The sequence below is a fragment of the Stegodyphus dumicola genome, chromosome 8 (assembly GCF_044657685.1).
Source record: "Stegodyphus dumicola isolate Sdum_Otavi_A_Nest chromosome 8, ASM4465768v1".
In the NCBI taxonomy this organism is placed as follows: domain Eukaryota; kingdom Metazoa; phylum Arthropoda; class Arachnida; order Araneae; family Eresidae; genus Stegodyphus; species Stegodyphus dumicola.
The window spans coordinates 168,346,159-168,589,951 of NC_140775.1; the positions used below are offsets into that span (position 1 = coordinate 168,346,159).

General features: G+C 36.3%; 5 protein-coding genes and 1 pseudogene across 5 annotated transcripts; all 6 read right to left on the reverse strand.

Moving 5' to 3' along the window:
* Window positions 1-15,074: 15,074 nt before the first annotated feature.
* On the reverse strand, window positions 15,075-17,136 carry LOC146996026 (proton-coupled folate transporter-like; annotated as a pseudogene).
* Window positions 17,137-80,112: 62,976 nt separating this feature from the next.
* On the reverse strand, window positions 80,113-93,648 carry LOC146996027 (uncharacterized; the record flags this gene model as incomplete). Its single annotated transcript, XM_085823050.1, has 6 exons — window positions 80,113-81,039; window positions 83,087-83,539; window positions 85,602-86,060; window positions 88,123-88,581; window positions 90,644-91,102; window positions 93,165-93,648. Coding segments are annotated over 6 exons (3,162 nt in total), but the record flags the coding sequence as incomplete, so codon positions are not given.
* A 1,979-nt stretch (window positions 93,649-95,627) lies between these two features.
* Window positions 95,628-241,910, reverse strand: LOC118205238 (uncharacterized; the record flags this gene model as incomplete). The annotated part of the gene is made up of 8 exons (XM_085823051.1): window positions 95,628-96,145; window positions 136,529-136,807; window positions 233,876-234,347; window positions 236,241-236,356; window positions 236,401-236,889; window positions 238,926-239,075; window positions 239,148-239,369; window positions 241,433-241,910. Coding segments are annotated over 8 exons (2,709 nt in total), but the record flags the coding sequence as incomplete, so codon positions are not given.
* On the reverse strand, window positions 98,151-130,982 carry LOC146996028 (uncharacterized). Its single transcript, XM_085822887.1, has 11 exons — window positions 130,853-130,982; window positions 125,853-126,305; window positions 125,694-125,715; window positions 123,682-123,796; window positions 123,341-123,621; window positions 121,170-121,284; window positions 120,823-121,109; window positions 118,659-118,773; window positions 118,312-118,598; window positions 115,800-116,261; window positions 98,151-98,665 (listed from the first exon to the last, which is right to left on the reverse strand). Exons 2-11 carry the CDS (start codon window positions 126,300-126,302, stop codon window positions 98,151-98,153), a joined length of 2,649 nt encoding a protein of 882 aa, XP_085679013.1. The 5' UTR covers window positions 126,303-126,305; window positions 130,853-130,982.
* LOC146996029 (uncharacterized) lies at window positions 113,231-114,230 on the reverse strand. Its single transcript, XM_085822888.1, has 2 exons — window positions 114,221-114,230; window positions 113,231-113,748 (listed from the first exon to the last, which is right to left on the reverse strand). Exons 1-2 carry the CDS (start codon window positions 114,228-114,230, stop codon window positions 113,246-113,248), a joined length of 513 nt encoding a protein of 170 aa, XP_085679014.1. The 3' UTR covers window positions 113,231-113,245.
* Window positions 230,871-231,828, reverse strand: LOC146996030 (uncharacterized; the record flags this gene model as incomplete). Its single annotated transcript, XM_085822720.1, has 1 exon — window positions 230,871-231,828. A coding segment is annotated over one exon (879 nt), but the record flags the coding sequence as incomplete, so codon positions are not given.
* Window positions 241,911-243,793: the final 1,883 nt, after the last annotated feature.

Below are 243,793 nucleotides of genomic sequence, written 5' to 3' on the forward strand. Positions count from 1 at the left end.
CAGAAATACTGGAGATGCACAACACTTGTATAACAACTCTGATTTAACCTTTTCACGTGGGCACGAAAAATAGTTGTGTTCTTTCACCGGGGGCTCTACGCTCAGCGGTTATAGAAAGGGTGGAAAATTTTTCAAATCGAGTCTTAATAACGAGGTGATTAGTGCTCTTTTGTTGGCAGGCAGAGAAACGGTCAGTATTCCTTTTCGGTCTAGCTCCAAAGCTCTAGGCTTTAGAAAGAGGGAAGTATTCTAATCGCTTTCACACTGCAGGTAGCTGTATGCAGTTTTCCCACAAAACGCAATTTATTGTTTTATTTTCAGACGAAATGTTTTATGCTACAACTAGACAATTTTGTTCATTTTTGGTTAAAATAACATTTTAAACTTGCACATAGGTTTTATACTGAAAAATAAGCGAAGTAATCAGAGCTATCTATATTCATTTGTCACAGTATAGAGAATTTAGTGATATAAAATATTCAAACGTATCCTTCAAGCAACATTTTTCAGGCTTTTCCCCTCTTCTGTAATTCTAATTGTAACATGTTATCTGCATATTGATTCCTGTATACCAATATATCTTTACCTCGATTACCTGTACCCCAGTTTATCTGTATAATTGTTCTTCCTATGTAAATAACTTGTTACTTTAATGTAATTTATTATGTCAACTGCGTAATGTAATGACCTGAAATGTAATCTTTTCTCTTAATAAATGCCAGAAAAGGTTAGCGCAGTAAGACAATATCTTTTTTGTCTATGACGATGTCGTGGTGCCCTCCTGCACTTTTTCCTGTCCTGCAATGGTCGTCAAGGTACGCACTAGGAAGGTTCTCCAGACAAACTGTAACGAAGTGTGTCACCTCCTTTATGTCAAATGCACTAATCTTAAACTAAAAATAGCAGATCATAAATCTAAAATCCTCTTGACCCCTAAGAAAGGCAGATCGCTTGCAGGACGCCCTGCGATCAAACTAAATGGGCAGAGAATTAAAATTGTGAAGACCTTGAAATATCTGGGTGTGACATTTGATACTAAAATGACGTGGATCCCCTACATTCAAGATCTCAAGCTAAGAACAAGTGCTATACTTAAGCAAATGCGCCAGTTTTATGGTTATAAGTGGGGGCTGAATCCACACATACAAAAAGTGTTATGTACGACAGTAGTGGAAAAGATTATATATTATTTTATATACACAGCAACAGTTTTGTGCCACCCATTGCAGGGCAGGAAGATTAAACATCTTTTTACCATACAATGGCCTTTCGCATTGGGCATTACAAAGGCCTTCCGTACAACCTCATCGGATGCTCTTAATGTATTAGCTCGTCTACTCCCACTACACATAGGAGTTGAAGAAGAGGCGACCAGTAGATTATACTGGAACTCTAAAAGCCAACTGTGTATGACGAGGAATACTTCCATCCGGAAGAATATGAAGTCATTGATCGACCACTGCATGTCTACCCAGCAAACAAAGGCTCTGGTGTCAAAGTCACCATCAACCCCTCTACGACTAATTCCCACATACTCTTTAACATCTTCACCGATGGCTCCAAAATCGATGAAAAAGCACGATGTCATACATAGTCATGTGACATGATACAATTCAAGCAAGATGGAAGGCACAACTGCGGCAGCATAACAGTGTTTTTCAAGGAGAAGTGCTAGCAATTGTCCAAACAGTTAACTGTTTACTCTCTTCTAACATCCATAAGGCCCCCATCAAAACCGACAGATTGTCGTCGTTGCATGCCATCATGAACCTCAATCATGCCAATAAAATAATACAGGGAATTCAAGTAAATCTGCGCCAATGCAACCTGCACATCAAGCTTGAATGGATCAAAGCACATGCGAAGCATCTCGGAAGCGAAATAGAGGACCAACTTGCCAAAGAAGCGGCGTTAGGCCCGAAAGATTTGCAGTTCAATACCCCATGGCCGGTCACCTTTCTAAAGAAGTCACTACAACAAAGCTATTGGCAAGTGGCAACAAGAATGGAAGAACAGTACCACTGGAAGACGTGTCCACTGCCACATCAGCTATGTGGACACAGAACGGAACATTGCCAATTCACAGCTGGTTATGTACATTTCGGGACATGGACCTTTTCCGGTATACTTCTACCGATTTGGCATCTGTCCCTCAGATGAATGTACGTGTGGACATACAGGCTTCCCGGAACACTACCTAACTTCTTGTCCACTCACAGAGGGACAACATATTCCTATACCAACGACAAACAGTCATTTTTTAAATTCCTTATTAAGCAGCGCCACCTAATCCAAAAAATTGGACGTATGATGGACAAGCTGGCAGACCTAAACACAGACTTATGCCAAATACAGCAGTCCGCGCAGCCTAAGCACACTTGCATATACTCAATTCCATATGAACTGCATAATGTTACAAATACTGTGAAATGTGTAATGAATGGACGCCTAAACTCTGTGTCTGATTTTACACCCAATATGGAAACCATATAGTCACATGTAATATTAAAATGCAATAGTACTTGTAAGTTTGTTCCAAATGTAATATGTAAATTGCAAAATGTGTGTATGTGTGTTTAAGACAAATTGTACTACACTACAGTTCAAATGTATTGATGTAACTCCAACATAGTAAGCGAAGCTATAATGCAACCAGTGTTCCAGTCATTGATTTATATGTAACGTGTGCTTAATGTAATTATAGTGTCTAAACCATTGATTGTACTCAGTATATGTATTTATATTTATGATATTTGTGTATGTTTTTATATTTTAGCATGGTTTCTTCATATAACTGGCCAATGGTTTATTGTACCGATTTTATGTAATATATGCTTACTGTACCCATGATATCATGGGTCTGTATTTTATATTGTAGCATGCTTCCACATATGATTATCCTATGCAATTTTGTGTAACTGTCTTACATGCCTTACCCCTGCATGTATATAACTATGTTCCATAGAATATTCTAACACGCGCCTGTGAGGCGCAGTAAGTGAAGTTTTAATGCAACCAGAGTTTCAGTCTTTGATATATCTATAATGTCTGTTTAATGTAGACAAAGTAACTCAGTCATTGATTTTCATGTAATGTATGTGCAATGTATATACACTGGTTATCATAAATTAAGGAAAAAACACGAAAATCATGATTACTGAAAAAGTTACATGTAGAATTTTATGAAACTTACCCACAATATACAACACATAGTAAGGTATTCAATAACATAAAAATAAATTACCAGACATTTATGGCAGTATAGAAATTAGCATATGTATAAAATGAGCAAATCGAAGGTGTCAGTTTGCTATAGGAAACGTGCCTTCAATATAGAATATGGTTGCCTCTAGGAGCAATACAGAGACGCGTGATGCTTTCAATTATGCTGTCTATCAGTTCCATAGGAAGCAAGAGCCATTGCTTTTGCAAAGAAGTTGCAAGCGTCGCAACGGTCTGAGGGGGCAGACTGAGAGCAGCTAGACATCTCTTAAGCATCCCGAACGTGCTCGATCGGATTCAAGTCCAGGGATCGAGCTAGCCACTCCATAATTGCTTCCTGTTGAAGATAATCATCTACGATGCGAGCCCTGTGTGGTTTTGCGTTGTCGTCCTAAAACAGGAAAGCATCACCTATTGCCCCGGCACATGGGCGAACATAAGCATTAAGGATATCATCTCTATAAATCGGAGCATTCACGGTTTCCTTTGGAAGGACATGGAGGTCTGTGCGTCCACCCAAAGAGATGCCACCCCAAACACAGACGCTGCCTCTTCCGTATGCAACTTTTTAACGGATGTTTGACGGAAGATAACGGTTCCCAGGTTCTCTCCATATCAAATAACGCCTACTATCGCTTTCTAGACGAAACCTGGACTCATCAGTAAAGTGAACAGCCCTCCACTGATCAGGCGTCCAGTGGACATGTTGTCGTGTCTACTGCAAATGGTCCCTCCTATAGCGTGACGTGAGCGGCACGCAAACGACTAGTCGTCTCGCATACAAACCACCTTCGTGAAGCCTTCTACGCACAATTGACGTTGACACGAACCTTTCGGTGGCTTCAGCAAGGGAGAATCTAAGAAGAGTCGGAGTAGCTGTTCTATTCCTGCGGACACATAATGTCAAATATTGGTCATCGGCGCTCGTCGTAGCAGTTCACCATCCTTGGCTGAACTTCCTAAATGCCAAATCTGTGGTTTGGAATTGCCTCCAAAGTCTTTGTACCACAGAAGAACTCTCATTTAGCCATCTGGTCACTTCTGTTTGACTTTATCCTGCCGCTAGTCTCCCAACGTAGTTCTGCAGGCATTGTTACGAGGTCATTGTTAAGAATTGGCTATCTCAGATTTCTGATGTCACTATCACAGTCAAATATGTGGACTTGCTCTTAAACGTGGACTTTTATTCTCCTCGCAGATGGCGTATTCCGATTGCAGCGCCACTAATTTGCATATTGCAGTTTTACTCAGATACTCTTACTTGGCAACATATTGAAATTTTACACGTTTTGGCTTATGTTTGAGGGAGTTAGTGCTATTTTTGTGATTTTTCCTTAATTTATGATAACCAGTGTATAGATATTTGTGTTTGTATTTTATATTTTATATTTAAGCATGTCTCTACATATGACTGTATTATGCATTAATATGTAACTGTTTTCCATGCTTTACCCCTGCATGTATATGGCTATGTACCATGGAATATTTTAGCATGCGCATGAGTAGCGCAATAAGTGAAGTTATTGCACCCAGCATCTGAGTCTCTGATATACGTCTGTTTAATGTAAACATAGTATCTCAGTCACTAATTTTTTTGTAACATATGTTTAATGTATGTATAATGTTGTGTCCATAATCGTTATGTAACTCTGTACAAGTTTCACCCCTGCATGTAAATAACTATGTACATAGATTATTTTAACACGCCTCTGTGTGGCGCAGTAAGTGAAGATTTAATGCAACCAGTGCCTTCAGTTTTTGATATTTAGGCTACGCGTGATTAATGTAGGTATAGTATTTTAGACATTAATTTTCCCGTAACGTATGTGTAATGTATCTAAGATATTTTCATGTAACGTATGTGTAATGTATCTATGATATCTGTGTTTGTATCTTATAATTCAGCATGTCTCCACATATGATTGTCTTATGCATTATTATCTAACTGTTTTCTATGCCTTACTTACCCCTGCACATATATAACCTTGTACCATAGAATACTTTAATATGTGGCTGTGTAGCGCAATAAGTGAAGCTTAATGCACAGCGTCTGAGTCTGCGATATCTATGTAATGTCTTTCCAATGTAAACATAGTATCCAAGTCACTAATGTTTACGTAACAAAAGTTTAATGTATTTATGATATTGTGTTAATAATTGTTAAGTAACTTTTTCCATGTTTTATCCCTGCATGTAAATAACTATGTACCATAGAATATTTTAAAGCGCCCCTGTGTGGAGTAATAAGTGAAATTTAATTCAACTAGTGCCTCAGTCCTTGATATTTAGGTAATGTTTGATTAATGTAGGTATAGTAGTATGTTAGTTATTGATTTTCATGTAACGTATGTGTAATATATCTATGATATCTGTGCTGGTATTTTAAATTTCAGCATGTCTCCACATATAATCGTTTTATGCATTATCATCTTACTGTTTCCATATCCTAGCCCTGCATGTATATAACCTTGTACCATATAATATTTTATCATACGCCAGTGTTGCGCAATAAGTGAAATCTAACGCACCTAGCGTCCGCGTCCTTGATATTTATGTAACTGAATTAAGACCTAACTTATGACTGTAATGGGCTCAAACGTGAGTAACGCAAAGATTTACATGCAATGTAAGAACGATATGCAATAATGCACCTGAATACTCTCTAATTAAGTAATTCAATTTAAGTAATTTGGGTCCCAATAAGGGTACAAATGAATGTAATAATGTAATACTATTTAATGTAATTATGATTAATGTATATGTAATGTATATATAATGTATGTACAATGCACGTAAAATGTATAATTTATGTCATTGGTACGCAGCAATAGTTTGTCAACAATATGTAATAATGACATTATCAATACTGCCTTAGACTTTCCCAGCTTGCAAATGCAGTGATGACCCTTGTTATGCCATGTAATTTTCTGTATATACAACACCAAATGCAGAGGCTCGGACAAGCGCATGGGAGAATATTCCCGGAGTACGCTTTTGGTCAGTGAGACCGTCCTTCGGTAACACCGGGAGCTGGGTTTCGGCGCCCCGTGCGATACCCTCGTGTGGCCCTCAAGTTCGACTATACATACTGGTGGACGTGAAGCTACACCACTTAACTATATGGTAAAGGGGTGGTGCTCACGTCCTCCGTCGCATGTCGCATGTCATACCTGTACGGTTTCGCTTTACAAGGTTCAGTTGATTTTAATTCAATAGAATGAGTTACTATCTGGGTGTTCCTTGGCTTATCAGAAAATAATGAAGAAAATCTACTTACGATTTCTTGCATCTCTGCTCTTTCATCTTGCTTTAAATGCTGGAGATCGATTTCTAGAATTTTTCAGCATCTTCCACCAACCTTCGCTCCATATCCAACGTAACTGAATTACTTGAAAAATCAATTCTTGCATTTGCAGCCCTAAGGAATTAAGTTCCCAGAATGACTTTATTTTGTAAATTTTTCACCACGAAAAACATGATTTTTAGATTTTCTTCTTTAACCTACACCTTAAGCGACAATTTCCCGATACATTCGCACACCTTCCCTTGAGCGGTTATTATTTCCGTCGTGTTACTTTTAAATAATTTTACTTTTCTAAAATATCTGTAATAAAAATTTTTATTTAAGATGTTCATCTCTGCTCAGGTTTCCACGAGTGCTTCTACGGAAACATTATCTAAAAGAACCTGTATTATAGGTAATTGGGAATTTTTCACGACCACAGTATTGCAGAGTGCATTTTAGAGGGAGTTTTTGATGCCCAAGGAGTCTGAACCCTCAAATTCTCAGGTCCCACTATTCGTTTAAAGGCGATTTTACTCCTGATGTTTTCTGGGTACGCTGGTGGGTTTGGCTACATCCATATCTTTTTGCTCGATGACGGCTTAGCTGAAAACTGTTTTCCTCCGTTGTACTTATTTCTTTCCGCGGCCGGCTGTCGGGAGAATTTCTGATTAAATCTCTGGACTAGAAATCTTGATTCTTCTGCTATCCGCCGATTTTGAAATTTTACGGCTAACTCCAACTAATGGTTGCAGCGTTTGAGGATTTCAGAGTTCCACGAAGTCCTGAACGGAGGGTAATAATCTTGGTAATAAACAATAAATTCAAGACGAAGGGCGAGGGATGATGGCTTGACCCTCCAGTATTTTATTGGAGGGTTTCACTCGACAAAGCAAGATGTGGCGCAAAACCGATTAACCATAATGGTAAGGGTATGGTGCTTAAGTCCTCCATATAAGAAAAATAATCTTGGCTGTATGATTTCGATAATTGCACTGACGGGTTTTCTACCGTATAGCATGTTCACTAGCTCGATTTTTCGTAGGATAAATGCGGTTAGTTCTTCTTTCCTTCGTTGGTAAAAGCTATATAATTCGTCTTCAAGCTTGGCACGATCTTTAACTATCGGGAACGCTTTTACGAGTACCTCTTTGGAATTTTCGAATGTATAGGTCAGAGATTCAAATTCGCCAAGTAGGAATTTCCCAATTCCTTTCTACCAAGCCTCCGCCTACCCTCGGAGGGCACTCAAGGCAATAGCTACTTTTTGCCTTTCCGGTGCCGGACACAATTGGAAGTGCGTCTCAAGGCCTTCCAGAAATGAGGCAATGGAGTTCTTTCCGTCGAACACCACTGCTTGTTTAATTTCTGCCCTCATTGTTTGTATTACGAAGCCAAATCCATCTAACAGGGAGGTCACCATAGGGCCTGTCACTTCTGAGCCTTGTGGAGATACTTCTTCCTTGGCCATTTTCTTGTTGGTTCGTATTAATTCGGGCGCCAATGTATAGTACAGGTGGGTTAACTTTTACCTGCACACTGGAGTAGTAGGAAACTACACAGGAGATTAAAAAGAGTTAATAAATTTAACAGATTTTAAAGAGTTAATAAAGGAACTACACGTACCCTTTATTAACTCTTTAAAATTTACAATGCGTCAACTCGACGCTAACAAACTTCATCTCTACTTTGGCGGTAAAAGAAAGTCAAGTAACTGAAATTAAAAGTTGAAATGTTTAACAAGTCATAAACTAGTCTACAGAGCTCAGCGAGATCTCGAACGTCAACCCCCTTCTAAGCTAGTGGCAGCAAAGCAATGCAATTAAGCCACTTGAACCTGCAATGAGCAAACGTACCTGCGACAGAGACGGCAGCTAGAGCCTAACCTTTCCGTTACCCTACCGAAACTCAGCTTTTAACTGCTTCCTTCCAAATAGAAAATTTGCATTCGTTCACGAGCGCTACAACATTTAACTATTCTGACACTGACAATTAGGGGAATGAAGGCTTATAAGAAAGTTTCAAATGAAACTTTAAAATATTAGTTAAAATAAATATAAATCCCTACAAAATAATTAATCTGTTTTACTGTAATTAATTAGTACTCAGCACTATACTGTAATTAGCACTCAGTACTGTTTAAATACTCGATGATTCTGAACTTTGGCGTTGTGGAGAGGTGTTAAAAAATAAGCAACAAATGCTAAATGAAATGTATAAATATAAAAAGAATTTAAACACGCATTTTACTTATGATGTAGAGATTGCTTAGGCGAATATAAACAGGCAACAAAAATTAGCATAAAACGCAATCCCGCAATCACGCTACAGCGCCTTAAAATGGGCCTTGCCGGTTCGACACGTCATTTCGCAAGCAACGATAATTCTGTGTATTTCGAATTAGCCAAACCGGAAAGCATGAGCCCAAGACACCATTTGCACGATGAAAGGCTTTAGAGGGCTGTCGGGATGTTGGTATTAGATGCAAGACAATCCGCTGTTGCGATACAGATTCACTACTTCCAGGACTCTTACCCAGTACGCCATACAAGATATATTCAAGGTCGTAGAAGACATCTTAGTGGCTGTGCAGGCCCCACAGTCTCTGCCCGGCTTTATACAAAGCCCCAGAGGAACAAAAATTCACCGCTTGCAAAAACGTACGCTAGGACACCTTTGCCTCGGGGCACCACTCCCTCAGCAGAAATCGTTGTAAGTAAATCGGTGCTCCTCCTTGCCATGTCAGTCCCCGCTACGAAGACTGAGGATTCTGAACATCCATCAAAAGGCCCAACTTCATCCACTTGCCAGCTCCACAACAGCCGAAGGAACGGACACGACAGTACCAGTACGGTCCCTGCCAAGCCTGAACCTACCTGAGTATAAACTCGGGTTCTAGTCCTGTGAAGATAATTTGTATACCCCCGTGGTTGAGACTGCCAAGGTACAGATCCTAGCCAGTACTTCCCAGGCATTCGCCTGAGTCAACCCCCTGGGGGGGGCTGTTGCGATACAGCTGAATATGCATCAATGTTCTGTAACAACGGGCAAATAACCTTTTATATTCTTGGCTGGTTATTGGTTTTTCGCTCATGTAAATTATCATAGATTATGATATTCACCTTACGAATTTCAGTAAATTTATTTCCCTCCTTAAAACTATAGTTACATTACCAGTGTCTTTATCTAGAATATTTAATTAATTAACATAATCTGATTCCTAACTTGTATCTCACCGAATGCTTCTGTACTCTCTTTATCCTTCATGTATTAAATAACTCTCTTACAGCATCTCAAGTCACCAGCTCCAACAATTTCCCAGATGCTCTGGCATTTTCACCTTTTCAACTGGTTTCACGCATAGTAAATGTTTATTCTAAATTTCTAGCACTTTCTCAACTTCAAGGAATTTTAATCATTGTTTACATTATTTTATTCACTTTATGTTTTGCAAAATTAAAAAAATACCCAAATTGTTCGATGAGGGGTTGGGGTTTCGGCCCAGGTACTCTGGCGCTAGCACCTTCTACAATGAAACCGATGTGTATTTGGATGCCCGATGATAGAAACGAAGGTAACGGTTGCTATGTGCAAGAAGCCGTAGATTACTAATAGCACGACAGCTCGCGTCGTATTTCTCTGCTGCTGCAGAACGGCCCAAATCGCCCCAATCTGTGTCGTGTGGACTGCATGAATATGGGCAGCACGCCCGACGACCTGTGGTTTGTGTTCCTTTGCCCTCATCGTATGTCGCAACCCGGTTGAATTGGGTCTCTGAACTTCGCAGTTGGATACCAGAGCAGTGAAGTTTTTTAGAAAAGTCCTGGACAAATTACTTACCAATAGACTTTATAATTTTTTCTTAGTGAATAATCTCATATCAGACAGACAATTTGGTTTCGTCTCGGGAAGGTCAACTAGGTACTCTGGAGCTAGCACCTTCTACAATGAAACCGATGTGTATTTGGATGCCGGATGATAGAAACGAAGGTAACGGTTGCTATGTGCAAGAAGCCGTAGATTACTAATAGCACGACAGCTCGCGTCGTATTTCTCTTCTGCTGCAGAACGGCCCAAATCGCCCAAAACTGTGTCGTGTGGACTGCATGAATATGGGCAGCACGCTCGACGACCTGTGGTTTGTGTTCCTTTGCCCTCATCGTATGTCGCAACCCGGTTGAATTGGGTCTCTGAACTTCGCAGTTGGATACCAGAGCAGTGAAGGTTTTTAGAAAAGTCCTGGACAAATTACTTACCAATAGACTTTATAATTTTTTCTTAGTGAATAATCTCATATCAGACAGACAATTTGGTTTCGTCTCGGGAAGGTCAACTAGGTACTCTGGCGCTAGCACCTTCTACAATGAAACCGATGTGTATTTGGATGCCGGATGATAGAAACGAAGGTAAGGGTTGCTATGTGCAAGAAGCCGTAGATTACTAATAGCACGACAGCTCGCGTCGTATTTCTCTGCTGCTGCAGAACGGCCCAAATCGCCCCAAACTGTGTCGTGTGGACTGCATGAATATGGGCAGCACGCCCGACGACCTGTGGTTTGTGTTCCTTTGCCCTCATCGTATGTAGCAACCCGGTTGAATTGGGTCTCTGAACTTCGCAGTTGGATACCAGAGCAGTGAAGTTTTTTAGAAAAGTCCTGGACAAATTACTTACCAATAGACTTTATAATTTTTTCTTAGTGAATAATCTCATATCAGACAGACAATTTGGTTTCGTCTCGGGAAGGTCAACTAACGATGCATTATGTGATTTAATAAATACTATAGTCCAAAAGAAAATAGATTATCATGTGACAATTATTTCCTTTGATGTTTCAAAGGCTTTTCACTCTGTAATATGGAATTCACTGCTCTCTCCACCCTACAGAATTTCATAATAACTAAAAATGTGTTTGAAATTTTGTGTAGTTACTTTGATAATAGGAAAGTGGTATTTTCTTACGATGCTGATTTTGAAATATTTAAAAATGTATATAAGTGAGTCTTATATACATTTAATAATATTTATACATACCCTTTTGGGTAAACCCACAAGGATCGTCTAGTGCTCCGCTGCTCTGAAGCGCTGTTATATTTAAATTATTAAATGTTTCTTTGCCTGAATGTGTAAATGTGAGCTGCTACGCAGACGATATTTTATATGTGGTACATGACGTATCTCTGGAAAAGTTAGAACAACGCTTTCAATTGGTATGTGATATTCTGAAGAACTGGGCTGAGGAAGAGAATTTGATTTTTAATCTGCGAAAGACCTTATATATGTTTCTTCCTAAGGGTGGCAGAAAACCTAGGTCTCCCAAATTAAGATTCCAGGGAACTTTGCTGAAAGGAGTAGACCACATAAAATATCTACGTGCCTTTATAGATGGTAAAGTGAACTTTGAACTTTATTTTAGGGAAATACAGAAAAAAACTGACGCAATTTTATTATTTTACAAAAAAAAAAAAAAAAAAAAAAAAAAAAAAAAAATCCAAAAGATGTGTTAATTAATAAAAGAAACATTCTTAAAATGATTTATAATGCTGTTATAATACCTATAGTGATGTATTTAATAGGTTGCTGGGGCTTCAAAGCGGCGGAGCTTCAAAGAATAAGGAATAAGTTATTAACAATTCAGCGGCACTGGCTTCTGTCCCTGACCAGGTGTTTTAAAACGACTCCATCTGAGATTCTTTGCATTTTGGCTGGCACGCCGCTTCTTTTTATAAGTTCCATTATGATAAATTTTTATTATCTACTAATATGATTGATTTTATTTAATATGAAGATTATTTTGCTTGTTGTACTGCTTTTTATAATCTAAATCCTTATCGTATACATCCTGCAAAAAGAATTATTATTGATTATGAATTTGATTTTATTGAATTTGGTAAAATTGATATTTTTACAGACGGCTCTGGAATTAAAGCTAAGATAGGTTTCTCTTTTGTTATATATTATTATGGCACTGAAATTTATAGTGATAAAATAAAATTGGAAAGTTTCAATTCAGTGTTCCAGGCAGAACTGACAGCTATTTTTATGCTATGAAATGGATAAGAGATAACATGTTTAAATGTTATTCAATTACAATTTATAGTGACTGTCTGTCTGGTCTTCATGCCCTAAAAAGTTACGAATGCAAAAATTCATTGATTGTAGATACTAAATGTATTTATGAGGAAATAACTAGAATTCATATTGTAAAATTTAAATGAGTTAAGTCCCATTTTGGTATTTTGGGTAACGAAAGAGCGGACATGCTAGTCAAAGAAGCAGTTTTGGGTGAATCCGGGGAGTGTTCCATTGTCCAACCATCTAGAAGAATTCTCATAAATAAAATAAAACAATTCTATATTAACAAATGGAAACAGGATTGGAATGTTTTCGATAAAAAAAGGGATTACAGTTATAATTTGGTTCCCATATATCATAAATTTATTTCATGTTGTTTAGATCTTAATCAAATTATTACTACAGGACATGGACGCTTCCCGAAGTACTTAAAGAAATTTGGATTACAAGTAAATGAGTTGTATTACAATTCTGGAGTTATAGGCTTTGTTAGATATTTCGTAGATAAATGGGGTCTAACCTATGAAATAAGATAAAAGTTTAATCACATAAATTCATTTACTGGAAAAAATATTGAATTTTAATTTGCTAGGGAATTAATGAATTTTATTAATAACAATCGAATGAATGTTGGAATTTTAATTTGATACATGTTTGTGTTCTCTGTTTTGGAAATGTGGTTTGTATTTTGTGTTTTGTCCTTTCCTTTTGTTATGTTAATTATTAACATTTGATTTTATTTATTTTACTTATTTTTATTTCTTCTCACTTTCTTTTTGTGCCGTTAAGGTCCATTAGGTTATATTCTAATGGTCGTCTATTAGTATTTTATTTATTTTATTGTAAGTGTTTTTAGTTACTCGAAGCCCCCTAACATTTTGTTGGTTTCCCAGAATTGATTTAATGTTTAAATTCATTCTGGTTTAGATGTTTTAATTTATTGTTTGTTAATTTTATTCTTCTGCCTGCTAATGGGAACATGGCTGGGCTGCTGGATGTCCTCGTTTGTGGTTATGACTTGGCGCTTCCCTAAAAAGTCATTAAATCAAGTCGATTAGGTGGACGGGGGCTGCGGCCTTCTATATATATATACCAATTAACCATATGATAAAGGGGTGGTGCCCATGTCCTCCGTCGCATGTCGCATATATATACATGTGTGTGTGCATTACTGTGGATTAGAAATCCACAGAGAAATGAATAATATAAAATAAATAAAGAAAAGGAAATCTGAAGTGTTTCAGATTTTGAATTACGTTCAAAGGGGCGTTCTTTTAACATTTTGTGTGTTACCTTTATTTATTAAATATCACGTTCTTCGCACATAAACCATAAAATTCAGTTCCATAGCAATATCGCAGAATAGTTTTAAAATGACCATATCTTTAGAATTTCCGATACAGAGACTCACGCCTTCGAAATATAAATGTTTTTTCTGTAGAACGTTGACATTGCTCGCTTTGAAATTCCTGAGTTTGTTAACCAAAAATTAGTTAAAGCTTTACAAAATAGGAAATCAATAATAAAATTAATTCCAAACTTCAAATATTGTTTTCCACATGCCAATTTTCTTAGGAGAATTAAGTCATTCAAAATTCGATGGCTATATGTACCGTTGTTTTATTACAATGCGAAAAATATACATACATTTATGCAGATTTTTCGTTCATTAATTTCTTTAAATATAAGACAGGGGACAATAGTTTGTGGCAACAGCTTGCAAAGTGATTCGCCGCTTGTAGTGAATCGGCGCAAAATCACAAAACGAAAACAATAGTCCTTCAGGGACAAATCCCTCGGGACTAATAATATTACTACCATAAATATTAATACGATAAACGTTTACTGTAATATTCTATTGAGAAACATCTTTGGCTTAATTATGTTCAAGAGGATGCGCGTGCTCTTACTGTTATGGACAATAATTTAGTCCATCCAAGAAATAGATCTGGTATCATTTTTCTCTGTAGGACGTTGTCTACTGGCGAATATATCATCGCTGATGGTTCCGGATTCGAGGGGGTGTCGTTGGAGCCTTTGTTGTTTATTTTTATGGATTAGAAATCCACAGTGAAAAATTTGTATTTAATCACCAGAATTCGGTATATCAATCTGAACTGTATGCCCTAAACAGAGCTTACAAGATCTGGATTAAAAAGACTTTGAATTTCAAATGTTCTGTCCATACATATTCTGATGCTTACTCGGCTCTGCAGGCACTCTCTCGACCGGACTACAGTAATAAATTTATGAACAATATTAAGAAGGAACGGGGGTCGTGGGCACTATGACTCTGCCATACGGTTAATTAGTATAGCACCACATCCACCATGATCTAAAGAACCCTTAAGACAATACTAATTCAAATACGTGAGAACATAATTGTAAATGAATGATTGGCTACAAGCAATTGTAGTATACCTTGGCAGTAAAAATTTAGTATTTACATGTATAATACAAAGAAGACCAAAATGTGAAAATATTTGAGTTCCGCCGTTATACGTACAATAAAAAAATGAGGCCTTCAGTTATTGGCACTGACATGAGAGTCCTTCTAGCCAGAAGCGAGAGTACTCCTACAAGTCCCACTGCTGCTTCATGTACCAGTAATTTCCGATTTAAAAAAAGGTACTATTGCTAATGTAGCCGTAGCATTCAGAAGAATATACGTTGCTCTCGTGTAGGAATAACGGGTAACTTTCCATATAAATACTTTCCCTGTGTAAGAAAATCCAATATCTATTGATCCCATGTCAATAAGTCGAAGAGAAAACTAGTAAATAACAATAACCATATCTGCATTCTCAAGTTTCCAGGTCTTTCTTTTATGAAGGTTTTAAAACTCTTTTTCATGTTATCATATCGAAGCACATCCATAAACGTTTCTTTCTTTGTGATGTCAAATCTTTTCGGTTTCGTTTCCAATACATGCGACATGCGACGGAGGACGTGGGCACCATCCCTTTACCATATGGTTAATTGGTGTAGCGCCACGTCCACCAGTATCTATAGTCGAACTTGAGGGCCACACGAGAGTCTCGCACTGGGCGCCGAAACCCAGCGTCCGGTGTATCCCGAGGACGGTCCCACTGACGTGTCCAATACATATAATCTCACCCACAACAGAGCTAAAGCGAGGGAACACTGAGCTATGAGCATCACAGGCAAGTAACCATATTTATGGTAAACTTGGCCTCCCACAAAAGATCCCGTAGGTGTCGCCATAATAGTAAAGAATTCCAAAATGGCAAATCGAACATTTCTGGATCTTTCATCCGTAATATTAGACATGTAACTGTATGCTGAAGATAGGACTCTGACAAGACCTCCTGAAAAGCCAGATACTGCAGAGCTTACTATAAACCAATAGGGAGAAGCATTTGAGAAAGATATAATGATTGCCTGTAAAGTGCTATCGATTACTATTCCAGTTGTTGCCATTAAAAGAGGATACTTTCTGTTGTAACTGTCACTCCAGGGTCATTTATTCTGCTGCGCAGAGGTCTGTGCCGAGACTGACTAACTTCTCCATAATTTTGATGAGCTGCCGGCAGAGGTGCTTCTGTTTGACCCTGAGCTTACAGAATGCCTGTGTGTTTGTTGTGGGAATACGTATGTGTATTCCGTTTGTCAGAGAGCAGGTTGTGACGTAATGCTCCGGAGTACCCAGGTGACCGCAGCTGCATCGGTCTGTGTCAGTCGTGCCGTGCCTGGCAAAGTACTCTGGGAAGGGTCCATGGCCTGTAACATAACGGACCAGGTCCGGGTTAGAGTAGAGCCTGACTGGATTAACATACAAAAGATTATAATGAGTACGTCTCCCTGTCTAAGAAATGTCCCACTCAGCCTGCCCGTTTGAGAGTGCTTGCAGCTGGAGCATTCTTTTTAACTTAAAGTGTGGCCACGATATTGTTAGCTCCTCGGCGTCCTTATTTAGCGCAGCGTCTTTCGCAAGGAGGTCTGCTGCCTCATTTCCCATATTGCTTGCATGAGCTTTCGTCCATGTCAGACGGGCTTCCAGATGTTTAACTGTTGTAAGAGGCTTTGAATTTCCTGGACTATTGAGGAGGAGTGTGCCGGATTTTGAAAGGCTCGCAGAGCTGACATACTAACGGATACTATGACAGCTTTTTTGATGTTGTTGCTGGCAGTATATTGCACTGCGTTTTGGATAGCAACTGCCTCCCCTTGAAAGACGCTGTTGTTCCGATGAAGATGGCCCTTGCATTGCGTGACTTGCTCCTGGCCTTGAAACGTTACGAACGCGCATCCCACATTGTGGTCCATTTTGGATCCATCAGTGAAGATGCGGGTATTGAACATTTGTGTATCTTCTGGCTGTCCGTTCATCTTTGAACCGTCGGTATAAGCATAGGTATTGTACCTATGGGTCTCGAGAGAGTGTTCTTTGATGCTGACGTTTATACCTATGCATTGTTCGGCCGGTTGCTTGTCCAGGATCACCGCAGTCATAGTCGCTCGGCCAGTACGTCGTACCCTCAGAAGATGCTGGCACATTGAGCTGTTTGATTTGCTGTAGAACTGCTTCCCGTTTCATGCTGATGTGTAGGAGAACGAGTCCTGCTAGAACGTTCAGCACATTCGTCCCCGTTGTGCGAAATGCCCTCTTTATATTAAGAGCGAACTGTCGTTGAATGCTGAGCAGGTGCCGGACCTTTCTGCCCTGCATCGGATGCGCTCACACAGCCGCACCATATGTTACCATTTTTTCTGTTACAGTCTGATACAGGATCTTATGTATATGGGGGTTAAGGCCCCATCTGTAACCTTGCATATGGCGCAAGTACTTAGCGATAGCCAGTTTGCGTTTTTTTAAATCCATTATATGAGGGACCCAGCTGAGTTTATAGAAGATGAGTCCCAAATATTTCAGCTGAGAAACAATCTTTATCCGCTGGTTATTTAGCGTGATGCGCGGTTGACGCGGGAGAGAACCACCTTTTTTGGGATACAGCACTATCTGTGATTTGATCTCTGAGTATATAAGTGCTGCATCTGGTGTTGAAGATGGAGCAGGTTTCGATGCAATTGGAGTTCTCTTCTTGTACGTCCTTTTAAAATAAAGGCAGCTTCATCTGCGTAGTCTATTACTTTAGTATGTGATGGCCACTGTTCTGCTATTATGCGGTTAAAAGTAATGTTCCGCAAGTAAGGGCCCATGCACGAACCCTGTGGACATCCACGGGACATGCACGAACCCTGTGGACATCCACAATACCACCATTGTGCACTATGCTCGTGCTTCTGTCTGATAAGTAGTGTCGAATAGTGTGGTATAGGTTGGATGGGCATCTGGCATCCGCTAATGAGTTTAGGACGGCGGGTCACCACAACGAGTCGAAGGCATTTTTCAGGTCTAGACTGATGAATGCCGTGTGGTGGCCGCTTCCCTTGTTTGCAAGTATTTCATTCTACACCTCTGTTAGCGTATGGACTGCTGATTTTCCTGTTCTGAGCCCAAACTGGTTGGGGGCTTAGGTAGTCCGTATAATGGAGGTGATGCCGCAGCCTGTTCATTAAGAGCTTTTCGTAGACCTTTCCCAATGCGGACAACAGGCAAATTGGCCTGTACGAGTCCGGGTTGGTAAGGTCTCTACTCTTCTTTAAAAAGAAAACCCCTTGGGCTATTTTAAAGCATCTTGGAAATGTGCCTGTGTCATACAGGCTATTGAAGAGGGTCCTGAAGAATACAATATTGGTGCGTATCCCCACCTTAATGATCTTATTGTTGTCACCGTCCGGACACGGTGCTTTTTGCGAGGTAGCTGACGCAACACTTGCTGAATCTCATGAGAGGTGAATTGCTGATTGTTTGGGTGGTGGGTATCCAGGGCTGTGTTCCACAAGGAGTAATGCTTTGTTGTGTTCTCATCCTCATTATCTTGCGGGAAGACCGAATCCAGGATACCATTTAAAGTGTACACTGTGGGATTGTCGTTGTTATTCCCTGTTGCTGGTAGAAGATGGAAGTTGGTTGGCATGAACCTTTTTCCGGTGGCCAGCTTGTGGTGGATACCGTATGGGGCTTATTTTTTGTTTCTAACAGTTATTATTATTATTTGGTTCTGTGCGTTTGTATGAATGTCTTAGGTCCAGGGATAAAGTGAATTTCCCTGGTCGTATTTATTATTTCTTTATGTTTTCCTTATACTAACTTTTTTGTTACTCGGTTCCTGATGTTTGGTTTCCCGGGGCTTGTAGTTTTTCTTTTGTTTTTCTTGTTTTCTTGTTGAGTGTTTTGAGCACGGCTGGATCGCTGGCTCGTCGTTTGTTGTTGGACGGGCTTGCTCCCATGTAAAGTCATATGACCAGGCTTGTCCTGGTTAGGTGGGCTGGGGGGCTGCGCCCCGTAATTATACCGTATGGGGCTGTACTGTCTGCACAGAAGGCTCTCCATGCGTTTAGTTTTGCCTGAAGAATCATTCTTTTATAATGTGCCCTTTCTCTTTGAAATGTTGTGAGAATAGACGTCTCGGTGCCGTTGCTCCTCTGCCGTTCTCGTTTGAGTCGACGTCGGAGGGCCCGGCATTTCTTCTGTTAAACTCTGAGGTCACTGATCCACCAGCTCAGTATTTGTAATCTTTTAGTTGATCTCGCTGGAAGAGTTTCCTCGCATGCATCCTGTATTGCGCTAACGACGTCTTCAATGAGTTTTTCTAACTCCGTCTGTGTAGAATCCTTAACTACCCAGGTACGCATTCTATCCAGGTGGGTCTTACATCGCCTGGTGAATTGCTTTACCTTGCTTCCGGGTAAGTTGTAGCGTCGAATGATAGAAGTAATAGTCTCACATGCTATGGTGAATTTTATTTCACCATATTTTTTAATATTTGTGGTGAATTTATTTAATTTTTGTGTCGGACACACTTATATCTTCTACTACCTCCCATTCCTGTACCAGAGGAGCGACACGAGTGGTTGAAATAGCCAAATCCGGCCACCCCTTGTCGTAGATCCTGTCAAAAGTAGGGGGTGCATCAGTTGAGTTATGGATTACTAGATTGTTGGCTGATATATAATCCTCCAGATGTCTGAATTTAACATCGGTGTCAGCATAGCCCCAGCACACATTGTGAGCGTTAAAGTCTCCGGCGAATACAACGCCATAATTTCGAAAATCTTCGAGCACTTTAGACATGAATTCTGTGGTGTGGTCGGCTACCTCTGCGGGTGGTGAATAAATGGAAGCTAGGACTAGTTTCATGTCATGGATTTCTAGTAGAACCGCTACATGGTCGCGCTCTAGGTAGATGATGCTTGGTGTCCATGCAGGATTACAGATGGTGATAGTTGCTCTTGGTGTGGATTCTGGATCTTCCCTCTGGAAAAAGCCACTTTACCCGACCACTTTACCATCTGTTGCGTATGGTGTAGCCGGACTCTAGATAAGGGAGGACGTGGCGCTATACCAATTGATCATCATGGTAGAGGGATGGTGCCCACGCCCTCCGTCACTTATCACTTATCTCTGGTGTATGGTTCCTGTAGAAAGATTACGTCTGTACTGCTTTCCAGAGCGTAGGCAATGGCATTTTCTGCAGCTGCACGTGCCTTTTGCAAGTTTATCTGCAGGTATCTTATCGGGTTGGTGTCACGCAGCTTAATTTCGTTTACTATGCACTTTGGTATTTTCGGGCTTGTGTTGCTCGCTGAGGGATCCTGACAACGTTCGTTAGAGCTTATATTAGTATTCAACAGTGTCGCGATACTTCTGGACTGCCAGCTTATACTCTGGGCAGTCTCTGTGATAGGCTAGGTGCTTGTGATCACGTCTTGCTCCATAGCGGTGGATGGCATCTCCACAGTTAATGCATGCCGGGCGCTAAGATCTGCAGTCTCGCACACTGTGCTTCCCTGCGCAGTACGCGCAGAATTGCTTCTGACTATGGCAGTTGGCCTGGGTGTGCCCCAGCCTTTGGCATCGGTCATAATCATGGGCGCAGCCCCAGCCCACCTAGCCTTTGGCATCGGTAGCATCTTGTGATGCCGTAGTATTCTGATACGGAATGCGCATTCCATCCCAGAAAGAGACGTCTTTGCTTCATTGTTGCCGCGAAGCTGACATTCGATGATCCACTTAACTCTATCGCCTCGTCGTTCCTTGAGACGAGAGAGCGCTTAGAAATGACTACTGGGAGAGCTGGTGATGGCGCTGAGCTCATCGATGATATCCTTTGGCTGTGTATGCGCTGGGACATTGTGTACTGCACAGCGTTGTAGTCTTCGCTGCGTCTCTTAATTTCTGCAGGTTTGGCTGCCTTTCGCAGCTCTGTCTCCAGCTCCCCGACGTCATCGGCTGAATTGCAGAAGACTTGGTATCCGCCTTGACGAGTTGGAACGATCTTATCAATGCGCACTTGTACTTTAGAGATCGGGATCTTTCTTTTAACTGTTCCCTCAGGGAGGTAGGTGTTGTATCCCGTTTAGGTTGAATCAGCAGACTTGGTCTTGTGCGCCTGCGTGTGATCTCTGCGTACCTCTTAGTTCTTGGAAGGCTCTGCAGTATAGGCTCCTGTGAGCTGCTAGTCTGTGCGGCTGGAGTCTGTCCTATTGCCCTGTTGTCAATGGCGGTAGCAACGTCCGCTACTGTCGCAATTTCAGTGTTAGTTGTACTGTCTGCAGTAGTTGGTGGATGTGTTCCTTCAGGGCCTATGAATGAAAGTTCCTTGAAGGCTTCTAAGGCGACCAATAGCCTATGTCGCAAGTGCAATGGCAATAAGTGTCTCCTGCCTCTTTCTACTGTCGCGATGGCTACACACTCGTTAAACACTGTGGTAACGTTACCGGCAAAAGCAATTTCGGTTGAGGATAGCAAGGACTGGAGGGCTAAGTCACCTTCGTAAGCCGAGTTGTCCCGATCTGGCATTTTGCATTAACCGGGAATCACTGTGTAGGCTTGCACTGTCAAGTTCCTGAACAGGTGTAATTAGCACTGCACTCCTATGGAAGCTGAAATTGTGAATCACTTGACACCTGCACGTCACTATGGGTCACTTTATGAAGCACCTATGTATCACTCACTATCATTAAGAATCACTGATCACTATACGTCACAGTAAGATAGCTTGTTAAATCACTTGAAACACTTTGTGCAATTTTATAAAGGACACGTGAACATGTTGAGCACTAAAGGTGTAAATAACGTATTTCACTGGAAGCAGAGGAGATATGAAATTTTGTAAATCACTTAATGAGCACTTTTGTGTATCACTCGATGAAGCACACTTTAACCTTTTGAAGACGGGATGGCCATTATATTGGCCATAGAGTCCTCTCTTTGAAAACACGGTGTTGTCCACTTTAGTGGCCATGTCTCTTTCCCCCATTTTCTAGTCTGAAAAGTGGGGTGAAATGTCAAACTTGACGTCCCTAGGGTTTTAACCACTTATCTCTTTCAAAGGTCTTCCTTTTACGACTCTGAGAATTCATTAAATTACACACAAGAATCTTTGTTGCAAATAGGAGGTGATTTCTTAAAGGGGGAAAGCATTAGGTTCAAGATTCCCCGTCCTTTGGCAGCTTTTACTGCTACCAAAGCCCCGGCCTCAAAAGGTTAATAGAACATGAATGTACTTAATGTATCGCGTGCACTTTGGAACGCTGAAGGTGTAAATAACTTATCACACTGTAGGTATGGATAGAACATCTATCACTGAAATATCCTTTGTGAAAAACCTTATTATAATCACTAGGAACACTATTGGTTACACTTTCACTTATTGAGCTCTGCTAGTGTGGAATGTAAGCATTGAATGCGGAACTCATGTATATTGAATATAGAATGAGCTAAACATTATAAAAATCATAAAGTTGAATTATAGAGTAATAGAATTGATGTAAAAGGACAGCGTAGGACCTGCTGAACTTAAATCTACTAAGAGGAGTTAAAGTTGGCCTAAAATGGGGAGATTATTAGGAATTTAAGAAGTATACTGTGGGATGTCTTTTTGAAGCTTACGCTGTGGGGATTCGGATGAATGTAATATGTGGCAGATTCAGCAGATTCTTGCTATGACACAGAATGTATATGTTACCGTGAAAGACCGAAATTGGAGAATGTCGACTTTCACCGGAGAATATCAACATTCACCAAATACGTCAGTGAAAGATCGAATATTTCACTGCATTCTTGTATATTCAGACCCTCACCGGTGTATGTCGACAAACACAGATATGCTCTGGTGAAAGTCGAAAAGACAGGTCATAAAGTGCCATAGCAGTTTAAGTTGTTGCAATAAATAAGATTTGAATCACATAATTTAGTAAGTTTTTTATTACTGTTATTTTATTTTCTCATTTAGAATGTACTGTGTAATTAAGTAAGTTAACTTCTATTATATTCCTTTCTCATTTTGAATGTATTGTGTGTTTTAGGTTCTCATGTTCTTAAGTTTTTATTTCAAGTCTCAAGTGCGTTTATTCGCGACTGAATTACGGAGAAGAAAGTATAATATTTTATATGTTCAACATTCACCATTAGTACATGGTGAATGTCGACATTGACCGGTGTAAGTCAGAAATAACAGTATTTGGAAAATATTTCAGACATACACCAAGAGACTATGTGAATGTTGATATTCACCGGTGAAAGTCGACATTCTCCAGATTTCGGTGTTTCACTGTAACATATACACAGATAAATAAAACAGAGAAATAACACGTAATTAGCATAAAACATAATGAAAGGAGTGAGAGAACAGACCGTTGGAAATGATAAATTGCATGCGCATAATAAACATGAGCAGCTTGAAGACCAAATGCACTTCTATAGAACTAATTAGACAATGAGCATAGAATCACCAATTAGGTCAATAATTAAAATTGCATGTCACTGAGTTCAATACCTATGAGCTGCATACTATATAGAGTTTACGCCTGTCTGTACTGGCTTACGTATATGCATATCAGTTGGCAGAATTTGCATACAATATTATCACAAAGATAATTAAAATAGTACTTTAATTAGGAACAATTAATGGAAAACATTACTCGGAACCTGGAAACATACAGTGGAAAAGACAGCTACAGTCACTAACAGAAAGAGTGACCTTTTTGTTTACTCTGCATCAGATATAAACAACAACATCAGTAATTAATTAATTAGCTTAATTAATCATAAAACATCATAGAACATGCTATTGCGATTTAGTTAACTGAACCGGAAGGATGTGGTCTGGTACTAGCTAAAAATTATGAAAATGAGTTAGGCACAACTGTGCTAGATTACTCTGTAGCTATTAATGGTTCATTAATTGCAAAAGTCTTAGGTAGTTCAGTTATTTTAAGTATTCGTAGGATATTAAAACATACAAGAACACATAATTACAAGTTATGAGAGCTATTGGAAGATAAACAGGTAGTTCCAACCGGATAAATAATCTGTCGATAAGATATGAACTAATTAAGCTAGCCTACCTTGCCGCTAAACTTCACCGTTCTTCATTTGTGCTTGTATTAGCCGAGGAAAATAAATACTACAAATTTGGAACACTAAGCAATGCTTCACATACGCACACACACACATATTATCAATGAACTCATATTATCAAGTGCAATTACGATACCAAACGCTACGTATTAAAATATGAGGTAAACGTTACTTCAAGACTTAAAGTTAACAATTTTGGCAGTGTTGAATAGATCGTCGGGATATCGATATATGTCGTAAGTCGGAAAGCGTTATAAACATATCAAAGCCAAAAAATTAAATGAAAAATGACACTTAAATGAAAAATGACGTCTTAAATATAATTCACAATTAAAACAATACAAATTTAAAATATACTTACGATATGTTAAACATTGCACATAAATAAAGTTACATTACTGCTCCGCATCACACACAACCTCGTTTTCTCTTCTACACAACGCTCGAAAAACATCAAAGAATTCCACAAACTCAATGTCCATGTGTGTTCATCCATCTATTTTCCCTTAAAGAAAACACAGAGAATTGCTCAAACTAGGCATTGCGCACCACATTGACTTTGACCATGTGCACATTGATCTATTTTCACTTAAAAAAAACATCCCAGAGTTGCACAAACTCGCCATCGCGCACAACCTCGGCATTGCGCGACACATTGGCTTTACCTATGTGCACAGAAACTCCTGCGGGCAGCAGGACAACATTAGATAACACCCAAAGATCAAGAATTCCAGTTCTCAAAGTCATACAATGTAACTTACAAAGATCCTCAGTAGCCACAAGTCACATGCTGCATGTCCAATTCCAACAGCAGGCGGACTTAGGTATCTTTCAAGAGGTTTATATTACTAAAGAAGGTCTTCCAGTTGGCTCAACTTCACACAAATTTTTCTTTCCCATAACAAGCTAGCTATGATCGTCTATAACGGTGCAATGAATCCCATGGTCTGGAGAACGACAAACCACACAATTGCCATCATTCTGGACTCAATAGAGGGAAGCCTCATGGTCATTTCATGCTACTTTCCCCCTAGTCTCAGTATCAACGACCTCCTAACTGAACTTGACTTCTTACACCATACTCCTCTAACCCACATCCTGATCTGCGGAGATTTTAACGCTGCTAACCGCCTTTGGGGCTCACCAACAGACAGTCCTCGCTCCTTTCCTGTCATAGATTTCATAAGTTCTCATGGATTGGTCATCCTCAATAAAAGCGACTCCCCTCCCACCTTTGACACAATACGTGCCAGAGGCTGGCCTGATCTCTCTTTGGCAACACCACAGCTATCCTCACATATTGCAGCCTGGACAGTAGCAGACTTCCCTTCTCTTAGTGACCATCAAGCTATCATGTTTAACTTGCAATCCCCACGCAGCATTGTAATTAAACAAAGATTTAAGACGGCATATGGTGGGACACAAAAACTGGAACACCTTTCTCCCTTCATCCCCTCTATTAAAACAGCACTTCAGAATAGCACGACCAGAGCAGCTCTAGACAAAGCCTATGACCAATTAATTGACCAATGCACTGATGCCTGCCGCAAGACTTTCAAGACAAAAAAAAATTAAAATTCGGACATCAGCCTCATGGTGGACACCCCAATTGTCACAGGAACGGAGCAAACTCAGAAAACTGAGACGGCAAGCTCAATCCACACAGGAGCCAATGGTCCGCAGGACACTCTTCGCCCGTTACAAAATACAACAAGCGCAATATAAGCGACAGATCTCTATAGCCAAGCAAGACTCCTGGCGCGAATACTGCTCTCGCACCGTTGGGAAATACGACAAGGTTTTCAAGATTGCAACCAACAAGGTCTTTAGACCAACACAAATCCCCCTGTCAATAGCTCCAACAGCCACTAGTGCAACCGAAGCAATCAGCTACATACTTAAGTCACTCTTCGAAGAAGACCCACCGACAGATGACAACCTTGCGCAATCAGAGATAAGAACTTCATTCAATAACTTCACCAGATATCAGACTTCTTTGGAACCCCCTCCTACTAGGCAGGAGATAGAGGCTATCGTCAAACACATAAACACAAAGAAGGCACCAGGCCCGGACGGGCTAGACAGTGCCGTAATACGCATGATTTATGCTTTTGCGCCTGACCTAGTCGAAGAGTACATCGGTGCCTGTTGGAAGAATAGACACTTTCCGAAATCGACCAAAAATGCAGAGGTAGCACTCTTCCATAAAACGGGCAAGATCCACAACAACCCACATCCTACAGGCCAATATGTCTCATCCCCTCGTTTGGCAAGCTGCTAGAAAGGGTAGTCTAGAAAGGTGTCTTTAGTGGAAGACTAAATTTTTTCCTACAAAGAAACAATTCCATAGACCCCAGGCAATTTGGCTTCCGAGGAGGACTTTCTACAGAACACGCCATCTCCAAGTTAATGAACTTGATAGAGTGCAACAGAAACAAGGGGCACCACTCCTTGATCATTAGTCTGGACATCCAGGGAGCATTTGACTCCCTGTGGTGGCCAGACGTTATAAAGGCTTTCTCTCAGATGAACTGCCCGGCAGAACTACAAGAGCTAATTCATAGTTACCTCAGCGATCGCACACTCCAGTATACAGCGTACGATGGTATAGTCAGACATCACCTAAAGAAAGGATGCCCCCAGGGCTCATGCCTTGGACCAGTACTTTCGTCGATAGTTGCTAACTCAATCTTCAAGGAATTTGATGACAATTGCCAGGACTGTGACATACTGGCCTACGCGGACGACTTCTTGATTATAGTCCATGGAAGATCCAAATTAGAAATGACAGCGCAATTCTACCTTGACAAGTTTAGCTTCTGGGGAAGGGACCACAAGATCACGATCTCTGCCTCAAAATCCCAAGCTTTGCTCATAGGCGCCAAAAGACCTCTCAAAAGGAATCCATCCATTAAACTTTATGGCAACCCCATCAAGATAGTTAAACAACTCAAATACTTGGGCTTAATCATTGACTCAAGGTTATCCTGGCTTCCGTATCTTCAGTATCTAAAAATAAAAACAGACAGTCTTAAAAATTACATGCAGAGAACAGCGGGTCCAACCTGGGGCATTTCATCGAAACTGCTAAAACATTGGTAACTCACCGTTACTCAGGCCATAGTTTTATACGGATCCGGCATTTGGGCAAAACATCTAACGGTACAAGAGAGGCGCCTACTTAACTCACTCCAACGCCCACACCTTTTGCAAATAAGCAGAGGATACAGGACAACTTCAACAGCAGCACTGCAAGTCCTAACAGGGAGACCACCACTAGACTTGGTAGCAGAGCGAGAGGCGGCCATCTCCAATACTCTCCGACTTGGGAAAGACTATAAACTCTGGAACAGGAACTTGCATACCTCGGAATATATGCACAAGATCTTTGACTATCCCTGCCACCCAGCCCAGCATAACCTCGCGGAAAATATATACACGCAGACACTTCTCTGTCGGCAGAACTCAATAGCCATCTACACGGATGGTTCCAAATCAAAGGATGGCACTGGATGCGGCTTATGCACAATGATCGATGGAGAAATCAAATACCGCTGGAAACGTAGACTCAATCCGAACAACACAGTCTACCAAGCTGAATTGTTAGCTATTAAAAAAGCAATCGATCTCTCATATAGTCACCAAGAAACTGTCTATATCTATAGTGACTCACTGTCGGGCATAGCCGCAATAGAAGGACCAGCCAGCCGAGACCCCTACGTACTCAAAATACAAAGGGCATTAGTCAACCTCCCACTCAATTATCGTCCCATCAATAGCTGTGTACCAGCGCACACAGGTGTAGTCGGCAACGAGCTGGCGGATGAACAGACAAAACAAGCGGCTTCTGGTATCTTCCTGCCAGAACATGCTATACCTCTGCCTTCCTCTTATCTCAAAAAGATTACACGCGGCGACCTTTACGCAGAATGGCAGCGGAGATGGGATACTTCCCGGATAGGTCGAAGGACGTATAATTATCCCAAAAGTTACAGACCTTGTCTTCTCCAACTCATCTTCATTGACTACTTTCCTCTCTGGGCACAGCCCGTTTCCTGATTACCTACACAGATTTGGACTTAGAGACTGTGATCTCTGTGAATGTGGACTAATCGGAACGCCAGACCATTATGCATTTACATGCAGTTTGACAGAGGCGCACCACATGCGTCCTCATTCAGATAGATATTGGAGGGAATGGACAAAAGTGTTACTAGAACGGAGGGGTGCGTGCTTTAAGCTTCACAAGATCATCAAGTTCTGCAGGGTACACTTTTCATTTGTCACCTAATACCTCCCAGCGCATAACCCTGCTACCAGATAAGTAATATCTGTTTGCTACTGTTATGTCCATATTATTTTCATCATACTCTTATCCTATTCGTTAGATGCATTTAACGTATTACCTTAAATACTACACTTTATGTGACTTTTACTTGACTGTAATAATCATCCTCGATGTGTTTATAGTATTAACTTAATTATTATAATTAATATCATATGCTTTCATTTTAATCTGAATTTTGTAACTACAGTATATGTTGTCAACACATTAACTTGTCTAATATATTAATTTAATCATTATAATCGTAATCTTATGCCTTCCACTTAAATTGAATGTAGTAAATACATAATCCAACGTATATATATGTAAGTGGATTCCCATCAGCATTAAGTAATGAACTGACACTCTTATAAGTATGTTTCATAAGCAAATTATCTTAAGAATGTGTTATATTATGTATATTTAAGCATTTCCATAAGTAATGTAAGCAAGATCCTGTATGCGTATCAATAATATGTGTTGCCAGTTTTACAAAATTTCATGCTTGTTTAATCATTGTACCATGGTATTCTGTGCTTTGCTTACTGTACTCAGAAACTTCATTATTAGTACTCATTCATCTCAGTATGTTGCCAATTTTATCTCTTATGTTTTTATTGCATATTACCAAGAAGTGTCATGTAATCAAAATGCGCACTAAGTCATGTCAGCCATAGCACTTCCCTATATTCTTTATTATTTTACTGCTATGTAATTATGCCTTATTGCAAATCGTGTAACCTACTAAGCAAGCATATCTAATCTAAAATTTATCATGCGCTTACTTAGTATTAATAGTTATAAGATAGTTGCATCATTTCGATTTCCGCACAAAATTCCTGAAACACAGCTGTATGTTTTGCATTAAATTAAGAAATTTTGAAACTTATAGTACTATTTGCGAACTTTGTTATGCACTTATGAGCTTTAGTATTAAATACTATTCTTTAGTTACTCACTATTAATCGTTATTAAAGTACCTCAGTATCATTCATTTACTTACCTATTCAAATTTGCAATGTTCTGCATTCGAGTATTTAATTATTTATCTTATAATCCTATATATTACGTAAGCGCATATTATGAAACGCATATATTATGTAATATGTAAGTAACGTGTGGCTGCTAGGACCTATTTAATGTTTATAATATTCTGTGTGCACAGCTACTAATGAGTATATTTGTGCGGATAGTAAGTTATATAATTTGTTCATTGAGCAAAACAGTAATAATGTTGATGCAATGTATATTTTTTTTAATGCTATGTGTAATTTTTAGTGCTATGTATAATCTTCATGCTATGTATGTAATCTTCATGCTATGTATATCATCATGCTATGTATGTATATATGTACAGTATGTCTTTAGTATGTGACACGGACAGATACGCAGCATAGATTAAGCCAAGTTCACCAATAACGATTTGTAGTGAAGTCCGGACACCTTACTAACTCAATGTACTAAATTTCATGCAGTGCTCTTAACCCATTACTGCCGATGGAACATTACACAATCAGAGCAATTGTAATTACACTCGCGTATGAATAATACTCAGCTCAGTACAGCATTTACATCTTTTCATGTAGCAGACAACGTCTTGTACGTCTGCAAAGGTGCCATTGTAACAACCATTACTGTGAATCGGTAACTTCTGACTTAGACTCAATAAATGCCGCTGGTTTGCGGGGATCGCCCTGGCAGTGGCGGAAGTAGATAGTAGATAATTTCTACAGGTCAGGCACTATTCCGATTGGTTATACCTGAGGCCGTAAGCCTGGTCTGTAGTGCTCTGCTCTGCTCTGCCTATGTGCACATGGATCTATTTTCACTTGAAAAAACATCTCAGAATTGCACAAACTCGGCATCGCGCACAACCTCGGCATTGCGCACGACATTGGCTTTGCCCATGAGCACATCCATCTATTTTTACTTAAAAAAACATCCCAGAGTTGCACAAACTCAGCATCGCGCACAACCTTGGCATTGCGCACCACATTGGCTTTGCCCATGTGCACATCAATCTATTTTCACTTCAAAAAACATCCCAGAGTTTCACAAACTTGGCATCGTTCCCAGCCTCGGCATTGCGCACCACATCGGCTTTGCCCATGTGCACACCGATCTATTTTCACTTCAAAAAATATCCCAGAATTGCACAAACTCGGCATAGCGCTCAACTTCGGCATCGCGCTCAACCTCGGCATTGCGCACCAAATTGGCTTCCCCATGTGCACATCGATCTATTTTCACATCAAAAGCATCCCAGAAATGCACAAACTCTTCATCGCGCACAACCTCGGCATTGCGCACCACATTGGCTTTGCCCATGTACACATCGATCTATTTTCACTAAAAAAACCCAGAATTGCACAAATTCGGCATTGCGCACCCACTGATAGATCGATGTGCACATGGCTTTCCCATGTGCACATCGATCTATTTTTACTTAAAAAAACACCCCAGAATTGCACAAACTCAGCATCGCGCACAGCATTGGCTTCATCCCCTCGTTTGGCAAGCTGCTAGAAAGGGTAGTACTTGGAAGACTAAATTTTTTACTACAAAGAAACAATTCCATAGACCCCAGGCAATTTGGCTTCCGAGGAGGACTTTCTACAGAACACGCCATCTCCAAGTTAATGAACTTGATAGAGTGCAACAGAAGCAAGTGGCACCACTCCTTGATCATTAGTCTGGACATCCAGGGAGCATTTGACTCCCTATGGTGGCCAGACGTTATACAGGCTTTATCTCAGATGAACTGCCCGGCAGAACTACAAGGGCTAATTCATAGTTACCTCAGCGATCGCACACTCCAGTATACAGCGAACGATGGTATAGTCAGACATCACCTACAGAAAGGATGCCCTCAGGGCTCATGGCTTGGACCAGTACTTTGGTCGATAGTTGCCAACTCAGTCTTCAAGGAATTTGATGACAATTGCCAGGACTGTTACATACTGGCGTACGCGGACGACTTCTTGATTATAGTCCATGGAAGATCCAAATTAGAAATGACAGCGCAATTCTACCTCGACAAGTTTAACTTCTGGGCAACGGACCACAAGATCACGATCTCTGCCTCAGAATCCGAAGCTTTGCTCATAGGCGCCAAAAGACCTCTCAAAAGGAATCCGTACATCAAACTTTATGGCAACCCCATCAAGATAATTAAACAATTCAAATACTTGGGCTTAATCATTGACTCAAGGTTATTCTGGCTTCCGTATCTTCAGTATCTAAAAATAAAACAGGCAGTCTTAAAAATTACATGCAGATAACAGCGGCTCCAACCTGGGGCATTTCATCGACACTGCTTCAACATTGGTATCTCACCGTTACTCAGGCCATAGTTTTATACGGATACGGCATTTGGGCAAAACATGTAACGGTACAAGAGAGGCGCCTACTTAACTCACTCCAACGCCCACACCTTTTGCAAATAAGCAGAGGATACAGAACAACTTCAACAGCGGCACTGGAAGTCCTAACAGGGATACCACCACTGGACTTTGTGGCAGAGCGAGAGGCGGCCATCTCCAATACTCTCCGACTTGGGAAAGACTATAAACTCTGGAACAGGAACTTGGATACCTCGGAGTATATGCACAAGACCTTTGACTATCCCTGCCACCCATCCCAGCATAACCTCGCGGAAAATATATACACGCAGACACTTCTCTGTCGGCAAAACTCAATAGCCATCTACACGGATGGTTGTAAAACAAAGGATGGCACTGGATGCGGCTTATGCACAATGATCGATGGAGAAATCAAATACCGCTGGAAACGTAGACTCAATCCGAACAACACAGTTTACCAAGCTGAATTGTGAGCTATTAAAAAAGCAATCGATCTCTCATATAGTCACCAAGAAACTGTCTATATCTATAGTGACTCACTGTCGAGCATAGCCGCCATAGAAGGACCAGCCAGCCGAGACCCCTTCGTACTCAACATACAAAGGGCATTAGTCAACCTCCCACTCAATTAACGTCCCATCATTAGCTGTGTACCAGCGCACACAGGTGTAGTCGGCAACGAGCTGGCGGATGAATAGACAAAACAAGCGGCTTCGGGTATCTTCCTGCCAGAACGTGCTATACCTCTGCCTTCCTCTTATCTCAAAAAGATTACACGCGGCGACCTTTACGCAGAATGGCAGCAGAGATGGGATACTTCCCGGATAGGTCGAAGGACGTATAATTATCCCAAAAGTTACAGACCTTGTCTTCTCCAACTCATCTTCATTGACTACTTTCCTCTCTGGACACGGCCCGTTTCCTGATTACCTACACAGATTTGGACTTAGAGACTATGATCTCTGTGAATGTGGACTAGTCGGAACGCTAGACCATTATACATTTACATGCAAATTGACAGAGGCGCACCACATGCGTCCTCCTGCAGACAGATATTGGAGGGAATGGACAAAAGTGCTAATAGAACGGAGGGGTGCGTGCTTTAAGCTTCACAAGATCATCAAGTTCTGCAGGGTACACTTTTCATTTTTTACCTAATACCTCTCAGCGCATAACCCTGCTACCAGATAAGTAAGATCTGTTTACTACTGTTATGTCCATATTATTTTCATCATACTCTTATCCTATTCGTTAGATGCATTTAACGTATTACCTTAAATACTACACTTTATGTGACATTTACTTGACTGTAATAATCATCCTCGATATGTTTATGGTATTAACTTAATTATTGTAATTGATATCATATGCTTTCATTTTAATCTGAATGTTGTAACTACAGTATATGTTGACAACACCTTAACGTGTCTAATATATTAATTTAATCATTATATTCGTAATCTTATGCCTTCCACTTAAATTGAATGTAGTAAATACATAATCCAACGTATATATGTAAGTGGACTCCTATCAGCATTAAGTAATGAACTGACACTCTTATAAGTATGTTTCATAAGCAAATTATCTTAAGAATGTGTTATATTATGTATATTTAAGCATTTCCATAAGTAATGTAAGCAAGATCCTGTATGCGTATCAATAATATGTGTTGCCAGTTGTACAAAATTTCATGCTTGTTTAATTATTGTACCATAGTATTCTGTGCTTTGCTTACTGTACTCAGAACTTCATTCTTAGTACTCATTCATCTCAGTATGTTGTCATTTTTATCTCTTATGTTTTTATTGCATATTACCAAGAAGTGTCATGTACTCAAAATGCGCACTAAGTCATGTCAGCCATAGCACTTCCCTATATTCTTTATTATTTTACTGCTGTGTAATTATGCCTTATTTCAAATCGTGTAACCTACTAAGCAAGCACATCTAATGTAGAATTTATCATGCGCTTACTTAGTATTAATAGTTATAAGATAGTTGCATCATTTCGATTTCTGCACAAAATTCCTAAACACAGCTGTATGTTTTGCATTAAATTAAGAAATTTTGAAACTTATAGTACTATTTGCGAACTTTGTTATGCACTTATGAGCTTTAGTATTAAATACTATTCTTTAGTTACTCAGTATTAATCGTTATTAATGTATCTCAGTATCATTCATTTACTTACCTATTCAAATTTGCAATGTTCTGCATTCGAGTATTTAATTGTTTATCTTATAATCCTATATATTATGTAAGCGCATATTATGAAACGCATATATTATGTAATATGTAAATAACATGCGGCTGCTAGGATCTATTTAATGTTTATAATATTCTGTGTGCACAGCTACTAATGAGTACAATATTTGTGCGGATAGTAAGTTATATAATTTGTTCATTGAGCAAAACAGTAATAATGTTTGATGCTATGTATATTTTTTTAATGCTATGTGTAATTTTTGGTGCTATGTATAATCTTCATGCTATGTATGTAATCTTCATGCTATGTATATCATCATGCTATGTATGTATGTACAGTATGTCTTTAGTATGTGACACGGACAGATACGCAGCACAGATTAAGCCAAGTTCACCAATAATGATTTGTAGTGAAGTCCGGACACCTTACTAACTCAATGTACTAAATTTCACGCAGTGCTCTTAACCCATTACTGCCGATGGAACATTACACAATCAGAGCAATTGTAATTACATTCGCGTATGAATAATACTCAGCTCAGTACAGCACTTACATCTTTTCATGAAGCAGACAACGTCTGCAAAGGTGCCATTGTAATAACCATTACTGTGAATCGGTAACTTCTGACTTAGACTCAATAAATGCCGCTGGTTTGCAGCGCTCGCCCTGGCAGTGGCGGAAGTAGGTAGTACATAATTTCTACAGGTCAGGCACTATTCCGATTGGTTATTCCTGAGGCCAGAAGCCTGGTCTGTAGTGCTCTGCCCATGTGCACATCGATCAATTTTCACTTAAAAAACATCCCAGAATTGCATAAACTCGGCATCGCTAACAACCTCGGCATTGCGCACCACATTGGCTTGCCCATGTGCACATCGATCTATTTTCACTCCAAAAAACATCCCAGAATTGCACAAACTCGGCATTGCTCACCGCATTGGCTTTGCCCATGTGCACATTGATCTATTTTCACTTAAAAAACATCCCAGAATTGCACAAACTCGGCATCGCGCACAACCTCGGCTTTGCGCACCACACTGGCTTTGCCCATGTACACATCGATCTATTTTCCCTTAAAAAGTCGCAGAATTGCACAAACTCGGCATTGCGTACCACACTGGCTTTGCCCATGTGCACATCGATCTATTTTCACTCCAAAAAACATCCCAGAATTGCACAAACTCGGCATTGCTCACCGCATTGGCTTTGCCCATGTGCACATTGATCTATTTTCACTTAAAAAACATCCCAGAATTGCACAAACTCGGCATCGCGCACAACCTCGGCTTTGCGCACCACATTGGCTTTGCCCATGTACACATCGATCTATTTTCCCTTAAAAAGTCGCAGAATTGCACAAACTCGGCATTGCGTACCACACTGGCTTTGCCCATGTGCACATCGATCTATTTTCACTTAACAAAAACATCCCAGAATTGCACAACCTCGGCATCGCGCACAGCATTGGCTTTGTTAATGTGCACATCGATCAATTTTCACTTATAAAAACATCTCAGAGTTGCACAATCTCGGCATTGCGCACCACTCAAAATCGTCTATACGTCTCAAAACCATCTCTTTACTAGTTTCATATTTTTTCCACAAATTGAGCACTTATACGATATTGCAATCACACTTTTCTCCATACACCACTCAATAACGCTCTTTTTGCCTCTTCGCTCCAACTGATTAAAAAAATCCAGATTCAGATACTCATCCATTCTGCAGCAAGCACCGATTTTGACACACTCATCAATAATCAAAACATTCTTTAAGCAAAAGAATTCTTTTCTGTATTTTCAGAAAATACGGTTATAATTTTTAACTCATGCTTTCAATATTTTCAATCGTTTGGTAATGATCGTTTTCAGTCGTTTGGTATCTTACTAATACATTTGTCAGAGATAATTCGTTGCGTTAAATGCTAACACTACCACACACCGCACAAAAGTAGATTTATAATTAAAAACCTATCTTCAGCAAGTATCTCGTAGTGGAAGAAGTTAAAGTTCATAAGATGTTCACAATTTACCGCACCATTGAAGAAACTTGCATTAATCTTGCGAATATATTTATTTAGTGGTTCAATTTTCATGTCTCTATGCAATACTTCGTTTCTGACATAACAGTGGGCATTTGTGCTAATCCTAAGGAACTTGTTCTCCACTTTCTGGAGTTTCTTTATATCTTTTTCAGTGGCGGTAGCCCAGGCCGGCGCCGCATATGTCATAATTGGTCTGACGGTACTAAGATAAATTAGTCTTTTCTTATACAGATCCAATTTTGAAAATTTTCCTATAATTGCGAAGAGACATTTCATGACTCTTAGTGCATGGTTACGAACATTCTCAATATGTGCAGTCCAGGTAAGTCGATTATTGATAGTTATGCCAAGATATTTCACTTTATTGACAATTGGCACTGGTTCGTTAAACAGTAACAGTTCCTTTTTAAGGGGGACATTCCTCTTTCTTTTTCTGACAATGAGGAGTTGGGATTTTTGTGCATTAATGCGGACTTTCCAGCGTTCTACTACATTGAGAGCTTTTCCTCCATTTTATAAGATTTTTAAATTGCGGAGAACTTTCTGGAACTTTCTCGAAATCTAAAAGAGATATTTATTTATTAAATGTTAAATGCACGCGCTCTCGTATTTTCAATTTTCCGGCTTAGCTTTCTTTTAATATCCGTCACGCGCTGCACTGCGCGGGAAATAAATTCATTTAATTTACAATTCAACTAACATTAGCTATTTAAATACCAAATCCGTAACACTGCCCCATTCCCAAGGACTGCACGTCCCGGGTAGTACAATCCCTGGACAGGAAGCCAAACTTACAGCTAAAGCATAAATACAATAATAAGAATTGCAAAACAATAGTAAACAACATGAACAATAAATGTAATAAATAAAACAAATCAAATGCTATCAAATACAAAACACAAATCAAATACTAAATACACATTTAGAAACAAAAAGGACCATGGTCTTACACTGTTTACAATTATTTACATTACGTACTATGGCCATTGTAGTGAGCTAACTTGTCGTAATGAACGACGTTAGGTTTAGAGTTCGAAGACTTACGGATCATGACGTCATTCAGTCTCTTCAAGACTGTATATGGACCATCCGAAGGTGACTGTAATTTAGAATAGAGTTCTTTTCGTTGAATCGGGTTCCACAACCACACCTTGTCTCCCTCTTTGAATTGATGTTCAGTAGCCCTTGTGTTGTACCGGGTCTTCACTTTCTCCGTCGCCAGGTTGACTCGCTTTCTTGCGGAGCGGTGCGTCAGTTTAAAACGGGCCTGGACATCTTGGATGTATTCCTCAGGCGATGAAGGCGCATCCGTAGGGCGAGCAAACAGGCGGTCAAAAGGCTCACGAAGGTATCGACCGAAAAGCATCTGGAATGGAGAATAGCCGGTACTCTGGTCTTTCTCTCCGACTCTAGTATGATTTCGGCAGGTTTCTAAGCTGGGTCTTTCAGACAAGGCTTCGGCGTTTCCTGGTGAAAATTCCTTTCTGACGATCGATAGTCATGTCCTCAGATGCTGAAAGCAGTTTGTTGTTTTTGAAGTCTAAGGAAAAATTGTATTGCCTTAAAAAGTCCAGTCCGAGTATGCATGGATCTGTAATATCCGCCCTATAAGCCGTATGATGGTTGGGAAGTCCATCGTATGATCACGACGGACTTCCCAACATGAAGCTCAAGTTTAACTTCCCAGCTATGTAGATCTTATCACCAGATGCACTCTGAAGAGTAACACAGGATGGTATCGAAATAAGTTTATCTTTAAACTGTTCAGCTAAATCTTTCCTAATGATGGTAACATTAGCTCCTGTGTCAATGATCATATTGCAAGGAATTCCATCGATATGCCCATATGAATAAGTAAATCTTTGATTAGGAAAGCCAGGGTGGCCAAAACGAGGTCTCAAAGGACAATTTCTTTATTCCGATACTAATAATTCTTGGTACTTACCAATAACAACATTAATCTTTGAAAGAGACATATCCGTTCCCTATGAAAGCTAAAGAAATCGGAGAGTTGAATAATAAAATTTTAAAATTTTAAAATGGCGCCGTAATGCTTAAATATTCGGTAACCAATCAGGGAGCTGATTACATCACGCATAGAATTAAAATTATTTAAATAATCATACATGATAACATCATTTTTAAAAAAATGAAAATTTTAATTTTAATATTGAAGGGACATAAATAATGTTCAAATCATTAGATTAAATGGTACTTTTCCGTTTCGCCGATGCAAATCTCGCCAAGCAGACTTTGTTGGCGACAATATAAACATAAAAAATGTTAACAAATGTTAGTTCTAAGAATTTTTTATTTCGAAGGCATAAACATTTTAATAGGGTTATAAATTTTGTAAAAATACAGTAAATTTGTAAAAAGACATTAATTTAAGAATTTACTATGCTTTCATGTTTCAATATCCTGATTCGTCGGTTCTAATCACGTGACCTTAAGTGATCTCATCTCAAATAAACTACGCTACAAAAATCTAATTTTCTCAGTAATTATCTACATTAATTTCAAGTTAAATCTTAATTTGGAATTCAATTTTAAATGCAAGAATTATTCCGATTCGTACGAATGGCTAACTCAGAAATTAAAACCGCAGTGCTTTACTTCGCTAGTGCACTCTCATTAGAATTGATGAATTTCACCCTTGGCTTTCCGTTTTCTAAATTTTTGCCTTCTGGTAAGCGGTGTGATTGTATCCTTATTCACTTAATTATCGCGAATGATAATCGCTCAGGGCATAAAATTAAACTATCTTGTAAAATTTCTATGTAATTGTATGCCAGTATTGAAAGAAACAATCAAACTGATAAGAAATGGCTACGACTTCTTTTGAAAATGAAGCGTAAAAGGTTACCAGTGAAAATATTCCGTTTGGCATCATTTGTACCATTATTGGAGACGTAATCGTTTGCGCCGGCAAAACGGAAAAATTACCGATTAAATTTATAGATGTTAATACCGATTACTTTTAAAGTAAGGTGAATACACTGATCACATCATCCACAATATAACATTATATAAATTATCATAAACAATAAAATTTTTATTTTAAATAAAAATGCAAATATTTTTAATATTTAGAAGCCATAAATAATATTGAAAACGCGGAATTTATGCATAATAAAACGCATTATTTTTTAAATAAAATGTATGGGTTACCATAAATGACTTGTCCAGCAATGGGTTTACCATAAGTCATATCGCTCGCCCCAAAAAATTGCCAAATGTCCGTGCAACCGTCTACGAAATTAGCACCAATTTGACAATATCTGGATAAATCTTAGAACAATATTTTTAACAAGAGAACATGTAAATAGCAGGTATTCAAGGTCAACATTGCTCATGACACAAGAACAGGCACGATTTTTAATCGAAAACCTATTATAATAAAGTGGAAAATGTCTATGATTAGTTAGGGTTTGGTTAAGATACTTGACATTTAGGCATCTTCTATCACTTTTACTTGAGATTAAATTATACGTGAATCTTCCTTTAGAATATGGATCATATCCACTTTGCTTGCCAAAGAGTCAAACTTCTTCTTTTCAACAAGGATTTCAAACAATCAAAGGAAGTCTTTACTTCAAATTCAATAATTTTATTTTCAGTGGAAGCCTTTGACAATTTATCTGCTAATTCGTTATCAATAGTTCCAATATCACAATTCGTCGAAAAGAGTTTAATATATCTGAAAGCGGTAAAAAAATGAGCTTTTATCTGTTTAATTAAACCGTTACTTGGACAAACATCCGTAATTAAAAAAATTGCACTCTCGCAGTCTCTATACATTTCTACAGGATCTTGCGTAGAATTAGAAATAAGCCAGTATAAGGCCTCCCGCAGAGCCACTAACTCTGCCTGATTATCAGAAAATCTATATTTCCATTGTATGCTTAGTTTCTCGTGTGAGAACACAGAAAAGGCTGCCCCCACATGACTATTTAATTTAGATCCGTCTGTAAAACCTGTAGAGCTTGTCATATTATGGACACCTTTATGCCAATTCAATAAAGCCTTTTCAATAAAGCCGCTTGATAGTCTACTCCTTTCTCAAAGTCAAAATCTCTAGCTGAAGAGACCTCACTGAAGCAACCAGCTTTTAATTTTAAGATAATAAGTTATTTAAAGACAACATATTCTTTTCCTCTTAACATATTATAACGGATTTGGCATTTAACCACTTCACCGGCGAGCAAAACTTCTATATTTTGTACCATTTTTCTCTTCCAAAGGTAAACATTTTGTGTCTGAAATTTAGCTCAGTTAACGAGAGAAATATTTCCTTCCCCCTTCCACTACCTGTGAGGTCTATTGAGAAATTCTATTGAAATGAACCTGAACCCCGTACTTGTCACACTCAAGGACGTCAGTGACAACCCCATAAAGGCGACCATCGAACACAAAAGCTGGTACCTCGTAGAGGAGATATTATCAGCTTTGACCACACTACCATTTAAGACCAAGCTATGTCGTCCCTGGAAATCTGTTTTTATAATTATTTTAAATATAGGAATAATTTTAAAGTGTTATATATCATACATCATTTTATAAATAATAAAACTATATTCGTACGAAATATTCCCAAATTAAAAATCTTACATAAAAATAAATAAAATATCTTAATATCTTATATAATATATATATATATATATATAAATGTGTGTGTGTATTCGGGGTAATGATGTGATGATAAAACGTGTTAAAAACTCGCATCCGTCTCATCTAATGCTATGCATTTTAGGACTTTTCGATTTGCATCTGATAATTAGTAAGAAGAGTAAAATCGATTGAAAGTTATTCAAATGCAAATGCCATTTTTGATTGTGAAATAAATGCTTTGTTAATTAAAGCAAAAATCAGTATATTTGCTTATTTGAAATAGCTATAAATAATCTTTTGCTACTATTTTTCTTAATGCACTGTAATAAAACACGCTCGAATTACTTCTCATATATTTTCATACATTTAATTATTAGCCCAAAAGCGCTATTAATCTCATATCGGGAATTTTCGTCCTGTCACTTTAAATGTCTGAATCATTTTTAAATTGTTCCCACCAAGTATGTTATCACCTTGCATTATTTTTAAAGAAATTAAATAATGAAGAATCTGCATGTATTGTGAAAAAATGATGGTAGATACAACCGTCAAATTTTGAATAATGTAATTTTCATGCAAACATGTGCACCTGAAAGCACAAATTTTAATTTCGAATTTGTTTTATTATTTTTTCATATTTTGTAATACTTTAATTAATTATTAGTTAACAGTCTCAAAGATCGGAAAGCGAGCAGTGGCAACACTATTCCAAATAAAACATTTTTTATCTCCGACTCGCGAGACTGTTGCCATTCGGAAAAAAAATAAGATATTTCTCTTTCATTATCAAATATTTTGTCATTTTGCTGCTGAATAGAATTTTATGTAGCGAAAGTTTATATTTAATAAATAAAATTCACATACGAAAACTTAGTAATAAAAAGAAACAAAAAAGAAAAGTTCTCTAAGCCATCTTATTAAGAAAACTGAGGATTGGTATTATGAAATGAGAAAAGACTGAATAAAATAGAAAAATATATTGCAGCATTTAAAACTGCATCGGGAATTCAAAAAATAGGCTGCTTTTAAAAAAGCTGTGATTTTGCTGTTGAACTGTATGCGCGATGAAAGCGATACTTAATATTAAAGCTAAGAATACAAACAAAAATGGGTTAGCAGGAATGAGTGCAATAGAGACTAAGGACTCAGTGAGAGTGTTAAGATACTCTATCAAATCCGTTAGTTGACCGTTAAAATCTTAAAATTTTCAGATTTTTTTTTAGCCCAAAAGGACTATTAGTCTCAGTTTTACCATCGCCATTGAAAATTTGCGTTGTGTCATTTTTCTGTCTGTATCACTTTTCAAATTGTTGCCACAAAATATGCTATCTCCCTGCATTATATTTAAAGAAATTAAATAATGAAAAATCTGCATAGATTGTGAAAAAACGATGCTACACAGAGCTATGAAATTTTGAATAAAGTAATCCTTCACGCGAACATGTGCCCCGAAAGCACGAATTTTGAATTTCGAATTTGTTTTTTTATTTTTAGTCCAAAGGGATTTCAGTTCCGAAGGACTATTGCTTTCGTTTTGGCATTTTGCGTCGGACTCATAAACGTCGGTTCACTTTTCAAACTGTTGCCACAAAATGTTAGAGTCCTGCATTATATTTGAAGAAATTAAATAATGAAAAATCTGCATAAATGATTGTCTATTTCTCGCATTGTGATAAAACAATGGTACATAGAGCCATCGAATTTTGAATGACGAAATTCTACTGCGAATATGGGCATCTGAAATCCCAAATTTGGAATTTGTTTTATTATAGATTTTATATTTTGTAAAACTTTAACGAATTTTTGATTTACAAACTCAATGCTTTAAAAGCGAGAAATGGCAACGTTATATATAAAAAAAAAAAACTTTTATCTCCAGCTCGCGAGAGTGTGTATATCGGAAATTCTAAAGATATGCTTAATTTAACATTATTTTGCGATATTGCTCTTGAACTGAATTTTATGGTTTAAGTGCAAAGAACATGATATTTAATAAATAAAGGTAACACTCAAAACGTTAACAAAACGCCCCTTTGGACGTAATTTAAAATCTGAAAAATTTCAGATTTTTTTTTTTTTTTTTTTTTTTATTATTATCTTTTTTCATATTTCGTAAAACTCTAATTCATTTCCGACTAGCAAACTCAACGATTTGAAAACAGTGGCAACACAATTCGAAAAAATTATTAAAAAAATTTAACATACGAAAATTTAGTAATAAAAAGAAAAAAATGTTTTGCAAGCCATCTTACTAAGAAAACTAAATATTAATGTTATGAAATAAAAAAAGACTGAATACAGTAGAAAAATATATGGCAAAAGTTAACACTGCATCGGGAATTCTAATGAAAATAAGAAATGAAAATAAAAAATGAAAAATGAAAAATAAAAAATTTGAAAATAAAAAAAATTAAAATTGCCCTTTTGCTCGCTGAAACTCGCTGAAAACTGGTAGTTTGGTCTGGGGTTCGAATCCCTGCGGAGAGGCTGGCTGCATGGGCGCTTTTGTTGTTTTCCGATTTGTAACATGTATACGAGCCAGTTTCCCTTACAAAGGCCTCTACGAAGGCATCCCTCCTCTTATGCAGATAGCCCTCGAATGCTTTGCCGTATACATCTAAACCAAACCGAAATACTTTGGGGAATGAACAAAAAGAAGAATAAAAAAAAAAACTGATGTGAACACCACAAGACGACTTATTTACATCATACATATTTTTTTTGCGTTTCATTTAAACTTATTTTTTCGAATTATTCTAATTAACCGATCCCTCATGCAAGTTGAAAATGAGACGAAAAATAGCACTGAATATCCCGGGAATTTTTTATCGTGCAGATGTCAAGCTTCTTGTAACTTTTTTTTTTTTTCATAACGAGTACAGAACTAGCCTAAATAGGCATGGGAACCTGAAGAACACATTGAAAGATAGATTTCAATATTTATCCAAATAATTTTTTTTCTTTTAATTTGACATTGTCAAAACATGCATATTTTCATCATTTATAATACTTTCATAATTGGATATACATGACTACCACCAAAGATTGAGAAAATAAAATAAAAGCCGTGTAAAAACATTTAAGCTGGTAAGGGGCAGTATATATATATATATATATATATATTTGGTACTGCCGATTGCAATAAAAAAGAGAAGTGCACAACTAGATGTTATAGCTGCCCAGCATACAAAATTTCATTGTTATAGGACTAATCGTTTTTGAGTTATGCGAGATACATACATACGTATGTACGTACCATACAGATGTCAGGAAAAAAAATCTATTTTGAATCTATTTTACTGTTTAACTACCCATTTAAGAAAAAATGACTTCTTTATTCTGTCCGTACGCACAGTTGGAAAAGGATTGTGAAAATGGATTTGGGAACGGGCAAAATAGATATTTCCGATGAAATATGAACCCCAAAAATTTTCGCGCTTATAAACTTCCTTTACTTCTCACAGTAATAAAATAAAACAAAAGCGAATACAATCACTTCAACTAAAAAACAGCCAAATAACATGAAAAAGTGGTACGTTTTCAAAGTGAATTCTTTTCTCTACATTCAAAAAGTTAAAAAAAAAAAAAATTCTTCAAGGAATCAAAATTAAAACAGAAAATATTTTATTTATACTAAGTTAATCATGAAGGGGTAAGGGAATTATTTCTATGCGAAATTCTTATTACTTCAGAAAGAGTTCAGAGTATACAGTGTATGTACTCAAAAAAAAAAAAAAAAAAGGCCACGTTCGGATTTGAAAGGATAGCATTTAAAACCTTCAGACTTGTTTGTCAGTTAATGGGAAGGTGTGTGAATTGTTGTGCATCTCTCGAAATCTGTGTTAAGGGGGATTATTCCCTCGGAAAAAGCGATCTCCCGTCGTTTGCTTTTCAGGTACAATCTGTGGAGTGAGTCTGGTCAATTAAGCCATCAATCACTTCTTTTCCTTTTCGACTGGTACTGAGGGGTAGGAAAAATAAGAAGCGTCGAATCTCTCTCGGGGGTCACGGTTCATGCCAAATTTCACCTCGACGATAGTCTGCCGTCGCTGACGGTTAAATAAACATTTCAAACTGACGATACTCTATCGGGGCAAACGGTGAAGTGGTTAAATGGCTAATCTTGGTAGAATTATAAATTAAATTGTTTTATTCCCTGTGCAGTGCTGCGTGTGACGAATATTAGGAGAAAGTTAAGCCGGAAAATTAAAAATACAACATCACGTGCATTTAACATTTAATAAATAAATATCTCTTTTTGATTTCGAGAAAATACCAGAAAATTCTTGCGCATTTAAGAAAAGCTTATATAAGCGGCACGAGAACCTCTCAATTTGTTTCTTCAAAGTTCACTTATTCTAGGACGGCGGCACAGGAGCCTCCGCCACTAGTGATCTCTGAGTTGTAGCACAGCATGTGCACAAGTAGTTCCATATTATTGGATACAACTTATTCGACTCTTCACGCATTTAAAAGTAAAGTATAATACATTGGTAAAGGCCGTTAATGTCCGACTGTCCTAAGAGATAAGACATGGACATGGACACATCTCAATTCGTTAATTAGTTAGTTATTTTAAGAGATTTTTAGGAAACTGCTCTTGTTAACTGTAGCGAATTCGCGGATTAGCTTTCTGTAGCTGTTTTTATTTAAATTCTGTTGAACGTTTGAGTAGTTAAAAGATAACTACTGTGAAATATTGGAATACTGTACTAATATCTGAGGAAATTGAAGCACTTTGTTTTATTTGTTGTGATAGTAATAATTTTTTTTTCATTTTTGATCGGACTTGCGCATTCAGTTCAGACGAACTCGCACGCAAGCAACACTTTTTGGTGTCAGAAGTGGGATTTGAATGCCTATTACTACAGCGATAGAGGAACAATTGAGGCAGCTCATTACTGCTTTTGCTTCATTCCAAGAAAAAAATGGAAGCTGGCTAAGCCTCGTTTAAAGAGAGATGAAAGATTCTGTTAAGGATGAGATGATTTCTGTTAAAGATAAGATGAAATCAGTTAAAACTGAGATGAAATCTGTCAAAGACAAGATGGATCCTGGCAAAGAATCCGTTAAGGAAGAAACGAAAGGCGTTCAAGGGGGTCAAGAAAAGATTGCAGCAGGTCGACAAGAAAGCAAAAAAGAAATTACCTGCATAATAGAAAACAAATTTGAGGCTATGGAAAACAGAATAAACATTATTGAAAGTAAAGTTGGGAAAATTGAAGAAAAAGTTTTTTCTGTAAAAGATCGAATTAAAGAAAGAGTTTCTTCGGTGAAAGAACACGTAGAAGAGAGAGTTTTTGTCTTCCAACAACAAATTGATGATAGTGTTTCAGCAGTTTCGAAAGAAGTTGATACATTAAAGAAGATCGTAGCGTCGGCAGGGTGCAATTCTGATAGTTTTAAATTTGTACCCATGCCTGCTCGTATCTCTCTGAAGTTATTACATATTATGGAAAGTGTATAAAAGGCAATGTCTCTTGGCAACTGTATAAAATACAATTTTATATAGTGGCGGAAGGGAATGGATGGTATTCCCAAGCTAATGCCTGCCATCTCGCCTTTTCTCTGAGAGCAGACGCAGCGGATATCCTGCAGATTCTTACCGAAAACCAGATATTAGACTTCGAAACTTTGTCCGGCGCATTGGAGCTGCGTTTTGGGGAAAAGTGATTGACAGACTATAGTAGGCTTCAATTACAATCCCGCCTACAGTAGCCACGGAAACACTCCAGGAACTCGCCACAGATGTTGAAAGACTATCCTGTCTCTCGCCTTTTCGGACTGCCAGACAGAAACAAGAGAAATCATGTGCCTGCAATACTTTATCGATGGCATCCAGGATCCTGAAATGCAGAAAGCACTGCGAATGGCGGACATGAAGGACATAAAAAGCGCTCTGTTGTACGTCGTGAAACTCGAGGCAGCGCAGCAAGCTACTCGTAGAGATCGCTACTCAGTCAGAGCTTTGTGAGTCCACGAGCCTGTGTATCAGTTGATGGCTCGTTTAGATGATTTAGCCAGAGAAGTCAATGCTTTGATACGGAGTAGGAGTGAGAACAAAGTGGCTCTAAGGTGTTGGAAATGTGGTAGTGAAGGTCAGCTAAGACGGAATTGCAGAACAACCCAGCGTACGGAAAATAAAACAGATGATTTCATCAGACAGGCCAGTGGCTTGAAACTGAACAGAAGTAAAAAGAAATCAATTCTAATGTGCTGGAACTGTTGTGTTAAAGCTCACATACGAAGGAACGGCAGAAAACCCCATAGCACAGAAAATAAGACAATTAAATGACATCGGACGAAAAATCAGTGACAAGAGACCAAAGTGCCGGAACTGTAGAGCTGAAGGCCACGTACGAAGGAATTGCAGAAGCCCCAGGGTACGAAAAATAAGACCATTTCGCGGCAACGACGGAGGAAACAAATGAATGACCATATCGAGGAACGGAGGTTGTCAGAGATTGAAACACACCGCTTTAAAGCGCTCAAAATTACTGCATTGAGTGGCAGCAGCAATGGACTTTCCATCAATGGGCATATCGATGGAGTTCCTTGCAATATGATCATTGACACAGGAGATAATGTCACCATCATTTGGGGAGATTTAGCTCAACAGTTTAAAGATAAATTTATTTGCACTGTGTTACTCTTCAGACTGCGTCTGCTGATAAGATCGATATAGCTGGGAAGTTAAACGTGAACATCACTTTTGGAAGTGCCCCCTTTCATCATACGGCATATGTGGCGGATATTACAGATACATGCATACTCGGATTGGACTTTTTAAGGAAGTACTATTTTTCCTTAGACTTCAAAAAAATGCTTCATCTTTTTCAGCGTCTGAGGACATGACTATCCATCCTCAGAAGTGATCCTCACCTCGAAATGCCGACGCCTTGTGTGAGAGATCCAGCTCAGAAAGCTGCCGAAATCATACTAGGGTCGAAACGAAACACAAGATTACCAGCTATTCTCCATCTCCAGATGCCCATCGGTCGTGACCTTCGTCTTCCATGTGATCCTTTGTTTGGTCGCCCTCCAGTTGCACCTTGAGGAAGACATCCAAGATCTTCAGGCCCGGTTTGAAGTGATGTAGAGCGAGTCAACTTTGCGACGGAAAAGGTGATGACCAGATACGGCAAGAGAACTGCTGGACATCAATTCCACGAAGGAGACAAAGTAAGGTTGTGGAATCCGGCTCTACGGAAAGGACTCTGTCCGAAATGACCGTCACCTTGGGATGGTTCGTACACAGTTCTGAACAGGCTGAATTGATCCTTGGGGAGAATTCCTTTGATAATTTCTGTGATGCCACTTATTACCATCATTTAGGGAAACTTTTCTTTCATTCAAAGAATTGAATATCAATAAAAAGATTTTCTTGGACATTTCATGTCTTTTAATTCTTTTAATAAAATTGGCCAACAAACGGTATTGAATGCGCTCTCTACATCCAAGGATAAAATTTCAAAATGTTTGCCATTCCTTCTATTTCGAAGGATATCAGAAATTAAATTATCTGTAGCCTGGGCCGTACTTCTACACGGCAAAAAACCAAACTGAGTTTTATTTAGAAGATTATTTGATAATAAATAATATTGTATCTTTGTTTGATGTGTTGCGAAATGAGCTGAAGTAATAACATGCGCGATGCGCTGCTGTTCATGACGTCAGCCTGCGTGATGATTATTTTGAGTTTTTTTTCCCTGTAGACAGAGTTGAAAACTGATCTTGGAAGAGAAAAAAGACTGTTATGATGAAAATAAAGAAGTGTTGCCTTATCAAGATTTTTTGTCCTTATTCATAATGCACCCAGCCTCGGGTAGAGGCAGCCCGCAATTGAATGAACTGTTTTGAACAGATTTTATTTATATATTTTATGTGTTCTTCGTAACATCGTGAGTTTATCCAGCATCTTGCCCCAGAAAGGCAATAAACAAATAAGGCAAAAAGAGGAAGGATCTTTTTATCCTTTCTTTCTTTGTTGAACAAAACTAAAGCAGCCTCTTTCCAACATTCGGGAAGTATTCCCCTCCGAAATCATTTATTCAGAATAGCTACAAAGAGCTTTTTATTACATTCAAATGTTTCTAAAATAATTTGCATTGTCATGCTATTTTTACCAGGAGTTTAACCTTTATTTAACTTTTTAAGAATAAATTCCACTTCATACAAAATAAAATCATAATCATTTAATGTCTCAGAAGATATCCTACAGCCTTATCTAACTTCATAATGAAATGATAGATCACCGTAAGTACTATCACAAGGAAAGTGATATTTGTAAGAGGTAATTGACTGTTTCTTCAATATTCTTAGCACAAGATCCATCTTGTTTTTTTAAAGAGGAAATGTGTGAAGCTGGTTTATGTTTATTAACAGCAATATAGTAAGGAATGCCAAAAGGCTGATAAATATTCAAAGTGTCACGTAGTTGTTTGCAAACGGAATTTTTACTAATGTTGATTTCTAGTTTATATTCAGCTATTTTCTTTCTATTGAATCTTTAACAATTTTTTCTCGGTGTGATTGCAACATCTCGAAAACTTTCTTCGAGAGATTCGAACTTGACTCCTTAAATAGCCAGATTTCGGACCTGCAACACACTTGTTTACCCAGAGCGTTGCTCTGTTTGAATTTGTCAGTCTTCTTATTTTTCTTACAGATATCGACTATTGACTTAGTAAGATCTTTAATATAAATATTTAAATCATAAATATTTTCTAAAATTTCTTCGGAAACTTCTTTTATAAAGTTATGCACTTCTGTACGAAGATTTAGCCAATTCAAATTCCAAATATAAAAACGTTCACATGTCTTCTTTCTAAGAGAGCTGTTTAAAAAAAGTCCAGTCTTAATGAAGTGATGATCGGTACTTAAGATATCAATAGATAAGACCAATTGAGGAGAAAAAAGGTCTTACATTGGTAAGGTCTATCCAGCTTTCGCCTCTGCCACCGGGAAACGTAGTCGGGATAACAGAACGTTCAACTTGTTTGTCCAGCGGAATTCGATTATAGCTTTACCTCTTGGATCTATTGGTTGATCATAAGAACCCCATAGAGGACTCTCGATATTGAAATCTCCGCAAATAATTATATCTGAGTCTTGATGCGAAACAATAATACTGTTAATACATTATAAATCATCACTCAAGGCGTCATTAGGTGGGCAATACACTGAAACACAAACTAAGTTTCTGTTATTAAAGATCATTTTAATTTCCACTCTACTATATTTAAGAAAGCCTACGAAAGCATTGCTGGAAAACTGTCAAACAGAACGATTGCCGCTTGCTTGTGGATAAATGTTGTCATAAAATGTCCGAAATTTCATCGGGACTCCTCGAACTTTATTATCCACTACGCATGGTTCTTAAATCATAGGGATTCCTCGAACTTTATTATCCACTACGTAAGGTTCTTCAATCAAGGCATTTTTGTAGCATCTTTCAGTAGCTTTAATATATAATTGATATGTCGCAGCTTCAGCGTGATGTAAATTTATATGAACAATTTTCAAGCCTTCGTCATTTCTACTAGCCATAATTGGCTCAGCATATGTGGTCTATTACTATGGTGTCGAATTTCATCATGACAAATTCAAACTTGAAAATTTATCTTAGTGTTTCAAGCAGAGCTTGGCAGCATTTAACATGCACTAAGATCGATAAAAGGTAATTTGTTTAAGAGTTATTTCATTACAATATATAGTGACTGTTTATCCGGTTTATAAGTTTTATCAAATTATGATTGTAAGAACATATTGGTATTGGATATTAAATACTTGTATGAAGATATTGATTAATGGAATCAGAACTGGAACGAATCAGATAGAAAGAGAAAATATGTTGCTTTTTTGAACTGATATTAAATAAGCCATTTTCTAGTGGCATCGATTTTAATCAGGTTATTACTGGACACATAAGCTTCCCGGAATAATTATTTAAATTGCAAAATAATGAATTATGCCCGAATTCTAATAAAATTGGCAATGCAAGACACTTCGTCGAAGACTGTCCACTAACTTATCACGTCAGAAGAAGATTTGATTTCATTACAACATTTACTGGTAAGGAACTAGAACTTATTTTTGCAAGGGAATTAGTAGTATGTTTTTTGAACAGTAACTGTTTAATTCTTGGTATTTTGATTTAGAAATGTTTTAGGTTTCTTAATTTGCATGTTTAGTTTATATGAGTTTTTGTCCATTTCCATTTATTTTGTTTGTTATTAATATGGTCTTTTCTCGAATTCTTATTATCTTTTCTTACTTTCCTATTGTGCAGTTTAAGTCCATCAGGTTTTATGCTGATGGTCGTATTCTTTTAATACTTTTATTTTCTTTATATATGCTTTATGTTACTCGGAACCCGTTAACCTATTCTTTGGTCTCACGCACCTTAAATGCTTCGCTTACGTTATTTATCTCATGTTATGTTTTATTGAGGCATGGACGGGTCGCTGGACATACTCGTTTCTGGTTATTTTTGGTGCAAATCTGTGGGTCATAAAGCCTTATCAATAAGGTGTATTGGTGTTGGCGCCCCAACACTAACCATTCCACATCTGCCATAGCCTGCTAGATTATCAGAGCATGTGTGGGACATGTTAGGCCAATGGACAGCAGGTCGCAATGTGCCAGCAGGCACCCTTCACGAGCTCCTACTTGCATTACAACAGGAATGAAAACTAATGCCACAACAAGCGATCACCGACTCTATTGCCAGCTTGCCGTGCCGTTGTGAAGTATGCATTGATAATTAATGTAAATATTTTAAATTTAAAGTCGGGAAATATAATGCCAGTCAGTTAATCTGTCATACACAGATTTGCACATCACCCATGAGGTACTGTTTATTGAGATGCGTTTCCATTAGCTAATGTGGTCAGATCCCCAGTAGGCCTACACCAGGAAAAATTGGCAACATAAAACTAAGGTTTATATTTTCAAAATTTTTTAATCAATTATAATTACTTGTCCTTGATTTTTTATGTATGGCAATTTTTGTAAATATCAGCAACATTTTTAATTTTCATCACAATAAATTATTTCTCTTAACATTTATTTTCATGAAACTCATGCTAACAGTTGAATATAAATGTGATTATTAACCTTATCAGGTTCAATGTTCCGTCTTACTTTCTTCGGGAACATGCAAGGACCTGACTCGGAACAGAGAGCTTACTAAAGCTATGTTCAATAACTGTGGTAAGTAGACAGGATACACAAGAAGGGTATACAAAACCCTTTTTTTTTCTCTATTTACAATAACTTCCGTACTTCGGAATACACAGACCCACTACTTGTGGTCTAAACGTAAAAATATAAAAATAAAACTAAACTCTAATTTAACTTTAAAATAATAAACGTGGAAGATTGGCCTTATATTAACAGGAAGCCGTATGTAGTACAGAGAACTGTGAACACTACAATACGTTTAAAGTTATCAAGAGGATTAAACCTCTGGCCTGGAAGGCAACCAGCAACTGAGTAAAACTTCTAAGGTAAGCGGCCTACTTCGACTAACTGCTTCCTCTCTCCGCTTGGCAAAAAGCCACAACTTAAATACTTGGCGTTCGCCAGACAAACTTTGCATAAATACATTAACGCTTATAATTCTGGCCGGAAGTAGAAAAGAAGAAGTGATAGTAAAGATTTAAAATAAAATAAACGTTAGTAAAACTTAAGATCCTTACAACCTTAAAGTTTTGGCAACAGTAAAAGAAAATTCTGAACTTTGATTTGAAAACCAAATGTCTGAAAAACTTCTATTGTATAACAAAAATCCATTTTGGACAGGATTTTCGCAAAACCCATTCTTAGTGCGCGTCTGCATCGTGGAATGAGTAACTATGCAAAGTCAATCGGATGTGTAGTTTCGGAGATTTCGTGATGAGTCAGTGGTATTTCGCTTATATATATATAGATATCTCTTTTTTTATTAAATTTATTTCACTCTCCAGATTTCGAAATTTAGGTTGATTCCAAATAACATTCGTCGCCCATTTTTATGTTTTATTTTCAAAATTTGTATTTTTTATTTAATTTTTATAAATTTTTCGAAAAACATTTTGAAATATCTCTACATATAATAAAAGAAAGAGTCTCTCTCTGTGTGTGTCTTTTGTTCGTGCTACGCGTAAGCTAATAGACCCAAGGCTACGAAATTTGGTGCATAGGTGCATCTAGACAAGCGCCAGTGCACCTCGAAGCGATTTTTTGGCAATTCGAATTCGAATTTTTTTAATTTTAGGTTTTGTGACGAAATCGCCTCATTTTGAGACAAAATGGGCTATAGGAGAGCGAGATTTTACTCTACACACTCCATTTTCACATCCTCTTGAAACGTAGACACTTAGCTATTTTACGAACTTAAAATAAATTTCGTGTTTCAATAAATCGATTAAATACGAATTTATTTAACAAAGGGAGCTTAACACCTTTTCAACGGGATTTTTTCTAAAAACGTTCATTTTTAAAAATGTACAGTTTTTTTTTTCCTTTGATTTCTGGACACGTTAAACTTTCATATTTGCCACTGCTTTTACAAAAAGAATTTTGGAAAAATGATAATATTTTGTATTTTTAAAAAAATTTTTAAATGAAGCTTCCGAGTACACTTCTCACATCTCACATCTTTAAAAATGTGATTTTGGCAACAATTTTCCTGTCTTATTGTTGTTGATAGATTTTTGATGAAATCGCATTATTTTGAATAGTTTCATTCTTTTAGAAATATGGCAAAAATTTTTCATCGTATTTTTTATGTCACTGTTTTTAAGAGATTAACATATTTCATTGTCTTTTATATATATATATATATATATATATATATATATATATATATAATACATTTTTATTGATTTTTTTAATAAAGTTATTCTGCAGAGTAAAATTCTGCGTGGAATTTTATGTTTTTTGAGTTGCTTTCATGTTATTTTTTGCTTATTTCACTGTTTGTAAGATATTGAAAAATTTTATATGATCTTTTTTTCTTCAACGGAAAGTTGGTTAAATTTTTTATTAGGATAATTAATATTTGTATTAAGGGATATAGCTTATTTCATTGTAATTTGTTTCTCTTGAAAATATAAGATAAAATATCATTATTTATACTTTGCTTTGCAGAATTTTTTGTTTTTTTATTCTTTTATGCTATTTATTGCTCATTTCACTGTTTTTAAGATATTGAAAAGATTTGAGTGATTTTTTTAGGAAACAAAATTCTTAACTTCCTTTATACCATTTGAGTTCTTCAGATTTTGCAAAGGGAAGTTGGTTAATTTATTTATTAGGATAATTAATATTTACATTAAGGCAGTGATTCTCAACCTGTGGGGCGCACCCCTCTACGGGGGCGCGAGCATATCCAAGAGAAAATGTTATTTAAAAAATTGATTAAGTAACTGAAAGGAAAGAACACACACACACATACAAAACAATATAATTTTCGACATATTTAACAATTAACTTATTAAATAAAAACAACTTACTAAATTAAAAACAAGTTTAATAATTATTAGTGACTTCCTTGGGCCTGTCTTGCAGAGCAAAGTTTACCGAAGGAAGATTTAATATTAGAAATAGACACTTTCAGTTCTTTTTCTATATTTAGCTGAGATCTATATTTTGTCTTCAAAGTAGCCACCGCAGAAAATACAGTTTCACAAAGGTAAGATGTTGAAAATGGTAGTAGAATGCGAAATGCCCTTGTTTTTAGTGCAGAAAACTCATCATCCACTCCTGCCCAAAATTCAAAGAGTGATTTATTACTAAATTGTCTTTTGGTTTTGCCACTTGCTGTGAAGTCTATGAAGGTTTCTTCCTCTTCAATTGAGAGTCCTTCGGGAGTATTTTGAAATGGATCCCTCACCCACTTGTAACTTGATATCAGTTTGTCGTCAGCAAGAAAGTATTTTTAAAATTCTTTGCTAGCATTGCTAAATGATTTTCAATGGTTACAAAAACAGCTTTTACATGTCGTTCTTCAGCCTTGTAAATTTTAATACAATCATTCAAATCTGTAAACATTGTTAAGTTTCTTGCTTTAAATTTCTGCTCCACAATTCCAATTTCCTACAAAAAGAATTAACTTTATCACTCGTATCCAAAATATGTGTATTTGCTCCTTGCAGTTGAAGATTCAAGTTATTTAATTTCTCGAATATGTCGACCATGTAGCTCAATTTCATCACAAATAAACTATCGCGAAAATTCTCAGCTTCCGGTCTGTTTTCCTCTTCTAGGAAAACGGCGATTTTTTCTCTTAATTCATAAACACGTTGCAAAAATTTCCCTCGTGATAAACATCTTGCCTCGCAATAAAATAGTAACGCTGAATGTACTGCACCCATGTCTTTACAAAGTGCGGAAAAGATTCTTGATTTCAGTAGTCTCATTTTTATATAATTTACTACGGTTACAACCGTAGTTAACACAATATTCAAACCAGGACTCATTTCTTTGGAAGCCAAAGCTTCTCCGTGGATCATGCAATGTGTCCAGACGCACTGTGGCAATTTTCGTTTCACAAGTGCTTGAATACTTTGGAATCTTCCGGACATAGAACGGGAACCATCGGTGCATATTCCGACGCAATTTTTCCATTCTATGTTTGCCTCGTTCATAAAATCATTTAAGATAGCAAATAATGCGAGTGCTGTTGCTTTGAGCTCTATTGGTTTGCAGAAAAGTAATTCTTCTACTACTGATAAATCATCACAAAATCTAACATAGGCAATGATATGAGCATCTTTATTACTATCTGTTGCCTCATCGAGTTGTATTGAAAACAATTTGTCACGTAACTTCGACAAAAGCTGACACTCTCCATATTCAGCTATATCAGCAATTCGACGGGCAACAGTATCATTTGAAAGAGGAATAGACTGCAATTGTTTTGCAAAATTATCTCCAAACATAATTTCTACAATCTCAACTGCGGCTGGCAAAATAAGCTCTTCACCGATGGTGTGAGGCCTTTTACATATGGCTATTTTGTATGAAACTTTGTAAGAGGCAATTAAAGCTTTTTCATTCACAGACAGAGTTTCTTTAAACAATGATTTTTGCTTTTCATGATTTTAATTTTAATTCGAAGAATTCTCTGGGTTTGTTTACGTACTCATTATGAAGCGTTTCCAAATGTCGTTTAAGTTTATTAGGTTTCATGCTGTCTGCCACCAACATTTTTGAGCAAATGATACACATGGGCCTTTATTCATTTACTTCAGTACTAGTGAACCCAAAATTTAAGTATTCTTGAGAATATTTTCTTGATTTTATTCTCGTAACCACGCTCGTCTGTGTACAATTGTGTTTGATGCTTGTCTATCGTCTAATGCTCGCTTACGCCCGCTTAAAAATTTATGCATGATTCTGCATAAGTCTGCTGCCGTAAATATTTGATACGGTGAATTGCAATTACACGAAAATATAGATAACATACACATTCAGAAAAGATTCAATAGCGATAGAAGGATCAACTCGAATGAGGTCTGGAATTGAAATTGGCGTCATAGAACTTTCTCCTTCTCCCTATGAGAAAACACTTGTTCACATCTGCGCACGCTTCTAACTTAACTTTTAAGCTGACCAGACAAATTCCAGACAAATCGAAACTTCACGCGAAACCGTGAGAATGGCCGACATGGCGGGACGCAAGAGCAATAAAAAGGCATAGGATTCTTGATTTTTGAATGCTGAGGATCGGTGTTGCAAAATGTCAATACATTTCCGTATTCTGGGTAATTTGTAAAGTTTAAAATTAAGGTTGTAGTGTAGGTTTAGCGCCAAAATAGTCAAAATACATTATTATTGCATACATTTTATTGTATGCGGTATGGAGGGGGGCGCAATGAAAATTATGATTGAAAATTGGGCCGTGAATACTAAAAGGTTGAGAAACACTGCATTAAGGGATATTGCTTATTTCATTGTAATTTTGTTATACGTAATAACTTTTTTTTTATGAAGGTATTCTGCAGAGTAAAATTCTATTCGCAGTTTTTAAATTTAACGTTTTTTAAATAATAATTAATTTTTAAATAATAACGTTTAATATAACGTTTTTAAATTTAACGTAACCGGAAAAATTACTAAAGGTGTTCCCTTCAGCCATTTTTCCGGTACATTTAAAAACATGACGTACGCTGGCAGCGAAGCTGCTAGTAACCTATAGAGTAAAAGAAAGAACAATGTTGGACGTGTTCCTCCGCCACAATGGGTTTTCGGCGGATTATACAGAGAATCAAATGAATGTTTCTTAGTCGCTGTTTCAGCTCGATCGGCGAAAACCTTATTGAACATCTTATCCTAACTGGCACGAGTAGTAAAGCAGCAATAACTGTCAATAACTGTTGGCTAATTACAGACAATGAATTGTTGAATGCAGCTACTGATTAATTGATTTCGGAGATATTGATTACATAATGTGCCTTCATATGTGTTTTTCATCTGATTTTTCTCCCTAATTTGTCTAGCTGATCTTACAAGTTGCAACTACTTGTTTTTGGTATTTTTAATTAGGTTAATTGCATATACAGACATTTAAAAATACCTTGTGTGTTTTCATATAAGTGTCTTTCAGCATCTGATAACTTTCAACTCTAATCGGTATGAGCATCTCAATCGCAGTAACTGAATTTGTAAATTAATTAGATTAATTACAGATGCGATTCTTATTGAACACAGGTTCTGTTGTTATTGAATGCTTATATTTTATTGAATGTATAGTATGCTTACATTATGTTTTAATTTTTGTGGATTCCCTTGTATACTTACTCTGTATTTGCAATAATTTTTCATAGTGATACTTCTCAGTGTTAATGTGCTCTTGTTTGGTTCAACTACTCAGTATATATCCATTATTCAGGGTTCAGCACAATTATTTGTACTTTAAGTCTGTATTGTGTTATTGAGGTGCTAATAAGAGAAGTGCAATAAGTGTACGAGCAAATAATGCACAAATGAAGTGCAGTCAGTGAAGTGCAACAAGTGCTTACGTGATATAGTGAAGTGGAAGTTAATCGCGAAGTGTGCAATCTGCCTTTGTGAATTGCGCATAGTGAATAAGCCTTTAAGTGAATTGTACAAATTATGTTAAATGCAAATAGTGCATAAGTGATATAGTGAGTGCTATCAGTGCAAGTGATAAGTGCAACAAGCGCATAAGCGTTATTGTGAAAGTTAAAATTAGTCGCGAAATGTGCAAATTTGCCTTTGTGAAGTGCACATAGTGATTGAGTTTTGAAGTGAATTGTGCAATTATGTTAAAGGCCTTTTAAGCGATAGTGAAGTGAATTTCTAACATCTAAAGTGCTACTGTGCATAGTGGTTTCCGTGAACCACCATTTTTGTGTTTTTTGCATAGTGCCTTAATATTTCTACAGGTGCGTGCTACCGTGCATTGTGCTTCATATGTGAAACAGCATATTCTGTGTGTTCCCATGTATAGTGCATATTAATGCTAAGCGTATTAGTGCTGTGCATCAGTAACATAATCCAGTGCAGTAGTGATAAGTGCAATTTAATGAACCAGTGTTTTTGTGTGTTCCGTGTATAGTGTATTTCAGTACTAAGTACTATATTATCACGTACTCAGTGTCTCTAAGTGGCAACAGAGACTACCTGAGAGACAACGCCAGTGAATACAGGCCAATTAAATGCATCATGCCACGTCAAGCTGTTCTACCAATTGACGGGGACGTAACTCCCAGCTGCACAAATTTAACAGTGTTACTGACCTCTGACCTTACCTACGAGAGTAAAGTGGATACAGTTCACGAACATATCAAAAGCGGAGTACTTACGTATAGAGGTGGTAAGTACTGTCTGCCCACCAATCTTAGAGAGGACTTACTACAGGCGTTAGAAGCTCTGCGAAAGTTAGCCCTCGAGGGTCCAACCCCTATAGTCAAGCCACCAACAACCGAAGCAAGTACAAACACTTCAACAGTGCTGTGTTGTGATCTCGCACACGGCAGCAGTCCGAGCACAGTGCAACAGGACAACAGCATACACGAGGAGTCGCAGCAACGGCACGTATAGCAGCAGACAACCTACGCGGCAGTTACAGCGAAGATAAAAAGTCAACACCAAGTGGCAGCGCCAAGTCACACGCTACTAATATATCCGAAGGAGGCCACCTGCTCTACGAGCCAGGAACTCAAAACTAAACTCAGCGAGGTGTTCCCACTGCCAAAGCTAGGAGTAAAGGTCGCGGCTATAAGAAATATACAAAAAGGAGGACTGGCAGTTGACTGCCACTCAGAGAACGATCTTAATAAGCTGCAAAGCTCACTGACAAGTGATAAAGGCCAAGAGTTAGTGGACATAAAAGCTCCGGCCACACGCCTACCAAGAATTGCCATACACGGAGTCTCAGTTGATATACAGGAGACAGAATTGGAACGTACTTTAGCATCAGAATTCAATGCCACCAAAGCGACAGCCAGAATCCTCTACAAACTCCGGGACAGATGGAACACTGTCAAGTGGGTCATTGAGTGTCAACCATCTATCTTCAAACGCCTCCTGCAGACCCCAAGACTTTACATTGGCTGGCGAGTCTATAGAATCTCGGAGTTTTTTAACACCAAGCGGTGTTATAAGTGTCAGGAATTTCGCCACGTCCAGAAAAACTGCAAAAATAGAAACTACTGCGCGTTCTGTACAGACGACCACGAAGTGCGAAACTGCTGTGCACAACGACCTGCTTGCATTAACTGCGCGGACTACAACTACAGGACCGGCAGAAGCATCTCTTGTAACTACCCTGCCTACGATGTCAACTGCCCGTCGTACGGCAGGTACGTTGCTACAATCAGAAGAGGCACAAAATATGACTGAGCCGCAACCGCCTGATCAACAACTGACAGCATCGCGTACCCCAGGAGAATCTATAAAATGTATTCAAATAAACCTGCAGAAGGCAGAAGCCGCAACGGCGCATCTTGCACAGCACGCAGTAACCCATAAGCCAGATATACTCTTAATACAGGAGCCGTACTGCAGAACTGGAGAGGTGGCATGCCTACCAATTGCCTGGAAGATTTACCAGTGCAAAGCCGCAGCAAATGAACCTGCACCAAGAACTGCAATAGTTTGCTGCAACACAGCCTGGTCGCCTCTCATTATAAAGCAACAGCGAGACCACGTAGCAATACTATTAAGTTTTGCGAGGATGCAGTTAATTATCTCTTCAATTTACAGCCCCCCTCCAGATGACATTCAAGAGACTATTTCAAGCATTGAGGACATTAGCTTTAAGTACCCATCGATCCCGCACTTACTCGGTGGTGATTTCAATGCCCATAGTACCATATGGGGGTATCCCACCACCACCCCTAAAGGGCAACTGCTAGAAGATTTCCTGAATTCTAACGGCCTTCAAATTATCAATGCACCTCATGCACAGCCAACCTTTGATAATACCTACCATCAGGGCTGGCCGGATATCACTATCACTACCCAGGACATCGCCAATAATGTCCATGACTGGCAGGTGGCCGAAGACGAAAGTTGTTCGGACCACCGATATATTTACTTCAATATAGAAGGTGATACGAGCATTAGCATACTCAGGAGATTTAAGTTACCAAAGAATAGAATACAGGCACTCACAAGGGCCTTTTCGCAGGCGCTTCAACAAAAGGAGCAAGCGTTGGATTTATGCAATAATCAGAATGACCTTAATGACCATACAGAACAACTTCTAGACACCATTCGATGCATATGTGATCAATACCTGCCCACCAGGACTGCAAAACGACTACAGGGTATTGCGTGGTGGACGAAAGAACTGCGCCAACAACGGCAGAAGTGCAGGGCGTTAAGACGCCGTCTACGCTCTACGACAGACGAGGAAGCAAAGATTACAATCCTCGCAGCATTCAGAAAGGAAAGAGCAGCGTACAAGATTAACCTCCTAAAGGCGAAGATCGCCAGCTGGCGGAAGTTCTGTACGGAGAACTCAAATCCATATGGAATACTGCACAAACTAGCAATCTCCAAAGTCTTCAAGCCGGATCATCTGTACGCCAAGACCACAAATCCACCCTCCACCGGCAACATAGCAGAAGATACTGCTACCACATATCTGAATGCAGCCTTCAGGGAAGATAACCCAGAGGATGACACGCCACAACAAAGACTAACAAGAGACTGTCAAGACGTCCCAGATACCCCGGATGATATCCCTTTCGAAACGGAGGAGATTAAGCAAGTCTTCAAATATCTTCCGCTCAAGAAAGCGCCAGGCCCTGACGGACTGGACTATGCAATCATCAGGGTCGCATACACTGCCTGCCCAACATACTTCAAGGCCTTCTTTAATAAATTGCTAAGACAGCAGATATTTCCATCGGCCTTCAAAAAGGGCCAAGTCGTATTCTTTCTTAAAAAGAATAAATCACCAGAAGACCCCAGCTCCTACAGACCGATGTTTATTGTCTGCGCTGGGGAAGGTTTACGAGAAACTTCTGGTGAATAGGCTAAAGTACCACCTTCACCGTACCAAATTCCTTAGCAATAACCAATATGGGTTCAGAACTGGCCTCTCTACAGTACACGCTCTAGATAAGATCAGAAGCCACATTAACGATAATAGAGCCAATAACCGGCACACGGCATTTATATCACTAGATCTTCAGAGTGCCTTTGACTCCCTCTGGTGGCCTGCAATCAAGCAGGCCCTCAGGGAGGCAAAGTGCCCCAGGAATCTATATAACATCTTCAACGATTATCTGGACTCAAGAAGTCTCATAATCGCAAACAATAGTGGTGTCTATACAAAGAAGCAGGAGAGGGGTTGCCCACAAGGCTCTTGCGCGGGGCCCCTGCTTTGGATAATTACGTTCAATGCGCTACTGCAACTCAATTGGCCTGACCACACCAAAGTAGTGGCGTATGCCGATGATGCGGCACTACTAGTTACTGGCCGTACGCGAGACGAACTGGAGAGGAACGGCTCCGCCACTTGCTCCAAATTCTATGACACGTGCCAAAAGCTGAAACTCGTTATCTCAGCCCAGAAATCTACGGCCATGGTCATACCGCGTCCAGGTACAAACCCCACGAGACGACCTTGTATTAAGCTAATGGGCAGAAACTTGAAAATCACCAAAACGTTGAAATACCTTGGAGTCACGTGGGACCAAGGCTTGACATGGCTACCACATCTACAAGAAGTCAAAGTCAGAACAGCTAACATTGCAAAGAAAGCCAGGCAGTTTCGGTGACAAAACTGGGGGCAGAACTCTTACATTCAAAAACTGCTCTACTTGACGGTTGCAGAAAGGATTGTACTCTATGCCTCAGCTATTTGGGCACTACCAATGAGCAGCCGTAAAATAAAAGCCCTGTCAGCAATTCAAAGACCTTTTGCTCTCAACATTAGCAAGGCATATAGAACAACCGCGACAAATGCAGCACTTGTGCTTACCGGGCTCACACCCCTTCACATCAGGGCCAAGTTAGAAGCAATATATGAGCGGGTAATGAGATTAAAGGAGAATGCTGCACTCGACACCACAGTCTTCAGCACGCTGCAGTACGAAACACCAGGCAGCACACAGCACGTGCACCCAGCACATAAAAACTCGGGCATACACGTCAAAATAGCAAAGAGATCTACGCCGCGAATAGAGGATGTACCAATCGCCTCGCAATTCTACACAGATGGCTCCAAACATGATAACGGAGTGGGTTGTGCTTATGCTTATTATGAGCATGGTACACTTCACAGTCAATGGAAAGGTCATCTTGCAGCTCACAACAGTATCTTCCAGGCGGAGGCCATAGCAATTGAAGCGGCAATACAGTACGCACATGACATACAACTTGCACGAACAGAAATCTGCACAGACAGCATGTCAGTGCTGCAGGCATTAAAGAATCATCATCACACATCTCCCATAATCCTGCAAATCCAACAGACATTGCATAGCAACCAGCAATCTAACATCAAGCTCAAATGGGTAAGAGGCCACTCTGGGATCGCAGGCAATGAGATGGCAGATCAACTGGCCAATGAGGCAGCAATCAACAATAATGCACAGGCTGTCTCAGCACTAATCCCGCCGTCATTTTTAAAAAGACAACTACGAGACATAGGGAATAAACAATGGCAACACGAATGGGAGAATGGAGATACCGGCAGAAGGACTTTCGAGTTCTACCCTGTAGTAGATAAAGAACGCTTACAGGCCATACCCCGTTTAGTAAACTATATCACGGGGCATGGCCCTTTTCCCACCTTCTTTTATAAGCGTGCTATTTCCATGACAGAAGCGTGTGTGTGTGGGGAAATTGGCTCCCCCGACCACTACGTGTTCAACTGTAGCCTCACGACGAGCCATCACCTACCATATCCCACTACGGATATAGTACCTTACAAGAGGTTCATCATCAAACACGCACCTGCGATAAGAAATATATGTAAAATTATACAGCAGCTGAGCGCTCTAGGGCAGGATGTCTGCCAACCATCATAGGAATAATAACATACACAGCGCAATAATTCTATGTCTCTATTGTAACTTAGCAGGTGTTATGTCTAAAATTGTAAATATGTAAGTGTATAAGTAATCTGTGTAATGTAAGTAATGTAAGTAATAGTGTAATGTAAGTAATTTAATCAATGAGTGTAATACGTCATACTATGTGTACTTTTAACATAACGTAATCGGTAATGTAGTCATTAGCGCGTGCCCCATGTGTATTATTTTAAGTAACGCATATATGATTATAAGGCAAAGTATGTGTGCCTATCTTGTTATATATCATAATGTCATTTAAGAAGTAATAGCAATAATGTAAACTATAAGTAATCCAGTTATAAAGTAACTTAGCAAGTTCGCAATACCATTAGCTTAACGTAGTATACAGTCAGGTTATAACTCTAATAAGTGTAGATTAATGTCATGCATTATGTATGTGTAGTCTAATGTCATGTGAAGTGTAAGTATGTATGTACTAATTCATGCAAGTACTATGTATAAGTTTAATGTCATGTCATATCATGTATGTAATGTTATGTTTCATGTATGCATTATGGCCTATGAACACCCAGGTCAACCATTAACATAAGAATCTGTACAGAACCAATGTCAAACTGGAATAGCCCTTGTATGGCCATGTAAACTTTTTCATGAAGGCTCAGTAACTCCAGGTGCGCCCTTGTGAGACCCCAGGGAGTTCTTGTATCTATATAGGGGAGGGCGTGGGACATATGCCTGTTTACCTCCGTTAAACACCAGGCGTCCCCGTCCTCCGTCACCTGTCACCTGTCACCTGAACATCATAAAGGATAATATCGCAGAAGGAAACGTTATTTATACTGACTGCTGATCATACAAGTCGGATGAACTGCAAGATGCCGGTTGTTACAACTCGAACGCGAAATGAGCAAAAGTTTCTCTTCTGCCAGTGGCAACGAGGAGTCAAAAACAAACTTGGAAGAGAGCGGTCGCTCACTCGGTATTCTCTCGATAGAATTGATACGAAGGGGGAATAATCCCCATCTTTTGAATTGAAATTAATCTCGAATTATGTATATATTGTTACGAATTTGGTATTTAAAAAGCTAATGTTAGTTCAATTATAAATTAAATGGTTTTATTTCTCGCGCAGTGCAGCGCGTGACGAATATTAAAAGAAGGCTAAGCCAGAAAATTGAAAATACAAGAGCGCGTGCATTAAATAAATAAATATCTCTTTTTGATTTCGAGAAAGTACTGGAAAATTCTAGCGCTTGATTTTAAAATCTTATAAAAGGAGGAAAACATCTCAGTTTGTAGTAGTTGCTTAGTTGTTTGTTGTTTAGAAAACTGCTCTTGTTGATTGTAGCGAATTCGCGGATTAGCGTTCTTTAGCTGTTTTGAATTACGTTCTATTGGACATTTGAGTAGTTAAAAGATAACTACTGTGAGATATTGTAATACTGCATGATAATTTGAGAAAATTTAAGCATTTTTGTTGTGATAATAATAAATTTTTGTTCATTTTTCCTCGGACTTGTGCATTCATTTCATAACGAACCCGTACGCACGCAACAATTTTTGGTGGCAGCGGTGAGATTTGAATGCCAATAACAAGAGCGGTGGAACAACAATTCAGGCAAATGATGACTGCATTTGCTGTTTTCCAAGAAAAGATGGAAGGAGCCGTCAACTCCGTTAAAGAAGAAATTAATGGCGAGATGAAATTCGGCCAAAAATCCGTTAAGGAAGAGATGAAGGCCATTCAAGCTGATCAATTAACTTTTAAAGACGAAATAAAAGCCGTACAAGTAAAGATTGAAGAAAGTCAATACGAAATGAAAAGAGAAATTGCCTGCATAATAGAAACCAAATTCGATGCTATGTAAGGTAGAATAGATGTGCTTGAAAATAAAGTTGGGCAAATTGAAGAAAAGGTTTCTTCTGTCAAAGATGAAATAGAAGATAGAGTGTCCGCTGTGGAGCGACGAGTCGAAGGAAGAGTTTCGGCCTTCCAACAACAAATTGAAGAAAGAGTTTCTGCCGTCCAAGGACATATTGAACAACAAATCGAAGGCAGTGTTTCTACCGTGCAAGGACATATTGAACAACAAATCGAAGACAGAATTTCTGCTGTCGTCGCCAAAGAAGTTGACACTTTAAAGAAATTCGTAGCGACGGCAGGGAGCAGTTCGGATGGTTTAAAATTTCTACCCATGCCTGCTCGTCCCTCTCTGAAGCTATCGACATATGATGGGAAGACCTCCTGGCATATGTATAAGACACAATTTACTATCGTGGCGGATGCGAATGGATGGAATTCCCAAGCTAAGGCCTATCATCTCGCCGCTTCTTTAAGAGCCGACGCAGCGGATATCCTTCAGACTCTTCCCGAAAACAAAAGGTTAGATTTCGAAGTTCTGTCCTGCGCTTTGGTGAAAAGTGTTTGAAAGACTACAGCAGGCTTCATCTAAAAATCCCGTCAGCAGAAGCCCACCGAAACACTTCAGGAGCGCGCCACGGATGTTGAAAGGCTGTCACATCACGCCTTTTCGGAGTGCCCGACAGAAGCAAGAGAAATCCTGTCGCTGCAATATTTCATCGAAGGCATCCGGGATCCTGAAATACAGAAAGCTCTTCGAATGGCAGATGTAAAGGACATAAAAAGCGCTCTGTTGTTCGAGGCAGCCCAGCAAGCAACTAGTAGAGATCGCTACCCAGTTAGAGCTGTGCGAGTCCATGAGCCAGTGGATCAACTGATGGCTCGTTCAGATGATTTAGCCAGACACGTCGACGCTTTGATACGGAGTAGGAGCGCGAAGAAAGTGGCTCTAAGGTGTTGGAGATGTGGTAGTGAAGGTCACCTAAGACGGAATGGCAGAACACCCCAGGGTACGGAATATAAAGCAGATGATTTTACCAGACAAGTCAGTGGCTTGAGACGGAACAGAAGTGAAAAGAAACTAATTCTAAAGTGCTGGAACTGCGGAGTTGAAGGCCACATACGAAGAAACTGCAAAACACCCCGAGGTACGGAAAATAAGACCATTTCCCAGCAACGACGCAGTAAACAAATTAGTGACCATATCGAGGAACGGGGGTTGCCAGATAATGAAAAACATTGTTTTAAAGCGCTTAAAATTTATACAGTGAGTGGCAACAGTAACGGAATGTCCATTAATGGGAATATCGATGGAGTTCCTTGCAATATGATCATTGACACAGGAGCTAATGTTACCATCATCAGGAAAGATTTAGCTGAACAGTTTAAAGATAAACTTATTTGGACGCCATCCTGTGTTACCCTTCAGACTGCGTCTGGTAATAAGATCGACATAACTGGGAAGTTAAACGTAAGCATCACGTTTGGAAATGCCGCCTACCATCACACGGCTTATGCGGCGGATATCACAGATCCATGCATACTCGGATTGGACTTTTTAAGGAAATACAATTTTTTCTTAGACTTGAAAAACTGCAGACTGCTTTCAGGATCTGAAGACATGACTATCCATCCTAAGAAGGAATCCTCACCTGGAAATGCCGACGCTTTGTCCGAAAGAACCAGCCCGAGAAACTGCAGAAATCATGCTAGGGTCGAAAAGAAACACCAGACTACCAGCTATTCTCCATCTCAGATGCTCTTCGGTCGAGACCTTCGTCTGCCTTGTGACCGCCTGTTTCATCGCCGTACGGATGCGCCTTCATCGCCTGAGAAACACATCCAAGATGTCAAGGCCCGTTTTGAAGTGATGCACCGTTCCGCACAAAAGCGAGTGAACTTAGCGACGGAGAAAGTGAAGTCCAGATACAACGCGAGAGCTACTGGACACAGATTCAAACAAGGAGACAAGGTGTGGTTGTGGAACCCGATTCAACGAAGAGAACTAAGTTCTAAATTACAGTCACCTTCGGATGGTCCATATACAGTCCTGAAGAGACTGAATAACGTCATGATCCGTAAGTCTTCGAACTCTAAACCTAATGTCGTTCATTACGACATGATAGCTCACTACAATGGCCGTAGTACATAATGTAAATAATTGTAAATAGTGTAAGACCATGTCCATTTTGTTTTTAAATGTGTCTTTGATTTGATTTGTATTTAGTATTTGATTTGCATTTAGTATTTGATTTGTATTTGATAGCATGATTTGTTTTATGTATTGCATTTATTGTTCATGTTGTTTATTATTGTAATGTAATGCTTATTAATGCATTTATGCCACAGTTGTAAGTTTAGCTTCCTGTCCAGGGACTGTACTGCCCCGGACGTGCAGTCCTTGGGAAGGGGGCAATGTTACGAATTTGGTATTTAAAAAGCTAATGTTAGTTCAATTATAAATTAAATGGTTTTATTTCTCGCGCAGTGCAGCGCGTGACGAATATTAAAAGAAAGCTAAGCCAGAAAATTGAAAATACAAGAGCGGTGCATTAAATAAATAAATATCTCTTTTTGATTTCGAGAAAAAACTGGAAAATTCTAGCGCGTGATTTTAAAATCTTATAAAAGGAGGAAAACATCTGAGTTTGTAGTAGTTGCTTAGTTGTTTGTTGTTTAGAAAACTGCTCTTGTTGATTGTAGCGAATTCGCGGATTAGCGTACTTTAGCTGTTTTGAATTACGTTCTATTGGACATTTGAGTAGTTAAAAGATAACTACTGTGAGATATTGTAATACTTCATGATAATTTGAGAAAATTTAAGCATTTTTGTTGTGATAATAATAAATTTTTGTTCTTTTTTCCTCGGACTTGTGCATTCATTTCATAACGAACCCATACGCACGCAACAATATTGAAATATAAAGGATGTGTGTAAATAAGTCATTAGACAAATTGAAGTAGTGATTTGAATCGAATATAGAAATCGAAAGCTCTCCCAAATAGAACTATGGATTTTAGAAATGACATATTTTAGTTGTGCCTTCACCAACGGACGTTTGGATTAAAATTTCGAAAATTAGCAGATGGATTACCTGTTTACAGGTAAGCAATTCCGTTTTCTTTGAAAATTTGGAAAAAAACTGAGTTTCAATATTGTGATTAGTCAATTTTACACATGGAAGCTTTAGGCAGACTGAAGCAGAAACGTACGAATGAACGCAGTAGCGTTACGAAATTAATTACAAAATCAGAATCTTTGTTATCAGAAAATATCGAAAACACAAACATTGAGGAATTGCAGGAGATGAATGAAACAATTCTCGAAAGAGAAAACACGTTGAAAATGTTGAATTCACAAATCGAAACTCAGTTAAAAGATGCCAAAGAATTTGAAAAATATATTACTGCAAGTGATAAATACAATGAACAAATTATGTCTGCAAAGTTTAGAATTAAAATAAGATTAAATAAATGTAATGAAAATTTGTCTGTCAAAAATGCATCAGATGCAAATTCTTTGAACACTTCTGTTTTTGAAATAAATGTATCGTCATCGGCTATGAAATTGCCAAAGTTAAATATACCAAAATTCTCAGGAGATGCAGGAAAATGGTTAGAATTTTTCAACAGTTTTCTAGCTGCGATTGATCAGAACAAAGCGTTAACCAAGATTGAAAAATTCGTATACTTGAAATCATTATTGTTAGGTCAAGCATATAATGTCGTTGAGGGATTTCAATTAAACGAACACAATTATGATTCGTGCTTAGAACTTTTAAAAGAACGCTTTGGGAAACCAGAGAAAATTATAAAATCACATATGAATAATCTTTCAGACATAGAACTAGTTAAAAATTCTTCTAACTTAAATGCACTAAGAAGATTACACGACGATTGTGAAATAAACGTTCGAATCTTAAGTAATTTAGGAGTAACTTCAGGTTCGTACAGACACTTGTTAAATCCGATATTATTGAAATTATTGCCTCATGATTTGATTCTCGAATATCATCGAAAGCGTGATCCAAAAGAGGAATCTGATGTTACAGGTTTAATTGCTTTTTTGAAAAACGAAATTGAATGCCGCGAACAAACATACGCAGTTAACAAACCGGAACCGAAATTCGTTCCATTGAACGGAAAGAATAAACACTTCGACAAGCACAAAAGTAATTATAAATACGCAAACAATAAGTTTAACTCTAAAGTTAACCCCTCGTCGGCGGCAGAATTATTAGCTCCCGTACAAGAAGAAAACTGTATTTTTTGCAAAAATAACACACATAATAGTGAAAAGTGTAATATGAGTGTAAATGAAAAACGAAATGTTCTGAAATTACAAGCTCGATGTTATGTTTGTCTGGCTCAAGCTCATCGATTTTCCGATTGTTCTGAGAAAACGTCTCGTGTATACTGCCACAAAAATCATAATGCAACCATTTGTTACAAAAATGAGAAAAAACCCGAAGCATCGCAAACAAAAGGTGTAGAAAATTCAGCGTGCAAACACATTAGCATTGGTAGGAATAAAATATTTTTACAGACGGCTACAGTAGAACTTAAATGTAGGTCATGCAATAAATTAGTTCGTTCTTTATTTGACAGCGCTAGTCAACGCTCGTATATTCAGAAACGTCTGTCTAAACAACTGGGATTAAAAGTCGTGGGAAGGGAAGAAATAATGATTCATAATTTCGGATATCAAGTGCCTACCAAACAGAACTGTGCGCGACTAGAAGTAAAAATAAAAAACATTTTCGATAACCAGGAATTAATTATTCAGATTTTAGAGACTGATGAAATATCGAGTGCTGAGCTAGACTATCCTCCGGAAAATATTCGGGAGTTGTTGAAAGATAGGGGAATAGTTTTAGCGGATGTTGGTCACGAATCTTTAGATAACAACAACGTATCTTTACTCATTGGAGCTGACAATTATTGGAAATTAGTAAAAGACAAAATTGAACGTTAGAACTCAACATTAGTTACAATGGAAACTAAAATGCGTTGGATTTTAATGGGAAAACTATTTGATCGTATTGAAGATAAGGAAAATGTAACTAATTCCGTCGCAGTGACTTCTTTATTAATTCACACATCGAAGATTGAAAATTTGTGGAAATTACATTTATTGGGAATTCGAGATCCTGTTGAAACAAAATGTAGAAAGGAAATGGAAATTGCCGCATTAAATCATTTTAACGAAACTGTTACCTTTAAAGAGGGAAGATATGAGGTTCAGTTGCCTTGGGTAAGAGAAAAAGACTGTTTAAGTCAAAATTTCGATATTGCTAGACAGCGTTTAAACAGTACGATACACCGGTTGATACAAAAGGGCAAATTCGAGGATTACGAAAATGTTTTCACAGATTGGTTAAAGGAAAGAATTATAGGAGAAGTCCCTGAACACGAAATGAATAATCAATGTCACTATTTACCACGTAAAGTGGTATTCAAAGAAACTTCGACCACGAAATTGCGACCGGTATTTGATGCTTCCTGTAAAGACAAAAATTCGCGCTCACTTAATGATTGCCTAGAAAACGGTCCAAATTTGCTGGAACAAATTATTCCTATAATTTTAAGATTTCGCAAGAATAGAATAGGAGTTATTTCAGGCATAAGAAAGGCGATTTTGCAAATGTCAGTGAATAAGAGTGATCGAGATTTCTTACGATTTTTATGGTGGAAAGACTTTGACAAGAAGGAACTTAGAGTTTTTAGACATAAACGCGTTTTTTGGATTGATTTACAGTCCCTTTTTATTGGCTACTGTATTAAGCCATCACATTGATCTAAATTCGTCTAAATATCCTGAAACAGCGGAAAATTTAAAAGAATCATTCTACGTAGATAATTGCATTACATCTGTTCCTGATGAAGAGACACTTACGCGATTCATCGAGGAATCGAAAAAAATATTAGTATCTGCGTCAATCGATCTAAGAGGGTGGGAGGACACTTCTCTTTTGAAATCTGAAGGCAGTATAGAACCTACTCCTGTATCGGAGTTTTGTGGGATAATTAAGATGATAGCCTTTTCTGTGAGGTGAAGACTGATACTTACAAACCAGTGAATCTTACTAGAAGAAATATATTGTCTGCGGTACATTGCATTTTCGACCCCATGGGTTTTCTCTGCCCTATAACGCTAACACGTAAACTACTCATACAAAAGACATGGTTGTTAAAAATTGGTTGGGATACAAATATACCCGAAGACTTAGGAAAAGAGTTCTATTCGTGGATTGATGATTTGTCAATTTTATCCAGTGTTAGAATTCCAAGGGCTTTAGATATAAATGGAAATGAAAGTCTTAGTCTTCATACGTTCTATGACGCAAGTAAACAAGCCTATGGATGTGTAATTTATTTAAGAAAAGAAACAAGTGAAAATGTATCGGTGTATTTTCTTCTAGCTAAAAGTAGAGTGAGTCCATTAAGAAAAATGACCATAAATCGTCTAGAATTATTATCCTGCTGTATAGGAGTCAGACTCGCAGCTCTTACTTTACAAACACTCAAATTAGACAACGTTCCAAGGAACTATTGGACAGATTCGAGTACTGCTCTTTCTTGGATCCAAAGAGATGACCATTGGGCGCCATTTGTCGCAAATAGAGTAAAAGAGATACGAAAATTGTCATCGGAATCTGAATGGCATCACATTCTATAAATTCGAATCCAGCAGATATACCATCACGAGGGTGTTCGATTAAGAGTTTTGTGAAATCTCGCTGGTAGCAAGGGCCAGAATGGCTTATGAAGAACGATGAAGAGTGGCCAATTAGTGAAGTGATTACTAACGAAGAAAAAATTATGAAAGGAAAGCGAAAGAACATTATTTCGACTTTGGCTAATATCACCGCTGAAAAATGGTATCTGATTTACTTTTCAAGTTACTTTAAAATTGTGAGAATGATTTCTTGGATTCTAAAGTTCATAAATAATTGTAGACATGGAGGAAGAAATTATGGCAAAACCCTGAGTGTTGAAGAATTTGACATTGCTGAGAAGAAATTAGTGAAGATCGTTCAACAAGAAGTATTCTCTAGTGAAGAACAGTTGAAGGGACATTTTACGTTCAGAGATGAAGAAGGGATTATAAGATTGAAAACGAAGATTTTGAGAAGACATGATGATGAAAACTTCCGGTGCTCCATTGTACTTCCATCCAAACATGAATTAGTAGAAAGAATGATACAAGACTACCATTTACAACTTTTACATGCTGGTACTCAAGTTCTTTTAACCAATATTCGTCAAAAATTTTGGATAATAAAAGGAAGAAAAACAGTACAATGAGTCATATCGAAGTGCGTTCGGTGCAAGAGACACTCGGCGAAAGCTCTTGATACATTGCCTTGTCCTCTCCCAGAAGATCGAGTCAGAGATGCTTATGCATTTGAGGTGACAGGTGTTGATGTAGCAGGACCACTTTATTTAAAAGAAAATAGAAAAGCTTGGATCTTGCTTTTTACTTGTGGAGTTTATCGTGCGGTTCATTTAGTATTAATTGAAAGCTTATCGACTAATCCGTTTTTTCTCGGATTTAGAAGATTCATAGCATAAAGAGGACGGCTTAGAGTAGTATACAGCGATAACGGCACAAATTTTGTAGGGGCAAGGAATTTGCTCCGATCTGTTGACTGGAACCAAATTATCAGAAGTTCTTCGAAAATGAAAATTCAGTAAAAGTTAAATTCACCAACCGCAGTATGGTGGGGCGGCTGGTGGGAGAGACTGGTTCAGATGATCAAGAAATTATTGAGAAAAGTCCTGGGAAAAGCATTACTTTCATATGAAGAAATGTTAGCTATCCTATGTGATGCAGAAGCAAATATCAACTCCAGACCATTAACATACGAGTCAGAAGATTCCACCGATTTATGCCGTTATTTTTAAGTTATTAAATGTTTCTCTTCCTGAATACGTAAATGTGATCTGCTATGCAGACGATATTTTATATGTAATATATGATGTATCTTTAGAAAAATTAGAACAGCGTTTTCAACTGGTGAGTGATATTCTAAAGAACTGGGCCGAGGATGAGAAGTTGATTTTTAATTTGCGAAAGACTTTATATATGTTTTTCCCTAAGGCCGGCAAAAATACTAGACCACCCAGGCTAAGATTTTATGGTACCCTGTGGAAAAGAGTAGATCTCATGAAATATTTGGGTGTAATTATGGATGATAAATTGAATTTTGAACTTAATTTTAAGAAATTCAGAAGAAATCTGATACCATTTTATTATTTTATAAAAGACATTTTCCAAAAAAAATATTGATTACTAAAAGAAATATACTCAGAATGATTTATAATGCTGTTATCATACCTATAATAATGTATGGAATAGGTAGTTGGGGCTCTAGGGCGGCGGAACTCCAAAGAATAAGGAATAAGTTTTAACAATTCAGCGGGCCTGGCTTCTGTCACTGACTAGGTGTTTCAAAACTACTCCACTACTCCATCCGAAATTCTCTGCATCTTGGCCGGCACACCGCCTCTTTCTATATTTTATAGGTATTATTACGATAAATTTTTATTATCTACTAATAAGCTTGATTTTATTCATTATGAGGAATTTTTTGCTTGTTGTACTGCTTTTTATAACTTTGATCCTTATTGTATACACCCTGCTAAAAGAGTTATTATTGATTATGAATTTCATTTTGTTGAATTTGGTGAAATTGACATTTTTACAGATGGTTCTGGAATCGATGGTAAGATAGGTTTTTCTTATGTTGTATATTACTATGGTATTAAAATTTACAATGATAAAATTAAATTGAAAAATTTTAATTCAGTGTTCCAGGCAGAATTGACAGCTATTTTTTATGCTTTGAGATGGATAAAGGATAACTTATATATCCATTATAAAATATCAATTTATAGTGATTGTCTGTCTGGTCTCTAGGCCTTAAAAATTACGAATGTAAAAACTCATTAATTGTTGATATTGAATGTCTCTATGAAGAAATCACCAAAATTCATGTTGTGAAATTTAAATGGGTTAAGTCCCACGTTGGGATTTTGGGTAACGAAAGGGCCGATGTGTTGGTCAAGGAGGCAGTTTTGGGCGAATCCGGGGAGTGTTCCATTGTCCAACCATCCAGAAGAATTCTCGTAAATAAAATAAAACAATTTTATATTGATATGTGGAAAAAGGTTTGGAATGAGTCTGATAGAAAAAAGGATTACAGTTATAATTTGATCCCTACTTATAATAAATGTATTTCATGCTGCCTGGATCTTAAGGACATGGACGCTTCCCGGAGTACCTATAGAGATTCGGTCTACAAGAAAATGAGTTATGTTATAATTGTAGAGTTACGGGTTCAGTTAAACATTTTGTAAAAGAATGTGATTTAACTTATGATATAAGAAAATGTTTGGACATATTAATACATTTACTGGAAAAAAAATTAATTTGAATTTGCTAGGGAATTAATGAATTTTATTAATAATAATCGTGTTAATGTCGGAATTTTGATTTAACATGTGTTTAGTGTTTTTATGATAGAGCATGGTCTGTGTCTTGTGTTTTGTCCTTTTGTTTAGTTAGTTTCTAACCATTGATTCTATTTATTTTAATTATTATTGTTCCGTTAAGGTCCATTAGGTTATATCCTAATGGGCGTATTTTATTATGTGGTTTCTAACTTGGCGCCCCCCCTGGAAAAGTCATAAAATCAAATCGATTAGGTGGATGGTGGGCTGCGCCTCTTTCTGTACCTTCGCGAACTATCAAGAAAGGTAATTTTGTGTTTGTAGAGGACGATAAAAGGAAAAGAACAGACTGGCCTATGGGTCGTGTGATCGAAACATACCCAGGAAAAGAAAACATCAGAGTGGTGAAAGTAAAAACATCTAATGGTGAACTGTTAAGACCAGTTCAAAGAGTATTTCCAATGGAGATAGACAATAAAGAATCTATCTTCGAGCTTAAAACTACTGAATCATCCACATCTTCAAGAAATACTGGTAAGATGAATGATTTAGTAATTGATACCGAAGACTTTGAATTCGAAAAGTCTGATAAAAACATTCAGTTTAGTAGATATGACAGAAAAATTGTGAAACCAAAGAACTTTAATTAGTTTAATTTTGTTTTCAGTACCACTATTATTTGTTTGCTTTATTTCTTTCTTTGAATTTAAAATTTGTATACAATTTGATTTTCCAGTTTAGTGAATTAATCTCTTTGCTAGTATTTTTCAGAAAACAATTTTTTGCCTGTTGTTTAAAGATTGTAAGTTTGCAGAATATTAAGTAAGTTTAAAATATTCAAGATATTTGTTACGCCTAGATAAAATTGTTGATTTTGGTAAGATTTAAATTACTGATCTTATATTCGTATTTCAATTGTCATTTCACAATTGTTTTTATTTTTTCATACTTTGTCAAAAATCAAAAGGTGGGAGAAATGTTACAACTCGAACGCGAAATGAGCGAAAGTTTCTCTTCTGCCAGTGGCAACGAGGAGTCGAAAAACAAACTTGGAAGAGAGAGGTCGCTCACTCGCTATTCTCTCGATAGAATTGATACGAAGGGGGAATAATCCCCATCTTTTGATTTGAAATTAATCTCGAATTATGTATATATTGTAATATAAAAGATGTGTGTAAATAAAAGTCATTAGACAAATTGTAGTAGTGATTTGAATCGAATATAGAAATCGAAAGCTCTCCCAAATAGAACTATGCAGTTTAGAAATGACACCGGTTTTGAACACTTTACTGTCAAACAAAACTAAAATTTTGTGGACCCGGAAAGTGGGTGTCATACACAAACAGTACAACGGCTGTGGGGCAGTGCTAAATGGGGTAATAACCGCCATCGGGGCACTGCTCGACAGCATTTTGATTATTACTTGTCCGAGTTTATATACAGACGTTTGCACAAGAAAACTGAAATTTTTTCTGCTATGTTGGAAGACATAAAACATTTTATGCCACCCGTTTAATTGCAAGTATATTTAGCTTTTTTACTTCCTTGTACGAAGTAAAAAAGAAATATTGTAATGGCGAAAATTTTCAGGCAGCATATTTCAACGAACATATCCATTTTGACCGCTATCGAATGCAATTTAACGATGTTTTCGCGTGATATCTGTACGTAAGAACAAAATAAAAGACTCGTTTCGTCGAAAAAATTACAAAACTGCTTTAAAATTAATTCTGAAGAGAATTTTTCGTGGCTTCTGTACGAACGTATGTACGTACGTACGTATGTATCTCGCATAACTCAAAAAGGAGTAGCCTCAGAACGTTGAAATTTTTTATATAGGACTGCTATAACATGTAGATGTGCACCTTGTATTTTGGTTGTAATCCGGTTCACCAAACGTATATAAATATATTTATATATATATCCACTCTGTTCACCGGCTCAGTGATCTCAGTTTCTTTACTCTTATATGTTTGTAAATTGTACATTTTTTGCTTTAAAAATGATTGTATTATGTTGTTTTTATATTCCGGTTAAGGTTTTTATGCCTTTAGTAAATCTGTATGCAATATTTTTAGAATTATCAACAATTTTAAAGTTGGTTAACCTTTTTTTTTACGGCGGCCATTGCTTGTTTACATTTGAAACAGCAGACTAGTGGATTTGTTTCCAATCTAGAGAAATTTTGCTTCGCAACAACAAAGATAACGCCTTCTTTTATTATTGCCAATTAAGTCATGCTTAATCCTTTCTGGAATTTTTTCGAGGAAATGAGTGTTTAAGATTTACTTCGTAATTTTTGATACATATATTTTGAGTTTTTATGTATTTTTGCCTTCTCGCGAAGTGAGAGCTGAATTAATTGAATGAGAAATATTCAATCGTCTGTGAAAAACTGGTTCTTTTTTGTTTTGTTTGCTTAATTTCCCTTATACATCATTCTAGCTTTATTATAGCATTTGAATAGAACATGTGGCAACGATTAGATATTTCTATTCTTTAAATGATATACATTTTGTGCATTATGATTTATAATATGAACGAAATACACTGCTGAAAACAATTAAAGGATATTGTAAGTTTTATATAAAATAAAGATCTAAGCGGATTTTTTTTTTTCCGAAAATGGAAGAAGAGAATCACAAATGCAAATTTTTCTGGTTTTCAAACTGTGGAGTATGCTAATTTCGAGTTCGACGTCTAAAACGTCAGTGGCAGCGAATGAAATTTGACTTTCAACTGAATAAAAGACAATGAAGACAAGGATGATCGGCTTTCAGTGACTGCTTTGTTTCGATGAGTACGATGTCTCAGCGAAGTCTTTTAACCGATTCAGAAGCTTATACAGTTGTTGGTAGGTTAGAAGATGGCCAAACTCAAGCCGAAGTAGCGCAAGCCATTGGAGTGTCACAAAGTGTGATTTCCAGGATCTGGAACCGTTTTTTGGAAACTGGAAGTGCAGGCCGAAGACCAGGGCAAGGCCGTAGACGGGCAACAACGCCCAGTGAAGATTGTTATTTACTGTTAATGGCTCGGAGACACCGAAATATGAATGCTACTCTTTTCCAACAACACCTGCACTCGGCTACTGGCACCACGGTTTCAACTCAGACTGTCCGAAACCGGTTCAATGGTGTAGGTCTGTATGCTCGCCGACTGATGGTATGTGTTAGAATAACATCAAGGCATCGTCGCGACCGCAGGGAGTGGGCAACAGAGCATGTGAACTGGAGGAGAAATGAATGGAGCAATGTTCTTTTTTCTGACGGGTCCCGTTTTTCTGTTCATCCTGATAATAGGCGTATTTTCATCTGGAGAGACCGTGGCAGTAGGAATAATTCTGCGTTCGTGCACGAAAGTGTCAGATTTGGCTGTGGGCGAGTATTGGTGTATGGTGGCATCTCCATTGGCTGGGCGCACAGACCTCTACATCATTCAAGATGGACCTCTGTCTGGTCGCCGATGTAGGGATGAGATCCTCAGACCTATTGTAGTCCCATACGCTGCAGCAATCGGAGATGACTTCATTTTAATGGACGATAACTGCAGGCCACATCGTGCTAACCTGGTGGAGGATTTCCTTTTCGAGGAAGGAATCGTACGAATGGAATGGCCAGAGTGTTCTCCAGACATGAATCCAATAGAGCACATTTGGGACGCTCTAGGAAGATGAGTTGCTGGCCGCCAACAACCCTCACAAACTCTCCAAGAACTGGAAAGAGCTCTTCTGGAAGAGTGGGACAGAATACCCCAACTTGTGATTAATAGCCTCATTGACTCCATGACTCAAAGGTGTTCAACGTTGCTGGCCGTCCGTGGAAACCATACCCCCTACTGAAAATGATTTCCGTTGAAGAAAACACCTTTGCTTATTCCTTTTTTCTCATATGCACAAATTGTGTTTTTTTTCCTTTTGTACACAAATGCGCAATAAAATGCATTTTTTTCTGCCAAACATGTGCAATTTATTCTCATATAACCTACTACGTCTGTCGACCATGTATCAATCAGCTAAAAAGTTTCCCAGCCACAAGATCCACCTAAAACCGCAATATCCTTTAATTGTTTTGAGCAGTGTATAATACTGCTAAGTGAATCTAGCGCCAGAGTGTCGCTATGGCAAACAAATACTAGAGTGAATTTTAAAGAATGCGTTTATTCTATTGTGGTTCATGCGCTGTCGGCGAAGAAGATTTAATTCAATCCAATAAGTCTAAATGAAATGCAAGAAAAATGCGTATAATTTAATATTCCGTACAAGGAAGTCATGTGGTGTACACATCAGATTTTTTTCATAAAGTAATACAAAATTGTATTATATGAAATTAACGTCTCATCTAAATTAAAATAAAAATCAGAAATAGTTATTTACTATTATGTTTCCATTCAGTTATTTTAGCCTTTTTTATATAAATAATAATAATAAAAAAGTACTATATGAAAGTAACTTTTTATCTAAATTAAAACATCAATCTTAAATAGTTATTTACTATTATACTTCCTTTCTTGTGTTAGGGTTGCCGCAATTATTTTTGGCAGCATTGGCATCGACTATAGTTTGGCGATTTTTTACTGCCCTCAGAACCGAATAGTACCAGAATTTGTTATTCAAAATTGCCGAAGAAATACCTGAATTTATTATATTGGTGAGTTTTGAAATTTGGGATAGTTGGTGAGTACGATAGTAACAGAAAATGTGGTTAAGGCACTTTGTTAAAATTATTTGAAAAAAAGAACGTTTTGACTTTTTCTCGCTCATCCACAATGTGAAATCGTAGAAACGATGTAACTTTTTTTCGCTCCTGCACAATGGAAGGAAAAGGAAAATAGATTACAATATATTAAGAAGTTCTCCAAGTGAATTATTCCTGGCACAAACTGAAAAAAATTCGCAAAGATAAATTTTTGAATTTCTACGTAAATTTCGCACCATATTTTACAAAATTTAGAATTTTCGCAAAATTTGGATCGTAGAATCAAAATATGTATAAAAATGGTATATTAGTTCAGAAAAGTCCCGTTTTTTTTCCAATTAAGTTAAGTCTCATTAAGTTACAGCAATGATATATATATATATATATATATATATATATATATATATATATATATATATATATGTATATATATATATATATTCTTAGTCGCGCTTTTGAAGCATGAAGAGCGCAATTTGAATTTCGTCAATCGGTCCGGTAGCACGGGGGATATAAAAATGTCCTTTTTTTTCTTTTATGTGCAGTGTACGTAAAAACAAACTCTATCTAAACATCACATAAAGTTTAGTGTAAGTAAGAATTAAAAATTTCTGGATAAATTGCTAATGTTCCCCCTCACGGCAAAAACAAAACAAAACAAAAAAGAAAGAAAGGAAAAAAACGAAAGAAATGAAAATTGATCTAATCATAACTACAATTGCGCGATATATACAGTTAATATTTTGAATGGAATATAAAAAGTGTACTAAAGAAAAGCGGATGCACTGGTCACCTTCTTTATGCTAATCCAGCGTTCCCCAATATTCTGTGTCCTCAGTCAATAATTAAAATTATCATTGTATAGAATTTGGCACATACACAAACTAATCAAAGAGCATAAGCTTATTTCTTACTAGCAATGAATAATACCATTACGAATTGCAATTCTATGTGGTTAACATTTGCTTAATGTTTAAAAATAAGAAAGATTAAGAACACTCACATAAAAATAAAGACACACTATTAACCTTTGCAAGACAGAAATTTATTTTCCAAGAAAAATTATACATTAATTAGATAAACAAATGCTTAAAAATTATCTTTAAGCTAAACCATAAAGTGAGTTAGAAACAAGATTAGAAGCAGAACTAACAGAACTCAAATCAACTTGACCAATATTTGAAGAATTTAGTATGTGAACAAGGGCAGATAAAATTTCTAAGAGCACTTGCACGAGAACTTCACACCCAGAGAGATCTGCAGATGTGGAGCGAACTTGGGACGCCAAACTAGAAATAACTGAAGACAATGCGTTAGCATTGAAATAACCACCCGATGCGAGAGCAGAAGCAGCAGAAGAAACTCTAGACGAAGACGAAGATGATGACAATCGTGAAATAGTGGAATAAACTGTTGAACTCACAGAAGAACTACTAGCAGCCGAAGCCGCGGCAGCAGCGCTGGAAGCAGCTGCAGGTCCTCTGCGATCGTAACCTCCGGCACCGAAAGCAGAAGCAGCAGCAGACGCTAAAGCAGCGGCATCGGCAAGGAACTCATAGCCTCGTCCTTGTTCTCCTGCACCAGCTCCTGCTCCAGCAGCAGCAGCACCTGCAGCACCAGCACCAGATCCGTATCCACCTCTGCCTCCATAACCTTGTGCAGCCGCAGCGGCGGCAGCTGCAGCAGCAGCACCTTGGTCTTGATCTTGTCCCGCACCAGCTCCTGCTCCAGCAGCAGCAGCAGCAGCGCCCGCAGCACCAGCACCTTGTCCGTAACCACCTCTACCTCCATAACCTTGGGCAGCAGCGGCGGCAGCAGCAGCGGCGGCGGCAGAAGCTCCTTGGTCTTGTCCTTGTTGTCCTGCACCAGCTCCTGCAGCAGCAGCAGATGCGGCACCAGCTCCAGCTCCACGACCTCCGTATCCACCACCGTATCTTCTACCTCCATAGCCTTGCGGAAATAGAAATATTATGAATTAAATAAACACTCGGTTTTTCGGTTACAATATATTACAACTAAATAGAAGAAGACAAGATTCTACACTTTTTAGTTATTCTTCAGAACATTATCAAAATTCAGTACAGTTTTAGAAGTTAATATTTGCTTCATACATCAAAGAAAATTGAGAATTTTCGTACCTTAAAATTTTTATGTTTGGCCAAGCAGACCACTCTTTTGAGTATAGCAGAGAATTCGTACCGCGTTTAAGAGGAAACTGTCTTAATTTTAAAATATTACTCTCCGTTTAAAAGGCTGCAATAACTATGACATATTCGATATAAATACTCTCGCTCCAATCCGTAAGGCGTCTGTAAATATTATCCGAGGTTTGTAAAACTTTCTCTTAATGAGGTGCCTGGTGATACAGGATTAGATGATTAAAAAATACATATGAAAATGTGTTGTCGACGTCTTCAGTTACCTAAACACATAATGTATCGAATGCATCTGATCTACGTGTTAACCTTGGGAGTTTCTAAAGTTAATTAGTTATGATTTTAAGAATAGATAAAAGAGGACGTATAATTGGTATTAAAAATATGTATCTCTTTCCTAAACTTGAAAATAATTTCAGATCATTGATTCATCATATAAAACAAAGAATTTATTGAAGCTACTAATCATTTTTAGATTCTTGGCAAAAACAAACAATATGGGATTTTTACGGCACCTTTAGATATCGTAGATTATTTGTGTTTTGTAAAGGAAGAAATACAAAGTGCTTCTGATGTCGTATTACAGTCGTCCGAAAAAAATGAATTTTTTTATTACTAATAATGACATGAGTAGGACAGTGACTTAGAAAATACGGCGTTCGCAACGAATGAAAATACAGCGAAACTAAATAAATATCATTGAATTCGAATATTCGTTTTATTGAAAGTGTTCTTATGTAAAAATAAATGAGCTACGCGTTCTGCTTTATGTATCTTTCAGGATTTTTTGTGTTTCATTATAGAGAGCTGTTCCCAAAATTACAGATTAATAGGAATTCGTAAAATTGAAAGTTTTTCAGAATTTTCGTCGGATACCCGAGGAAATATTACATACATATGTCTTAGTACATAATATTTCCTCGGGTAATGTGTTTTTATGTGCCGTGTTATTCTCTTTACTTTACTAACCCAATTTTCTTTGATTTTATTATTTATATTCTGTGATGTCTTGATATTCGTAGAGAAGAGTTCTCACGGTCGATTTTATAATTTCGTTATTTTTGCATTATCCTAATTTTTATGTTACTCAGTTCCCAGGCTTGGCTTTCCGTTACGTTCTTTAAATGTGTTTTTTTTCTGCTAGTTTTTATATTTTATTCTATTTATTTATTTATTTATTTATTTTCTGTTAAGCTGTTAATTTAATTTTAGTTTTACTTGGACACGGCCGGCTCGCTGGCTGGTGCCGTTTGTTGTTGGAAGGGATGCGCCCGCTTTTCTTCATAAGGTTCAACAAATCAGACGGAAGGGCTGAGCCCGTATAAAGCAAAACAAAGCAAAACAAATCATATGTGTTAGCATTTGAAACTGCAGCAAGGTTCCAATTACAGCAAATGATCAATGGAATGTCCTTGTACGTTTCCATTAGTTTTGAACAGACAAATTCAGAGTTAATTGTACATTCTGCAATTTATGTGGAAGTAAAATATTTGATAGACAAAAGATTTTCGATCACAACATATCTAAGAAATTCGCGGAATAATGACTGAAAGTTAAATTGAATTCGGAATTCAACTTAGAAATTAGTGAAATCTAATTAAACGCTATTGGCAAAGTTCTGTTACGAACCTTGAGTGTAAGAGAAAGAATATTTCCCATTTCGTAATTTATATATTCTTTACCGACAGATGAATATTTAATATCCTAGAAACGCAAACAAGAATTGAGGCTTCTATGTCCGAAATATTCAGACTGGGTTCTGTATCTGTAGACACTTTCAAAACTCTCGTGTTATGTTCTATTTCGGAAAATTACTGCAAATGTAAAGACAAATAACATACCTCCTGCAGCAGCGGCAGCAGCAGCGGCGGCGGCGGCGGCAGCAGCTTGTTGGTCTTGATCTTGTTGTCCTGCACCAGATCCTGCTCCAGCAGCAGCAGCAGAAGCGCCCGCAGCACCAGCACCACGTCCGTATCCTCCTCTACCTCCGTAACCTTGGGCAGCAGCGGCAGCGGCAGCAGCGGCGGCAGCAGCTCCCTGGTCTTGTCTTTGTTGCCCTGCACCAGCTCCTGCTCCAGCAGCAGCAGCAGCAGCGCCCGCAGCACCAGCACCTTGTCCGTAACCACCTCTACCTCCATAACCTTGGGCAGCAGCGGCGGCGGCAGCGGCAGCGGCAGAAGCTCCTTGGTCTTGTCCTTGTTGTCCTGCACCAGCTCCTGCAGCAGCAGCAGATGCGGCACCAGCTCCAGCTCCACGACCTCCGTATCCACCACCGTATCCTCTACCTCCATAACCTTGAGAAAATAGAAATGTTATGATTTAAATAAACACTCGGTATTTCGGTTACAATATATTACAACTAAATAGAAGAAGACAAGATTCTACACTTTTTAGTGATTCTTCAGAACATTATCAAAATTCAGTACAGTTTTAGAAGCTAATATTTGCTTCATACATCAAAGAAAATTGAGAAGTTTCGTACCTTAAAATTGTTATATTTGGCCAAGCAAACCACTCTTTTGAGTATAGCAGAGAATTCGTACCGCGTTTAAGAGGAAACTGTCTTAATTTTAAAATATTACTCTCCGTTTAAAAGGCTGCAATAATTATTACATATTCGATATAAGTACTCTCGCTCCAATCCGTAAAGCGTCTGTAAATATTATCCGAGGTATGTAAAACTTTCTCTTAATGAGGTGCCTGGTGATACAGGATTAGATGATTAAAAAATACATATGAAAATGTGTTGTCGACGTCTTCATGTACCTAAACACATAATGTATCGAATGCATCTGATCTACGTGTTAACCTTGGGAGTTTCTAAAGTTAATTAGTTATGATTTTATGAATAGATAAAAGAGGACGTATAATTGGTATTAAAAATATGTATCTCTTTACTAAACTTGAAAATAATTTCAGATCATTGATTCATCATATGAAACAAAGAATTTATCGAAGCTACTGATCGTTTTTAGATTCTTGGCAAAAACAAACAATATGGGATGTCCTTGCTAAGTTTTTACGGCACCTTTAGGTATCGTAGATTATTTGTGTTTTGTAAAGGAAGAAATACAAAGTGCTTCTGATGTCGTATTACAGTCGTCCGAAAAAAATGAATTTTTTTATTACTAATAATGACATGAGTAGGACAGTGACTTAGAAAATACGGCGTTCGCAACGAATGAAAATACAGCGAAACTAAATAAGTATCATTGAATTCGAATATTCGTTTTATTGAAAGTGTTCTTATGTAAAAATAAATGAGCTACGCGTTCTACTGTATGTATCTTTCAGGATTTTTTGTGTTTCATTATAGAGAGCTGTTCTCAAAAGTACAGATTAATAGGAATTCGTAAAAATGAAATTTTTTCAGAATTTTCGTCGGATACCCGAGGAAATATTACATATATATGTCTTAGTACATAATATTTCCTCGGGTTATGTGTTTTTATGTGCCGTGTTATTCTCTTTACTTTACTAACCCAATTTTCTTTGATTTTATTATTTATATTCTGTGATGTCTTGAGATTCGTAGAGAAGAGTTCTCACGGTCGTTTTTATAATTTCGTTATTTTTGCATTATCCTAATTTTTATGTTAATCAGTTCCCAGGCTTGGCTTTCCGGGACCTTCTTTAAATGTGTTTTTTTTCTGCTAGCTTTTATATTTTATTCTATTTTTTTATTTATTCATTTATTTTTTGTTAAGCTGCTAAATTAATTTTAGTTTTACTTGGACACGGCCGGTTCGCTGGCTCGTGTCGTTTGTTGTTGGAAGGGATGGGCCCGCTTTTCTTCATAAGGTTCAAGAAATCAGCCGGAAGGGCTGAGCCCGTATAAAGGAAAACAAAGCAAAACAAATCATATGTGTTAGCATTTGAAACTGCAGCAAGGTTCCAATTACCGCAAATAATCAATGGAATGTCCTTGTACGTTTCCATTAGTTTTGAACAGTTCAAATTCAGAGTTAATTGTACATTCTGCAATTTAAGTGGAAGTAAAATATTTGATAGACAAAAGATTTTCGATCACAACATATCTAAGAAATTCGCGAAATAATGACTGAAAGTTAAATTGAATTCGGAATTCAACTTAGAAATTAGTGAAATCTAATTAAACGCTATTGGCAAAGTTCCGTTACGAACCTTGAGTGTAAGAGAAAGAATATTTCCCATTTCGTAATTTATATATTCTTTACCGACAGATGAATATTTAATATCCTAGAAACGCAAAAAAGAATTGAGGCTTCTATGCCCGAAATATTCAGACTGGGTTCTGTATCTGTAGACAATTTCAAAACTCTCGTGTTATGTTCTAATTCGGAAAATTGCTGCAAATGTAAAGGACAAATAACATACCTCCTGCAGCAGCGGCAGCAGCAGCGGCGGCGGCGGCAGCAGCTTGTTGGTCTTGATCTTGTTGTCCTGCACCAGATCCTGCTCCAGCAGCAGCAGCAGCAGCGCCCGCAGCACCAGCACCACGTCCGTATCCTCCTCTACCTCCGTAACCTTGGGCAGCAGCGGCAGCGGCAGCAGCGGCGGCAGCAGCTCCCTGGTCTTGTCTTTGTTGCCCTGCACCAGCTCCTGCTCCAGCAGCAGCAGCAGCAGCGCCCGCAGCACCAGCACCTTGTCCGTAACCACCTCTACCTCCATAACCTTGGGCAGCAGCGGCGGCAGCAGCAGCGGCGGCGGCAGCGGCAGACGCTCCTTGGTCTTGTCCTTGTTGTCCTGCACCAGCTCCTGCAGCAGCAGCAGATGCGGCACCAGCTCCAGCTCCACGACCTCCGTATCCGCCACCGTATCCTCTACCTCCATAACCTTGAGAAAATAGAAATGTTATGATTTAAATAAACACTCGGTATTTCGGTTACAATATATTACAACTAAATAGAAGAATACAAGATTCTACACTTTTTAGTGATTCTTCAGAACATTATCAAAATTCAGTACAGTTTTAGAAGCTAATATTTGCTTCATACATCAAAGAAAATTGAGAAGTTTCGTACCTTAAAATTGTTATATTTGGCCAAGCAAACCACTCTTTTGAGTATAGCAGAGAATTCGTACCGCGTTTAAGAGGAAACTGTCTTAATTTTAAAATATTACTCTCCGTTTAAAAGGCTGCAATAATTATTACATATTCGATATAAGTACTCTCGCTCCAATCCGTAAAGCGTCTGTAAATATTATCCGAGGTATGTAAAACTTTCTCTTAATGAGGTGCCTGGTGATACAGGATTAGATGATTAAAAAATACATATGAAAATGTGTTGTCGACGTCTTCATGTACCTAAACACATAATGTATCGAATGCATCTGATCTACGTGTTAACCTTGGGAGTTTCTAAAGTTAATTAGTTATGATTTTATGAATAGATAAAAGAGGACGTATAATTGGTATTAAAAATATGTATCTCTTTACTAAACTTGAAAATAATTTCAGATCATTGATTCATCATATGAAACAAAGAATTTATCGAAGCTACTGATCGTTTTTAGATTCTTGGCAAAAACAAACAATATGGGATGTCCTTGCTAAGTTTTTACGGCACCTTTAGGTATCGTAGATTATTTGTGTTTTGTAAAGGAAGAAATACAAAGTGCTTCTGATGTCGTATTACAGTCGTCCGAAAAAAATGAATTTTTTTATTACTAATAATGACATGAGTAGGACAGTGACTTAGAAAATACGGCGTTCGCAACGAATGAAAATACAGCGAAACTAAATAAGTATCATTGAATTCGAATATTCGTTTTATTGAAAGTGTTCTTATGTAAAAATAAATGAGCTACGCGTTCTACTGTATGTATCTTTCAGGATTTTTTGTGTTTCATTATAGAGAGCTGTTCTCAAAAGTACAGATTAATAGGAATTCGTAAAAATGAAATTTTTTCAGAATTTTCGTCGGATACCCGAGGAAATATTACATATATATGTCTTAGTACATAATATTTCCTCGGGTTATGTGTTTTTATGTGCCGTGTTATTCTCTTTACTTTACTAACCCAATTTTCGTTGATTTTATTATTTATATTCTGTGATGTCTTGAGATTCGTAGAGAAGAGTTCTCACGGTCGTTTTTATAATTTCGTTATTTTTGCATTATCCTAATTTTTATGTTAATCAGTTCCCAGGCTTGGCTTTCCGGGACCTTCTTTAAATGTGTTTTTTTTCTGCTAGCTTTTATATTTTATTCTATTTTTTTATTTATTCATTTATTTTTTGTTAAGCTGCTAAATTAATTTTAGTTTTACTTGGACACGGCCGGTTCGCTGGCTCGTGTCGTTTGTTGTTGGAAGGGATGGGCCCGCTTTTCTTCATAAGGTTCAAGAAATCAGCCGGAAGGGCTGAGCCCGTATAAAGGAAAACAAAGCAAAACAAATCATATGTGTTAGCATTTGAAACTGCAGCAAGGTTCCAATTACCGCAAATAATCAATGGAATGTCCTTGTACGTTTCCATTAGTTTTGAACAGTTCAAATTCAGAGTTAATTGTACATTCTGCAATTTAAGTGGAAGTAAAATATTTGATAGACAAAAGATTTTCGATCACAACATATCTAAGAAATTCGCGAAATAATGACTGAAAGTTAAATTGAATTCGGAATTCAACTTAGAAATTAGTGAAATCTAATTAAACGCTATTGGCAAAGTTCCGTTACGAACCTTGAGTGTAAGAGAAAGAATATTTCCCATTTCGTAATTTATATATTCTTTACCGACAGATGAATATTTAATATCCTAGAAACGCAAAAAAGAATTGAGGCTTCTATGCCCGAAATATTCAGACTGGGTTCTGTATCTGTAGACAATTTCAAAACTCTCGTGTTATGTTCTAATTCGGAAAATTGCTGCAAATGTAAAGGACAAATAACATACCTCCTGCAGCAGCGGCAGCAGCAGCGGCGGCGGCGGCAGCAGCTTGTTGGTCTTGATCTTGTTGTCCTGCACCAGATCCTGCTCCAGCAGCAGCAGCAGCAGCGCCCGCAGCACCAGCACCACGTCCGTATCCTCCTCTACCTCCATAACCTTGGGCAGCAGCGGTAGCGGCAGCAGCGGCTGCGGCGGCAGCAGCTCCCTGGTCTTGTCTTTGTTGCCCTGCACCAGCTCCTGCTCCAGCAGCAGCAGCGCCCGCAGCACCAGCACCTTGTCCGTAACCACCTCTACCTCCATAACCTTGGGCAGCAGCGGCGGCAGCAGCAGCGGCGGCGGCAGCGGCAGAAGCTCCTTGGTCTTGTCCTTGTTGTCCTGCACCAGCTCCTGCAGCAGCAGCAGATGCGGCACCAGCTCCAGCTCCACGACCTCCGTATCCACCACCGTATCCTCTACCTCCATAACCTTGAGAAAATGGAAATGTTATGATTTAAATAAACACTCGGTATTTCGGTTACAATATATTACAACTAAATAGAAGAAGACAAGATTCTACACTTTTTAGTGATTCTTCAGAACATTATCAAAATTCAGTACAGTTTTAGAAGCTAATATTTGCTTCATACATCAAAGAAAATTGAGAAGTTTCGTACCTTAAAATTGTTATGTTTGGCCAAGCAAACCACTCTTTTGAGTATAGCAGAGAATTCGTACCGCGTTTAAGAGGAAACTGTCTTAATTTTAAAATATTACTCTCCGTTTAAAAGGCTGCAATAATTATTACATATTCGATATAAGTACTCTCGCTCCAATCCGTAAAGCATCTGTAAATATTATCCGAGGTATGTAAAACTTTCTCTTAATGAGGTACCTGGTGATACAGGATTAGATGATTAAAAAATACATATGAAAATGTGTTGTCGACGTCTTCAGTTACCTAAACACATAATGTATCGAATGCATCTGATCTACGTGTTAACCTTGGGAGTTTCTAAAGTTAATTAGTTATGATTTTATGAATAGATAAAAGAGGACGTATAATTGGTATTAAAAATATGTATCTCTTTACTAAACTTGAAAATAATTTCAGATCATTGATTCATCATATGAAACAAAGAATTTATCGAAGCTACTGATCGTTTTTAGATTCTTGGCAAAAACAAACAATATGGGATGTCCTTGCTAAGTTTTTACGGCACCTTTAGGTATCGTAGATTATTTGTGTTTTGTAAAGGAAGAAATACAAAGTGCTTCTGATGTCGTATTACAGTCGTCCGAAAAAAATGAATTTTTTTATTACTAATAATGACATGAGTAGGACAGTGACTTAGAAAATACGGCGTTCGCAACGAATGAAAATACAGCGAAACTAAATAAGTATCATTGAATTCGAATATTCGTTTTATTGAAAGTGTTCTTATGTAAAAATAAATGAGCTACGCGTTCTACTGTATGTATCTTTCAGGATTTTTTGTGTTTCATTATAGAGAGCTGTTCTCAAAAGTACAGATTAATAGGAATTCGTAAAAATGAAATTTTTTCAGAATTTTCGTCGGATACCCGAGGAAATATTACATACATATGTCTTAGTACATAATATTTCCTCGGGTTATGTGTTTTTATGTGCCGTGTTATTCTCTTTACTTTACTAACCCAATTTTCGTTGATTTTATTATTTATATTCTGTGATGTCTTGAGATTCGTAGAGAAGAGTTCTCACGGTCGTTTTTATAATTTCGTTATTTTTGCATTATCCTAATTTTTATGTTAATCAGTTCCCAGGCTTGGCTTTCCGGGACCTTCTTTAAATGTGTTTTTTTTCTGCTAGCTTTTATATTTTATTCTATTTTTTTATTTATTCATTTATTTTTTGTTAAGCTGCTAAATTAATTTTAGTTTTACTTGGACACGGCCGGTTCGCTGGCTCGTGTCGTTTGTTGTTGGAAGGGATGGGCCCGCTTTTCTTCATAAGGTTCAAGAAATCAGCCGGAAGGGCTGAGCCCGTATAAAGGAAAACAAAGCAAAACAAATCATATGTGTTAGCATTTGAAACTGCAGCAAGGTTCCAATTACCGCAAATAATCAATGGAATGTCCTTGTACGTTTCCATTAGTTTTGAACAGTTCAAATTCAGAGTTAATTGTACATTCTGCAATTTAAGTGGAAGTAAAATATTTGATAGACAAAAGATTTTCGATCACAACATATCTAAGAAATTCGCGAAATAATGACTGAAAGTTAAATTGAATTCGGAATTCAACTTAGAAATTAGTGAAATCTAATTAAACGCTATTGGCAAAGTTCCGTTACGAACCTTGAGTGTAAGAGAAAGAATATTTCCCATTTCGTAATTTATATATTCTTTACCGACAGATGAATATTTAATATCCTAGAAACGCAAAAAAGAATTGAGGCTTCTATGCCCGAAATATTCAGACTGGGTTCTGTATCTGTAGACAATTTCAAAACTCTCGTGTTATGTTCTAATTCGGAAAATTGCTGCAAATGTAAAGGACAAATAACATACCTCCTGCAGCAGCGGCAGCAGCAGCGGCGGCGGCGGCAGCAGCTTGTTGGTCTTGATCTTGTTGTCCTGCACCAGATCCTGCTCCAGCAGCAGCAGCAGCAGCGCCCGCAGCACCAGCACCACGTCCGTATCCTCCTCTACCTCCATAACCTTGGGCAGCAGCGGTAGCGGCAGCAGCGGCTGCGGCGGCAGCAGCTCCCTGGTCTTGTCTTTGTTGCCCTGCACCAGCTCCTGCTCCAGCAGCAGCAGCGCCCGCAGCACCAGCACCTTGTCCGTAACCACCTCTACCTCCATAACCTTGGGCAGCAGCGGCGGCAGCAGCAGCGGCGGCGGCAGCGGCAGAAGCTCCTTGGTCTTGTCCTTGTTGTCCTGCACCAGCTCCTGCAGCAGCAGCAGATGCGGCACCAGCTCCAGCTCCACGACCTCCGTATCCACCACCGTATCCTCTACCTCCATAACCTTGAGAAAATGGAAATGTTATGATTTAAATAAACACTCGGTATTTCGGTTACAATATATTACAACTAAATAGAAGAAGACAAGATTCTACACTTTTTAGTGATTCTTCAGAACATTATCAAAATTCAGTACAGTTTTAGAAGCTAATATTTGCTTCATACATCAAAGAAAATTGAGAAGTTTCGTACCTTAAAATTGTTATGTTTGGCCAAGCAAACCACTCTTTTGAGTATAGCAGAGAATTCGTACCGCGTTTAAGAGGAAACTGTCTTAATTTTAAAATATTACTCTCCGTTTAAAAGGCTGCAATAATTATTACATATTCGATATAAGTACTCTCGCTCCAATCCGTAAAGCATCTGTAAATATTATCCGAGGTATGTAAAACTTTCTCTTAATGAGGTACCTGGTGATACAGGATTAGATGATTAAAAAATACATATGAAAATGTGTTGTCGACGTCTTCAGTTACCTAAACACATAATGTATCGAATGCATCTGATCTACGTGTTAACCTTGGGAGTTTCTAAAGTTAATTAGTTATGATTTTATGAATAGATAAAAGAGGACGTATAATTGGTATTAAAAATATGTATCTCTTTACTAAACTTGAAAATAATTTCAGATCATTGATTCATCATATGAAACAAAGAATTTATCGAAGCTACTGATCGTTTTTAGATTCTTGGCAAAAACAAACAATATGGGATGTCCTTGCTAAGTTTTTACGGCACCTTTAGGTATCGTAGATTATTTGTGTTTTGTAAAGGAAGAAATACAAAGTGCTTCTGATGTCGTATTACAGTCGTCCGAAAAAAATGAATTTTTTTATTACTAATAATGACATGAGTAGGACAGTGACTTAGAAAATACGGCGTTCGCAACGAATGAAAATACAGCGAAACTAAATAAGTATCATTGAATTCGAATATTCGTTTTATTGAAAGTGTTCTTATGTAAAAATAAATGAGCTACGCGTTCTACTGTATGTATCTTTCAGGATTTTTTGTGTTTCATTATAGAGAGCTGTTCTCAAAAGTACAGATTAATAGGAATTCGTAAAAATGAAATTTTTTCAGAATTTTCGTCGGATACCCGAGGAAATATTACATACATATGTCTTAGTACATAATATTTCCTCGGGTTATGTGTTTTTATGTGCCGTGTTATTCTCTTTACTTTACTAACCCAATTTTCGTTGATTTTATTATTTATATTCTGTGATGTCTTGAGATTCGTAGAGAAGAGTTCTCACGGTCGTTTTTATAATTTCGTTATTTTTGCATTATCCTAATTTTTATGTTAATCAGTTCCCAGGCTTGGCTTTCCGGGACCTTCTTTAAATGTGTTTTTTTTCTGCTAGCTTTTATATTTTATTCTATTTTTTTATTTATTCATTTATTTTTTGTTAAGCTGCTAAATTAATTTTAGTTTTACTTGGACACGGCCGGTTCGCTGGCTCGTGTCGTTTGTTGTTGGAAGGGATGGGCCCGCTTTTCTTCATAAGGTTCAAGAAATCAGCCGGAAGGGCTGAGCCCGTATAAAGGAAAACAAAGCAAAACAAATCATATGTGTTAGCATTTGAAACTGCAGCAAGGTTCCAATTACCGCAAATAATCAATGGAATGTCCTTGTACGTTTCCATTAGTTTTGAACAGTTCAAATTCAGAGTTAATTGTACATTCTGCAATTTAAGTGGAAGTAAAATATTTGATAGACAAAAGATTTTCGATCACAACATATCTAAGAAATTCGCGAAATAATGACTGAAAGTTAAATTGAATTCGGAATTCAACTTAGAAATTAGTGAAATCTAATTAAACGCTATTGGCAAAGTTCCGTTACGAACCTTGAGTGTAAGAGAAAGAATATTTCCCATTTCGTAATTTATATATTCTTTACCGACAGATGAATATTTAATATCCTAGAAACGCAAAAAAGAATTGAGGCTTCTATGCCCGAAATATTCAGACTGGGTTCTGTATCTGTAGACAATTTCAAAACTCTCGTGTTATGTTCTAATTCGGAAAATTGCTGCAAATGTAAAGGACAAATAACATACCTCCTGCAGCAGCGGCAGCAGCAGCGGCGGCGGCCGCAGCAGCTTGTTGGTCTTGATCTTGTTGTCCTGCACCAGATCCTGCTCCAGCAGCAGCAGCAGCAGCGCCCGCAGCACCAGCACCACGTCCGTATCCTCCTCTACCTCCGTAACCTTGGGCAGCAGCGGCAGCGGCAGCAGCGGCGGCAGCAGCTCCCTGGTCTTGTCTTTGTTGCCCTGCACCAGCTCCTGCTCCAGCAGCAGCAGCAGCAGCGCCCGCAGCACCAGCACCTTGTCCGTAACCACCTCTACCTCCATAACCTTGGGCAGCAGCGGCGGCAGCAGCAGCGGCGGCGGCAGCGGCAGACGCTCCTTGGTCTTGTCCTTGTTGTCCTGCACCAGCTCCTGCAGCAGCAGCAGATGCGGCACCAGCTCCAGCTCCACGACCTCCGTATCCACCACCGTATCCTCTACCTCCATAACCTTGAGAAAATAGAAATGTTATGATTTAAATAAACACTCGGTATTTCGGTTACAATATATTACAACTAAATAGAAGAAGACAAGATTCTACACTTTTTAGTGATTCTTCAGAACATTATCAAAATTCAGTACAGTTTTAGAAGCTAATATTTGCTTCATACATCAAAGAAAATTGAGAAGTTTCGTACCTTAAAATTGTTATGTTTGGCCAAGCAAACCACTCTTTTGAGTATAGCAGAGAATTCGTACCGCGTTTAAGAGGAAACTGTCTTAATTTTAAAATATTACTCTCCGTTTAAAAGGCTGCAATAATTATTACATATTCGATATAAGTACTCTCGCTCCAATCCGTAAAGCGTCTGTAAATATTATCCGAGGTATGTAAAACTTTCTCTTAATGAGGTGCCTGGTGATACAGGATTAGATGATTAAAAAATACATATGAAAATGTGTTGTCGACGTCTTCATGTACCTAAACACATAATGTATCGAATGCATCTGATCTACGTGTTAACCTTGGGAGTTTCTAAAGTTAATTAGTTATGATTTTATGAATAGATAAAAGAGGACGTATAATTGGTATTAAAAATATGTATCTCTTTACTAAACTTGAAAATAATTTCAGATCATTGATTCATCATATGAAACAAAGAATTTATCGAAGCTACTGATCGTTTTTAGATTCTTGGCAAAAACAAACAATATGGGATGTCCTTGCTAAGTTTTTACGGCACCTTTAGGTATCGTAGATTATTTGTGTTTTGTAAAGGAAGAAATACAAAGTGCTTCTGATGTCGTATTACAGTCGTCCGAAAAAAATGAATTTTTTTATTACTAATAATGACATGAGTAGGACAGTGACTTAGAAAATACGGCGTTCGCAACGAATGAAAATACAGCGAAACTAAATAAGTATCATTGAATTCGAATATTCGTTTTATTGAAAGTGTTCTTATGTAAAAATAAATGAGCTACGCGTTCTACTGTATGTATCTTTCAGGATTTTTTGTGTTTCATTATAGAGAGCTGTTCTCAAAAGTACAGATTAATAGGAATTCGTAAAAATGAAATTTTTTCAGAATTTTCGTCGGATACCCGAGGAAATATTACATACATATGTCTTAGTACATAATATTTCCTCGGGTTATGTGTTTTTATGTGCCGTGTTATTCTCTTTACTTTACTAACCCAATTTTCGTTGATTTTATTATTTATATTCTGTGATGTCTTGAGATTCGTAGAGAAGAGTTCTCACGGTCGTTTTTATAATTTCGTTATTTTTGCATTATCCTAATTTTTATGTTAATCAGTTCCCAGGCTTGGCTTTCCGGGACCTTCTTTAAATGTGTTTTTTTTTCTGCTAGCTTTTATATTTTATTCTATTTTTTTATTTATTCATTTATTTTTTGTTAAGCTGCTAAATTAATTTTAGTTTTACTTGGACACGGCCGGTTCGCTGGCTCGTGTCGTTTGTTGTTGGAAGGGATGGGCCCGCTTTTCTTCATAAGGTTCAAGAAATCAGCCGGAAGGGCTGAGCCCGTATAAAGGAAAACAAAGCAAAACAAATCATATGTGTTAGCATTTGAAACTGCAGCAAGGTTCCAATTACCGCAAATAATCAATGGAATGTCCTTGTACGTTTCCATTAGTTTTGAACAGTTCAAATTCAGAGTTAATTGTACATTCTGCAATTTAAGTGGAAGTAAAATATTTGATAGACAAAAGATTTTCGATCACAACATATCTAAGAAATTCGCGAAATAATGACTGAAAGTTAAATTGAATTCGGAATTCAACTTAGAAATTAGTGAAATCTAATTAAACGCTATTGGCAAAGTTCCGTTACGAACCTTGAGTGTAAGAGAAAGAATATTTCCCATTTCGTAATTTATATATTCTTTACCGACAGATGAATATTTAATATCCTAGAAACGCAAAAAAGAATTGAGGCTTCTATGCCCGAAATATTCAGACTGGGTTCTGTATCTGTAGACAATTTCAAAACTCTCGTGTTATGTTCTAATTCGGAAAATTGCTGCAAATGTAAAGGACAAATAACATACCTCCTGCAGCAGCGGCAGCAGCAGCGGCGGCGGCGGCAGCAGCTTGTTGGTCTTGATCTTGTTGTCCTGCACCAGATCCTGCTCCAGCAGCAGCAGCAGCAGCGCCCGCAGCACCAGCACCACGTCCGTATCCTCCTCTACCTCCATAACCTTGGGCAGCAGCGGTAGCGGCAGCAGCGGCTGCGGCGGCAGCAGCTCCCTGGTCTTGTCTTTGTTGCCCTGCACCAGCTCCTGCTCCAGCAGCAGCAGCGCCCGCAGCACCAGCACCTTGTCCGTAACCACCTCTACCTCCATAACCTTGGGCAGCAGCGGCGGCAGCAGCAGCGGCGGCGGCAGCGGCAGAAGCTCCTTGGTCTTGTCCTTGTTGTCCTGCACCAGCTCCTGCAGCAGCAGCAGATGCGGCACCAGCTCCAGCTCCACGACCTCCGTATCCACCACCGTATCCTCTACCTCCATAACCTTGAGAAAATAGAAATGTTATGATTTAAATAAACACTCGGTATTTCGGTTACAATATATTACAACTAAATAGAAGAAGACAAGATTCTACACTTTTTAGTGATTCTTCAGAACATTATCAAAATTCAGTACAGTTTTAGAAGCTAATATTTGCTTCATACATCAAAGAAAATTGAGAAGTTTCGTACCTTAAAATTGTTATGTTTGGCCAAGCAAACCACTCTTTTGAGTATAGCAGAGAATTCGTACCGCGTTTAAGAGGAAACTGTCTTAATTTTAAAATATTACTCTCCGTTTAAAAGGCTGCAATAATTATTACATATTCGATATAAGTACTCTCGCTCCAATCCGTAAAGCATCTGTAAATATTATCCGAGGTATGTAAAACTTTCTCTTAATGAGGTACCTGGTGATACAGGATTAGATGATTAAAAAATACATATGAAAATGTGTTGTCGACGTCTTCAGTTACCTAAACACATAATGTATCGAATGCATCTGATCTACGTGTTAACCTTGGGAGTTTCTAAAGTTAATTAGTTATGATTTTATGAATAGATAAAAGAGGACGTATAATTGGTATTAAAAATATGTATCTCTTTACTAAACTTGAAAATAATTTCAGATCATTGATTCATCATATGAAACAAAGAATTTATCGAAGCTACTGATCGTTTTTAGATTCCTGGCAAAAACAAACAATATGGGATGTCCTTGCTAAGTTTTTACGGCACCTTTAGGTATCGTAGATTATTTGTGTTTTGTAAAGGAAGAAATACAAAGTGCTTCTGATGTCGTATTACAGTCGTCCGAAAAAAATGAATTTTTTTATTACTAATAATGACATGAGTAGGACAGTGACTTAGAAAATACGGCGTTCGCAACGAATGAAAATACAGCGAAACTAAATAAGTATCATTGAATTCGAATATTCGTTTTATTGAAAGTGTTCTTATGTAAAAATAAATGAGCTACGCGTTCTACTGTATGTTTCTTTCAGGATTTTTTGTGTTTCATTATAGAGAGCTGTTCTCAAAATTACAGATTAATAGGAATTCGTAAAAATGAAATTTTTTCAGAATTTTCGTCGGATACCCGAGGAAATATTACATACATATGTCTTAGTACATAATATTTCCTCGGGTTATGTGTTTTTATGTGCCGTGTTATTCTCTTTACTTTACTAACCCAATTTTCGTTGATTTTATTATTTATATTCTGTGATGTCTTGAGATTCGTAGAGAAGAGTTCTCACGGTCGTTTTTATAATTTCGTTATTTTTGCATTATCCTAATTTTTATGTTAATCAAATCCCAGGCTTGGCTTTCCGGGACCTTCTTTAAATGTGTTTTTTTTTCTGCTAGCTTTTATATTTTATTCTATTTATTTATTTATTCATTTATTTTTTGTTAAGCTGCTAAATTAATTTTAGTTTTACTTGGACACGGCCGGTTCGCTGGCTCGTGTCGTTTGTTGTTGGAAGGGATGGGCCCGCTTTTCTTCATAAGATTCAAGAAATCAGCCGGAAGGGCTGAGCCCGTATAAAGGAAAACAAAGCAAAACAAATCATATGTGTTAGCATTTGAAACTGCAGCAAGGTTCCAATTACCGCAAATGATCAATGGAATGTCCTTGTACATTTCCATTAGTTTTGAACAGTTCAAATTCAGAGTTAATTGTACATTCTGCAATTTAAGTGGAAGTAAAATATTTGATAGGCAAAAGATTTTCGATCACAACATATTTAAGAAATTCGCGGAATAATGACTGAAAGTTAAATTGAATTCGGAATTTAACTTAGAAATTAGTGAAATCTAATTAAACGCTATTGGCAAAGTTCTGTTACGAACCTTGAGTGTAAGAGAAAGAATATTTCCCAATTTATATATTCTTTACCGACAGATGAATATTTAATATCCTAGAAACGCAAACAAGAATTGAGGCTTCTATGTCTGAAATATTCAGACTGGGTTCTGTATCTGTAGACACTTTCAAAACTCTCGTGTTATGTTCTATTTCGGAAAATTACTGCAAATGTAAAGACAAATAACATACCTCCTGCAGCAGCGGCAGCAGCAGCGGCGGCGGCGGCAGCAGCTTGTTGGTCTTGATCTTGTTGTCCTGCACCAGATCCTGCTCCAGCAGCAACAGCAGCAGCGCCCGCAGCACCAGCACCACGTCCGTATCCTCCTCTACCTCCGTAACCTTGGGCAGCAGCGGCAGCGGCAGCAGCGGCGGCGGCGGCAGCAGCTCCCTGGTCTTGTCTTTGTTGCCCTGCACCAGCTCCTGCTCCAGTAGCAGCAGCAGCAGCGCCCGCAGCACCAGCACCTTGACCGTAACCACCTCTACCTCCATAACCTTGGGCAGCAGCGGCGGCAGCAGCAGCGGCGGCGGCAGCGGCAGACGCTCCTTGGTCTAGTCCTTGTTGTCCTGCACCAGCTCCTGCAGCAGCAGCAGATGCGGCACCAGCTCCAGCTCCACGACCTCCGTATCCACCACCGTATCCTCTACCTCCATAACCTTGAGAAAATAGAAATGTTATGATTTAAATAAACACTCGGTATTTCGGTTACAATATATTACAACTAAATAGAAGACAAGATTCTACACTTTTCAGTGTTTCTTCAGAACATTATCAAAATTCAGTACAGTTTTAGAAGCTAATATTTGCTTCATACATCAAAGAAAATTGAGAAGTTTCGTACCTTAAAATTTTTATGTTTGGCCAAGCAAACCACTCTTTTGAGTATAGCAGAGAATTCGTACCGCGTTTAAGAGGAAACTGTCTTAATTTTAAAATATTACTCTCCGTTTAAAAGGCTGCAATAATTATTACATATTCGATATAAGTACTCTCGCTCCAATCCGTAAAGCGTCTGTAAATATAATCCGAGGTATGTAAAACTTTCTCTTAATGAGGTGCCTGGTGATACAGGATTAGATGATTAAAAAATACAAATGAAAATGTGTTGTCGACGTCTTCAGTTACCTAAACACATAATGTATCGAATGCATCTGATCTACGTGTTAACCTTGGGAGTTTCTAAAGTTAATTAGTTATGATTTTATGAATAGATAAAAGAGGACGTATAATTGGTATTAAAAATAGGTATCTCTTTACTAAACTTGAACATAATTTCAGATCATTGATTCATCATATGAAACAAAGAATTTATCGAAGCTACTAATCGTTTTTAGATTCTTGGCAAAAACAAACAATATGGGATGTACTTGCTAAGTTTTTACGGCACCTTTAGATATCGTAGATTATTTGTGTTTTGTAAAGGAAGAAATACAAAGTGCTTCTGATGTCGTATTACAGTCGTCCGAAAAAAATGAATTTTTTTTATTACTAATAATGACATGAGTAGGACAGTGACTTAGAAAATACGGCGTTCGCAACGAATGAAAATACAGCGAAACTAAATAAATATCATTGAATTCGAATATTCGTTTTATTGAAAGTGTTCTCATGTAAAAATAAATGAGCTACGCGTTCTGCTTTATGTATCGTTCAGGATTTTTTGTGTTTCATTATAGAGAGCTGTTCCCAAAATTACAGATTAATAGGAATTCGTAAAATTGAAAGTTTTTCAGAATTTTCGTCGGATACCCGAGGAATTATTACATACATATGTCTTAGTACATAATATTTCCTCGGGTAATGTGTTTTTATGTGCCGTGTTATTCTCTTTACTTTACTAACCCAATTTTCTTTGATTTTATTATTTATATTCTGTGATATCTTGAGATTCGTAGAGAAGAGTTCTCACGGTCGTTTTTATAATTTCGTTATTTTTGCATTATCCTAATTTTTATCTTACTCAGTTCCCAGGCTTGGCTTTTCGGAACGTTCTTTAATTGTGTTTTTTCTGCTAGTTTTTATATTTTATTCTATTTATTTATTTATTTATTTATTTATTGTTAAGCTGCTAAACTAATTTTAGTTTTACTTGGACACGGCCGGCTCGCTGGCTCGTGTCGTTTGTTGTTGGAAGGGATGCGCCCGCTTTCCTTCATAAGGTTCAACATATCAGGCGGAAGGGCTGAGCCCGTATAAAGGAAAACAAAGCAAAACAAATCATATGTGTTAGCATTTGAAACTGCAGCAAGGTTCCAATTACCGCAAATGATCAATGGAATGTCCTTGTACATTTCCATTAGTTTTGAACAGTTCAAATTCAGAGTTAATTGTACATTCTGCAATTTAAGTGGAAGTAAAATATTTGATAGGCAAAAGATTTTCGATCACAACATATTTAAGAAATTCGCGGAATAATGACTGAAAGTTAAATTGAATTCGGAATTCAACTTAGAAATTAGTGAAATCTAATTAAACGCTATTGGCAAAGTTCTGTTACGAACCTTGAGTGTAAGAGAAAGAATATTTCCCATTTCGTAATTTATATATTCTTTACCGACAGATGAATATTTAATATCCTAGAAACGCAAACAAGAATTGAGGCTTCTATGTCTGAAATATTCAGACTGGGTTCTGTATCTGTAGACACTTTCAAAACTCTCGTGTTATGTTCTATTTCGGAAAATTACTGCAAATGTAAAGACAAATAACATACCTCCTGCAGCAGCGGCAGCAGCAGCGGCGGCGGCGGCAGCAGCTTGTTGGTCTTGATCTTGTTGTCCTGCACCAGATCCTGCTCCAGCAGCAGCAGCAGCAGCGCCCGCAGCACCAGCACCACGTCCGTATCCTCCTCTACCTCCGTAACCTTGGGCAGCAGCGGCAGCGGCAGCAGCGGCGGCAGCAGCTCCCTGGTCTTGTCTTTGTTGCCCTGCACCAGCTCCTGCTCCAGCAGCAGCAGCAGCAGCGCCCGCAGCACCAGCACCTTGTCCGTAACCACCTCTACCTCCATAACCTTGGGCAGCAGCGGCGGCAGCAGCAGCGGCGGCGGCAGCGGCAGACGCTCCTTGGTCTTGTCCTTGTTGTCCTGCACCAGCTCCTGCAGCAGCAGCAGATGCGGCACCAGCTCCAGCTCCACGACCTCCGTATCCACCACCGTATCCTCTACCTCCATAACCTTGAGAAAATAGAAATGTTATGATTTAAATAAACACTCGGTATTTCGGTTACAATATATTACAACTAAATAGAAGAAGACAAGATTCTACACTTTTCAGTGTTTCTTCAGAACATTATCAAAATTCAGTACAGTTTTAGAAGCTAATATTTGCTTCATACATCAAAGAAAATTGAGAAGTTTCGTACCTTAAAATTTTTATGTTTGGCCAAGCAAACCACTCTTTTGAGTATAGCAGAGAATTCGTACCGCGTTTAAGAGGAAACTGTCTTAATTTTAAAATATTACTCTCCGTTTAAAAGGCTGCAATAATTATTACATATTCGATATAAGTACTCTCGCTCCAATCCGTAAAGCGTCTGTAAATATTATCCGAGGTATGTAAAACTTTCTCTTAATGAGGTACCTGGTGATACAGGATTAGATGATTAAAAAATACATATGAAAATGTGTTGTCGACGTCTTCAGTTACCTAAACACATAATGTATCGAATGCATCTGATCTACGTGTTAACCTTGGGAGTTTCTAAAGTTAATTAGTTATGATTTTATGAATAGATAAAAGAGGACGTATAATTGGTATTAAAAATATGTATCTCTTTCCTAAACTTGAAAATAATTTCAGATCATTGATTCATCATATAAAACAAAGAATTTATCGAAGCTACTAATCGTTTTTAGATTCTTGGCAAAAACAAACAATATGGGATGTACTTGCTAAGTTTTTACGGCACCTTTAGATATCGTAGATTATTTGTGTTTTGTAAAGGAAGAAATACAAAGTGCTTCTGATGTCGTATTACAGTCGTCCGAAAAAAATGAATTTTTTTATTACTAATAATGACATGAGTAGGACAGTGACTTAGAAAATACGGCGTTCGCAACGAATGAAAATACAGCGAAACTAAATAAATATCATTGAATTCGAATATTCGTTTTATTGAAAGTGTTCTTATGTAAAAATAAATGAGCTACGCGTTCTGCTTTATGTATCTTTCAGGATTTTTTGTGTTTCATTATAGAGAGCTGTTCCCAAAATTACAGATTAAAAGGAATTCGTAAAATTGAAAGTTTTTCAGAATTTTCGTCGGATACCCGAGGAATTATTACATACATATGTCTTAGTGCATAATATTTCCTCGGGTAATGTGTTTTTATGTGCCGTGTTATTCTCTTTACTTTACTAACCCAATTTTCTTTGATTTTATTATTTATATTCTGTGATGTCTTGAGATTCGTAGAGAAGAGTTCTCACGGTCGTTTTTATAATTTCGTTATTTTTGCAATATCCTAATTTTTATGTTACTCAGTTCCCAGGCTTGGCTTTCCGGGACCTTCTTTAATTGTGTTTCTTTTCTGCTAGCTTTTATATTTTATTCTATTTATTTATTTATTCATTTATTTTTTTTAAGCTGCTAAATTAATTTTAGTTTTACTTGGACACGCCCGGCTCGCTGGCTCGTGTCGTTTGTTGTTGGAAGGGATGCGCCCGCTTTTCTTCATAAGGTTCAAGAAATCAGCCGGAAGGGCTGAGCCCGTATAAAGGAAAACAAAGCAAAACAAATCATATGTGTTAGCATTTGAAACTGCAGCAAGGTTCCAATTACCGCAAATGATCAATGGAATGTCCTTGTACGTTTCCATTAGTTTTGAACAGTTCAAATTCAGAGTTAATTGTAAATTCTGCAATTTAAGTGGAAGTAAAATATTTGATAGACAGAAGATTTTCGATCACAACATATCTAAGAAATTCGCGGAATAATGACTGAAAGTTAAATTGAATTCGGAATTCAACTTAGAAATTAGTGAAATCTAATTAAACGCTATTGGCAAAGTTCTGTTACGAACCTTGAGTTTAAGAGAAAGAATATTTCCCATTTCGTAATTTATATATTCTTTACCGACAGATGAATATTTAATATCCTAGAAACGCAAACAAGAATTGAGGCTTTTATGTCCGAAATATTCAGACTGGGTTCTGTATCTGTAGACACTTTCAAAACTCTCGTGTTATGTTCTATTTCGGAAAATTACTGCAAATGTAAAGACAAATAACATACCTCCTGCAGCAGCGGCAGCAGCAGCGGCAGCGGCGGCAGCAGCTTGTTGGTCTTGATCTTGTTGTCCTGCACCAGCTCCTGCTCCAGCAGCAGCAGCAGCAGCAGCTCCCGCAGCACCAGCACCACGTCCGTATCCTCCATAACCTTGGGCAGCAGCGGCAGCGGCGGCGGCAGCAGCGGCGGCGGCGGCAGCAGCTCCCTGGTCTTGTCTTTGTTGCCCTGCACCAGCTCCTGCTCCAGCAGCAGCAGCAGCAGCGCCCGCAGCACCAGCACCTTGTCCGTAACCACCTCTACCTCCATAACCTTGGGCAGCAGCGGCGGCAGCAGCAGCGGCGGCGGCGGCAGCGGCAGACGCTCCTTGGTCTTGTCCTTGTTGTCCTGCACCAGCTCCTGCAGCAGCAGCAGATGCGGCACCAGCTCCAGCTCCACGACCTCCGTATCCACCACCGTATCCTCTACCTCCATAACCTTGAGAAAATAGAAATGTTATGATTTAAATAAACACTCGGTATTTCGGTTACAATATATTACAACTAAATAGAAGACAAGATTCTACACTTTTCAGTGTTTCTTCAGAACATTATCAAAATTCAGTACAGTTTTAGAAGCTAATATTTGCTTCATACATCAAAGAAAATTGAGAAGTTTCGTACCTTAAAATTTTTATGTTTGGCCAAGCAAACCACTCTTTTGAGTATAGCAGAGAATTCGTACCGCGTTTAAGAGGAAACTGTCTTAATTTTAAAATATTACTCTCCGTTTAAAAGGCTGCAATAATTATTACATATTCGATATAAGTACTCTCGCTCCAATCCGTAAAGCGTCTGTAAATATAATCCGAGGTATGTAAAACTTTCTCTTAATGAGGTGCCTGGTGATACAGGATTAGATGATTAAAAAATACAAATGAAAATGTGTTGTCGACGTCTTCAGTTACCTAAACACATAATGTATCGAATGCATCTGATCTACGTGTTAACCTTGGGAGTTTCTAAAGTTAATTAGTTATGATTTTATGAATAGATAAAAGAGGACGTATAATTGGTATTAAAAATATGTATCTCTTTCCTAAACTTGAAAATAATTTCAGATCATTGATTCATCATATAAAACAAAGAATTTATCGAAGCTACTAATCGTTTTTAGATTCTTGGCAAAAACAAACAATATGGGATGTACTTGCTAAGTTTTTACGGCACCTTTAGATATCGTAGATTATTTGTGTTTTGTAAAGGAAGAAATACAAAGTGCTTCTGATGTCGTATTACAGTCGTCCGAAAAAAATGAATTTTTTTATTACTAATAATGACATGAGTAGGACAGTGACTTAGAAAATACGGCGTTCGCAACGAATGAAAATACAGCGAAACTAAATAAATATCATTGAATTCGAATATTCGTTTTATTGAAAGTGTTCTTATGTAAAAATAAATGAGCTACGCGTTCTGCTTTATGTATCTTTCAGGATTTTTTGTGTTTCATTATAGAGAGCTGTTCCCAAAATTACAGATTAAAAGGAATTCGTAAAATTGAAAGTTTTTCAGAATTTTCGTCGGATACCCGAGGAATTATTACATACATATGTCTTAGTGCATAATATTTCCTCGGGTAATGTGTTTTTATGTGCCGTGTTATTCTCTTTACTTTACTAACCCAATTTTCTTTGATTTTATTATTTATATTCTGTGATGTCTTGAGATTCGTAGAGAAGAGTTCTCACGGTCGTTTTTATAATTTCGTTATTTTTGCAATATCCTAATTTTTATGTTACTCAGTTCCCAGGCTTGGCTTTCCGGGACCTTCTTTAATTGTGTTTCTTTTCTGCTAGCTTTTATATTTTATTCTATTTATTTATTTATTCATTTATTTTTTTTAAGCTGCTAAATTAATTTTAGTTTTACTTGGACACGCCCGGCTCGCTGGCTCGTGTCGTTTGTTGTTGGAAGGGATGCGCCCGCTTTTCTTCATAAGGTTCAAGAAATCAGCCGGAAGGGCTGAGCCCGTATAAAGGAAAACAAAGCAAAACAAATCATATGTGTTAGCATTTGAAACTGCAGCAAGGTTCCAATTACCGCAAATGATCAATGGAATGTCCTTGTACGTTTCCATTAGTTTTGAACAGTTCAAATTCAGAGTTAATTGTAAATTCTGCAATTTAAGAGGAAGTAAAATATTTGATAGACAGAAGATTTTCGATCACAACATATCTAAGAAATTCGCGGAATAATGACTGAAAGTTAAATTGAATTCGGAATTCAACTTAGGAATTAGTGAAATCTAAATAAACGCTATTGGCAAAGTTCTGTTACGAACCTTGAGTTTAAGAGAAAGAATATTTCCCATTTCGTAATTTATATATTCTTTACCGACAGATGAATATTTAATATCCTAGAAACGCAAACAAGAATTGAGGCTTTTATGTCCGAAATATTCAGACTGGGTTCTGTATCTGTAGACACTTTCAAAACTCTCGTGTTATGTTCTATTTCGGAAAATTACTGCAAATGTAAAGACAAATAACATACCTCCTGCAGCAGCGGCAGCAGCAGCGGCGGCGGCGGCAGCAGCTTGTTGGTCTTGATCTTGTTGTCCTGCACCAGCTCCTGCTCCAGCAGCAGCAGCAGCTCCCGCAGCACCAGCACCACGTCCGTATCCTCCATAACCTTGGGCAGCAGCGGCAGCGGCGGCAGCAGCGGCGGCGGCGGCAGCAGCTCCCTGGTCTTGTCTTTGTTGCCCTGCACCAGCTCCTGCTCCAGCAGCAGCAGCAGCAGCGCCCGCAGCACCAGCACCTTGTCCGTAACCACCTCTACCTCCATAACCTTGGGCAGCAGCGGCGGCAGCAGCAGCGGCGGCAGCGGCAGACGCTCCTTGGTCTTGTCCTTGTTGTCCTGCACCAGCTCCTGCAGCAGCAGCAGATGCGGCACCAGCTCCAGCTCCACGACCTCCGTATCCACCACCGTATCCTCTACCTCCATAACCTTGAGAAAATAGAAATGTTATGATTTAAATAAACACTCGGTATTTCGGTTACAATATATTACAACTAAATAGAAGACAAGATTCTACACTTTTCAGTGTTTCTTCAGAACATTATCAAAATTCAGTACAGTTTTAGAAGCTAATATTTGCTTCATACATCAAAGAAAATTGAGAAGTTTCGTACCTTAAAATTTTTATGTTTGGCCAAGCAAACCACTCTTTTGAGTATAGCAGAGAATTCGTACCGCGTTTAAGAGGAAACTGTCTTAATTTTAAAATATTACTCTCCGTTTAAAAGGCTGCAATAATTATTACATATTCGATATAAGTACTCTCGCTCCAATCCGTAAAGCGTCTGTAAATATAATCCGAGGTATGTAAAACTTTCTCTTAATGAGGTGCCTGGTGATACAGGATTAGATGATTGAAAAATACAAATGAAAATGTGTTGTCGACGTCTTCAGTTACCTAAACACATAATGTATCGAATGCATCTGATCTACGTGTTAACCTTGGGAGTTTCTAAAGTTAATTAGTTATGATTTTATGAATAGATAAAAGAGGACGTATAATTGGTATTAAAAATAGGTATCTCTTTACTAAACTTGAACATAATATCAGATCATTGATTCATCATATGAAACAAAGAATTTATCGAAGCTACTAATCGTTTTTAGATTCTTGGCAAAAACAAACAATATGGGATGTACTTGCTAAGTTTTTACGGCACCTTTAGATATCGTAGATTATTTGTGTTTTGTAAAGGAAGAAATACAAAGTGCTTCTGATGTCGTATTACAGTCGTCCGAAAAAAATGAATTTTTTTATTACTAATAATGACATGAGTAGGACAGTGACTTAGAAAATACGGCGTTCGCAACGAATGAAAATACAGCGAAACTAAATAAATATCATTGAATTCGAATATTCGTTTTATTGAAAGTGTTCTTATGTAAAAATAAATGAGCTACGCGTTCTGCTTTATGTATCTTTCAGGATTTTTTGTGTTTCATTATAGAGAGCTGTTCCCAAAATTACAGATTAAAAGGAATTCGTAAAATTGAAAGTTTTTCAGAATTTTCGTCGGATACCCGAGGAATTATTACATACATATGTCTTAGTGCATAATATTTCCTCGGGTAATGTGTTTTTATGTGCCGTGTTATTCTCTTTACTTTACTAACCCAATTTTCTTTGATTTTATTATTTATATTCTGTGATGTCTTGAGATTCGTAGAGAAGAGTTCTCACGGTCGTTTTTATAATTTCGTTATTTTTGCAATATCCTAATTTTTATGTTACTCAGTTCCCAGGCTTGGCTTTCCGGGACCTTCTTTAATTGTGTTTCTTTTCTGCTAGCTTTTATATTTTATTCTATTTATTTATTTATTCATTTATTTTTTTTAAGCTGCTAAATTAATTTTAGTTTTACTTGGACACGCCCGGCTCGCTGGCTCGTGTCGTTTGTTGTTGGAAGGGATGCGCCCGCTTTTCTTCATAAGGTTCAAGAAATCAGCCGGAAGGGCTGAGCCCGTATAAAGGAAAACAAAGCAAAACAAATCATATGTGTTAGCATTTGAAACTGCAGCAAGGTTCCAATTACCGCAAATGATCAATGGAATGTCCTTGTACGTTTCCATTAGTTTTGAACAGTTCAAATTCAGAGTTAATTGTAAATTCTGCAATTTAAGAGGAAGTAAAATATTTGATAGACAGAAGATTTTCGATCACAACATATCTAAGAAATTCGCGGAATAATGACTGAAAGTTAAATTGAATTCGGAATTCAACTTAGGAATTAGTGAAATCTAAATAAACGCTATTGGCAAAGTTCTGTTACGAACCTTGAGTTTAAGAGAAAGAATATTTCCCATTTCGTAATTTATATATTCTTTACCGACAGATGAATATTTAATATCCTAGAAACGCAAACAAGAATTGAGGCTTTTATGTCCGAAATATTCAGACTGGGTTCTGTATCTGTAGACACTTTCAAAACTCTCGTGTTATGTTCTATTTCGGAAAATTACTGCAAATGTAAAGACAAATAACATACCTCCTGCAGCAGCGGCAGCAGCAGCGGCGGCGGCGGCAGCAGCTTGTTGGTCTTGATCTTGTTGTCCTGCACCAGCTCCTGCTCCAGCAGCAGCTGCAGCTCCCGCAGCACCAGCACCACGTCCGTATCCTCCATAACCTTGGGCAGCAGCGGCAGCGGCGGCAGCAGCGGCGGCGGCGGCAGCAGCTCCCTGGTCTTGTCTTTGTTGCCCTGCACCAGCTCCTGCTCCAGCAGCAGCAGCAGCAGCGCCCGCAGCACCAGCACCTTGTCCGTAACCACCTCTACCTCCATAACCTTGGGCAGCAGCGGCGGCAGCAGCAGCGGCGGCAGCGGCAGACGCTCCTTGGTCTTGTCCTTGTTGTCCTGCACCAGCTCCTGCAGCAGCAGCAGATGCGGCACCAGCTCCAGCTCCACGACCTCCGTATCCACCACCGTATCCTCTACCTCCATAACCTTGAGAAAATAGAAATGTTATGATTTAAATAAACACTCGGTATTTCGGTTACAATATATTACAACTAAATAGAAGACAAGATTCTACACTTTTCAGTGTTTCTTCAGAACATTATCAAAATTCAGTACAGTTTTAGAAGCTAATATTTGCTTCATACATCAAAGAAAATTGAGAAGTTTCGTACCTTAAAATTTTTATGTTTGGCCAAGCAAACCACTCTTTTGAGTATAGCAGAGAATTCGTACCGCGTTTAAGAGGAAACTGTCTTAATTTTAAAATATTACTCTCCGTTTAAAAGGCTGCAATAATTATTACATATTCGATATAAGTACTCTCGCTCCAATCCGTAAAGCGTCTGTAAATATAATCCGAGGTATGTAAAACTTTCTCTTAATGAGGTGCCTGGTGATACAGGATTAGATGATTGAAAAATACAAATGAAAATGTGTTGTCGACGTCTTCAGTTACCTAAACACATAATGTATCGAATGCATCTGATCTACGTGTTAACCTTGGGAGTTTCTAAAGTTAATTAGTTATGATTTTATGAATAGATAAAAGAGGACGTATAATTGGTATTAAAAATAGGTATCTCTTTACTAAACTTGAACATAATATCAGATCATTGATTCATCATATGAAACAAAGAATTTATCGAAGCTACTAATCGTTTTTAGATTCTTGGCAAAAACAAACAATATGGGATGTACTTGCTAAGTTTTTACGGCACCTTTAGATATCGTAGATTATTTGTGTTTTGTAAAGGAAGAAATACAAAGTGCTTCTGATGTCGTATTACAGTCGTCCGAAAAAAATGAATTTTTTTTATTACTAATAATGACATGAGTAGGACAGTGACTTAGAAAATACGGCGTTCGCAACGAATGAAAATACAGCGAAACTAAATAAATATCATTGAATTCGAATATTCGTTTTATTGAAAGTGTTCTCATGTAAAAATAAATGAGCTACGCGTTCTGCTTTATGTATCGTTCAGGATTTTTTGTGTTTCATTATAGAGAGCTGTTCCCAAAATTACAGATTAATAGGAATTCGTAAAATTGAAAGTTTTTCAGAATTTTCGTCGGATACCCGAGGAATTATTACATACATATGTCTTAGTACATAATATTTCCTCGGGTAATGTGTTTTTATGTGCCGTGTTATTCTCTTTACTTTACTAACCCAATTTTCTTTGATTTTATTATTTATATTCTGTGATATCTTGAGATTCGTAGAGAAGAGTTCTCACGGTCGTTTTTATAATTTCGTTATTTTTGCATTATCCTAATTTTTATCTTACTCAGTTCCCAGGCTTGGCTTTTCGGAACGTTCTTTAATTGTGTTTTTCTGCTAGTTTTTATATTTTATTCTATTTATTTATTTATTTATTTATTTATTGTTAAGCTGCTAAACTAATTTTAGTTTTACTTGGACACGGCCGGCTCGCTGGCTCGTGTCGTTTGTTGTTGGAAGGGATGCGCCCGCTTTCCTTCATAAGGTTCAACATATCAGGCGGAAGGGCTGAGCCCGTATAAAGGAAAACAAAGCAAAACAAATCATATGTGTTAGCATTTGAAACTGCAGCAAGGTTCCAATTACCGCAAATGATCAATGGAATGTCCTTGTACATTTCCATTAGTTTTGAACAGTTCAAATTCAGAGTTAATTGTACATTCTGCAATTTAAGTGGAAGTAAAATATTTGATAGGCAAAAGATTTTCGATCACAACATATTTAAGAAATTCGCGGAATAATGACTGAAAGTTAAATTGAATTCGGAATTCAACTTAGAAATTAGTGAAATCTAATTAAACGCTATTGGCAAAGTTCTGTTACGAACCTTGAGTGTAAGAGAAAGAATATTTCCCAATTTATATATTCTTTACCGACAGATGAATATTTAATATCCTAGAAACGCAAACAAGAATTGAGGCTTCTATGTCTGAAATATTCAGACTGGGTTCTGTATCTGTAGACACTTTCAAAACTCTCGTGTTATGTTCTATTTCGGAAAATTACTGCAAATGTAAAGACAAATAACATACCTCCTGCAGCAGCGGCAGCAGCAGCGGCGGCGGCGGCAGCAGCTTGTTGGTCTTGATCTTGTTGTCCTGCACCAGATCCTGCTCCAGCAGCAGCAGCAGCAGCGCCCGCAGCACCAGCACCACGTCCGTATCCTCCTCTACCTCCGTAACCTTGGGCAGCAGCGGCAGCGGCAGCAGCGGCGGCAGCAGCTCCCTGGTCTTGTCTTTGTTGCCCTGCACCAGCTCCTGCTCCAGCAGCAGCAGCAGCAGCGCCCGCAGCACCAGCAGCTTGTCCGTAACCACCTCTACCTCCATAACCTTGGGCAGCAGCGGCGGCAGCAGCAGCGGCGGCGGCAGCGGCAGACGCTCCTTGATCTTGTCCTTGTTGTCCTGCACCAGCTCCTGCAGCAGCAGCAGATGCGGCACCAGCTCCAGCTCCACGACCTCCGTATCCACCACCGTATCCTCTACCTCCATAACCTTGAGAAAATAGAAATGTTATGATTTAAATAAACACTCGGTATTTCGGTTACAATATATTACAACTAAATAGAAGACAAGATTCTACACTTTTCAGTGTTTCTTCAGAACATTATCAAAATTCAGTACAGTTTTAGAAGCTAATATTTGCTTCATACATCAAAGAAAATTGAGAAGTTTCGTACCTTAAAATTTTTATGTTTGGCCAAGCAAACCACTCTTTTGAGTATAGCAGAGAATTCGTACCGCGTTTAAGAGGAAACTGTCTGAATTCTAAAATATTACTCTCCGTTTAAAAGGCTGCAATAATTATTACATATTCGATATAAGTACTCTCGCTCCAATCCGTAAAGCGTCTGTAAATATTATCCTAGGTATGTAAAACTTTCTCTTAATGAGGTGCCTGGTGATACAGGATTAGATGATTAAAAAATGCAAATGAAAATGTGTTGTCGACGTCTTCAGTTACCTAAACACATAATGTATCGAATGCATCTGATCTACGTGTTAACCTTGGGAGTTTCTAAAGTTAATTAGTTATGATTTTATGAATAGATAAAAGAGGACGTATAATTGGTATTAAAAATAGGTATCTCTTTCCTAAACTTGAACATAATTTCAGATCATTGATTCATCATATGAAACAAAGAATTTATCGAAGCTACTAATCGTTTTTAGATTCTTGGCAAAAACAAACAATATGGGATGTACTTGCTAAGTTTTTACGGCACCTTTAGATATCGTAGATTATTTGTGTTTTGTAAAGGAAGAAATACAAAGTGCTTCTGATGTCGTATTACAGTCGTCCGAAGAAAATGAATTTTTTTATTACTAATAATGACATGAGTAGGACAGTGACTTAAAAAATACGGCGTTCGCAACGAATGAAAATACAGCGAAACTAAATAAATATCATTGAATTCGAATATTCGTTTTATTGAAAGTGTTCTTATGTAAAAATAAATGAGCTACGCGTTCTGCTTTATGTATCTTTCAGGATTTTTTGTGTTTCATTATAGAGAGCTGTTCCCAAAATTAAAGATTAAAAGGAATTCGTAAAATTGAAAGTTTTTCAGAATTTTCGTCGGATACCCGAGGAATTATTACATACATATGTCTTAGTGCATAATATTTCCTCGGGTAATGTGTTTTTATGTGCCGTGTTATTCTCTTTACTTTACTAACCCAATTTTCTTTGATTTTATTATTTATATTCTGGGATGTCTTGAGATTCGTAGAGAAGAGTTCTCACGGTCGTTTTTATAATTTCGTTATTTTTGCAATATCCTAATTTTTATGTTACTCAGTTCCCAGGCTTGGCTTTCCGGGACCTTCTTTAAATGTGTTTTTTTTCTGCTAGCTTTTATATTTTATTCTATTTATTTATTTATTCATTTATTTTTTGTTAAGCTGCTAAATTAATTTTAGTTTTACTTGGACACGCCCGGCTCGCTGGCTCGTGTCGTTTGTTGTTGGAAGGGATGCGCCCGCTTTTCTTCATAAGGTTCAAGAAATCAGCCGGAAGGGCTGAGCCCGTATAAAGGAAAACAAAGCAAAACAAATCATATGTGTTAGCATTTGAAACTGCAGCAAGGTTCCAATTACCGCAAATGATCAATGGAATGTCCTTGTACGTTTCCATTAGTTTTGAACAGTTCAAATTCAGAGTTAATTGTAAATTCTGCAATTTAAGTGGAAGTAAAATATTTGATAGACAGAAGATTTTCGATCACAACATATCTAAGAAATTCGCGGAATAATGACTGAAAGTTAAATTGAATTCGGAATTCAACTTAGAAATTAGTGAAATCTAATTAAACGCTATTGGCAAAGTTCTGTTACGAACCTTGAGTTTAAGAGAAAGAATATTTCCCATTTCGTAATTTATATATTCTTTACCGACAGATGAATATTTAATATCCTAGAAACGCAAACAAGAATTGAGGCTTTTATGTCCGAAATATTCAGACTGGGTTCTGTATCTGTAGACACTTTCAAAACTCTCGTGTTATGTTCTATTTCGGAAAATTACTGCAAATGTAAAGACAAATAACATACCTCCTGCAGCAGCGGCAGCAGCAGCGGCGGCGGCGGCAGCAGCTTGTTGGTCTTGATCTTGTTGTCCTGCACCAGATCCTGCTCCAGCAGCAGCAGCAGCAGCGCCCGCAGCACCAGCACCACGTCCGTATCCTCCTCTACCTCCGTAACCTTGGGCAGCAGCGGCAGCGGCAGCAGCGGCGGCAGCAGCACCCTGGTCTTGTCTTTGTTGCCCTGCACCAGCTCCTGCTCCAGCAGCAGCAGCGCCCGCAGCACCAGCACCTTGTCCGTAACCACCTCTACCTCCATAACCTTGGGCAGCAGCGGCGGCAGCAGCAGCGGCGGCGGCAGCGGCAGACGCTCCTTGGTCTTGTCCTTGTTGTCCTGCACCAGCTCCTGCAGCAGCAGCAGATGCGGCACCAGCTCCAGCTCCACGACCTCCGTATCCACCACCGTATCCTCTACCTCCATAACCTTGAGAAAATAGAAATGTTATGATTTAAATAAACACTCGGTATTTCGGTTAAAATATATTACAACTAAATAGAAGAAGACAAGATTCTACACTTTTTAGTGATTCTTCAGAACATTATCAAAATTCAGTACAGTTTTAGAAGCTAATATTTGCTTCATACATCAAAGAAAATTGAGAAGTTTCGTACCTTAAAATTTTTATGTTTGGCCAAGCAAACCACTGTTTTGAGTATAGCAGAGAATTCGTACCGCGTTTAAGAGGAAACTGTCTGAATTCTAAAATATTACTCTCCGTTTAAAAGGCTGCAATAATTATTACATATTCGATATAAGTACTCTCGCTCCAATCCGTAAAGCGTCTGTAAATATTATCCTAGGTATGTAAAACTTTCTCTTAATGAGGTGCCTGGTGATACAGGATTAGATGATTAAAAAATGCAAATGAAAATGTGTTGTCGACGTCTTCAGTTACCTAAACACATAATGTATCGAATGCATCTGATCTACGTGTTAACCTTGGGAGTTTCTAAAGTTAATTAGTTATGATTTTATGAATAGATAAAAGAGGACGTATAATTGGTATTAAAAATAGGTATCTCTTTACTAAACTTGAACATAATTTCAGATCATTGATTCATCATATGAAACAAAGAATTTATCGAAGCTACTACTCGTTTTTAGATTCTTGGCAAAAACAAACAATATGGGATGTCCTTGCTAAGTTTTTACGGCACCTTTAGATATCGTAGATTATTTGTGTTTTGTAAAGGAAGAAATACAAAGTGCTTCTGATGTCGTATTACAGTCGTCCGAAAAAAATGAATTTTTTTATTAATAATAATGACATGAGTAGGACAGTGACTTAGAAAATACGGCGTTCGCAACGAATGAAAATACAGCGAAACTAAATAAATATCATTGAATTCGAATATTCGTTTTATTGAAAGTGTTCTTATGTAAAAATAAATGAGCTACGCGTTCTGCTGTATGTTTCTTTCAGGATTTTTTGTGTTTCATTATAGAGAGCTGTTCTCAAAATTACAGATTAATAGGAATTCGTAAAATTGAAAGTTTTTCAGAATATTCGTCGGATACCCGAGGAAATATTACATACATATGTCTTAGTACATAATATTTCCTCGGGTAATGTGTTTTTATGTGCCGTGTTATTCTCTTTACTTTACTAACCCAATTTTCTTTGATTTTATTATTTATATTCTGTGATATCTTGAGATTCGTAGAGAAGAGTTCTCACGGTCGTTTTTATAATTTCGTTATTTTTGCATTATCCTAATTTTTATCTTACTCAGTTCCCAGGCTTGGCTTTTCGGGACGTTCTTTAATTGTGTTTTTTCTGCTAGTTTTTATATTTTATTCTATTTATTTATTTATTTATTGTTAAGCTGCTAAACTAATTTTAGTTTTACTTGGACACGGCCGGCTCGCTGGCTCGTGTCGTTTGTTGTTGGAAGGGATGCGCCCGCTTTTCTTCATAAGGTTCAACATATCAGGCGGAAGGGCTGAGCCCGTATAAAGGAAAACAAAGCAAAACAAATCATATGTGTTAGCATTTGAAACTGCAGCAAGGTTCCAATTACCGCAAATGATCAATGGAATGTCCTTGTACGTTTCCATTAGTTTTGAACAGTTCAAATTCAGAGTTAATTGTACATTCTGCAATTTAAGTGGAAGTAAAATATTTGATAGGCAAAAGATTTTCGATCACAACATATCTAAGAAATTCGCGGAATAATGACTGAAAGTTAAATTGAATTCGGAATTCAACTTAGAAATTAGTGAAATCTAATTAAACGCTATTGGCAAAGTTCTGTTACGAACCTTGAGTGTAAGAGAAAGAATATTTCCCATTTCGTAATTTATATATTCTTTACCGACAGATGAATATTTAATATCCTAGAAACGCAAACAAGAATTGAGGCTTCTATGTCTGAAATATTCAGACTGGGTTCTGTATCTGTAGACACTTTCAAAACTCTCGTGTTATGTTCTATTTCGGAAAATTACTGTAAATGTAAAGACAAATAACATACCTCCTGCAGCAGCGGCAGCAGCAGCGGCGGCGGCGGCGGCAGCAGCTTGTTGGTCTTGATCTTGTTGTCCTGCACCAGATCCTGCTCCAGCAGCAGCAGCAGCAGCACCCGCAGCACCAGCACCACGTCCGTATCCTCCTCTACCTCCGTAACCTTGGGCAGCAGCGGTAGCGGCAGCAGCGGCGGCAGCAGCTCCCTGGTCTTGTCTTTGTTGCCCTGCACCAGCTCCTGCTCCAGCAGCAGCAGCAGCAGCGCCCGCAGCACCAGCACCTTGTCCGTAACCACCTCTACCTCCATAACCTTGGGCAGCAGCGGCGGCAGCAGCAGCGGCGGCGGCAGCGGCAGACGCTGCTTGGTCTTGTCCTTGTTGTCCTGCACCAGCTCCTGCAGCAGCAGCAGATGCGGCACCAGCTCCAGCTCCACGACCTCCGTATCCACCACCGTATCCTCTACCTCCATAACCTTGAGAAAATAGAAATGTTATGATTTAAATAAACACTCGGTATTTCGGTTACAATATATTACAACTAAATAGAAGAAAACAAGATTCTACACTTTTTAGTGATTCTTCAGAACATTATCAAAATTCAGTACAGTTTTAGAAGCTAATATTTGCTTCATACATCAAAGAAAATTGAGAAGTTTCGTACCTTAAAATTTTTATGTTTGGCCAAGCAAACCACTCTTTTGAGTATAGCAGAGAATTCGTACCGCGTTTAAGAGGAAACTGTCTTAATTTTAAAATATTACTCTCCGTTTAAAAGGCTGCAATAATTATTACATATTCGATATAAGTACTCTCGCTCCAATCCGTAAAGCGTCTGTAAATATAATCCGAGGTATGTAAAACTTTCTCTTAATGAGGTGCCTGGTGATACAGGATTAGATGATTAAAAAATACAAATGAAAATGTGTTGTCGACGCCTTCAGTTACTTAACACATAATGTATCGAATGCATCTGATCTACGTGTTAACCTTGGGAGTTTCTAAAGTTAATTAGTTATGATTTTATGAATAGATAAAAGAGGACGTATAATTGGTATTAAAAATAGGTATCTCTTTACTAAACTTGAACATAATTTCAGATCATTGATTCATCATATGAAACAAAGAATTTATCGAAGCTACTACTCGTTTTTAGATTCTTGGCAAAAACAAACAATATGGGATGTCCTTGCTAAGTTTTTACGGCACCTTTAGATATCGTAGATTATTTGTGTTTTGTAAAGGAAGAAATACAAAGTGCTTCTGATGTCGTATTACAGTCGTCCGAAAAAAATGAATTTTTTTATTAATAATAATGACGTGAGTAGGACAGTGACTTAGAAAATACGGCGTTCGCAACGAATGAAAATACAGCGAAACTAAATAAATATCATTGAATTCGAATATTCGTTTTATTGAAAGTGTTCTTATGTAAAAATAAATGAGCTACGCGTTCTGCTGTATGTTTCTTTCAGGATTTTTTGTGTTTCATTATAGAGAGCTGTTCTCAAAATTACAGATTAATAGGAATTCGTAAAATTGAAAGTTTTTCAGAATATTCGTCGGATACCCGAGGAAATATTACATACATATGTCTTAGTACATAATATTTCCTCGGGTAATGTGTTTTTATGTGCCGTGTTATTCTCTTTACTTTACTAACCCAATTTTCTTTGATTTTATTATTTATATTCTGTGATATCTTGAGATTCGTAGAGAAGAGTTCTCACGGTCGTTTTTATAATTTCGTTATTTTTGCATTATCCTAATTTTTATCTTACTCAGTTCCCAGGCTTGGCTTTTCGGGACGTTCTTTAATTGTGTTTTTTCTGCTAGTTTTTATATTTTATTCTATTTATTTATTTATTTATTGTTAAGCTGCTAAACTAATTTTAGTTTTACTTGGACACGGCCGGCTCGCTGGCTCGTGTCGTTTGTTGTTGGAAGGGATGCGCCCGCTTTTCTTCATAAGGTTCAACATATCAGGCGGAAGGGCTGAGCCCGTATAAAGGAAAACAAAGCAAAACAAATCATATGTGTTAACATTTGAAACTGCAGAAAGGTTCCAATTACCGCAAATGATCAATGGAATGTCCTTGTACGTTTCCATTAGTTTTGAACAGTTCAAATTCAGAGTTAATTGTACATTCTGCAATTTAAGTGGAAGTAAAATATTTGATAGGCAAAAGATTTTCGATCACAACATATCTAAGAAATTCGCGGAATAATGACTGAAAGTTAAATTGAATTCGGAATTCAACTTAGAAATTAGTGAAATCTAATTAAACGCTATTGGCAAAGTTCTGTTACGAACCTTGAGTGTAAGAGAAAGAATATTTCCCATTTCGTAATTTATATATTCTTTACCGACAGATGAATATTTAATATCCTAGAAACGCAAACAAGAATTGAGGCTTCTATGTCTGAAATATTCAGACTGGGTTCTGTATCTGTAGACACTTTCAAAACTCTCGTGTTATGTTCTATTTCGGAAAATTACTGCAAATGTAAAGACAAATAACATACCTCCTGCAGCAGCGGCAGCAGCAGCGGCGGCGGCGGCAGCAGCTTGTTGGTCTTGATCTTGTTGTCCTGCACCAGATCCTGCTCCAGCAGCAGCAGCAGCAGCGCCCGCAGCACCAGCACCACGTCCGTATCCTCCTCTACCTCCGTAACCTTGGGCAGCAGCGGCAGCGGCAGCAGCGGCGGCAGCAGCTCCCTGGTCTTGTCTTTGTTGCCCTGCACCAGCTCCTGCTCCAGCAGCAGCAGCAGCAGCAGCGCCCGCAGCACCAGCACCTTGTCCGTAACCACCTCTACCTCCATAACCTTGGGCAGCAGCGGCGGCAGCAGCAGCGGCGGCGGCAGCGGCAGACGCTCCTTGGTCTTGTCCTTGTTGTCCTGCACCAGCTCCTGCAGCAGCAGCAGATGCGGCACCAGCTCCAGCTCCACGACCTCCGTATCCACCACCGTATCCTCTACCTCCATAACCTTGAGAAAATAGAAATGTTATGATTTAAATAAACACTCGGTATTTCGGTTACAATATATTACAACTAAATAGAAGACAAGATTCTACACTTTTCAGTGTTTCTTCAGAACATTATCAAAATTCAGTACAGTTTTAGAAGCTAATATTTGCTTCATACATCAAAGAAAATTGAGAAGTTTCGTACCTTAAAATTTTTATGTTTGGCCAAGCAAACCACTCTTTTGAGTATAGCAGAGGATTCGTACCGCGTTTAAGAGGAAACTGTCTTAATTTTAAAATATTACTCTCCGTTTAAAAGGCTGCAATAATTATTACATATTCGATATAAGTACTCTCGCTCCAATCCGTAAAGCGTCTGTAAATATAATCCGAGGTATGTAAAACTTTCTCTTAATGAGGTGCCTGGTGATACAGGATTAGATGATTAAAAAATACAAATGAAAATGTGTTGTCGACGTCTTCAGTTACCTAAACACATAATGTATCGAATGCATCTGATCTACGTGTTAACCTTGGGAGTTTCTAAAGTTAATTAGTTATGATTTTATGAATAGATAAAAGAGGACGTATAATTGGTATTAAAAATAGGTATCTCTTTCCTAAACTTGAACATAATTTCAGATCATTGATTCATCATATGAAACAAAGAATTTATCGAAGCTACTACTCGTTTTTAGATTCTTGGCAAAAACAAACAATATGGGATGTCCTTGCTAAGTTCTTACGGCACCTTTAGATATCGTAGATTATTTGTGTTTTGTAAAGGAAGAAATACAAAGTGCTTCTGATGTCGTATTACAGTCGTCCGAAAAAAATGAATTTTTTTATTAATAATAATGACATGAGTAGGACAGTGACTTAGAAAATACGGCGTTCGCAACGAATGAAAATACAGCGAAACTAAATAAATATCATTGAATTCGAATATTCGTTTTATTGAAAGTATTCTTATGTAAAAATAAATCAGCTACGCGTTCTGCTGTATGTTTCTTTCAGGATTTTTTGTGTTTCATTATAGAGAGCTGTTCTCAAAATTACAGATTAATAGGAATTCGTAAAATTGAAAGTTTTTCAGAATATTCGTCGGATACCCGAGGAAATATTACATACATATGTCTTAGTACATAATATTTCCTCGGGTAATGTGTTTTTATGTGCCGTGTTATTCTCTTTACTTTACTAACCCAATTTTCTTTGATTTTATTATTTATATTCTGTGATATCTTGAGATTCGTAGAGAAGAGTTCTCACGGTCGGTTTTATAATTTCGTTATTTTTGCATTATCCTAATTTTTATCTTACTCAGTTCCCAGGCTTGGCTTTTCGGGACGTTCTTTAATTGTGTTTTTTCTGCTAGTTTTTATATTTTATTCTATTTATTTATTTATTTATTTATTTATTGTTAAGCTGCTAAACTAATTTTAGTTTTACTTGGACACGGCCGGCTCGCTGGCTCGTGTCGTTTGTTGTTGGAAGGGATGCGCCCGCTTTTCTTCATAAGGTTCAACATATCAGGCGGAAGGGCTGAGCCCGTATAAAGGAAAACAAAGCAAAACAATTCATATGTGTTAGCATTTGAAACTGCAGCAAGGTTCCAATTACCGCAAATGATCAATGGAATGTCCTTGTACGTTCCCATTAGTTTTGAACAGTTCAAATTCAGAGTTAATTGTACATTCTGCAATTTAAGTGGAAGTAAAATATTTGATAGGCAAAAGATTTTCGATCACAACATATCTAAGAAATTCGCGGAATAATGACTGAAAGTTAAATTGAATTCGGAATTCAACTTAGAAATTAGTGAAATCTAATTAAACGCTATTGGCAAAGTTCTGTTACGAACCTTGAGTGTAAGAGAAAGAATATTTCCCAATTTATATATTCTTTACCGACAGATGAATATTTAATATCCTAGAAACGCAAACAAGAATTGAGGCTTCTATGTCTGAAATACTCAGACTGGGTTCTGTATCTGTAGACACTTTCAAAACTCTCGTGTTATGTTCTATTTCGGAAAATTACTGCAAATGTAAAGACAAATAACATACCTCCTGCAGCAGCGGCAGCAGCAGCGGCGGCGGCGGCAGCAGCTTGTTGGTCTTGATCTTGTTGTCCTGCACCAGCTCCTGCTCCAGCAGCAGCAGCAGCAGCAGCGCCCGCAGCACCAGCACCACGTCCGTATCCTCCATAACCTTGGGCAGCAGCGGCAGCGGCGGCAGCAGCGGCGGCGGCGGCAGCAGCTCCCTGGTCTTGTCTTTGTTGCCCTGCACCAGCTCCTGCTCCAGCAGCAGCAGCAGCAGCGCCCGCAGCACCAGCACCTTGTCCGTAACCACCTCTACCTCCATAACCTTGGGCAGCAGCGGCGGCAGCAGCAGCGGCGGCGGCAGCGGCAGACGCTCCTTGGTCTTGTCCTTGTTGTCCTGCACCAGCTCCTGCAGCAGCAGCAGATGCGGCACCAGCTCCAGCTCCACGACCTCCGTATCCACCACCGTATCCTCTACCTCCATAACCTTGAGAAAATAGAAATGTTATGATTTAAATAAACACTCGGTATTTCGGTTACAATATATTACAACTAAATAGAAGACAAGATTCTACACTTTTCAGTGTTTCTTCAGAACATTATCAAAATTCAGTACAGTTTTAGAAGCTAATATTTGCTTCATACATCAAAGAAAATTGAGAAGTTTCGTACCTTAAAATTTTTATGTTTGGCCAAGCAAACCACTCTTTTGAGTATAGCAGAGAATTCGTACCGCGTTTAAGAGGAAACTGTCTTAATTTTAAAATATTACTCTCCGTTTAAAAGGCTGCAATAATTATTACATATTCGATATAAGTACTCTCGCTCCAATCCGTAAAGCGTCTGTAAATATAATCCGAGGTATGTAAAACTTTCTCTTAATGAGGTGCCTGGTGATACAGGATTAGATGATTAAGAAATACAAATGAAAATGTGTTGTCGACGTCTTCAGTTACCTAAACACATAATGTATCGAATGCATCTGATCTACGTGTTAACCTTGGGAGTTTCTAAAGTTAATTAGTTATGATTTTATGAATAGATAAAAGAGGACGTATAATTGGTATTAAAAATAGGTATCTCTTTCCTAAACTTGAACATAATTTCAGATCATTGATTCATCATATGAAACAAAGAATTTATCGAAGCTACTACTCGTTTTTAGATTCTTGGCAAAAACAAACAATATGGGATGTCCTTGCTAAGTTCTTACGGCACCTTTAGATATCGTAGATTATTTGTGTTTTGTAAAGGAAGAAATACAAAGTGCTTTTGATGTCGTATTACAGTCGTCCGAAAAAAATGAATTTTTTTATTAATAATAATGACATGAGTAGGACAGTGACTTAGAAAATACGGCGTTCGCAACGAATGAAAATACAGCGAAACTAAATAAATATCATTGAATTCGAATATTCGTTTTATTGAAAGTATTCTTATGTAAAAATAAATCAGCTACGCGTTCTGCTGTATGTTTCTTTCAGGATTTTTTGTGTTTCATTATAGAGAGCTGTTCTCAAAATTACAGATTAATAGGAATTCGTAAAATTGAAAGTTTTTCAGAATATTCGTCGGATACCCGAGGAAATATTACATACATATGTCTTAGTACATAATATTTCCTCGGGTAATGTGTTTTTATGTGCCGTGTTATTCTCTTTACTTTACTAACCCAATTTTCTTTGATTTTATTATTTATATTCTGTGATATCTTGAGATTCGTAGAGAAGAGTTCTCACGGTCGTTTTTATAATTTCGTTATTTTTGCATTATCCTAATTTTTATCTTACTCAGTTCCCAGGCTTGGCTTTTCGGGACGTTCTTTAATTGTGTTTTTTCTGCTAGTTTTTATATTTTATTCTATTTATTTATTTATTTATTTATTTATTGTTAAGCTGCTAAACTAATTTTAGTTTTACTTGGACACGGCCGGCTCGCTGGCTCGTGTCGTTTGTTGTTGGAAGGGATGCGCCCGCTTTTCTTCATAAGGTTCAACATATCAGGCGGAAGGGCTGAGCCCGTATAAAGGAAAACAAAGCAAAACAAATCATATGTGTTAGCATTTGAAACTGCAGCAAGGTTCCAATTACCGCAAATGATCAATGGAATGTCCTTGTACGTTCCCATTAGTTTTGAACAGTTCAAATTCAGAGTTAATTGTACATTCTGCAATTTAAGTGGAAGTAAAATATTTGATAGGCAAAAGATTTTCGATCACAACATATCTAAGAAATTCGCGGAATAATGACTGAAAGTTAAATTGAATTCGGAATTCAACTTAGAAATTAGTGAAATCTAATTAAACGCTATTGGCAAAGTTCTGTTACGAACCTTGAGTGTAAGAGAAAGAATATTTCCCATTTCGTAATTTATATATTCTTTACCGACAGATGAATATTTAATATCCTAGAAACGCAAACAAGAATTGAGGCTTCTATGTCTGAAATACTCAGACTGGGTTCTGTATCTGTAGACACTTTCAAAACTCTCGTGTTATGTTCTATTTCGGAAAATTACTGCAAATGTAAAGACAAATAACATACCTCCTGCAGCAGCGGCAGCAGCAGCGGCGGCGGCGGCAGCAGCTTGTTGGTCTTGATCTTGTTGTCCTGCACCAGCTCCTGCTCCAGCAGCAGCAGCAGCGCCCGCAGCACCAGCACCACGTCCGTATCCTCCATAACCTTGGGCAGCAGCGGCAGCGGCGGCAGCAGCGTCGGCGGAGGCAGCAGCTCCCTGGTCTTGTCTTTGTTGCCCTGCACCAGCTCCTGCTCCAGCAGCAGCAGCAGCAGCGCCCGCAGCACCAGCACCTTGTCCGTAACCACCTCTACCTCCATAACCTTGGGCAGCAGCGGCGGCAGCAGCAGCGGCGGCGGCAGCGGCAGACGCTCCTTGGTCTTGTCCTTGTTGTCCTGCACCAGCTCCTGCAGCAGCAGCAGATGCGGCACCAGCTCCAGCTCCACGACCTCCGTATCCACCACCGTATCCTCTACCTCCATAACCTTGAGAAAATAGAAATGTTATGATTTAAATAAACACTCGGTATTTCGGTTACAATATATTACAACTAAATAGAAGACAAGATTCTACACTTTTCAGTGTTTCTTCAGAACATTATCAAAATTCAGTACAGTTTTAGAAGCTAATATTTGCTTCATACATCAAAGAAAATTGAGAAGTTTCGTACCTTAAAATTTTTATGTTTGGCCAAGCAAACCACTCTTTTGAGTATAGCAGAGAATTCGTACCGCGTTTAAGAGGAAACTGTCTTAATTTTAAAATATTACTCTCCGTTTAAAAGGCTGCAATAATTATTACATATTCGATATAAGTACTCTCGCTCCAATCCGTAAAGCGTCTGTAAATATAATCCGAGGTATGTAAAACTTTCTCTTAATGAGGTGCCTGGTGATACAGGATTAGATGATTAAGAAATACAAATGAAAATGTGTTGTCGACGTCTTCAGTTACCTAAACACATAATGTATCGAATGCATCTGATCTACGTGTTAACCTTGGGAGTTTCTAAAGTTAATTAGTTATGATTTTATGAATAGATAAAAGAGGACGTATAATTGGTATTAAAAATAGGTATCTCTTTACTAAACTTGAACATAATTTCAGATCATTGATTCATCATATGAAACAAAGAATTTATCGAAGCTACTACTCGTTTTTAGATTCTTGGCAAAAACAAACAATATGGGATGTCCTTGCTAAGTTTTTACGGCACCTTTAGATATCGTAGATTATTTGTGTTTTGTAAAGGAAGAAATACAAAGTGCTTCTGATGTCGTATTACAGTCGTCCGAAAAAAATGAATTTTTTTATTAATAATAATGACATGAGTAGGACAGTGACTTAGAAAATACGGCGTTCGCAACGAATGAAAATACAGCGAAACTAAATAAATATCATTGAATTCGAATATTCGTTTTATTGAAAGTGTTCTTATGTAAAAATAAATGAGCTACGCGTTCTGCTGTATGTTTCTTTCAGGATTTTTTGTGTTTCATTATAGAGAGCTGTTCTCAAAATTACAGATTAATAGGAATTCGTAAAATTGAAGGTTTTTCAGAATATTCGTCGGATACCCGAGGAAATATTACATACATATGTCTTAGTACATAATATTTCCTCGGGTAATGTGTTTTTATGTGCCGTGTTATTCTCTTTACTTTACTAACCCAATTTTCTTTGATTTTATTATTTATATTCTGTGATATCTTGAGATTCGTAGAGAAGAGTTCTCACGGTCGTTTTTATAATTTCGTTATTTTTGCATTATCCTAATTTTTATCTTACTCAGTTCCCAGGCTTGGCTTTTCGGGACGTTCTTTAATTGTGTTTTTTCTGCTAGTTTTTATATTTTATTCTATTTATTTATTTATTTATTTATTTATTGTTAAGCTGCTAAACTAATTTTAGTTTTACTTGGACACGGCCGGCTCGCTGGCTCGTGTCGTTTGTTGTTGGAAGGGATGCGCCCGCTTTTCTTCATAAGGTTCAACATATCAGGCGGAAGGGTTGAGCCCGTATAAAGGAAAACAAAGCAAAACAAATCATATGTGTTAGCATTTGAAACTGCAGCAAGGTTCCAATTACCGCAAATGATCAATGGAATGTCCTTGTACGTTTCCATTAGTTTTGAACAGTTCAAATTCAGAGTTAATTGTACATTCTGCAATTTAAGTGGAAGTAAAATATTTGATAGGCAAAAGATTTTCGATCACAACATATCTAAGAAATTCGCGGAATAATGACTGAAAGTTAAATTGAATTCGGAATTCAACTTAGAAATTAGTGAAATCTAATTAAACGCTATTGGCAAAGTTCTGTTACGAACCTTGAGTGTAAGAGAAAGAATATTTCCCATTTCGTAATTTATATATTCTTTACCGACAGATGAATATTTAATATCCTAGAAAGGCAAACAAGAATTGAGGCTTCTATGTCTGAAATACTCAGACTGGGTTCTGTATCTGTAGACACTTTCAAAACTCTCGTGTTATGTTCTATTTCGGAAAATTACTGCAAATGTAAAGACAAATAACATACCTCCTGCAGCAGCGGCAGCAGCAGCGGCGGCGGCGGCAGCAGCTTGTTGGTCTTGATCTTGTTGTCCTGCACCAGCTCCTGCTCCAGCAGCAGCAGCGCCCGCAGCACCAGCACCACGTCCGTATCCTCCATAACCTTGGGCAGCAGCGGCAGCGGCGGCAGCAGCGGCGGCGGAGGCAGCAGCTCCCTGGTCTTGTCTTTGTTGCCCTGCACCAGCTCCTGCTCCAGCAGCAGCAGCAGCAGCGCCCGCAGCACCAGCACCTTGTCCGTAACCACCTCTACCTCCATAACCTTGGGCAGCAGCGGCGGCAGCAGCAGCGGCGGCGGCAGCGGCAGACGCTCCTTGGTCTTGTCCTTGTTGTCCTGCACCAGCTCCTGCAGCAGCAGCAGATGCGGCACCAGCTCCAGCTCCACGACCTCCGTATCCACCACCGTATCCTCTACCTCCATAACCTTGAGAAAATAGAAATGTTATGATTTAAATAAACACTCGGTATTTCGGTTACAATATATTACAACTAAATAGAAGACAAGATTCTACACTTTTCAGTGTTTCTTCAGAACATTATCAAAATTCAGTACAGTTTTAGAAGCTAATATTTGCTTCATACATCAAAGAAAATTGAGAAGTTTCGTACCTTAAAATTTTTATGTTTGGCCAAGCAAACCACTCTTTTGAGTATAGCAGAGAATTCGTACCGCGTTTAAGAGGAAACTGTCTTAATTTTAAAATATTACTCTCCGTTTAAAAGGCTGCAATAATTATTACATATTCGATATAAGTACTCTCGCTCCAATCCGTAAAGCGTCTGTAAATATAATCCGAGGTATGTAAAACTTTCTCTTAATGAGGTGCCTGGTGATACAGGATTAGATGATTAAGAAATACAAATGAAAATGTGTTGTCGACGTCTTCAGTTACCTAAACACATAATGTATCGAATGCATCTGATCTACGTGTTAACCTTGGGAGTTTCTAAAGTTAATTAGTTATGATTTTATGAATAGATAAAAGAGGACGTATAATTGGTATTAAAAATAGGTATCTCTTTACTAAACTTGAACATAATTTCAGATCATTGATTCATCATATGAAACAAAGAATTTATCGAAGCTACTACTCGTTTTTAGATTCTTGGCAAAAACAAACAATATGGGATGTCCTTGCTAAGTTTTTACGGCACCTTTAGATATCGTAGATTATTTGTGTTTTGTAAAGGAAGAAATACAAAGTGCTTCTGATGTCGTATTACAGTCGTCCGAAAAAAATGAATTTTTTTATTAATAATAATGACATGAGTAGGACAGTGACTTAGAAAATACGGCGTTCGCAACGAATGAAAATACAGCGAAACTAAATAAATATCATTGAATTCGAATATTCGTTTTATTGAAAGTGTTCTTATGTAAAAATAAATGAGCTACGCGTTCTGCTGTATGTTTCTTTCAGGATTTTTTGTGTTTCATTATAGAGAGCTGTTCTCAAAATTACAGATTAATAGGAATTCGTAAAATTGAAGGTTTTTCAGAATATTCGTCGGATACCCGAGGAAATATTACATACATATGTCTTAGTACATAATATTTCCTCGGGTAATGTGTTTTTATGTGCCGTGTTATTCTCTTTACTTTACTAACCCAATTTTCTTTGATTTTATTATTTATATTCTGTGATATCTTGAGATTCGTAGAGAAGAGTTCTCACGGTCGTTTTTATAATTTCGTTATTTTTGCATTATCCTAATTTTTATCTTACTCAGTTCCCAGGCTTGGCTTTTCGGGACGTTCTTTAATTGTGTTTTTTCTGCTAGTTTTTATATTTTATTCTATTTATTTATTTATTTATTGTTAAGCTGCTAAACTAATTTTAGTTTTACTTGGACACGGCCGGCTCGCTGGCTCGTGTCGTTTGTTGTTGGAAGGGATGCGCCCGCTTTTCTTCATAAGGTTCAACATATCAGGCGGAAGGGTTGAGCCCGTATAAAGGAAAACAAAGCAAAACAAATCATATGTGTTAGCATTTGAAACTGCAGCAAGGTTCCAATTACCGCAAATGATCAATGGAATGTCCTTGTACGTTTCCATTAGTTTTGAACAGTTCAAATTCAGAGTTAATTGTACATTCTGCAATTTAAGTGGAAGTAAAATAATTGATAGGCAAAAGATTTTCGATCACAACATATCTAAGAAATTCGCGGAATAATGACTGAAAGTTAAATTGAATTCGGAATTCAACTTAGAAATTAGTGAAATCTAATTAAACGCTATTGGCAAAGTTCTGTTACGAACCTTGAGTGTAAGAGAAAGAATATTTCCCATTTCGTAATTTATATATTCTTTACCGACAGATGAATATTTAATATCCTAGAAACGCAAACAAGAATTGAGGCTTCTATGTCTGAAATATTCAGACTGGGTTCTGTATCTGTAGACACTTTCAAAACTCTCGTGTTATGTTCTATTTCGGAAAATTACTGCAAATGTAAAGACAAATATCATACCTCCTGCAGCAGCGGCAGCAGCAGCGGCGGCGGCGGCAGCAGCTTGTTGGTCTTGATCTTGTTGTCCTGCACCAGATCCTGCTCCAGCAGCAGCAGCGCCCGCAGCACCAGCACCACGTCCGTATCCTCCTCTACCTCCGTAACCTTGGGCAGCAGCGGCAGCGGCAGCAGCGGCGGCAGCAGCTCCCTGGTCTTGTCTTTGTTGCCCTGCACCAGCTCCTGCTCCAGCAGCAGCAGCAGCAGCGCCCGCAGCACCAGCACCTTGTCCGTAACCACCTCTACCTCCATAACCTTGGGCAGCAGCGGCGGCAGCAGCAGCGGCGGCGGCAGAAGCTCCTTGGTCTTGTCCTTGTTGTCCTGCACCAGCTCCTGCAGCAGCAGCAGATGCGGCACCAGCTCCAGCTCCACGACCTCCGTATCCACCACCGTATCCTCTACCGCCATAACCTTGAGAAAATAGAAATGTTATGATTTAAATAAACACTCGGTATTTCGGTTACAATATATTACAACTAAATAGAAGAAGACAAGATTCTACACTTTTTAGTGATTCTTCAGAACATTATCAAAATTCAGTACAGTTTTAGAAGCTAATATTTGCTTCATACATCAAAGAAAATTGAGAAGTTTCGTACCTTAAAATTGTTATGTTTGGCCAAGCAAACCACTCTTTTGAGTATAGCAGAGAATTCGTACCGCGTTTAAGAGGAAACTGTCTTAATTTTAAAATATTACTCTCCGTTTGAAAGGCTGCAATAATTATTACATATTCGATATAAGTACTCTCGCTCCAATCCGTAAAGCGTCTGTAAATATTATCCGAGGTATGTAAAACTTTCTCTTAATGGGGTGCCTGGTGATACAGGATTAGATGATTAAAAAATACAAATGAAAATGTGTTGTCGACGTCTTCAGTTACCTAAACACATAATGTATCGAATGCATCTGATCTACGTGTTAACCTTGGGAGTTTCTAAAGTTAATTAGTTATGATTTTATGAATAGATAAAAGAGGACGTATAATTGGTATTAAAAATATGTATCTCTTTACTAAACTTGAAAATAATTTCAGATCATTGATTCATCATATGAAACAAAGAATTTATCGAAGCTACTAATCGTTTTTAGATTCTTGGCAAAAACAAACAATATGGGATGTCCTTGCTAAGTTTTTACGGCACCTTTAGATATCGTAGATTATTTGTGTTTTGTAAAGGAAGAAATACAAAGTGCTTCTGATGTCGTATTACAGTCGTCCGAAAAAAATGAATTTTTTTATTACTAATAATGACATGAGTAGGACAGTGACTTAGAAAATACGGCGTTCGCAACGAATGAAAATACAGCGAAACTAAATAAATATCATTGAATTCGAATATTGGTTTTATTGAAAGTGTTCTTATGTAAAAATAAATGAGTTACGCGATCTGCTGTATGTTTCTTTCAGGATTTTTTGTGTTTCATTATAGAGAGCTGTTCTCAAAATTACAGATTAATAGGAATTCGTAAAATTGAAGGTTTTTCAGAATATTCGTCGGATACCCGAGGAAATATTACATACATATGTCTTAGTACATAATATTTCCTCGGGTAATGTGTTTTTATGTGCCGTGTTATTCTCTTTACTTTACTAACCCAATTTTCTTTGATTTTATTATTTATATTTTGTGATGTCTTGAGATTCGTAGAGAAGAGTTCTCACGGTCGTTTTTATAATTTCGTTATTTTTGCATTATCCTAATTTTTATGTTACTCAGTTCCCAGGCTTGGCTTTCCGGGACGTTCTTTAAATGTGTTTTTTTCTGCTAGTTTTTATATTTTATTCTATTTATTTATTTATTTATTTATTTATTGTTAAGCTGCTAAATTAATTTTAGTTTTACTTGGACACGACCGGCTCGCTGGCTCGTGTCGTTTGTTGTTGAAAGGGATGCGCCCGCTTTTCTTCATAAGGTTCAACAAATCAGGCGGAAGGGCTGAGCCCGTATAAAGCAAAACAAATCATATGTGTTAGCATTTGAAACTGCAGCAAGGTTCCAATTACACCAAATGATCAATGGAATGTCTTTGTACGTTTCCATTAGTTTTGAACAGTTCAAATTCAGAGTTGATTGTACATTCTGCAATTTTAGTGGAAGTAAAATATTTGATAGACAAAAGATTTTCGATCACAACATATCTAAGAAATTCGCGGAATAATGACTGAAAATTAAATTGAATTCGGAATTCAACTTAGAAATTAGTGAAACCTAATTAAACGATATTGGCAAAGTTCTGTTACGAACCTTGAGTGTAAGAGAAAGAATATTTCCCATTTCGTAATTTATATATTCTTTACCGACAGATGAATATTTGATATCCTAGAAAAGCAAACAAGAATTGAGGGTTCTAAGTCCGAAATATTCAGACTGGGTTCTTATATCTGTAGACACTTTCAAAACTCTCGTGTTATGTTCTATTTCGGAAAATTACTGCAAATGTAAAGGACAAATAACATACCTCCTGCAGCAGCGGCAGCAGCTTGTTGGTCTTGATCTTGTTGTCCTGCACCAGCTCCTGCTCCAGCAGCAGCAGCAGCAGCGCCCGCAGCACCAGCACCACGTCCGTATCCTCCTATATTTAATTTAATATCTGCACTTAAACTTTTTGAGTGACGTTAGGCTTAATGTGGCCGCTATTTGTTTACCTTTGAGGGCTTCGTGTTTTGCACTTCCTACTTAAGACTTTTGGCCAATTGATAAAAAACTTGATCTGAGTTTATGAATATTACCAGGAATAACTGATCGATCTTTTGGTGCATTATTGAATGTAATTTTTAGCCCGTTGGTCGATTTATTAATTTGGCGCAGAACATTTATATTTTAAAATTTAATGTTTTTTCTGCTGTTTTGTGAATTTTAAAAGATTGCAAACTTGAATTTTGTGTGATACAGACCATTTTTGTGATTTATATTGTTTTTAAATATATTTACTTTGTATTTTAGATTTGTAAATATTTTTTAATTCTGAATATATTATATACAACCCTGTCGCAGTATTGTAATCTTGATATTTATTTGTTTTGTTATAATGAGTCGACTGAAAAATGATGTTGAGAAAGAATTTACAGGTATTGATAGTGAAATATTAGATGGTTCTGATATAACGAAAGAAAAGATGGATTGTGATAATGAAAAATTAAATGATGATGATAAATTGGGAAGCGTTCTTTCTGCTGTTAGGGCCCTCTATGAATTTGTTGATAAATTAAAAGTTAGAAGGGTCTCACGTGAGATTACTGAAGGATTGGCAGGGGGAATCGACAAAGTTGTTGAATTACTTGTTGCACAGAATTTAAGAAGTATTGAAGATAATTTTATACATTCGAAAACGGATGTTTTATTGAACATTAAACGGGGCATCGATGAGATTAAAAGTACTCTTCGGGAAAATCGACATAAACAAGAGAATAAAAAGAATGGATTTATGGATAATAAGAATTGGAAAGAAAATGAATTAGTTGTTAGACCAGCGATGCCTGGAATTGATGTCTATGATGAATTAATTGTGAATGTAAAACCTGATGATATGGATGCACAGATTATGAGTTCTTTTGTTAAAAGAAACGGTGATTTAGTTATGAGATTTAAAGAGAGTAAACAAGTTGATATGGTTCAAAATGTAATTGATTCTAAAGAAAAATTAAAAGATAAGTTGTATACACAGAAAAAAAGATTTATACAGCCAAAACTTATTGTATATAATGTGTGCAACTATGTAGAAGATGATGAAATTGCTGATAAAATGAGGAGTGAGTGTGGTTGTTCTGGCGACTGTGTGCGTCCATTATTTAGGATAAAATGTAAGGAATCAAGTGAAGTTACTCATAGAGTTTTTCGTGTGGATCCCCAGTGTCAATCCTCAATTTTAGAGGATAACAGAGTTCGTGTGGGATGGAAGGCCTATGTAGCAAAACTTTATCTTAGGCCAAAGAGATGTTTACGTTGCTTCAAATTTGGACACACCACTAAACATTGTAAAAATGATGTTACTTGTATCAAGTGTTCAGAATCTCATGTAGTTAGAAATTGTATTAAAGAAAAGGAAATATGTGCTAACTGTAAGGATTCGAATTTGAAATATGGTACTCGTTTTGATGTGCATCATCATGTTTTGGCAAGGGATTGTGAACTTTATAAGCGTGAGATTAAATTTATTTCTGAACATTTGCGTCTATTGGAATAGTATTGTTTTGGATTTTAATTAACTATAACTGCGATTGGGCTGTTTTTTTTTTCTGTGCTTGTCATTATTTTAACTGCTTTATCTGTTTTTATGGCATGTAATTTTATATTTGTAATTGTTTTATTTTTTATTATTCCCTTGGATATGAAAATATTAAATATTAATCTGAATCACTGTGCGGTGGCAGCTTGCCAGTTGGCCGCGGTTGAAAATATTTTAGATAAAAATTTTGATTTGATTACAGTGCAAGAGCCTTATTTTATAAATGATAAGATTCCATATTTAAATAAAGGGTGGTGAGCGGTATATGATGAGAAAGGCAGATCAGCCATTATTGTCACAAATGATGAAAGTGAATTTATTGTCGATTGTAAAATGAATGAAATTATAGCCATTTCTTTAAGGATGGACACATTAGGAATTGTGTCCGTTTATTTCTCCCCTGCAGAAAATCTACATTTACATTTAACAAGGTTGGAACAGGTTTTGGAAATATATAAGTATTTTATTATTATTGGTGATTTTAATTCCAAAAATTTTAACTGGGGGCAAGAATAGTTGATAATCGGGGATCTTTAACTATGGATTTTATAATACAGAATGATATGATTTTATTTAATCAAATGGACTCTTTACCAACTTTTGTATCTGCTGTCGGGGAGGATTGGACAGATTTAATCCTAGGTTCTTCCTCATTATCGACATTTAATACCGAACTGGAGATTTATAAAGAGGAAAGTTTAAGCAATCACCGGTATGTCTCTTTTGAAATCTGTGATGTCCAGCCAATATATTATAAAAATATTGTGTTCACAAAGAATATTTATAGACTGAATAAATTTTGCTGAAAACTAAAACCAAATATAGATCAGATGAGAAAAAGATTGGATGGAATTTATGATCCTGTTATCCTTGATGAATTTGTTGAGGAATTTGAAAACTTAAAGAATGCTAAGAAACATCTAATTTTACGTAAAAGGAAGGTAGAGATGACATATTGGTGGAACGCTGATTTACAGAGATGTAAACGAAGAATAAGGGCTTTAAGAAAACATTATCAAGTTAGACAAATTGATGAAGACACTCGAAGAGAAAGGAAAATATTATATAAAAAGGAAATGGCTCTCTATCGAAAAAAGATTAAAAAGACAAAATATGAATATAAGATGAAGCATTTTTTGGATAATAAAGACTACTATGATTGCTACTTTCGATCGGCAACACGTAAATCTAGACCTTCCCAAATGATTATAAGGAAAGATGAGCAGAGTACTGATGAATTTTCTGATGTTATTAGAGATTATTTTATGGAAAACTTTGATTGTGGAAATCCTGAGGATGGTATTGTTAAAGATGAACTTTTAACATCTCCAAACTGTGGTGCTGATGATGTTTTATTTTCTATAGATGAGATTCGTTATGTTGTGGGAAAATTGAGAAATAAAAGTGCTCCTGGAATTGACTGTATACATGCTGTTATGGTTAAATGTTTATTTAAAAATTTTGAGAAATTTTTCGTTCTACTTTATAATAAATGTTTTAGTTTGTCGATTTTTCCGGGAGTGTGGAAGATCTCAAGAGTAATATTCATTCCAAAGGGTGACCAGGCAGTTAGACCCATTTGTTTATTAAAATTCTTTGGAAAAGTTCTGGACAAATTGCTTACCAACAGGTTATATCATTTTTAATTGGAGAATAATTTTATTTCAAATAGACAGTTCGGTTTTGTTTCGGGAAGGTCAACAAATGATGCACTTTATGATTTAACAAACACTATACTTCAAAAGAAGAAAGATTTTCATGTGATAATTGTTTCTTTCGACCTTTCAAAGGCTTTTGATTCTGTTATATGGAATTCATTGCTCTCCACCCTTGAGAATTTAAAAATACCTAAAAATTGTTTTGCAATTTTGTGTAATTATTTTAATAACAGAAATGTTGTATTTTCTTATGATGCTGATTTTAAAATTTTTAAAAATGTGTATAAAAGATGCCCTCAGGGCTCGCCTAGTGCTCTGCTGCTCTGGAGTGCCGTTATTTTTAAGTTATTAAATGTTTCTCTTCCTGAATACGTAAATGTGATCTGCTATGCAGACGATATTTTATATGTAGTATATGATGTATCTTTAGAAAAATTAGAACAGCGTTTTCAACTGGTGAGTGATATTCTAAAGAACTGGGCCGAGGATGAGAAGTTGATTTTTAAATTGCGAAAGACTTCATATATGTTTTTCCCTAGGGCCGGCAAATATACTAGACCACCCAGGCTAAGATTCTATGGTACCCTGTTGAAAAGAGTAGATCACATGAAATATTTGGGTGTAATTATAGATGATAAATTAAATTTCGAACTTCATTTTAAAGAAATTCAGAAGAAATCTGATGCAATTTTATTATTTTATAAAAGAAATTTTCCAAAAAAAATATTGATTACTAAAAGAAATATACTCAGAATGATTTATAATGCTGTTGTCATATCTATAATAATGTATGGAATAGGTAGTTGGGGCTCTAGGGCGGCGGAACTCCAAAGAATAAGGAATAAGTTAATAACAATTCAGCGGCCCTGGCTTCTGTCACTGACTAGGTGTTTCAAAACTACTCCATCCGAAATTCTCTGCATCTTGGCCGGCGCACCGCCTCTTTCTATATTTTATAGGTATTATTACGATAAATTTTTATTATCTACTAATAAGATTGATTTTATTCATTATGAAGAATTTTTTCCTTGTTGTACTGCTTTTTATAACTTTGATCCTTATTGTATACACCCTGCTAAAAGAGTTATTATTGATTATGAATTTCATTTTGTTGAATTTGGTGAAATTGACATTTTTACAGATGGTTCTGGAATCGATGGTAAGATAGGTTTTTCTTATGTCGTATATTACTATGGTACTGAAATTTACAATGATAAAATTAAATTGGAAAATTTTAATTCAGTGTTCCAGGCAGAATTGATAACTATTTTTTATGCTTTGAGATGGATAAAGGATAACTTATTTATCTATTATAAAATATCAATTTATAGTGATTGTCTGTCTGGTCTCCAGGCCTTAAAAATTACGAATGTAAAAACTCATTAATTGTTGATATTAAATGTCTCTATGAAGAAATCACCAAAATTCATGTTGTGAAATTTAAATGGGTTAAGTCCCACGTTGGGATTTTGGGTAACGAAAGGGCCGATGTGTTGGTCAAGGAGGCAGTTTTGGGCGAATCCGGGGAGTGTTCCATTGTCCAACCATCCAGAAGAATTCTTGTAAATAAAATAAAACAATTTTATATTGATATGTGGAAAAAGGTTTGGAATGAGTCTGATAGAAAAATGGATTACAGTTATAATTTGATCCCTACTTATAATAAATGTATTTCATGCTGCCTGCATCTTAAGGACATGGACGCTTCCCTGAGTACCTAAAGAGATTCGGTCTACAAGAAAATGAGTTATGTTATAATTGTGGAGTTACGGGTTCAGTTAAACATTTTGTAAAAGAATGTGATTTAACTTATGATATAAAACAAAAGTTCGGACATATTAATACATTTACTGGGAAAAACACTGAATTTGAATTTGCTAGGGAATTAATGAATTTTATTAATAATAATCATGTTAATGTCGGAATTTTGATTTAACATGTGTTTAATGTTTTTATGATAGAGCATGGTCTGAGTCTTGTGTTTTGTCCTTTTGTTTAGTTAGTTTCTAACCATTCTATTTATTTTAATTATTATTGTGCCGTTAAGGTCCATTAGGTTATATCATAATGGGTGTAATTTATTATGTGGTTTTTAACTTGGCGCCCCCCTGGAAAAGTCATAAAATCAAATCGATTAGGTGGATGGGGGGCTGCGCCTCTTTCTGTACCATACTGTGATCGACAAACCATACGGTGTCATAATTTCTAGAAATTTCTAAATATAAAAAGAGATTAGGGACATGTAACATACCTCCTGCAGCAGAGGCAGCAGCAGCGGCAGCAGCCCCTTGGTCTTGTCTTTGTGGTCCAGCACCAGATCCTGCCCCAGCAGCAGCAGCAGCTCCAGCAGCACTAGAACTTTCTCCGTATCCACCTCTATCTCCGTAACCTTGAGCGCCAGCGGCGGCAGCAGCAGAAGCAGCAGCAGCTCCTTGGCCTTGTCTTTGTGGTCCTGCACCAGCTCCTGCTGCGGCAGCAGCTCCAGCACGACTAGCTCCGTATCCACCACCATATCCTCTACCTCCATAGCCTTGCAGAAATACACATGTTATATTTTAAATGAAGTTTTGGCAACGCGTTGACAGCATATTTTAACAGTATGAAATATTAGAATATTATAGGTTTATGAGTGATGTTTCAGCATCACATTGCGAGAATAATAAAGTTTCTATTTATTATTTTCATAATAAAGTTTCTAGTTCTTGCTATAAAAATACTTGAGGTGTTCTAAACTTTACAGTTTTTAATGTTTACTCGTGAAAAACACTGTTATGTGCATAGCAAAGATTTCATTCTAGATTTCAACACTGATGTGTTTCTATCTTAAAATATGACTTTGAAAATGTACTCTATCTGATCCATACTGCATGTAATTAATGACGCTTGAATATGTAAAACATCTGTGAATATTATTTTACCTATACGATTTTTTAAATGAGGTGTTGAATATTCCTGCTACAAGTAATTAAACAATTTGATTTAATAGCATATTTGAAATCCCTTGAAAGATCTAAATATCTAACCTAAGGCAACGAATTATTTAAAGCATTATCTTGAGAAATTGAAAAGTTAAATGTTTTATGATTTATATAATACATAAATAAAGAAATCAAATTTGAATTAATCAAACTGTAGCTCCATATTAATCTTATGGTATACATTTAAACTTGTGCTTTAGACAGAAAGAAAAGATAATATGAAAGCAGTTAAGTTTTTTAATAATCACGGGGAAACATATGTGATATTTAAATTATTAAATTTCCTAGAAATGTTCCGTGAAAGACTGAAAAGTGTAAACCTGTGGTAAGTTTTACACCTGTTTTAGAGATCTGAATCTAATTTTCCCATATACGTGAGCAAACGGATGCTCCTCTTGTAGTATATATTACTGTTTACGTAAACCATGATTTCGAGTTTTTTTAGATGCCCTACGTGTATGAGTACGACAGTGACTTATATGTACATACACTGACCAAGCTGTAAATTATAAGGGCTCTAAACTATTAGCTCTAAAGTGGAAATATTCTTTTTATGAAAATATTCCCCTCTAGAATTAAATGAACTACACGTTCTAATATGGATATCGTAAATGTACTTCCTGTGTTCTGGATCTTATAGTTTTCTTGGATCTTATAGTATCTTGGATCTATAAGCTATAAGATATTTCTTGGATCTTATAGCTTATAGGTGGATATTATAGCTTTCTTGAACTATATGACTGAAAAGTGATTAAGTAACAATGTAGCTAATCGTAGTCAGTCAGGTGGGAATGCACATTCCTAATGTGGAGAGATTCCCAACGTGGGATTGCACATTCCTAATATGGAGGAACGTAGAATAGTGCACATTCATAAAAATCATCAGTTTATTATAAAACAAATATATTTTAATTTATATAGATAAGAAATAAATAAGAAAGCAAACTAGAGTTTTAAATTTTAAGACCTGCCTTTGTTTCTTTTAGTTTATACATCCACAACAAACGACTTAATCTTGGAAGATCGAACTTAAAACCTTTATACTTTATCGAACGGCAATATTTTGAGAATTATTTATGTGCATAAAATTTTATATATAGGCTTATGTTTCACACATTGTCAGTATGCTGATTTTAATCGTTCAGTTTATTAATCACTAACAACTCATTAAATCTGATAGTTACATTAAAGATGCTATATTTGTCGAATGGTAGTTTCCTTAGTATCGACAAGCAGGTCTGTATGTCTAGCAAGCAGGCGGCTGTTTGATAGACATATCAAAAACTCTCTGTTTCGCCGCCTGACAGTATACACTTAAAATTGCTGAATTTATTAATAAAAAACAAATATTCAATTCGAAGTACAAATCGAAAAATTTATACCTTTCTGAATGGCAGCATTCTAACACTCAAATACGCGCAAAGACACGTAGAATGAAAAACAATGTTATTACATTTTGTGCGGTGGCAACACTAACCAAGAGTTGCTTCTAGACATTTCGTTCCTGTCTTACATCAGTTCGAAAGAATGATCGTGTCTAATATGTTTATCTTCACGTGGTGATACATAGTAACTCAATTATATTTTAGATCTTAAACGTAGATGACTTATTTTACAGTCAAGAACGTAAAAAAAATTCTAATGAAACCCTCGTTCATCAAAACGAAATGCAATCAAAATCATGCACAAAATGCTTCGCAATGAAACGAAATGTTGAGACCTAAAGCAGAGTAAACTGCTGAAGAAGTACAAAATGCTTCGCAGCGAGAAAAAATATATTGTGGACAGCGCAAAGTTTTCAACTTCCGTGCATGAAAGCAAATGGCATGAAATAAAAATAAAATAAAAGATAATTTTTAAATTAGCATTTTAAACCTCAAATAAAATAATAACATTCAATTGCGTTAATGGTGATCGAGTTGTCAGAAACGTTTGTATGAAATTCTTTCAACTATTACAGCCAGACAGCTCAGAACATTGCTTTCGTTATAGACATGATTAGAAGACCACTCTGAATACGTTTGCAGCATTTAAATATGATATGATATGAGGGACGCAGGCCGACCCTCCTGGCCGACTTTACGTCGCCCTATGGCCTTTTTGCGGACTGCGCCAGAGCAAGCCAGAAACATCACCTTCAACAGACATAAAGAATATAACTAAAAGCCAAAATTCAAATTAAATACCCTACTGCAAGCTTATTATGATTAATCCTCGCCATCGTTTTCCTGGCAAATGTTTTCAGTCTTTTAAAATCATTTAAAATATCATATATATTAAAAACATCCTTTTACTAAACTCGCTCCTGATATCAGTAAAATATTAATATGTTTCCACGTAATGCTCTTCATTGCCCGATTCTTTACAGATATCACATTTAAATGAAAATTAATATTCAAAAATTTCAAATATGTTTTTAAAATCAAAACTGAAATAAAAAGCATACCTCCTGCCCCAGCGGCGGAAGCGGCGGCAGCAGAAGCGGCAGCACCTGAACTGGAGATTTCGTTTGCGCTGACTTGAGTAAACATGGTTATCAATTCATTCATTTCATTTAAGAATACTTGATCTACCATGCCTGTTGTTTGCATAAATGCACTTGCCAATGCATCCATTATTGCTCCAGTTTTGACTGACAGCGGTTGTCCTCCTTCTCCAGAGGCGGCTATTTCTGCTACTGAAGAGGCGAAAGCCATGTTCAGAGCTTGTAGCTTGGATTTGGAGCTTTTATTCGAACGAGCACTTCTCTCGATGGCGTCCATAATGGTATCGCTGATGGATGATATGTCGTCCATTTGGTCATACGAAAATGCCCCAGACATTTGCAGTTGTTGAGTAAATGCCTGAAGGAGACCTTCTGCCGTTCCAGGATTTCCCCATACGTCAGCTGAAGCTCCTAAAGCAGAGTAAATCTGCGTGCAGGTGAAGAAAAGTACGAAGGTGAGTCGAGTTATCCACCCCATGGCTAATAATCGCTTTGGGTTGTTCTCGAATGTGTGATCTCCAGTCCAGAAACCGCATCTTTTATACACCGAAAATCGTGACTTTGCTTTTCATTGGCGTGACTCAAGTGCAGCTAATTCAACAATTTCGTCACATGTTTCTCTGGAGCCTTCTCGGTGTCTCAGGCGGGGCTTGAATACCAAGACGCAGCTGCTTTTGATGCGTCAGAAGTTTCATCTGGCGCAATGCGTAGGTAGAATATTCGGGCTAACCATTTTCAAATATTTATCGCTAAATTTTATTACTTTTTCAAACTTATACTTTTAGTTGCAAGAGTTTTATTTCAAAATTTAACTTCCTATAATAATCAATTAATAATAATCAGTTAACGTGTCTATAGGCCATCTGCCCTGACGGTTAACACCATTTGCAAATGAATGTTTTACTTCCTTTAAAAACTAAATTATCCCACACGAGATAGTATACCTTAATTTTCATTTACGTTTTCCGAGCAAATGTTTTGGGTAATACTGTATTGCATTGCGTATTTAAATTAAAGTACTATCAGAAACTATAATTATCAGAAAATGTCTGCTTATTTTCAGATTTGCATGTTGATATCGCAACCAGAATACACAATACAATCTTTCTCTTTATAAACTCTTCGATGTTCAGAAGAACATTTCCCAAGTTTAATTATGTATTATTGCGAACCTCATTAGTTAAGAGGACTATAAAATATTTTAATTCAATACAACGTGATCCGAAAATTTGCTTTTGATTTTGCTTTATATATTAATGCTTAATTTTCTTATCTTGATTTTAATCTTGTTTATAATTAATATCGTTGATATTCAGTATACTTATCTGCCTATCCGCGATATTGTTAGGATTATTAAATTCATTGTAAAACCGTAGGATATTACTAAATGTTTCCTGTGATTATCTTTTTCTTTTATTTTTCCTCTTAGGTTTGTCTCAGATTAGAATCAGAAAATTTCGCGGGGAAAAGACAGAATTCAGAATATATGTTAGCGAAAATATTATAATGAAACTGAGACAATTTTTTCCGTAAGATATTTTAAGTTTTCATAACATACTTCGTGCTTATAAAATATCTCACCGACCTTTACATCCGAAACCACTGGTCGTATAATTTGTGCAAATTACGAAATATAACTTTAAATTCTCTCTCTATATATATTTAGGAAAAATTTTGAACTTTTTTGTGAAAAATAAAATGCCAATAAAGAAAAGCTGAAAACATGGTCAATGTTTTATGTAGCTGTTAAGTATTCAATTTTAGTTTATGAGTGTAAAAAACTACTTTTATTCAAGGTTTTGTTCTTTACCAACATTCTGTACTTTTTGTTGTGGAATTTATAAAACACGTTAGAAAATATTTGAAAGCCAAATTAATGTATATGTGTGTTTTTCGAGTTTTGAAAAGGAATGGGGGATGCTTTTTTTGTAGTTTTAAATAAATATGCTTAATTTTATTAACAATTTAATCTCTTGAAAAGGCCGGGAAAGCACCAAAAGTGCTAGAAGAGGCATCCTAATGTAATACCTCATGGATAATTTCTTGATGCAGGAAAAAGCCATTTTAAGATACACTGCATAATTTTTAAAGCTTATTTTTGAACTGAACTCAGTGGATAAATTTATGAAACAAATTTTAACACTCATAATGATATGAATAAAAAGATGATGATTTGAAATATATGGAAATCGATGCCGTTAGTTTTTGGTGATCAAACCGCAATCAATGCTCCAATCAGTGGAGCAATGCTATAAAAGCATTGCATAAGAAAAAAAAGCTTCTCTTTTAGGCAACAATATAATTGAACACGAAAAGCTATATTGCAGAAACATACAATCAAATCAGAACTATTACTATACGTAGTGAGATAAGCTCCCGTAAAATATATGAATTGTATCATGTGAAATTAAGAATTTTTAGTAAACATGAATGTTTGTTTCTTGTTTTCATACTTACATTCTTTTCGTAGGATAAGCTTTATAACAATACTAAGTTTCTGCTGTTTTCATGCGAAACAAAGTTCTTTTTTTTTTTTTTTTTTTTTTTTTTTTCTGGGTAATTTTCAATTAAAACGAAAGATTTCATTTCCATAATCAGTTTCTAAATTTTCTGCGAAAATCTACATAATTACTAACATTTTTCAAACCTGAAAATCAATGATGTCATTGCTGAGATTCAGACTAGGGATCTTCCGATGCTAGCCGGGCGTGCTACAAGTTTAACCATCACAGCACACACGGAGGAAAGTGAAAATTCCATATAACATACTAAGCATGATTTTTAATATTCTTATCCATTACTTGCAATGATTATCTTCATTATGATGTCATACAAATTTCTTAATGCCTAGAAATATCCAATCTTCGCTAGGAATCGAAGTTTTTTTATTACTACTATTACAAGCTCGAAGTGTCATTAGTCCAGAAGGGCTATTAGCCTCGAAATGAGATTTTGCGTCGATTCACTATAAATGTCCGTTTCACTTTTTATACTTTTTTCAACAAATAGTATTGCCCCGTATTACATTTAAAAGAATTAAATAATGAAGAAACTAGATTAATGCATTCTTGTGATAAAACCACAGTACTAAGAATCATCAAATTTTGAATAACGTAATCCTCCAACCGCATATGGGCACCTGGAAGCCCGAATTTGGAATTTGTTTTATTATTTATTTCATATTATTTTAAACTTTAACAAATTCTTGATTAACAAACTCAGCAATTTCAAAGCGAGGAATGGCAACACTGTACGAAAAAAAAAACTTTTTTATCTCAGCAATTTCAAAGCGAGGAATTGCAACACTGTACGAAAAAAAAAAACTTTTTTAACTCAGCAATTTCAAAGCGAGGAATGGCAACACAGTACGAAAAAAAAGCTTTTTTAACTCCCAGAGGTACTTCGGGAATTGAAACTGTTCTGTGGAAATTCTAATATGCTGTGTTTATATATTTTAGCCGGAAGGGGCGTTACCCCAAATGCTCTCGAAACGTAAATGTGTGTGTGTAAATGAATAAAACGCCCCTTTGAGAGTAATATAAAATCTGAAGGATTTTATGAAATCTGACAACAAAATTCTCTAGATTTTTATTGATTTTCATTTTTTGAAGTAAGACAAGGTTAAGTGTTACCTTCTGTGATAACGTTCCTCTGCAATAAAGCCTCCAGAGCCCATTTGATTACATAAATGGAACCTTTATACGATACAACGTAACCTTCCAAAAACAAATGCAGAATACCTACGATGACATTTACTGCAACTGAAATTTTTGAGTTTGAAATACCTATTTACAGAAGCAGTCAGTTTTCTTTAATAACTTTTAAAAGTCTTAAGCAATAAAATTTTTTAAAAAATAAACATTTTAAAGCATGCTGCGTTAATTTCAATAATGATTTTTTAATTTATGCAGATTTATTGAAATCCAAATAGTCGAAAACGATGGATGAGTTTAAGCTGTTACTCAAGTGAGAAACGTTTATGGGCAACAAAAATATGAAAATTAAATTGATTATGCAGAGGAATATATGTCCTTCTATAAAGTCCTCACCTACAATATATCCCCCCAAATTTCATTTCCTTCAATCCCATTTAGACACCGTGGGTTAATTCTACCACACACTTTTATAAAGCAAATCTATTGGAATCTAATTATTTTTTGCTAGATTGCTCTTTATGTTTGCTGCACCAAATTGCCCATTATTTCTGATGATTTTTTCCCTTATACCAAACTCATCAAAGTGCATTGAAAAAAGAAGAAGTTGCATTAAAAATCATTTTGAACAATCGTACATGGGACGAATGCATTGGAACTGATGCAATATTGCATATAATCGACTTAGGAAGAGATTGGAGCGTTAACATTCTTCCGAAAAATTTATCAAATTATACCATAAATCTCAAACCACAAAGTAAAATTTAAAGGAAGAATGATAAGGTAAATGCCCAGCGTGAATTAACAAAAGAAATATTTGTTGTACACATTCACCTCATCTTTCAAAATTAAGACAGTGAACACCTTGCAAATGCTAGAAATAAACGTAGAGACAATAATATGTTGAACTGAGCCATTCGTAGAAAGGTGGAAAATGCGAAGATGCGAACTAGTATACATAATTGTTCGTCTTTCTCAGGTAACTAATTTTAGTTCCTCATTCGAGCTTCTTTGATAGTTGAGATGTTCCATTTTATGTGATACTTAAGTTTAAAATTCAAAAAAATTTCGGATTTGTTCTATTATCTCTCGACCTATTAGACAGATTTTAACGAAATTTTGTATGGACAGTTTTATATAATGCAAAATATATAGTATACATCAGTCGTAACATTCAAGATAATCGTGCATAAGTCTTAATCGTGGAAGAAGATCTGAAACAGAGGTTTCAAAACCATGAAAAAGAACGCTAATCGGTTATGTGGTCCTACCTAACAATCGTAGAGCTCTCATAATTTAACCTCATACTGGAAAAGAGATCTTGTAGTCTAGCCTACTTTACAAGAACGCTATTTTCAAATCGTGGAGGATTCTGGTAAGCGAAAGGTGAGTTAAAATTGCCCTCCCAAGAGCACCCCAGACATCTTCTACAGGGTTTATATCTGCAGATATGTTTGGCCGATTCCTCCGATTAACATCCTCCCTTTTCAGAAAATCAAGCACCACATTAACCATAAACACGAAAGGCTGTGCGCTCGGCCAACATGATATCCGCATCAAACCTTCGCTGCCAATCTGGTGCATTTCTTCCGTATTCGAGAATAGAAAGTGGATTTCTGGTTCTCTCCCAAATCAGTGGTTAAGCTGAATCGATGAATAGGCGAAACCAGGAGATATATAACTAACTTTAAGACAATTACGAGCTTTATACGTTTTTACAAAGAAAGGTTGAGGAGATGAGCATTTGAAGCTTTCTAGAGGATCCAGAGTTTACCTATAATGGTACATCGTGCATTCCCACCATAGACTCTATATCCATTATGTATTAAAAATAATAAGTTACGGCAAAAAGAAATTACAATATAATTTCAGTACAATTTGAAATTCATGAATTAAACTTAGGACACACTTTTATGCAACAAAAATAAGAGATAGACATAATGAGATAAATATAATAAATACTGGGGATACAATGTTATAATGAACTGTACTAATAACATTAAGTGTCCGCGGGATCAGATCGTTTGAAAATAACATGAAAAGGCGCTGTGAGTAAGAATCTGACAGCTAGGGGATATGGGAATGCAAAAATTGGGAATACAGAAAATAATTTTGACAAGAAACCAAAACAATTACTAAAATTCACTAAAGACAACAGCAAAAGACGAAGTTCTCTGCAATATGCTAAACGATTTGCTTATGCGCAGAAATAAGGATTGGCAAACTTCAGGTCTTCTTAAAACAGACCAGATCTTATAATCTTATATTTAACAAAAGCGTAGTTCACTGTCGATTCATTTTATGGATGACTGCGCTTGTCTGTATAAAGCAATTCTAGTGGATGTTTTCTGCAAAGTATTAGCCACATGGCTTGGTCAAATCTCCATACCTAAATCCTTTAGAAACAAGAATGAACTTCCCTTAGGAGAACAGTTGCAATTCGCCTTACTCCTCCCAGAAATTTTCAGAAGAAAACAATGCTGCTGCAAGACTGGAACCTTTTGGCCACTTCTGTTTCACACTCACAAATTGTCTCATCCCAAGTATGAACTCACATCGTCAGAGCTTTATGACGGTTAGAAGGAATCATCCTCACAGTTAGTCATTGTTTTTGATCTTGAAACGTTTGTCTTAGACTTCCTGCGCCAATGGCCGTTATGTAATATTATGCAGGTATAGCATGACTGTTATATGGTATATCATTTTGCATTATAAGAACCTAGATCCATACCAAATTTCAATAGTTCGTTAGTTCCGGAGACAATCGACCAAATGTGAGAATTCTCTTAATTTTGAGTATCAGTGAAAACGCTTGTATACTGATAATATGCTGAATTGCCAGGATTGATAGAATCTTGTTACTATCGAATTCTTACTAGGTAATGAAGTAACTTGCGAAGCAGACCTAAACATGCTTGCTTTCATTACAAATGACGTCTATTTTCATGAAATTGCTTGCATAAAACTACAATATCTGAAGCGTAATTTCGTTCTTCATCTTTTACAGTGAAATGAAAATCCTCTTTGAATTTATAATTTGACCAAAAGATACCATTCCCCTTGAAAATTTTTGATCGCGGTTGATGTCTGTCACTAGAGGTTCAGACAATTAGTAGGTCAACCAATAGTTCACCTGTTAGGCTGTAGAGAAAATTTAAAATTAAAATAAACCAGAGAACTTTGGTGACAGTCACGGTTTTTAGTCAATTCAAGGTCAACAGGCAAACAAGCTTTTACGACGCTTGAGTTCAATAACTCCGTCTGACTTACAAAAGTGGGAGAAACGAAAGCACAAGGGAACAGGCAAACAAGCTTTTACGACGCTTGAGTTCAATAACTTAGTCTCACTTACAAAAGTGGGAGAAACGAAAGCACAAGGAGAGTAGGGATTATTTGCATTCGAGCAAACCGTGAGTCAGTGATGTCATAGATTAGCAAAACTTGTAGTGTAACAAACGTCGTCCATAAAATTAACGAAAAGAAGAATTTTGTTATGGGTGACTGTAGTCTGTGAGTCACCACTGTGAGGCGATGCAAAGTTGTATATAGTGACATTTCCAAAGGCGAGTGTACTAAAGTTAAAATGATGCATATAGCTGACATTCAAGGATCTTATTCACCTCAATGCTGAGGACAACGTTTGGGTCTATCCATAGGTCGTTGCTGTGCAGTAATTTAGTATATTCAGGTAGATGTTAATAGTAACATTGAATTAAAGCACAACGGTGATTACCAAAGACATTAGACAGGTGACGGAGGACGAGGGTGCCTGATGTTTAACATAAGTAAACAGGCATATGCCCCGCGTCCTCCACTATCTAAAGGCAACAACTCCCTGGAGCCTCATGAGGCTGCCTCGGGAGTTTATTTGGATCTTAATGAGAAAGTTACATGGCCATACAAGGGCAGTTGACATAGTCTACATTACGACTGATGTGTACGACATTTGAAAGTTTTAGTATTACAGTGGTTACAGAGAATAAAAAAGAAAGAATGAAAAAAACATAGGGGACATAACAATATAAGACATAATACACAAAACAACATTGAATAACCTGAAACACATAACACTTATAACATTTAGGACATACAGTACACATAAAAACTCTTAAAATGCACATAAGATACTCACAGACTACCAACTAGAGCACAAATAATGCATTCATATAATGTTGTTAAAACATACAATGCAGAGCAGATGTCATATTATGTGATATATAAAAACGCGTGATAATACTGATAAGATCACAGGATGCAGAGCAGAGATAAAGCTGTGATACTAGTGAAAACACATGGTGCATACCAGATATAAAGCACGCATGTAACATTGCATATGTTATACTAATTGAAACATATGATGCAGAGCAGTTATAAGACAGATAATAACATAAGTTGTAAATAAATATTAGCAAGCAATTATAAGACAGATAATAACATAAGTTGTAAATAAATATTAGTAATTAACGGGTAAATTAACACACACTAATCACACTGCACTTTAGAACAACACAACACCGGAGATTTTCCAAGTTCAAATAATTGAGAAAAATTTGGTATCTTTCGTTCTAATGATCCGAATTTCTCCAAATTTAAAATCTTGAGTCGTACTCTTGATGACTTAGGCAATGCCACTGGATCTGTCAAGACATTACATAGCGGTTAAGGGTCACTCTCGGTCACCGATATGCGGCAATGCAGTAGACTGTGATACATTTTAAAATTAAAGTTGACTCGAAGCGCACAGGTGACTTTGATGGTCACCATTCAACTATAGGTTGGCAGTTATTGGCCGTTAACTTTTAAGTCAAGGTTATGAAATGCTGTAGTTAATGTGGACAGATTTCTAACTTAAGCAAAAGTGCCAACTGTAAAGATTGTTAGCAGCTTGTGAATTGCAGATTGCCGTTCAGTTACGATCAACCTATACAGATGACGGGTGTGAGGTGGCTAAATAACTTCAGATACATTTTTGACATTATATCGAAACACAATCGTCTACGAATTAAGAGTTAGATGCTGCTAACCCATCGATCACCGATGCGGGTCACAGACATACATTCAGATAGATCTTTTAAATCAAAATTAAGTAGAAGCACAATGCAGTTGAAGGCTGTGGGTCACTGGTGATCTATGAGTTGACGGTACCTGTAATCATTATAAACCTATATTATACATCAATATAATATTAAATGAAAATTAATGCACCCTTGGACCAATAAGTAACAAAAGAGAGGCTATGAAGTAAATTTAGCCATGGATATCGGTGACAGCAGTAGGCCATCTGTGACCCATGGTTGCCGCCGCCAGTCTGTTAGGTTACAGATGTTTCACTATGTAAAAAATATTGAAAATTACTAAAATTAAATGAAACTAAATGAAAATGTTTTCCAAAATTAATGGTCACTGGTGGCTGCAAAACCCATTGGTAATCGGCAGACATAACAGCGATAAATCCTTCAGGAAGACTATTAAAAAAGAACAATTTTATGACTTGTAATTGTGCGTTTTTTCTATGTTGTTTTGCATGGGATGCTTGCGGGCGAAAATGATTACAATCATTCGAACATATTTCCATGTTTGACAGAGAAATACTTGTGTCTTATACAGGCAGCTGATTATCTTTCCAAGAAATCAATGCTCATGTTGAACAAAATAATACCGTAGTGATGAGAATACGGAATTTGTGTGTGCAGATGAGACGGGCAGATCGGCGAGAACAATTGCATAAATCTCGTCATACCATCGAATGTGAGCTCAGGCACTTTGTGCTCATTATCTACAAGCATTGGCGAATGTCAAGCATGTAGTAATAATGAAGGATCAAACAGCAAAATCAAGAATCATAGCGCAAGAATTAGAGTGTCTTGTATAATTATCTGTGTCAGGATGTACTAATAGAAGTTATCTAAAGAGGCGGGACGTATCTTTGCAAGCTGAGCACTACAGGCCTATGGAGGTAAAATGACGGTTTAGAAGCTGGATACGGAAAACAAATTGCAGACCAATGTCCTTTCAGACGATTCTCTATTCTACGTAAAATATTGTAATGGTCGTACATCAGTCTTGTATTGACAGTAAGTATGATCTTTAGAATATGCATTGCTGTAGTAGTGCGTCATCTTCAATTATGATTTGGAGATTACTATCACATTCGCCTGATACTCAATTCCAACACATTCAACAGCTACCACTACACTTCTGAAGGCATAACTTCTTGCTTTTGGAGCCGAATGTCCTCTGTTACCTTCAAGATTTGCTTGCCGTCAATTTTCAACAAAGTAGTGTGTGACTACAGAAGCATGCAACGTTAATCAATTTTCCATTAGTCACATCATACCAGATGGGCCTGATCGATGATCGGTAAAAGAGTGGCCTAACATATACAAACCGAGAATACTTGCGATGATCTTCGACAACACATAGAAACAGCATGGCCTAACATACCCAAAGCATACATCAAAAACCTTCTTCTTTCAACCTTCTTCTAAGGGGGGGGCGGCTTGATATAGCAGTTATCAGTACGCATGTGGCTACATTTCGTGTTCCGTAATTTGAATACAGCTCTAATTTTAATCAGTTTCAGGCTGGTATATTATACGATTTCTCCAATAAGTATGACTTTGCCATATCTTGTTCTTCATGGTGTAGCATTTTAGATGGTCAGCAAACTATTTAAGAGTACAACGTAACAGATACTTCCACAAATTTTAGAAACACTTCAGATTGTTTCAAATATTTAACTATATTCACAGGAGTTCACAAAAGTCGTTTAATAAAAACATGCCTTGTTTTATCGCTCGTTCGTTTATTATGTTTCACAGATTTAATGATACTTTCTAATGACACCTTATCTGAAATGGAATTTTTGTGATTGGCAACTAAAATGATGATAAACAATTTTTTTAAAAAGTTTTCTTCGACAATGTTATCTAAACAGTCTAATTTTTATATACATTTTATAATGAGTCTAAACAAACTTATGGAACAAATGATTGATTTTTTTAACCTTCCCTCGACATAAATTTCAGTTTTACATTTATTAATTTATACAATTCAAAGATGATACATTTACAGCCGTACGTCTTACAGAAATTGGCCAATAATTGTTAAATGCTATAAATTTCTCTTACTTTGCACTTGCTAGTTGCGAACTCCGGATTCCAGAAGGGTTTTCGAGTTTCATCTCAAACTTCATTTGTTTGCAACCCTTTTCAATTGTCAACTACTAACAACTCCATTGGTAATAGGCTGAAATATACTTTACAAACGTTCTTGGGTTCGATTCCTGAAGGACATAATTGATGTTTTTCCAGAGAAAGCCATTTCATATGTGCTATAATACCCCTTATTTCAAATAGTAATAAATCAGGTTTTCAACTTGTAAGATCGTAAAATAGATACATATACAAGTTGTGGTTCCTTTTTCCCATTGATGTGGTCATATTGCTATCGAAACAACTTAACAGTTGTTGCTAACATCAAAGTTTCTTCGTTTACATGGCTACTTCACGTCACAGGAAGTTCGATTTTGATCACAAATGCTTCAGACAATGAGATCAGAAGATCATGCACCCCTTTTTTGTTTACCACCAACACCTACATTTGATTTTAGACTGACATATTTGAAATGTCTCCAAGCGAGCATAATACACTGCATCCACAAAATTTCTTATCTAGCGTACATTTTCGCGATCTTGTTCGTAGACATGTACTTCCAGTTACAAAAGTACCTTAAATGTATAAAAATTAATACAATAATACTTTACTCCTCCAGTTACAGGTAAAATTAATTAATCAATGTATTGAGGTAAACTTCGGGCTGTTATTGGTCGTTCACTGGAGAAAAAGTTCCTAAAATCTTGTGATGCATCATCCCACACCAAACACCTTTCGCTTTAATTTCCTTGTGACATGAGGAATTTCAGATCTCCAAATTCTCACATTATGCATATGTATACAAATATTGGGAAAAAACTTTGATATACTTGTAATAACACTATACAAATTTACAGCTTCATTAAATGCTCATAATACTAGGGTAAAGTTGCTTGGGAACTTTATGGACATCCTACATTAAAAGCTGATAGAATTGAAATAAAGAAATCTAGGACATTCTAAAGCTGGAAAAAAATTTATATTGCAGAATACGTTTCACGCGTTGCTCTGATAGTAAAACACAGTTTTTTTCAAACTGGTTTATATTAAACATCTGGTTCTGTACATGTTTTTTCTTCGGTAAATTAACTTAAAACTTCTGCGAAGGCAATAAGATCAAAAATAAAAAAAATGATTATCTGTTATTAGATAGTGAAGTATCTGTGTGTGCGTTTGTATTTATGTTCCTGCCATTGTGGAAAACAGCAGCAACTACAGCCACCAAATTTTAAAAATTTTAAAACTGTTTTTTATTAGTTTCATATTCGGTTTAAAAATATTCCATTTCAAAAATATCTGAAAGGTTCAGATATTAACTCAAAGATGGCCAAATGACTCTTTCGAAGTTTAATATGGTTCATCGAAAGAAATGGCTCTGGTTGATTAATGAAACATTTTATAGGATATTATATGAATATGTATTTTAACTAATATAGGTATATAATTTATATATATTAATATAACTAATATTAATATATATAAATTATATATCTTCTATATGTATAAAAAGTGAAACTACATAATGTAATTCTATAAGAATATTTAATGCTTTTAATTAGATACATCATGAATTAGACGCATTTTTATTTAAATGAATGAGATTAAAATTTAAACAAATATTATTCTCAAGAACTGCATCTATTGCTTTTAAATAACTTAGTTTGCTAATTAATGACAGACAAACTGAATTTGAAGGAATAACATCTTACATTTTCACGAATGGCAACAGACTCGAATGAAAAGTCAAACAAAGCATTAAAGTGAAACAACGCAAAATCGCGTTTTGAGATTAATAGTCCTTTCCGGCTAATAATAAATTCAGCGATTTAGGATAAATGTGCTGCCACTCGACATAGCGTAATATATTTTTCCTTCAAATTTATTCAACAAACTCGGAGATTTAAAAGATATGTGTATTGTATAGTGTTATTATTTAAATAAAACATTTTTATTTCGCGTGCGCCAGTGAACTACAGTTCGACTAATCGTAACTTATTTATTTATTTTTTTTCTTTCAAATTTAATCTGTCTGTTAGTGTTAAAGCTTTCTAAAAGCAATGAAAGAGGTTCTTCATGATTATTATTATGAACTAACAGCTGAGCCCAAGAAGTTATTAGTTAAAACAATTAACATAATTATATACTTTTCCATTTTTATAAGAAGTATCTAACAACACGGCTGGCCGCGCAAGTGACTCATTTTTGTCAAACAAAAAAGAAACCATAAAGTATAAAACTGAAGTTTAAAAATAAAGAAATTTTTCCATTAGATTAATTTTAGAAATAACTAGATTCAATTAGAATTTTTCAATTAATTCAATTTTAATTAATTGTTTAAATTTATAAAGTCTAATTTTGGTCTTGGCGTTAATTTTTGGCGTAAAACATGTTTGCTATAAACCTGTGTAACTTCAGATTGCTACCAAATATGTACTTGTTTTCGTTTCTTTCGACACATAAAGTTTGCTTTTGAGACACTGGAGAGGTGACTTACTGACGTCAACGCACTGCTTTCGCATGACTACCTAAGTAGCGAGGAGCTTCGCTAGAAAACAAAATGCAAATCCATCGCAGATTCGTGAGTCTAAGAGGATACACCTGTTTTTTTAGACTTGAAACTTCTCGTGTTTCTTAGCTTTAGGCAAGATTTTTGCACACGTATGGCACGCAAAACATGCTTTCTAAATTCTTGAGTGTACGCAGGTGTAAATGGTGGTGCCAGGTTCTTGCCACCTTTTCTTTGCCCCAGTAGTATTGAATCACAGATTTCTGCCACGTTTTTTCTCCATATTTCTTTAAATCGTAATTTCAGGTAAGATGAACCTTATCTACCCCTATTAAATCCAACGAAATATGCTGATTTCTGACTTTTCAGTCTTCAGTACAAAATTATTGTTCGGACAAGAACAGATTTAGGTTAGATTAATTAATCAAGGTAAAGCAACTAACTCTACGTTTATTAACCTATGAGGAGGGAGGCCTTTTTGAAGAATATTTCATGAGAAATTGCTTCGTGCCATATTACACGGCGTTCGTATCATGCATTGGGAGAAATCACCAAAACACTCATGCAACAAGCCTATTCGCTGGGATTCTAAACCTAAGGCTAACAAGAGTATTAGACTTTTTGTAGAAAGGAGACATTAGTAACAACATCAAATGTTATGGATTTTAACAGTTCTTTTCCAGTTTAAAAAATAAGCATAAATTAAAAAAAATGGTCACGATTTTATTATAATTGATGGTCAATGAACAAACTGAGTTTCCAGTTAATTCTGGAATTTTGCATTTGATAAGCTGAGTTATAATAATATAATAGGCGGCAGAAATATCAGGGCAGAGCACAGCCTGCTTATATGACCCTTAGTCGGTTTTAGATTGTAAGAGCAACCACAAACGAGAACGATCTGATGCCCAGCCGTGTCTGAGGGGAAAGCCACAATTAGATTAGACACGATATCAGATACGGATAGATTAAAGTTTTCTTCAGAAAACCTACGCTATAATATCTGAGTAACTAAAACGTTAATATAACGAAACTTAATGAAATCATGAAATACATTCAGCACAACCAATCGTGAACCCCGACTTGAAAATTTGCTGGATTATCACGTTGCAAAAGGAAAGACAAAGAAAGCAAATAAAACTAAATACATTGTACGTTCGTAAAAACCATGAATTAAGGATAATGGACAAGGAATTACTTTATACAAACACACAGCATGCAAACAAACCCATCATCACCTAAAAGCGGAAACTAAAGAAATTAAGACGACCATCAGCATGACATTACATAATAAACCGTACCATTAGCACACAATTTTTTACAAATTCTGATTTAATTAGTTTCTCATATTATTATATCAAGCAACAGGAAATATATTATCTAACGTAAAAGTTATTACTGATTAATCTAATGATAAAAACTGAATAATGTTCTCAAATCTGTTAGTATAGCCACTTAGAACTTTAGAAACCATAGTTTCATGGCATAACATACATTTTTATGCTGTTTAACTTCAGAAATCCCGTGTCTGTTATTCAATTTTATGTCTGAAATGTGTTTATTTAGAAAATTTATTCGGATGAGAAGCAAAGATATAAAATGGTTTTATTAAAACTAAACATGCATTTTATATGTGTGTAGAAAATGGAAATTTTTAATACCAGAATTGTCCTGATCAAATAACTTTGACTTGTATTAATAACTCGTGTGAGATATAATTAATGTTTAGAACCTCTCTCGTGTTATTGAAATTGAAAAGTATCTGTGCATTATTTTCAGAAATAAAAATTGCATAATTCTTTTTGCAGTTTAAAGTGATATCTTGTTTCTAAATTGGAGAAAAATAAATTAAAATAATCAGCGAAATCTCCTGTTATGTTTTTCCCTCCAGTTAGTTTAGAATTTCAAACATTCGGAAACTGGGAAGACAAGCCTATCATTTTATACAAAAAATCCTGGTATGAGATTGTCATTTTCGTCGCCCTGTATGGTACAGCAGTTAGAGCAGGCTGTCTATTAATCTGCCCTCCAATATGCGGGTTCGAATCTCGCCTAAGGCTTAGTTTGTGTGCGTTTTCTTGAATCAGTTTCACTTATATCCTTTAAATAATTGTTTGATTCCGTGCATTACCTTTGTTGCTTTTTTTAGCAGGAGTGCACATAAAAAGCACACATAAAATCTGTAATGCGCTGCGCTATGTTTCCATATTATTTAATTCAATGAACAAAATAAAATGACATAAATGTTTTTAAAATGGGTTTTAATGTTGTTAGTCTTAAAACAAGTGATTTTAATAATCTAATTTTCAGATATGTTTAATATATTTAGCAATGCATTTCTTGCTTCAAAAACATATAGTTTGGCCTTGCAGCATATTATTTCTCACAGAGTTAAGCGTAGGTACTTTTTCACTTCAGACAATAGGGTTAATGCTCACCTCTACATACAGTGCACGTTAATATAATTCATTTTTTATTCAATAATCATAACTATTTTAAATCGTAATACCACAGCAGATTTTAATCACGGCTTTTCAGATCCAGAAAATAATAAACAAAATGTAAAAAAAAAAAAAAAAAATCTGAAATGTTTCAGATTTTAAATTACGTCCAAAGGGGCGTTTTTTAACATTTTGTGTGTTACCTTTCTTTATTAAATATCATGTTCCTCGCACTTAAACCATAAGATCCAGTGCAACAGCAATATCGCAAAATAGTTTTAAAACGAGCCTATCTTTAGAATTTCCGATACAGAGACTCACGCGCTGGAGATAAAAATGTTTTTTCTGCACAACGTTGCCATTGCTCGCTTTGAAATCCTTGAGTTTGTTAATCAAAAATTCGTCAAAGTTTTAAAAAATAGGAAATCGATCATAAAACAAATTTCAAATTTCAAATTTGGTCTTCCACATGCTCATATTCGTTGGAGGATTACGTTATTCAAAATTCGATGACTCTATGTACCGTTGTTTTATCACAATACGAGAAATATACATACATTTATGCAGATTTTTCATTATTTAATTTCTTCAAATATAATGCAGGACTCTAACATTTTGTGGCAACAGTTTGAAAAGTGAACCGACATTTATGAGTCCGACGCAAAATGCCAAAACGAAACTAATAGTCCTTCGGGATTCAAATCCCTTTGGACTAAAAAAAACATTTATTTCACTTTTGATGGTTCAACCAAAATGAGTTTGAAAATAATAAATATTAAATAACAGAAAGATGTTAATTTGTAAACCGTTATTTTAAACCTTAAATTTCTTGCCGTTATAAGAGAAAATTCACCAAAACGTTTTCGTAATTTACTTCATTAATTAACTCATGGTCTACAGAGAATACCAGTGCTTGACAGTTACTTTTTTGACCAAATCAAAATCTTTATTTCTTCTATTTTAAGTGTACCGATTTTTCTTATACGTTAATAAAAGTGATTGGAAATTTTTTTAAATATCCTTAACATGGTTTTCGAATTTAGACATAGCTGCATTAATTTGCTCTGTGTAGCTGAAATTCTATTTGTGTATTATCCTTAGAAGATCGTATAGCTATATGTGTTTATTTTCCAGAATTGCTATGGTTGTGTGTGGAGACATTAGGTATTTTTGGAAGCACGCAAGATGAAAAAGGAGCAACGCCTTCGCCAGGAATCGAACAAGGGACCTCTGCAATACGCGCCCAGTGTGCAGACCACCACATCACGAAGGTGGAAGCCAAGAAGGTGGAAGAAATACCTTATATGTGTAATTTTTAAAACCATATCTTTTTAATGAACGTCTTCAGAATTGAAATCCTTCAGGTATTTAAATATTGGATTCCAACCTACCAACATCTAAATCCAATGGCATTATATTTTCTCTGTTCAATGAAGAATACAAAGTTCATAAACCCATTATTTTAATGTAATAGTTTATGATAAAATAGTAAAGAAAACTACTATAGAAAGAAGATCATGAAATACAGAAATTAAAAATATGAATTAGAGCAACTTAAAATACTACTAACAAAAAATAATATATAATTTTTTTACAGAATTATTTCTTGAATTTTTTACAGAAATACTAATGAAATGTAGAGTTAAAAACCAAAAAATGGTTCCGTATTTAAAAATCTCATGTGTCATGCTACGACCAAACGCAAACTTAATTTACTCAACATATTTGGCTGAAAAGAAATCAATTACATTTTCAAATTATCCTTTAAAGCTCTGCAATCCGACTAAGCATCCCTTTTGAAATATTATAATAGATAAATTAAATTTGTAAAAATAAATTGCTTTATTAAAGTAATTCAAAGAATTCAATTTTTCATCGCGTATTTTAATATAAACTGTAATTCCTCCGTGCAAAATTTCATTAAGTTGCTACTATTATTAATTTACTTTCCTGAAAATCTTTAATTTTTTATTAATTTTTCCTCTGTACCTCAAAAAACTGACTTTTATGTTATGAATTTCCTAAAATCATGAAAACATATTTTCGTTGTGATACCTTTTCCTAAAGGAAGAGACAGATAACTTTTTCCAAAACGTATGTTAATTTCTGCAACATATTTTTCAATATGATAATTATAATTTTTCAATATGATAATTATAATTTTTCAATATGATAATTATAATTTTTCAATATGATAATTATAATTATCTTCAATATGATAATTATAATTTTTCAATATGATAATTATAATTTTTCAATATGATAATTATAATTTTTCAATATGATAATTATAATTTTTCAATATGATAATTATAATTTTTCAATATAATTATAATTTTTCAATATGATAATTATAATTTTTCAATATGATAATTATAATTTTTCAATATGATAATTATAATTTTTCAATATGATAATTATAATATTGTGTAGGTGATCGGATATACTTAGAAAACTTAGAAAAGCGGCTGAAATTGTTCTATAGCAAAAGTTTTATTAGCGCATAAGTTTTGTTTTGTTTGCATTGATGTTACTGCTCCTTTCAATTATTATCTTGTTTCTTAAACTGCAATTCTAAAGTAACTTCGATGTAAAATGTGTAGGGAACGCTAAATTCCTAAGCTAAATTTCATCATTTACATTTACACATTCTTGAGCTTGCTCATGAGTAAAACTTTCTTCCCAGGCAATGAATCATGAAATCGTTGCTGAAATCTATTTCTACTTAGTCACTTTATTTAACTTTTTATATTCATTAAGTCTTTTATTTAAGCTGAAGGACAGGAAAAATGAGCAATGCCCTCGCCAGAACTCGAACCTCGTCCTCTCGAATGTCCAGTGTGCTCTGCCCACCAGCGGGCGAGCGGTAAAGTCGCTGCACACTGGTAGTTCGGTCCGAGGTTCGAATCCCGCGAACGGGCTGGCTGCATGGGCGTTTTCGTGGTTTTCTCCATTTGTCACTGGCTCGTAACGTGTATTCTAACGTGCCCTTAGGCCAGTTTCCCTTACAAAGTCTTCCACGAACGCATCCCTCTCCTTAGGCATATAGCCCTAGTGTGCTTTGCTATAATTAAATACACCACCACCGGTGTGCTACTGTTATACACCGCGAAGGCATGCAGAAAGAAAAGGTGAAGCGACCGAACTGCTTGTTTTTGAGAAGAAAATACTTTTAATTATAAATATTCTTTTAAATTGTTTTAACTGTATTTGGTGTTTTATGTTTTAATTTTTAATGGAAACCTTTTAAGTTTTTATGTATTTTTGCTTTGCCGCGAAGTGAGAACTGAATTAATTGAATGAGAAATACATCTGTAATCAACTTCGAGGAAATAATTTTAAATGAACTGCAGGGAAAAAAGGGTATAATTTTATACTCCGGACAAGGAATTCATGCGGTGTACACATCAGCTTTTTTAAAATTACTTTGCGATACTGCTTTTGAATTGGATTTTATGGTTTAAGTGCGAAGTACATGATATTTAATAAATGATGGTAACACACAAAACGTTAAAAAACGCCCCTTTGGGCGTAATATAAAATCTTAAACATTCAGATGATTATTTTTTTCATTTATTTATTAATTTTGTTTTTCAAGTCATTATTTGATGGATAATCTAAGTTGCATTTTCATGTTGAAATGTCCTCTGTCGCTTATGGTCAACCAACTATCGTTCAGCAATCGACTTTCTGATTGCTTTACAACTTCTTTTTTTCTAGTTCTTTATAAGGAAAGGTAGTAATACAAATTAATAAAATTCTACTTAGATCACTTTAATGTTATTGATGATGAATCAGATTTATAATGAAAAGAACAAAGCATAACTGATGATGATTAACTGACTAAAAAAGTGATTAACGAAAAGAAAATAGTTGGCATTATAGACTGAGAATGAAACGCATTGCCAAGGCGTAGAGGACTTTTAATTGTTATTAAATTTGCTTTGCTTTATGCGTCTGCGTAGGGCTCTGCGCTTTTTCCGCTGGGTTCTGAGGTCGCTTGTCCATCAATTGATGGCCTGTAGTTTCTTGGTAGTGCGTGTCGGTGTGCTCGTCACACGTTTGGCGTATTGTAAGCATGAGCAAGTTAGTAAGGGACTCCATGTCTTTTCTTCTATGGGCTTGCTATAACAGTTGTTCGATATCGTTAATTTTGGTGCGTATGGTGTTGGCGAAGATGCGAAGTTTTTCTTCTTGGGAATTTGTACCTTCTGATGACGTTTGTGGAAGTGACCTGGTTAAGAAATAAAATGCACAATGGTCTCTACAAATTAAGAAACTTTCTCTATGGCATGGTACATCATGATGGGGGAGGTGACAGGTGACAGAGGACGGGGACGCCTGGTGTATAGCATAGTTAAACAGGCATATGTCCCACGTCCACCACTATCTCGAAGCAACAACTCCCTGGAGCCCCATGAGGCTGCACCGGGTTTTGCATGGCCATACAGGGGCTAGATGTCAAGTAGATGTTACATAAGACGTTGTTTATAAGACAAAGTAACTTAAAAAGCATATAAAGGATAGCATTAAAACACGAAATCACACATATAAGCTGAGACACTTAGATACACAAAAATAAACATAAAAACACACTCATAATTACATAACATAAAGACATAAAAACACGCACGAGAATATCTAACACGACACATACTCGTAGAATACATACGGAGACACATAGAGCACACAAATGGAAATATTGCACATATAAGAAACATATGAGACATAGTAAGGTGTGCGTAAAGCAGAAGCACTATGCGGAAATATACTGAGTACCCATAATACTTAATGTAAATACTTTCATTAGAGGCGTGTGGTGCATGCTTTACATATGTTTCGTTGCGTACACTACATTGGTGCATTGTACGGATATTATGCATTTCGATCTTGGATAATTAGAGTTAAACAATTCTGCAAGGATTCATGGTTACATTAGAGACAAACAATATATTGGATAAATACACTACATTAGGAACAAGCAGTACTTCATTAGAGACTTGCATTACATTATTTACATATGTTACGGTGCATACACTACATTTGGTACATTGTACGAATTTTATGCATTTCGATTTTGTATAGTTACAGTTATACAATTCTGGAAGGATTTATGGTTAGAGACATACGATACATTAGACAAATACTCTACATGCTCGATGGGGACAATCTATACCCCACAATTTTAATAATGGCGCATTACATTTTTAATAGAAACAGCCAAGCAAGTGACTTCTTTAGCTAGCAAGTTAGGCAGAGAAAGATCCAAGTTCCATGTTCAACCTTATGCCGGATATATCGCACAGTTGATGCGATGCGTTTCGGCTTCATTAATTAAGGCCCGTAAGAGACGTAACAGTGAGGGTGAGAGTAGTGGTGTGGGAAAGGAGGGAGGACGCAGAGCATCACAGGCCTCTAAGGTGTTTCCTCATCAGATATACCATTTCTTCATCTAATATTATTCCTTAGTTATGCAAAATTTGTGAGAAATAATAATTAAAATACAAGATATAATATATCATAAGCAAATGTAGATAAAGACACGTGACGTAAGTGACGTTGTAAGGACCTTCTTTTAGTCTAACCAATTATTTTTAGTTTTACTTTTCCTCTTGATTTCAGTTTCCTGGCGGAATGGAACTTTTAAATGACGTAATATTCTAATTTAAACGTGTTTCAGAAGCAGTATTTAAGCTGCGTTTCAGGAATTCGTAGGAGTAGTAGCGGAGTTAATTCCGAGTTTATGCTGCATGTTGGACATTAGCTCTCTAACTTGTGTTAGATACTTTTCAGTTTATAATGATATTTCTAGGCTCGCTTTTCTTGTGCGCAGCTGATTTAGCGTTTAATTAAACTAACGAGCCAGTCGTTAGCAGTCTTAATTGAATGCGCATTTTACATTTTTATTTTTTTTTCTGCTAATTTAGGTAACCAAAAGTGATGGTGAATTGGGAGCACAAAGTGCGTGAATGTGTTTACTTTAGTTTAAATAAAAAGATTATTTTAAATTTTCTTCTGTAATATTTATTCTTCAAACACATAGCAAACATTCGCTACTTCGTCTTCTACGTACACTTTGTATGCTACCAAAAAGAAGACACCGACTCTATAACTGGCGCCCAAAACAATTTAGAACATTGGAAAACATCACAGCCGGCTTGGACCCAACCATGTCCACAGCAGCGAATTCAAGCCAACACTATGGAAGGATTTGGCTCACATTGTAGACTCTCATGAGAGCTTCAGGAACGCCCCAGTGCCTATTTGATGGAAAAGGTTCAACAGCAGCAGTCATGGACTATCTGAATGACCACCTCATTTTGTCCAGGCCCACCAGCGGCCGAGCGGTAAAATCGCTGAACACTGGTAGTTCGGTCCGAGGTTTGAATCCCGCGAACGGGCTGGCTGCATGGTCGTTTTCGTGGTTTTCCCCATGTGTAACGTGTATACGAGCCAGTTTCCCTTAGAAAGTCCTTCACGAAAGCATCCCTCCTCTTAGGCAGATAGCCCTCGCGGCTTTGCCATAATCACACACACACACACATTTTGTACAGTGGGCGAAATCCAGAAAACGTCAATTTCAAATTCAGTTCTTTGAGGCCAAACCTTGAGTTGGTATACAGGCTTCAGAAAATTCCTACTTGGATAGCCCTTGTACACCAACATACATGTCCGCCCTTCTAAATGTCTTTCCATTCGTAAAGAATGCACGCAGTTAGAAGCTGAATTATACAGCCGGGCACCAAATGAACGGGGAAGATCTCACAAATTTTATTATACGAAAAATTTAAGTTGTTAAACTATTGTATCGAAGAAACCCACAAGGTGAAATAATTCAAATCATGTTGCGGAAGTTACTCTCACCAGCGTAAGATATTATAGAAATAGGAAACCCATCGACCTTGGAAGCTCTATTTGAGCTGGCCACAAAATACGAAAGCCGCCGCATTTTCAGCAACAAAACGCACGAAAATGTGTAGGCTAGATTGCAGAAATTTCGGCACGCCTCAGCCAGATGGAGAACCGTAGCACAATTTCAGCCACAAGAAAGAGTTTTCGAAGAGAAATTATTAAAAGGCAGATAAGCAGCGGAAGGAAGAGACAAAGGCCAAGCAGTTAAACTTCTGAGGGGCGCTGGAAGAATGGGAGGTCTGCAGCCCCGGGAAGGGCAAAATTCCTCATAAATACATCTAAATACCGTAGTGGCTAAAAGCGTAGAATTACTAGAAGTAAAAAATCTTTTAAACAACCCATCTTTTAAACGTACCGGCAATTGCATTATTTGACACGGAAGCACAGAATAGGTTTCTTTGGGGGGAAATGTTTTAGGCAGAATTTCCGACGTTATAGTTTATACGAGTACAACGATTGCAACCCAAGGAGTATGCTTGCATTGAAAAATTGGAATATATGTGCCGATAAAAAGGTGAGCAACTAAAAGTTACCTTCTTTGTTATCAAAAATTTGCAAGCTAAAGTCATTTAGTTATTCCCTTTAAAATACATTTATTTTAAAATATGATGCACCATTAAAAATTATATCAGAAAACGGTCCCAAATTCCTCATTCAGATATTCGATGATCTATGTGAAGAGCTTGACACACGCCCCTTGAAGACGGTCCCTTATTGACCACAATCTAATATTGCAGAAAGAGCCAACTGCAATATCGTTAAAATTATCCATACTCAATTAAAAGAACTATCACAGACGTTGGGATGATTAGTTTGATCAGCTCGCGTTTTCATTACGCACAATGATACATGAAACCACTGGAAAACCCCTGCTGAATTATTTCTAGGAAGGAAAATAATGACACACCTCGATAGACTATTTTTCGTTCAAAAGCGTGCTTCGGAGTTTCAGATGTCGGGTATAAGAAAATTAGTCGATGAGGCCATTAAATCTTCTGATATGGCAAGAAATAAGCAAAAATTACATTACGATAAAAGGCGGAGAGAAGAAAATTTAAAAGCAGGGGGAATAGAGTTAAAATTAAAACATAACGTAGCCCGTGCTCCCGATGGAAAGATAGCAAAGTTCAACAGTAAATTTGAGGGGCCATTTATAATAAAAATATTCAAGAAACTATAGTAATTTTTAAAAATGCCAATGGCGAAGAATCAAAAGCCAATATTAATATTATAATTATATCAGAATAAAAAATATTACGATCGTTGTGAGATGACCCTTCGTAAAGATTTATTACAGAGTTCCAATGATGCCGACTGTCATAAACAACCAGCTGCAACCCAGACACTGTTACCAGATGTGCCAACGGAACTGTAGCCAAGCAGCATAAGAGGCATAAAGCCAACGCTGGAAAAAAGAAAGAAAATGAGCAAGGGGCCAGAGGAAGGAGCTAATGAAAAGAGAAAAAGAGTAGCACAAAGTCTTCAAAGCCAGGCAAGCAAACAACAAGGTTGCCACCAGCGGTCGGCGGAAAGAGAGTCGCTACGATCTACAATGCAACCTCAAGGCCCAGAGTTTCACCAGTGGTCGGCGGAAAGGAAGCCGCAATGATCAAGGAAACAACCACTGACCACATCCGCCTTTGAAACCTTAAAATTCTTCCCAAGGAAGGAATTCCCTTCTTGAAAACCACTGGTATAAAACTTTTGATACTCCTACAAGACATCACAAGGGTTACAACGTGATTCAAAATAAAATTCGATTGTAAGGAGCCATTATATTACGAAGTCTTAGGTCAGTTACGAAGTCTTAAGATCAGTAACTTGCAAAATACTTTGTCACTTACATAACACCAATTAAATAGGGAGTACTGTGCAATGCATTTAAATAATTCCAGATTATCGCAGATCCTTGATTTATTAATGTGGCGACACACTGCCTTTCTGTGGCAACCCTAAAGAATTCGTCTGTCACGAGGATCACGTGCCCAGATGATGCATCATTACGTCTACGTCTGCTTTTCTGTTTGATAGTTAGTTGCACTTAAGATTTTGTAGAATTAGAAATGTCGTGAAAGTAAATGTTGGTGTTTTTAAAAAGTGTCGGCTCAGATTTTCGAACCTATGATTTACTTGTTAAGCAACAAATTTGGCGAGCCAGCCAGGATGAATGTCACAGGGTGACATTATCGATTTCGACACTTGATAATTTACGAAAATAAGAGAAGTTACTAGGTGCAAACATGGATGATTTAGAAACACTAAAACAGAAGCGGAAAGCAATTAGGAGTGTATTTACGAAAACAGCTAATAAGTTAGATGAAGTGATACGATCAGATTCTCCGGATTTGGACGATTTAGAAATTTATTTAGATCAAATTTCAGAGAAGTATAAAACTTTACGAAATACGGATGACTCTTTTTTGGAACTTCTACAGAAAAAAGGCTGTACTGAAGAAGAATACGAAAGAGTATTTAGTGCAGCTCAAGAATATTACGATAAATTATCTACGTTGAAAGTAAAAGCCAACAGGAAAAAGGATAAGTGTTCACAGCCTTCTACTGGGTCAACGAATAGCGGTTCTTCATCAGGAATAGTTACAACCGCAAAACAGAAATTGCCAGAGATCGAACTGGTGAAGTTCGATGGAGACTCCCGAAAGTGGTTGACGTTTTGGACAAGGTTTAGTAAAATACATGAAGATACTCGCATCGACAAGAGAGACAAGTTTCATTATCTGCTGCAATCTACGAAACCTGGGACTGCGCCTAGAGCAATAGTGGAGAGTTTTCCTGCTACGGAAGAAAATTACGAAAAGGCCGTGGAGTATCTCAAAGAACGATTTGGAAACGTAAATGTTTTAATTCAAATTTATGTTAGAGAGCTATTAAAACTGGTAATCAATGACAAACAAAAGATAGACTTATTAACTCTTTATGACAAGTTGCAAACTCAACTACGCGCATTGGAAACACTCGGTTTAACCGAGTGTTAACCGAGTGTTTAACCGAGTGTTTAACCGAGTTACGCGCATTGGAAACACTCGGTTTAACCGAGTGTAATAAATTTGCAGTTGTTTTATTTCCTTTAGTGGAATCAGCACTTCCTGCTGATTTAATACAAATTTGGGAAAGACAACGAGGTATGTCTCCTGAAACAACAGGTAAGAGTGATTTAGAGTCATTAATTGATTTTCTAAAGAGGGAAGTAGAAACTGAATTTAGAGTTAAACTTACCCGTGATGTTTTGGGTTCTGATAAAGTAAGTAATAAGAAAAATACGTTTTTTGACATAAAACCTGTTGTTCCAACTGCATGTGAACTAATTAATGCAAATAGTAGTAAGTGTAATGATAATTTTCAAAAGTATAAAAAGTCTGATACTTGTATTTTTTGTGAAAAATCCCATCTGTCTGAAAGTTGTAAAGATGCATCTTTAATGAGTTTAGAATGTAAGAAAGATATTATTAAGAAAAATAATGTTTGTTTTGTGTGCCTTAAGGAAAACCATAGAGCAAATCAGTGCACAGCTAAACATAGGTGTACCTTATGTAAAAATCGACATTTTGTGATTATGTGCCCTGATTTGCCTTCTAACAAAACAAAAAGTGTCACAAAGTTAGGGAATGAAGAAAACAAAACAGGCATTCTTAATAACTATGTTAAGGTATCAGATGTATATCTTCAAACTTTAATTGTAAAAATTCAGAATGGTTCTAAAGAAATGTTTGTACGAGCAATTTATGATAGTGGTTCTATGAAATCATATTTATGTAATGATGTTGCTCAAAGATTAAATTGTAAGTGTATTGGTGAATCAAAAATTAAGCAATTTCTTTTTGGTGGAGTTGAGACTTCAGAAAATGTATATAAAAACTATGTTATTGAAGTAAGCAATATATATAGTAAATATAAGTGTAAATTAGAAGTACTTGGTCAAAACAAAATTTGTTCTGAAATTAAGCAACTCCCATCTGGTTCGTGGTTACGCGAACTTAAGTCACATGGTATCAAATTAAGTGATTTAGAAAATGGTACATATAAGGTAGAAAAAGAGATAAAATTACTAATTGGTGCGGATTTTGCTGGTAAGTTGCTAACTGGAAAAATTGTTCCCCTTACGTGCGGCGTCAGCGCGGTGCATACGCAATTAGGCTGGACTGTTATGGGTAAATTTACTGGCACTGAGCCAACTACGATAAATACTGCATCCCTCCTAATTTCTTCTCTGTTAGTGAAGGGTCAATGTATAAGTGATCTCTGGAAGTTAGATGTTTTGGGTATTGGTGAACCTTCCGTAAGTAAAACCAAAACTCAGTTACAGGAGGATACGCAAAAATATTTTGTATTTTGTGTATTTTAATTACGGCAAAGCACACTAGGGCTATCTGCCTAAGGGGAGGGATGCCTTTCGTGGAGGACTTTCTAAGGGAAACTGGCTCGTATACACGTTACACATGGGGAAAACCACGAAAACACCCATGCAGCCAGCCCGTTCGCGGGATTCGAACCTCGGACCGAACTACCAGTGTTCAGCGACTTTACCGCTCGGCCGCTGGTGGGCCTCAAAAATATTTTGAAGAGACTCTTACGGTAAATTCAGAGGGAAGGTACGAAGTAGCATTACCTTGGGTGTTGGATAGCTCGCTTTTACCCGAAAACGAAGTGATAGCAGAAAAATGTCTTGTAAGTACTAAAAGGAAATTAATGACTACGGGAAATTTTGAAGCTTACGGAGACGTTTTCCAGAATTGGTTAGCACTCGGGATAATTGAAAACGTACCGGATAAGAATAAATATAAGGGTGTACATTATTTACCTCATAGAGCAGTTGTTAAAGAAAATAGTAGCACGAGTATAAGACCGGTGTTTAATGCAAGTTCTCATTCGCCTGGTTACCCATCATTGAACGATAGTTTATCTACTGGACCAAATTTAATAGAAATTATACCTTCGATTCTTAATCGGTTTCGCAAGAATTACGTTGGTATCACTTCAGATATAGAAAAAGCGTTCTTGCAAATATCTATAAGGGAAAAAGATCGAGACTTTTTGAGATTTATGTGGTTCAGTAGGGATAATCAAGAACAAGTTGAACTGTATCGGCATGGAAGGGTAGTTTTTGGTATTACGTGTAGTCCGTATTTATTGGCCGCTACAATACAATATCATTTGAGTGTAGTTCCCGAAAGCTTAAGTCATACAGCGGAGATTTTGAAAACATCCTTTTACTTAGATAACTGTGTGGCTAGTATGGATTCAGAAATAGAAATGAGAAAGTTTGTAAATGAATCACAAATAATTATGGCTTCGGGTCACTTTAATTTAAGATTCTGGAAATCCAATATAAGAAGTGTTGTGCCAGAGGAAGATTCCTCCACGGAAGGAGATGTGTCTGTTTTGGGCCTTGTATGGCATACAGTTACAGATACCTTATCTTGCAAAATAAGTCAAGATATAAAATTGGATGACCCAGTTACTAAAAGACTAGTTTTAGCAGTAGCTCATCAGGTGTTTGACGTTATAGGGTATACGGCTCCTGTAATGTTGATTCCAAAACTAATTTTACAGGAAACTTGGAATTTAAGGCTTCAATGGGACGATGTTCTTCCCGATGAATTAACCAAAAAGTTTAGGTTTTGGCTTAAAAAGTTGTACTTGCTATCCAGTATCCAAATACCTAGATGGGTAGGTCTCAAATCTATTAATGAAGCTGTGAGTATACATCTCTTTTGTGACAGTAGTAAAAGTGCGTATGGTGCATGCGTCTTTTTAAGAGTACAGAGTGGCAAAAAGGTGAAGGTTAGTTTGATACACGCAAGATCGAGAGTAGCTCCTTTAAAACCTATTACGATTTCTCGATTAGAACTTCTTGCTTGTAATATTGGTTCTAGGTTATTGTCTTCAGTTATTAATGATATTGGCCTACATGAAGTTCGTATTCATTGTTGGACTGACTCCTCGACGGCTTTAAGTTGGATACGGCGAAATCAACGTTGGGGAGCATTCGTTTTTAATCGTGTACAGGAAATCAGGTCGTTGACCTCCCCCACTGTATGGCGACATGTCCCTGGTAGTCTCAATCCTGCTGACCTACTTTCTAGAGGTTGTTATGCAGATCAATTAATAGAACGAAAATGGTGGGAGGGACCTGATTGGTTACGGGAAGATGAGGCAAATTGGCCTAAATCTAATGATGAACCAGATGAGGATTTGGTTAATTCAGAAATACGTAAGACAGTTATTGTTACGTTGGCAAAGAGTGATAATTGTATTGGATGGAACTATAAGTATTTCTCATCATTTAAGAAAATTGTAAGAATGTTATCATGGATATTCAGATTTTATAATAATGTACGTAAGAATAATAATAATAACCATTCTAAGGATTTGACTGTATCTGAAATAGAAAGGGGAGAAATAGCTTTAATGTTATTAATACAAAAAGAGTCATTTAATGGTGAAACAGATGATAAGCTAAGACGACTCAGACCATTTGTCGATAGAGAGGGTCTAATAAGAGCTAAGTCTAATGTTGCTTATCGTGACGACTCTAGCAGCTTTAAGTTCCCCATCATATTACCTTCTGAGCATCCAGTAGTCAAATTATTGATATTAAGTGCACACAAAGATTTGTTGCATGCAGGTACTACATTATTGATGTCGCATTTAAGAGAAAGATACTGGATCTTAAAATCAGGTAAAACTATAAGGAACTGTATAAGAAAATGTGTAACATGTCAGAGATTTAAGGCTAAAAGAGGTGAGACAGTCCCAGGTGTTTTACCAAATGATAGGGTTCGTGATTCAGCCATTTTTGAAATCGTAGGGTGTGATCTTGCAGGACCCTTGCATTTAAAGGATGGACGAAAATCGTATATTGTGCTCTTCACCTGTGCGGTTTATCGTGCTATCCATATGGAACTGGTTACCTCATTAACAACTGAATCATTTTTTCAAGCTTTAAGACGTCTTATCGCACGTCGTGGACGCCCTACCACCATATATTCCGATAATGGGAAAAATTTTGTGGGTGCAGAGAGAGTTCTGCAAACCATTGACTGGGACAGCCTCTGCTCTAAGGCTGCTGAAAAGAGAATACAATGGAAATTTAATCCTCCATCCGCCGCTTGGTGGGGTGGATGGTGGGAGCGTTTAATACAAATTGTAAAACAAATATTAAGAAAAATTTTAGGTCGTGCTTCTCTTGGTTATGAAGAGTTACTCACCGTCTTGTGTGATTGTGAAAGAATTGTCAACTCAAGACCACTTAGGTACGTGTCTGACGATATTGAAGATCCCTTGTCTTTAACTCCAGAAAAATTTCTGCATGAAACTCCACAGTCGGGTGTACCTGATATTGACAATGTGGACAAAGAAAAATTGAGTAGAAGAGCGAAGTATCTCCAGAGAATGAGAGAATTGTTAAGAGTGAGATTTCGCTCTGAGTATCTAGGGCAGTTAAGACAGCAGTCTACCAGAAATTACAAAAATAAACCTCTCTCTGTAGGAGAAATTGTCTTGCTGGATGATCAAAATAAAAACCGTGCATATTGGAATTTAGCACGCGTTATTCGAGTGATCCCTGGTCGAGATGGCAACATAAGAGTTGCTCTTTTAAAAAGTAATAATTCAGAGTTCTTGAGACCAATACAGAGATTGTTTAGATTGGAACTGGATAATATAATAGATAATACTCAAAATGAGCAAGTTCCTTTCACCACCAGTAGTGGTAGAGTTGTAAAATCACGAATAATGTAATTTATGTCTTTGAGTTATTATGATTAATTTTTGTGCTATTATTGTTGTATTATTCGTCAGTATTAATTTTGTTCTCAAGTAATATGATTTAAGTATTAAGTAATTTTCTTTGTTATATAACCATCATTTATATTGATGTAAGTTTTAAGTTTTGAGTGTATAGCCATCCACTCAAAAGGTGGGAGAATTGTGGCGACACACTGCCTTTCTGTGGCAACCCTAAAGAATTCGTCTGTCACGAGGATCACGTGCCCAGATGATGCATCATTACGTCTACGTCTGCTTTTCTGTTTGATAGTTAGTTGCACTTAAGATTTTGTAGAATTAAAAATGTCGTGAAAGTAAATGTTGGTGTTTTTAAAAAGTGTCGGCTCAGATTTTCGAACCTATGATTTACTTGTTAAGCAACAATTAATTATGTATGAGTAAATAATTAATGAGTCATTAGGGCTGTACGAGTTAATTAGTTGCATTTGTACAATGGCTCTTTAAAAGTTAATAAATAGGTGAAATTTGTTAGGAGGCATTGAAAATGTATTACTTAATTATATAAGAGAAACTGATTGTTGAGAATTTGGTACTTCTTCTTCGATAAATCTTACCCAACTACGTATTATGATCCCCCACGTGGAGAAGACTAGAATATGACCACAATTTTACAATTACAGATTTACATTCTCATGAATAAAATTGAGAAGAGAAAAGTAAAATACAGACATCATGTCTCAAGACAAAAACAAAAGCGTAAGAAATGGGAAGATTCCCCCACACAGGTACCTGATTAAGAATACATAGTACATACTTTATTTCTATTGGTTAATAATGCGTTTCTGTATAAGTAATTTTCAAAGATTATTAGATTAACATGCGCGCTTTTACTTTTTGCCGTTATAAAAATGCCTGCGTCATTAATCACCTCATAAAAATCATACGACAAGGATAAATTTTTGAAATAATACCCTTCAGAAAGATTTAGTATTAGCATACAAAAGTGAAACGTGTGTGTTAAAATATTTCTTCTTTTAGAATAGAAAGTGCAATTAAGTCACATGAACCAGCAATGAGCAAATGCTCCTACGGCAGAGACGGCAGCTAGAGCCTAACTCCTCCTTTAGCCTACTGAAACTCGGCTTTTAACTTCTTCCTTCCAAATAGAAAATTTGCATTCGTTCACGCGCGCTACAACATTTAACTATTCTGGCACTCACAATTAGGGGAATGAAGGCTTATAGGAAAGTTTCAAATAAAACTTTAAAATATGAGTCAAAACAAATATAAATCCCTACAATTGCCGATGCCAGAATTTAGCAGACTTGGAAGAAGGTCCTTAAAGACTTGTTGTAGAAACTGTATTGCACCAGATGGCGCTGTGTGCGCTTGAATTCTTCGAACTAGTTCAGAACCTTGATGATTGCGAAAGATGTAACACCATCGCGAAACATTAACGAAAGTTTATATGTGCTTCTCTTTGTTGTAAATGTATTTAATTGTATCGTCAATAAAATATTGAGAAAATGATAAAAGGCGAAATGCGTCTGACAGGTAAGTGAGATTTCTTTATATTTTGATTTGAATTGAGTTTTAGCGACAAAGAATGTATATGCGTATTTACAAATCTTTTTGGTGCCGATAATCCCGGAGAGACCTTTAGATAAAGTAAATTGCGAATTGAATACTGAAAAACGTATTTAGCGAATTGAATAATTTAAATTGTTATGATGGATATTGAAGCTTTAAAAAAGATTAGAGCACCTGTCAGACGCGCGGCAACTGACACTATGAAACTGTTAGAAACTGAAATAAACAAACAGGAAAGATCAGTTGATTTAATTGATGAACTTTTAGCGAAATTTTTAGATAAAGAAGCTAATTTAAAGTATCTTAACGATGAAATTCTAAAACTGTGCAAAACGGAAGAAATAGAAAAGGAAATTGAACAACAGCAAGAATATAAAGATAATATTATTACTTGGAAAATTCGCGAGAATAGAATCCTGAAAATGAAAGAAAGCGAAGTTGTTCGCGAAACTGAAAGAACGAATGTTGTAGAAACCAGAAGTGAGCAACAGAATACAGTAAAACTTCCTCGCTTGCAGATACCTCAATACGATGGCAATATATTAAGGTTTAACGAATTTTATTCTCAGTTTGAAGTAGCTATCCATAAAAATGTGACTCTTAGTAATGTAGCGAAGTTTAGTTATTTAAAATTTTACTTAACAGACGAAGCTGAGGTAGCTCTACGAGGTTTAGCATTAAGCTCTGAAAACTATGAAATTGCCTTGAACATATTAAAAGAACGCTTTGGTCGAAAAGATATTATTATCGATGCGCTTATGGCAAGACTTTTAAACTTAAGTCCAGTACGAAAATCATATGACATTGTAGCGTTGCGTAGACTTTACTCAGAATGCGAAACACATATTCGAGGATTAGAAAATAACGGAATTATTCCTAATAGTTACAGTTGTCTATTGTATCCAGTGTTGTTAAAATCGATACCCAAATATTTGTACTTAGAATTTTCTCTTAAAACACATTCGGAAAGTGAAAACAAAATATCTGATTTATTGGAATTTTTAAAGATTGAAATTTAGTGTCGTGAACGTAACGAGTACTTAAGTAGAGACTTTTAATTTAAACACTTCAGATTAGCGATTGGAAACTAAATTTAATCCTGTACAAAAACCTAATGAAAAGTATGGGAGATTTAATAAAACCAAAATTGAATGTAAAGGGAAAAATAAATTAAATTCGAACATTCCTACTACATCTGCATTTATTGTTGATGTGAAAAATGTATATTTTGTAAAAAACCGAAAATAGAGCACGATTCTACCTCTTGTCCCTTATCGGTAGAACAGAGAAAATTAATTCTTAGAAAATATGGTATATGTTATGCTTGCCTTTCGAAAGTGGTCACGTCCAAAAGCAGTGTGAAAAGAAATCTATTCGTGGAATTTGTAAACGTTTTATGCATCACGAATTGATTTGCGATCAACCCAATGTTTATTCTTTCCCCCCCCCCTCTGGAGTCTCGTCAGAACGTCGACGCGAATAAATTAAATGTTGTGTCTTCCGTAGCATGTGTAAATGAATCCGATGGTTGCGACATACTACTTGAAACTTGCTCGGCAGTATTAATAGGCAGTAATAAAAGCAAAGAGATTAGTATTTTGTTAGATAATGCGTCACAGAGATGTTTTTTGAGAAAAGAAGTAGCCGTAGAAATGAAACTACCCATAATTAGACAAGAAAGTCTAGCTGTTTACGCTTTCGGCTCTAGAGTGCCAATACAAAAAACGTATGACGTAGTTCGGTTTTCACTTTGTAATTTATGTGATTCGGAAAAGAAAATAACGATTGAAGCACTTTTGACTGACTGTATTTCTGAATCGCAGTTTAAAGTATCGCATAACAAATTAATGCAACTACTTTCGAGGAAGAACATTCAATTGTCAAACATAAGTAAATCTTCAGGAAATGAGTTGTCTCTACTTATTGGAGCACAGTATTTTGGGGATATTCATACGGGAGAAAAACAGCGTTTAAATAAATCTTTGTGTTTGATTGATACTTGTTTGGAAGGGTTGTTGAAGGTCGAATCCCTCCATCAGATTTAAATGCGAATCGGGATATTTCTATTATGAAAATTGAATGTTGCGCCGCATTAAATGAAAAACTAACGCAGTTTTGGCAGTTAGATTCAATGGGGATAAATGATACTCACAGTGGAGATTTTAAATTTAAAGAGGAATTTATTTCTCAATTCGAAAGTAATTTAAAATATGAAAATGGAATGTATACAACTAAATTATTCTGGGACGGTAAACCAGAAAACTTGTCTAACAATTTCGCGGTAGCAAAACGAAGATTTCGTAACTTAAGTGTAAAAATGAAAGAAAATGATTGAGTTTATAATGAATATAAAAATATAGTTAAGGAGCAATTAAAACTGAATATTGTTGAAGTCCTTTCGGCTTAGAAGAGAATTCTTATTATATGCCTCATTCAGCTGTAGTAAGATCGGATAGGGACACTACGAAAGTCAGATTGGTTTTCGATGCATCGTCAAAAGGTAATGGGTGCAAATCTCTTAATGAATGCTTGAATGCTGGCCACCGTTGAATCCCAGAATTTTGGATGTAATCTTGCGATTTCGCGAATATGAATATGCATTTAGCTGTGATATTCAGGAAGCAATTTTGACAATAGGAATAGCGGAAGAGGATAGAGACTATTTACGTTTTTTCTGGTTTCCAGATGAAAGTGATTCAAAAACTTACAAAATTTTACGAATGACTGGCGTTCCATTTGGAGTGACATCAAGCCCATTTATCCTTGCTGCGACTATCAAATACCACATTAGAAAATATAAACTTGAACAAAGCGAAACTTGTGAAATGCTTGACTCGGCACTTTATGTAGATGATCTTTTTTACGGAGCAAATACAATAGAGAAAACTTTAGAGCTCTCACAGAGCGCTGTAAAAATTCTTAAAGATGCGAACATGAATTTAAGAAAATTTAATACTAATTCGGATGAATTGAGAAATTTATGGAGTGAACGAGGTTTGTCTGATGTGACAGAAACTAAAGAACGTCCTTTGACGGTTTTAGGCATAATATGGAACACCGAAGAAGATACTTTTAAGTTAGATGCGAAAACTCTACTGGACATGACCTGTGATAAGAAGAATTCAAAACGTAGTGTACTTCAAACAGCTTCGAAGTTATTTGATCCTCTGGGAATTGCATCACCTTTTATTGTTCTCATAAAATTATTAATGCGAGAAATATGGGAACTTGGTTTAGGATGGGATGATGAGCTATCAACTGACTTGAAGAAAAAATGGGATAATTGGTGCTCTCAGATTTATCTGTTGAAAGATTTTGGAAATGAAACACACTATGCAAACAAATTTAAATCTACAAAAATATAATTCCAAAACGCTACAAAAATCATTTTTCAAGCAACAGTTTACAGAACAAAAATGATTGGCTCCTCCATATACTTCATATGCTAAAGTTCCTACTGTCCGTATATCTGATCTCGAATAATCAATCACTGAGATAGGACACTCTTCAACATTTACAACTATATTTGGATGAGGTCCAAATTTCTTTTTTCTGACTTTATGATTTGTCAGTTCATCCAAAGAAAACTCGCCAATGGCTTGTAATGTCTCCTTATACATTGCACGCCATATAGCATATGCAGTTGATTCAGCATTATAATTGAACATCATTTTTACAGCAAGGTTATTTGGAAGCAATTTCTCAGAAGAAAACGTCTTCATAAAGTGGGTTTTTCGAATATCGAATTCTGCAGATCTTGTGTTCCTTCAGTAAGCGATATAATAAATTTTGTTTGGTGTTGAACATCATCATGAGTTTCTGTTGCTTGTGCTTCCGAGAATTCTGCTGGCGAAACATCCGCAAGGATAGCCCTTTCCTCTAAACTAATGTCTGGAATTTTTATCTTCTCCTCCGTATACTGGTTAACTTCCTTTCTTCCGAATGCTCATTATTGACGGCCCTTTCACTTTCTATTTCTTTCTTTTCTTCCGATCTGGAATCTAAGTCTTTTGCACTCGCTCTCTCTAAACTCCTGCGCGCATGCGCCTGACTACGAGTCTCCACAGCATTCAAGAGAACCGGTTGTTCCCTAATTTCCTCAATCAACTGTGCAGTTTTATTCCCTAACAAATAGTACTCTTTATCTAACTCTACCGGAGTAACCGCTGCCTTTGTGGTGACCACACCAAAATCACCTTCAATGGTGACTTTCGCCAAAGGCAAACATTTACACTCTGTGTCCAAAGGCTGTTTCACCCATACAGTTTCCCCTAATAAGTCACTAGTATTAATCCATGTACTATTACACAGATCTATACCAGCTCCAGTATCTCTCAAATATTCTCTCTCTATCCCATAATTACTGCTTTCTTGAAATACGGCTCAAAACATTTTCCTAAACTCTCCGTTCCTAGATTATTCACCAGATTAGCCTTATTCTTTTCCAGCGATGGACAGTTAGGTCGGATATGTCCGTCCTTTCCACATTGGTAACACCTTATTTTCCGCGGTTTCTCGAAAACTGCTTCATTGAAAACTTGATTTTTTTTAGGAGCCTCCACTTTTCTATGCTCCTCTGATTTAATTCTTTGATGACCACTACTTTTCTGATTATAACTACAGTTAGAATTTACATACCGCTCTCTATCTTTCTCAAATGGTTTCTTTAACCCCGCTCTCTGTTCTAACTTCCTCATATCTCTTCGCAAAGCCTCATACTTGTGGCATTTCTCTCCTAAAATGGAAGCTGTTTTAAATTCTTCCCAATTGTCTAAGTAGTGCTCTCTTATTTCTAGAGGGACTCGCCGCTTAATTTGCTCAGTGAGCATAAGTTCCTTAAGACTTTCAAAATCTTGAACTTCTACTGAATCCAACCAATTCTCTAAATACACTCTCAATTCATACACTAAATCCACCCATAACATTCCGTTTTTTCTGGAATGTTCTTCAAATTTTGTTTTTAGTGCCCAAGAACTAAGCTTGAATCTCTGCATGAGTAATTTCTTAACATGCTGATAATCATCCCATTTATCCGCTGGTTCTTTCACTAATAACTGGGCTACATCGTGAGGTAATAAAGGAATTAATTGCGAGACCCAATCAATCTCATTAACGTTCTCTTTTTGAGCTTGTTTTCTCAAATAGCATAAAGAATAATGAAATATCCATATTACTCGGTTCAAAACACGGTACTAGATCTTTCAAATTAACCTTTTTTTTCTCTAGATTGTTCAACTTTCGAAACCGCGGAACCTAGGCTATTAGTCTGAACAACATTCATCAATTTTAACCTTTCCAATTCAAAAACGCGCTCCCGCTCCCGTTCCGCTCTCTCTTGTTCACGTTCCCGCTCTGCTCTCTCTTTTTCCCGTTCTGCTCTCTCTTGTTCGGCTATTTCTTCTGCTTTTCTCTGCTCAGCCGCAGCCCAAATTCTTGCCGCGTATTCTTTCGCAGCTTCTTCTTCATAGTACTCGGCATTTAGAATAGCCTGCCTAATTTCTCTTACTCTATTTGCCTGAGCCGGTTTGGTCAGTCGACCTGTGAAGACCACGCTGCGTTGCGCTCCTGCTGTTTTTCGATTTTTCAAGTGGAAATTTCACAGTGCGAAGTGCGTGTGATAAATCAAATTGTGCGTGAATGTGTGCTGAATCCAAGGATACGTCGCATTAGTATGTGTGCATCGTAGTTTTCAAAAAATTTGTGAAAAAGTCTGTTCAGTAATTTTGTTCACCTCATATGCCGTCCTTGTAACGGAAGGGTGCCGCCCGGCCACCACGTGGTTGCCGTACTAGGCTTAAGTCCGTCGAAAAAATTCTAAGTCCCGAAATCTGTGATTTCTTTTCAAAAATCAATATCTTCGTAATTAATGCACTTAGGATTACCGGGTTTTCGGCAAATTGGTAAGTTGTTCATATACTATTATATTATATTTTCAATATGGCTATAACTGCATTATCTTCGATATTAGTATTTTAAGACTAACCTTTTTCTGGAACCTAGCTAAAATCTGGACCCAAATAAACTTAATTTTCTGATTGCTGTCTGAAACTTTATAAAATATGCTAGTAACCCCAAAGGGTCTGTTCATTGGGCTCGGAATACTAGTTTAAACATACTTGATTTTGTCGAAACGTTGTGAATTTCGACACAACTCCTTCACGTCGTCGAGGGCAATTTCGACAAACTCCTTACAGTGTATTCTCCATAGTTTTTAAGACTGTTTACTGTTATTTTAACTGTGTTATATCTTTCTGAGCCTTTTCTGTGTGCCTTTACATATCGTATACATATTTTTGATTGATTATATATTATTTTATATAATAATATGTTATTTCTCTGTTTATATTGAACATTCATTATGTTTTACTAATATAAAGCATATTAACGTCGTTTGTAATTATATTATACCAGTCTGTTTCTTATGGGAAATTAATTACCTAGTGTGAGCTTATGTAATATTCACGCATCGCTATGCCTCAACAATCAGTTTCGTTTACGGATGACTCAGTGAATGATAACTTTGATCCTACTGCATTGCTTGCAACTGATAACAATTATAGTGACAAAGTTAATTTGTTATACGATCGTATTCGTGCCATTGCAACTCTCTATCGAGGAGGAAAGTATACACTTCCTTTCGAACCACGAGAAAAATTGCTCCATTCATTGGATGCGTTACGGCAATTGGCTCTTCAGGGCCCGGATTACATCCCGAAACCAGCCACAGTTGAGGCTGGGGTGAATACATCAACAGTGGTCTGCTGTGAAGTTATTCATAACCCACCTATTATTTCATCTCTGCAGCAAGTTCCTTTAGTTCCAAATCCCTCTGCTTTGCCTTCTCCAGCTCCTGGACACTCTTACGGAACTGCATTACAGCAATCCCTTCCGCCAGCTCTTACACCTACTTTACTAATATATCCAAAAGAGAACACAACTAGCAGGAAGCTTAGAGATAAACTTTCCCAGGAATTTCCTTCGCCGAAACTTGGAGTCCAAGTTAAACGGATCAAACCTATCCAACGGGGTGGATTGGCGGTGGTCTGCCAGTCGGAAGAAGATCGGAAAAAATTAGCAGCTACTTTAACGTCTGATCACGCAGCTACATTTGTTAACGTAAAGAATCCCACAACAAAAAACCCCTTATTGCAATTCATAATTTATCCCCAGATCTGACACAGGAGGATTTACAGCTTACCATACAAGAAGACTTTGGCCTCACTAGTGACGAAGTTAAACTTATATTTCGTCTAAAGCAGCGACGCAATGTCTAAAGCAGCGACCATACAAGAAGACTTTGGCCTCACTAGTGACGAAGTTAAACTTATATTTCGTCTAAAGCAGCGACGCAATGTCAAGTGGGGTGCCGAGTGCAGCCCAAGGGCATATCAAACCTTCATGTGCAACCCTCGCATCTACATCGGCTGGCAAGGCCACCTTATCACTGAGCACTTTAATGTCAAAAGATGTTTCAAGTGCCAACGTTTTGGGCACCTGCAAAAAGACTGCCGCAGCGTCCACTATTGCGCATTGTGTGCTGGACAACACGATACCAAGGACTGTTCGGCCGATGCCGATACAGCAGCATGCATCAATTGCATCGATTATAACAACGGCAGCAGATATCAAGTCCCGATTGACCACGCAGCAAACTCCAACACCTGTTACTGCTACCAAAGTAATATTGACAGAATCCGAAGCATGACCACCTATGAGTAGAGATGCCCAGTATAATGTTTCATGTAATTCTGTTCCTAACATCAAATTCTTGCAAATTAATCTTCAGAAAGCTCAAGTTGCAACTGCCCAGGCAATAGAGTTTGCGTTAAGCAACAAAATTGATTTTCTTCTCGTTCAAGAGCCATATACTAGACATGGCAAAGTGGTTGGTTTTCCTTTATTATGGACTGTATATCATCAAGAAAATTCAGAAGATCCTCCACGCTCAGCAATAATTAATTGTAACCCTCAATTCTCTCCATCAATTATTACTATTACTAAAGATCAAGTAGCACTTTTATTAGAATTAGAAAATTTTACTATAGCATTATTTTCGATCTACTCCAGTCCCTCAGATGATATCAGCACTACAATCTCTTTCCTGGAACACTATACAAGAGTTCTTGGTAATAAACATCAGATTATCAGCGGCGATTTTAACGCTCACTCTGTTGCTTGGGGCTATCGAACAACAGACCCCAAAGGCCGTCTGTTAGAAGACTTCTTATCTTCTAAAAATTATGTATTACTCAATGCCACGAATACAATTCCTACTTTCGACAGATTATATGCTGTGGGTTGGTCGGACCTGACCTTTAAATCCGCCAATACGTCTCACTTAACAAGTAATTGGACGGTCAGAGATGAGATTTCATTATCTGACCATAAATATATCACTTTTGAAGTAACACAACATAGTTCTTTACTTATCTTACCTCGTTATAATCTTCCTGGCAGGAAAATTAATCAGTTTAGTCGAAAAGTTCGTGGAACTCTTAATCGTCTTCTTCACCAAATCAACTCTTTAACCATATCTGAAGATATTGAACGTTTTTCAGAGTCCTTAATGCAAAATCTTCAAGATATTTATCACGAAATACTTCCAAAGCGAACTACCAAGCAGCTCCATACTTTACATTGGTGGAACTCTGATCTTCGCATACAGCAGCGGAAGTGTCGTGCGCTTAGGCGACGATTAAAATCTGAACGACGCAATGGAATAACATCTAATACTCTTCAAGTTTTTCAAAGAGAGCGTGCTCTGTATAAACGGATGATTATGCAGAGCAAAATAGAAGCCTGGAGAAAATACTGCACATCAAATAGAGAAATATTTGGCTTACCCTATAAGATCGCTCGAGATAAGCTTTTCCAGCCTGCATCAACGTATCTTTCAGAATCATCACTTGCTGGGTCTAGCAAAATACAAAATACTATTAATGATATTCTAGCATCAGTTCTTCCTCAGGATGATATTACAGATGACTCCCCAGAGCACTTGTCAATTAGGCAGCAAACTTCTATTCCTAACACAGAGGATGATCCACAGATTACAATTACAGAAATTAAAACCACTCTTCGAAATATTCCAAAAAAACGGGCCCCAGGCCCCGACGGGATTGACTATTCTATAATTCGTGTAATCATTAATTCCCACATCTTCTTCTTCTGTGATTATTTTAATAAGTTATTTCTTAATGGTGTATTTTCTCGTATCTTCAAAGCTGGAAGAGTGGTTCTTTTTCTCAAAAAAGGCAAAGATCCGCAATTTTCCACATCTTATCGACCTATATGTCTATTATCTGCTCTGGGGAAAGTTTATGAAAGAAATATTGTCTACCGTTTAAAACATTATCTTCACAAAATTCACTTTTTAAGTGATCACCAATATGGCTGTAGACCACGTGGGTCTACCCTACAAGTATTATCAAAAATTACAGAAGATATACATCGTAATCTCAACAATGGTCACCACAGTGCTTTCATCAGTATAGATCTTAAAAATGCTCTTGACTCACTGTGGTGGCCTGCAATACTGGAGGCACTTCGACAAGCTGATTGTCCTCAGAATTTATTCCTTGCATTTCAAAGTTACTTGTCGGAAAGAAAAATTATCTACTCCACTAATCATGGCATTATTACAAGACAACAAAACAGAGGCTGTCCGCAGGGTTCTTGTGCTGGCCCTGATTTATGGAATATAACATTTAATTCTGTTATTGCCGCAAACTGGCCAACACATACCCGGGCATATGCGTATGCAGATGATACAGTTTTTATCATTCAAGGACGAACTCGAGAAGAGTTGCAAAGAAATGCTATTGAAACCTGTGATCTCTTTTATAACTTATGTTCTAGAATTAAATTAACAATTTCCGAACCAAAATCGCAAATTTTATTAATCCCTAAAAAAGGAGGATCTTTGGTTCGACGGCCTCGAATCACCGTTCATGGTACACGTATACCTATCAAACCGGAGCTCAAATTTCTCCGCGTTATCTTTGACGAGAAACTGAACTGGATGCCGCATGTTTTGGAACTAAAGACACGAACTGTTATAATTGCATGTAAATTGCGTCAAATCCTGGGTCGTGGATGGGGAATTAGACCCTATATACAAAAGGTTCTTTATCTCACCGTTATCGAGAGAATGGTCACCTATGCGGCTGCTATATGGGCTGAACCCATGCAGGGTCGCAAAGTGCGCCACCTGCAAAGTCTCCAGCGTCAATTTGCCTTACAGATAACTAGGGCGTTTCGTACTACCTCATCCAGTGCATTAAATGTCATCCCTCTTCATCTACGTATTCTGCAGGAAGCAGCAATACAATCCGTCAAGGTTTTGAAAAAACCTTTCATCCTATTTGATGAACTTTTCACACCATTGCACTATGAAAAACTCTCACAACATTTGGATGTGCATCCAATCCTTCAAGGAACAGGACTTCGGATTTTCCTTAAAGACGTAACACTGCCACCTATCCCAAGCATTCCATATTACACTGATGGATCTAAAATAGATCAACAGACAGGCTGTGCCCTTGTAGCCTTTCATAATGGTCAGTCAATTTATCAGTGGCTGGGTCATCTCCATGGAAATAATAGTGTATTTCAAGCGGAGGCCTTAGCCATCCTCAAAGCAGTTCAACACTGTAAAACAAGTGGTGCTATGGAGGCAATAATTATCACTGATAGTCATTCGTCGCTTCAAGCGATTCAAAACCCTAGACATTCTTCTTCGCTTATCTCGGATATCCAATGTGAACTTCGTAATCAAGTGGGAAATAACATCACGCTAGCTTGGACTAAGGGTCATGCTGGGGATCACGGTAATACTTTGGCAGATAAGTTAGCCAAATCAGCTGCCGAAAATACCGATGCCGAGGCTGAAGAAGTGATTCTTAAGTGGCCAACATCTCACTTAAAACGAGCTCTTCTTTTAAAAGTTATATCCCAATGGCAACTAGAATGGGATACTGATGAAACCGGTCGACGAACGTACAATCATATTACGTATGTGGATCAATGTCGTCAGATAACAAATCATCAACTAGTAAGATATATTTCGGGGCGTGGTCCATTTCCAAGCTACTTTTACAAGCATGGAATTGCAAATAGTGAATATTGTGTCTGCGGAACTCTAGGCATACCTGAACATTATATTACTACATGCCCGTTAACGGAGGAATTTCACATTCCTTTCCCTGTGGATAATCAACTAGCATTTAGTAAATTTTTAATTAAGAAGTACCTTATCAGAAAACTCTCAAAAATTATGGACATTCTCCACAGTTATGGATCTGATCTATGTCAAGTTGTCTAATGTTAATGGTTTTGTCCTGTTTTCATAATACAACTGTAATCTTGTACACTCCAGTTGCATTCTTGTCTGTTTATATAGTGTTTTCATAATACAATTGTATTTTTGTACATTCCAGTTGCATTCTTGTCTATTTACATATTATAACTATATTCTTTCTTTTTAATAGTCCCAGTATTGTTACAAATATTATTAAAAATTGTATTGTATTTTAAATGCACTATAAGATATTTCACAATAAGTATTATACTCGCAGTCTCAAACTACAGATATGGTATTACTATCTTACTGAATTACAAGCTACATATTAAGTATTCTAATCTGGTTATATATAAAAAATATTGTATCGAGCATTGTAATAACTATTGTATCAAACTATTAGCATTGTATCATATTTCATTATAATTACAATATACAATATTTGCACCCTAAGTACTGCATTATATTCTAACTAGTCTATTAACTTAATTTACTTATTATTTTAATTCTTGCATTAATTATTGTATTAAGTTGGTAGTTATGTAATATTATGTTGAGTTATAAGCTCTACCCTAAGAATATGTGATGCAACATATTGAAATTATGAACATCGTATCGCTATGTATGCTTTAGTATGGAACTGTAAATTAAATTCTTTGCAATACAGAAATTGGATTATTAGCTGGATTATTAGCATATTTATAATAAGTAGTCTTGATTCAACTTGGCATTAACTATTTTATTGAATTACATGCAGAATTTTAGACTTTAGATTTTAGATTTAGTTTATTGATTATATTGAATTATATGTCGTGTATTGCATATTGCACAGAATTATTAATATTGAATTGATCATAAGTATTTTTATACATTATATTGGTATAACTATATTGTTGCATTGTATCGGATATTGCACAGAATTAATAATATTGAATTGATCATAGGTATTTTTATACATTGCATTTGTATATTTATACTGTTGCAAAATATGTCTTTTTATCCTCAGTATTGTACTGAAGTGTTGCTCATGTGTATTGTATACAAAGTATTGCAATTAATTCGCTTTAGTTATTAAGAACATTGCCTTATAGGCATCATACTATTAAGAATATATATATTGCACTTCTTTTTATACCCTGAGATACGTACTGAATTAAATATTGTATTAATTATTTTACTCAACTAGCAATTGTGTTAAAATACTGTATGAAAGTTAAAGTAGTATTTTGGTCTCATTTTGCTTTAAATATTCCATTAAATTATAAATAGTATCATAGACGTAGCTTATCGATTTTATACTGTATCATATGTCTTGTATTGCATATTGCATAGATTTATTACCAATTACTTGACAATATGTATTTTTCTACATTGCATTTGTCTATATACTGTCACATACTCTATTTATTTACTCTTAGTATTGTATTGTACCTATTGTTGTGTCTTGTATACTAACCCTGTAAGCATGTTAATTTACCTATTGTATCACATATCTTACGTATATGCAGTACATTATATTATATCGTATAACCGTATTGTATAATATATATATTAAATTGTGAGCTTCGTATGGATATGTATCATCTTATATGAAAGTGCAATGTTGTGAGCATCATATACATAATAAAATTGCACTATAAGTCCCCTGAAATACAGGAAATGTGTAGTTGGTATCGTAATATAAATAATGTATCATTAATTTTGCATTAACTTTTGTAATTGAATGATATAGCATCCATTATCTTACGTATTAGTTGTACTGTATACTGTATTATATAATATATACATTAAATTGTGAGCATAGTATAGATATGTATCATCTTGTATAAAATTGAATTATAAGTTCCCTGCAATACAGTACTGTGTAATATATATTAAATTGTGAGCATCGTATAGATATGCGTCGTATAAAATTGCACTAATATAGGAAATATACAGTTGGTATAGTAATATAAATAGTGTTTTATTAACTTTGCATTAACTATTGTATTGAACAAAATGGCTTATTGATCTTACATTGAATTATCTATCTTGTCTTGCATCTCGTACAGAATCATTAGTATCGTTTTACCTTGTATTGGTATATATCTGTATATGTGTATGTATGTATATATGTGTGTATGTGTGTATATATATGTAAGATAAAAATATATGAATCAAAAATATAGATTAAACTATAAACATTAAATCTTCCTCTCTATTCTAAAATCGTAATAACTTCTTTGCATTGCGTCATTTCTAGATCACTCTATGATCGGCGCAACTCTGATGACGTAATAATTAAGAACTGAAACTGTCCTTGTAAACCAAAACTTTTCTCTTCGCGTGCCACCATCTTGCATAACTACGCACTTTCAGCTTCTTTGGACGCATCAACAAATACATGACAGGGATATTTAGGATTAAACAAAGTTAAAATAGGTCTATTTTTTGCACTGTTAACAGCATTCTTTGAGGTTCAGGAAGCCCTTCCGTAAGTGCTTCCACCATTGTGGAATCTGTTAGTTTCAAGCTGACTCCTAATTTCAACTTATTACGAAAATAAACATCAATATTATTAAATTTCTCGTATTTTAAAGACACAAAATCACTAAAAGTAACAGATTCCGATGTTGTGAAGTATGTCTCGAAAATAGCCTTTATGTTGTCCCAGTATTTATCTAAACGATCACGTAAATAGAGGGCTAAAGCCTCTCCTCTAATACACTCTGAGAAAACAAATTTCTTTTCCTTTTCTGGAATGTTCTTTGCGGCACATTTCTTTTCAAACAATAGAAGATATTTGTCTATTGGAAAATTTGTACTTGTGCCATCAAAAATAGGAAATTGGAATTTTATTGTATCCACAATAGCTACGGATTCTTTCTTATCAGTTGACATTTTTGCCGTTTTTGAGCGTGTTAACATTCCAATCACAAAATCTTGAATTTAAGACTTCGCATACACATCAATTTGAACACTAAATAAATCACTTTAGAAGCACTTGATAAAACGCATAACTTTGGAGACGAGGGAAAGTACTTAAGAATCGCCGGAAAAGAAGCACAAGCATCAGACGATCACACACTGTCCTTGACCCACTGTTGAATTTAGAAGCGCGTTATAAATAAATCCAGGAGCTTTTTTCCCACGTAGAGGATAAATCCTACCGGCTAATTAATAACTGTAATGTTTTCAGTTATTCCAACACATCGTGGGCGAATGGTGAGGCTATTCCATTACACGTTCTGGCAGATGGTTAACGAAGCTGGGGTGATTGAAACACGGAGTAAAATGACGACTCAGGACTTTTCACTTTTAACAGCAAGCATATCTTTATTTTAATTTATAGCAGATGACTTTTTCCAGATGAAGTTAATCAAATAACTTATTCAGTAATTAAACTATTAGATACGACTGACTTTAAACTTTAATACATCATAACGTTCTAACAAAGAAAGAGGAGCATAGCGGAAGCGTTAGCAGGACGAAGGCGAGAAGGCATCTGTCTAGGAGAACTTATGACTCAGCATTTATATGAATGGTTATGTAACAGAGTAGCTTCTAGAAAAATGTAGAAAAACTTATGACGCAGCATTTATATGAGGAGGATATGTAATAGGCGTGAATGTTCTAGCAGGTACTGGGTTAGGGGACGATCCTGAATTGCAGAAAAGTAATTAAAGGTTGCTGTTTCGCAAAGAGCAAAGCCATTGTATTTTTATGTAAGATAAAAATATATGAATCAAAATTATAGATTAAACTATAAACATTAAATCTTCCTCTCTATTCTAAAATCGTAATAACTTCTTTGCATTGCGTCATTTCTAGATCACTCTATGATCGGCGCAACTCTGATGACGAAATAATTAAGAACTGAAACTGTCCTTGTAAACCAAAACTTTTCTCTTCGCGTGCCTCCATCTTGCATAACTACGCACTTTCAGCTTTTGCTCTCTACTTTCCTAAGATGTAATTTCGCTGGCTTGCTTTCTATCTCAGCAATATCAAAAATGTAAATCTTCTGTGGAAAGGCACGACTAGAGTGCCAAGTGATTGTGGCCACAAATATCAATTGGAAATAAAAATGGAATTGAAACTGCTTCGACTGCCAAGTTCTTTAAATACTACGCAATCAAAATTATTCTTCAATATGGATCTAAGCAAGCATCTACAGTGTTCCGTCTTTTTTTTCTTTGCTTATATTATTACATATATATATATATAGTGTATATATATGTGTGTATGTTGCATCAGGTTCTTCTATTTACAATAAAATTAATGTAAAATTCCTTACCTGCTGCATCTTCAGTGTTCTCGACGCCAGGCTTCTAATAATCACGTTTTCCAGTAAGAGTTTCTATTACAATTAACAGGCCATCTTGTCTTTTAATTATTTATTGGAATAAAAAGCTAATATACACTATTTACAAGGTAGGTGATAATTATTTTAAAACAGTACATTTTTAGTTCTGAGTCTTTACGCTCCTCAGAGCGGTTCCAATCTCGACTGCTTCTCGGAACTTAATTACAGCAAAAGTAAAGGAAGAGATGCCCGCCACCTAGTGGCAAGAATGTGACATCCTCCCACCTTTTGATTTTACCTCGATAAAATGGGAAAATCAAAACAAAATTTATCAATAATCAAACAAAAGTTCAAGTACAACTTTCACAAATATGAAAAGTAACTAATGCTCTAAAATTAATACTTACAAAGAAGGATTACACATCTAAACATTTTCTGCATTACATTCATACCATATCCAGATAACATGTTCCAATTGACTACTGTTAGGACAATTAAATTTCTAAAATACTGAAAAGAAACAAAAATTAGTATAGCAATTTAAAAATATGTAACAGGGTTTACAGTTTTACGTCCATATCTAGTTTGATAGTTCATATCACTGTCACACTTATCGGCAGAGTTTTTTCTGTTCATGGTGAAGTCACTAAACAAGTTAGGTCTATCAAGTTCGAGAGGATAAATACGTTTCACAGGTCTTAGGAGTTCACCCGTTGCAGTTTTCACTTTGACAACACGTACTTCGTTGTCTTTCCCAGGATATAGTTCTACAACACGACCTATTGGCCAATCTATTCTCTTCTTGTTGTCGCTGCCGACAAACACCAAGTCATTTTTGTTGATAGTCCGAGTAGATCGTTTACATGGTTTTTGCACTAGGATAGCTAAATATTCATCACGAAATCTTTTGCGAAAATGTTCTCTTAAGTTCTGCAAGAACTTGTATCTTTTTGTCAGATTGATGGTATCCAGGTAGTCTAAGTCTGGTACTCCGACGTCGTGCACATCTTGTAGAAACATTGAAGGAGTTAGTGCCGTAAGATCATTTGGATCTTCTGAAAGGTACGTAAGGGGTCTTGAGTTGATTACTGATTCGATATCACAAAGTATAGTCAACATTTCCTCGTAAGAGACACAGGACTTGCCGAGAACATTTCTCAACATCTTCTTGACTGTTTGTACCAACCTCTCCCACCAACCGCCCCACCATGAAGCAGTTGGGGGATTAAACTTCCACTGTATTCTCATACTTGAATGACATTCTATTTCTTTCTAATCTATCGATCTTAACAGATTTTCAGTTCCAACGAAATTAGTGCCATTGTCGCTGTAAATAATACCTGGACGACCTCTTCTGGCAATAAATCTCCTTAATCCTAAGATGAACGCATTTGTCATAAACTTTCTATCAGCTCAAGATGTATCGCGCGATAGACTGCGCAAGTAAAGAGCAAGATCCATGCCTTTTTTTCTTTTCTTAAATAAAGAGGACCGGCTACATCGACTCCGGTCACTTCAAACACCAGAGCATCTCGAACTCGATCTTCAGGAAGAGGTGCTGGAACAGTCTCTATATTCTTTGCGCTATATCTTCTACAGCGAACACACTTCATAAGAACTTTACGTACTGTTTTTCTTCCTCTCAGGACCCAGAATTTCTGTCGAATATTGGCTAGTACGAATTGCACACCAGCGTGGGATAGTCGCAAATGGTAATCTAAAATTAACCTATGAACTAAGTCATGATTTGAGGGCAATACAATTGGACAGAGAAAATTTTCTTCTTCTACAGTTTCTATTTCAGGGACCGTGAGTTCTCCTGATTGTTTAGAATCTGGTCTTCTGCAGTTGTTGATAAATCTGCATATCCAAGCAGTTATTCTTAACATTTTATGGTAAGATGAATATTTCTCAAAAAAATGTTCTACCCTTTGCGTATTTAGTGCAGAAATGACTGATTTCCTTTTTTCTGAATTTACTATTTCCATATCCGGTATTTCCCTTTGTCTAGGCCATTCTTCCTGATTTTCCTTCAGCCAGTCGGGGCCCTCCCACCATCTAACTACTAAAAGTTGTTTAGCGGTGCAACCTCTTGATGGGAGGTCAGCTGGATTTTTTGTTCCAGCAATATGTTTCCACGTTTTTGGATCCGTCAGTTTCCTAATCTCCCTGACTCTGTTTTCCACAAAGACAGCCCAGACAATCTCTTCCCTTTGAATCCATGTCAAAACTGTTGTAGAATCCGTCCAAAAATGCGTTTCCATATTTTGCCATTGCAAACCATTTAAAACAGAAGAGCATAGTCTGGCACCTATCATGGCAGCTATCAATTCCAGACGAGGGATCGTAATAGATTTTACGGGAGCTACTCTAGACTTCGATGCCAACAGATGAACTTCAACTCCAGAATTCGTCACAGTTCTCAAGAAAACTGCAGCAACATACGCATTACTACTGGCATCACAGAATGTGTGAATGCTGCAGAACTTCCTATTGTCCTTGCTGGAATGTATCCAACGTAGGAGGGATATTTCTTTTAAGAGAAAAAGGCTTTTATACCAATTCACAAAATTTTGTTTTGTACTCTCGTCAACTTCAGTATCCCAAGAAATTCCTGTTTTCCATAGGTTCTGCAACAATATTTTAGGATACAAGAGAACAGGACTCACAATACCAATAGGATCAAATATTTTGTGTGTTACAGCGAGAATTGTTCTCTTCGTTATTATACCCATTTCAAAATCTTCTAGCCAATTCAGATTCAAAGTTAAATTATCTTTCTGACAGTTCCATAACAGACCCAATACGGGTGAAATAGTTTCCTGTTTCAGGTTATCTCCATTATGTAACCAACCTCGAAGATTAAACTTTCCTTCATTCATTATTTCTCGAGATTTTTCGATGAACTGAATCATCTCGGATTCTTTGTCAAAACTGGCAACAACGTTATCTACGTAGAAGCTACGCAAGAGTTTAGCTATTATCTCCGTATCATATGAAGAATTTTTCATGTACTTTTGTAGATGGAATTCTATAACAGCTGCCAAAAGGAAAGGACTACTCTTAACCCCAAATACTACCCTAGTATGACGAAATATTTTCGTTTTCCTTTCTTCCACATCATTCCACCAGAAAAACCGAAGCCAGTCTCTATCTTGAGGCCTTACACTGATCTGTAAGAAAGCCTTTTCAATGTCTGCTATAGCAGCAAACTTGCCTTCCCGAAATCTCAGCAAAAGAGATGGAATTAGTTCTATCAAATTTGGTCCACACTCCAAACACTGATTTAGAGAAGGAGACGATTGTTTCCTCGCAGACGCATCAAACACCGGTCGAATTGGTGTTGAGCTATTTTCTTTGATCACCGGTCTATGCGGTAAATAATGTCCATAGTCAACCGCAATATTTTCTTTAACTTCTTCGATCACTCCTAAGTTACACCAGTCATTAAAAACTGCATTGTATGAAGAAAATAAATTTTGAGATAAAAGTTTCTGGGTGGTAGATTGTAGACGTTTCAAAGCTAAATCCTTGTGGGTGGAAAGTGGTACATGATTCTCCGCCCATGGAAGTGCGACTGCATAACGCCCCTCTTCGTTTAGAGATACAGAATTTTCGAATTGCAATTTTGATTGCAAATCCCTTTCCTCTCTAGCCTTCTTTGTAACTGGATCTGTTATTCCGATAACATCAAGCCTCCACAGTTCTGACAGAGTGGCATCAGAAATATGTAAAGATAACGAAAGCGTGGAAAAGGAATTTTCTATTTCATAATTGTCAGTGTTCGCTTTCCCCATGACTGTCCACCCAAGTCTTGTACTTACAGCAACTAATCTTCCCCAAGGAAGAACTTCGATTTTACCTGTAAATAAATTTGCAGCAACATCTTCCCCTAACAACAAATGAATCTCTTGGGGGTTCTCCTGAAATAATCTGCAATTTTCAAAAACATCACTGACGTAAATTCCTCTTCTTCTAAGTTCCCTAATCCAGTGTATATTTTTGATTTTAGGGACCGAAGAACATATTTTTCTTTCATCCAATACATTGATTTCGCAATTATACCGTTTATCTACGCTACCCAATTTTATTCTATAACGTTTATGTTTTTCCGAAACTTCTATGCCACCGAAACGTCCGTGGGTTACACTTTGTTCACCTAAGCTTCTTAATTGTAACCTTTCTGCTGCATACCTGCTTATGTATGAGTTTTGACTTCCGGTGTCAATTATCGCTCGAACAAATTGGTTATTCCCTCTTCCATATATGCGAACAACTAAAGTTTGCAAATATACTTCTGAACATCCTGCTTGATTTGAAAGTACTTTATTTTCTATCTGTTTGTCTTTTTTAATTTCCGAAACTTCGACAGAAGGATTTTGTTTATTACACATAATAGTTGCATGTTGTTTTTTACAAATGGAACAAGTTATTTTTGTTCTGCAGTTTTGAGCCAAATGGTGTAATTTTAGGCATTTATAGCAAGCACATTTTCTTTTTAAAATGTCCCTTTTTTCTTGTAATGATAAGCCGGAAACGAAACTACAGTCATGAATCTTGTGGAATTGATTACAGAATACGCAGTTCATATCTTCCTCCCTGCATTCAGATTTTGTAAACAAATCTGTAGCGGTCGGAATCTTTGGTTTATTATGTCTATTTGAGAAACCATATGCGCTTTTCGTTGCAGGGGGGAAAGAACTGTCGCCGATCGGATACTTTTTGCTGTTGCGAAACCGTTGACCTTGTGCGTTCGCGGGATGAAAGTTCTGCGTGTGAAAATGACATTAAATCTTTTATGTTATAATCTGTGCCAACATTTTGTGTTCTATGAAATTCAAGCGTTAATTCTGAAGGCAATAACTTCAAAATCATCGGACACAGCAAAGCGCTGTAAGATTCCGATACAACATCTAACGCTTCGAGACATCTAATCTGTGTTTGTACTTTATCATACAGGTTACGAAATGTTTTTATGTCATTCGCATTTTTTAATGATTCAATATTCAGCAAATTATTCATGTGCGCATTAATAAGAGTGTCTCTCCTTCCAAAACGGTCGTGTAAGATTTGAATTGCTGAATCATAATGTTTTGGCGATAACGGAAATCCTTGAACGCAGCTAGCAGCTGTTCCTCCTAAATATGCTTTCAGGTAATTAAATTTGTCTACTTTGTTCAATGATTCGTTATTATGTATTGAGGACTCAAAACTATTCCAAAAAGTAAGCCATTGACTACTGTTCCCATAAAATACGGGAATCGAAAGTTTTGGTAATTTAACATTAGGTGTATCTTTTATATTTTGCTGTGTGTTCGGTGCATTTAAGTCATGATTAAGTTCCTTAATCCGTTTCTTAAGCCTGAATTTCCATAACGTTATCTTCTCGCGATATTGTTCTGTAATTTCGGATTCATTTTCGAATTCATCTACACTCAGAATTGGTTCAACTTCCACATCGGCATTAGATAGCGTTTCGGTTTTAGCATTAAGCTGTTCTAACAATTCTTCGAGCTCATTAATACTACATTCAGATTTATTTAATTCACTTTCGATTTTCTTAAATAGTTTTGTAACGGCAGTTCTTAAGATACTTCTTTTCTTTTTTAATTTATCTACTTCAGCCATTATCTTTCTTAGATTCAAACACTTACACAAAAAATATACGTCTCATGAAAAACAAATATTTAACTCTTACTTAGAAAACAAAATTATTCTTCTGCTGAATACTTCAAGAACAAGTATTAAAATCTTCAATTTTAATATTCAGCTTTTGAATTCACTTTATTAGAACTTTTCAAAAAACCTGGCGTCCCTGTTCGGGCGCCATAAAAATGTTGCATCAGGTTCTTCTATTTACAATAAAATTAATGTAAAATTCCTTACCTGCTGCATCTTCAGTGTTCTCGACGCCAGGCTTCTAATAATCACGTTTTCCAGTAAGAGTTTCTATTACAATTAGCAGGCCATCTTGTCTTTTAATTATTTATTGGAATAAAAAGCTAATATACACTATTTACAAGGTAGGTGATAATTATTTTAAAACAGTACATTTTTAGTTCTGAGTCTTTACGCTCCTCAGAGCGGTTCCAATCTCGACTGCTTCTCGGAACTTAATTACAGCAAAAGTAAAGGAAGAGATGCCCGCCACCTAGTGGCAAGAATGTGACAGTGTATATATAGTTGTATAATGTATCCTATTTACCTTGTATTGGTATTTATATAGTTGCATAATGTTTTTATGTATTGTATCCTTGCTTTGTACACTAACTATTGTATTACCATCAGTATTAAGATCATTACATCACCGATATCATACCATCAGCATTATTATCAGCCTAGTATATAGCAGCAGTAGCAGTTTTGTAATATTTAGCATTGTATCAGTTTGTAGTACTGTTTGTAAATATTCTAGTAGTAGTTTTGTAGTATTGTAGTATGTAGCAGTAGTAGTTTTGTAATGGTGTTTACTCCTTTGGTTTTCTATTGTTATCGCTATCTGTATGTGTTTTGTTCTAATTATGTCTATGTGATTATAGTATTTATTCAAAACTGGCACTTGCACCTTTGTAATCTTATGCTTTGTCAAACTACTAAAAATTGTACTAAAAATGTACCCTTTATTTATCTATTTATTTTTTTTTTTTTTGAGCCCTTGTCTGGCCATGTATTTGTTGAACTTTGACTCAATAAATACTAGGCCCGGGCGGTTGGTGTGAACATGCTTCTGGGGGCTTCTTTGGTCTTTTGGACTGCCACCTGGATGGCCTGGTCGCTGTGTTTCGGTGTATGGTGCGAGGCGCCTGTGTGGCCCATCTGGCTCAAGATAGAGGTAGACATGTTGCATATGCCAATTAACCATTACGGTAAAGGGATGGTGCACACGTCCCCCGTCAACTATCAACTAACTACTCTATTTGCCTGCAATTGACTGATTTTATTAGACGAAGTTTTTGTGATTTACATTTTGATTTATTGAATTTTGATTTTAAACATTTGAAATTATATGCAAGAGAATTGATGGTCTTTATTAATGGCAATAGACATGCGATTGGGGTTTTTAACTAAGTTCATTTTATTTTCAATGTGTTTATTTTAGGATGTATTTTCCGCGTGTTTTGATGATATGTGTGACTGTATGTCATATTTTCGTTGTGTGTTTTATGTGTGTTTTCCTTCCTTATTTTATGCTATCATTTTTACTAATACAGTTTTCTTGATTTAGTTATTTTTGGTTTCTTCTTTCCTATTGTGTCGTTAATCCAGCCATTTAAAAAAAATTAATAAATAAAAATAAAATAAATTATATAGTCGTATGGCAACCTTGCTGGATGTATAATTATTATTTTCTTTAGTTGATTATACTAACATTTTTAGTTACTCGGAATGTGGTGTGAACGGGACGCCCCCTTTTTGGACCATAAGATCACTTTGTGATCAGGCGGGTTGGGGCGTTCTAGCAAAAACAAAAACAAAACAACAACTCTATTTGCCTGAGACACATTTGTTTCAAACTCCTCCGCTAACTCCAATAGCAGAGTTTTAGTAAATTTCCTCATAAACTCACCCAATATGGAAAATTAAAGAAAAATAACCTACCCCGAAATACAATAACACATAAACAACAACAGGTCTATCTCTCCAAAACTGAATAATTCCCTAACAATTCTGAACACAAATTGCCTTACAACACTTAATGATAATACCTATGCCTACAAACAAAGCGTATATAAAAAAATGCGGCTAAATCGCAGAATAGGCTGCATGAGTCGATGTTGTGTTTACTTCTCTTATGCTTGGACACGCCTTTTTATGACGTAATATTGGTTACGCCTCTTCTTCAAAACAAGTTATAAGTATGCTATAGCTTCGTATTTAAAGAAAACTTAAATTATATTTTAACTGAGTTGAAATGGTAGGTTTATAATGTTCTGTGCGAGATTTTTTAAATTATAAATCTACTTTTGTATGTTTTGTGGTATTGTTAGTATTTAACGCAACGAATTATCTCTCACAAATGTATTATTAAGATACCAAACGATTGAAAACGATCATTAGCAAACGATTGAAAATATTGAATGCATGAATTAAAAATTATAACCGTAACTTCTGAAAATACAGAAAAGAATTTTGCTCAAAGAATGTTTTGATTATTCATGAGTGTGTCTAATTCGGTGCTTACTGCAGAATGGATGAGTATCTGAATCTGGATTTCTTTTATCAGTTGGAGCGAAGAGATAAAAAATGCGTTTTTGAGTGGTGTATGGAGAAAGGTTTGATTGCAATATCGTATAAGTGCCCGATTTGTGGAACAAATATGAAACTAGTAGAGCGAAAAAACCGTATAGACGGTTTTGAGTGGATGTGCAGAGTTACTGGAGGCGAATGTAGGCATCGAATTTCAAGGTCAGTTCGAAAGAACTCCTGGTTTGCGAAGAGTAAATTGAGCATGTGTGATGTTTTGCGAGTTTCCTATATGTGGTTGGGTAAGTGCGGGAAAGATTTTATACGAACGGAATTACGTATTGCTAAAAATACGGTGACAGATTGGAAAAGTTTTTGTAGAGAAGTATGCATGGAGTTATGTTTGAAGGAGAATGTTAAGTTGGGTGGGGAAGGTGTCATTGTCGAAATCGACGAAAGCAAGTTTGGCAAGCAAAAGTATCATAGAGGGAAAAGAGTCGAAGGAAAATGGTTTTTTGGTTTGGTTGAGAGAGGAACAGATAAATGCGTCTTTAGAGTTGTTGAAAACAGAGGTGCCGAAACATTGCTAGAAATCATTAAAGAGAATGTTCTACCAGGATCGATTATTATATCCGATTGTTGGAAAGCGTACGACTGTCTCGAGTTCGAAAGGTATGCGCACCTGAAAGTCAATCATAGCTTGAGTTTTAAAAATCCAGAAACAGGTGCGCATACCAATAGTATTGAAGGAACTTGGGCGGCAATCAAAAGAAGTTTCCGTGGCTCTAGTAAGGCAAAAGGACAGTTTGATTCCTATCTTGCGGAATATATTTGGAGAAGGAAATACAAGAAATCCGACGCCAGCCAACTGATGCGTATATTTCTCAGTGAGATCACAGCCATATATTCTGCAAAAGGAGAGGACTGAAGGTAAATTTCATTTATTATTATTGACTTAAGTAAAATATTGGGTGCTTTTCTAATATGGCAGTTTGGATGTTTGGTAGTTGTTTATTCTAGCAGCTTAATTTTTGTTTTGTATCATTTTCCTGGACACATTTTTTTGCAACTCGAATCAATGGAGTCGAGTTTCTGCAATTCTCTGATTTCTTTAAGTGAAAGCAAATTTCTGAGTATATGAGCAATGGAGAATTTATTTAATGTCTGATTTTTTTTAAGTAAAATAGATCGATGTTCACATGGGTAAAGCCAATATGGTGCGCAATGCCGAGGTTGTGCCCGATGCCGAGTTTGTGCAATTCTGGGATATTTTTTTAAGTGAAAATAGATGGATGTGCACATGGGCAGAGCACTACAGACCAGGCTTCCGGCCTCAGGTATAACCAATCGGAATAGTACCTGACCTGTAGAAATTATCTATTATCTACTTCGGCCACTGCCAGGGCGAGCCCCGCAAACCAGCGGCATTTATTGAGTCTAAGTCAGAAGTTACCGATTCACAGTAATGGTTGTTACAACAGCACCTTTGCAGACGTTGTCTGCTACATGAAAAGATGTAAGTGCTGCACTGAGCTGAGTATTATTCATACGCGCGTGTACATTTTTTTACAATTACAATTGCTCTGATTGTGTAATGTTCCATCGGCAGTAATGGGTTAAGAGCACTGCATGAAATTTAGTACATTGAGTTAGTAAAGTGTTCGGACTTTACTACAAGTCATTATTGGTGAACTTAACTTAATCTATGCTGCGTATCTGTCCGTGTCACATACTAAGGACATACCGTACATACATACATAGCATGATGATATACATAGCATGAAGATTATACATAGCACTAAAAATTACACATAGCATTAAAAAATATACATAGCATCAAACATTATTACTGTTTGGCTCAATGAACTGAGTACAATGAACAAATTATATAACTTACTATCCGCACAAATATTGTACTCATTAGTAGCTGTGCACACAGAATATTATAAACATTAAATAGGTCCTAGCAGCCACACGTTATTTACATATTACATAATATATGCGTTTCATAATATGCGCTTACATAATATATAGGATTATAAGATAAATAATTAAATACGCGAATGCAGAACATTGCAAATTTCAATAGGTAAGTAAATGAATGATACCGAGATACATTAATAACGATTAATAGTGAGTAACTAAAGAATACTATTTAATATTGAAGCTCATAAGTGCATAACAAAGTTCGCAAATAGTACTAGGTGCACATGGGCAAAGCCAATGTAGTGCGCAATGCCGAGTTTGTGCAATTCTGGGATGTTTTTTTAAGTGAAAACAGGTCGATGTGCACATGGGCAAAGACAATGTTGTGCGCAATATCGGGTTTGTGCAATTCTGGGATGTTTTTTTAAGTGAAAATAGATCGATGTGCACATGGGCAAAGCCAATGTGGTGCGCAATGCCGAGTTTGAGCAATTCTCTGATTTTTCTTTAAGTGAAAATAGATAAATTATCAGGTTCAATGTTCCGTCTTACTTTCTTCGGGAACATGCAAGGACCTGACTCGGAACAGAGAGCTTACTAAAGCTATGTTCAATCACTGTGGGGAAGTAGACAGGATACACAAGAAGGGTATACAAAACCCTTTATTTTTCTCTATTTACAATAACTTCCGTACTTCGGAATACACAGACCCGCTACTTGTGGTCTAACGTAAAAATATAAAAATACAACTAAACTCTAATTTAACTTTAAAATAATAAACGTGGAAGATTGGCCTTATATTAACAGGAAGCCGTATGTAGTACAGAGAACTGTGAACTCTACAATACGTTTAAAAATTATCAAGAGGATTAAAACCTCTGGCCTGGAAGACAACCAGCAATTGAGTAAAACTTCTAAGGTAAGCGGCCTGCTTCGATTCACTGCTTCCTCTCTCTCGCTTGGCAAAAAGCCACAACTTAAATACTTGGCGTTCGCCAGACAAACTTTGCATAAATACATTAACGCTTATAATTCTGGCCGGAAGTAGAAAATAAGAAGTGATAGTAAAGATTTAAAATAAAATAAACGTTAGTAAAACTTAAGATCCTTACAAAATGAGCACATGGACACCGAGTTTGTGGAATTCTTTGATGTTTTTCGAGCGAATACCGATCGTTGTGATTGTGCGTGATGTGGAGGAGTAATGTAACTTTATTTATGTGCAATGTTTAACATATCGCTTGTGCATTTTAAATTTGTATTGTTGTTTTAATTGTGAATTATACATATGTAAGACATAATTTTTCATTTAAATTGTATTTTTAATTTTTTGTTTTTTAATATGTTTATAACGCTTTCCGACTTACGATATATATGGATATTCCGACGATCGACTCAACAGTAGCAAAACTGTAAACTTTAACTCTTGAACTAACGTTTACGTTGTGTTTGGTATCGTAATTGCACTTGATAATATGAGTTCATTGATAATATGTGTGTGTGTGCGTATATGAAGCATTGCTTAGTGTTCCAAGTTTGTAGTATTTATTTTATTATATTATTTTCTTTCATTCTGAGAAATTATATTTTTTTATTTATTAATGCGTAGAATTCTAGCATGCCTACACAGAATATGGCGTGATTTAGTAGTTTTATAAACTGATATGAAATCTGTGTAATGATGTTCATATGCAATAAAAATATTCTTCTTTTTTTATTAATGTAAAGTTTAAAATTTTTAGAAATAATAAAAATTGTCTAATTATTGGTATGTAAGGAATTATGTCGTTACGTAGCAAGAAGGTAATTTGTAAAAATGATAAAATTGAAATGTTCCACAATATGAATTTAAATTTTAAAAAAATAGTTTATTTGTATTAATAAAAAAATAATAATAATTTAATAAAAATCTTTGAAAATATTGAAGCTCTACAACTATTAGAGACTGCGACGTTGTTTATCGTTTTAATAACTGGTAGAATTCGCTCACTGTATCATGGTAATTTTAAATATAAACAATTTGTTATACTTATTAACAGTAACGCCTAAGCTTAAATGTTATAAATGTAAATTAAAAGTAAAGAATTTGATATTAATTTACAATAATAAACAATTTATTATTGTTATTTTTAACAGAAAATAGAAAGTACACATAGTGTAAATGCGAGACTACATTGTGAGGTCATAAGCTCAGTCCCACCTATTTAATGACGTCACGAAGTTCCTCCTACTGAACTTTGTTGATGCAGCCTATTCTGCGCTTTTACCGAAAATGCTAATTAAGAGGCAACCTTTTCCTGCACTATATCCAAAATAAGCCTAGTCTCGAATAACTGGCATAACTTCTCCAAAATCACAAAAAAGGTACTCACCAATTTTGAAGACGCCTTCGATTGACTCCCCTGGGGTTAAAATGCGGTTTAGCCCACTGCTTGGCGATTGTTTTTCAATGGGCAATAAACGCGCCACATGGCTAACCCGATGTTTTGAAGCTGTGTTGGTATTCTGTTGCCACCAAATGTTATCGCCCAATGTTATATTTAAAGAAATTAAATATTGAAAAATCTGCATAAATGTTTCTCGCATTGTGATAAAAAACGGTACCTAGAGCCATCAAATTTTGAATAACATACGTTTCCAACCTAATATGGGCATCTGGAAGCCCAAACTTGGAATTTTTTTTATTATCTGATTGATATTTTGTAAAACTTGAACGAAATTTTTATTAGCAAACTCAAAGATTTCAAAGCGAGCAACTGCAACACAGTACGAAAAAAAAAAAAAAAAAAAAAAAAAAAACATTTTTACGTGCAGAGCGCAAAATTGTGTATCGGAAATTCTAAAGATATGCTCATTTTATAATTATTTTGTGATATTGCTGTTGAACTGAATTTTATGGTTTAAGTGTAAAGAACATTATATCATAAAGAAATGTAACCCACAAAACGTTAAAAAAAAAACGCCCTTTGGGCGTAATGTAAAATCTAACAGTTTTCATTATTTTTATTTTATTTATTTAATTATTTTTTACTTGTTAATTCTGTTGCGGTTTGAATGTTCTTATGTGGTTTCTTTTTTTAATAGAGTGTTTTCCCCCCTGTGGGTTTTCGCCTTTTTTCTGCATATATTACGGAAATGGCGTATAAACGTTTGTAAATTTATTCAAAGATGAGGGGGGATCCGAAAGGGTTTCCCCCTGAAATAAATTCATATATAAAACCCCTCAAAAAGACATTTTTCTTGAAAAGGGTAAATGAAAAAATTTTTCTTGTATGGTTCGTTTTAAAGTTGCTTATTTTAATATTTTGTATTTCTTTTTGGCTCAATCCTAGAAGATTGGAAAAGCTAACGTTGTGCAATTCTCTGATGTTTTCTTTTTAATGAAAATAGATCGATATGTACATGGGCAAAGCCAATGCAGTGTGCAATGCCGACGTTGTGCGCGATGCCGAGCTTGTGCAATTCTGAGATGATTTTTTTAAGTGAAAATAGATCGATGTGCACATGGGCAAAGCCATGTGGTGCGCAATCCCGAGTTTGTGCCATTCTGGGATGTTTTATAAGTAAAAATAGATCGATGTGCACATGGGCAAACCCAATGTGGTGCGCAATGCCGAGGTTGTGCGCGATGCCGAGTTTGTGCAATTCTGGGATGTTTATTTTAAGTGAAAATAGATCGATGTGCACATGGGCAAAGCCGATGTCGTGCGCAATGCCTAGGTTGTGCGCGATGCCGAGTTTGTGGAATTCTGGGATGTTTTTTAAGTGAAAATAGATCGATGTGCACATGGGCAAAGCCAGTGTGTTGCGCAATGCCGAGTTTGTGGAATTCTGGGATATTTTTTAAGTGAAAATAGATCGATGTGCACATGGGCAAAGCCAATGTTGTGCGCAATGCCGAGTTTGAGCAACTCTGGGATGTTTTTTTAATGAAAATAGATCGATATGTACATGGGCAAAGCCAATGCAGTGCACAATGCCGACGTTGTGCAAGATGCCGAGTTTGTGCAATTCTGAGATTTTTTTAAGTGAAAATACATCGATGTGCACATGCGCAAAGCCAATGTCGTGCGCAATACAGAGTTTGTGCAAATCTGGGATGTTTTTTAAGAGAAAATAGATCGAAGTGCACATGGGCAAAGCCATTGTGGTGCCCAATGCCGAGGTTTTGCGCGATGCCGAGTTTGTGCAATTCTGGGATGTTTATTTTATGTGAAAATAGATCGATGTGCACATGGGCAAAGCCAATGTGGTGCGCAATGCCGAGGTTGTGCGCGATGCCGAGTTTGTGCATTTCTGGGATGCTTTCTAAGTGAATATAGATCGATGGGCATATGGGAAAAGCCAATGTGGTGCGCAATGCCGAGGTTCTGCGCGATGCTGAGTCTGTGCAATTCTGGGATTTTTTTAAGTGAAGTGTGTGTGTGATTATGGAAAAGCCTCGAGTGCTATCTGCCTAAGGGGAGGGATGCCTTCGTGGAGGACTTTCTAAGAGAAACTGGCTCGTATACACGTTACACATGGGGAAAACCACGAAAACGCCCATGCAGCCAGCCCGTTCGCGGGATTCGAACCTCGGACCGAACTACCTGTGTTCAGCGACTTTACCGCTCGGCCGCTGGTGTGCTTTTTTTAAGTGAAGATAGATCGATGTGCACATGGGCAAAGCCAATGTAGTGCGCAATGCCGAGTTTGTGCTGGATGCCGAGTTTGTGCAATTCTGGGATTTTGTTTTAAGTGAAAATAGATCGATGTGCACATAGGCAAAGCCAATGTGGTGCGCAATGCCGAGGTTGTGCGCGATGCCGAGTTTGTGGAATTCTCGGATTTTTTTAAGTGAAAATAGATCGATGTGCACATGGGCAAAGCCAATGTCGTGCGCAATGCCGAGGTTGTGCGCGATGCCGAGTTTGTGCAATTTTGGGATGTTATTTTAAGTGAAAATAGATCGATGTGCACATTGGCAAAGTGGTGCGCAATGCCGAGGTTGTGCGCGATGCCGAGTTTGTGCAATTCTGGGATTTTTTTAAGTGAAAGTAGATCGATGTGCACATGGGCAAAGCCAATGTGGTGCGCAATGCCGAGTTTGTGCACTTCTGGGATTTTTTTAAGTGAAAATAAATCGATGTGCACATGGGCAAATCCAATGTGATGCGCAATGCCGTGTTTGTGCAATTCTGGGATTTTTTTTAAGTGAAAATAGATCGATGTGTACATGGGAAAAGCCAATGTAGCCAATGTTTCAAATTGTGGCCAACAAATGTTATCGCCCTGTATTACATTTAAAGGAATTAAACGATTAAAAATCTTTGTAAATATATGTATGTTTCCCTCATTTTGATAAAACAACGGTACCTAGAAACATCAAATTTAGAATAACGTCATTCTCCTCGAATATGGGCATCTGGAAGCCCAAATTTGAAATTTGGAATTTGTTTTATTATCGTTTTCATATTTTGTAAAACTTTAACGAATTTTTGATTAACATACTGAGGAATTTCAAGCAAGCAATGACAATGCTCTACAGATAAAAACATTTTTATCTCCAGCGCGCGAGACTGTGTATCGGAAAATCTAAAGATATGCTTATTTTAAAATTATTTTGTGATATTGCTGTTGAACTGAATTTTTGCGGTTTAAGTGCGAAGAACATGATATTTAATTAATAAAGGTAACACGCAAATTGTTAAAAAAATGCACCTTTGGGGCGTAATGTAAAATCTTAAATTTCAGATGTTATTTTGTTTTTTAATTTCATTATATTTTTTTTTTTTTTTCAAATTTCCTATCGTTGACAATATTACTTATCGTAGCTTTAGATATCGAATAGCCATGGCTTTTACAGCGCTTTTTAATAACTAGATACGAATAAATTTCTTCGGAGAGATCACAAATGTCCGAAGACAAATTGTCAATTAGCAGACGATAATTTATGCTTTCAAAACTTAACTTGCAGTTAAAAAGAATTTCCAAGCAGACGATTTCTTTTGGAATTTTTACTTCGTAATTTGAGAAGTTAATTCATTTGCCGTTTGAGTATTCTTATGTGGTAGTTATCAATCGAGTGGTTTTATCTGTGTGTTTTTGCCATTTTTCTGCATATATTTCGTTAAATAAACAACCGCTATGGATTTATCTGTGATGCTGAGAGAGGTGAGTGAATGTACATGTAAAGTTATTACTTTATTGGAAATGCAAGGGAAACGTGCCGTCATTGTCAAAAAGACTTTTTATTTTCCTGAAAAAGGTAAGTGAAAATATTTTTTCTTTTTAAAATTGCTTATTTTTAATATTTTCTTAATTTTCTTTCTTTGTGAGAAATTAGATTTTTTAAATTTATTAATGTGTAGAATTCTGATAGCAAAGTATAGAACGTGGTTTAGGAATTTAAGAAACATGGAAATGAAAGCTGTGTATGATGTTGATATTCAATAATAAATATTTTCCCTTTTTTTATTAATATAAAGCTTAAAAATTTTTAGAAAATAATGAAGATCGTTTACTTACTAGTATGTAAGAGATAGTGTCGTTACGTAGCAATAAGGTAATTTTGTAAAGATGATAAAGTTAAAATGTTCCGCAATATGAAATTAAAATTTAAAAAAATCTGTTTTTATTTGTATAAATACTAAAGCTTAAAAATATTCACCCTGTATGAGAGACTGCGACGTTGTTTACAGTTTTAATAACTGTTACAATTCACTTACTGTATTTAACCCACCGGGCGGCTCGCATTCAAATCTATTTACGTCTCGAAAACTGCAGTAAAAATTAACCATGTTTACAATTTTTTTTTTTTTTTTTTCATTTAGAGTGAACCAAAATTGTCCTGAAAACGGCCTTTGTTCATGGAGGTAGGAAGTAAGATGGAGTCGCCCTAAACAAGTTTCTCCCGTACCCTGCTCTGAAGCACCGGCGATCCCTACGTGGTTACCAAAACATTGGGTCATTTACCATTGAGTTCAATGGGATTTGACGCGTTCGGATGTAAATATTTTGTAATTACGTCGTAAATATACATATAAATGTATATATTTTCTTTTTCTACAACACTTAATTTAAATAAATAATTAAATAGTTCAGAGACTGGACATTTCTGAAAGGGAATAAAATAAGTTTTTTTTTTTTTTCATTTAAAATTATTATAATTAAGTCTTATTTAAAACTTGTAACCGACTCATTATAAAATGTAAAGGAAATAATTCTTTTAATTATACTTATCAGATTTTTTTTTTAACACTTCATTTCAACAATACATATTCCCAAATTCTTTATTACGTTCTTAGTGCGCATCTCATAGCATTTGCTTTACAATACCTTTTAACAGATTGCTTTCCAATACGAACAATTCTTGCTTAAATAGTTTTATAACGTATTTGTCAACAGGATTTCAATTTATGTTTACAATTCAATATTAAGGTTATTATATATTTAGATAACATTTATAATCATTATAAATTAGATACATTTAATAATTAGATTTCTTCACAGAACTTTCACAGTTGTTTATAAGTGAATAAATTCTTCATTTCAAATACATTTATAAATAATTTAATGAATATTTAAGTATTTTGTCAAAGGCAGATACATGCTTTTTGCAAACACATGCATAAATAACCATACATATTTCCTATTTTTCATTTCCGGCATGTGCAAATCTTTAATTTCTGTGCATTCACTATATTTTTCCTGTAAAGTAATTTACACTAGTTTAGCATACAAACGAAAGTTTTACATAAAAAATATATATAAATATAATTTGAATGAAAATTATAAGTATTATTTTTAATAGCCACTCAAAGGTCAGTTTTTTTTTTTTTCCAAAATTCCTCCACGATGGCATCTCTCTCTTTAGGCAGATAGCCCTTGCATGCGTTACTCTATTTAATAAAAACTTAATCTGACATATGTGCCTAATTACAAATATTTTAACATACATAATTTTATATTTATAAAACGTGTAAGCCCAAAGTGATTATTTTTCAGATATATAAAATTAAAACGATGGGTTTAAAATGAGCAGCAGTAAAGCCTCTCCTCTAAAAAATTTTGAAAGGTACATGTTACAATAATATATGGATGTGAAAAAAATTTGTTTTATTTAAAACATTTTCACGTTTGGAAAATAAAATAAAAGTAGCGAATACTCTATCAAGGGTATCGAAAGACGTATAGAATTTTAAATGTACCGTAAGGTATTTTTCATTCTTTAAGCATAACATTTTTCTTAAAATCTATATTTTTGTAGTGCAACAGCTTATAATTTTATAAAACAAATTCAGAATCAAAATCGCTGTTGTTAGTTATCGAAAAATAACCAAGATGTGATTTTTGCATAAATGTCACTAAACTATACAAATTGCTATTATCCATCACACTATGAATGTTTCTTTCATGCGAAAGTGTCCCTTTTTCGATTTCTATGGAACTGTCGTGCGTCGAAATATTATCAGAATCTTGTCAAGCGACCTTCTGAATGTAAACAAAGAACACTCCATCTGGTGACCCAAGCTTCAAAGCAGTGTTTCACTTTTAGCGCGGGTTGGCCCCTCCTCCCTATCCTACCTCCATGCCTTTGTTAGATTTTCTTTCCCCCTCCTTGTAGCATGGAGGTAGGAAGTAAGATGGAGTCGCCCTAAACAAGTTTCTCCGTACCCTGCTCTGAAGCACCGACGATCCTTACGTGGTGACCAAAATATTGGGTCATTTACCATTGAGTTCTATGGGATTTGACGCGTTCGGGTGTAAATATTTTGTAATTACGTCGCAAACATACATATAAATGTATATATTTTCTTTTTATACAACACTTCAGAGTCCTAAGTATGTGAAAACAACATATTTTTAAACAACATTTCATTCTGAACGGAATTAAATGCTATACTTTTCACAGGACAGTTTTCTCAGAATGGTTTAATTTGAATGAAATATTTTCACAAGTTTTCGTTAATTACATTAGAAAAAAAATTAAGGTAATTCGATTTTATTCGGTTAAGGTACAAAAATTAAGATCTAAGTTTATTGTATTATTAATATTAAAATTATGCATTATTTCTTTTCTATTTATAGAGCTTCTTCCTAAAATACTTTCTTAAATATGACATGATTTTTTGGCTTCTTTTAAATCGAAAAATGTAAGTCAATTTATAATTAATGCTCTATTCGATTCATTTTAAATTAGAGAATTATTAGGAATTAGCGAAATACTTTAAATAAGTATTTCGCTAATTCCTAATAATTAAATAGGTATTAAATAGTATTTGACTTTCTCTGAACATTTCTGAAAGGGAATAAAATAAGTTTTTTTTTTAAGTATTATTTAAAACTTGTAACTGAGTTATTATAAAATGTAAAGGGAATAATTCTTTTAATTATAGTTATCAGATTTTTTTTTTACCCTTCATTTCAACAATACATATTCCAAAACTCTTTATTACGTTCTTAGTGCGCATCTCATAGCATTTGCTTTACAATACCTTTTAACAGATTGCTTTCCAATACGAACAATTCTTGCTTAAATAGTTTTATAACGTATTTGTCAACAGGATTTCAATTTATGTTTACAATTCAATATTAAGGTTATTATATATTTAGATAACATTTATAATCATTATAAATTAGATACATTTAATAATTAGATTTCTTCACAGAACTTTCACAGTTGTTTATAAGTGAATAAATTCTTCATTTCAAATACATTTATAAATAATTTAATGAATATTTAAGTATTTTGTCAAAGGCAGATACATGCTTTTTGCAAACACATGCATAAATACCCATACATATTTCCTATTTATCATTTCCGGCATGTGTAAATCTTTAATTTCTGTGCATTCACTATATTTTTCGTGTAAAGTAATTTACACTAATTTAGCATACACCCGAAAGTTTTACATAAAAAATATATATGAATATAATTTGAATGAAAATTATAAGTATTATTTTTAATACCCACTCAAAGTTCAGTTTTTCTTCAAAATTCCTCCACGATGGCATCTCTCTCTTTAGGCAGATAGCCCTTGCATGCGTTACTGTATTTAATAAAAACTTAATCTGACCTATGTGCCTAATTGCAAATATTTTAACATACATAATTTTATATTTACATTTAGCCATCAAGTTTCAAACTTTTCAAATCTTCTAGGAAATAAATTTTGGCAGATCTCTTTTAGCAATTTTCTTAAAATCTATATTTATGTAGTGCAACAGCTTAGAACTTTATAAAACAAATTCATAATCAAAATCGCTGTTGTTAGTTATCGAAAAATAACCAAGATGTGATTTTTGCGTAAATGTCAGTAAACTATACAAATTGCTATTATCCATTACACTACGAATGTTTCTTTCATGCGAGAGTGTCCCTTTTTCGATTTCTATGGAACTGTCATGTGTCGAAATACTATCAGAATCTTGTCAAGCGAGCTTCTGAATGTAGACAAAGAACACCCCGTCTGGTGACCCAAGCTTCAAAGCAGTGCTTCACTTCTAGCGCGGAATGGCCCCTCCTCCCTTTCCTACCTCCATGCCTTGTAGGGCGATCAACAAGTCATTTCACTTAAGTGATGGAACTTAAGTAGGAAACTTAAGTAGGAAACCTACTGTCTTTTGATTACCGCCTAGAGGCGATTAAGCAGATGGGCTGCTTTTGCCCTTACACGTTTTGTGTCCATGCTTTGGTTAGACGAAAAAAGGTACTTTTTTCTGGAAATCCAAAACAGAAAAGGAAGTTTTGTATTGCCTTGTTACTAATTTTGCGCATATTTCTAATCTTAATTGCTTATCAGAATCATATCAGTGCCAAGATATTTTTTCACCTAAGGCAGAAAGGTCAATGCGCGTCCATATAAATATAAAAATAGCTATACTTTTATTAAGCAAAAGTAATTGTATTAAATCAAAATGTCATAACTCTTATAGCATAATTATACCATAATTCTTAAAGTATTTTTTAATCGTAGTTTTATAAATTCAGAGAAATAATGTAGCCAATTATTTATAATTTTCAAATGAAAACGTTAAAAAATTCGTTTTCGATAAATAAGAAATAACACTGAAATGCATATTGCATTAATTTCCAGGTTTTCTTGCAACTTTTTGGTTTGTTTTATAATTTAGGTTTGACGAAGCCTATTTCCCCTAATAATTAAAGTAATTTTCGAATTCGTATAGCCAATTTGGCGCCTCTTCTAGTGATTCACATGTACCCGGCTTTGTTGCTTTTTAAGTATAAATGTTATTGATTTTTATTGCGTTTCGGTATTTTAATGTACGTTTATAGAATGTTAATTTGTTTTTATATGCATATTTCAGTAATATAATCTTACGACTAGCAGAAGCGTAGCTAGTGTTTTCAGCGCCCGGGGACGACTGAAGATTTTGCGCCCCTTTCTCTGTGCCAAGAACGGAAAACATTTCATTTTAAAATTTCGTAACATCAATTTGGCACCCCCTGAATACTGCGCCCGGAGACAGATGTCCCCCCTTGCCCCACCCCAGCTCCGCCACTGACTACTAGTGAGACAGTGTTGTTTAACTAATTTTTTGCTTTTGATTCATGTTATCGAGCTTTAACGCTAAGAAAAAATTTATAAGAGGCTTAAAATACCTAATTCCTATTGAAAGCTACATGTAATTGATAATTAAATTACTATTAAAATAACAAACACATGCTCAGTGTCAGTCATTTCGACATAATGTTTGTAATTCATTTTACCACAAATTTATTTCGTTTACCTTGTTTCATATTTATAAAAGGGGAGTTTACCTTTATCGCATTTATTGGTTGATAGAAGTTATGAAATATTGAATATTTTGAAACAAATTTCAGTCATAATAACCTTATTAAAAATTTTCTATATATAGACAAGATGTCACAGATACCTCTAAGTTTCCGAACTAAATTACATGGTACTGAAATTCGGTGCATTTTTATATGATTATTTTTGACAAAAAAAGTTACCTTACGTAAATCACAAAAGAACATTGTTTTAATTCTTAATTACATATAGCACTTGTATTAAATTGCTAAAATTCATTGTTTGGAAAATGTCGCTCTAAAAAATTAGACACTTTTACCTTTCAAAGTGGAATTTTTGTGGTTTTCTCTGTGCATAATGTGTGCGCGAGTAAGTTTTTCTTAGAATGTCCTCCACGGAGGCATTCCTCCCTTTAGGCAGATAGCTCTCGCGTGCTTTAAAGGAAAAATAAAGCAAACCAAAACGAAAGCTTCAAAATTGGTGTTTAACATTTTTTTGGGTTCAAATACGCAAATTACTTACAGATCTCAATTCACATTATCAAATGTTATTATTTAAATAAATAAAAGCAAGCTGAGAATTTCCATTTAAATTGTTTGTTTTAAAATAAAAAATAAGAACAGTAAGTTTTCAATAAATCTTGTCAACATCAAGCAGGGACAGGAACATGCCAATGTAAAATTTAATATTAGGCCAGAAAGAAACGCTTTGACGTAGATTATGGATAAAACTTAATCAAATTCGCAGGTAGTCAGAGACAGGCCTTTCTTCAGTAGAGAGAAAAAAATGTTTCTGAAGTATTTGTGTATTTATTACATAAATGTTTTAATGCTTCCATAGCACTGCTAATCGATAAAATTTATTTGATCAAAAGTAGGAAGTTTACTTTTAAAATTCCGATTTTTCAATTGTTTTCAGTGCCATATGTGGCATCGAAAAACACGTCTGACCGGGAGGCAGATTAATGGCTGAAAAATTCTCAGAATTTAAAAGGCATCGAACAAGAAAATTAAGGATGGCGAAATTCTAAGAATTTGGCACTTGACAACGGCAAAAGTTTTAGAATGTAGAGAGCTACATAATTTAGGCAGGGCAAAATCTTATAAATTTATAGAACATCGGTGAGTAGAATTAAGATCCCACAGCGATTGCACTGAGAAACAAATCGACCTGCTTCTCGATTATGCGGATGGACGCAGATTAACTTCCGAAAGCTCAGTGAAGCAAGAGCTATACATAATCAGCTATTTACGATTTCTGCTGTAATAAACTGAAATTTAATATAATAAATTAACACTATATATCAGTTTACGAAAACATGATGATACTTTTGAGAAATTTTCTTTAATTCCCCAGTACACTAGAAAAAAAAAAAAAAAAAAAAAAAGTACAATAGATTATATAATGATATTTACTAACAAAATGATGCCGATGGCGCATTTAATTTTTATCTTTTTATTAATCTAAATAAATATGTCATTGAGTTTTCCATAACTTATAGTTTTGCAAATTAAAAATGTTCAATAATATAATATGTGATTATGGTATTATTGGTATGGTACTATTCAAGGCAAAGCATACGAGGGTTATCTGCCTAAATGGAGGGATGCCTTTGTGGAGGACTTTCTAAGGGAAACTGGCTCGTACACATTACACATGGGGAGAACCACGAAAACGACCATGCAGCCATCCAGTTCGCGGGATTCGAAACTCGGACCGAACTACCAGTGTTCAGCGTCTTTACCGCTCGGCCGCTGGTGGGTAATATATGATTATGAAAGCTGTGTAAAAGAAGAAAAATTCTTGCACATTCGTCAGGCAGCATACGATGGGCACCTGCTTGAGGAAAAGGATGCGTTTGTAGATGACTTTTTCAGGGAAACTGGTTTGGTATATTCAACCTAAAATTCACCAAAATACCAAGCAACGAACGCATTCTCCGGAATTCAAACTTAGGCAAAACTACCAGTGTTCATTTGCAAAAGAGAGTTAACAACATAAACAGGCAACATGTTTGAAATTAGTATTTATTGCATCCAACAGTGATATGATTTTCTGATATAATTTAATGGAATATCACTGTAAAAGAATGGGAATCTTTTTTTTTTTTTTTTTTTCTTTTTCTTTTGTAAGGATATTTTTTTCCGCTTTGTTTTCAACATTTGGTTGAAATGCAAATTAAATAAATATTTACAAATGCAGAATATTGGATAGTTATTGATGATTTCGAGATTCAGTTTCTGAAATCCATTTCATGTGTCATTTCCTTAAAAAGGTGGTACAGAAACCAACTTTCGAGGAGTAAAATGGTTACTAGAAAAGAGTTTCCGATTTCTTTCATTCTTTTATTCCCATTATAAATTTACCCCGTAGTTCTTAGAACATTCTTCTATCCGTAAGTGATGATTTGCTTTCCGAGAAAATTTTCTGAAAGGAATAAATTACTTAGTCTTCAAACTATGGGAAAATCTTGCCATCGCCGGTACTTAATTCCCTTCATTTACTGAGATAACCTGCTTTGTTATACGTATGGTACTTGTTTTCTGATTTTTACTGAATTTGCATGCTCAAAACTATCTAAATAAAGAAACGCTATTGTGAATATGAGGGTATAAGTACATATATGAAAGGGTTATATATTTTTCAGAATTCCCCTATGAGCTGTTTATTCTTAGGGCAGAAAGAGGAAAAAGCTTGAATACATCGCCATTCCCGGAAACTAGACAGTACCGAACACATTACTAGACAGTCCGGTTTACCAAACAATAGAGTTTATCTGATTCCTAGTTGTAAAAGCTGACAGTTATAAATTGTTATGTTCATGGCGACCTTCAGAAGGCATCAAATTACTTCAAAAGTTCCGCTGCTATAAATTTTCAGACTGCAATTTTGTTCCTTTAAATTTTCGAAAATACCTATTTTTTAAGTATTTTTCGGTACTTATATTAATATTGATACAAATAATATAGAAAGCACCAAACGTAGCTATGATGTATTTCAATTTATCCTTAGTATTTTCTCACATATAGTATTAACACTTTGTCTACACGTTTCTAATGTTTCACCATAGTAAGCCTTCTCTTTCCGAATGTATTCAGTTCCTTTTCGCTTTCGTTTTCTGCTTCTTCTTTTTTTTAAAATTTTATTTATTTATTTATTTAATGTTATCATATCCTGAGTTACCATATCGAGGAGTAAGATGATTACTAGAAAAGAGTTTCTGATTTCTTTCATTCTTTTATTCCCATTATAAATTTATCCAGTAGTTCTTAGAACATTCTTCTATCCGTAAGTGATGATTTGCTTTCCGAGAAAATTTTCTGAAAGGAATAAATTACTTAGTCTTCAAACCATGGGAAAATCTTGCCATCCCCGGTACTTAATTCCCTTCATTTACTGAGATAACCTGCTTTGTTATAAGTATGGTACTATTTTTCTGATTTTTACTGAATTACTCTAGCTATTAGCTAGAGTAGCTACTAGGTAGCATTCATTATAGTACATTCATTATATTCATATAGCTACTAGCTAGCATTCATTATAGTACAAAAACTAATATAGCTTGTCAATATCAACACATTTTTATCTTCAATAAACTCCACGAATTCGATTGATGCTGTAAAAATTAATACTTTAGCCAATTATTCTGATTATAGTGATTTAAATTCGGTTTTAGGCAACATATGCATTCTTTCAGAAAACGCGATATATTGAGCACTGCTGTTACAAGTATATACTGTACATTCAAACATTTCATAATATGTAAATGTAGCATAACTTCTTTTCGAGTGCTTGCACTGAGAGTCTGCTTCAAGTAAACCTTAATAGAACTTTATTTCATGAAAATTTAGAAGTATTATAAAAGCCTCAGAATTATTTCCATTGCAAACATTTATGAATTATGCAGAAAAATATATAAGAAAAACATCAATGAGAAACTATTATCGAATATACATTTCATGACAGTAGTAAAACATTTTTTCAGTACCGACGGTATTAAAAAGCTCAATATTGTGATAAGCTAAAGAAAATAAAACGGTATTAAAAGTTTAATATTGTGATAAGTAAAAGTATACTAATATAACACTCATTTGATATTTTTGCCATTAGAACTATAATGTAATTCTAACCGTTAAAGTAACATTGTATTTGTATTAACTAGAATTATAATTGTAATTTCAATTAAATTTATCAGTACTCGTTGTTTCCTGCACCTTGAGGGAGACGCATTATTATTTTTTTTTTCTATTATATAAAATACTGTCCTCAGAAAAAAATGTCTCTAGACATGATTCTGTCTCCAAAATTAATGGATGAGGTGAACAGAAATAATCTTGGGACAGCGTTTGGGCAAGTGCTGCGAGTATGCGAAATGTAAGACTGTAATTAAACTTCGACCATCCTGGAGACTACACTTTCTTAGAATATTGCCATTCGACAAATTATAAGACCTTCCATTTATCTTTAAAGTTTAAGCTATCTGTTATTGACTGAGAAAAGCTGGTAATTCATTGTAGTTACTTTGTAGTTAAAACTACAACTAATGCAGTTATAATTGTAATTGTGCCGCCCAGATGGTATAGTGGTTAGGGAAGCCTGACTGCGATAACGAAGGGCCTGGGTTCGAATCCCGGAGAAGGTATGGCTTTAACTGTTCGTCCTTTCATAGGAGGCGATGGTGGCCCACATATTAGATGCCTCCATAATAAAGTGACTGCAACTTCTGGCCTTGTATAGACTAATGGACTGTGTTGCATTGTAACTGTTCCCAATCTGCCATTGGGAAAAAATAAAAATAAAAAAATAATAATAATTGTAATACAATGATTGTTCGAATTACAATATAACTTCAAAAGCAATTAGATTTTTCGCTCAGCAGAGTAATAAGTCGTCTTTTGAATACTACTAGTTCAAATCGGATGCCCATTTTGGCAAACAATCTAAATGTTTAGATAGCTCCGTGGATTTCCTTATGTGTAACATGAATACAAATCATTTTATTTTAGAAAGTTCTCTATGAGTACATCATTCTTCTTAAACGTTTCGTTGCATTCAATTAAATAAAGATCTTTTCCTGCTTTTATTAACGGGTGATATGAACATGAGCCAGTTTCCCTTAGAAAGTCCTCCACAGAAGCATCTTTGCAGTCTTTACCGTAATCCAAATAATATGACAGTCACAGGTGCATAAGAAAATTGTACTTTTATTTGTTCTTACGTGAAACAATGATGGAAAATAGTTCATGCAAGTACTTTACCTTGAAACTGAATAATGCATTTTAACTATTTATTCAAAATGTGTGTTATGTTGAATAAAAGACCAATTCGTAATTTTTTTTTCCAATGGCAGGTAGTAGCCGTTTATAGACATTGATCAGTACTAAGGCCGGTCATGTTATTAAGGAGGGAACTAATACTTGGGCCACCGTTGCCACCTATGAAGAGGACGAACAAATTACATTCATGCCCTATCTGGGATTCGAACCCAGGCTCTTCGGTACGGCAACCAGAGTCACGAACCGCTTTACTGTCTGGACGGTAATTCATAATAAATGGATTTAGTAAAATGTCTAATACACACAGCAATTAAGCATACTGATTGCTGATTAGAATCCTTTTTTACCAGCTAAAGCAATAGGTTGGATAAAATTATCAGACTTAGTTTAGTCCTTGATGATCTCCTTTCTGAAAAGAAAAGGATAAATGTAATTTTTATGATTTATTTCTTGTGTAATGTAAACAAGACAAGCGTCCCGTAACAAATCCTTTGCGAAAACATCCCTTTGCACTGGCATAAACTCTTTGCTTGCTTTCCCTTAATCTTGTAATTTAAGTTCACATGTATATCGAAGATCATAAACATACATATTTGCTTACTAACGTTATGTGCATTTCGGTCTATATAAAATATTTCCTTTAAATAAACTCCTATTTATGCTGGTACCACAAACTACAATATATGTAAGATGATTCAGAAGACATGACAGAAAATATTAATATTTTTCTTATAGGTGATTATCCCGTTGTATTATTTAAAAACTCATTATCCAAAATGCAGAAACATTTCGAATATAATATTATTGACTATAATTTTCAAATATTATCACGATTTCCTTAGCCTATGTCACTGAAATTATAACTTAATTATATTATATATAATTAACTTATATTATAATATAAGTTGTTTTTCTGATTAAATAGTTACAATCATCTGCTGAGCAATTTTAATTAAGAGGTCATTACAATTGCATTGTAATTTTTATTAGATTATATAATTACAGTTATACTGTTTATTCAATTAGATTTCACAATTAAAATGCATTTGAGTAAATTGTATATGTAATTAAAAATTGTTACATTGTAATTACAAGATAATTGCATAATATTATTCCAATTACTATGTGTTTTCAATTGCATTCTGAAATTACATTTGCAATTAAGATCATGATTTTCCTGGGCTACGTAACTGCTTTTATCAGAAACAATTCCTATCCTAATTACATTATTATAATTACTTACTAGAGTTACAATTACAGTGTAATTTTAATTAGATTATATGATTGCAGTTGCATTGAATGTGAAATTGGATTTCACAAATATAGAGTAATTGTAATTTAAATGAAATTACGTAAATTGTAATTGTAATTAAAAAAACAGCTACTTTTTAACATAACTACTTAGAAATTGCATAATTTTATTACAATTGCATACTACACTTAGAATTACAATTATGATCGTAATTTCACTATGTTAAGTAATTCTACTTATCAGAGACAATTACTTTCCTAATTACGTAGTTATAATTACCTACTGCAATTGCAGTTAAAATTACGTTGTAATTAGCTAATATTACCGTAGTTGTGATTAGATGCAATAAAATTTGCAATTGTAATTAGATTATATAATTATAATGTTTGTGATTATCATTGCATTGTAATTCTAAGACTTAAGAATTAAAATGCAATTACATACATTATTGTTGCATTTAAAAAGTACTTACTTTCTAATTGTAATTGCGAAGCTAACTACAATTGCAATATAATTGAAATCACATATTTCAAAATATTGTTGCAGTTTCTTGCAATTTGCAGCGCCTTGGAGCTGCGCTTTGGTGAAAAGTGTTTGAAAGACTACAGCAGGCTTCATCTAAAATCCCATCAGCAGAAGCCCACCGAAACACTTCAGGAGCGCGCCACGGATGTTGAAAGGCTGTCACATCACGCCTTTTCGGAGTGCCCGACAGAAACAAGAGAAATCCTGTCGCTGCAATATTTCATCGAAGGCATCCGGGATCCTGAAATACAGAAAGCTCTTCGAATGGCAGATGTAAAGGACATAAAAAGCGCTCTGTTGTACGCCATGAAGTTCGAGGCAGCCAAGCAAGCAACTAGTAGAGATCGCTACCCAGTTAGAGCTGTGCGAGTCCATCAGCCAGTGAATCAACTGATGGCTCGTTTAGATGATTTAGCCAGACAAGTCGACGCTTTGATACGAAGTAGGAGCGAGAAGAAAGTGGCTCTAAGGTGTTGGAGATGTGGTAGTGAAGGTCACCTAAGACGGAATTGCAGAACACCCCAGGGTACGGAATATAAAGCAGATGATTTTACCAGACAAGTCAGTGGCTTGAGACGGAACAGAAGTGAAAAGAAACTAATTCTAAAGTGCTGGAACTGCGGAGTTGAAGGCCACATACGAAGAAACTGCAAAACACCCCGAGATACGGAAAATAAGACCATTTCCCAGAAACGACGCAGTAAACAAATTAGTGACCATATCGAGGAACGGGGGTTGCCAGATAATGAAAAACCTTGTTTTAAAGCGCTTAAAATTTATACAGTGAGTGGCAACAGTAACGGAATGTCCATTAATGGGAATATTGATGAAGTTCCTTGCAATATGATCATTGACACAGGAGCTAATGTTACCATCATCAGGAAAGATTTAGCTGAACAGTTTAAAGATAAACTTATTTGGACGCCATCATGTGTTACCCTTCAGACTGCGTCTGGTAATAAGATCGACATAACTGGGAAGTTAAACGTAAGCATCACGTTTGGAAATGCCGCCTACCATCACACGGCTTATGTGGCGGATATCACAGATCCATGCATACTCGGATTGGACTTTTTAAGGAAATACAATTTTTCCTTAGACTTGAAAAACAGCAGACTGCTTTCAGGATCTGAAGACATGACTATCCATTCTAAGAAGGAATCCTCACCTGGAAATGCCGACGCTTTGTCCGAAAGAACCAGCCCGAGAAACTGGCGAAATCATGCTAGGGTCGAAAAGAAACACCAGACTACCAGCTATTCTCCATCTCAGATGCTCTTCGGTCGAGACCTTCGTCTGCCTTGTGACCGCCTGTTTCATCGCCGTACGGATGCGCCTTCATCGCCTGAGAAACACATCCAAGATGTCAAGGCCCGTTTTGAAGTGATGCACCGTTCCGCACAAAAGCGAGTGAACTTGGCGACGGAGAAAGTGAAGTCCAGACACAACACGAGAGCTACTGGACATAGATTCAAACAAGGAGACAAAGTGTGGTTGTGGAACCCGATTCAACGAAGAGAACTCAGTTCTAAATTACAGTCACCTTCGGATGGTCCATATACAGTCCTGAAGAGACTGAACGACGTCATGATCCGTAAGTCTTCGAACTCTAAACCTAAAATCGTTCATTACGACATGTTAGCTCACCACAATGGCCGTAGTACACAATGTAAATAATTGTAAATAGTGTAAGACCATGTCCATTTTGTTTTTAAATGTGTCTTTGATTTGATTTGTATTTAGTATTTGATTTGTATTTTGTATTTGATTTGTATTTGATAGCATTTGATTTGTTTTATTTATTACATTTATTGTTCATGTTGTTTACTATTGTTTTGCAATTCTTATTATTGTATTTATGCTTTAGCTGTAAGTTTGGCTTTCCTTTCCAGGGATTGTACTGCCCGGGACGTGCAGTCCTTGGGAATGGGGCAGTGTTACGGATTTGGTATTTAAATAGCTAATGTTAGTTGAATTGTAAATTAAATGAATTTATTTCCCGCGCAGTGCAGCGCGTGACGAATATTAAAAAAAGCTAAGCCAGAAAATTGAAAATACAAGAGCGCGTGCATTAAATAAATAAATATCTCTTTTTGATTTCGAGAAAGTACTGGAAAATTCTAGCGCGTGATTTTAAAATCTTATAAAAGGAGGAAAACATCTGAGTTTGTAGTAGTTGCTTAGTTGTTTGTTGTTTAGAAAACTGCTCTTGTTGATTGTAGCGAATTCGCGGATTAGCGTTCTTTAGCTGTTTTGAATTACATTCTATTGGACATTTGAGTAGTTAAAAGATAACTACTGTGAGATATTGTAATACTTCATGATAATTTGAGAAAATTTAAGCATTTTTGTTGTGATAATAATAAATTTTTTCGTTTTTTTCCTCGGACTTGTGCATTCATTTCATAACGAACCCATACGCACGCAACAATATTCAAATATAAAAGATGTGTGTAAATAAGTCATTAGACAAATTGAAGTAGTGATTTGAATCGAATATAGAAATCGAAAGCTCTCCCAAATAGAACTATGGATTTTAGAAATGACATATTTTAGTTGTGCCTTCACCAACGGACGTTTGGATTAGAATTTCGAAAATTAGCATATGGATTACCTGTTTACAAGTAAGCAATTCCGTTTTCTTTGAAAATTTGGAAAAAAACTGAGTTTCAATATTGTGATTAGTCAATTTTAAACATGGAAGCTTTAGGCAAACTGAAGCAGAAACGTACGAATGAACGCAGTAGCGTTAAGAAATTAATTACAAAAATAGAATCTTTGTTATCAGAAAATATCGAAAACACAAACATTGAGGAATTGCAGGAGATGAATGAAACAATTCTCGAAAGAGAAAACACGTTGAAAATGTTGAATTCACAAATCGAAACTCAGTTAAAAGATGCCAAAGAATTTGAAAAAGATATTACTGCAAGTGATAAATACAATGCACAAATTATGTCTGCAAAGTTTAGAATTAAAATAAGATTAAATAAATGTAATGAAAATTTGTCTGTCAAAAATGCATCAGATGCAAATTCTTTGAACACTTCTGTTTTTGAAATAAATGTATCGTCATCGGCTATGAAATTGCCAAAGTTAAATATACCAAAATTCTCAGGAGATGCAGGAAAATGGTTAGAATTTTTCAACAGTTTTCTAGCTGCGATTGATCAGAACAAAGCGTTAACCAAGATTGAAAAATTCGTATACTTGAAATCATTATTGTTAGGTCAAGCATATAATGTCGTTGAGGGATTTCAATTAAACGAACACAATTATGATTCGTGCTTAGAACTTTTAAAAGAACGCTTTGGGAAACCAGAGAAAATTATAAAATCACATATGAATAATCTTTTAGACATAGAACTAGTTAAAAATTCTTCTAACTTAAATGCACTAAGAAGATTACACGACGATTGTGAAATAAACGTTCGAATCTTAAGTAATTTAGGAGTAACTTCAGGTTCGTACAGACACTTGTTAAATCCGATATTATTGAAATTATTGCCTCATGATTTGATTCTCGAATATCATCGAAAGCGTGATCCAAAAGAGGAATCTGATGTTACAGGTTTAATTGCTTTTTTGAAAAACGAAATTGAATGCCGCGAACAAACATACGCAGTTAACAAACCGGAACCGAAATTCGTTCCATTGAACGGAAAGAATAAACACTTCGACAAGCACAAAAGTAATTATAAATACATAAACAATAAGTTTAACTCTAAAGTTAACCCCTCGTCGGCGGCAGAATTATTAGCTCCCGTACAAGAAGAAAACTGTATTTTTTGCAAAAATAACACACATAATAGTGAAAAGTGTAATATGAGTGTAAATGAAAAACGAAATGTTCTGAAATTACAAGCTGGATGTTATGTTTGTCTGGCTCAAGCTCATCAATTTTCCGATTGTTCTGAGAAAACGTCTCGTGTATACTGCCACAGAAAAACATAATGCAACCATTTGTTACAAAAATGAGAAAAAACCCGAAGCATCGCAAACAAAAGGTGTAGAAAATTCAGCGTGCAAACACATTAGCATTGGTAGGAATAAAATATTTTTACAGACGGCTACAGTCGAACTTAAATGTAGGTCACGCAATAAATTAGTTCGTTCTTTATTTGACAGCGCTAGTCAACGCTCGTATATTCAGAAACGTCTGTCTAAACAACTGGGATTAAAAGTCGTGGGAAGGGAAGAAATAATGATTCATAATTTCGGATATCAAGTACCTACCAAACAGAACTGTGCGCGACTAGAAGTAAAAATGTAAAACATTTTCGATAACCAGGAATTAATTATTCAGGTTTTAGAGACTGATGAAATATCGAGTGCTGAGCTAGACTATCCTCCGGAAAATATTCGGGAGTTGTTGAAAGATAGGGGAATAATTTTAGCGGATGTTGATCACGAATCTTTAGATAACAACAACGTATCTTTACTCATTGGAGCTGACAATTATTGGAAATTAGTAAAAGACAAAATTGAACGTTTGAACTCAACATTAGTTACAATGGAAACTAAAATGCGTTGGATTTTAATGGGAAAACAATTTGATCGTATTGAAGATAAGGAAAATGTAACTAATGCCGTCGCAGTGACTTCTTTATTAATTCACACATCGAAGATTGAAAATTTGTGGAAATTACATTTATTGGGAATTCGAGATCCTGTTGAAACAAAATGTAGAAAGGAAATGGAAATTGCCGCATTAAATCATTTTAACGAAACTGTTACCTTTAAAGAGGGAAGATATGAGGTTCAGTTGCCTTGGGTAAGAGAAAAGGACTGTTTAAGTCAAAATTTCGGTATTGCTAGACAGCGTTTAAACAGTACGACACACCGGTTGATACAAAAGGGCAAATTCGAGGATTACGAAAATGTTTTCACAGATTGGTTAAAGGAAAGAATTATAGAAGAAGTCCCTGAACACGAAATGAATAATCAGTGTCACTATTTACCACGTAAAGTGGTATTCAAAGAAACTTCGACCACGAAATTGCGACCGGTATTTGATGCTTCCTGTAAAGACAAAAATTCGCGCTCACTTAATGATTGCCTAGAAAACGGTCCAAATTTGCTGGAACAAATTATTCCTATAATTTTAAGATTTCGCAAGAATAGAATAGGAGTTATTTCAGACATAAGAAAGGCGATTTTGCAAATGTCAGTGAATAAGAGTGATCGAGATTTCTTACGATTTTTATGGTGGAAAGACTTTGACAATAAGGAACTTAGAGTTTTTAGACATAAACGCGTTTTTTTGGATTGAATTGCAGTCCCTTTTTATTGGCTACTGTATTAAGCCATCACATTGATCTAAATTCGTCTAAATATCCTGAAACAGCGGAAAATTTAAAAGAATCATTCTACGTAGATAATTGCATTACATCTGTTCCTGATGAAGAGACACTTACGCGATTCATCGAGGAATCGAAACAAATATTAGAATCTGCGTCAATCGATCTAAGAGGGTGGGAGCACACTTCTCTTTTGAAATCTGAAGGCAGTATAGAACCTACTCCTGTATTGGGAATTTTGTGGGATAAGGAAGATGATAGCCTTTTCTGTGAGGTGAAGACTGATACCTACAAACCAGTGAATCTTACTAGAAGAAATATATTGTCTGCGGTACATTGCATTTTCGACCCCATGGGTTTTCTCTGCCCTATACGCTAACACCTAAACTACTCATACAAAAGACATGGTTGTTAAAAATTGGTTGGGATACAAATATACCCGAAGACTTAGGAAAAGAGTTCTATTCGTGGATTGATGATTTGTCAATTTTATCCAGTGTTAGAATTCCAAGGGCTTTAGATATAAATGGAAATGAAAGTCTTAGTCTTCATACGTTCTATGACGCAAGTAAACAAGCCTATGGATGTGCGATTTATTTAAGAAAAGAAACAAGTGAAAATGTATCGGTGTATTTTCTTCTAGCTAAAAGTAGAGTGAGTCCATTAAGAAAAATGACCATAAATCGTCTAGATTTATTATCCTGCTGTATAGGAGTCAGACTCGCAGCTCTTACTTTACAAACACTCAAATTAGACAACGTTCCAAGGAACTATTGGACAGATTCGAGTATTGCTCTTTCTTGGATCCAAAGAGATGACCATTGGGCGCCATTTGTCGCAAATAGAGTAAAAGAGATACGAAAATTGTCATCGGAATCTGAATGGCATCACATTCTATAAATTCGAATCCAGCAGATATACCATCACGAGGGTGTTCGATTAAGAGTTTTGTGAAATCTCGCTGGTAGCAAGGGCCAGAATGGCTTATGAAGAACGATGAAGAGTGGCCAATTAGTGAAGTGATTACTAACGAAGAAAAAATTATGAAAGGAAAGCGAAAGAACATTATTTCGACTTTGGCTAATATCACCGCTGAAGAATGGTATCTGATTTACTTTTCAAGTTACTTTAAAATTGTGAGAATGATTTCTTGGATTCTAAAGTTCATAAATAATTGTAGACATGGAGGAAGAAATTATGGCAAAACCCTGAGTGTTGAAGAATTTGACATTGCTGAGAAGAAATTAGTGAAGATCGTTCAACAAGAAGTATTCTCTAGTGAAGAACAGTTGAAGGGACATTTTACGTTCAGAGATGAAGAAGGGATTATAAGATTGAAAACGAAGATTTTGAGAAGACATGATGATGAAAACTTCCGGTGCTCCATTGTACTTCCATCCAAACATGAATTAGTAGAAAGAATGATACAAGACTACCATTTACAACTTTTACATGCTGGTACTCAAGTTCTTTTAACCAATATTCGTCAAAAATTTTGGATAATAAAAGGAAGAAAAACAGTACAAGGAGTCATATCGAAGTGCGTTCGGTGCAAGAGACACTCGGCGAAAGCTCTTGATACATTGCCTTGTCCTCTCCCAGAAGATCGATTCAGAGATGCTTATGCATTTGAGGTGACAGGTGTTGATGTAGCAGGACCACTTTATTTAAAAGAAAATAGAAAAGCTTGGATCTTGCTTTTTACTTGTGGAGTTTATCGTGCGGTTCATTTAGTATTAATTGAAAGCTTATCGACTAATCCATTTTTTTCTCGGATTTAGAAGATTCATAGCATAAAGAGGACGGCTTAGAGTAGTATACAGCGATAACGGCACAAATTTTGTAGGGGCAAGGAATTTGCTCCGATCTGTTGACTGGAACCAAATTATCAGAAGTACTTCGAAAATGAAAATTCAGTGGAAGTTAAATCCACCAACCGCAGCATGGTGGGGCGGCTGGTGGGAGAGACTGGTTCAAATGATCAAGAAATTATTGAGAAGAGTCCTGGGAAAAGCATTACTTTCATATGAAGAAATGTTAGCTATCCTATGTGATGCAGAAGCAAATATCAACTCCAGACCATTAACATACGAGTCAGAAGATTCCACCGATTTATGCCGTTATTTTTAAGTTATTAAATATTTCTCTTCCTGAATACGTAAATGTGATCAGCTATGCAGACGATATTTTATATGTAATATATGATGTATCTTTAGAAAAATTAGAACAGCGTTTTCAACTGGTGAGTGATATTCTAAAGAACTGGGCCGAGGATGAGAAGTTGATTTTTAATTTGCGAAAGATTTTATATATGTTTTTCCCTAAGACCGGCAAAAATACTAGACCACCCAGGCTAAGATTTTATGGTACCTTGTGGAAAAGAGTAGATCACATGAAATATTTAGGTGTAATTATGGATGATAAATTGAATTTTGAACTTTATTTTAAGAAATTCAGAAGAAATCTGATACCATTTTATTATTTTATAAAAGACATTATCCAAAACAAATATTGATTACTAAAAGAAATATACTCAGAATGATTTATAATGCTGTTATCATACCTATAATAATGTATGGAATAGGTAGTTGGGGCTCTAGGGCGGCGGAACTCCAAAGAATAAGGAATAAGTTTTAACAATTCAGCGGCCCTGGCTTTCTGTCACTGACTAGGTGTTTCAAAACTACTCCACTACTCCATCCGAAATTCTCTGCATCTTGGCCGGCACACCGCCTCTTTCTATATTTTATAGGTATTATTACGGTAAATTTTTATTATCTACTAATAAGATTGATTTTATTCATTATGAGGAATTTTTTGCTTGTTGTACTGCTTTTTATAACTTTGATCCTTATTGTATACACCCTGCTAAAAGAGTTATTATTGATTATGAATTTCATTTTGTTGAGTTTGGGGAAATTGGCATTTTTACAGATGGTTCTGGAATCGATGGTAAGATAAGTTTTTCTTATGTTGTATATTACTATGGTATTGAAATTTACAATGATAAAATTAAATTGAAAAATTTTAATTCAGTGTTCCAGGCAGAATTGACAGCTATTTTTAATGCTTTGAGATGGATAAAGGATAACTTATATATCCATTATAAAATATCAATTTATAGTGATTGTCTGTCTGGTCTCCAGGCCTTAAAAATTACGAATGTAAAAACTCATTAATTGTTGATATTAAATGTCTCTATGAAGAAATCACCAAAATTCATGTTGTGAAATTTAAATGGGTTAAGTCCCACGTTGGGATTTTGGGTAACGAAAGTGCCGATGTGTTGGTCAAGGAGGCAGTTTTGGGCGAATCCGGGGAGTGTTCCATTGTCCAACCATCCAGAAGAATTCTTGTAAATAAAATAAAACAATTTTATATTGATATGTGGAAAAAGGTTTGGAATGAGCCTGATAGAAAAAAGGATCACAGTTATAATTTGATCCCTACTTATAATAAATGTATTTCATGCTGCCTGGATCTTAAGGACATGGACGCTTCCCGGAGTACCTAAAGAGATTCGGTCTACAAGAAAATGAGTTATGTTATAATTGTAGAGTTACGGGTTCAGTTATACATTTTGTAAATAAATGTGATTTAACTTATGATATAAGAAAAAAGTTTGGACATATTAATACATTTACTGGAAAAAAAACTGAATTTGAATTTGCTAGGGAATTAATGAATTTTATTAATAATAATCGTGTTAATGTCGGAATTTTGATTTAACATGTGTTTAGTGTTTTTATGATAGAGCATGGTCTGTGTCTTGTGTTTTGTCCTTTTGTTTAGTTAGTTTCTAACCATTGATTCTATTTATTTTAATTATTATTTTCCCGTTAAGGTCCATTAGGTTATATCCTAATGGGCGTATTTTATTATGTGGTTTTTAACTTGGCGCCCCCCTGGAAAAGTTATAAAATCAAATCGATTAGGTGGATGGGGGGCTGCGCCTCTTTCTGTACCTTCGCGAACTATCAAGAAAGGTGATTTTGTGTTTGTAGAGGACGATAAAAGGAAAAGAACAGACTGGCCTATGGGTCGTGTGATCGAAACATACCCAGGAAAAGAAAACATCAGAGTGGTGAAAGTAAAAACATCTAATGGTGAACTGTTAAGACCAGTTCAAAGAGTATTTCCAATGGAGATAGACAATAAAGAATCTATCTTCGAGATTAAAACTACTGAATTATCCACATCTTCAAGAAATACTGGTAAGATGAATGATTTAGTAATTGATACCGAAGACTTTGAATTCGAAAAGTCTGATAAAAACATTCAGTTTAGTAGATATGGCAGAAAAATTGTGAAACCAAAGAACTTTAATTAGTTTAATTTTGTTTTCAGTACCACTATTATTTGTTTGCCTTATTTCTTTCTTTGAATTTAAAATTTGTATACAATTTGATTTTCCAGTTTAGTGAATTAATCTCTTTGCTAGTATTTTTCAGAAAACAATTTTTTGCCTGTTGTTTAAAGAATGTAAGTTTGCAGAATATTAAGTAAGTTTAAAATATTCAAGATATTTGTTACGCCTAGATAAAATTGTTGATTTTGGTAATTTCAATTTTCATTTCACAATTGTTTTTATTTTTTCATACTTTGTCAAAAATCAAAAGGTGGGAGAAATGTTACAACTCGAACGCGAAATGAGCGAAAGTTTCTCTTCTGCCAGTGGCAACGAGGAGTCGAAAAACAAACTTGGAAGAGAGAGGTCGCTCACTCGCTATTCTCTCGATAGAATTGATACGAAGGGGGAATAATCCCCATCTTTTGATTTGAAATTAATCTCGAATTATGTATATATTGTAATATAAAAGATGTGTGTAAATAAAAGTCATTAGACAAATTGTAGTAGTGATTTGAATCGAATATAGAAATCGAAAGCTCTCCCAAATAGAATTATGCATTTTAGAAATGACACCGGTTTTGAACACTTTACTGTCAAACAAAACTAAAATTTTGTGGACCCGGAAAGTGGGTGTCATACACAAACAGTACAACGGCTGTGGGGCAGTGCTAAATGGGGTAATAACCGCCATCGGGGCACTGCTCGACAGCATTTTGATTATTACTTGTCCGAGTTTATATACAGACGTTTGCACAAGAAAACTGAAATTTTTTCTGCTATGTTGGAAGACATAAAACATTTTATGCCACCCGTTTAATTGCAAGTATATTTAGCTTTTTTACTTCCTTGTACGAAGTAAAAAAGAAATATTGTAATGGCGAAAATTTTCAGGCAGCATATTTCAACGAACATATCCATTTTGACCGCTATCGAATGCAATTTAACGATGTTTTCGCGTGATATCTGTACGTAAGAACAGAATAAAAGACTCGTTTCGTCGAAAAAATTACAAAACTGCTTTAAAATTAATTCTGAAGAGAATTTTTCGTGGCTTCTGTACGAACGTATGTACGTACGTACGTATGTATCTCGCATAACTCAAAAAGGAGTAGCCTCAGAACGTTGAAATTTTTTATATAGGACTGCTATAACATGTAGATGTGCACCTTGTATTTTGGTTGTAATCCGGTTCGCCAAACGTATATAAATATATTTATATATATATCCACTCTGTTCCCCGGGTCAGTGATCTCAGTTTCTTTACTCTTATATGTTTGTAAATTGTACATTTTTTGCTTTAAAAATGATTGTATTATGTTGTTTTTATCTTCCGGTTAAGGTTTTTATGCCTTTAGTAAATCTGTATGCAATATTTTTAGAATTATCAACAATTTTAAAGTTGGTTAACCTTTTTTTTTACGGCGGCCATTGCTTGTTTACATTTGAAACAGCAGACTAGTGGATTTGTTTCCAATCTAGAGAAATTTTGCTTCGCAACAACAAAGATAACACCTCCTTTTATTATTGCCAATTAAGTCATGCTTAATCCTTTCTGGAATTTTTTCGAGGAAATGAGTGTTTAAGATTTACTTCGTAATTTTTGATACATATATTTTGAGTTTTTATGTATTTTTGCCTTCTCGCGAAGTGAGAGCTGAATTAATTGTATGAGAAATACTCAATCGTCTGTGAAAAACTGGTTCTTTTTTGTTTTGTTTGCTTAATTTCCCTTATACATCATTCTAGATTTATTATAGCATTTGAATAGAACATGTGGCAACGATTAGATATTTCTATTCTTTAAATGACATACATTTTGTGCATTATGAGTTATAATATGAACGAAATACACTGCTCAAAACAATTAAAGGATATTGTAAGTTTTATATAAAATAAAGATCTAAGCGGATTTTTTTTTTCCGAAAATGGAAGAAGAGAATCACAAAGGCAAATTTTTCTGGTTTTCAAACTGTGGAGTATGCTAATTTTGAGTTCGACGTCTAAAACGTCAGTGGCAGCGAATGAAATTTGACTTTCAACTGAATAAAAGACAATGAAGACAAGGATGATCGGCTTTCAGTGACTGCTTTGTTTCGATGAGTACGATGTCTCAGCGAAGTCTTTTGACCGATTCAGAAGCTTATAGAGTTGTTGGTAGTTTAGAAGGGGGCCAAAGTCAAGCCGAAGTAGCGCAAGCCATTGGAGTGTCACAAAGTGTGATTTCCAGGATCTGAAACCGTTTTTTGGAAACTGGAAGTGCAGGCCGAAGACCAGGGCAAGGTCGTAGACGGGCAACAAGGGCCAATGAAGATTGTTATTTACTGTTAATGGCTCGGAGACACCGAAATATGAATGCTAATCTTCTCCAACAACACCTGCGCTCGGCTACTGGCACCACGGTTTCAACTCAGACTGTCCGAAACCGGTTCAAAGGTGTAGGTCTGTATGCTCGCCGACCGATGGTATGTGTTAGAATAACATCAAGGCATCGTCGCGACCGCAGGGAGTGGGCAACAGACCATGTGAACTGGAGGAGAAATGAATGGAGCAATGTTCTTTTTTCTGACGAGTCCCGTTTTTCTGTTCATCCTGATAATAGGCGTATTTTCATCTGGAGAGACCGTGGCAGTAGGAATAATCCTGCGTTCGTGCACGAAAGTGTCAGATTTGGCTGTGGGCGAGTATTGGTGTATGGTGGCATCTCCATTGACGGGCGCACAGACCTCTACATCATTCGAGATGGACCTCTGACTGGTCGCCGATATAGGGATGAGATCCTCAGACCTATTGTAGTCCCATACGCTGCAGCAATCGGAGATGACTTCATTTTAATGGATGATAACTGCAGGCCACATCGTGCTAACCTGGTGGAGGATTTCCTTTTCGAGGAAGGAATCGTACGAATGGAATGGCCAGAGAATGTCTGTTCTCCAGACATGAATCCAATAGAGCACATTTGGGACGCTCTAGGAAGATGAGTTGCTGGCCGCCAACAACCCTCACAAACTCTCCAAGAACTGGAAAGAGCTCTTCTGGAAGAGTGGGACAGAATACCCCAACTTGTGATTAATAGCCTCATTGACTCCATGACTCAAAGGTGTTCAACGTTGCTGGCCGTCCGTGGAAACCATACCCCCTACTGAAAATGATTTCCTTTGAAGAAAACACCTTTTCTTATTCTTTTTTTTTTTCATATGCACAAATTGTGTTTTTTTCCTTTTGTACACAAATGCGCAATAAAATGCATTTTTTTCTGCCAAACATGTGTAATTTATTCTCATATAACCTACTACGTCTGTCGACCATGTATCAATCAGCTAAAAAGTTTCCCAGCCATAAGATCCACCTAAAACCGCAATATCTTTTAATTGTTTTCAGCAGTGTATAATACTGTTAAGTGAATCTAGCGCCAGAGTGTCGCTATGGTAAACAAATACTAGAGTGAATTTTAAAGAATGCGTTTATTCTATTGTGGTTCATGCGCTGTCGGCGAAGAAGATTTAATTCAATCCAATAAGTCTAAATGAAATGCAAGGAAAAATGCGTATAATTTAATATTCCGTACAAGGAAGTCATGTGGTGTACATATCAGATTTTTTTCATAAAGTAATACAAAATTGTATTATATGAAATTAACGTCTCATCTAAATTAAAATAAAAATCAGAAATAGTTATTTACTATTATGTTTCCATTCAGTTATTTTAGCCTTTTTTATATAAATAATAATAATAATAAAGTACTATATGAAAGTAACTTTTTATCTAAATTAAAACATCAATCTTAAATAGTTATTTACTATTATACTTCCTTTCTTGTGTTAGGGTTGCCGCAATTATTTTTGGCAGCATTGGCATCGACAATAGTTTGGCGATTTTTTACTGCCCTCAAAACCGAATAGTACCAGAATTTGTTATTCAAAATTGCCGAAGAAGTACCTGAATTTATTATATTGCCGAGTTTCGAAATTTGGGATAGTTGGTGAGTACGATAGTAACAGAAAATGTGGTTAAGGCACTTTGTTAAAATTATTTGAAAATAAGAACGTTTTGACTTTTTCTCGCTCATCCACAATGTGAAATCGTAGAAACGATGTAACTTTTTTTCGCTCCTGCACAATGGAAGGAAAAGGAAAATAGATTACAGTATATTAAGAAGTTCTCCAAGTGAATTATTCCTGGCACAAACTGAAAAAATTGCGCAAAGATAAATTTTTGAATTTCTACGTAAATTTCGCACCATATTTTACAAAATTTAGAATTTTCGCAAAATTTGGATCGTAGAATCAAAATATGTATAAAAATGGTATATTAGTTCAGAAAAGTCCCATTTTTTTCCAATTAAGTTAAGTCTCATTAAGTTACAGCAATGTTATATATATATATATATATATTCTTAGTCGCGCTATTGAGACATGAAGAGCGCAATTTGAATTTCGTCAATCGGTCCGGTAGCACGGGGGATATAAAAATGTCATTTTTTTTCTTTTATGTGCAGTGTACGTAAAAACAAACTCTATCTAAACATCACATAAAGTTTAGTGTAAGTAAGAATTAAAAATTTCTGGATAAATTGCTAATGTTCCCCCTCACGGCAAAAACAAAACAAAACAAAAAAGAAAGAAAGGAAAAAAACGAAAGAAATGAAAATTGATCTAATCATAACTACAATTGCGCGATATATACAGTTAATATTTTGAATGGAATATAAAAAGTGTACTAAAGAAAAGCGGATGCACTGGTCACCTTCTTTATGCTAATCCAGCGTTCCCCAATATTCTGTGTCCTCAGTCAATAATTAAAATTATCATTGTATAGAATTTGGCACATACACAAACTAATCAAAGAGCATAAGCTTATTTCTTACTAGCAATGAATAATACCATTACGAATTGCAATTCTATGTGGTTAACATTTGCATAATGTTTAAAAATAAGAAAGATTAAGAACACTCACATAAAAATAAAGACACACTATTAACCTTTGCAAGACAGAAATTTATTTTCCAAGAAAAATTATACATTAATTAGATAAACAAATGCTTAAAAATTATCTTTAAGCTAAACCATAAAGTGAGTTAGAAACAAGATTAGAAGCAGAACTAACAGAACTCAAATCAACTTGACCAATATTTGAAGAATTTAGTATGTGAACAAGGGCAGATAAAATTTCTAAGAGCACTTGCACGAGAACTTCACACCCAGAGAGATCTGCAGATGTGGAGCGAACTTGGGACGCCAAACTAGAAATAACTGAAGACAATGCGTTAGCATTGAAATAACCACCCGATGCGAGAGCAGAAGCAGCAGAAGAAACTCTAGACGAAGACGAAGATGATGACAATCGTGATATAGTGGAATAAACTGTTGAACTCACAGAAGAACTACTAGCAGCCGAAGCCGCGGCAGCAGCGCTGGAAGCAGCTGCAGGTCCTCTGCGATCGTAACCTCCGGCACCGAAAGCAGAAGCAGCAGCAGACGCTAAAGCAGCGGCATCGGCAAGGAACTCATAGCCTCGTCCTTGTTCTCCTGCACCAGCTCCTGCACCAGCAGCAGCAGCACCTGCAGCACCAGCACCAGATCCGTATCCACCTCTGCCTCCATAACCTTGTGCAGCCGCGGCGGCGGCAGCTGCAGCAGCAGCGGCAGCAGCAGCACCTTGGTCTTGATCTTGTTGTCCCGCACCAGCTCCTGCTCCAGCAGCAGCAGCGCCCGCAGCACCAGCACCTTGTCCGTAACCACCTCTACCTCCATAACCTTGGGCAGCAGCGGCGGCAGCAGCAGCGGCGGCGGCAGCGGCAGAAGCTCCTTGGTCTAGTCCTTGTTGTCCTGCACCAGCTCCTGCAGCAGCAGCAGATGCGGCACCAGCTCCAGCTCCACGACCTCCGTATCCACCACCGTATCCTCTACCTCCATAACCTTGAGAAATTAGAAATGTTATGATTTAAATAAACACTCGGTATTTCGGTTACAATATATTACAACTAAATAGAAGAAGACAAGATTCTACACTTTTTAGTGATTCTTCAGAACATTATCAAAATTCAGTACACTTTTAGAAGCTAATATTTGCTTCATACATCAAAGAAAATTGAGAAGTTTCGTACCTTAAAATTTTTATGTTTGGCCAAGCAAACCACTCTTTTGAGTATAGCAGAGAATTCGTACCGCGTTTAAGAGGAAACTGTCTTAATTTTAAAATATTACTCTGCGTTTAAAAGGCTGCAATAATTATTACATATTCGATATAAGTACTCTCGCTCCAATCCGTAAAGCGTCTGTAAATATTATCCGAGGTATGTAAAACTTTCTCTTAATGAGGACCCTGGTGATACAGGATTAGATGATTAAAAAATACATATGAAATTGTGTTGTCTACGTCTTCAGTTACTTAAACACATAATGTATCGAATGCATCTGATCTACGTGTTAACCTTCGGAGTTTCTAAAGTTAATTAGTTATGATTTTATGAATAGATAAAAGAGGACGTATAATTGGTATTAAAAATATGTATCTCTTTACTAAACTTGAAAATAATTTCAGATCATTGATTCATCATATGAAACAAAGAATTTATCGAAGCTACTAATCGTTTTTAGATTCTTGGCAAAAACAAACAATATGGGATGTCCTTGCTAAGTTTTTACGGCACCTTTAGATATCGTAGATTATTTGTGTTTTGTAAAGGAAGAAATACAAAGTGCTTCTGATGTCGTATTACAGTCGTCCGAAAAAAATGAATTTTTTTATTACTAATAATGACATGAGTAGGACAGTGACTTAGAAAATACGGCGTTCGCAACGAATGAAAATACAACGAAACTAAATAAATATCATTGAATTCGAATATTCGTTTTATTGAAAGTGTTCTTATGTAAAACTAAATGAGCTACGCGTTCTGCTGTATGTATCTTTCAGGATTTTTTGTGTTTCATTATAGAGAGCTGTTCTCAAAATTACAGATTAATAGGAATTCGTAAAACTGAAAGCTTTTCAGAATTTTCGTCGGATACCCGAGGAATTATTACATACATATGTCTTAGTACATAATATTTCCTCGGGTAATGTGTTTTTATGTGCCGTGTTATTCTCTTTACTTTACTAACCCAATTTTCTTTGATTTTATTATTTATATTCTGTTATGTCTTGAGATTCGTAGAGAAGAGTTCTCACGGTCGTTTTTATAATTTCGTTATTTTTGCATTATCCTAATTTTTATGTTACTCAGTTCCCAGGCTTGGCTTTTCGAGACATTTTTTAAATGTGTTTTTTTTTCTGCTAGTTTTTATATTTTATTCTATTTATTTATTTATTTATTTATTTATTGTTAAGCTGCTAAATTAATTTTAGTTTTACTTGGACACGGCCCACTCGCTGGCTCGTGTCGTTTGTTGTTGGAAGGGATTCGCCCGCTTTTCTTCATAAGGTTCAACAAATCAGGCGGAAGGGCTGAGCCCGTATAAAGCAAAACAAAGCAAAACAAATCATATGTGTTGGGATTTGAAACTGCAGCAAGGTTCCAATTACAGCAAATGATAAATGGAATGTCCTTGTACGTTTCCATTAGTTTTGAACAGTTCAAATTCAGAGTTAAATGTACATTCTGCAATTTAAGTGGAAGTAAAATATTTGATAGACAAAAGATTTTCGATCACAACATATCTAAGAAATTCGCGGAATAATGACTGAAAGTTAAATTTAATTCGGAATTCAACTTAGAAATTAGTGAAATCTAATTAAACGCTATTGGCAAAGTTCTGTTACGAACCTTGAGTGTAAGAGAAAGAATATTTCTCATTTCGTAATTTATATATTCTTTACCGACAGATGAATATTTAATATCCTAGAAACGCAAACAAGAATTGAGGCTTCTATGTCCGAAATATTCAGACTGGGTTCTGTATCTGTAGACACTTTCAAAACTCTCGTGTTATATTCTATTTCGGAAAATTACTGCAAATGTAAAGGACAAATAACATACCTCCTGCAGCAGCGGCAGCAGCAGCGGCGGCGGCGGCAGCAGCTTGTTGGTCTTGATCTTGTTGTCCTGCACCAGCTCCTGCTCCAGCAGCAGCAGCAGCAGCGCCCGCAGCACCAGCACCACGTCCGTATCCTCCTCTACCTCCATAACCTTGGGCAGCAGCGGCAGCAGCAGCAGCGGCGGCGGCAGCAGCTCCCTGGTCTTGTCTTTGTTGCCCTGCACCAGCTCCTGCTCCAGCAGCAGCAGCAGCAGCGCCCGCAGCACCAGCACCTTGTCCGTAACCACCTCTACCTCCATAACCTTGGGCAGCAGCGGCGGCAGCAGCAGCGGCGGCGGCAGCGGCAGAAGCTCCTTGGTCTAGTCCTTGTTGTCCTGCACCAGCTCCTGCAGCAGCAGCAGATGCGGCACCAGCTCCAGCTCCACGACCTCCGTATCCACCACCGTATCCTCTACCTCCATAACCTTGAGAAATTAGAAATGTTATGATTTAAATAAACACTCGGTATTTCGGTTACAATATATTACAACTAAATAGAAGAAGACAAGATTCTACACTTTTTAGTGATTCTTCAGAACATTATCAAAATTCAGTACACTTTTAGAAGCTAATATTTGCTTCATACATCAAAGAAAATTGAGAAGTTTCGTACCTTAAAATTTTTATGTTTGGCCAAGCAAACCACTCTTTTGAGTATAGCAGAGAATTCGTACCGCGTTTAAGAGGAAACTGTCTTAATTTTAAAATATTACTCTGCGTTTAAAAGGCTGCAATAATTATTACATATTCGATATAAGTACTCTCGCTCCAATCCGTAAAGCGTCTGTAAATATTATCCGAGGTATGTAAAACTTTCTCTTAATGAGGACCCTGGTGATACAGGATTAGATGATTAAAAAATACATATGAAATTGTGTTGTCTACGTCTTCAGTTACTTAAACACATAATGTATCGAATGCATCTGATCTACGTGTTAACCTTCGGAGTTTCTAAAGTTAATTAGTTATGATTTTATGAATAGATAAAAGAGGACGTATAATTGGTATTAAAAATATGTATCTCTTTACTAAACTTGAAAATAATTTCAGATCATTGATTCATCATATGAAACAAAGAATTTATCGAAGCTACTAATCGTTTTTAGATTCTTGGCAAAAACAAACAATATGGGATGTCCTTGCTACGTTTTTACGGCACCTTTAGATATCGTAGATTATTTGTGTTTTGTAAAGGAAGAAATACAAAGTGCTTCTGATGTCGTATTACAGTCGTCCGAAAAAAATGAATTTTTTTATTACTAATAATGACATGAGTAGGACAGTGACTTAGAAAATACGGCGTTCGCAACGAATGAAAATACAACGAAACTAAATAAATATCATTGAATTCGAATATTCGTTTTATTGAAAGTGTTCTTATGTAAAACTAAATGAGCTACGCGTTCTGCTGTATGTATCTTTCAGGATTTTTTGTGTTTCATTATAGAGAGCTGTTCTCAAAATTACAGATTAATAGGAATTCGTAAAACTGAAAGCTTTTCAGAATTTTCGTCGGATACCCGAGGAATTATTACATACATATGTCTTAGTACATAATATTTCCTCGGGTAATGTGTTTTTATGTGCCGTGTTATTCTCTTTACTTTACTAACCCAATTTTCTTTGATTTTATTATTTATATTCTGTTATGTCTTGAGATTCGTAGAGAAGAGTTCTCACGGTCATTTTTATAATTTCGTTATTTTTGCATTATCCTAATTTTTATGTTACTCAGTTCCCAGGCTTGGCTTTCCGGGACATTTTTTAAATGTGTTTTTTTTTCTGCTAGTTTTTATATTTTATTCTATTTATTTATTTATTTATTTATTTATTGTTAAGCTGCTAAATTAATTTTAGTTTTACTTGGACACGGCCCACTCGCTGGCTCGTGTCGTTTGTTGTTGGAAGGGATTCGCCCGCTTTTCTTCATAAGGTTCAACAAATCAGGCGGAAGGGCTGAGCCCGTATAAAGCAAAACAAAGCAAAACAAATCATATGTGTTAGGATTTGAAACTGCAGCAAGGTTCCAATTACAGCAAATGATAAATGGAATGTCCTTGTACGTTTCCATTAGTTTTGAACAGTTCAAATTCAGAGTTAAATGTACATTCTGCAATTTAAGTGGAAGTAAAATATTTGATAGACAAAAGATTTTCGATCACAACATATCTAAGAAATTCGCGGAATAATGACTGAAAGTTAAATTTAATTCGGAATTCAACTTAGAAATTAGTGAAATCTAATTAAACGCTATTGGCAAAGTTCTGTTACGACCCTTGAGTGTAAGAGAAAGAATATTTCCCATTTCGTAATTTATATATTCTTTACCGACAGATGAATATTTAATATCCTAGAAACGCAAACAAGAATTGAGGCTTCTATGTCCGAAATATTCAGACTGGGTTCTGTATCTGTAGACACTTTCAAAACTCTCGTGTTATGTTCTATTTCGGAAAATTACTGCAAATGTAAAGGACAAATAACATACCTCCTGCAGCAGCGGCAGCAGCAGCGGCGGCGGCGGCAGCAGCTTGTTGGTCTTGATCTTGTTGTCCTGCACCAGCTCCTGCTCCAGCAGCAGCAGCAGCAGCGCCCGCAGCACCAGCACCACGTCCGTATCCTCCTCTACCTCCATAACCTTGGGCAGCAGCGGCAGCAGCAGCAGCGGCGGCGGCAGCAGCTCCCTGGTCTTGTCTTTGTTGCCCTGCACCAGCTCCTGCTCCAGCAGCAGCAGCAGCAGCGCCCGCAGCACCAGCACCTTGTCCGTAACCACCTCTACCTCCATAACCTTGGGCAGCAGCGGCGGCAGCAGCAGCGGCGGCGGCAGCGGCAGAAGCTCCTTGGTCTAGTCCTTGTTGTCCTGCACCAGCTCCTGCAGCAGCAGCAGATGCGGCACCAGCTCCAGCTCCACGACCTCCGTATCCACCACCGTATCCTCTACCTCCATAACCTTGAGAAATTAGAAATGTTATGATTTAAATAAACACTCGGTATTTCGGTTACAATATATTACAACTAAATAGAAGAAGACAAGATTCTACACTTTTTAGTGATTCTTCAGAACATTATCAAAATTCAGTACACTTTTAGAAGCTAATATTTGCTTCATACATCAAAGAAAATTGAGAAGTTTCGTACCTTAAAATTTTTATGTTTGGCCAAGCAAACCACTCTTTTGAGTATAGCAGAGAATTCGTACCGCGTTTAAGAGGAAACTGTCTTAATTTTAAAATATTACTCTGCGTTTAAAAGGCTGCAATAATTATTACATATTCGATATAAGTACTCTCGCTCCAATCCGTAAAGCGTCTGTAAATATTATCCGAGGTATGTAAAACTTTCTCTTAATGAGGACCCTGGTGATACAGGATTAGATGATTAAAAAATACATATGAAATTGTGTTGTCTACGTCTTCAGTTACTTAAACACATAATGTATCGAATGCATCTGATCTACGTGTTAACCTTCGGAGTTTCTAAAGTTAATTAGTTATGATTTTATGAATAGATAAAAGAGGACGTATAATTGGTATTAAAAATATGTATCTCTTTACTAAACTTGAAAATAATTTCAGATCATTGATTCATCATATGAAACAAAGAATTTATCGAAGCTACTAATCGTTTTTAGATTCTTGGCAAAAACAAACAATATGGGATGTCCTTGCTACGTTTTTACGGCACCTTTAGATATCGTAGATTATTTGTGTTTTGTAAAGGAAGAAATACAAAGTGCTTCTGATGTCGTATTACAGTCGTCCGAAAAAAATGAATTTTTTTATTACTAATAATGACATGAGTAGGACAGTGACTTAGAAAATACGGCGTTCGCAACGAATGAAAATACAACGAAACTAAATAAATATCATTGAATTCGAATATTCGTTTTATTGAAAGTGTTCTTATGTAAAACTAAATGAGCTACGCGTTCTGCTGTATGTATCTTTCAGGATTTTTTGTGTTTCATTATAGAGAGCTGTTCTCAAAATTACAGATTAATAGGAATTCGTAAAACTGAAAGCTTTTCAGAATTTTCGTCGGATACCCGAGGAATTATTACATACATATGTCTTAGTACATAATATTTCCTCGGGTAATGTGTTTTTATGTGCCGTGTTATTCTCTTTACTTTACTAACCCAATTTTCTTTGATTTTATTATTTATATTCTGTTATGTCTTGAGATTCGTAGAGAAGAGTTCTCACGGTCGTTTTTATAATTTCGTTATTTTTGCATTATCCTAATTTTTATGTTACTCAGTTCCCAGGCTTGGCTTTCCGGGACATTTTTTAAATGTGTTTTTTTTTCTGCTAGTTTTTATATTTTATTCTATTTATTTATTTATTTATTTATTTATTGTTAAGCTGCTAAATTAATTTTAGTTTTACTTGGACACGGCCCACTCGCTGGCTCGTGTCGTTTGTTGTTGGAAGGGATTCGCCCGCTTTTCTTCATAAGGTTCAACAAATCAGGCGGAAGGGCTGAGCCCGTATAAAGCAAAACAAAGCAAAACAAATCATATGTGTTAGGATTTGAAACTGCAGCAAGGTTCCAATTACAGCAAATGATAAATGGAATGTCCTTGTACGTTTCCATTAGTTTTGAACAGTTCAAATTCAGAGTTAAATGTACATTCTGCAATTTAAGTGGAAGTAAAATATTTGATAGACAAAAGATTTTCGATCACAACATATCTAAGAAATTCGCGGAATAATGACTGAAAGTTAAATTTAATTCGGAATTCAACTTAGAAATTAGTGAAATCTAATTAAACGCTATTGGCAAAGTTCTGTTACGAACCTTGAGTGTAAGAGAAAGAATATTTCCCATTTCGTAATTTATATATTCTTTACCGACAGATGAATATTTAATATCCTAGAAACGCAAACAAGAATTGAGGCTTCTATGTCCGAAATATTCAGACTGGGTTCTGTATCTGTAGACACTTTCAAAACTCTCGTGTTATGTTCTATTTCGGAAAATTACTGCAAATGTAAAGGACAAATAACATACCTCCTGCAGCAGCGGCAGCAGCAGCGGCGGCGGCGGCAGCAGCTTGTTGGTCTTGATCTTGTTGTCCTGCACCAGCTCCTGCTCCAGCAGCAGCAGCAGCAGCGCCCGCAGCACCAGCACCACGTCCGTATCCTCCTCTACCTCCATAACCTTGGGCAGCAGCGGCAGCAGCAGCAGCGGCGGCGGCAGCAGCTCCCTGGTCTTGTCTTTGTTGCCCTGCACCAGCTCCTGCTCCAGCAGCAGCAGCAGCAGCGCCCGCAGCACCAGCACCTTGTCCGTAACCACCTCTACCTCCATAACCTTGGGCAGCAGCGGCGGCAGCGGCAGAAGCTCCTTGGTCTAGTCCTTGTTGTCCTGCACCAGCTCCTGCAGCAGCAGCAGATGCGGCACCAGCTCCAGCTCCACGACCTCCGTATCCACCACCGTATCCTCTACCTCCATAACCTTGAGAAATTAGAAATGTTATGATTTAAATAAACACTCGGTATTTCGGTTACAATATATTACAACTAAATAGAAGAAGACAAGATTCTACACTTTTTAGTGATTCTTCAGAACATTATCAAAATTCAGTACACTTTTAGAAGCTAATATTTGCTTCATACATCAAAGAAAATTGAGAAGTTTCGTACCTTAAAATTTTTATGTTTGGCCAAGCAAACCACTCTTTTGAGTATAGCAGAGAATTCGTACCGCGTTTAAGAGGAAACTGTCTTAATTTTAAAATATTACTCTGCGTTTAAAAGGCTGCAATAATTATTACATATTCGATATAAGTACTCTCGCTCCAATCCGTAAAGCGTCTGTAAATATTATCCGAGGTATGTAAAACTTTCTCTTAATGAGGACCCTGGTGATACAGGATTAGATGATTAAAAAATACATATGAAATTGTGTTGTCTACGTCTTCAGTTACTTAAACACATAATGTATCGAATGCATCTGATCTACGTGTTAACCTTCGGAGTTTCTAAAGTTAATTAGTTATGATTTTATGAATAGATAAAAGAGGACGTATAATTGGTATTAAAAATATGTATCTCTTTACTAAACTTGAAAATAATTTCAGATCATTGATTCATCATATGAAACAAAGAATTTATCGAAGCTACTAATCGTTTTTAGATTCTTGGCAAAAACAAACAATATGGGATGTCCTTGCTACGTTTTTACGGCACCTTTAGATATCGTAGATTATTTGTGTTTTGTAAAGGAAGAAATACAAAGTGCTTCTGATGTCGTATTACAGTCGTCCGAAAAAAATGAATTTTTTTATTACTAATAATGACATGAGTAGGACAGTGACTTAGAAAATACGGCGTTCGCAACGAATGAAAATACAACGAAACTAAATAAATATCATTGAATTCGAATATTCGTTTTATTGAAAGTGTTCTTATGTAAAACTAAATGAGCTACGCGTTCTGCTGTATGTATCTTTCAGGATTTTTTGTGTTTCATTATAGAGAGCTGTTCTCAAAATTACAGATTAATAGGAATTCGTAAAACTGAAAGCTTTTCAGAATTTTCGTCGGATACCCGAGGAATTATTACATACATATGTCTTAGTACATAATATTTCCTCGGGTAATGTGTTTTTATGTGCCGTGTTATTCTCTTTACTTTACTAACCCAATTTTCTTTGATTTTATTATTTATATTCTGTTATGTCTTGAGATTCGTAGAGAAGAGTTCTCACGGTCATTTTTATAATTTCGTTATTTTTGCATTATCCTAATTTTTATGTTACTCAGTTCCCAGGCTTGGCTTTCCGGGACATTTTTTAAATGTGTTTTTTTTTCTGCTAGTTTTTATATTTTATTCTATTTATTTATTTATTTATTTATTTATTGTTAAGCTGCTAAATTAATTTTAGTTTTACTTGGACACGGCCCACTCGCTGGCTCGTGTCGTTTGTTGTTGGAAGGGATTCGCCCGCTTTTCTTCATAAGGTTCAACAAATCAGGCGGAAGGGCTGAGCCCGTATAAAGCAAAACAAAGCAAAACAAATCATATGTGTTAGGATTTGAAACTGCAGCAAGGTTCCAATTACAGCAAATGATAAATGGAATGTCCTTGTACGTTTCCATTAGTTTTGAACAGTTCAAATTCAGAGTTAAATGTACATTCTGCAATTTAAGTGGAAGTAAAATATTTGATAGACAAAAGATTTTCGATCACAACATATCTAAGAAATTCGCGGAATAATGACTGAAAGTTAAATTTAATTCGGAATTCAACTTAGAAATTAGTGAAATCTAATTAAACGCTATTGGCAAAGTTCTGTTACGAACCTTGAGTGTAAGAGAAAGAATATTTCCCATTTCGTAATTTATATATTCTTTACCGACAGATGAATATTTAATATCCTAGAAACGCAAACAAGAATTGAGGCTTCTATGTCCGAAATATTCAGACTGGGTTCTGTATCTGTAGACACTTTCAAAACTCTCGTGTTATGTTCTATTTCGGAAAATTACTGCAAATGTAAAGGACAAATAACATACCTCCTGCAGCAGCGGCAGCAGCAGCGGCGGCGGCGGCAGCAGCTTGTTGGTCTTGATCTTGTTGTCCTGCACCAGCTCCTGCTCCAGCAGCAGCAGCAGCAGCGCCCGCAGCACCAGCACCACGTCCGTATCCTCCTCTACCTCCATAACCTTGGGCAGCAGCGGCAGCAGCAGCAGCGGCGGCGGCAGCAGCTCCCTGGTCTTGTCTTTGTTGCCCTGCACCAGCTCCTGCTCCAGCAGCAGCAGCAGCAGCGCCCGCAGCACCAGCACCTTGTCCGTAACCACCTCTACCTCCATAACCTTGGGCAGCAGCGGCGGCAGCAGCAGCGGCGGCGGCAGCGGCAGAAGCTCCTTGGTCTAGTCCTTGTTGTCCTGCACCAGCTCCTGCAGCAGCAGCAGATGCGGCACCAGCTCCAGCTCCACGACCTCCGTATCCACCACCGTATCCTCTACCTCCATAACCTTGAGAAATTAGAAATGTTATGATTTAAATAAACACTCGGTATTTCGGTTACAATATATTACAACTAAATAGAAGAAGACAAGATTCTACACTTTTTAGTGATTCTTCAGAACATTATCAAAATTCAGTACACTTTTAGAAGCTAATATTTGCTTCATACATCAAAGAAAATTGAGAAGTTTCGTACCTTAAAATTTTTATGTTTGGCCAAGCAAACCACTCTTTTGAGTATAGCAGAGAATTCGTACCGCGTTTAAGAGGAAACTGTCTTAATTTTAAAATATTACTCTGCGTTTAAAAGGCTGCAATAATTATTACATATTCGATATAAGTACTCTCGCTCCAATCCGTAAAGCGTCTGTAAATATTATCCGAGGTATGTAAAACTTTCTCTTAATGAGGACCCTGGTGATACAGGATTAGATGATTAAAAAATACATATGAAATTGTGTTGTCTACGTCTTCAGTTACTTAAACACATAATGTATCGAATGCATCTGATCTACGTGTTAACCTTCGGAGTTTCTAAAGTTAATTAGTTATGATTTTATGAATAGATAAAAGAGGACGTATAATTGGTATTAAAAATATGTATCTCTTTACTAAACTTGAAAATAATTTCAGATCATTGATTCATCATATGAAACAAAGAATTTATCGAAGCTACTAATCGTTTTTAGATTCTTGGCAAAAACAAACAATATGGGATGTCCTTGCTACGTTTTTACGGCACCTTTAGATATCGTAGATTATTTGTGTTTTGTAAAGGAAGAAATACAAAGTGCTTCTGATGTCGTATTACAGTCGTCCGAAAAAAATGAATTTTTTTATTACTAATAATGACATGAGTAGGACAGTGACTTAGAAAATACGGCGTTCGCAACGAATGAAAATACAACGAAACTAAATAAATATCATTGAATTCGAATATTCGTTTTATTGAAAGTGTTCTTATGTAAAACTAAATGAGCTACGCGTTCTGCTGTATGTATCTTTCAGGATTTTTTGTGTTTCATTATAGAGAGCTGTTCTCAAAATTACAGATTAATAGGAATTCGTAAAACTGAAAGCTTTTCAGAATTTTCGTCGGATACCCGAGGAATTATTACATACATATGTCTTAGTACATAATATTTCCTCGGGTAATGTGTTTTTATGTGCCGTGTTATTCTCTTTACTTTACTAACCCAATTTTCTTTGATTTTATTATTTATATTCTGTTATGTCTTGAGATTCGTAGAGAAGAGTTCTCACGGTCGTTTTTATAATTTCGTTATTTTTGCATTATCCTAATTTTTATGTTACTCAGTTCCCAGGCTTGGCTTTCCGGGACATTTTTTAAATGTGTTTTTTTTTCTGCTAGTTTTTATATTTTATTCTATTTATTTATTTATTTATTTATTTATTGTTAAGCTGCTAAATTAATTTTAGTTTTACTTGGACACGGCCCACTCGCTGGCTCGTGTCGTTTGTTGTTGGAAGGGATTCGCCCGCTTTTCTTCATAAGGTTCAACAAATCAGGCGGAAGGGCTGAGCCCGTATAAAGCAAAACAAAGCAAAACAAATCATATGTGTTAGGATTTGAAACTGCAGCAAGGTTCCAATTACAGCAAATGATAAATGGAATGTCCTTGTACGTTTCCATTAGTTTTGAACAGTTCAAATTCAGAGTTAAATGTACATTCTGCAATTTAAGTGGAAGTAAAATATTTGATAGACAAAAGATTTTCGATCACAACATATCTAAGAAATTCGCGGAATAATGACCGAAAGTTAAATTTAATTCGGAATTCAACTTAGAAATTAGTGAAATCTAATTAAACGCTATTGGCAAAGTTCTGTTACGAACCTTGAGTGTAAGAGAAAGAATATTTCCCATTTCGTAATTTATATATTCT

Bases quoted from the DNA above. Each gene is read 5' to 3' on its own strand.
- LOC146996028 (XM_085822887.1), bottom strand. From the start codon at position 126,302: ATGGAGGTAGAGGATACGGTGGTGGATACGGAGGTCGTGGAGCTGGAG. The intron at 121,110-121,169 runs GTCTGCCGCTGC...TTATGGAGGTAG, and splicing joins CAAGGACAAGACCAAGGAGC to AGGTGGTTACGGACAAGGTG. The intron at 98,666-115,799 runs GTATGTTATTTG...TATTTTCTCAAG, and splicing joins TGCTGCCGCTGCTGCAGGAG to GTTATGGAGGTAGAGGATAC.